At 35.9% G+C, this 288,358-nt stretch overlaps 2 long non-coding RNA genes across 2 annotated transcripts; one reads left to right on the forward strand and one right to left on the reverse strand.

The window, feature by feature from the left end:
- Positions 1–238: 238 nt before the first annotated feature.
- On the reverse strand, positions 239–40,807 carry LOC140696626 (uncharacterized). The gene is made up of 3 exons (XR_012073129.1): positions 40,771–40,807; positions 20,924–21,231; positions 239–409 (listed from the first exon to the last, which is right to left on the reverse strand). It is a non-coding gene; the product is annotated as an uncharacterized lncRNA (long non-coding RNA).
- A 12,821-nt stretch (positions 40,808–53,628) lies between these two features.
- On the forward strand, positions 53,629–190,034 carry LOC116280599 (uncharacterized). Its single transcript, XR_012073132.1, has 3 exons — positions 53,629–53,738; positions 80,118–80,176; positions 189,815–190,034. It is a non-coding gene; the product is annotated as an uncharacterized lncRNA (long non-coding RNA).
- The last annotated feature ends 98,324 nt before the right edge of the window (positions 190,035–288,358 follow it).

The raw sequence follows: 288,358 nt of genomic DNA on the forward strand, positions 1-288,358 counted from the left end.
TATAACTAGCTTAAGCAGAATTTTCCATGATGCTTGTTTAGTACTTATGAAAATATTTCATCAAAGTTATGTACATATTGAAATGGTGAATATGGAATTAATCTGGGGAAACTTTGGACAATCACTTATCTATGGGTATTAGTGTCTCTTTTTGTGCTATATTTTAGTGACCCAACTTAATAATTCAAATTATACCATAGAAAATGTCTGAAAAAAACAAGTGGTTTCCAAAAAGAAATGCTTTGTCAGGACAGTCTTCTTATTGCATTAAGATGGGCTTTCCTCTCTGATAAAGGGTACACCATGTCTTGGACCACAGAAGAAATGAGACAATGGTATGGTCTGTTTGAAGAGCTGTTCAGAGATGTCCTGCAGGGCAGCTTTGTACTCAAGGCCTCATTTTCTGGTCCTGCATATGAGTAGAGAAGAATGCTTGCTTTAGTCAATGTTTATAACTGTAAATCTCATAGCAGCAAATAAGTAAGTGTGTAAAATTAGCATGTCTTTGGGAAATCACAGAATTTGGTTAGAATAATAATTTTATAACTTAATAATATAACTCTTCATACAGTATTTAAATTATTTTGTCTGTTTTTCCTTCTGTATAAAGATTGTTATGTTACTGAGTCCAGGATTGTACTACTTGCAGCACAACAAGCCAATAAATTGAGACATAAGGTGATGGCACAAGGAATAGTGAATTTATTCAGAAAACCAGCAGACCAAAAAGATAGCAGACTAGTGTCCCAAAGAACCATCTTACTTGAGTTAGAATTCAGATTTCTTTTAAACTAAAAGGGGAGAGGGTGTGGCTGGTTATTGCAAACTTCTTGCCAGCCAGACCCCAGATGTGATAATCCTTTGTTCTTGCAGCTGTCCATGTATACTTGGTAATGGTTCCCAACTTCAAACAAGACAGATGTTATTCTCTGCTCTGCAACTTTGTATCTCTGTATGAATGAAAAGTGTTATACCTTTAAAAGTCAAGCTTGGGAGGCAGAGCCTAGAGAATGGGCTATCATGTATATTTCAGGCTCTAGACAACATTCTTTTACTGTTTGAGACAAAGGTGTAGAGACAGCATGATTCAGCACAGGCAACAGAGCACAAAAGTTAGAGGTAAAGGAATAGATCCAGTATGGAATCAGGTTGGTTCTTCTATCATACAGTTATGGATACCTACTATAGGAAACTGTTTAGAAGATCAAAATAATAAATATGAGTGCTTCAACCATATTGCCAGGTATATAACTAGATGCTGGTTTCTTTGCCTCAGTGTGGTCAACAGAATGTTGTTATTTGATAAACTTATGCTACTTTCTTATTTTGAAATTGTCAGTTAATGGATAATGAAAATATGGAAGAAAAGATAGGGTTATAGTTTTCTAGGACAAGTCATAGAAGTGTTTGATGATAGAAAAAGGAAATATTAGGGAATATTATCATTCACCTGTGATTAAGATTGTTTTAAACTTAACATAAAATAATTCTTTTAAAGTTCATGCATAAGGGAAAATAATATATAGCTTACTTCTGATTTAAATAGTAACTTTCCTTGATAAAAATCTGTTATCCTGTCCTTTGCTGATTTCGGTTCATAAAAATCTAGTGCAAAATTGGACTTTAGTGAAAATCTGATGGTGCAAATTTTTGTTTCTTCCTTTTTATTTTCTCAATGAATAACTCCTATCTTCAAGATCTTCAAGTATGGTGTACAAAAGTGAAGATAAAATAAGTATATTTTATAGGAGAATAAATGTCTCATGAATAAATTGATGTGTGCTAGGAAATTCAATGTGGAACATTCTTTTCTTGATATAGTAGCAATTCAAGTGAAAGCATGTTAAATTTAGGGTCCTCTTAAACAGATATTTCTTGGTACTCTTTCTGAATGATGAATACTTTATTTCAAAAATTTATCTGAGGAATTTTATAGACTGGGAAGAAAGGTTATCTTTTTTTTATTATTATATTGTACTGAAATCTCTTCTTTATTATTTCCAGTCAGTTTAAAGAACTTTTTGGTAACAGTTTCTATTGTAGAAGGTGTTATTTAGAAAGAATTTAAAGAATGAATGAAAAAAAATTTTAAGGAGATTTTATTTCAAAATCGTGTATTTTCATTGGTACCACCTGTAATTGAGGGGCACTTTGAAATGTTCTGTAGCAATTCTAAAAACCTCTGGCAGTTTCTTGCATTTTATCTGTCTTAACCCACAAGTACAACAGGAATGAAATGACAACATGGCTGACCGAGTCCACAAGGACTCCTGTTGTTGCTACTGTTTAAGAGATCATTCATACCTCATTCAATAGTAATTCCTCTGACTATAACAATCATCTCTCCTCATCCATCTCAGCGAGCAATGCTATTGGTTTTTCTCTAATAATTTCTTATTGTATGTAGATTTCTTTCCCCAACTCAGTCACAAGATACCATTTTGTACGAAGTGTAGCCAGACTAATTTTTATATTGCTTTTGTATTTTTCTAGAATAACTTCAGTTTATCATTTGATAGAATAGAAATTTAATCATTTCTTCTTGTCTATAGAAAACCAAACTATGTTGATCTATATACGTCTATGCTGGAAAGCAAGAGCTCAAGCAGGAGAGTATGTGATACTGAGATGAAGAGCCAGTGCTAAACTCATATTTTATTCCAGGGGGAAATATCTTTTAATTTGGAAGGACAAATACAAAAGTTGTGAACTTAATGTCATCTTGATAATTAATAGGTATATGTATATATCCACAGGGGCCCTTCTCATATTGATTAAAGCTGAATAGAGTGTGTTTGTGAGAGCATGTATGTGTGTGAATGTGTGTACATTTCAAAAAAAAAATCCAAAGAGACATTATGTGAAACTTAGAAAAAATTTTTGAAAAGGGGTTTTGGATGCAAACTCTATGGTCTGCATATGTTTTAGAAGAACAAATGCAAATGATCTATGATGTTGTAACAACTTGAGGGCTTGCTATACTTTTGGTTCATCTCGTATGTTGGCCACAAGGTCTATATGAATACATCATTGTTAAACTCTAGAGGAAAAATATGCCTCCAGTAAGAGGCCGGTTGATAATAGCCCCTCAAATGCATTACCCACAAAAGAATCTTCTAATGTTGCATGTGGTGGATAAGCTAGATGGACTGACTCAACATTTATTCTACCTTCCTTAATGTGCTTTCTGTATGTCAGAGACTGGACAGCTTAAAAGTACATTTCTCAGACTTCCTTTCGAGCAGAAGCTCCAGATGTAATTTAAGTTCAATCAATCAAATGCACTCATGAGGGGCTTGAATGCAGAGCAGAGTGAAGTGATGAGAGGGAGGGCCTGGAGGGGTCCTGCATTTTCTTGGTGCAGGATCCAGTGCGGGAGCCAGCAAGTCCAGCAACAGCTTCCTGATATTTGGAGCAAAGCTGAGACACTGTCTTCCTGATTCCCAGCTTCCTGTCTGGAGTTCAGGTAGCAGTTTCCTTTGAGCCAGTTATGCAGTAATGATCTGGGAGTTGCTCCTAGAGGCCCAGCCCAGAACACTTCTAAACCACCCTGCAATTTTGTAAGCACCTCATTCCCAGTGTTAAATCCCTTTACTTTACTATAGCTGCAGTGTCTTCTGTTGTCTACATTGAACACTAACTGGTACACAGATACTTGATAATTCTTTTCCTGTGACTGGATCCCTCTCTACACTCATTCCTTGAGGGTCTATTTTAATCAGTACCTACATCAAAAATGTCCTTGTAAGGCCAAAATTAACAAATGTTTATATACCTTTATGTTTATATACCTAAGAGACACTGTTAATTGAAAATTAATCCAGGAGTTTCAGAGAGGAAGGTGGCATGAGGATAATTTCATAGTTTTACTGGGGACTGACTTTTGGAGATAATACCATATATTTCTGATATGAATAATCGATTTCCAACAATAATTAAGAGCCATCTGCAGACTGGTAATAATTACCTCAAATTTATCACTTTGGTTCATAAACTTATTTACTTTATTATGGATGAAAACTTTGTTAAATTTTATAGGAACAAATGCTTTATGAATACTTAGCAGTCATTTCTAATCTTCTCATAAAGCTCTACAGGTATTATAAAATACAAGGGGATAATCTTTTAGCCAAAGGGAAAAGCTGCATTTTGGGTTTCTTTTTGCTGATATAATGTGTTTTTCTGATTTAGGATGTGTCCTTTTAAGTTGCTCTATACAGCCATGGCAATGCCTCAATGAATTTCTTTTTTTCTTTTATCTTTTATAATACTTTATTTTTTAGAACAACTTTTAGATGTACAGAAAATTTGTGAAGATGGTCCAGAGAGTTCCCATATACCCCTTGTTCAATTTCCTCTATTATTAACATTTTACATAACTATACTTTATTAGTTACAATTGTCAAAGCAGTATAGTATGTTAACTAAGGTTTGTATTTCATTTGATTTTCCTTCGTCTTTACCTAATGATCTCTTTCTATTCCAGGATCCATCCAAGATACCACATTTACATGTAGTCATTCTGTTCCCTTTTACTTATCCACTGAAAGTTACAATACTACAAAAAGTGATAAGTTATTTGAGGTTTAAATAAATTTTAGTTGAAGGTACACACCACATTCCAGAAAGGATTCATTCAAAAGATATCGACACAACAATAAAGAGATACAATTGTTTTGCTTGGTTGCCAGTTATGTCATGCCTTCTAAGTTGAAAGTGGGTGTGGGGTCATAATATCCTTTCTGTAGACCTGTTAATAATCCCCCCACTTTTTGCCCTCCTCATTTTTGCTCACTTGTGTTTTCTGTCTCTCTCTCTAACTAGGAGGTTCTGAGTTTCCACCTACTCTGGGTCACTTTCCATACCTTTCATTTTCCAGACTGTAACTTCAGCTCTGCCTTGGTCAGTATGCAAGCATTCACTTTAGATATTCATTAAAATCACCTTTGTTCTTTTGGTCCCATTTCTCAGACTTTTTTGCTGTTGTCAGTTATACTATATTTATTCCTTTACTATCATTTCAGTAAGTCCTCAGGAGGTAAGGGATATAAATCTGTTTTAAGTCTACCATCTTAACCTGTAAATCTCTTATAAGTGTTTTATAAAAATTATTTTGTCATTATGGTATAGTCATAATATTAAAAATCCATGTGAAATTACTTACTATTCTTTTTCTTGCATTAAATGAAAAATGATAATCTGTCCTTTTTTAGATGATAATGAAGCACATCTAGTAGAATATTTAACACCTGTCACTTCTTTTATGTAATCTCATTATATCATTCAGCATTTTATTCATTTCCTGGGTTCATTCTGTTGTCTGAAAGTGAAAATAGCCAGCCACCTACAGAAAAAGGATGAGGATTGTAACAGGTTTCTTTTGTAATTTTAGTGATTTCACACCTTAAAGGGGGTGTCTGGCCCAAGCATGTTTAAATATGTCATACAGATGGTATGGAACAGAGCCAGCTCACTGGGGTCTCGTCTTTTAGCTAATGAGTTCACTTGCTGCAAAGCAGAATCATTCATGTGTGTATTTCAGTCACCCAGTAATCAACCTATTGCTGGAGGGGTTCCTGCCCTAGAGTTATGGAGAAAGCTGAGTGCATGACAGCCAATGCTGGACAGATGTGATCACAGCACTTTACTAGTCACATGTACTCACAGCCTGGGGGAGGAAGACACTGCATACTATGCTGGGCCATAAGAGGGTTGTCCTTGGGAACAGAGTGAACAATCAGGAGCTGGGGTAGGCAGGTTTTGTAGTAACAATAGCGTACTTGCTCCCTGGTTCTCACAGGATGATCTGATCAGCTTCTTAGAATAATTCTGCAGGCTTACTGGGAACTGAAATTGCAACTCAGAGATAGGCAAGAATTGCCCTTGGTTTGCTTGATAAGGAGGATTGTTTGGCTAGGGGGACTAATCCTTGGGAGCAAAGTAGGGAAGAGAACCTGCATATAGGCCATTTGAGGGCTTCGAATTTCGTCAGATACCAAGGCAGCACATAATGTTGGGCCTTAATTTTAGGCCTTAAACTGTAGTGTGCTCCATATGTAAATAAATGATTTTTAGGTGAACACTGAGTATGATATTAGTTTGTTCACTTCCACCCCTGCCCCATTATTTAATTACATTTATTAATTTGTTTTCTGAGTAGGCATATTCTTGAGACATCTTCAATCTGTAGTTCAATCCTGTGAAGAGGTGTAGTTTCTTAAAATGTCTAGCAAAGATTTCCCAGACTAAATGACTTGCCTCAGTGTTGATCATATATAAAATACATTTATGGAGTTAAACAGATTAAGCAGTACAAGTAAACTCTCAGTTGAAGTCAGAGTAATTGAACTCAAGTACCCTGAGAAATAAAATTTCCAATTTTCCTTTGGGAGATAATTGTTGATGGAAATCTCATGTACTTTCCTTACTCAATGATGCCCTAGTTACACACTAATAAATTTTGGAAACAGTCTATTATAAATCATATAAATAACTTGGAGTTCTGACTTTTGAGAGGAAGGGAGATTTGTTAGGTAAATGAAAAATAGTTTAAACAGAGTAATATTTGGATTAAGTCTCAATCAGCTATTTTAATGATTAATGGAAACACTTTTGAATGAAGGTCTGTTTGAGCCATGGAAAAGTAAATTCAATTGCAAACTTAGGAACTATCATTCAGGGAAGGAAAATCAACAAGAGAGGAAAACTGGCATAGTGGAAAGAAAACTGGGCTGTGAGTCAGGAAGCCCAAGAACCTGTTTTGAGATCTGACTTTGAATAAGTTATTGAACTTCTCTTCGTTTCTTTCCACACCTGTAAAATGAGGAATAAGCTAAAACAACCTCATAGATATGACCCAATTCCCAAATTTTGTAATTCAAGAAATCTCTGGACTCTTAACATTTTATGATCATGTCAGCGGCCACATTTTCACAGAGCTTAGGACCTCTGCATTCCATTAAAATACATATCTGCTTCCTTTGTTCAAAATATCTGTTTAGATGAAACCTTTCTCCCAATCATTATCCCTCTTGGAAATTAAATAAAAGTCTAACTGGAGCGCCAAAGCATAAACACACTAATAAACATTTTAATGTAGTCACCTTGTTAATTTTCAGAGAACACCATAAAGAAGTCATAAAATACACTCCTCAGCTAAGAATACCATTACTCTCCAGTATGTTAGAAACTCCTTATCAGCAGCTGAAAAAAATAATGCAGTATTCTTGTAATGATACTTAATAGAAAAGGGACACAAGATATCTTTGAAAATAAAATAAAAACATGGGGAAAGGCTGTTTCTTAGTTAGCCAAAATTAGCCAGCTAAACAGCTCCAAAAATGATTGAAGTTGTACTACCAGTAGCCTTTCCCTTGGTGTCACAAAATTAACATGGATTTGTTTGCCCTTTATCTGAAATAGTTAATAGTAATAGTAGCGGTACTGATAGCTGATATGTGCTGAGTACTTACTATTCAAAATGCTTCATATTCATTAAGTCATTTAACCTTCATACTTAGGTTACACGTGAGAAGTTTGAAACAAATAGTGTTTAAACATTTACTCAGTCACACAACTAAGGGTTAAATGGTAAGGCCATGATTTGAACCTGGCAGTCTGACATACGAACCGTTATGTGGAGGAGCATGGAGGATAATTGTAGAAGAAACTGCCAAAAGGCAAGCCAGTGCCACCAAAATATCAAGCAAGTTGAGAAAGGCACAAGAATCCTAATGTAGATCGAAAAGTAGATGATAATATTCTATTTTGCACTTGGGAAGAAAGTCATCGTTTTCTTCTTGCCTTTCTCTTTGTTTTTCCTAAATATATATGTCACGGAATAGTCAAGGGGCCTTTTGAGAGGCAGAGGAAAGATTTAAGGGAGATTTAGTGTTGACCATTTTGGGAGAGAGAAAACACACACTACTTCTTGCCCCTCAGCAGCCTTCTTCCACTCCTTGCTTGCTGGGAGAGTCTGCCTCCCATGAGAGAAGTTGAGAAGGCCAAAAAGGCTGAGAGGGAACATTTTTAAACTGCAGGTTCTATTCTCTAGTAGACATAGGACTGTGTAAGGTAATCTATTTTTAATTCAGTAAGATTTGGTATTTTTTATCTTTCATAGTATTTGCTTATTTCATCTAAATTTTATATTTATTGATGTAAAGTTGTACATAATATTTTTATTATTCTTTTAATGTCATAGGGTATATAGTCAGGTCCCCTTTCTTATTTCTGATACTGGTAATTTGTGTATACTGTCTCCCTTTCATTAATCTGGCTAGAGATTAATTAAATGTATTAAACTTTTCAAAGGATGAATTTTGGGTTTCATTGGTTTTATTTATTGTCTTTCTGTTCTATATTTTACTTACTACTACCCACACTTTTCTTTTTAAAAAATATTTATTTGTTTATTTATTTAATTTTATTTTTGTGGGGGAGGTAATTCGGTTTATTTAGTTTTTAATGGCGGTACCAGGGATTGAACCTAGAACTTCCTGCATGCTAATCACACACTCTATCACTGAGATACACCCTTTTTTCCCTATTCTGTCCACATTTTTATTGTCTTCTCACCCACTATTTTGAATTTAATTTGCCATTCCTTTTCTAATTTTGTAGACTGAAAACTTAGAAGACAAAAAATCTCAAATCCAATGTCTAATATAATCAATTAATGCTTTAAATATCTAAGTACTACTTTACCTGCATCCCACAATTTTGAAATAGGATGCTTTAAATATTATTTAGCTCAAAAGTATTTTCCAGTTTTCTTCATAATTTAACCCATGGGTTCAAAGGGGTGATTTATTTAATTTCTATATATTTGGTACTTTTGTTTTTGTTGATTTCTAATTTAATTTGTTGTGGTCAGAGAACATACTCTGTAATTTTTTAGTATTTTGAAATCTGTAGAGACTTATTTATAGCCCTGCTGTTGTCTTTCTTGGTACCTATTCCATGTGCATTGGAAAGGAATGTGTATTCTGCATTTATTAAGTGGTAATGTTCTATAAATGTCAAATAGATTAAAGTGGTTGATAGTATAATTCAGAGATACTCTACCTTACTGATTTTATTTCTCTAGTTCTTGTATCAATCACTGAAACTGATGTGTTAAAGATTCCAGCTATGATTGAGCATTTGTCTGTTTCTTTATTTCTGTAAATTTTTATTTCATGTATGTTGAAGCTCTTTTTTGAGATGCATATATGTATACGTATAATTGTTATCTTACTAATGTTCTGACTCTTACTATTATTAAAAGATTCTTCGTTGTCTATAGTAATGTCTACTCTTTAAGTCTATTTTTTGATATAAATAAAGCCACTCTAGCTTTCTTACTCTGTTTTACATGACATATCTTTTCCCAGAATTTTATATTTATTATTTGTGACTTTGCACTTGTGTCTTTTGTAGATAGCACATAGGTGATACCTCATTGTAGTTTTGATTTGCATTTCTCTAATAATCAGTATTATTGAGCCTTTTTTATGTGCCTATTGGCAACTTATATGCCTTCATTGGAGAATTGCTTATTTAGATCTTCTGCTTATTTTTGGATTGGGCTGTTGTTGTTGGATTTTTTGTTGTTAAGTTGTATGAGCTGGTTATATATTCTGGAAACTAAACCATATCAGTCACATCATTTGCAAATACTTTCTCCCATTCCGTAGGTTGTCCTTTTGTTTTGCTTATGGTTTCCTTTGCTGTGCAAAAGCTTATAAGTTTAATTAGGTCCCATTTGTTTATTTTTGCTTTTATTTCTATTGCCTGGGGTAGACTGCCCTAGGAGAATATTGCTAGGATTTATGTCAGAGAATGTTTTGCCTGTTTTCTTCTAAGATGTTTATGGTGTCTTGTTTTATATTTAAATCTTTAAGCCATTTTAAGTTTATTTTTGTGTAAGGTGTGAGGGAGTATGTTAACTTCATTGATTTACATACAGCTCTCCAGTTTTTCCAACACCACTTGCTGAAGAGACTGTATTTTCTCCATTGTATATTCTTGCCTCTTTTGTCAAAGATTAATTGACTGTAAGTCTGTGGGTTCATTTCTGGGCTTTGTATTCTGTTCCATTGACCTATATGTCTCTTTTTGTGCCAATATTACACTGTGTAGATAACTGTAGCTCTGTTGTATTGTCTGAAGTCTGAGAGGGTTACTCCTCCAGCTTCATTCTTTTTCTTCAGTATTGCTTTGGCAATTCTGGATCTTTTTGTGATTTAGGATATTTGTTCTAGTTCTGTAAAAAATGTCATGATTAATTTGATGAGGATCTCATTAAATCTATAGATTGCTTTGGGTTGATTGGAGTTTTAATTCCTTTGATATTTAAAGCAATTTTTGATTGCTTATTTAGGGCTGTCATGCTTTGGGGTCTTCATTTGCCTCATCTTTTTTTCCTCTTTGTTCTCCTTTTCTGCTTTCTTTTGTTTTCATCAGATAGTTTTATTTCAGTTCCTTAATTGGATTTTTTTAGCTCAGTTTCTTTCCTTTATAATTGCTTTCTTTTATAATGATTATTTTAAGGATTGCAATATGCCTCTTAAATTTATCCCAATCTGTTTAACATTATTACCTAAATACTTCATGTAAATTACAGAAACTTTGAAGCAGTATACTGTAACTAATCCCCCCTCTTTAATGTTATAGTGTCTGTATGTATATGTTATGAATTCATTAGATATAATGTTTTATATTTGGCTCTAAACATATATCCCTTAAGGAAATTAAGAAAAGGAAAAAGATTATAGTACCTTATTTTTAATCACATTTATAATTTCTCATACTCTCCATCCCTTTCAGTGGTTCTGAGTGTTTCCTTCAGACTAAAGAACTTACTTTAGTACTTTCTGTAGTTCAGCTTGGATGGCAAAAACCTCTCTCATTTTTTGTTAACTCCCCAAAGCCATCTTTTTTAATTTTCTTTTTTGGAAGATAGCTTTGGTAGGTATTCTATTCTCATTTGATGTTTTCTTTTCTTTTAGAACTTTTTCATGTCTTCTGGATTCCAGTTTTTAAGAAGTTAGTTTTTGCTTAATATATTTTGAAGCTCTGTTATTATGTACCTTCAAATTAGGGTTATTATGTCCTCTTGATGAATTATTCCTTTTATTGTTATGAAATAATCTTTATCCCTGGCAATATTCTTTCCTCTGAAATTTACTCTATTTTATATTAACAGAGTCACTCCAATTTTCTTTTGATTACTGTTAGCATAGTATATCTCTTTCCCATCATTCTATTTTGAATCAAATCTGACCTTACACTTAAAGTAGATTCTCATAGGCAGCGTATAGTTCGGTAACACCAATCTGAGAATTTTTGCTTTTTATTTTGTGTCTTTTGATTATTTACATTTAATGTAATTATTACTCCTTCTAATACTTTCGTGTAATTCTTACCCTAACCATGGTAGTTTTCCCACATGCATGTACTAATCATTAATCAGCTAATCCAAGAAGTTACTCCACAGATCTCTAGGCTTCCCATTCTGTGGAGTGTTCTCCTTTTGGGTACTATGTTGTGCAGACTCTTAAGTGTCTTGATCTTCCTAGTCTTCCAGCTGCATCTCAGCTCAGGGAACCCACTGAGCTGTACCTGGATTGTTTTTCCCTATGCTGTAGCCTAAAAACTCCCTCCAGGCAGTAATCTGGACAATTGTAGGCCTTGCTTTTTTGCTCCCAAACTTTTGGGAATCACTGTCTTATACTAAATGATACCCGTATTTTGTCTGAACTTTCAGTTGTTCCAGTGAGAGGGTAAATCCAGTCTTTGTTACTCCATCTCAGTCAGAAGTAAAGGTCCTGATCAGAGTAAATTTAAGAGATAAAAATACTGCATAAGCAGTCTAGATGTCAGGTTCCAGTCACTATATTTTTACATTTATTTACTTTTTGAGATATAATTTATATACTATAAAATACACAAATCTTAATATGAAGACTGATAAATTTTACACATGTATAAACATAGGAAAGTATCACCCATATCAAGATACAGAACGTTTGTACTACCCTAGAAGATTCCTTTGCACCCCTTCCCAGTTAGTACCTACATCTCTGCTCTGCAGAAGTAGCACTATTCTAACTTCTACCACCATAGTTTACTTCTATTTTGTTCAAACTTGATATGAATGGAAATATATTTTTTGTACCTTTTTGTGCAATGGTATCTTTCACCATATTGGTTTTGAGATCCATATGTTATGTTGTTGTGTATATCAGTAATTCATTGATTTTTTTAAAAAATTACTGTGTACTATCATTTAAAAAAAATTTATCCATTCTGTTGTTGATGGTTATTTGGATGGTTTCCATTTGGGGATCTTTTTGAATAGATTTGTTATGAATATACTTGCAGTCATTATTATAATAATTTTTTTCTATGGGAATCAAAAAAATGAGCAAGAAAACCTTTTACTGAAATTAGTAGTTGATAGTAAGTGATGCTGTTTAGAACCATTTAATCTTACATACCTACTTATATAATATTTCTGCATATCTTCATTATAATAATCATTTAGATTATTTACAAAGATGACCCAAATTATTACTTGTTTTAAACTGACAAATCTCCAAAGAAAGGTTTTTAAATGATAATTTGTGCATGCTATAATGATAACTCGAATATAACCTGAGTTAATAAAATTAATATCTTGTGGGCTAAGCTTTGCTGAACACTTATTAGGTACTGTTAATGTTAAAGATGTTTTATCTTCACAACAATAGAAGTAGAAAATATTCTATGTAACTTGTGATATAACTGAGCCTGACTTATGTTAAGTGAGTTGTTCTATATAACATACCTGTAAATAAACAGTGTTGCTAGAATTAGAATTCAAGTTGGTCTGGCTTCAGTGCCTGAGATTTCTTTATCAAAGCAGATTTACTAGTAGGTGCTGCTGACTAGAAGAGGAATAGCTAATTTATGTGCATTACTAAACTTTTCTGATTGTTAGCCAATTCTATTACTATGATTTTGATTACCAAGTTAGTACCTTTAAGTACACAACATATCACAATTCAGAATTCATATTTCAGCAATGGGGTTATGTCAGCACAAATTTATACACTTGTTTACAGAACAGTTCTTTTTAGTGGTTCGGAGACTGTGATATATTGATGCTAGTCTTATGATTGCTTTTATACATCTTTAGCTGGGCTATATTGGTCTAAATCAATCTTCATTATGACATGTTCAGACATCATCACTCCCACAATGAATCCTTCTTAACCAAATGATTTTTTTATGAGGAAAAAGCAATAAAACAATTTTATTCCTCAAGTATTCTTTAGTTTTATAAAAATGACTAATTTTAGTTCCCATGGAATTGTTGAAAGTTTCTCTATGAAAGCCATTTAGTTGTGGTCTTGTTCTGTCAATTCAATCGTTAGTTTATTGTAACAATAATATAATAATCATGAAGGACAGATAGCAAGGTAAGCACATACTACTATCCTATGACACTAGCAGCATGATGATTATGGAAATGGCAAATGAAGCTCTTAAGATACAGGAAGTCCATTACTAGGATGTAGTAAGATGTAGTTCATAGAGGCATTTATTTCAGCTGCACCTGTTAGTCAAAATGCTCTATCAGCATTTAAGCATATGTTTTCCAAGGTTATGGCTAGGGTATTTAAATGTTTTCTAAGGCAGGGCTTAAATTACAAGCACCTAAGCTGACCTTGAAAAATAGACTCACACATATAAATGCAATGTAAGTTGATTTGAGCTTTAAGCCAAGAAGATATGATTAGCAGTTCTGTGGATTGATAAGGGAATAATTTAAGATCATCAGTGATTTAAGCACTGATCAAACAACAGAAGTGAACATAGCTGGGTATGGATCATAGGTAAATTTAACAAGTGAATGTAAATTTAGAAGGAAATAATAGTATTTCAGTTGATTTTAAAGACTTTTTTTTTCCCCCAAAGAGAGATAAAGGAAGTAATTCAGAGGAGGTAAAGAAATTGAATGTGACGTGAAGACTCCTAGAAATGCAGAGGAGGGTGATGTGAACTAGTGGAGAGAGAGTTAACTGAAGAGTTAGGTCAGGATTTGAGAACTCTCATCTCTCTTACCACTGCGTGGCCCTCAGCATGTTGCAAACCTTTGACATCTGATTTCCACATCCACAAAAGGAAGAGATTGTAGTAAATGAGGCCTGAAGGCCCTCTGGTTCTGACCCAGTGACTGAGTTTCCTGCTTACTGGGAGCACAGATCAGAATTATTGTCATTGGGAATAAGGGAACATGTCTAGTTTTCCAGTCTGTGGGAAAAAGTTTAGGCTCACCAACCAAAGAGGTTAGAAAAAATATGAGGGTCATTTTAACCATAACTGTGGATTAAATTGATTAGCTTACTCCATCTACCGGGTAGTAACTGTACAATAGGGTCTTTTACTACCTGATTTACTTATAAATTAGAGTTGCAATTTCCTAGAACCACTTTGCCATTGACCTTATGGAAAATAGCCCTAATCTTAGTTCATAGTCTCTAAGTAAGCTATTTCTGGCCATTTTGTAAGAAGTCCATATTTAATTAAGATTATTCATGAGTGGTCTTTAAAAAGAATAGTTTTCACCACCTTAACAAAGTGAAAGATAAAAATTATGTGATGATCTCCATAAATGCAAAAAAATGACAAAATTCAACATCCATTTTATCATAAAATGTTTTTTATCATAAAACTCAGCAAAGCAGTTATAAAGGGAATGTACCTCAATATAACACAGGCTATATATGACAAACACACAGTTAACGTCATACTCAATGACGAAAAGCTAAAAACTTTTCTAAGACAGGAACAAGACAAGGGTGCCCACTTTCATCACTTTCATTCAACATAGTACTGGAAGTCTTAGCCAGAGCAAGGGAAGAAAAAGAAATAAAAGGCATCCAAATTGGAAAGGAGGCAATAAAACTCACTATTTGCAAATGACATAATATTATATAACCCTAAGGACTCCATCAAAAAGCTGTTACAACTAATAAATGAATTCAGTAAAGTTGCAGGATACAAAACCAATACAGAAACATCTGTTATGTTTCTATACACTAATAACAAACAGTCAGAAAGACAAGTTAAGAAAACAATCCTATTTACCATTGCATCAAAATGAATAAAATACCTAGGAATAAACTTAACCAAGGAGGTGAGAGACCTGTATATAGAAAACTACAAGACAATAGTGAAAGAAATGGAAGAAGACACAAATAAATGGGAAGTTATTCTGTGCTTATAGATTGGGTGAATTGATCTTGTTAACATGCACAAAGGAATCTACAGATTTACTGCAATCCCTATCAAAATTCTAATGATATTTTTCATAGAAATAGAACAAATAATCCTAAAATTAGTAGGGAACCACAAAAGACCCCAGAGTCAAAGCAATCCTGAGAAAGAACAACTAAGCTGGACACATTTTACCCCTGATTTCAAACAATATTAGAAAGCTATAATAATTAAAACAGTATGGTATTGGCATGAAAACAGACACATAGATGAGTGGAACAAAACAGAGAGCCCAGAAATAATCCATATGTATATGGTCAATTAATTTACTACAAAGGAGCCAAGGATATACAATAGGGAAAGGACAATCTCTTCAAAAAATGGTACTGAGAAAACTGGACAGCCACATGCAAAAGAATGAAACTTGACCACTATCTTACACTATACATAAAAATTAACTCAAAATTAATTAAAGACTTAAATATAAGACCTGAGAGCTGAAAGCATAAAAGTCCTAGAATAAAATATAGGAGGTAAACCCCTTTACATAGGTTTTGGGGATGATTTTTTGAATATGACACCAAAAGCAAAAGCAGCAAAAGCAAAAGTAAATAAGTGGGACTACATCGAACTAAAAAGCTTCTGCACAGCAAAGGAAATCATCAACAAAAAGAAACGGCAACCTGATGAACAGGAGAAAATATTTACAAATCATATATCTGATAAGGGGTAAATATCCAAAATACACAGAGAAATCATATAACTTAATAGCAAAAAAAAAATTCAATTAAAAACGGCCTGAAGATCTGAATAGGTATTTTTCTAAAGAAGACATACAGATGCCCAATAGGTTCATGAAAAAAAGATGTTCAAAATCATTAATTATCAAGGATGTGCTAGTCAAAACTACAATGAGTTATCACCTCACACCTGTTAGAATGGCTAGTAATCAAAAAGACAAGAAATAACTTTTGGCAAATATGTGGAAAAAAGGGAACCCTTGTGCACTGTTGGTGGGAATGTGAATTGGTGCAGCCACTATGGGAAACAGAATGGAGATTCCTCAAAGAATTAAGAATAAAACTATGTGTGATCCAGCAATTCCACTTCTGGGTATTTATCCAAAGTAATGAAAATACTAATTTGAAAAGATATGTGCACCACCCTCCGATGTTTCATTTATACTAACCAAGATATGGAAACAACTGAAGTGTCCACCAATAGATGAATGAATAAAGAAAATTTGGTGTATATACACAACAGAACATTATTTAACCATAAAAAGAATGAAATCTCACCATTTTTGATAACATAGATGGACCTCAAGAACATCATGCTAAGTGAAATAAGTCAGACAGAGAAAAACAACATATGATCTCTCTTACATGAGGGATCTAAAGAATGAACAAATAAATTTTAGACACAAACAAAAGAACAAGTTCCTAGATACAAAAAACAGACTGGTGGTTGCCAAAGGTCGAGGATAGAGTTGGGATAAATAGATGAAGGGGTCAAAAGCCTAAAGGAAAAAAAAAAAATAAAACTTGGGGTATAGTGAGTCTGGAGACTATTAGGTCCTAGGAAAATTGACTTATGAAACTAAAACTCATGGTATTTTGGGGTCTACTGGAAGTAACAGTAAGTTCTAGTACAGTGTAATGGTAGTATTTTCAGAGCACCATTGACAGATTCCTGTGATCTGACTCACATGATCCTTCCATCAGGAAATACATGTAGCATATTTTATTCTGGCCTAACAAATGTTATTAATAGATTTGTGTATTTTTTTGAGCACTTCTCCTAAGATTATTTTTGTCAGGGCAATTTTTTGCATTGATTAGTGATTTCACTTGGCAATTGTTTTTCATGATATTGCATCATGCTGTCAGTTATTTGGAGGGGCTCCAATTTTTTTATAACTATTTTAAATGCCATTCGTGGCTATGAGAGCTGAGTCTGCCAAAGCTCCTTGAGCAGTTTTCTTGTTACCATGAATTCACCATCTTTATAAGTAATCAAAAAAAAAAAAACCAAAGTTAAAAAAAGTAGCAATTTTCCTTTGTTAGCAGATTTGAGGTAGTGAAATTAAAATATGTTTTCTATGGAAAGAGTTTTTTTGGTTTTTGCTTCTTTTAATCAAAATGGCAGATGTACTTCATTAATTAAAAGAATATTTACTGAGAATCAACTATGGGCTAAGTGTTGTTCTAGAAGCAGAGAATATAGCAGTGAACCATCTCAGACAAGGTTTCAGCTCTCATAAAGCATATGTGATAGTGTGGTCCAAGTAATTTGTAAAATTAGAGTCTCACATAGTGATAAGTACAAAGACTAGCTAGTCATGGAATAGGAGTGTTGGCTATCTCAGATGAGAGCGATCAGAGAAGGATTCTCTGAGGAGGTGACTGTGAACTGAGATCTGAGTGAAAAGAAGTGAGCTAAGGCAAGGTCAAGGGTGAAGACATTCAAGCTTACAGCAAGCACAAAGACCTGGAGAAAAGTGTATGCTTGGGGTGTAAGAAAAGGTCAAGATGGCGAAAGTATTGTGAACAAATGGGAAGCATAATTCTCTGAACCTTAATTTGCTGAGCATAAAATAAAGATTATAACACTTCCCTCATAGAGCTGTTAAGGAAATGGGAGCACACCTACTGTGTACCAATGCTGCTGTTGTGAACAACAAATGCATGCTCTTGTTCAGCGCATGAAAAAAGACCTGACTTATGTTCAATATGTAATTTTTGTAATTATGCTATTTTATTCTTGAATAGATGAATGGTTTATAGTTAGAGTTTGCAAAACATTTCCATGTGTCTTATACAATATATTTCTTAGACTTTTGAAGCATTGTACAGCATTCCTGGTCAGAATTTTATGTGTCTGGTCATTTGCCAGTGAATGTCCTGTTATCTCTTTATGGCTGATTCTGAATTATAAGGTAATTGTTGTTGAGACTGGTTGTAAAAACCCAAAGGCAGCTGCTCAGAATCTGAAAGTACCCTTGTCAAAAGAGGTTGCCGTTTAATATTTTTTCTGAAAAATTTAAAATATATATGCACAAGTATTTGAAGGATTGAAGTGTATTCTAAATCTATAATAAAATAGAATTATGTTCTGGACAGTGTATACTAAATCTATAATGATACAGAGTTATATATGAAGAGTTCACATCATTGTAGGGCATGTTATTTTAACACATTTGGAGTCACATTATATAAACCTAGAATCATAATAGCTTAGTGGGAGAAGGTACTTCAGAGATTAGATTGTCTAGTCTATTAATTTTACATTTCACAAACTATGCTCCAAAGAATATTTCAGTAGATATTAACAAGCATTACATATGTGTGCATGCACACTCTCACACAGTTGAAAAGCAGAGTTTTAAAAGAACTTCTGTGGCTTTCTGTAGCGCTTAGAGCTTTCATCTGTTAATACACATTGTGAATTCTCAAGTCAAGAATATAAATTATAGCAATTTTCAAACTTGTTTAATCAATTACATAATCTTCATCCCAACCCATGGAATAGTTTTTAATATCTCATTTTACTAACATTTCATGGAACACAATTTGGAAAAATGTGACAACTTTCTACACAATGCAGGAATGTTCTTGCAAGCATCTTTCATGTGTGACTATTTAACTTTGGTTTGAATAATTCTAGTAATGGAGATCTTCCAATCCCATATATCCAAGTATTTCCTTGCACCTCGTACTCAGTACTTTAGTTCAGCCTCCTATAGGTATAATGACAATAATTGACATTTATGGAACACTTATTATTGCTAGAAACTTTAAAGAACACTTTATATCTGTAAGTTCACTGAACATGTTTAACCTATGAGGTAGGGTACTACTTTTATCCTCATTCACAGTTAAGGAATTTGGGCACAGGGAAGTTAAATATCTTGTCCAGGGATTTATTTAACTTGGACAGTTAAATAGCTGTAATTCATGAGGCCAGTGTTCAAACAGAGGTACTCTACAAGTAGTGGGGAAAAAACATTCTAGTCTAGTCTTCTGCATTTTTTCAACAATGTAATTCAGTGCAATTCAAACAACTTAGATCTATATTGCTTGTATGACTTTGTCTTTTATAACTTTCATATATGAGGCCCAGACTTCCTCCACGTGACATTATATCATATCTCCTCCAAGTCTTCTTTCTTGAAGTTAATCATCTAACTTGAGTTAATCATCCCCCATCTTTTATCTCTTTTTCAAAATGGTGTATTTCCCCAGTCTGCTTCCTAGTCTACTATTCCAATTTGACATGTTTTCTCTTAATATTCTCTTTCTGATATTTTTGAATTAAAACAAATAATACAGCATAAGCTTTGGAATCAGAGCTAGATGTAGGTGCTGGCCCACTGCTTCATTAACTTGTATTGACAGAGCTCAGGTTTCCTCCCTTATAAAACTGGGAGTATAATATGTATTTTACTTATTGTCTGTGAGGATTAAATGGGATGATGTATTTTTAGGGCACATTTATTTGGTCTGGCACAGGATAGGCAGTGCAATAAATGTTGATTCCTTCCTCCTTTCCTTTGATGATGCCAATCTGGTCCATATATGGGGGCTCCATCCTGCCCAGGTTGCATTTCTACTCTACATCTACCCATAAATCATTTTTTTCTGTCCAATGTCTTTCCTGGAAGATAAATGCATTTTCTTATCTTTTGTTCAGAGATTTCATCACCTTATAATGAACTGTCTTTCATTTTGTCTCCAAATCATAGGGGACCCAAATTCTGGCTGTGTGTAGCCTGAATAATGACCCCCAAATATGTCTATATCCTAGTCTTCAGATATTGTGAAAATATTAGTTTATATGACAAAAGAGACTTTGCATATGATTAAATTGACTATCTTGAGATGGAGAGATTCTCCTAGATTGTCTTAGTTGGTTCAGTGTAATCACAAGTGTTCTTAAAAGAGGAAGGCAGTAAAGTTAGAATCTAAGAGAAGGTACATGGATTGAAACAGAGCACAAAAATTGAGTGGTATCCATTGAAGATGGAGGAAGGGACCATAAAACAACCAGTGTAGGCAGCCTTTAGAAGCTGGATAAAGCAAGGGAACGGATTCTCCCTACAGCGTCTAGAGGGAATGTAGCCCTGTAGACACATGTTAGATTTCTGATCCTCAGAGGTGTGAGATAATAAAATGAGTTAATCCACTCAGTTTGTAGTCATTGTTTATAGCAAAAGTAAGAAATTTATACACTGTATGACCATGTGGCAGTTAAACTTTCTAAGGCTCAGTTTCCTATCAGGATTGTGGTGAAGTTTGGATATAATACATGGAAAAATTCCTAGAACATAATAAACTCTTGATAAGTGTTAGAAGCTGTAATAGAGGAAATAGCATTTCAAACACTTTCACTATTTAATTGAAGCCCATATGTAAGCATGGCATCATCAACATTGTGAGACCTGATCTTGTACCTGATTCAGGGATCTTTATGTAGTATTACTATGGCTTCTGGCTTCAGTCATTAATTATTATATGTTATATCTTTACTTAAAACACTCTGATAACTCTTTCTGTCTCATTAAAAATAATATTTGAACATGGAGCATGGTTTACAAGGCCATGCAGAATCTGGCTTCTGCCTGTATTCAAAGCCACATGTCAGTCATCTGTGCTCCAACCACTCTGCACTTCCTTACCTCAGGGATTTTTGTTAAATATTTCTTCTGCTCAGAGTGTAGCACTGTTTCCTTCTGATCACTCAGGTCAGCTCAAATAGCCCATCTTCAGGAAGGCCTTCTCTGATGGTACCAGCTTATGTTGCTCAGCAACCAGGCCCTCTCTCTCTCATATTCTCATTTCTTTGACTTCATCATACTTATATTTATGCCTGTTTTTGCATGTTCACTATCCATCTTCCCTACTTTACTCATGGTGTAAGCACCACAAATTCAGGAAACTGTCTGCTTTGGTCACTGCTGTAGGTTCACTATCCTTTGCAAGACACCTGGGGTATCAAAAAATAAATAAAACATGAATAGTAGCTTCTAGTGCTTGTGTCATTTCTACTCTACTGAATACCAAGTTTCCTGATGGTACTTATCTCCTTGTACGTGGCCTGAGAGCAACTCTCCTACCTGTTGATGGTTGAGATCTCTCTACCAGCAGCTGAAAATCCTAGTATGGCTCTGTATAATCTCCAAGTCCTGGCTTTCCACTCTGGTTTATCTTCAGTTTACAAATCCCTAGATCTTAAGGGCTAAAATTCCAGCTACCATGCTTTTGACAATGTCTCTTACTTCAAGCTTCTTGTTTACTGTCTACAACTGAAATGTCTGTCTACTTCAGATAATCTAAACCAGTTCTACCATTTAAAAAATTCTAGATAGTTGCCATATAGTTTACAATATTCATTTTACTCACCACTGTCTATATTCAGGTATTATTACACCATTTCACATTCAGTATAAGAAGCTTATGATAATACACTTCCAAACTTTCTTTGACCTGTTTTGTTATTACTGTTATACATTTTATTTTTATGTATTTCATAAACCCCACAATAGAATATTAATATTATTACTTTATAAAGTTAATTATTTTATAGCAATTAGAAATAAGGAAAATTTATTTATCTTTGTTGTTCCATTTTCAGAGATCTTCATTTCTTTGTGTAGATCCAAGCTTTGATCTAATATTGTCCTCTTTCTGCCTAAAGAACATCCTTTAACATTTCTTTTAGTGTAAATCTCTTGGCAGTGTGATATCTCTTAAGATTTTGTTTTTCTGAAACTTTCATTTTTGCTTTCATTTTTGTAAAGATACTTTCATTGAGTTTAGGATTCTTGGTTGACAGGGTTTTTTCTTGCAACAATTTAAAGGTATCACTCCATTGTCTTCTGCTTTGCACGGTTACAGATAAGAAAGCTGCTCTAATTCTTTGTGGGGTTTTTTGTTGTTGTTTCTGATGTGTGGTATGTCCTTTTTGTTTTTCTTGGTTGCTTTTAAGATTTTCTCTTTATGTTCATTGCAATTTGACTATCATGTGTGATGTGTTTGTTGTATTGTTTTATTTTTATTTTGTTTTTAATTTGGTCTTTCCTGCAGTTCTCTGAGTTTCTTGGATTTGTGGTTGGATATATTTAACAATTTAAGGAAAAATTCTTGGCCTTTGTCTCTTCAAACATTTCTTTGTTGTGTTATCTCTCACCTCCTGCATGACTCCAGTTATATATATATATGTTAGTCCACTTGATATTGTTCAATAGTTTCATGCTTTGTCCTATAATTTTTCACTTTCTTCCCTCCTCTTTTCTTTGTGAGGCTAATTTACATTGATCTGTCTTCATGTTCAATAATTCTTAAGTCATGTCAGGTCTGTTGATAAGCCTATCAGAGTAATGCTCTGATACATTTCATTTCTACAATTTTCACTCAATTCTTTCTGATAGTTCCCAACTTTTTTCTAAAAATTTTCATCTGCTTATGCATGGTCACCTTTTTTACTTGAGCTTTTAACAAATTAATCAGTTATTTTACAGTCTCAGTGTGATGGTTCAGATATTTGGGTCATCTCCAGGACTGGTTCCATGTGTGAATTTTATTACTTCTTGACAGTAGTTTGTTTTTTTCCTTCCTTATTGAAATTTCTTATAATTTTTATCTGAATGTAAAGCATTAAGTACAAAACAGTTGAAAGTGAGGTAAATATTATTTATACCCAGTAATAGGCTCTTCTGTTAGGTCAATGGTGTAGGGGATTAAGTCAGTCTAGTTAGGAGCTGTGCTGAACTTGGTGTCTTTGTCTATTTAGACTTGTATAAAAGAAATGCTGTAGAATTAGAGGCCTTATAAACAGTGGAAGTGTATTTATTACAGTTCTGGAAGCTGGAAAGTCCAAGGTCAAAGTGTTAGCAGATCTGGTGTCTGGCGAGAGCCCACTTCCTGGTTCGTAGTATTTTTTCACTCTGTCCTCACATGGCAAAAGGCACAGAAGATCTCTTGGGGGCCTCTTTTTATAAAGGCACTAACACCATTCAGTTGGGCTCTGCTTTTATGGCCTAGTCACCTCCCAAAGGCTCTATCTCCAGTATCATCACATTGGAGCTTAGGGTATCAACATGTAAAATTTAGGAGGAAAAAAATATTCAATTCACAACCTTTGGGTTTAGTTTTTTAAATGCATCATAGGCTTTAAATTCCTCTCATTGTGGCTCCGTTCCTTGTGCTAAGAATGAGGCTGTGAAGCCAGGGGAACATTCTGAGGGTTTGTACTCCACTCTCAGGGGGCAGCCATTCTTGCACACTTGCATAATGTTTTTGTCCATGCTGTGGCTCCTCACCCAGTGTAGACTCTGCTGTTGGTCACTCACTGGGGGAATGGCAATAGGTTTCTGTTGTCCTGCTCTCAGGTTGGAGCCTTTGCACTGGGCCTTGGGTTTGGACTTTCTTGGTATTCCTGCCTCTCCTCATGGCAGTCAAACTTGGCCCTATTTCTGTGGTTAATCTTGGGCAAAAATTTTCTACCCTTTCCTAAGTATTAACAGATTAGCTCTGCTTGATACTGGAATAGGTCCTTGAGATAGATGCTTTTCTGCTCCTCCCCCAAGCATAGAGATTTTTTTTTCAACTTTAGCTTCAAACACAACAGGATCTTTTTTGTTCCTTAAAGACGATGGATTTTGTCCCCTTTTCCTTAGTTACTTCAAGGCTTTGCTTTAAGTGAGAGAAGGAGCGAGGCATCTGCTAATCACCTCCAAGTCTGTTATACCCATTGGTTCTTTCTCTGAACTACTCTGCTCCATTTTTCTTATGAGCACCCAGTGGAGGTTCATGGAAAAAAAATGAGGAGTGGGGGACCTGCTAGTGAGTAAAATAGGAAACCAACTATGTTTGGAGTTCTCAGCTCTTCCAGATAGACACACTAGACCCTGCTTTCCAACAGTTTGTGAAAATTGTAGCTGATTTCCTCTAATCTCACTTAGGTGTGGTGACTGCTCCTAGCTTTCACTGTTGATCACAAGTGAAACAGGCTACGTGTTTTGTTTCTCTTTGGAGAAGCTTGTCCCAATTTGGAATTCAGCCAGCTCGCTTACCCTGCCTGTCAACTCTTTGGTCAACTAAAAGGATTTTATGGTTTCTACCTTATCCTTGTTAGAGAGTGAACAATACTTTTTTTTTGCCCTCCAGGTTTCTGCATCCCAAGCAGAAGCGGGGAAACCCAGCTAGTTTTAAGGCTGATTCTACCATGTGGATATCAATCCTTCTCATTCCTGACTCTGGCTTCTTTTCCTCAGAGGCTTTTTCTAGATCTTAGGTATCAGGATAGCTACTTTCACAGCTAAAAATACTCCTGTTCTAAAGGAATAGTTTCACTGAACAGCTCGCAATTGTAGTTTCCCATTTGAAGGATGCCTCCAGCTTGCAGCTGGCAGGATAGAGGCAGCTCAGTGTTTAGTCTGTTGCAATATGCTTCTTTCTTTTTCAGACTTACTTTGCTGATTCATCACTCAAGTGTTAAAATTTGGTAATTTTCATAATCATGCCATCACAGGTTCAACAGAACAAAATATTCTGTTAGAAGATAACAAACAATATACCTTAAAAGATAACAGATATGACTCTCAGAAAGGGATAAGGGGTGTTTCATAACAGAATGTAATAACTTTAAAGGTAATTTCTTAAAAAGATCGGTCATGATTATATTTTTTAAAGTTTTTAAAAAATGATTAATTTTGTCTTTTAGAACAGGAATTGGTACCCAACAGTGAGAGCCACATTTAAGAAAAATGGCTTACATTTAAGTGGCTGTCTATTTGGGGCAGATTCACTGTAAGTTCAGAGGTAGCAGGTAAAGATAAATCTAATACGTCTCACAGGGATAGATTTTAAAGTAATAAGTTAAAAGCATTAACCAGAAAAACAGGCTTTCTTTGACTAGCAAGGAACTAAAAGAAGGCAAAGACTGCAAATGAATACTGCTTTTATTGCAAAAGCACACAGAGATAAACTCATCCCTTGAGGGGTACCCCCAACTGTATGAAGGGATTGTATGCAACAGAGGAGTCTTAATAATAATGAGCAATAATCGGCGCTTACAGCTGACCTTTCCCATAAAATCCCCTAAGGACTTATTGCGCATTGAATATTATACTAATCTAAAATAATAAAGAGGATCGTTAGGCATAAAAAGTATTTCAGATATTGGCAGGACCCATAAACTGTTAAAGAGAGAATTTCTAAAAGCTATCCAGGGATTACAAAGCGAAGTCTTACTTCCATTTATTGGATAGGTAACATAAACAGGTGAAGATGGCTGGCTGTAATATGGTAGGAACTGGTGAGCTTAGAGTGCCCTTTGTAAAGATTTTCAAATATAAATTAAAAAAAAATTTTTTTGTCAGCCAAATTAAATAAACCTGTAGGCTCTAGAGCCTTCCCCAGCATACCTGCAAAATGACATTTTACCAGTAAGGTAACTAAAGTGGTCAATTTCCTATCTTACTATGTCATATAGCCAATTTTTATAAGACATATTTACTTGCCAGCTAGTAATTGAATCTAAATCCTAAGGTCTTCCTAGACATCTCTTGCAGCTAAGAGTACAGCAATGCCCAAAAATCTTTGTAGATTTAATAAATTATTAAAGCCCTACTCAGGTAATGCTCCTCAAATTAGAACAGTGTTCATCACCTAATGGAGGCTTATCTGGCTTACACCAAATCTATGAACTAGGCAACAAGTTTCCTTCTTCAAGGCGAGGTTAGATATTTAAAAGGAAAGACGAGTGAAGCAAAGATAAATCTTTTCTCTCTTCTTGTTCTTTGGAAAACATTAGCCCAAGAGAACATGTTTTATCTAACAAGTGTTTGTTGAACACACTATAGAATGATGGAGAATATAACTTGCCTACTGATTTGGCAGATAGCAGGGCACATTTCTATCTATAGGAAGAAAAATGGCTAATATCAAGTATAATAAGGTGTAGAGAAGAAAATGTTTAGAAATAAACAAACCGGTCAATTCTATGGCTCGTAGGAATAGAATAGTTTGTGCTATTTTCTGTGGGACCAAACACAATTCCTGGATTTGAGTAAGTGTGGGAGACTGAAAGCTGTGTTTAGTAGAATCACAATTCTGATTGATGCACTAAAGGAAGGTGAAATACTTGTCTCATTTGTCATGATCAGGACCTGAGAAGGCAAACCTTGTAGGCTGCATTTATAATCTACAGAGTAAACACAGTATTGTTTCCTGGGACTTCACTGCATGAATTCCAATAGTTTAGAAGTAAGTAATAGTGGGAAATCTTTATAGACTTTCTGATATTTTTCTTAATTGAGATCCAAGAATAGGCAGGATCACATGATTAATGGATCACTCTGATTTAGTCCTTTGGGGTCTGAGTTGATTTTTAGTTATAAAAAGGTAATTCTATTATCTGATATAGCCAAATGTAAAAGCTTCTTATTATTTGTATTGCCTTTTAAGCCCCTCTCCAAATGTGTATAGAATTCTATGTTGACTTAACTTGGTTTTAACATAATGTTAATTAAACATGTTCAAACATAAAATAGATAAAATCCCAAATGCTAATAGCTCTTATACAAACATAAAATCCAATAAATACACTGATTCGAGATATGAAGAACTATAAGCAGAATACAATTGAAACAAACATATAACAAGATAAAAGATATTGCTTTGCTGACATGTCATTTCTGGTTGACATGGGAAGAGTATTGATTGCATGATAGATAGTCCAGCATCTTAGTCTTACTGTGTATGCTGTGTTGACTCAATTTCCCACAGCTTTTCCCACCCCAAACTAAAATTTATCCTAGAGCACTTCACATAGCCCTCAGCATCTGTTCACACCCTATAGTTTGAGAAACGCTGGCACACAGGCTATAGGACTTGCTCAGTGCTTTACACTAATTGTGACACATTTTAAAAGACCCCATGTAAATAAATGAAGAGGTAAAAAATAAAGCAAATATAAATATAGCTTGCACTTCTAAAAAAGCAAAACATGACAACAATAAAAGTGCTCAAGGAGACTTTTTTAAATACAGAATTTTCTCATGGGAATCAAACTATTGAAATGATTACCAGCATCCCCTTCCCCACTAGTTGTTATTATTTTTTCTTGTGATCATTTCACTAGTTCTTACAGAATGGTCCCATGGGAAGCTGCTCTGAAATGCCTTTTCAGTCTCTTGAGTGCATGACCAGTGGTAAGTGGTCGCAGCCATTTTGTGAAAGACCAACCCATAGTTAGGAAGGCTAAGGCCAGTGGGCAGGTCCTGAACCTGCTCAATCTGAGGAAGATTATTCAGGGAAATTATATCTAAATTTTGGGAGTTAGGAAGAACAACATCTTGGGATACTGACTTTATTTAACTCTTTCTATCACTCCAGCTTTGGCTGATGTTATAGCCTGATGGGGATTAAATAAAGACTGTTGACTCCTAACTTGTAATGTTTCCCAAGAATAATAGTGAAGAATTATACATTTAGCAACTTTACTCTTTCATTCATGCAGTGGATTTTTTTAGAAGGCAGCCCCACCCATAGTTGACCTTGGTGTCATGTGTTGTGATCTTTAATAAGGAAACTGAGGCTAATTTCAACTGATTCCTACTTCTGTGGCTTTTGGCTCAATATCCTGCCCAAGACAAAGTTTGAAAACCCCCTAGACTGAATATTGTTATATCCTTTCTTAAATGTTAAAATATCTTCTAGAATATAGAATATACTAGGTTTATTTCCTACATTGCTGAGGTATTTCCTTTTTGACAATTGTATGGATATTTAGCAATTAAGGAGAATGGTGATCTGTGACACTTAAAATCTATGCATGGTTTGACATCTGTCTAGAAGTCAATATTATGCAACCCACAAATTTCAAGATAAACTTAGACATAAGTCACTCTGCTGTACACCTGAAACTAACATTGTAAATTGACTAAACTTCAGTAAAAAATAAGAAGAAAAAAAGTTTCTCTTCTGTAACATTCAATATAGTTAAACATATTTTTACATGTTTCAGCTTATCAATTTTATCTTTACCACTAAGTTATCATCTATTTATTCAAATGCATTTGGTACAGTATACTGGGAAGAAAGATGCATGTTTCTTCAAATATATAGCTCTTGGAAATGAGAAAATGCTCTGTGTTGAATTTCACACAGCAGTTTTCACAGGAATGTTCTCTCCTTATCTATGATTTCTGAAATCCTTCTTACGACCATTCTCCTCTGATTGAATCCCTTTTCAGAGAAGAGCGGGTTTTTTTTTTATTATTATTTTAACAAACCCTACTAATTTTATTTTAAAATTTATTGTCTCAGAATTGAAAGCTATAAACCTTAAATTCACAGAATTTTTTGGATAATCACTACATGGACTGAAACAATACAGATAGGTGAATTACATTAAATATCATGCCTGGAATGTCTGAAAATGCTGCTGTGCTATTGCTGCTTTCATCAACTAGGACTAGCCTCATTGTTCTAAATCACCTTTTGTTAGTAAAGAGAAGCCCAATCACAAGATCTGCTAAGTTAAGAGGATGTGTACTTGTCAAATTGTATCTGGAGTTATTGCTGGGATAAACCCACTGCTGACGTAAATTCAATAAAAATAGTTAAGATGCAAAAGAGGGGCAATGATATAATAAGTTTTTGTTTATTTATCATACTTCAGACTTACTCTCAAGTGAGATTTTCTTTAAAAATTGCATTAATGAGCAAGAACCATATGGCTTGAGATGGAGATATTGCAAGAGTGGCATAAATCCAGCTGTCCGTTTCCAGCACATAAGCATATTTTATTTGCTGTTTAATTGTTTCTAGTAAAAGAATTTGCTTATGTGCTAAGTATACACAAAATATTTCATTTTCTTTTTATATGGTTAATAATGGACATTTCATCATTATTATCTTACATTTACACAGCACCTTTTGTTTGAGGAAATCGTGTAATTTATAACCAAATCACAAGATCATTTATGTAAATATTTTATGTGCCTATTTAGCAACCTTGAAGCTTGCCATGTGTTCACATTCATGGAGTCACAAATAATTTACAGGAGGTCAATTACAAGGAAAGGGATTTTTAAAATTTCATTTTCTGTTTATTCAAGCTGTGGAATTGGGAAGTAGAGGCAAAAGGGGCTAAGTAAGGGGGGAGATGTAACATGTCAGCCTGAATTTCCTGCTAATTGTATGAAATATATCTGTTGGGAGGGGAGGAAAAGGACGAGAACTTAGGAAACTTTTTTTTTTTGAATGTGCTCTGAATGAAAAGTGAATTAATGTAATACCTTTATTACTTTTAAAATTCCCAAATATTTTAAATGGTTTTTTTCAACTACCTTTTAAACTGAGGTATTAATAACATTGTGTCCTTTTCTGTTCATATGCAAAAATCCTTTATTGAGGGCCACTGTGTATAATATACTTTATTAGACTATCGTGTTTGTTCTAACTTCAGAACGAGTATTAGTTCAGAACTCACAAGCTTTCAATCTGATCCATAATATATGTGTAGTTTGGTTTGTAGTTTACAATTTTTAAAAATTAGATACAATGTTTAAAAATTAAAATATTATACACAATAATCTGAATGTGGGGCTTATTTCAGAAAATCAGAAAATTTGTCAATACTGGATTCAAGTTTCTTCATAGAAGTGGTTTACTGGGGCCTAGTAGCCTGGCTCCTTTCATGTGGGCATGCCTGCTTTAGTGATCCACCTCTCTCACACTCCATAACTGGAGGTAGTTAACAGAGTATCATGTTTGAAGTGATGGAAGAGAAACAACAGGAGATTAAACAGAGAATTACGCAGGGACCATATTTGATGAATCTTGTAGAATATCAGAAAGAGGTCGGACTTTATTTTGCGGACAACGGGAAGCCTTTGACAGACTGTAAATAAGAAAGTGGTGTGATTTTATTTACTTTGTAGGAAAAAACACTGATACTAGCATGAAGGATGGATGGATGGCTTGAGACTGGATGGAGAGAGATGGTTAAAGAGCCCATTGCTATAATCTATGGAAGAATGATGGTAGTTTGAATACATAGCCAATTGAATAAAATTTTGTGTTAAACTAGATATGATGAGTAAGAGACAGGTCATAGTCTAGAAAGAATGCCATAATATTTCTCTTATGTGAGACTAACTGGATGGTGGTGCCACCATCAAGTTGGAAAAGTGAAAAGAAGAGGAAATAATTTAGTTTTGAATATCTTGAGGTCAAGGTTTTGTGGTACATCCAGATTGGAAATACATTGTAGGCAGATGGAAATATGACTCTGAAGCTTGTGGAAGTGGAGGATATTGATATCTAAGTTGGAAGTAATACACTAGTGGAGGACAAAAAGCAGGAAGAAAGGCAAGACAGAATCTTGTAGAACACCAAAGAAAGAGTAATGAAATACAATGAAAAAGATAATTTTTTTTAAAAGAGCAGTTTCAGGTTTACAGCAGAACTGAGCAGAAAATACAGAGTTCCCACATAGCCCTCCCCGTCCACACATGTATACTCCCCTACCTTCAACATCCCTCATCCGTGTGGCGTATTTGTTACTATTGACGCACCAACATGGACACATTATTATCAACCGAAGTCCATAATTTGCATTAGGGTTCACTCTTGATGTTGTACATTATATGGGCTTTGACAAATGCATAATGACATGTAGTCACCACTATAGTATCATACAGAATAATTTCATTGCCCTAAAAATCCCTTGTGTTCCATCTATTCATTCCTCCCTCCCTCCCCCCCCCAAACCCCTGGAAACCACGATCTTTTTATTGTTTCTGTAGCTGTGCCTTTTCCAAAATGTCATTTGGTTGGAATCATACAGTTTGTAGCCTGTTCAGACTGGCTTCTTTCATTTAATAATATGTCTTTTTTAAGTTTCTTCCATGTCTTTCATGGCTCGATAGCTCAGATTTTTCACTGCACATATATTTTTTAATTTACATACCTGTACTGTTCATTGTTTCTGAGAATGTTTAGAGCTTTAGCTTTTTAAACTTATAGTTATCAAAGGAATAAAGCCAACCACAAAATAAAAATTTATTCAAAAAATACATACACCTTGCTATTAAAAGCAAAATTATTTATAATTGCCAAAATATGGAAGCATCTCAAGTGCACATCAACAGTTGAATAGATAATGAAGATGCAGAGTGTATATGTATGCATATATATGTAATGGAATACAACTCACCCATAAGAAAGAAGGATACTTTGTCATTTGCAGCCCTTCATTCACTTTTTTCCCACTTCGAAAACCAGATTTTATAACTGACATAAACATTTCCATTACATCAAAAACAACAAAATATCTAGAAATAAACCCAACCAAGAAGGTTACCTACACTTGGAAAATCGAAATGACACAAAGAAATGGAAAGATTCCTTGTGCTCTTGGATTAGAAGAGTCACCACTATCAAAATGGCCACACTACCCAAAGCAATCCATAGATCCAATGTAACCCTCATCAGAATGCTCACGATATTCCTCACAGAACTAGAGCAGACAATTCCAAAATTTAAAAGGAAGCACAAAACACCCCGAACTGCCAAAGCAGTCTTTTGTAGATCTTTCTTTTTATCTTTCATCTTTTTGTTCTCTTTTCTCATGGTTTGATGACTAGAGAAGGTCCTTTAACATTTGTTGTGAGGTTGGTTTGGGGGTACTGATATCTTTTAGCTTTTGCTTATCTGTGAAGCTTTTGATTTCTCCATCAAGTCTGAATGAGAGCCTTGCTGGATAGGGTATTCTTGGTTGTAAGTTTTCCCCTTTCATCACTTTAAATATATTATGCCACTCCCTTCTGGCTTACAGGGTTTCTGCTGAAAAAATCAGCTAATAACCTTGTGGGAGTTTCCTTGTATGTTATTTGTTGCTTTTCTCTTGCTAATTTTAATATTGACTCCTTATCCTTAATTTTTGTCAATTTGATGACTACATGCCTTGGTGTGTTCCTCTTTGGGTTGATCTTGTGTGGTACTCCCTGTGCTTCCTGGACTTGGGAGACTGTTTCCTTTCCCAAGTTGGGGAAGTTTTCAGTGATTAAAAAAAGATAATTTTTAAAAGGAGGAATTGCTTAAAAGGGTTAGAAGTCAAGCATAACCAAGTGTTCATTAGATTTAGCAATTGGTTAAGAATAGTTTGGTAAAGTAGAAAAAGTTTATTTGTAGTATGCATTAAGGAATAAAAGGAGGTTGAGAAAATGTAGGCTAGATGTCCATTCCCAGTAATATGGCAGATCAGATGTATTGGAAACTTATTTAAAACCATTTGGGAAGTTTATATTAAAATAGTAATTATTATTTTAAATGTATAATTGGACTCTTAAAAATGTAAGAATAAACTCCCAGGGCCAAAAACATGAAGGTAACTGAAAATTGGAGTGCTGAGGATGTATGGCAGATATTATGAGGTTTATTGATCTTATGAACCAAGGGGCTTGGCATGTAGTACTTCTATAGGGACAAGTGATAAAGCTGTGGGCCCGACAACATAGTAGTATCTGAAAGCGAAAACTCCCACAGAAAGTTTGAAGGGCCAACACTCAGTAAAAGGACCTACTTTAAAAAAAAAAGTCTACCCACCAGCACAGGGAGATGTTATGCCTTTATCTTGACATTTAGAGAAGAACATTCTTCCATAAGGCTTTATTACAACAGACTTGTCTTCATACCAGTTTGGAGTTCTAATTTGTATTGTCCACACAAGTGAAGAACCCCAAGCCTTGCCATTAATAAAAAAAGAGCTTGTCAAAACCCAGTAAAACCTTTTGGTATCGATAAGAATCTAACATAAAATCCTTCTGGATGACATAAATTCAACCCTAAACTTACTGAATACCAACAATAAAGTTTCATCAAATGTATGATTAAAATATAAAATTACACTATATGTGGAAACAATCCACTGGGAATGGGAAGCAGAAGATATGACATACGGTAGGAATAAACCATTAAAGCCTTCATATAGTTCCATTATAAAATAAGTATGTTACTAATAACTAAAACATGAGGAAAATACATGATACTATTGAAAAGGTAAGAATAAATGTAGATCTTCTAGACATGGAAAATAAAGTTGCTAACTTAAAGAATATTCAGTAGATTAAACAGTTGATTAGACACAGTCAAAAATGATATGAGATAACCAGAAGATGGATCTTAGTAAATAACTCAAAATGCAGCAAATAGAGATAAAGAGAAGGGAAACTGAAAAGGGGTTAAGAGCCATTTAAACTATAAAGAAAAGGCCCAATATATATCTAATTAGAATGCTAAAAAATGAGACCAGAGTGAAAGTGTATGTGACACTCTTAGGTTATTTCCATTGCTTCAAAATCTTCCCATTTTCGAGTCTCAACTGTTTTGTCCTTCTCCATCAAGCTCATAGTTCTACATCCCACTTCCTTAGATTTATCACTCCCTGATCCTACATTTCTATAGTCTGAATCACACAACTCAATGCTAGCTATATAGTGTTTTACATAATTTTTACTTGCTGTTTGAATATTTGTTTTGTTTTTACCTTTGTGTACACTGTAAATACTTCTAAAATTTATACTTAGTTTGTATCCTTCACTTTTTCAATCTAAATGAGAAGATTGTATGCAGTAAAATTCTTGTTGGCTGATTATTAATTAGTATATTCTTAGCTAATACAAATAAAATTTGCCATTGATCCAAATGAAAAATAAACAGGAATATAGTGATGCTACTAGGAAACAAAAAAGGTGTCATTCTGTTATTATTACAGTGCATCATATAAACTATAGCATTTATTCTAAAAGAAAAGCAGTTGGTGATAATGATACTACCTAGAAAAACTACCCATAGACTTCTGAAAATTTCTATTCATCATGTGTTTTTGTTGTATCATCACTAGTATTTAATTTACCATTTTTTTCATCAATGGTGAGTTCTTTTTTAAAATCCCTCTATTGATGTAAGTTATAGTATTGATTTCTCCAAATTGCCTAATGGTCTACTTGAATTACTGGCAAACTATAGTGATCTTGTCTTGTTCTGTGTACAAGCTTCTTTTTAATCAATTTTCCAGATACTCAGCAGTCAGATTATTACCAACCTCGGTTTAAAAGGATTTATGCTCTTCACTGCCAATATACATTCAGGTGTAAAATGTCAGAGACAAATTTGAGTACAGAAGTTGATGGAGGCAATTCAATATTACTATGTTTAAAAAGAGATTACTTGTTATATTCGTATTCACTATATTTTAACAGGATTCTGACTTGAAAATCAGAGCATTAGTCAATTCTGTAATGACACAGTAACTCAAGGGCTATTGAGACAAGTTCAGGGCAGATCAATAATATTACACAAATAATAAATTTCAGTAATAATATAAACATAATATTTGAGAAACTTATAAAATCAAAGGTTTAACATGTTTCCACTAAGCACTAGAAGTGTAATTTCAAGGGCTGAAGAATTAAAACTCTGATAAGAAATGAATATTATGAGGTGTTACATCCAACAGATCAGGAAAGAGGCAGATTTTTGAGGCTTTTTTTTTATTAGACATACATGAGATACAAATATAGACTCAAATAATTAAGATAAAATTTAACTCTAATATATACCATCAAATTATATGTGCTACTTAGAAAAACATTTACATGAAAAGGTCAGTGATTTTTAGAAAGGAATCGTAACTAGTAGACTAAAAATTGTCAACACAAAGCTACATGCTAGTCAAATATTCTTGACCCCAAGAAAATTTTCTGCCACTTGGTGTTAATATTTGGACCATCTGTGAAATAAGAAGGTCCAAATTAGAGTTGTTTTATGGCTGCCAAGATTTTTATAACAGAAAACATCTGTGATAAGTTTCAACAGCAGTCCTGCATTGCAATAGAAACTATGAGTGAAGAAAAGGGTCTTCTATGTGCAAGGTCTGTGTGTAGCTCTCACCTGGAGGAAAAAACACCCTTGGCAGAGTGCTGGGCTATTAAGAGTCTTTCTGTAATAACAGAAACTTGCATGAGGTGGTCTCTTAGGTCCTTCTCGTCAAGTTTTAATGCTTTATGTGGTGAGTTTAATGCTTTACTCCTCTGTGAGTCATCCCATGAGCTTAGTGCCTGGCATGGATCTAATCTCTGAAGTCAATTTTCAATAAAAATATGTAATTCTTCTTTTTTTTTTAAATAATGTAGTTGTGGAAATAGTCTAGGGTTTATGAACATGAAATATGGTAAAGGCAACATTATATATCAAGTGCTCTAGCCTGTGTCTTCCTTAGGATATTATTTGGCTTAACACATAAACTAACTGATCACTGGGGAGTTTGTTTCCTCTGAGTAGTTATTGCCTGGCAAAGAGACATATGGTTGCATGCATTTAAATTCTTCATTAAAAATGTTTACAGGAGGGAAAAAGTAATATACTCTAAAATGGCAAACATTATAGACGGTTGCAGAATTCAGCTCCAAAGAGTTTTATATCATTACTTTACTACTTAGAAATAAACATTATGCCTAAACAAGTTGTTTATACAAAGTACAAGTGACTCACTTCCCTGAGTAAATATTTAGCTTGAAAGTATTCCCCAAACATTCTGTTATTCTAATTGACATGGGGTACAGGGAGAGAATGTATTTAATCATATAATTATATGGAACTTTCAAAGAAGAAAACGTTTTGTTGGTGTTTTTTCTTTTAGTTGAAAAAATATAGGTTATTTTGTTAGTTCTGTGGTTAAATAGGACTATACTGATTGTCAGAAATTAATTAGTTTGATTTTGATTTAAGAATTTGATTTTGATTAATGCCCCATCCACTTAGCAGTCAGAGTTGGCAACACAGTGTTCATTCTGAACTAGATATGGGTAATTGCAACGTTCTTCCTACCATCTTCTGCTGGTCCTCTCCTGCTCACACAAAAATCAAAATAGTAAGAAAGAAAAACTAAGCTACATCAATAAGTAGGCCAATTCGACAGCTCTTAGGGATACTAAACCCACAACTAGATTAAAAGAAGAGTTGTTTAAAACAAACCAATTCTTCTAAAGGAGAACAATAAAAATGGTGGTTGAAATACTTATTACTGATGAAAGAGGGAGGTGATATTGTTCTTTTTTTTTTTTCTTTTTCCTGAGGGGAGAAAAAGTTTCAGATACAAAGTTCCAGGCGCAATGCTAGATAAGCATTTGGATGAAGTACAAAGGGTAACAGGGAAATACAAAAGGGAGCTCTAATCTGGTTAAGGGTCTAACTGATGTTCACATTAGTAGTGGAATTAATAGCAGTAAGTCTCTTTCCTCTTGGAATTTATGGTCCAGTAACAATACCAAACAGAGAAACATTTCTTGGTAGTCAAGGGTATGCCATAAATTGAAGTCCAATTTTTCCATTTGTGTTGCCTATCCACGACCTTTAAAAATATATTATCCTAGATATGGTTCCTTTTAGATTTCTTAGACTTAGTAAACATCTGTCAAATCTATTTCAGTCCCCAGATCTAGCTTAGTAGTCATGCCAACAGTTTTGATGTCATAACTTTAGAATATAGGTTATTGCCAACTCAACTCCTGATTTCTAAATATCCAAATTGTTTAGCATGTTATTCAAGGCAATTTATGATCTTTGGGGGAAAAAAAAGGAATGTTTCTAATCTCAGCTCCAATTACTTTCATTAATGTTTTCTACAATCCTGCCAAATTACTCAACTTTTTTCATTTTTTAGTTTTATATGGAGGTTATACAAAGCAATATTTTACAAACGTAGGAAAAATGAGCAAGGGATATAAGCAGGAAGTTAACAAGAAAACACCCCACACCCTACTTCAACACACCCATGTACACTCTCCTCTAAACAAAAAAAGACAACACAGTACAATAAATTTCCATTCAACACATGAAAAGACTTTAAAGTTAAAATTAAAGAAATACAAATCAAAACATTAAGATTCTTTTTCACTTCTCAGATTGGAAAATAACAAAATTTTTCTGTTTCCTATATATATATATATATATATATATCTCCATCTTTATCCATTCGTCCATTAATAGTTGCTTAGATTGTTTCCTATTCTTGGCTATTTGAAGAATGCAGCAATGAATATGGGAGTGCAGACCTCTTTAAGATCTTCTTGGTTGGCAGGTTTGTTTTTTTTCTTCAGTACTTTGAATATATCATGCCACTTCCATCTGTCCTTCAGATTTCTGCTGAAAAATCTGCTGATGGTCTTGTGGGTATTCCCTAGTACATAACAAGTTGTTTTTATCCAGCTGCTTTTAAGATTCTTTCCTTGTCTTTAATTTTTTATAATTTAATTATAATGTGTATCGGTGTAGGTCTGTTTGGGTTCTTATTTGGAACTTTCTAGGCTTCCTGGATCTGGATGTCTGTTTCTTCCCCAGGTTATGGAAGTTTTCAGCCATTATTTCTTCGAATAAGCTTTCTGACCATTTCTCTTCTGGGATCCTAGTAATGCAAATATTGATCTACTTCTTCGTATCTCATAATTCTCTTAGGCTATCCTCACCCTCTTTCATTGTTTTTTCCTTTTGCTTCTCTGATTGGATGAATTCCGCTACCCTGTCTGAGTCTGCTGATCTCCTCCTCCACTTCATCTAGTCTGCTGTTAAATCCCTCTATTGAATTTTTCAGTTCAGTTATTGTATTCTTCAGCACTGTGATTTTTGTTTGGTACTTTCTTATATTTTCTACTTCTTTGTTGAAATTCTCACTTTGTTTATGCATTATTCTCCTGACTTTAGTAAGCATACTTACGAGTACTGTTTTGAACTCTTTATTAGGTAAATCACTTATCGCCATTTCATTAAGGTCTGATTCTGGAGTTTCATCTTGTTCTTTTGTTTGGAACATATCTCTCTTTCTTCATTTTCCTTCACTAGTGATTTACGCCTAATCACTCTTTTTTTTTGGTTTCTGGCATAAGATAAAACAGCCACTTGTCCTAGTCTTGATGGTGTTGTCTTGTGTAGGACATAAACCTTATTATTTAGTCCAATCTGAGCTCTTGGTTGTCTTTCAAACCTTTTGATTGTCTAAACTGCCTTCTTTGTTTTAGTGGCTCCCTGTAGTTGAGATTGTGCCAACACCTGTCACTGTCTTAAAGGAGAGGATATCAATCAGCACTTAGATGCAGGCTAATTGCAAGCCAGACCCTCAGGCAGCAGCTTTTAAAGTATAAAAATACACTTATTTCAGGGGAAGATTGGAAAATGGGCATTTCTGTCTGCTCCTTCTGCACTGAACCCAGGGAGTGGGGAATAACCAGTTAAGAACCATTTGTTACAGTCCTGTGGGACCATTGAACTTAAGTTCTACTGGCCACCAGAGCCTGGTGATCAAGGGGTACATCCCCTGCACAGCAGCTGCAAAAGTTGAAGCACCAGATGTGTGCACAATCTCCTTCTAGAAAGACACCAGTAACTTGGAGTGAGCCAGAGAGAGAATGTGGAGATAGCACATGCTGGCCTCCAGAGTCTTCAGATTGCAGTCAGCCCCTAGATGTATGCTAGTTTAGATAACAGATTTTGAATTCTGCAAATAGGCTTCTTTCAGAGAAAGACTGGGAGATGGTGTTTTTGTCTGTTCTCTCTCTGCTGAGCCGCAGGGGGGAGGGATGTGTGTGAGGGAATAGACACAGTGAGTCCTCATGAACCTATTAAGGACTGTTTCCTTGTTTGCTATAGTCTTTTGGGTCTCATGGACCCCTTTGGCTTTCTGAGCTAGGTATTTGGGGGCCTGTCCCTCAAATGGAAATCTTAAAAGTTGAGGTGCTAGATATTGGGTAAAACTCTTTGCTCAGAAGCTGGGAGTTGAGCATTCCCTCCTCATTGTATGTCACTACACTGGGGGTGGAGTTTATGGTGAGAGTGCCTCAGCCTTTCCTACCTATATCACTGTGAGGATTTCTTCATTTGCCCAAAATGTAGGAGTCTCTCCGCTCTTTTCTGGATTCCTTTCAAAGGAATTTGTTCCATGCGTAGCTGTTGATTTTGTGTGTCCATGGGGAGAGGTAATTTCAAAGAGCTTTCTACATCACTATCTTGGATCAGAACTCCATGTATGTTCTTTATGTCTATTACTCTGCTGAGAATGTCTCTTTTCATTTATTTCAAATATTTTTCTTTTATCTCATGAAGCTCAGTTATAATATCCACTTTAAAGACTTTGACTAATAGTTCTGACATCTGGGACATTTCAGATTTTTAATCTCTTGATTATTTTTTCCCTTGAGATTTCCCTTGATATTTTCTGCTTTTTATGTCAAGTGATTTTGGGTTGCATCCTGGACATTGTTCAGACTCTGAGTCCTGTTTTAGTTCTTTAGAAAGTATTGTTTTCATGTTAGCAGGCTATCAACCTGGCTAGGCTCACTTCATAAAGTCTGTTTATGTCTTCTTTGGGCAGTCATTGAAATTTCAATTAATTTCCCTAAGTCTTTTCTGTGATGGTTTGCATCTGTCTTACGAATGCATTATTGAGGCGTTAGGCTGAGCCTTACATGAACTCACATACAGAACCTCTTCAGTCTCTTTCTGGAGGTTTCTCTCTTTCAGCCCCCTATCCCCAAACTATTTGTCCAGAGAAGCTCTTTTCCTGATTATTCTGGCCAAAAAGATGAATTTTATATTGTAGTTTTTAAAGCCCACAATGGCATGTTGCTCTGAAACTAAGACCTTTCTCAGGGCAGAGTTGGGAGAGAAGAAAATAACATATTGGTAATTTCTCTAGGTTTTTCACTCCCCTGCACAATCTTCCTATTTCTGTTTATTTGTAGAATTTTCAGCCAGGTAGGTAGGTGTTGGTTTTTTGTGTCTCATACAGAATTTTTAGTTTTAATCAGAGGGAGAGATGGGCACTAGGGTGCTATGCCACCCTACTAGACCTTCTTCTTTTGATTATAATTTTAGGAAGTAAATGATAGACATTATTTCTACAGTTGGAGCCTTTTAACTAGGGCTACATCAGTTGAAATCTAGATGTGCAAGTTGTAAATCTCTTTTTCTAAGATGGCCTTTTTTCCCCTTCTTTGTTTTAACCTGGATTTGAAATTGTTGGGCAAGCCAGAGCTATTTCAGAGTGCCTACATGCATATTTTTGTGCAATTTTCTAATCTTTTAATATCAGGTTTATCAGAAGAACTGCTTGATGATGAAGCTCTTGCTAATTCTTTATTAATTCAGATTTGCTCCCTGATAATTTAATGAATCCTAAATAGAAAAGAGTCTATTACTGTTTTGAACAAGGATTGGTTTTTTTTTTGTTTTTTTGTTTTGTTTTGTTTTTTTTCGCATTGTCTGCTATCTGCTTTGCCTTTCACTTTAGCAAGCAGGGAATTCACCAGTAGGATCTGCCTCCTGTTCTTTCACACTTGATTGTGTTCATTGCCACTTACTGTGAGGTGCTCTCTTTCATTAAATCCTTGGTAATGGACTGACAGCTTATTTCACAACCAAAACCTACCTTAAATGCTTCATCAGTTGATCAGATACTTACTGTGTGCTGCCTTACAACTTCTCAGTCTACCTTTTTGCTGTGGCTGTTGCCGTAGCAACTGACTGCACACAAATATAACCTCACAATCCCCATATTCTTCCAAGCCTTCCAGGTTAGGAACAGCAGCTCCCTTTGCCTTTCTAGGAGTGAGCTGCCTCTTTTTGCCTGAAGACTTAAAACTACCCTGGCTGTGATGGCTGCCTCATAAATGATGCTTATTCTCTCAACATCATCCCCTTCCCCATTGACTCAAGATCATTAATTAGGATCAATAATAGCACAGCCCAGAAGGAAATAATATACTGAACCAAATAACTGTACGGTCTGGCTAATATGTACCAACATATGTATGGGAAAACACATGTGGGAGAGGATCTTGAGGGAATTGGACCAGAAAGGGGAGAATATAAGGCTCAGTAGGGAGGAATGAATTGGCAGTGTGCTCCTGTGACTCATGGTTGAATGTCCTGGCAAGGACTCCTGGAATTGGCCCTAATATGCTTCTGGGATGGCTCTTTGAAGCTTGGACAAAATAATGTATAGTTAATTGAGTAGAGATGCTAGAACTGCTTTGGCACAGTATTAAGAAAGGGATTTGAAGGCTTAGGGAGGGAAGCTTTTAGTTTGGGTTTACTGTGTGAGAACAGAGTACCTGCTTGCTGATTAGATTCCTCAGCAGGGCCAGGAAGAAACTTCCTTCATTAAGGCATCAAGAAATAAAGACCTGGTGAGTACTTGCATTTTTGAAAGCTCACTGGAAGTTGTCATCTCCTACTGTCAAGCCAGCATTGACAGTAAGGGATATTACCATTTAACTAGGCTCTTTAGTATTAGTTGGATGGATAGGGTTCTAAAATAGAAAAGGATCAAATAGCAGAATTTACCTGATGGCAGCAAGGTATAGTGTAGGCAGTAAAGTCATGGTAGCAACCAGCATGCCTTGACTTGCGGGACCTGTGTCAGTGACTAATAGAGCATTGTGTTCCTAGGGATGAAACAGAGAGGAAGCTGATTAGGGTTTTGCTTGACCTGTATAACCAAAAAATAATAATAAAAACCAAGGACTGACAAACAGAAGGCTGATGTCAGCCACTGCAATGGAAAATCCTTATCCCTCATGAGCTTCCAGGTATAACTGAGCTCTCACAGTCACAGTGCATTAATTGAAGCCATTGGCAGGTCCCCTGTGACTGGCAATTAACCCCCAGTTGACCACAGCTTTAACCAGTGAATACTGTCTTTTGACTGGTGTTCCTCTTTTTCTCTTTTCTTAGTTCAAGTCACTCTATTCTAGTTCCTTGGGAACAGTTCTCAGAAAACTGTTTACATGAGGATCCTTGTCTTGGGGTCTGCTGTTTTCAGAAGAATCAACGAGAACAAAATTAGTCACATTGGAGCTTTAAACTTAACTTTTCACTGATAATGAAGTATTTGTAAAGTTAAATCACTATTCAGGTGTAAGTTCTTATTGTCATTTTTGTTTCATATTGCAATATTTTCTAATTGATGCCTCTCAAAACTGATCTTGAGGGATGATTTCTCAGTAATAGTTACATGATTAAATAAATTTTAGGAATGCTACATGTGTCTGTCTTAGAAACTCATGAAAACATTGTCATATTAGAGCCTATAAGAGATTCTGTGTAAATAATTCTATTTAATTTCACTTAACTTCTCATTTCCCAAGTTTATTTGACAAAAAAGTCCTGTTCTCACTTATTAATGCTTCCCAGAATAACATTTTAGGAAATTCTGTTTGTTTCAAAAAACATGGAGTCCTTTGATTTCAGGAGTCCTTTGATTTCAGTAGTCCTTGAGAAATGTCTTTTATCGGTGGCTTAGGGATCAGTATAATACATTTGTCCAAATGTCCAGTGTATCATATTTAAGAGTCATGTTTTTCATTTCAGAATCTACTTAAGTAAAGACCGGGACTGTTCTTTATAAGATGGTTTTCTAATTTAGGGAGGAGATACTTTCCCCCTAAATTTCTGGGGAAAATGCCATGATTGAAATCGTAATAATATTTTCAGTTGGGTGGTGATATGTCATATAATTATAATAAAGTGTTAAGTATTTAACACAATGTCTGGATATTAGCAACTACTCAATCAGTGTCAACTATTATTTTTAATATATCATGAGTATTATTGTGATTAAAGGAGCATTTATAATTTCTCTTGGAGTTGAGATCAGGGGATTTTCAGCTCTGGCTGTGTATCTGGATTATCTTAAAGTAACGACCCCAGAGATTTTGTTGTGGGGTTTTGTCACCTGCATTTTAAAAAGCTTTTCTGGTGAAAGCATAGAACTACAACAAACCTAGGATTAGCCAGCAAAAAGCCCAGTGAAGTTTAAAATGTAAAAACTTTCAGAGTTGAGGGTCAATTCCAAGAGATGTTAATGGTACAGGCATACCTTGGAGATTTTTGCAGGTTTGATTCCAGACCACAACAATAAAGCAAATATTGCAATAAAATGAGTCACATGAATTGTTTGGTTTCCAAGTACATATATGTTTACACTAAGCTATAGGCTATTAAGTGTGCAATAGCATTTGCCTAAAGAACAATGTACATACCTTCATCACAAATATTTTATTACTAAAAAATACTAACTATCATCTGAGCCTTTGGTGAGTTGTAATCTTTTTGCTGGTGGAGGGTCTTGCCTTGATGTTGATGGTTGCTGACTGATTAGGGTGATGATTGTTGAAGGTTGGGGTGGCTGTGGCCATTTTTAAAAATGAGACAGCAATGAAATTTGCCACACCAGTTGACTCTTCCTTTCATAAATGATTTCTCTGTAGCATGCAATGCTGTTTGATAACATTTTACCCATAGTAGAACTTCTTTCAAAAATGGAGTCAATCCTCTCAAACCCTCCCACTGCTTTATCAACTAGGTTATCTAATATTCTTAACCTGTCATCATTTTAGCATCTTCACTAGGAGTAGATTCCATCTTAAGAAACCACTTTCTTTACTCATCCACAAGAAGTAACTTCTCATCCAAGTTTTATCATGAGATTGCAGTAATACAGTCACATTTTCAGGCTCCACTTCTAATTCTAGTTCTCTTGCTATTTCCACTACATCTGCAGTTACTTCCTCCACTGAAGTCTTGAACCCTTCCACGTCATTGAAACTCCTGTTTATGTTGATATTTTGACCTCTTACCATGAATCACAAATGTTCTTATGGCATTTAGAATGGTGAATCCTATCCAAAAGATTTTCAATTGATTATTCCCAGATCTATGAGAGGAATCACTGTCTATGACAGCTATAGCCTTATGAAACGTATTTATTAAACAGTAAGACTCGAATATCAAAATTACCCCTGATCCATGGGCTGCTGGATGGATGTTGTGTTAGATGGCATGAAAACAACATGAATTTCATTGAACGTCTCCATCAGAACTCTTGGATGATCAAGTGCATTGTCACTGAGTCACTATTTTGAAAGGAATCTTTTTTTTTGAGTAGTAAACCATGTAATAAACAAATATGTTTTCATCTAGGCTTTTTTTTTCCATTTATAGAGCACAAGCAGAGTAGATTTAGCATGATTTTTAAAATTTTTATTTTTAAATTTGGGGACGTAATTAGGTTTATTTATTATTTATTTTTTACAGAAGTACTGGGGATTGAACCCAGGACCTTATGCATGCTAAGCATGTACTCTGCCACTAAGCTATACCCTCCCATGACTTAGCATAATTTTTAAAGGCCCTAGGATTTTCAGGGTGGTAATGAGCATTGGCTTCAACTTAAAGTCATCAGCTGCATTAGCCCCTAATAAGAGAGTCAGCCTGTCCTTTGATGATTCGAAGCCAGGCATTGATTTCTGCTCTCTGCTATGAAAGATGGCATCTTCTTCCAATAGAAGGTTGTTTTGTCTACATTGAATATTTGTTGTTTAGTGGAGCCACCTTCATTAATGATCTGAGCTAGATCTTCTTGATAACTTGCTGCAGCTTCTACATCAGCCCTGGCTGTTTCTTCTTGCATCTTCATGTTACAGAGATTGCTTCTTTTCTTAAACGTCATGAATCAACCTCTGCTAACTTCAAATTTTGCTTCTGCAGCTTCCTCACTTCTCTGTCTTAATAGAATTGAAGACGATTAGGGCCTTGCTCTGGATTAGGCTTTGGCTTAAGGGAATATTGTGGCTGGTTTGATCTTCTATCCATACCATTTAAACTTTCTCCATAACAACGATAAAGCTGTTTCATTTTCTTATCATTGTGTGTTCACTAGAGTAGAACTTTTCATTTCCTTCAAGATCTTTTCCTTTGCATTCGCACCTTGGCTAATTTTTTGGTGCAAGAGGCATAGCTTTTGGCCCTTCTAGGTTTTTGATATGCCTTCTTCAGTAAGCTTAATCATTTCTAGCTTTTGATTTAAAATGAGAGATGTGTGACTCTTCCTTCCACTTGAACACTTAGAAGCCATTCTAGTGTTATGAATTGGCCTAATTTCAATATTGTTGTGTCCCAGGGAATAGGGAGGTTTGAGGAGAGAGCAAGAGGTGTGTGTGTGGGAGCAGCAAACTGGTAAAGCAGTCAGAGCACACATAACATTTATGGATTAAATTAACCATCTTCTATGGGCATGGTTTGTGCTGCTCTAAAAGGATTACAGTAGTAACATAAGATCTCTGATCACAGATCACCATAACAAATATAATAAAAAAAAAAGTTTTGAATATTGTGTGAATTACCAAAACGTGACACAAAGACATGAAATGAGCAATTATTGCAAACATGGCGCCAGTAGACTTGCTTGAAACAGGGTTGACGCAAACATCAAACTTGCAAAAATGTGATATCTGTGAAGTACAATAAAGTGAATTCAAAGTGCAATAAAAAAGTCTTAACAGAGGTTAAGTTATGGGGTCAAAATGAGTGAATACATGGTTTGACAATATTTGATAGGAAAATTAAGGAAATGATGTTGATAAACTAAGTTCAAGTGTGAAAAAGTGCTACTAATATTTTGCTCAGTACTTCAAGTTAATCTTTTCTTAGAATTTCTTTTATAAGGTTAATCATACTGTAACATGTAAATGTTACCTCTGCACTTCAAATATAACCACATTCTTTTCATTGATATTTATTATGTGTTTATTCCTGGAGAACACAACTCTCCAAGGTTGAGGAGTAAGGTAGATGATGATTTCTGTTCTCATGAGAATGGGGAAACAAACTGGCAGATCTCTCTTAGTTTCTTTCTCCTCTTGCTGAGTTTAATCTCTAACAATTTACTTGCAAGAATGATAACCAACTAAAAAGTATAATAGTAAAAGTTAATCATTTATAGTAACATCATCAATAACCATTATTACAATAGTTCAGAATAAACTTATCAAAAATGGCCAAGACCTATGTAAAAATGGTTGTAGAACTCTGGGAAGCACAAAAGAAAATCTTTGATGGAAAAACTTCAACATTTCAAATTCTTAAATCATCCCAAATTAATCTACATTTAAGTGCATCTCATTCAAGACCCCAGCTTCTTTTTTAAAGAAAATATGATTATCAATTTCATCTGAAAGAATAGTAATAACTATTACCCATTGGCCAAGGGCACCCACTCATGATGCTGTGGTGGATATTACTCTGGAAAACTAGCACAAGATGCTGCTGCTGCTGATCTCAGCCAGGGCCAGCAGCTGCTGCTAGGTAATACCTCTATTTCCTTTCCTTCCTAGCCTCCTGCAAGTACATCTCATGGGAGAATCCAAGCCAGAAGCTTTGGGGAAAGGGATTCTGACAACTGTAGTTTGAGACTTTTCCTCTCTAACACAGTAGAGAATGTGGGTAGGAGCAGGGATGATGTCAAGCTGAAAACAGATAATGTGGCACAGCATCCTGCCTCTGAAAATTCTGTTTTGTGAGGGTGGGAGTTTGCATTTTCTCAAAGTAGTGACAATAGCAACTTCTACTCCACATACTCTTCCTACAATGTGACTTAAATTCTTCCCCTATTAAGAAGTTGTGTCCCTATTTCCTCTTTGAATCTCAAAGAGCTTGTGACTACAGTGGAAATTACTGTGTAACTTTTGAAACTGGGTCATGAACAGTAATACATCTTCCATCTGGCTCCCTCAAGACAATCACTCTTCTACTCCATCCACAATGTTGTGGGAAAGCTTAATGTGCCCCACATGTGGCATGCTTTACTGGGGATTGTCAGCAGTCCACAATTATGCATCTGGTCAGGTATTTGCCTTTCCCTTTGAAGTCAGGTACATTGCTGCTACCTGGTTCCCCTCTTCCTCAGAAAATATGGCTTCCTTGGGATCCTGGAATAGTATAGAAAAGATAAAGAACTATGTGGTCTGCAAAATCTTAGAAAATTATTAACCTTGGGGTACCACTGCATCATGGATGCAAGCAACACGCTATTTAAGCCTCTCAAAGCAAAGCATTTTTACAAGTCTTTCTGAGTTGTAGTGACTTCCCACGTTGTGAAGTTTTGCATGATCTCTTCTATCAGTGACTCTGGCAATTATTTATCACAAGCTGCCTTCCTTTATGGGCATACAGGAAGAACTAACTGAAAAACTGAGCCTGAAAATGAAACCTTTGTGTATAGTTTCCCAATTCAGATGTTTGTCCTAGGTTTTGTAGAATAACCTTATCTGTGTGTAAGCTCTTGGCATCTTGTAATATTTAATAGTTGTTCATTAGCTTTGAAAAATTTCTGAGGTGATTCTGGGAAGTTCCAACATTCTGCAGCCAGAAGAACCTTGAAATTCAATATATCCTGAAAAAAGTTTAGATGAGAGGTGTTTCTAGAATTATTTATCAACAGGTGACTGTATCTACAATTAAGGAAATTAAGATGGTAGAGGCTTATATGAACAATATCTAGGAAGAGAAAGAAGAAAGGTAGAAGTGTGTGCACACATGTACCTAAAACTCAAACTTTTGTTGAATTCATTCAAAGGATGAATGAATAAAATGAAATACCCACTCCTTACACACCTGTACTCTAGGTATACAGTGTAGAGCATACCTGTCATTTAATATATCCTCTTTAAGTATTTGTAGAAATTTTGCTTATGCTTTAAAGTAGTGTTCCTAGTTTAGTGAGGCTAAAGCTTAAAATTTTGAGATAATGATTTTCATATGCATTATTTGTAGATGAGCAATTTGTATGTATAATGTGGCTAAAAAAACAAAATGCTTTAAAGAGCTAGAATTCCTTCCTCTGAGTTGGCCCCTTAATATCTACTCCTGTCTAGCAACAGCACAGGTATTCCATTCTTCCTTTAGAGTTTTACTGAGAGTTGAGTGACCTGTCCTTCAGTCTGCTATGTAACTGTCCTCTTCTGAGCCCTTCAGCACTGCTATCCCTCTGTGTCATTTTAGATCTACCTTGATATAACAAACTGGTTTTGCAGTTCTGCATCACAGAGTTCAGAGCTGTTCCCAGTCAGCTCTTACCAGGCATACCACTGAAAGGCTAATGTGGTGGCTTGAAAGGTGCTTATCAGATTGAAAGCTAAAATGGTCATTTGAAAGATATATGCCAGAAATCATGCTTTATGCTGAGTGTACCTCATAGACTCATTAAAAAGAAATAATCAGGAGCTAACTTATAACTAAAAATTACATCATAAGAATTTTAAGCCACAAAGTCCAGTATATTTTTCTATTTCTGCAATATTTATTTCTTGACATTTTTATTCTGAAAATTGTCACATCTTCAGAATAGTTAGCATTTCGTTATCCTTTTTCCTTTCTTGTGTCTTATTTTTTTTTCTAGAACTTATCCCTGATTACTTCAGGATACACTCTCTAAGTGTAAGTGTATTTTGTCACACCTAAGAAAATGAACAATACTTCCATAATGTCATAAAATATCTAGTGCAATCCAGAGTTTCCCAGTTGCCCACCAAATATCATTTTCTTGCTGAAATGCTTTTCTTCAGAGAAATCTAGGGAGGAAAAAAGAACATCTTCATTGTGGTGATACCTTCTTACGTTGTATGAAGGGGAATCCTCTCCTGATCTCTCTTAGATGGTGGTGTTTTCATCTCTCGTTTCTACACACACTGAAGATTAGGTGACTGTATGGCAGCCATGATGTGGGTTTGTCCTCTTTGGTGCAGGAAATCTGTGTATGTTAACTATCTCTATGTTGGGAGGCTTGAAAGTGATGCGCGGTGCCTGTCCTCTGACTGCAGAAGAGGAGAGAGGATCTGATTTTTATTCCTATTGCTCTGGGCACATTTGAGCACTTATTTCAGATTTACCTTGATATAACAAATGGGTTTTGCAATTCCTCTCCACAGAGCTTGAATCTCATCAAACTGCCAACAATAAACATTTTATATCTTGAGGCACTTTGGATATTTGCGGCATCTTTCTTTATATAAATTGAGTGAGACACAGCTTAACTCCTCATCGCTGACTGCAGTGTCTTTAAAGCTTATGCTGTTTTTTTTTCTTTGAATCATCTTTATATTTCAGTTTTTACTTTTCAAAGTATCAATGTCCCCTTTCTTTCTAGAAGCTTTTTAGAAATGTTGGTGCATTTCCTTCTTACTAGAATAGTTTCCTGAAACCAAAAGCATGCTATTGATATCTACTTTTGTGGTGTGTGAATTTTACTTTTCAAAGCCTTTTAACAGATTTTTTAAATTAAAAACCAAAGAAGGAGAATAATTGCTAATTTTAGAATCGAATCATTTGGAGACATGTCAACAGGTTAATTTGCAGGGGAAATTAATGGTGAGACTACTGGACTGTGAAAATAAAAGGAGAAAATTTGACTGGGTTAAGTATTCAAGTATGACCTTATAGAATAGTCCTTCAGTTTGGCACTGAGACGACAGACCAGTGACCCAAATTGGACTCTTTCTTTTTTCCTATTTTCTTAGGACTAGTGGAGTTAAACTGTGATTTTCCTGAGAACCATCCTTTCCAACTTAAGGGCAAGTATGTGATTTCTAAGTAGGCCGAGCATCAAATAGAACTTTCTAGTTTGAGTACGATAATGGTAGTAAGAGGGAAGCTCTTAAAATGAGCAAACAATAATAGCAAATGTAAGCTTAAAATATAATTATGTACATCATATTTTAATAGAATACTTTAATGAAACTAACGATCTTTAAGTTGTGGCAAATATATTATGGCATTTCAGCATATGAATGGATTGTTTATTCTCTAGTGCTGTTAGGTACACAAATAAAATTTTATCTTTTTAAATATTGATTAACTTTAATACTGAAACTGAGTTCTCCTAGGAAAAAAGTCCCTAATTTATATGAAAAAGCACGTGGAAAAGGTGCTTCACATTTTAAAAGATCATGTCAAGACTGTAACTTGTCTTGTTTTTTATGCATTTTGGCTTTTACAAGCCAAATAATGGCATCCAACTTCACATTATGAGGATACTATTCCCCAGCCTTCTAGGAATGATGTCATTCTTCTCCCATAGCATCAGTTCCTGAGAGACTTCACACCATTAATTGGAATCTTGAAAGTTTCTCTGCAAAATATGCTAAGGGCATTAGAATTTTTCTGTTTTACTCAATGAGCAGCGGTGGAACATCTCTCTTCCTAAATAAGGTGCTAAGAAATAAAACCTCCATCATCTCCCTACCCTGCCCTTGGCATCCTTGGGCACTAAAAGTATGTGTCATACTGATGTGCAAAACACAGTTTAAAATGTCTGCTGGTGACAGTGGCTCTAATGTGACCATTAGAAAAGCCCCATTCCAGTCCCCAGCTCATGGATACTTTGTGCAGCAGCTGTTTTCTACAGCAAATGCTTATTCTCCTCTCTTTTCTCCCAGGCACTAGATCACTGAGCTCTCAGCCTTTACCGACACTTAGAACTTCTACAGGCTCATTGAAGAGTTTAAAGGACGAAAAGGTCCTTCCTCACCACAAGGGACTTTGTAAGACAGTAATCTTTCCCTAGTAGAGGGCAGTATCCGGGCACAGAGTGAGGGCTTTTACTGTGTCTGCAGCTTAGATAGAAAGCTTGACCTCCTCGAGCCGTTAGCTTGCATCCGAGGTTATAAATTTATTTAGTTTGGCATTTGCCTGTTGCCTCACTTCTAACTCCTTGACACCTCGTGGTGATCTGTGGTCTCAATCTGGGAATGTGCCCAGAGCCCTCTCAGTAATACGGCTTGTCAGGTTGCGCTCTTTTATTTACATTTCCAGACTAGCGTTCTCGCCACGCCAGCACTAGTCTTACTTTGTGTTAAAGTTGGGAACCTTTGCTTACTCTAATAATAGGTTTTAAATCAGGAGTAAGAGAACTTTAACTCAGTTGGCGTGGAGGGCATAATACATGGTACAGTGAATAAACAAAGACCTAGAAGGCTTTTGTCAGCCTAAAATACTCCCTGCGATTGTGTTTGATAAAATAATAATAATTACAGTGATGGCTGATGCTTGTTACTGAAAACCTGTAATTTCTAACAGCTATGGTGAGACCATGACAGCTACCAGCACGTATAAAATAAAATGTGCATTTCTTTGGACTGAGATTGCCCATGTGTGTAAATAGCCTACTTACTATACCTGATTTTTTAAATTAGTGATTTACCTAAATCACCATCAAGATTTATACATTTTCAAAATTTTTATCTAATGAGCTCTAAAGAAATTCTGAAGCCAATGAATTCTTTTAAATAAATAAATTAATAGAGCATATCATAATATAGTTTATTAGAGAAATTGGTTATTTCATGGCTCCAATTATGTGGATACTACAAATATAATATAAACTAAAGAGTTATAGGCAGAAATTTGCCCTTTTCCCCAGCATTAGTACCATCGAGAGACTATGGTAGAAGAGGGATTGCATGGGTGATTTTCATAGTAACCAACTAGTATATTACCAAATTTGCATTTCCACTGCCATTACAATTTATTAAGGTGAAGAGAAGATCCTCTGCAGTTCTCTCTTTAATATTTTGACAGATTTTATATTATCTAACATCATTTGCTACATAAGCACCTACTAAATGCAAGGAGGACACAGTGCTCTTAGGGGGAATAAGCGAATAGAGTACCTGCCACAAGGACTACCTAACTTATTACAAGTTAATTTGAGATAAGAATTTTAAGATTGGAATAAACATATAACTATAGGTATTTAGAGGTGACAATTTGCAGTTTGAGACAAGGAAAGCTTCCAAAGGAAGAAGCCAGGATTTAAGTGTTTGCAAGTGATAACAGAAATTGACCCTGGTTACTTTAAAACAAGAAATGTGATTTATTTTGCTGCAGTCAAATAGATATTTTGGGGCTAGGGTGAGGAAGGGGACAGGATATCCTTCTCATCAAGAGGCAAATTCTATTTCTCTTGTGTAGAGAGAGAGCACTAGAAAGGGAGATGTTCAGGGCAGATGAACCCATGGCTGGGCAATACAGACTTGGTATTTAGCTGAGTCTTACTGGTTTCAAGAGGCAGATATAGGTAGGAAGGGTGGGAATTCTAAGTGAAAGAAGGGTTAGGAGCTAGAGTGTCAACATGGAAGTCTTCAAGTCAGAGTAGACATTGCTCATTCGAATGAAGCAATCATGTGTATGTATTTTACATTTTCAATTCAGGACAGAATCAGAATTTGGAGACAAGACTAGTCTTGTAGATGAATTTGTATCAGAATGTGATTATATTCCTTTCATTCTATTTTCCTCCAGGAGGTTTTGATATTATTACATATGTAAATATAAAATTAATGTGTCAGTCAACAAAATGAATTAAATCCTTCCTAAGTTGGTATGAAATCATAAATATGTTTGAAAACAATTCTGCAAGCTGATTTTTCATAAACAATTTGGTATCCTTTCATAGCTTGGATGAAGCTTCTTGGCTCAACAGGGAGGCAGAGAAAAAAACGCAGTATTATGGCCTCTGGTCCTGAAAAAAAAAGCTGTGGTTGATTAAATGCCAGTTGGTTGTAAATGACAACCCACGTAAACAGTGGGAAGTCATTACACTTAAGTAGTGAATTCTAATTTAATTTTATGGTTTTGGAAGAAAATTCCCTAGGCCAGTTACAGAAGCTAAGGAATGGTGACTGAGCTGAGTGGTGGAGGGGCTGTAAGCCTGGTTGGCCAGCTCTCAGGTGACCTACCCCTGCAGTGGCAACTGTCTACCTAGATTCTTCCCTCATTCTCCTGATGGAGTAATTTTTGTCATTTAATCATCAATGTATAAGTCCTAAATTCATATAAAAGCCACACCACCAAATTTGTGTTTGATATCCATGTGTTTCAGTTATCTATTGTATTGCTATATAGAAAAATTCTTTGAAATTTAGTACCTTTATATCTAAGAATTTAGTATGTCAGGATTCTATCAGGGCTTAGCTGGGTGATTCTTTTGCTTCAAATGGTGTCATCCGGGGTCCCTTGGTGATATCCATTGGTGTCTTGGCTAGTCTGAAGGAAGCAAGACAGCTTCACTCATAAGCTTGGTGTTTTGATGGTGACAGTTGGAAGGTTGGGCTCACCTGGACTCCTTTCTTTCTCCATAGAGTTGTAGGACCCCTTCGTGTATTCTCTCCAGTGGGATTGTCAAACTTCTTATATCAAGGTTCAGGTCTCCAAGAGACCAATGTGGAAGGTGCCAGTCATCCTAAAGGTTAAGTCTGGGGCTGGAAAAGTGCTATGTCCACTATACACCATTGGCTAAAATAGTCGCAGGCCAGCCTATATTAAAAAGGAGAATAAATAGTATTTCCCTCTTGATGAGAAGGATATCCAAGAATTTGTAGCCCTCTTTAATCCACCCTTTTATGCACAAAATGGTATATACTGTAGAAATGAATCTTAAAAAACGAACTGAAACTGTTAATATGTAGAATTACATAACCTTTGCAGATCACTGGAAAATTACTGTTGATGGTCAAACTATTTCTTCACCTCATGCAGTCCTGCTGAATAAGCATCTAGAGCAGAATACCATTGGATCAAAGAACACTTTAAAAAGTAAGAGATCTTTATAGATTTCTCTCTGTGAAAATTTGATGTACCAAACTGGTATTTCACTAGTGCCTTGACCTCCATACCTTTTGTGACTACTTGGATTGTGCTTGTCTTCTAAGGCAATTCTTCCTCAACTGTTTGCTTGACAGGCAAGTCTTCACCTTTTCTCAAGTGCTAAACTGTATAGCTGTAGATGTGTATCCCAGGCAACAGATGCAATACACCCTGTTGTCTTGGCAGCACACATACTTTAAGCACCACACTGCTTCTCCTAACCTGTTAAGATTGTCTTTTTTGGCACTGGCTGACAGTAAGTGGAGTAACATGTAAAGACATCTTTTGGCATTGATTTGGCTTTACAGTCAAAAGACAAAAAGAAATTACCTTTCAACATTTTTCCTGGGGTTGTTGATCTAATCTGATCTACACAGGGGTTCATATAATGATGTGAGTTGTGTTAGGCAGGCATCTGGAACTATCTGGCTAGAAGAAAGGTATTGGAAATCAGAACGGATCAGGAAAAATTAGCATAGCAGTCAAACGGAGCCAATTCAGGTGCAATATTGACTGACTGCAAGAATATGTCACATAGCAACATAATCACACACAGTAAAGGAAGAAAAAGTTACACAGACATGATGTGAGGGCAGAAAATATCATAGACTATTAGATAGCCATGATAGGACTGAATTTATTCAAGCCCTTGCAAAACCTACCAAGATTCACTTCCAGGTGTTTTGAAATGTTTGGGATCAGAAGAGGAAAAATAAAATAAATAAAATGTGGTTTCCAAAATTTACTTTTGGATTTCCTTCTCTGCTTCTGTGCTTCAATTCAATAAGTGTTTATTAACTTACACCTGTTGAGTATATTTTCCTGTATTCATACATTTAACAAGATTTACTGAGAAACTGAAACATACCAGGCACTGGGCCAGGAGCTAGAGACTTGCTGGTGAGCAAAAATAGGCGTATTTCCAGGCTTTCAGGAGCTTTTAGACTATTTAGGGAGATAAGTAAATAAATCAATGGTTTATAAATACAATTGTGATATGTACTAGTATTGGGTACATAAATACTCATATTTGAAAAACTCAGGATTTCAGGGTGTTTACCTGATAGAGTCTATTTCTTGCTCATTCTGCAGTTCAACATGGTTGTTCCTTACTGGGTGGCTATTCGTGGGCAGCAATCAGGGACAGAAGTTCCTTTCATCTTGTGGCTCATGTTTATCTCTAGACCCACAAGTTGTCTTCGTTTAGCTGGAAAATGAGGTGGTGGGGGAAGAGCAGAGTATTATGTGTGGGAAGGTTTTATGGCCTGGCTTAGAAATGGTGTACCTCACTCATGTCCACATTCTGTTGTTCACAATTCAGTCACATGATCAAGGAGAGGGCATGAAATAGAATCTAGTTGTGTGCCCCAGAGGAGGAGAGAAATTGCCAACCAGTTTGCCAAAACCTATGAATGAAAAGAACAGTGTGCTTTCCAATGTGATAAAGGAAAAAAAGTACAGGGCATATCATCATGAAGCTTACAGTTTTTTTGGTAAAATATACTAATGAGATATTTAAATAGTACTTCAAGGCAAACTGTATTTGAATGTAAGAGAGCACCAGAGGAAGAATTATTTACCATCATTGAATCTAATTCCATTTTGTATGTAAAAAATGGAAGTCCAAGTTTGTGTTATCCATGAACATGAGGTATCTTTCCATTTGTTTGTGTCTTCAATTTATTTTATCAAAATATTGTACTTTTCATTGTACAGATCTTTCACTTGAATAAATTTATTCCTAAGTGTTTTATTATCTTTGGTGTTACTGTGAATAGAATTATTTTCTTTATTTCTCAGATGTTATGTTGCTAGTATATAATTGATTTCTGTATGTTGATTGTATATTCTTCAACTCTGAGTTTGTTGATGAGTTTCAACTTTTTTTTAGATGAGTCTGTAGAATTTTCCATATATAAATAAGATCATATCGATTGCAAACACAGGCAATTTTACTTCTTCTTTTTTGATTTGGATGCCTTTTATTTCTTTATCTTGTTTGATTGCTCTAGCTCGGACTTGCCGTATTATGTTGAATGAAAGCAGTGATAGTGGCACCCTTGTTAAAGTACTTGCTAAGGTAAAATGACTAATTAGTTTCACAGCCGGGTCACATAATTTTCAGAGAAGTTTGTAACACTCAGTGTTCACACACACACACATACATACACTCTTTACCCACATAATTGACTCCTGTGTCCTATTTCCTGTCACACAAGCCAACATAAAGGCATTAGACTAATCATTAAAGGTGCTTATTCCTATTGCTGAACTTTCTTTGGAGGAATCCAATCAAAGGGACCTGGATCCTCAATCAAATCACTGCCCACAACTGGTAATTACTATTTACCAGAGAAGCCCATGTGTGAAGTTGGACCTTGCTTAATTGGTCTGGTAGGTTAGGGCCGAAACTCATTCAGACTGCTAAAACTGATCCACACAAATACATTTCAGAGCTATCTTTCTTGGAGGCTCAGAAATGTGCCATCTGGCTACAGAGGCTGACTGAGGGTTGAGTTCTTTGTACCATCAGATATGGCAGTAGTTGAAGCCTAGGCTGGCTTCAAGGTCACTCTTAAATAGGAGAGAGTAGTTACCTTCATTGCATATCTTTATATATTCATAAGAAGTATTATATTAGAAAAAAATCGAAGTTAGGCCAGTTGTTTTTTTTTTTGACTCAATTTCTGAGATAAGAATTAGAAAGAAATGGTAGTAGGCTAATGGAGACTATCAGTCACTAAACAAATTAGTGCCTATGTCTTCCCCAGGCTTCCTTATATTATGTTTTCTGAAAGTGGTAAGTATAATATGTAATGTGTAAATCATGCTATTGGAGAACTGAGGTTGAGTATTGTTTTGATATGAGTAACACTTAGACAAGCAAAAGGGAATAGGCAGTGTCTCAAAATATACTTTGCAGATGTCTGGCTTCCTAATCCCTAGAGTGCCTAATAAAATGCAGATTCCTGGGCCATTTCTGGTTTGAAGAGTGAAACTCTTGACCTGTGATTCTGACACTTCTGACCTGTGATCCTACATGTTCAACAGAATTACCTTTATCTTAAAAGATAGCTGCTAGAGAGAAATGGAGAAAAACCTGAATAATGGTTTTGGAATATAAAGCATAAGACTGCTCTTCTGCATTTCCTAAAGTCATATGTCAATTTAGTAAGTAAAAGTTGTCTTAATAATTCCAGATTTGGGTCTATTGAAAGGCTATCTCTGTGCATGATCAGATCAAATATATAATTCATTCTTGCTTCTTTAAGACAACTAGTCAAAAAGAATTATTTGTCTGTAGTGATGGCTGTGTGCTAGAATCAGCTGTCATGGATTATGTTTGGTATGTCAGAGGCCATGTGAGAGTCAGCTGTCAGGCATGGAATACAATTGTACAGTTGCTATGGGTCAAAGGAGAGAGCGTTTTTGCTCATGGAATTTTGACATTGTGTCAAGGGTTGTATAACTAGTTACAATTAACAAAAGTGAGGTTCCCAGAAAGTCCCACTAAAAATTCTAAAGCCCTGAAATATTTCCTGATTATGAAAGATTCATATTATGAGTCTAATATTCCTTATGGGATTATGAGATGATAAGTAAACATTTTCCATGCTAAGTCCTGATCCTAATTTTTTTATTAAGGTTTTTAGAGGGACTCTACTTGAAACTCTGAATTTGACTTTCTTGAAATTATTCAGTATTGTGGGTAGAGGCTAACAAATTGATTGTTGATTTTCTTCATTGATCATGTAGAGTATAGAAGGAGTTCAATATGTACTTTTTTAATTAATGCTCTGTAAAGAATCCAGAATTCTTGGTGAACTGTTAATAAATGCAGAACCATGAAATTGCCTATCCTGGCATGCCATTAGTAATGGGGAGTTGGATTCTAAGACTCTTGCTTCCTTCTCTTAGTTTCTATCCACGCAGGGGTCACTGATCAGCCATACAAAATATATTTGGCTTGTGGATATATTTAATTTGGAAGACAGAGCTTGTTAAACTGTTTTTTAATTAAATAAAGTAATTTGAAAATTGGATGATTCCCCATAAAAACTCAGCTTTCTGGATTCTTATGAAAAGTCAGAACATTGGCCACATTCCCCCATGGCAGCCATCAGAAGTGCCACTCTGGATGATTAAGTGCTCTCCAGCAGGAACCTGCTTCACTCTTTGATACTACCAGCTTCTAAGTTTTCAAACCCTTAAAGGCTTGAGGCTCATTCTTGTTAAAATGATCTGCCCCCCTCTTTTAAATTTCTAGTGCCCTTCACTTAGGATCCTCTCAACATGACAACTTACTCTCTGAGGGAAAACAGACTACTTCATTACATTTTGTAAAGATGTATGTGTCTAAGAAATATACAAAGGAGGACAGTTTGAGGAACACAAAATTCATCTAGATTTGTTAAGTTTAGATGTATTCCTGTTTTCTGTTGGGATAAGAAACAAAGTTAATAAAATGAAATGTAATAGGGGGATATGTGAAGTCCTAGATTTACTTAAGTATGAATATACAAATACTTAAATACAACATTGATTAGGAAGTGCAAGATGATAGAGATATAACTCGGCAGTATTTTTATGAAGACAGTACTAGTAAGTGAAAAGTTCAATATGCATTGGTAGAGTGATATGACTACTTTAGAAAATGCAAAAAAGAGGTGCGTTAATAGAAATGTACAAGTGATGGAAACTGTGGTCTTTTGTACTCTGTGTTTGTCAAACTGGGTAGGGAGGGATGTTTTCTCTGAAGTTTTAAGAAGGCCTTGACCACAGAGCTCTAAGAAAATATGAGAACCGGTGACTGCTATGGAGAAGCCTAGGAATCAAATTATAGAAGAAATGGTTGACAAAGTGATGTTTTCACTGGAGGATATGGACAGAGGTAAGGGAAGTAGGCAAAGACTTAAAATATTTGAAGGGCTGTTTAACAGTAGAGCATGTACACTTGTCCTCTGTGACTCCAAGGAGCAGAAAATGATAAAGACTTGTATATTTTTGAAAATAGGGAACAAGGCAAACTGCAGATTGTTCAGACTAGGGACACTGAAGACTATGTATGGGGAACTAAGGAATCTTTATTAACATGTGGATTTTGACCTGTTTTAAAAGAGATGGAGATGACAAAGGGCCAAGATAGACAAAACAGAGTCTTGACAAGGTCACTTACATTTTTATTCTAGAATTTTAAAAGTTTATAAAAGTCACAAAGACATCAGACAGAAGGAAAGTCCAGTGAAAAGTACTTTGAGTCCTATAATTGAGAGAAAACATTTTTGATGCTAAGCTTTCAAATTCCTTCTGAGAAATTATACATATACATAAATTTTTCTTTCTCAAAATTGAGATTCTACTATAGCAATTTTCCTATAGTTTCTTTTTCCATGTCAAAATACATAAATGCCTTGTCCTTTCATATTTGTAAACGTATATTAAATTACTAGTAGCATGCTATAATATTATACTATATTCCTGTACCATAATTAAAAGTTTAAAATTCATTTGTCATTGGACATCTATACTGTTTCCTATTGAGATAAAGTATGAAAAATGATGAAATATATCATGTTATCTAATTAATTCTGTAGGATATATTTCTAAAATGGGATGATAGTATCAAAGGCTATGCATTCTTTTTAGGGACTGTGACATATTTTACAAATTTCCCTTCAAAAAATGTTTCCCAGTCTTAATTTTTCTGTGATTAAATATATATATATTTGATTATTAAAACTTTAGTGTATTTTTTACATCTTGTATTTATATTTACTTTTTGGGTAATTACATGTTCATATATTTAGCCCATATTTTATTTATTTATTTATTTATTTATTTGAAGTATAATCAGTTACAATGTGTCAATGTCAGGTATACGGTATAATGTTTCAGTCATATATATGCATATATATATTTGTTTTCATATTCTTTTTCTTTATAGGTTACTACAAGATTTTGAATATAGTTCCCTGTGTTATACAGAAGAAATTTGTTTTTTATCTCTTTTATATATAGTAGTTAATATTTGCACATCTCAAACTCCCAGTTTATCCTCTCCCACCCTTTTTTCTCCCGGTAACCATAAGTTTGTTTACTATGTCTGTGAGTCAGTTTGTTTTATAAATAAGTGTCTTTTTTCTTTTTTTCTTTTTAGATTCCACATATGAGTGATATCATATGGTATTTTTCTTTCTCTTTCTGTTAGCCCAAATTTTTAGATGTTCATCTTTTCCTTGATTTTCAAAAGCTTTTTTATTTAGGCTATTAGTGCATTGCCTTTTATATAGTTAAATACTTTTTCTTGTTTATCATTTATATTTCAAGCTTATTTGTGATATATATCAACTGTGAAGGGCCTAAGATTTTACCCTACTTGGAAGCTAGTAAGTTAGCTTGCCACAATTTCATAGATGCTGGTGAAAGACATGAGACTTCTGGATCAGAGAAAATGAATAGTTTAATACAGAAATAGCCAGAATCTCAGCATTTTCTTCAGCTGATTTTCCAAGCCCCAGTTCCCACAGGGCATCATGACAAGGGCCAGGTGATGTTTGCATTGCAGTGGATTGCATTGTAGGATAGTAACCCCAAACTTAGAAAGCCCCAATATTTTAAAATAGCCAGCAAGAAACTCTGACCAGTATTTGCCCTAGAAGGAGACATTATTATGACAGATAGCAGACAAACATACCCTATCTCTGTTTCCCAAGACTGTTGCTAAATAACCATTCTTGCAAAGATAATTCAGAAAAGCTTGTCAATTCCTTGGTTCCCAAGACATGCAGAAATAGAAGAGACCTATAAAGCACTGTCTTCTGACAGTATATACCATAAATAGTTTAAAAACTATATAGTAAAATTTATCATTCTTAAACAGTTTATTTTATTATTAGATTGAAGATGTTTTTCCCTTTTTGAGAAGAATTGTTTAGCTGCTCAATTGGAGAATTTCCACACCCCTATGCCAGTACTTATCAGAGGTTTCTACTGAGGCATTTCAATAGAAGAGGTCTGCTTCATGAATGAATTTCTAAGTCCCCCACTTTGTCTTGAATATTCAAGAAGAAGGTTTTTTCTATTTAATGAACTATTTGTTTTAATACATAAATCATATTTTCCCAAATTCAAGTACAGTTCATATAGGAAGATGTGCCTTATTCCTCCTTTAGCTTTGATCATTCTGGCTCACCATATTATATTCCTTATAAATATATTGATGTATACTTAATACCAACTACCTACCAGAAATTGGTCCAAGTACTTTACCTATATGAGTTTATTTTGTTCTTACAATCATCTGAGATAGGTACTATTCCCCCCACTGTTTCACAAATGTGAAGCTGAGGCTCAGAGCAACAAGATATGTATTCAAGACCAAATTCTTGAGTTTGAGAATTATAGTCACACTCATCTGGTTTCAGTGAGAAATTTTTATGCTTATGTCCTTGGGAAAAAAATGAATAAATTTAGGTATACTATTGATCAGAGAGGTGATCTATGCAATACTGACATTTTCTACATCTGTAACTCATTTAAGAATCTAAGAACAGCTACTCATCTTGCAGCAGGAAGAAATGCTTTCTCTCACTTATTCACACACACACACACATATATATGTACACACATACAATATTGCATGTAATTTGGGGGTTATTTTAAATGATGTATTTGATATTAACATAGTGGTATGGGAAGAGCTCTATGTCTTAAGTTCACTTATTTATTATATTTTCATTTATCCTTTAGTGCTTTAAAACTTCTGGCATCAGATATTTTTAGTAACTTAATTTCATATCAAATACTTATATAGATGCCCAATGAGGTAAAAGTAGAGCATCTATAGTTGAAGCAAACATGAGAGGCTGGATTATTTGGCCTTGTCTTCATCCATCATGAGGGAGCAGAATGGAATCTGCGTAAGAAGACAGATTCTGGAGTCAAGAAACTAGGGTCCAAATTCTGGCTCTACGTAAGAATTGTTTCAAAAATATTTTACAACTCGTAATGCAGGGCATTGACCAGTCAGAATGGACATAGCCTGTAAACAGCTAATATAGCCACACTAGCTCAGTCAGCTCTGGTTCTATCATTCACTAGCATCTGTAAAATGAGCTTAGGAATAGTTATTATCTCATAAGATTTTTATATGTTTAGATGTGATAAGCACTTAGAACAATGTTTGGTAGAAAGAGGTACTCGTTACCTATCAGCAACAGCAGCATTGTGACTAATCCTTGAAGATCTTCCATGGAACTCCAGAACTTTACAGTTAAAATGTTTAAAACTCTCTGCTTGAGAGAAGACAGGGAAGATCTTGTTAAATTTGTGAATGGTGCAAGTCTCTAAAGGACACTTTTTGGATTGAAGAATTTGGGATCAGAGAGATATTGCAAAGCTAGCAAGAAAATACAGTGCCATTCAGTAGGGATAAATACACAGTTCTGCATTTAAAGTTAAGATAAAAAATGACGAGTTTATAGGAAGGAGAAAAAAATCCAAGAATTAAAAGGGATTCTAGTGAAAAATACTCCACGGTTTTAGCTAACCAACTGACAGGAAGTATGCAATTGCCTCCAACTAAGGTTAATATGATTTTTGCCACAGTGACCATATTAATGCTGCCACTCTGAGTAGTCACACGACATCTATGTTGAGGACCAGGTACCAGGCTGTAGATAGACACACAGATGTATTCAGAACGTGTGAAGGAGGGTGAATAACGAAGAGTCTCAATACCAGGAAGGGTAACCAGGAGTGTTTTACCTAGTAGAGATCTAAAGGGAGCTGATGGTGATTTTCTGATGCCTGGGTAACTCTGACATGGATGAGTTCACTGTACTCTGGCAGGAAGGAATAGAACTGATCAGTGAAATTCACAGAAAGGCAAAGTTCAGCTCTGCATAAAGTATGCCTGAAATAGATCTGCCTGCCTACAAATGAGACTTGTTCAAGTGGAGTTGTTAAAAACCAGAGAGGATAGTAGTGGGATAAAAAATGCTGTAAAGAGAATTTTGTCATTGGTGAGAAGTTAGTAATTTCTTGACTTCTTTTCGAAAACTCTAAATTTATAACTTCAAGTTATGATAGAAGTTGAAGGATGAATGGAAGAATGAAGAAAAAGTATGGAAGTTGAATAAATATAATTTAGTTACTCTGGAAAGAAAATTTTATCACAACTTAAGAATTTTCTAAGAAGTAGAATGGTGGAAGAATGGAATAGGCTGCTTTCTGAAGAAGTGAGCTTCTACTTTTGGAGCTGGTCACTGGATGATGTAGTCATGCATCCTTGGCAACGGATCATTACTTGGAAAATTTCATTCTGTTGAATGAGTTATCACCTGTCATGTCTGGAATGTTGTTTGAAGGGTTCTTGAATTATTGGAAGATGTATTAGATGAAGTCTAAATCTTCCAATTCTAAGATTTTGTTATTTTGATTGTGTCTGTCATTTATCCAAGTATATTTTGTCATATTTGTTCCATATTAAATCTTTTCAATGCCCACTGAGAAAGCTCTTTTTATGAAAACATAATCAATAGTATATGAACCAAACATAATTTCTGTTCCAGAAGTTTTTTTATTGCTTTTACAGAGCTGCTTAGTTAACTTTGATTCTATTATTAATAAATCTTAATGATGTTTGGTCATTCTTAGAGAAGAGAGATTTTCCTTATTTATCCCCAAATCTCATAAATATAGAAGATAAATAATAAAAGTATTGAGGCCTCAGATACTCATCAGGATTTTAAAGTATGTTTGAACACAGATTTTTCTCTTTAAAATATGTAGATTAGAACTTTTCAGTTCAAAAGAATGTAAAACTATTAGTTACTAGGTGTTAAATTATTAGGCCACAGTATGTTTTTAGTTACATTTTTCTCATTGTAAAAGTAACATATTAATTTACAGAACGGGGCAAAACCCATAGACATGAAGAGGAAAGTAAAGATCACTTACTGGTTTAGTGTCCTAGGGCTGCCTTAACAAATGACCTCAAACTTGGTGACTTAAAACAACGAAAATGTGTTTGCTACAGTTCTGGAGCAAAGTCCTAAATCAAGATGTCAGCAGAGCTATGCTCCCTCTGAAGAATCTCGAGAGGGATCTTTCCTTCCTTCTTCCTAGCTTCTGGTAGCTCCCAGCAGTCCTTGACATTCCTCTGTTTGTAGCTGCATCACCTCAATCTCTGCCTCTGTCTTCACCTGTCCTCCTTCTGCGTGTCTGTATGGGTTACCTCTTCTTACAATAAGGACACTAGTCATTGGGTTTAGGGCCCAGCGTAATCCAGTCTGACCTCATCTTAGCTAATTACATATGCAGATTACCTACTTCCAAATAAAATCACATTCTGTGGTTCCAGATGGATATGAATTTTGAGGGGGCACTATTCAAGCCACTGTACCTAAAATCTCATTTCTGTTAATATTTTGATGTGCATCTTTTAATTTTTATTTTAGTCATATTTATTATGAAACTGGAATCTTAGTACACGTTCTGCTTTGGACCTACATACTTTATTTGATATTATGAATTTGTCTTGTAGCATTAACTAATTATCTATACGTGACATTTCCAATATACCAAATCAATTCAACCAATACTCTGTTGATGAATATGTTGCTATATTGCCCCCTCCTTTTCGTTATTACAAATGAGGTTCCTTGTATATAAATCTTTGGATACATTAGTGATTGTTTCCATAATGTGAAGTCCTATGTTAGATACGGAATTGCTTGGTCCAAGGATATATTTTTTCCCCAAACTTTTAATAATATTCACCTTATACTATTTGATATGCTGGAAGGTAGATAAGCAGACTGAGTGTATTTATGCCTTTTTAAAAAACTGAAGTATAGTTAGTTTGCCATGTTTCAGTCATACATGTACATATATATATTCCTTCTCATATTCTTTTTCATTATAGGTTACTATAAGATATTGAATATAGTTCCCTGTGCTATACAGAAGAATCTTGTTGTTTATCTGTTTTACATAGAGTAGTTAGTATCTGCAAATCGCAAACTCCCAATTTATCCCTTCCTATCCCCTTCCTCCACTGGTAACTGTAAGTTTGTTTTCTATGTCTGTGAGTCTGTTTCTGTTTAGTAAATAAGTTCATTTTCTCATTTTTTTAGATTCCACATATGAGTGATGTAATATGGTATTTTTCTTTCTCTTTCTGGCTTACGTCGCCTAGTATGACAATCTCCAGTTCCATCCATGTTGCTGCAAATGGCTTGATTTTATTCGTTTTTATGGCTGAATAGTGTTTATGCCTTTTTGAAAAGAATCAACTTAGTTCTAGGGAAAATTTTATTAAACTTCCAGCATGTCATCTTGTCAATATTTATATTTAATATATTAATGTTACGGGTAGTTTATGTTACAGGTTAGACCTTGAAATAAGGCAATTTTGGTTTTGGACAAATACTGTACATGACTGATTAGAAAGGACTGTTTCTTTTTTTGTTTTTTCTAACCCCACTCATTTTCACATGTGTTTGGTCTTCATCAGCATTAATGGTGGATTCTAAGGAGACTGTAGAGAGCAGAGCACATAAAGAGCACAATGTGCCTAAGGTTTTAAGGCTTCCTCTACATAGTGCTTTGAAAGCTGGGCGTATGACCAGATATGTGTACCAATACTGCCAGATTGATCAGAGTCATTATTTATATATAAAAATAAAAGTATTGAAGATATTTTCTGAGGCTTTAGACTTTTTGAAATTAATTTTGTTATTTGTTCTTTTACTAAGAACATTGAAATCTATTTTGGTAGGGGTCATAAATTTAGATGCTTAGAGGGTAGGTAATAAAAATCAGCAAAGCTGAGAAGTTACGAGCACTGTAAATCCTAAAAACAACAGACTGAAAACAATATTTTTGGCATGTCCCCATCTAAAAAATCATGGTTTACTCATTTCTATGTGTAAAAAATGGGCCTACAGTTGCCAGATTGTGATTTTGTTTTAAGGAAATGCCAGATATTCTAAATTTTTGGTGAAATACCCTAATTTTTAATAATAGATAAATTAAAATTGTGACAAAAAATCCTTCCAAAGCAAAAACAACCCTTTTTGTAGAGAATATTTGCTTTTATAAAATCAGCCTATGACTTTTGTTCTAAATTTTGACTTTTGTTTATTTGAGTGTCCATTTTTCTGTGAGTTTACTGTTGTATTTTTTTGTAGTCAGAGTTTCAGTTTGCCACCTCTTATCCTTAACTAACCAAAGGGCACTTAGCATGGGGGGAAAAAAGACATTCAGAATGTTGTGGTATACTTTCCAAATATGTTAGCACACAGCTGGTCAACCTTAAAATTGTAATGTCAACTTAAATCCCTTTTTTGGCAGTCAATCAATTATTTTTGTCTTTCAAGCATCTCAAAAGGTCAAATGGAGAATTTTACTCTTTGTGCATAAAACTCTCAGTCTTACCTTTTGGGATAAGAGTGGAGTCTCAATAATTTAAGACATGTAGGAAATCAGGATATCCAACTAATAAGTCAGTTGATTTCATTTGCAGAGGACAATTTAAATGGGATATATTTGAAATACTTGATTTAAATAGTTGATTGTATATTGAAAATAAGGTCATAATTTTAGTATTTTAATTTCCTCATATTAAAGTTTAGCTAATGATACTATCCTAAATGCATCTACTTTTATAATAATTCTTCTATGCATAAAATTTTATATGTAAAATTTTTCCCAAACTGATCTGTATTGTAATAAGGTCTGTGGTTTTGCTACTGCTATAAAAACTAGGAGTCTTAATATTCATTATGGTGTATAATGAAAATATTAGAATAAAGTTGGTAATAGTTCTTTAGAGTTGGTATCAAAATAGGTTTTAAATAATTCTGCTATATATTGCTGCTGATTGCATAATATGGATCACAAGATCCAAAATGTTAATTAGTTCTGTACTATTTGCTCATGTGAGATTGACAACTTAATTGGCTGTCTTCAGTGTGTACTATGTCAATCACAGTATTTACAATCCAGTTTTCTTACACTAGCTTATTGTCAAGTGAAACAAACTTGTATATTTCTGTCTAAGATTGATTCTTTTGTAATGGCCAATCACAACATGATTTTCCTTAGAGCGTCCTTATTTCTTGGTTCAGTCAAAAGATACAAAGCGCTATTGACTAGAAAATGGCTTGAGCTCCAAACTTGTAATTGAACAAGAGAGATTTTAAAGGAAAATATGGACAGATAGAGGCATTAGAAAATTCACACTTCTGTTGTTCTCCCATACCAGTGGTTTCTCAGAGAAGTCCTGTGTTAAGTAGAAAAGAAATTTGTAGAAGAGAAAAATAAGCGTGACCTATATAAATTGATGAATTTGCTGCTCAGCAGAAGTGATAATACTGTCTTTCCAGACTGGGTTATTTTGGGAGAAAGAATACCAGTGCAAATATTTAAATCTGAACTTCCTTTAGTTCTCATAGCTCGCTAACTAGTGGCACAGGTTAAATGATATAAAGATATGCCTTTGGTTGACAAATTTTAAATCCTTAAAATTTTAATACAGTGGAATTGGCTTGATAGGCCTGATAAAAATCAGAATAACTTATTAATGTCTTCCTAGTTAGGAAGGTACAGGGAACCTTTCCAGGAATGATCCATATGCATGATACTATGTTGGATAAACAGTGGAAATAGTCAAATACATTTTTTGACTGTTCAGGGATCACATAGAAGTGACTTTCTAGTTTATAACACCAGGATAACTTTCATCAATTATGGAAAAGTCAAATATACACATTTCCAAATACTCATAAACCATGGGCTTGGGTATTCATGTGTGTGTGTAGTTATGGAGAAAAGAATGTCCATTTTTTTTGTAGTGTAGATTTGAAACTAAAGATGACCCACAGTCTGTTTTTCATAATAACAGCTTTATTGAAATATAATTTACATACCATAAAATTCATGCTTTTGAAACATATAACTCAGATATTCACAGAGTTGTACAACCATTGCCGCTAATTTTAAAACATTTCATCACCCTAGAAAAGAACTCCTGTACCCATTAACAGCCACAAATTCCTCCTCCCCCATGCTCTGGCAAAAGCTATTCTATTTTCTGTTTCTGAAATTTCATATAAATGGAATCATACAATATATGCCCATTTTTGTCTTTTTTTTCACTTCACATAATGTTTTCAAAGTTCATTTATGTTATAACATGTATCAGTACTTCATTTATTTTTATGACTGAATGATATCATATTTCTATATATACCATTTTGTTTAGTGATTCACCAGTTGACAGGCATTTGGGTCGGTTCCTCCTTTTGGCTATTGTGAATAATGTTGTTATAATATTCGTGTACAGATTTTTTGTGTGGACATGTTTTTAAGTTCTCTTGCATATATATACCTATGAATGAAATTGCTAGGTCATTAAGTTACTTTTCATTCAACATTTTAACTTAACTGCCAAACTGTTTTCCAAACCAGCTGTACCAGTTTACATTTATAGCAATGTATTGAGGGTTACAATTTCTCCACATCCTAGCAAACACTGTCTATTTTCTGTCTTTTGTAAGTTGGCCATCCTACTGAGTGTGAAGTTGTATCTCATTGTGTTTCTGTTTGCATTTCCCAAGTGACTAATGATGCTGAACATTTTTTTCACATGCTTAGTGACCACTTTTCTATCTACTTTGGAGAAATGTCTATTCACATCTTTTTTCCTATTTTTAATTATGGTTTTTTTTATTATTGTAAGAATTCTTTATATTTTATAAATACAAATCCATTCTCAGGTGTATGATTTATCTGGTGTCCTTTGTCAGATATAGTTTTTTCCCCCACTTACTTGAAGATTTTTTTTTAATTGAATTATAGTCATTTTACAATGTTGTGTCAATTTCCAATGTAGAGCACAATTTTTCATTTATCCATGAACATACATATATTGTTGCATTTTTTTTGCTGTGAGCTACCACAAGATCTTGTATTTATTTCCCTGTGCTGTACAGTGTAATCTTGTTTATCTGTTCTACATATGCCTGCCAGTATCTACAAATTTCAAACTCCCAGTGAGTTGAAGATATTTTTTGAAGCACAAAAGTTTTTTTTTAAATACAATAATTCATTATCTTTAATACTCTCTGAGAGGCAAGTGAAAAGCAATAATGGTTTTGTTAATTAAAAATATTGAGATATAGTTGTATAATATTATATAAATTTCAGGTGTACAACATAGTGCTTCACAATTTTTAAAGGTTATACTCTATTTATAGTTATAAAATATTGGCTATATTCCTTATGCTGTATATGTATCCTATAACTGGAAATTTGGATCTTTTGATCCCTTTCACTCATTTTGCCCCCACCCCTGCCTCTGGCAGCCACCAATCTCTTCTCTATACCTACGAGTTTGATTTCTTTTTTTAGATTCCACAAATAAGTCAGATCATACAATATTTTTTTCTCATCTGACTTAATTTGCTTAGCACAGTGCCCTCATGGTCCATCCATGTTGTCACAAATGGCAAGATTTCCTTTTTTTAATGGCTGAATAATATGTGTATATATAAATGTGAGATATACATATCACATTTTCATTATCCATTCATCCATCAGTGGACATTTAGGTTGTTTTATGTCCTGGCTATTGTAAATAATACTGCAGTGAACATGGAGGTACAGATATGTTTTGAAGATAATTGTTTCTTTCAGGTAAATACCTAGAAGTGAAATGGCTGGATTATATAATAGTTCTATTTTTAATTTTTTGAGGAATCTCCATACTGTTTGCCATAGTGGCTACACCAATTTACATTCTCACCAACTGTGCCAGAGGCTTCCCTTTTTTCCACATCCTTGCCAGCATGCATTCTCTTGTTTTTTTGATAATAACCATTCTAACAGGTGTGAAATGATGTCTCATTGTGGTTTTGATTTGCATTTCCCTAATAATTAGTGATGCTGAACATCTTTTCATGTGCCATCTGTATAATTTCTGTGGAAAAATGTTCACATCCTCTGCCTATTTTTAAATCAGGTTGTTTCTGTTGAGTTATATGAGTCCTTTATATATTTTGAACATTAACCTCTTATCAGATATATTATTTGCAAATATTTTATCCCATTTTATAGGTTTCCTTTTCCTTTTATTGGTTTCTTTAGCTGTGCAGAAGCTTTTTAGTTTGATGTAGTCCCATTTGATTATTTTTGCTTTTGTTGCCTTTCCTTTTGGTGTCAAAGCCAAAAAATGATCACCAAGACTGATGTCAAGCTGCTTACTCCCCTTGTTTTCGTCTAGGAGTTTTGTGCTTTCAGGTCTTACATTCAAATATTTAATCCATTTTGAGTTGATTTCTGTGTATAGTATAAGACTGCAGTCCAATTTCATTCTTTTGTATGTGACCAGTTTTCCCAGCATCATTTATGGAAGAGGATTTCCTTTACCCATTGAATACTCTTGTCTCTTTTCTCACAAATTAATTGATTGTTTATGTGTCAGTTTATTTGTGGATTTTCTGTTCTGTTAAATTCATCTGTGTGTCTGTCTTTATGCCAATATATACTGTTTTGATTACTATAGCTTTGCAATGTAGTTTGAAATGGGAAAGCATAATGCCTCCAGCTTTGTTGTTCTGTCTCAAAATTGCTTTGGCTATTCAGGGTCTTTTGTGTCCATATAAATTTTATGATTGATTGTTCTATTTCTATGAAAATGCCATTGGAATTTTGATAGGAATTGCATTGACTCTTCAGATTTCTTTGGGTAGTATCAACATTTTAACAATATTAATTCTTCCAACCCATTAACACAGAATATTTTTCCATTTATTTCTGTCATCTTCAGTTTCTTTCATCAGTGTCATTTAGTTTTCAGTGTACAGATTTTTTACCTCCTTGGTCTAGGAATTTATTTATTTTGATGCAATTGTAAATGGGATTTTTTAAACTTCTCTTTCTGATAGTTTGTTATTAGTTTATACAAATGCAACTGATTTTTTGTATACTGATTTTATAATCTGCAACCTTACTGAATTTACTAATTCTGTTCAGTGGAATCTTCAGGCTTTTCTATATATACTATCATGTTATTTGCAAATAGAAACAGTTTTACTCCCTCCTTTCCAATTTGGATGCCTTTTATTTTCTTGCATAATTGCTCTGGCTATACTTCTAAACTATGTTGAATAAAATTGGTGAAAGTAAGCAGCCTTGTCTTTTTCCTGACCTTAGAGGAAAACTTTCATCTCTTCACCATTGAGTATCAGCTTTTTGTATATGGTCTTTATTATATTGAGCTACATTCCCTCTATACTCAATTTGTTGAGAGTTTTTTTTTTAATCATGAATGTTACATTGAATTTTGTCAAATGCCTTTTCTCCTTGAGAAGATCATAGGATTTTTATCCTTCATTTTGTTAATGTTCTGTACCACATTGATTTGTGGATGTTGAACTGGTCTTACATCCCTGATAAAAGTTTTTACTTTTGATGAAGTTCAGTTTATCTAGTTTACCCTTGGACAATGCAAGGGTTAATGTTTGTATAACTTATATCTGGCCCTCTGTATCTGTGGTCCCTCCACATTCTTGGATTCAACAAAGCATATACTGTGTGGTATTGTAGTGTTTGCTATTGAGATTTATCTATATATAAGTGAACCCACACAGTTCAAGACTGTGTTGAATTGTTCAAGGGTTAACTGTACAATTTTACCTTACTGCTTGAGCTTTTGGAGTCATATCTAAGGTTCACATTGTCAAATCCAAGATCACAAAGTTTTTTTATGTTTTTCTCTTAAAAGTGTTACCCACTTCTACATTTAGGTTGGTTCATTTTGAGTTAACTTTTATATGTGATATAAGGTGGGGGTCCAATTTTATTAGTTTGCATCTGGATATCTAGTTGTTCCAGCATTAATTCTTAAAAAGACAAATTCATTTCCCATTGAATTATTTTTGCACTTTTTTCAAAAATCAATTGACTATAAATGTAAGGGTTTATATCTACACTCTGAATTCCATTTCATTGATCTATATGTCTGTTCTCAAGCCAGTACAACACTATCCTGATTACTATAGCTTTTTTTATCAAGGTATATTCAGAATATAGTTTTATAGTAAGTATTTTTAAGTCTTCTTTTAAAGTAGTTTTAGGTTCATAACATAATTGAGAGGAAGGTACAGAAATTTTCCCTATAACCACTGCCTATACACATGTATAACCATCCCTATTATCAACACCAGAGTCATCAGAATGGTACCTTTGTTACCAAAGATAAAACCATATTAACACATTATAATCACTTAAAGTCCATAATTTATCTTAAATTTAACTCTCAGTATTATATATAATATGGATTTTGACAAATGTATATTGACATATATCATCATTATAACCACATAGAGTATATTCATTCCCCTGAAAGTCTCTGTGTTCTGTATATTTATCCCCTTGTTCCACCACCAGCAACCACTAATGTTTTTATTTTCTCCGTAGTTTTGCCGTTTCTAGATCATACAGCATATAACCTTTTCAAACTGTCTTCTTTTACTTGGTAATATTCATTTTAAGTTTCTTTCATGTCTTTCCATGGATTAATGGTCATTTCATTTTAGCGCTCAATAATATTCTGTCATTTGGATGTACCATACTTTGTTTAGCCGTTCACCTACTGAAGGATATCTTGGTTACTTTTAAGTTCTGGCAGTTAAAAATAAAACTGCTTTAATCATCTGTGTGTAGTTTTTTGTGTGGATGTAAGTTTTCATATTCTTTGGGTAAATACCAAGGAATGTAACTGTTGGATCCTATGGTAGAAGTATGTTTAGTTCTGGAACAAAGCACCAAAGTGTCGTCCAAAGTGGCTGTACCATTTTGCATTCCTACCAGCAGTGAATGACAATTCCCACTGCTCCAAATCCTTGCCAACATTTAGTGTTGCCAGTGTTCTGGATTTTGACCATTCTAATAAGTATTAGTAACTCATTGTTTTAATTTGCATTTTCCTGATGACATATGATGTGGTACTGGAACATCTTATCATGTGCTTATTTTCCATCTGTAACTTTGGTGAGTTGTTAATGTCTTTGGTCCATTTTTTAATTGGGTTGTTTGTTTTCTTATAGTTGAGTCCTTTGTATATTTTGGATAACTGTCCTTTGTCAAGTGCACCTTTTGCACATATTTTCTCTCAGTCTGTGACTTGTCTTCTCATTCTCAGTTTTTTTACAGAGCAGAAGTTTTTAATTTTAGTGAAGACCACTTCTCAGTGTTAACTGACATGCTTTACTGTTTCATTTCATGTCTCATGATCTTTTGTTGAAAACTGGACATTTTCAATAATATGTGGTTACTCTCGAAATCAGATTCTCCTCTCCCCCCTTTACAAAGTTTTGTTGTTTTTCTGTTTTTCCAGAACTAATTCTGTACTCTTTGTTATATGAAGCCACTGACATCTCTGTTTAGGTGATTCAGTGGCCAGCTGATGATTGGTTAGAGATTTCCTTAAATATATTGAATCAGTAATTCTCCCAGTCTTTGATAAGCGGCCTTGTGTGCATGTTGAGACATACTTTCAATGCTCTGGCAATTTTCACTATGTCTTAACTTTCACTTCCTGATTATGCAGAGCTGTAGATGAGAGGTGAAGACCTTTTCAAGTCTTTCCTCAGCACTCACACAGCCCTGAGTACAGTCTTTTCTTGAGTATAGCCCTGCATATGTGGGTCACCTTCTAAGTATCCAGGAATATGTCAGAACTTTTCAAAGCCCCTTACAGACATCTAATCTCTAATTTTTCCTTTTACTTTTTCTGGTCAGTCTCTTGTTTGCCCCAACTGTTATCACTGCCTAAGGCAGCTGCAGCCTTGAAGAATTGCTCCTAATCATTTTAGACAAATACTTTCAAATAAAGGTCTGCTCTCACTGAGCAAGTTCTGAGTCAGGTCAAATAAATACAAGTTCTAAGAGTGGTGGTCTTCAGGGAGCTGTCAGACAGATCAACTAACAATAATTGTCTGGAAATGGGACTTCATGGGGAGCTCTAAATCCATTATGCTAAGCTGATGGCTTTCACAGTAGATTGCAAGGCTGTTGGTTTTCGAGGATTTCACAGAGGTGGTAAGAGCAGATGGGAATAGAAAGTTAAAACACCACAAAGCTCACTGCTTTTTACCAAGATTCAGCCAGTTTTCCTGAATGAATGGTTCCTTGGATTACTGCAAGCCATTGGTTAGTTTTCAGTTTTGAAACTATGAAACTCAGGATTTTGAAACTTTCCTATTGTTCAAATTAATTCTCTGAAAAAAGAGTTTTTTGGAGATCATTGTAGTAAAACTGCAGGTTACAAAATCAACATACAAAAATCTTGTACATTTCTGTACACTAACAATTATCTAGCAGAAAGAGAAACTAAGAAAATAATTCCATTTACAATTGCAACAAAAATGAATGAAATACGGAGGAATAAATTTAACGAAGAAGGTGAAAGATCTGTATATTGAAAACAATAGGACATTGCTGAAAAAAATTGAAGACACAAAGAAATGGGAAAATATTTCATGCCCATGGTTGGAAGAATTAACAATGTTGAAATGCCATTACAACCTAAAGCAATCTATAGATTAATGCAATTCCTATCAAAATCCCAATAACATTTTTCATAGAAATAGAACAAAAAAATCCTAAATTCATATGAACCCACAAAAGACCCTGGATAACCAAAGTGATCCTGAACAAAGCTGATGGTATCACATTCTCTGATTTCAAATTATACCACAAAACTATGGTCATCAAAACAGCATGATATTGGCAGAAAAACAGACAGACGTGGAACAGAATTGAGAGCCCAGAAATAAACCCACAAATCTATGGACAATTAATTTATGACAAAGGAGCAAAAACATGCAACGGAGAAAGGATAGTCTCTTCAATAAATGGTGTTGGGAAAACTGGACAGACACATACAAAAAAAATAAAAGAATCTAGACCATTATCTTACATAATACACAAAAATCAACACAAAATGGATTATAGACTTGAATGTAAGATCTGAAACCACAAAATTCCTAGAAGAAAATATAGGCAGTATGGTCTTTGACATTGGTCTCAGCAATATTTTTCTGTATATGTTTCCTCAGACAAGGTAAACAAAAGCAAAAATAAACAAATTGGACTACATTAAACTAAAAAGCTTCTGCACAGTGAGGGGAACTATCAACAAAGTGAAAAGACAACCTACTGAATAAGATAAGATGTGCAAATCATATTTCTGGTAAGGGGTTAATATCCAAAATATGTAAGAAACTCATGTAAATCAGCAAAAAAACAACCTGGTTTAAAAATGGACAGGGAATCTGAATAGACATTTTTCCAAAGAAGACATACAGATGGCCAACGGGCATATACAAAGATGGTCAAAATCATTAATAATCTAGGAAATGCAAATCAAGACTGCAATAAGATATTACCTTATGCTCATTAGAATGGCTGTTATCCAAAAAGCAGGAAATAGCAAATGTTGGAGAGGATGTGGAAAAGAGTACCCTTGTAAACTGTTGATGGGAATCTAAAGTTGTGCACCCTTTATGGCAAACAGTATGGAAATTCTTTGAAAATTAAGAGTAAAAGTACTATAGGATCCAGCTATTTCACTTCTGGGTATTTGAAGAATGCAAAAACATTAATTTGAAAAGAGTATTTTCATTGCAGCATTATTTAAAATAGCCAGGATATGTAAACAACCTAAGTACCAATTGATGGATGAATGGATAAAGAAGATGTGGTATATATAGGATGGATACTACTCAGCAATAAAAAAGATGAAGTCTTGCCATTTGCAACAATATGATTGAAACTTGAGGGTATTATGCTAAGTGAAATAAGTCACATGGAGAAAGACAAATCCCATATGATTTCACTCATATGGAATATAAAAAATTTACAAAATGAACAAACCAAACAAAAACAAACATGTAGATACATGGAAAAGAGTAGTGTTTACCAGAGGGGAAGAGGGATGGTGAGAGGGAAAAATGGGTAAAAGGGTCAACTGTATGGTGGTGGATGGAAACTAAACTTTTTGTGGTGAGCATGCAGTAGTATATACAGAAGTTGAAATAAAATGTTGTACACGTTAAATGTATAATGTTACAAACTATAATTACCTTGATAAAATAAAAAAATTAAATGGATGTTTTTGTGGAGTAAGAACTGGATGACTTGGAGAAAAGATGGGAATGATGTGCTCTTCACTGTAGACATTTTTGTGCTTTTGAATGTTGTATACAAAGTACTATCATTTATTTTTTAGCTAAAACATAAATAAAATACTATTATTATTTTGCTGTTTTTACTTTTTGTTTCTATTATTGGTTGTTATCTATGATAGCCAAATTAAAAAATAATTATTTTGCACATGACATGATTATCAGTTTAAATGCCATGACAATAAATCTACTCAATTAAAATTAAGTTATAGGATCATGTACAATACATATATTTTTATGTCACAAATATAATTTATTATCATGTGTTGTTGTAGAAGACACAAAAATGTTCTTACATTCAATATAATCTGTTTGTTTATATCTTTTTTCCTCTCTTTTCCATCCACATATTTTCTAGAGAAACAGGCACTGCTGGTCTGATGTACACCAGGGACTACTAAGAATCTAGCCTCCACCAGACAAATAAACACTGTAGTCTCTTTACTCAGATTGGTTCCTATAGTTATTAGAGCTACCCCAAAATATTCTGCTTTATCTTCTCCACTCCATTTGAAGCCAAGTGCATCCATGTGACTTTGACCAATGAAATGTCAGGAGAAGTGATGTGTGCTACTTCTAGTCAGAAGCTTTAAGTATCACATTCCCTTCTTCCTCCCTCAGTGACTGTGGAAACATGTCAAGATGGTGATTCAGTTAACTGGATCTCTGAATGATCATCAAGAGTGCATCATGCCTGCTGACATGTAGTATGAATCAGAAATAGACTTTCATTGTTTTAACCCACTGTGACTTGCAGGTTGTTTGTTATGCCAGCATAACCTTACCTGTCCTTACTGATACAAGTTAAAATCTCAGCTGTTCAACAGCTATTAAGTGGCTTTGTGATTTATATTGCAAATTGGTCCCAAGTAGAAGACACAAAGTAGAATTATTTTGTCCCACTTTCCCCTGTTATTAATTAATGAGAATGAAGAAATTGAGGCTCAAGGCTATACAACTACTCGGTGGGTGAGCAAAGACTAGAAGCCAGTTCCTCTTCTGTGTCAATCCAGTGCTTCAATACTGTATTAAGTATATTTAATTACCTTTCTAATACTAAATAAGAAGTGTCAGAGTCTTTGTTCTGAGAAAGATTGAGGCAAGCAACTTTTCACTCCTTAGTTTTAGTGATTCTGGAAGTTTGACAATTAAAGTCTGCCTGGGAGCAGTGGGGACATCAGTCTATTTATCTCCACATCTTACAAGTCACCAACATTAGTCAGATTTTTTTTTAGGTTGCACAGTTATTAGCATAATTTTCAAACATATGTTTCCATTTGCTATTTGAGAAAGTGAAGTTCCAGTGTTGTCAACTTGTTGAACTTCAAATTCTAGATGTCAGGGAACACATCAAAACCTAATTCAGAAAAGACAGAGATGATGCTTCTTGTGTCAAAAGTTGTTTAAAGTCATTAGATATACTGCAATTCTCTTTGAAGAGTTCAACTTGCTCCCTTCTCTAAGATGACATCTTGGAGTCATTCTATTTCAACCAAAAAAATAAAAACTCTTGTAAATATGTTTTTGCTTATTACTTAAAACATTACAAATTATATTAGATCATTTTTAATAATGTGATATACTGGTTGTTATTTTAATCATTTATTTGTACTTAATTGATGTGCTGTGGTATTGTATTCATTGTGTCATATGTTTGATCCTACATCAGGTTAAATGTGACCAAATATTACACCAGGTATTACAAATGAATGCTTGTTTTCAGTAAACTATAAACAACATAGGAATAGTATACTGCTTCCAAAGTATAAGATTGGTAACTAAGTGAAATGAGTAAAGTTTACAAAAGTTAAGATTGCATTTCTAGGTGATACCTGCCTGAATATGGAGACTAGTTCATTCTGTAGTCAAGTAAATATTTGAGTGCCTATAATACTCCAAGCACAGTTCTTGACCTGGGAATAGATCTGAGAATAAAACAAAAATCCTTTGTTTTAGTGGAATAAACAGGAAATAGTGGAATAAACAGGAAATACACAAATAAGTAAATTAGAATATAAAATAAGGTAGTGATAAATGCTAAAAAGAAAATTATAGCAAGATACGGGGCTAGAGAAGAGTTGTTACTATTAGAGAGGGTTGTTTTTTAGGAAGCCATACTCGGGCAGGGCATTTATGTAGGGAGGGGATGAGCCATGTGATTACCTGGGGGAAGATTGTTTCAAGAAGTAGTTCCAGTAAATATAAAGATTCTAAGGTAGGAGAGTGTTGGAGACTTGCAAAGAGGCCAACAAAGTGTCATGAGCAAGCAGAAAAATGGTAGGAAATGGGAGTGAGAATTTATCTGAAACCAGGTAAGGTAGGATCTAATAGGCCACAGTAGAGATTTAGGATTTTATTCTGTGTGTCAGAAAACTACATCAGGGTGTCCAGGAGCTTGGTGGCATGACATAATTTCCATTTTAAAATACTTTCTCTGGTTACTGTGGGGAGAACTGGCTGTTGATTTACCAGAAAAAAACCAAAGAATTCTTGGGGCTTCAAGTGATGAGTCCAGGAGGCAGATGGAGATGACTTGGATTAGGTTGGGGCAGGATATTATTTAAATGTATTTCTATCAGAATTCATTTGATGGATTGGAAGAAAACTTATAAGAAACAGGGAAGAACCAATGGTGACGTCAAGGTTTTTTAACTTGAGATGCTTTACAGCAATAACTGCTGTGATAAGACTCTCTAGGGAAAGAGCATGTTTGGCAAGGGGCAGGGGAATGAATTAAGAGCTCAGTTATGGATTTACTAGGATGGAAATGCCCATTAGACATCAGAATAAAATATGAAGATTCCGAGGAGAGGTTCATTCTGGAGATAGAAATCTGGGAGTCATCAGCATATAGAATGTGTTGAAGGCCACTGGGATGGATGAAATCATGTAAGAGTAAGGGACATGATAGCATTTCAAGGTTGGGGAGATGGAGAGGCTCCAGCAGAGAAGACTGAGAGGTAGCAACCACATGAGTAAGAAAAAAATCAGGAGAATATGGTATACTGAATTCCAAGTTAAAAATAAAAAAGATTTAGAAGAGGAGGAAGAGAGAGTGGTGAACTTTATCAAATGATGCTGAGAGTTTGAGCTAAGAGAGTGAAATGGAAAGGGGTGAGGGTAGAGAGATGAGACTGGGTCTAGCTGTGATCGATATTATAGCATGCTTTTATGATATCAAAGATACAGAGAAGAGGAGGAAGTGATGATGTAATGAGGGAAAAGAGAGAGGAGATAATTCCATGAGAAAAGTCCTTGATTAGGAAGAGCTGGGACCCAGTGTGTGAGAGAAGTTGGCCCATATAGAACATGGACAGAGGATACATTGAATCAGTGTGGAGGCAGTGCATGCAGGGTTACGGATGCTTGTGAATTGGCACATCTGGTGGAGAGGATGAAGAAGAGCTCTTCTGATTGATTGATTGATTGATTGATTGATGAAACAGGAAGGAAGGTCATCAGCTCTGAGAAAACAGTTTACTTCTCTGTCTTCCTCCGCAGACTTTTGTGAGAGTTAGGGATCATGTTTTCCCTATCTATATATTAGCATCTGACCCAGTGCCTGGCACACATTAAGTACCTCATAAAGGATTATAAAATGCAAATGAATAATGTTTAAAAATTACTTTTGGCTTCACCTTTTCTTGTTTTAATTGAAATAGAGCTGATTTACAATATTGTGTTAGTTTCTGATGTACAGCATAGTGATTCAGTTGTATACATATTTGGCTGCACCTTTTCTTAATACGTAATTTGAATATGTATTTATATTTATATATAATATGTATTTATATTAATGTTTATTTTATTGGAGTAGAGTTAAAGATAGAAGGCTGATTGTGAATATCTTACCTCAGTGCCAGGCTCTCCTGAGCTGGCATTTGTTTTATTTTAGAAATTGAAGTTTATTGATTCTCTCAGGCTCATTAGAGACTATGTGTAGGCAAAACATACAATAAAATATGTCCAAATAGCCAGCATTTCTCCTTTTCTGCTAAGATAAATTTCTAAGTGACTGATAATATTGTCAGTGATGATCCTAACTTGTAAAAATATATTAACAATTTTCCAGGTGAAAGGTGACATGAAATGTGAGAATTTCGGCTGTTTTGAGAGGAATCTCCGGAAAGAGTGAGTAGCAAGGAATCACTATATATATTTTTCTATGTTGACTTCTTTGAGATTTCTCTCACAAAGTTTTCTGAATCTCAACACTTGACATTTCAGTCTGGATAATCCTTTGTTGTGAGGATTGTGGGGAGGGTCGGGAGCTGTTCTGAGCATTGTAGGATGTTTCGTGCTATCTTTGGCATCTGTCCACTAAATGGCAGTAGCACCGCTATCCCAAGTGTGACAACTATCAACGTCTCTAGACATTGCCAAATGTTCCCTGTAGTCAGGGTAGGGGGTGGGGAAGAAGATTGCCCTGGTTTGAGAACCACTACTGAAAAGAACAGAAAAAGTTGCCCCACGCTTTTGACTCATTTATTCTAGAAACAGATTATTCTTCTGAGGACAGTTGTGGCATTTTTATCTAATGAGAGTGTAGCTATGAAGATATTATCACAGGAATGGCAATTGAGACTGTAAATTCCCACTTCACATTCACAGAATACCTTGATCCTGGATACAATACAAAACATTCAAAGCTAAATACACATCAGTTAGCATGGAGCCAAAAGCTGTCATGTGGAAGAGAAACTCAATTGCCAGAAGTGTATTTCTGGAAGGCAGGAAGGCAGACCTGTGACCCATGGTGCTAATTATAGACAGACATAGTTTGATTCCTGATAAGCGTGATGGTTATGATGATTAGCAGTGTCTAAAAATGGAATAGGTGGCCCCAGAGTTTCTTTTCCATTGTCAATCAAGCTCAAATCACATGGTAACATTTAAGGAATATCACAGAAAGAATTAAAGCATTGGTTGGATTTGAGATTCCATTCAATCCTGTGAGTCCAGAAAGATCAGGAGGGCCATTGAACACCCAAAATGAAGTTACATCGGAAAAAAATCATCAAAAACGAAAGGCCAAGGAGCAGTAATGGGAAACAGCAAAGTTAAATTGGTGTTCTAATGAGGAAGGCATTCATCTTCAGCAGGAATAGCTCAGGAAGGAGGGATGCGAGAATTCAAATGTACAAGAGTCCTCACTTTGAGATTCTCTGAGACTCTGGCCTTGTGACTTGAGGGAGTTCTTTGAATTGTCTTGATGGTGGCTAAGGACCCCCCCATTAAATCCATCCCCATTTCTTGATGGCAACTTCTACCACTTTCAGGAGTTCGTAAAATGGTTATAAGAATTCACTAGGGTGCTTGTCGGCCACGCATATTTGTGGGAAACACATGCAGAGTTTCCATTTCCTTAAGTCTCTTTGTGAGCTGGTGATTCTGCATTTTAAACAAGCACCCTTAGGAATTCCAATACAGGCAGACTGTGATCACCCTTTGGGCAACATCATTTTGGAAGATATAGTTCAGGATGCTGTCTGACTCCTACCTGAGACTTGTGAATTTTTGTAGTTTTCCCAGGAAAGAGACATTTCTAGGAATTTCTAGAACAGCAGTTAGACTACCTACGTTAAGTGTTAAGCTTCTAATCTAATGGTCACTCTGGTATTCCCTTCCAAGAGCTGATGTGAAATTCAAGGAGTGCAGTGATGTTTTTCTGGAAATGTGACATGCTTTTTGGGGGGTGTGGTTAGGGGAGATTGTTTATTTTCTGGTAATAAATGATTCTCTCTGACATTTCCTCCCTCCCAAGTGACTAAATTCCCAAGCTCTAAAAAGCCTGATAGTCCTAAAAGAAAATATTTAGAAAATTTTAACATAAGTCAGTACTATTACCAGCAGCCTCACTCAGGCACTAATGACATAGAACCTCCTCAGCTGGGTGACTTATTCATGGAGTAACTCATTTGAAAGAAACTCCTCGTAAAGCCACTGGAGTATCAACCAAATCAGAGTGACTAGAGATTGATGTCATTGTTTTACCACTGTAACACCAATGTGTCTTCCCTTTTATATTTCTGGAGTGGACAGATTTTTATATTGAATGTCTTTAGCTGTGTCCAGGTGTTGGCAGAAAACCAGGGTTCAGTGGAGAAGGCATCCCTAGGTAGAGCTGCCTCTGTAGTTTCACTTAGTGATCCTGAACTCTGATCCTTGTCTTCTGACTCCTATCTCCTGTGTGTGATACTCCCTGTATCTCCATAAGAATTTTGACTCTGTCATCCTATTTACCTGGTTAAAACTTCTTTTTGTTGAATCTGCCTGACCTTATACCCTAATCCTTGATCAAGCTTGATGAAGTATAATTTGACTATCACTAATCTACACTTGACATTCTTCTCCTGTGATACACTTGGAAAAGCCAATAAAGTCAATATTTGTTTCTTGGTTTCATGTATCATTGATTCAGAAGCAGACTTAGCAGGAAGCTAATTGAGCTTAAACTTAGGAGCCTGTATTGCTTGGGCTGCTTCCAAGGACCAGAGATGGCCTGAGCAGAGCATTCATATGGCATACGGTTTTAAAATATTTGCAAAAAATGGCATTTTGAGTACTCTCTGTCAAGAATGCTGTCTCCTTCCACGAGGATCCTAACTCTATCCCTTCAGTATGACAGTGTTTGTGTGGGAATTTTGGGGATCTAGGTGAGGGAAGTAGAGTCAGGAATACATTTCATTTGAGTAGATATATTTTTGTTGTTTGTAGTGTAAGAGATACATTTATGAGGTATCCAGTCACACCCATGACTCAAAGTAGGACTTGCTTCTAGAAGTTTCCCACTGTGCCAACTTACTTGATGTCATGTCAGAAATGTGCAAGGGGAAGGTCATATCTCGATGTGATCAGGTCCCACAGAACCCATCACAAGACATATGAGGGAAGACAAGGAGAAACAAGGGTGGAAATGTACAGAGCTGGAAGTTATCTGTGGTCAATTTCTCCAAAATGCTGATGTGTGAAATTGTAAGCAGAAGACGCAATTCTTACTGACATCAGGTCAAAGCAGAAGTTCCCTCCCGTCAGAAATGTTCTCAATAATGAATACACACAATTACAAAGGTACTACTACACATATAATATTTTAAAGAGATCATGGAGTTTATTAGAATTCCTAGTATGAAAGCACAAACCTGAAGTAGCAAAAATAGTACATCTAAGTGTGCAGAACCATGTTTTATACATTTCAATTATCAATAATGAAAACTGTATTTCAATCAGCTACTCTAGAGAAAAGAGTGAATAGTCATTATGCTTTCTCTGTGGAAAACGGTGTCACAAAATTGTGGTTACATGAAAAGGTAATAAAAGCGTCTGAGTCAAAAACTTTAGGAAGAAGTCTTTAGATTGTGTGTCAGGCATTGATTAAATTTTTATTATTTTCCTGGAATTTGTATGTTTGATGTATGTGTCAGCCTTTTAAAAATTGTGATTTATTGTGATTTCTTTCTTCGTTCTAAGTGTATGTTCATTTTTTACGAAATTATGCATTTGTGATTTTGTGTTCTTTTTTTTCCCCTAAGTCAGTGGTTTCAAAGTTTATTGTGCATCAAAATCACCTGGAGGGCTTGTTAAAACAGTTTCTGATTCAGGAGCTCTAGGGTGGGACCTGAGAATTCATATTTCTAACAAGTTCCCAGATGCTGCTGCTGCTGTTTGGGACTACACTGTGCCAACCACAGAGAACCATCTCCCTAGAAGTTCCCCCTCCTACTTCTTTCCTCACTCTTAGCCATACTAAACTAGCACCTCAGCATTGCTTCTCTGTGTGGGTGGAGCGGGTAAGTCCTTATATTATTTTTCTAAAAAAGTTCTCTAAACTCTAAGCTTTAGGTCAGATAAAACCTGGATGTGTCCTTTGGTTATTTTCTAACACTTTTCTGAGTTAGTTTCTTGTGAAAACTGCTGGCTTACCCCCGAATGGTTGTTGTAAACAGTAACCAGATAATAGAGAAGATCTGGATGCTTCAAAAAGTTTCTAAAAATAACCATGTCTAACAGCCTTCTCCGAAGTTCCACCAACATAGGAAGTTATGGAATCTGTAGTAATAATAGTGTAAGAACTTTTATTTATTTAAGCCTTTACAATTTAGGGATAGTTTTATTTACTTTGCTTCACTAGATATTCAGAACAACTCTGCAGAATATCACAAAATCAGTAAGGTAGGGAGCATCCTAGAATCCTGGTTCCTAGCCTAAAGGGGTTATTCCCACCACCATCCACAAACTGCAAAAAAAAAAAAAAAAGTGGCAAAGGGAAATTTTGAATAAATAAACAGTGAAATTTTGAACAAATCTGCCAGTTTTAGAGGCAAAATGTTAAGTCCTTTCCAAATGATTCCAGGTAGACCTACTTCTCAGTGTGTGATCCACTTTTCTGGCACAGAAATCAATTACCGTGAACCCTTGACTCATATTCTGTTTCTAATTATAACTGTCAGGAATCTGTTGATATTTTGCAGGCGAAATCAAGGTTGCATGATTCTGCCTTACAGAACTGAGAGATGTGAAAATATGTAAAAAGAGGGACTTCCTAGGGATATGATGTATAATGTTTCATAACGTCAGAGTATCTTTCCTATTGAATCTATCACTTGCATGTGAGATTGACTATGATGATGAGAGCAAGATGGAGGTAAAAATAGGGGAACAAGAAATTCATGCTTGATGTGAAATGCCTTCATAAACCATGCCCCCTACCAGTGCCTCCATCTTTAGTATCCTGCTACCTTCCCAAACCACATAGTAATTCTGCAGTCTTTTGACTCCGGTCGTGAAGATTTTGCACAGCATCACCACCCGACATCAGCTACCTCATCATTCTCTTCACATTTGTATTGTTTTCCCTCCTCCCTGTGGGGCTGTCTCTTGGTGCTCTTTTTTATACATATGGAGATAGTTGATGGTATTTATATTTACATGTTTTTGTCACTTGTACTTATCTTGAAGTAATCTCTAGGAAGTCGTATACCTGTAAGAATAATTGACTTTCTTTTTCTCTGGTAGCATTGTACAGTATCTGTGATGTGAGGGAGTTTTCATCCTTCTTGCCACTAACAAAGCTAAGTAAGATGGCAGATGTACCTGACAAGTGAAGTCACAGAAGAAAGGGAGAGAAAGAAGGCATTAGGGCAGTGGTATAAATAATATGGTAAAGAGAGGTGAGAGAGAATGCAGAAGTCAACATGAGAATGTCCTATGAATAAAATAAGTTGCCCTTCAGGTTTCCAAGCAGTGAGATTCCTGGAAAGTTGTCATCCTTTTTCTCCCTGTACCTTCCATTCCCACCATGTGATTTAATCTCTGTAAGGAGACCTACAGTTGGCCTTTTTGCCTCTACACCTACTGCAATGCCTTGTGTACTCTGTTAAGTCTAACCTGGCCTCGAAGTGCTTTCCCGTTGCTTTTCTCTACTTCTTTCCAAACTCACTTCCCAGTTCAATCTATTCCCCTGCAGAAAACAACTCCCCAGTGACCATACCACCCTAGTGTTTTTATACTCGGAATGAGTGCAAAGACCTCAGTGATGTAGTCCCACCACTTTTCTGGCTTAGTCTCTTTAACTTTTACTGTATTTTCCAACTAAAACTGGACTATTTCCTGTCCCTTTGCAATTTTCTGCTCCTCGGGGCTTTGCCCCTTCTTCTGCCTGGAATACTTTCTCTGTGTCTACTTTGTACACAACCTCATCATTCAGGTATCATCTTAAATGCTACTCCCTCTAAGAAGCCTTTTTCCTTTAAACTCAAATGACCATCTGCTGCTCTGTCATGCCACTAGGCATAGTCTGCCTAGCATTGGAGATATCTGTGTGTTGGCTGTATTTCTATAAGAAGACGGTAAGCTCTGTAAGGGTTGGGATGTTGTAATAATCTCTATGTGTCTATAGCTTATGGAATATCATGTAAATATTAGGCACTCAGTTAATATTATTTATTAAAGCTAATTGTGAAGCCTGAACCAAGTGACTGGGCAACTCAGACAAAGAGGCAGCTCTGCCAATTGCTGTTAAACTTAAAAAAATATATGACATATAAACTATCAGAAGGACAAAACAGGGAGAACTATGGCTGTCTGAAAATACTTTATCCTGCTTTATGTCATGCACATTCTTAAATGTCACTCCATATCTACTCTGCTACTTCTGCAACTCTTTACTTGTCTTCTTTGCCATCCAAATCCATTTAGCCCAGATTTCACCCAAACAAACATTTTGAGAGGTCATGGGAAGGCACCTGACAAGGTGAATTGCTGTAGGATCCACCCCCAGCCCCCCCCCCAGCACTAAAGTAATTCTGCTGAATCTGATGTGATCATATTTGCACCCAGTGGATATACTCTACACAACATTGTTCATCTTGAACTTCAGCTCAGGAGGATCTCAGGTCAGGAAGGGCAGAGGTTGTGGAATGTTTTCCATGAGGGACCAATGCTGGTATTCAGCTGAACTAATAAAGCAGCACTATGACCAAGAAGAACAGAAACTTCATTTTGTGATTGGCTTCAACTCTGTCTTTCACATCCTTTACCAGATAGATCAGATTGACTATGAAGCTGACCAAGCTTGACTGACATTTTAGGACCTCACGTTTGTTTATATTAGTGATATAAATTTGTACCAGCCAGAGCCATGCTGTGTTTGTAATTTTGTATTTTCATACTTCAAGCACCACCTAACCCAGCCACCAAATTATAGAAGCTTCAAGTGCCACAAAAGATCGATCTGCCTCAACATGTATACTGGGTTCTGATGCTGCTAAAGCTTTGAATTTACAGCAATTACGTTGATAGGAAGGAGTTATGAACCTTAAGTCTTTATTTTGACTGGGCAAAAGTCTCCGTGAGCTTCCCTTTCCTTTGCCTTTTCTTCCTCACTCATCAGGGCAAAAACAGAACAGAAATAGTGGACACATAAAATGGCGGTTTTCATAAAATGACCATTAAACAGTATCTGTTTTCGCTTAGACCAGGAGTAAAGCAGTAATTTGTATCTAAAATTAGAGAAATGATTCAATGTTGTTATATTAAATCTAACATGAAAATATGTCAGACGAAGGACCATAGGAAGGAGGACAGACAGGACAAAATATAAATGTTATTATAAGTAGTGACTGAGACAAAACATACACAATATACTTGATCAAAAGTGGATTTCCTAATAGCTGGGAGCCACTTCCCTGTCGGTCTTTTGCATTTCTGCACATTTTACAAATGAGGCATTAACTGCTCTTTGTTCAAGACTGATCTTTTCAAAGATGTATATATATATATATATCAAATAGCCTTGGAAGATAAAGATAGTGTCTCTCTCCAGAGTAAAGGACAGGTATTGCTTATGGCCTGGGTTGCTTTCTTATAGTACCACCCATTACATGTGCAGGCATCATCTGGACCCATCTGGACACCTGTGAGGTACTTGCAGGCAGGAGAACTGACGGAAATATTCTGATGCTCACGATGTCTCCTGTGATGTGAGAAACAGTACCCTTTGTCTCTGGCCCAGGCATTGTGTGTCTTCTACCAGCATCCACAAAACCACAGCTGACTAATCGTTAGCTTGCAAGTAGGGTAAAACCTCAGAACTTCACACCCCTTAATAGTATTACACCATAAATTTATATGACTGAATAAAAACACAGCCAAATAGAAAAACAGAAAACTAATAGAATGGATATTTAGTAGAAAGCAAAATGTAGCTATGCTTTAATAGCTTTACATCTTGATAAGTTAGGAAATATATAATATTGAGATTCTTTTTCACCATCAAATTGTCAAAAGCTAAAAATAGCAATGAATGGGATCTGAAGAAGAGATGGAGAAACATACTCACATGCATTGGTGGATATAAACTGTAATTAAACAGTTTAGAAAAATTTGTGTTTGTTCATACCTATTTGGCCAGCCATTCTACCTTTGGAATCTATCAGTAGCAATAAAGTCTCCAATTTATTTGTCTTTGTGTACACACACACGTACATATATAGACATGCATGTATGTATATATGTGTGTTCTGTAACTGTATGAATATCTTGTGTACATATATAGAGACTGTTTATAACAGCATTGTTTGTCAGAGCAAAATCTGGAAACAGCCTGGATGCCCTCTAACAAGAATGTTTAGATATATGTGGTTTATCCTACTGTGAAGTGGAATGCAATTATGAGAAATAATATGTTGAATCAGTATGTGCCTACTTGAAAGGATGTGCATGAAATACAAACTTTAAAAAACTTACAGTTGTAATATAAAAAGTGACTCCATTCTTATTGTTAAAAACAATAAACCACAATATGTATACAGTTACCTTATTGTGACTTGTCACAATAAGCAGGTATGATTACAGTATATTATTTAACCCCAAAGTGACTGCACATTGACTTGCCATACTATGCCAGAAACTAACAGTTTACACTGAGTTAGCATCTCAATGTCAGTAGCAGCTTGGTCCAGTTTAGAGTTTAGTTTTAGAATCAGAGTGACCAGCATTCCCACTTTGACTGGATAGCTGACAAGCTGAGTGAACTTGAACACGTCATTTGGTCTTTCTTAGACTCAGTTTCCTTACCTGTAAAAAACTGAAACAACAGTAGTACCTATCTCACATATTTATGAAAATAATTTTCACAAAGTATATACTGTACTGGCTCAGTTCCAATGTAGAGTCAGTAATGGCGTAGATGATGAGATTGAACGCTTACTGAGCATTGACTGTATGGTTGGGCTCAGTATATGGTAGCTGCTTTTCTTTTCTCTTCTCTTTTTTTTAATAGTAGTATATCGCTCACCTAGCTGCCTATGAAGATTTCTCAGATTTTCATATTATTTCCCTATGCAAGCCCAGTCAAATAGCAATTGAACCGGGGCCTTGGGGTGCCTGTAAAGCAGTATTCACGTTGTTATTGTTGCCTACCTTCAGTGAAGGATATTAGAACCGCAGCCAGTAGATTACTTAATGTGTGAGGAAAACCTCTAGCAATGCAGCCCAGGGACCATTAGCCTGTTTACAATTCACCAACTAATACAGTGGTTATATTTTACAAATGAAAAAGAATCATCCCACGCCTTCCTTAAGTAAAAACTACAGTTTCATGTCCAATTGAATGCAACAAAGCCTGAAAAAAGTTTTTAAAAGGCAGTTGGCCAGGTCTTTATTGCAAGAACATCAGAGAAATGAACCAGCTGAGCTACTTACCGTCTGCTTAAATTTCTCAACTATTGATCCTTGCAGCAGAGGAGCTATTTATAGGTCCTATGTCTCCTTGAAATCCTTCCCTCCTAGGGATCTAGCTAGACTAGGAAAAGCCCCATTTTGTTCAGGATTGCATAGTCTGCCCACCAAACATGGTTTTGAATTAATCTGGAGTCTGATTACAGTCCCTGAAACTATTCAGGTATTAATGGCTTCCCTGTCAGCATTTAATGAGCATTTCCTTTGGATTGTTAGTCTTCATTGTTTTATTCATTTACTTACAATTTTTGATCACCAGTTTAGGCAAGATGTAGGTATTTATTTCTAAGTTCACTGGGATGACAGCTGGAGAGGACAATGAAACAATTAATACGACTTAAAATTCAAGCTCGGGAAGTTGGCAAGTTAAAATATGAACAAAAGATGCCCCTGGAAGCCATGTGTCTCAAGTTGCTGAAACTGCTGTAGAAACCATTTGAAATCCTGGAGAGCAGGGACGATGTTATAGGCACTGTCTCTGTACTTTTAGTACCTAGAGCCATGCCAAGTTCCTAGCCCCAGGGGAGGAAAAGGAAAGAGGAAAATACCCAACCAAAATGTAGCAGAGTAAGACATTAATTAAAACATTCCTTTCATGCTGGAAACAAGCTGTAGATTCATTGACATGCCAGAGCTTTCACTGAACCATTTCTGAAATCAACATGTACTTGATGCTTTATTTCATGTGAGATAGAATGTCGGTGTCTGCGGATAGAATTGGTGCAAGTGTCCTTTCTGTTTTATTCACAATCCTTCTCAATCCCTCATCAAGTGACAACTTCAATAGCTATTCAAAAGAAAGGTGCGTGTGCATAGAACTAGAACATTTCTTACAAGGAGCTAAGAAGGTCAGCAGGAATTTCAAGGTTAGAGGTACCTTCTCTAATTTGGGGGGAACTCTGAGGTAAAAGATAGTTTATAAAAATATATCTCTTTTTAATAAAGTGCTTGGCTTTGGGAGTATACCACCTAAGCATTCTTGGGGAAAAATACTGTCATTTTAATAATGGCCTTAATGGCCAGCTTTTAGTCACTTTTTAAGGTTTTCAGATACAGTAAAATAAAATCTCAAAGCTTTTAATTTCAAGAGAAATGATTTAATTGGTTTGTTTTTCTATACTTGAGGCTGTATAAGATGCCTGGGGAACCTAGAAATTTTGAATGCTCTGGTTCAGACGGAAATACAGGCATAGGAAGAACCAGTGGGCAGAAAAATCAGTAAATGAAATAGCACCACATGGCAGTTCAGACCCGACTCAAGAGCAGGATGACACTAACTAGGTATCTGTTCTTAGAAAAACTTCTTAGCCTCTCTGTGCCTTGATTTTCTCGTTTATAAAATGTGGATAATAGTAGTACCTTTCTCTTGGGGTTGAGGATTACATTATTTAATTAACCAATGTAAAGCTCTTAAAAATGTATCTCATCCATTTTAAATAAATTTTGGCAATTATTGGAAGACAGAGAAGAATGTTGGAAAGAAACACAAATATCAAAATGTCCATTGCTTGTTAAATGCAATCAATTTGTCTTTCCTCTTAAGCTCACAGAGACAGAAGACAGGTCTGTTGTAGCTCTTCCATCCTGTGCGTCAGGAAGGCTCTAGATGGGGTAACTGTTAGTGCAGATTTAAGGGCTTTAAGAGAAGGAACAGGATGCAGCAATCACAGCCATCTCCAGGGGATGATTGTTCCGTTCAACAGGCACTCAATGGAGAAATGCTGGGCCAGTCCCAAGAGTCACTGTGCCAGCAGCAGCTGCGGGCTCACTGGGGGAAGGAATGGAGCAGTAGTTCTCAACTCTTGTTTTGTGGGTTGTACCATCTCCCCCTCACAGTGTGCTTCCAATATTACAGAGTATAACATCATGTTATTTTCTTCAATCGGTAATTGGTTTGGTCCATGTCTGCCAGAGTTGAGTTTTGAACGGAACATCCACTGTGAGTTGACTGAGAGTGAGCTGATGTTTCCAGTTCAGAAGCACAGGTAGCAGGTTCAAAGGGAAGTCAAGTATTTGCTTGCACTTTGTCTTATGAGGAAAGCTCAGAGGGGGCAGATTAAAACAGTGCCAGAGCTAAAGGACAGCATGGTGCTTTTGTAAAGCACATGAGGTCCAGCAATCTGGTAGTTATGACAGTTGGTTGTCATGGCTGACTTCCTTCACTTGGGATATTTTTAATCCCCCTGAGTGTTTCTCCCTCATCCCACCCTTAATTCTAGTTCCTGAGAGTCCCAGGAACAGAGTTGGGAATCACTAGACTGAGTGCCAAGGATTGTAAGTTAGGTTTCTAAGTCACCGAGAAATCTTCGGTATTTGAATGTAGTCTTTCTGTATACAGATTGGAATATTTCTTAAGGAAATAATTATAAATTATTTTATTACTATAAAAGGGCAGAATCTTGGGAATAAAGAAGGGGTGGGAAGGTAAACCTTCTCCAGAAATTTTCATATGAAACTTTTGCCCTGAGTGATTATTGGTTAGTCAATTTTTTTTTAAATGTGCCTGTGCTCAACTGGGAAATTGTTGTTAATTCTGGTAGGGTAGATTGTTCCATTCATACAAATTAATATTTCCACTTAGCAATTTTTTTTAAAATAGTATTTATGGCAGACGTGCACTAGACAAACCAGAGGCCTTGCATTTGCCATAATTTTGCAAAAAAAAAAAGTTACTGTGCTAAACACAATAATTACAGTTATTTTTTCTTCAGTGGAAAGCTTAGTATTAAAATTTCTGTTCATGTTCCAGAATCCGTTGATGTCTAAACAGTTCTATGAAGTGACTGATCTGTCTGATTAATATAAAACTGTGATCCTATTGGTAGCTTGAAATATATACAGAGTGTATATGTCAGAAATACTTAAAATGGGAAATAAATGTTTTATGGCAAATAGTAAGAATATATTTATTGTTGATACTGCTTTTAGAACAGAAAATAAGGCAGTGGGAGTAGGGGCTTGAGAAGATAGAAGCTTCAACAAGACGTTGGAAGACCCAGGTTCTTAGTCCCAACATAGAAGCTTAACTGAAAACAAGCATGTCTCCAAACCTCATTAAGTTTCAGATTTCACCTATGTAAATGAGAATGCTAACATCTCATCCAATCATCCCACCAAGTGTCTGTGAGGATTTAGCAATACAATATATATGAAAGTACTGTATAAATCTATGGTACTATTGATCCAAGATTGGTCTTTTGGGACCCTATTTTCTTCTTGACATCAATATTTAGGTTTCCCTGATTTAAAATATACTTTTCTTATTACACAAGGAATATATGAATATATTATCATAGAAATCCAGGCATTACCATAATATACAGAAAAGGAAATGCAAGATCCTTGTCTCACCTGTCTCCAAATCTTTCTTTTTTTTTTAGCGGTGACACTATAAACAGTTTGAGTTTCCTTTCAGAAATTTTCTAAGCATATATACATGTGTGTATATATATATATATATATACATACAATTTTACTGCAGATAATTCAGATCAAAGATTTATTTCTAACTCACAACTTTAGCATATTAAAACAGAAAAAAATTTTCCCACCTTTCCCCTCCAAGAAAAATGTAGCATAATTAACACTGCAGTTGTTTCATGGAGAAGATTGATTGTGAAAGGTTAAAGGAGTGTAGGAGATGTGGAAAGGGTTTGGTAACTGCAACAAGAACAAAACCCATATACAAATGAATGTATTTCAGTTGTCGTCAGGAAACCCTATTGTGTTAACAAATGGGAAATAACACTTCATGGCAGCCAATCTAAAATAATCTCTATGTGATGAGTACCACTGGCAGATCTGCCAGGACTTACTGATTCTCGGTGTGATCACACAGATTTCATTGGTCACAAACAGAGAAGAGCACATGATTGCACTGAAAACGTTGATGGTGCTGCCAGCCCAGAAATCACAGCTCAGGCTCCACGATAGCAGACTATCACACCTGCCACTTGACAGGTGTGCACTAAAATTTATGAAAAGCTTTTCTAGCCAAGCCATCGGGCTGCTGAAAAGAATGGTGGATGCCTTGGGCCTTGACATTTATTACAGCTTTGCCAGCATATCTGTCTTGTAGAGTGTGATTTGAAAAACGATATGTCTAACCATGATCTTAATAAGCTCATTTGTTCCAGGAGCTCATTGTACTTGGGCTTGCTGATAGAAGAGGAGAGGGCCAATGATATAAATAAAGGAGACTTCCTCATCAAATTGCTCTGCTTATTTTAATATGGAGACAGTCTGATGCTTAACATTGCCATTTGCCTGTACCTAAGAGAGGAATTACAACGTGGCTTTGAGATGTTTCAAACTGAGGCTCCAGTTCTTTAAAAACCTTGGTTTCACTCAGTTTGGTCCAAAACACTGAAATTAGAGCGTGTGATACATATATTCTGTTGAAGATGCAAATATTAATAGGAGCCAAGAAAGATAGGTCTTTAAATATATTTTAAAAGAAAACTTTGCATTTTTCTTATTAACCACCCATTTATAAGGACACAAAATACTTTGTGTATTTTCTCATTTATTATCAAAATACCCTTGAAGGACAAAGATGGGACCAGTATCATCCTGTTAGGACAGTATAAGCAAGAGGAAGTTAAACAAAATGCTTCAAATCAGCTTTCCCAGTCTTGTATCATGATCAGCCCACACATTGCTCAATTTTCAGTGTATATTCCTCTGGATAAATAAAAGCCTTAACCCACATCTCCTATATTTGAAGACATTTAGTTTGATAAATGTGCTTACCTATTAAGATACAATACTCATTTAAGAGAGAATTATAATAATTTTAAAAGCATTATTATGTTATCAGTACAAACAATATTTCTTATCTATGGAGGACCTGATCTTGTTTTTCTTGCTCTGCCCACTACTACTAAAGAAGTATTACATTTAGTAAAAATATTATCTTCTTTTTTCTGCCTCTAATGTCTTTATTCCAGCCAATTAGCGTATCCTTCGCTGCCCGCCTCTGTGCCTCCCAATCTCAGTCATCTGGAGGAACAGCCTTCCTGGTGAAAATAAACTAAAGAATTTTAAAAAGACTAAAAAAACAAAATTAGAGAAGGAACAATGATAGAAGTATAAGAAGAATACAGAAGTCTATTAAAAGACCTCAAAGGGGAAGAAAATTATGTAAAATTCCATGTAAATGAATTCTTAAGTATCAATGAAATGAAATGGACAATTTTCTAGAGAATGTTAATTACTACAATTAATTTAGGAAAAAGTATCAAACACGAACAGAGCTATTTGTCCACAGCCGTGGAGGAAGCTGAAAACTCCATCAGAGTTTTCAGTTACCTTAAAAAAAACTGATTCAAAGCAGGGTAGGTTTACCAAGATCCTTTCATATTTTCCAAGGGAATAAAGAACCCCGTGATAAATTCTTCCATAATATAGAGAAGATTTGTGTTAACATGATAATGAAACTTGATAAAGATGGTACACACACACAAAAAATCACCCACTAGGTTCCCGAAATGTACATGAATAAATATATAATAGTCCAAAATAAAATACAAGTAAATTGAATCCAACATAATATTTTAAAATACATTTTTCCTTAAAGGAATATACCGATGATTCACTAGTAAGAAATTGTTAAATATGCTATGTTGATTGATCAAAATAGAAAAAAACATTATTTTACTGATTATTTTACTAAAAGCACTTGATACATTTCAAAGTCCATTTTAAGCCCAGTTCAAATCCTGCTTCTTTCAAAAACCCTTCCTTGATTTTTTGGCTGAAAGTAAATGCTACGTTGAACTGGTCATATCCCTGCATTTCTTTTTTGCTTACGACATTTTCCACATTATGTCTTGGATTATAGAAATCGTGTATATACTCTACTCCATGTGATTTACTTAGCTCTAATCACCAATTGGTAGGAATTCTATCTGTGTTTATTTCTCATGTCTCAGAACCCAGACGAGAGTAGCTTCCTTATAAGTACTTGCTAAATAAATAAATGCTTGAAATAGAGTACATCCTAATTAAAGTTACAAATGCCAGTATGTGTATAGATAAGAATAACAATTACTTGTATAAGCGTCTTCCTTTGGCATTGTTTAATAATTGGGAACATCAGTATATAACAGAGGTCAGAATGGAAACTTTCTAACTGCTTTGTCATCATGATAATTCTTCTCTGACAATACCAGAGGACTGTATATTTTATTATTTCATAACAGGAGTTACAATAATATTTACCCTGGGAAGATTATTGTTGTTTCTTTCTTTTTCATGTTTGGAGAACAGGTGTAAATTTTCTAGGCAATGTGATAATGCAACAAAGGAAATTAATTTGTATAAATATTTGAAAATCATAAAGTTGGAACAGTCATATTAGGAAGTTAATATAATAAATGGAAGTTCTTATTAAAATAATAAATACATTCCGTCTAAATAATTTTAAATGCTTTTACCAAATTTATCTCATATGATTTTTGTTGGGTCACCTTACACATACACTCATTTTATCATGGGTCTTTAGTAAAGAATTATACCTTAGGGATAAAATCCAAAGTGACCTCATATTATACAGAATTTGCTCTATAATGCTCATAATAAAGATGGTCCCATAGTGCTCTGATTTTCAAATTATAAATTATAGATATGTCTTCCACATGTTTAGTTAACTTCTCTGTGGCTATTTCATAGAGCAATTGCATGATGCAGTGGAAAAAACACAGGATTTAGTACCAGATAAAGCTGGTGTCTTATTATTGCTCTGGCATATATGTGTCTGGGTGAACTTGAGAGAGTTACTTAATGATTCTAAGCTTCAACTTGTTCGTTCCCCACATAGAGACAAATACTTTATATTTATGCTGCACGTTTATAAAGCATATAATGATTTTAAAATCACTCAGCACATAGCAAGTGCTTAAACATTGCTCTTACCCTTGTATAAAAAATAATGAATCATAGGGATATCTCTGCCTTCACTAATTGTTCTAAGAAGCTCTTTCTTCTGAGCATCTAGAAGGGAAAAAAGCATAGATTTCAGGAGAACAGGAAGAAGCCTATTGTGTCTCAGTGAGTTATCCAGTGTTTGGCACTAGAGATGTTCAATCAGTTGAAAAAGAGATGTTTTTGTTTTTGTTTTTTCACTTTATGACTACCAAGAGCTGATTTCTAAAAATCACATGATATAAAATTGTTCATTGATAATTTTAAACTCTTAAAATTATTCAGTATCTCTTTTGACATCCTCACCCACCTCCATTATTCCAAATAAAACCCAAATTTATCTGTATTCGTTTCTCTTAGGACTTATTTATAAAGTTATCCTCTTTTATGTTTGTTTTCTTCTGCATTTAGTCTTATTAATAGGCCGAACCCAATAGGATATGAACATAACAATACTTGTTTAATGTTTTCTTCCAGTTGCTCTTGCAACAGGGCTATGTATGCAGACTTTCCCTTTATTGTCTCCTAAGGCTATCTCAAACAGATCCCGTAACTCTTTGATCATTTCCCATTATTAAAAAGTTATTTTTAGTTGAGCCAGGCTTAAAACACCTACCTCATATTCAATTTTATGTTTGTCTCTCCCTGTCTTCCCAGGAATACCTGGACTTCATCTTGAAGTGGGAAGGAAGCATAGTCTACTCTTTGATTCATCTTCCCCCTCTCACTTCTGGATCAGTATCTCTGGGAGTTGAAGCCTGGGAGCAGGGAATATGAAAGATGGAAAGGGACAGGTGTCTCTTTCCTAGTTGGCCTTGTGGTCTTCTCTTGGCTATTGATGCTTTTCTGGAGAACCCTGACTGGCCATTGATGTTCTCTTGCCAGCAGACACCCAAATGCTATCACTTTCTTTGAAGGCATGGTTGAGTTCTGCTGCTGCTCTATGGGGACATCCTCCATCACTGCCAAAATTTTTCCTCTCTGCTTTTTCATATATATCCCAGCAGTCCATTCCATGGATGCTTGTTACTCATGTTATTTTTTCCAGCAGATGATCAACTTGGATAGGGGTCCTAGGAGGTTCACAATTTAGGCTAACTTTCATTGTATCTAATTGAACCACCAACTTGCCATGCCAAGTAAGTGCAGGTGGCTCCCTGGTTGAACTCTTCTCTGAGCTGCTGTCTCTCTCCACTTCTTTTCTCTCTAGCTCAAATAAATGCAGGGAGAAGATCAGCAAATTTACTGCCATGGGAGTATTCTAATGGGAAATGAAATGCCAGTCTTCCTTGCTCACTGGCATCCTCAACCTCTTTGAAAGATTCTTTTGGATCTCTTTCCCTGTGACTCTCTTTGGACCCTTCTTCTGAATACAGTAAACGTCTCAGGAATCTTTCAGTTGTCTCCCTCTCATGTCTGTCTCCTTGCTTCCCACTTAGTGTTCAGTGGAAATAGCCTGGGGTTATGAAGCTCTGGGATAAGAGCTGAAGGTAGCAGAGATAGTTTGGCTGTCTTCTAATGCATTCTAAAGTGGTTTTCTTTTTTCCTTCCTAATTTTGCTCTCTTTAGAATATCAGGTACTTAATAAAAATTTGCCCTCAAGTCTGAATCTTAGTAACCAGTTCTGGTGAAAGAAGAAAAAAACTGTCACCTTTCTGTTAATTTCTAAAAAGTAGTGTTGTGTTTTTTCTTCAACATTTCAAATCAAAATGATGAAATTCTAATTTGTTGTGCAGATATTATTCTGTTTTTCCCTTAGAAAGTAAGGAAACTGAGGTGATAAAGGAAAGTCTAAGAGTGGCAAATTTCTAAAAATTTCCTCCAGTAAATCACTACAACTCTCAAAGGGTGGTGGGACAGGGTAAATGAAATTAACTGAAGCAAGCAAAAAATACTAACAGTGTGTTGTAAACTTTAAGTAAACCTGGCTGGGTAGAATACAGGTGGAACTAGCTTACTCCAGTTCTTCTTCAAGATGAAGCAATGCGCTGCTGTGAGACATAAGAAATGGAAATTTAAGCAAACTCCATATGCAGAAAGGCACATATAGCCCATAGGAGGGACAGGAATCTTCTAGTATAGCCTCTTAACCCACCAAAGATGCAAAGATGCACACCAGGAAGCACTCAGTTGTTGCAGAGGCAAATTATCAAGTCTTTGGCTAACCCAAATAGAAAGTCTGTCAGTGGTGGGATTTTCTCTGAGATAACTTTTTTTTTTTTTTGTCTACTGGTTTCATCCGAATCTAAAGAATACCTCTCCAGAAGGATGGTGCACTCTCTGCCTTGGATATGAAAGTACCAACAAAGAGTCCAGATTCAATCACACACAAAGAATGGAAGTATTTATGTATGTTGTTTAGATAGTAGATTCAGGTCAGGATATTTAAAAAAACTCTGTTTCAGGCATTTAAAGATGACCAAACCTTTCATTTATTCTTGAAGATACTTGTATCAAATTAAGAGATTTAGAGGAGTTCATAGCATACAGCAAGTCCAGAAATTATTTCTTTTAGATATCAAGAATTTCAATACATACTTTCAAACATGAAATTAAGATTAAGAACAAGTTTCTGTCATACTTTCAAAAAGGGAAGTTCTGAAAAACTTCCCCTTTGGAACAATTGCAGTTACCTACTGGAAGAGTTACTCTATCAAAAAGTGAGATTGAATGAAAAAGAGGAACTTGGGTTTATACTATACTGGAGAGAGACAAGGAGAATCCTCATGGTGATAGCAAAGGGAAATATGAGAGTTAGAGATTTGTACTAGTGACACGTCAGTACAGATGGGAGCTGAGAGATTCAGAGGGATCTAAGAAGAGACTGATGGGAGATATTATAGGGAAGAATTAGAAAACTAATCAGAACAAAGCAATTAATTGGGAGAGCTTATAAAAGAAAAAGTGAAATCACTTTATACTACATGGTTCAACTTTTAACATTTGCGTAATCATAATTACATTAAAAATGAATGCTGATCTAACCAAGAATTAATTGGATCCTAGATGGATGAGAAATATGTGGGTGAGGGAGAGTAGTGGTGAAAAAGCTAAATCTTTATCATCCACAGTAAATAAACAGTTTTTAAACGTCAGCATAAACTGAATATTTTGAAAAATGATTTTTGAAATGTCATAATCAAAGATTGGATAGGGGTTGCCTCTATGGAGCAAAACTGAGGGTTTAGAGGAAATCTTTGGGACAGTGATAAAATTTAGAAAATTACTATTGGTAAATACTTCAATAACAAATATAAAACATAATTTTGATAAAAATGAAAGGCAAAAGTAAATTTTATAAAAGAATAAGAGAAGAGACACTGGGCATACTACTGTAGAGTCTGCTTGTTGCTCCCATTTATCTGCTTGCCTCTTATTCCATGGTAATAGAATTTTTTAGCTAATCTCATGGTAGCCAAGAATAAAAACCATATTTATCAGCCTGCCATCAAAGTAGGTAGAGCCATTTGACATCTCTGGCCAATGAGATATAAACAGTAGCATCTTACAGCAGTTTCTCAAAGCCTCCTTAAGAAATACCATATATGCTCTTTGCTTTCTTCTTCATCTTCATCACTTCCTTAATCTTCATTCCTTTCTCCCTCCTGAGACTGGGAACATGGATGATACTATCCAGGACCATAAACTTAATGCTACTCACAACTGAGTAATTAACATAGAAGGAACCCATTCCCTGACACAAGGGAGCACCCTCTCTATCCTAGACCACGAACTTTCTAAAATACTTAAACCACAGTTATTTGGGGCTTCTCACATCCATGGTTGAAGTTAATCCTAATTGGTAAGCATATTTTGCAATGTTAATATTAAACTTATAATTCAAGATAAAAAGTAAAAATAAGAATCAAACATTAGAATGAGAATGAGAATATTATGTCTCATATTGGTTCTTTTCTAATCAAAACAATATAATTCTGGAACCACTATAATCAGAAAGCTTATTAGAATAAAATAAAAAGAATAGAAATGTTCAAGTATATAAAAAGTTTTAAGTATATAAAAATGTGATTAATAGTGCATTTCAGATTAGTGAAGTATAATCAAGGAGTTATTATAAAATACATATACATAGCATATAAATACGTATATGAAATATATAATATATTGAAAAAGTAAAAACTTTCCTGGGACTAAAAGAGTAAAAACCAGCTTGTACAAGAAAAAGAAAAAGTAATTCTGCCATTCATCAGTCTTTGGGTACAGACACAGATAAAACCTATTCCAAAGTTGACAAGAACCACTGTTTCTTCTGAGGTGATATAGCAACTGTAAAAATGACAAAACAATACCCTCTTTGAGTAACCACCATTATTGTACTAGTTATGTTCCCAGACCACTTTGCTGCACCCATTTATTACTGGGGATACACAATTGCTAAGCCATCCTTGTCGGGTGACAGCGCCCGATTCCAAGTTAACCTGTCTTCTCCAATCCCACCTCAGAAACAACAACTGATTCAGAACTGATCCCAGAGCACCTTATCTCCTCTTCGAAATACTTGTGTGGGACTCAGAGCTTACAGAGACATTTCTTTCCTTCTGCTGAAGGGCAGCATCCCATGGTTCCTCTGGAGTTCCTCATCTCACTCTGAGTCAGTAAATCTGATTTTGTGAGACTACCAGCTTGTTCCTGTGGTAGTCTGACTGGTTACACTTTAACAGTATAATTATACATCTTATAGTTTATATATACAAAGGTGGAACTTTATATATAAACACCTTAAGATAAATTTCAGATAGTTTAAAATGAAATATTTAATGAAATGAAATCATAAATGTACTAGAAGAAAATATACATTATTACCAATGTAGTATTTTATTCAAATGGATTTTTTACCACTAATATCAGAACTCACAAAGGAAAATTTTGCTAGATTTGATTAATTAAACATTTTAAACTTTTATGTAGTAAAAGAAAAAACACAGTAAGGAAAATTAAAGGGCAAATGACAAATTGGAAAAAAATTGCAAAATATAAGCTATAAAATAACATGTCTAATTTATGAAAAGATTTACCAATAAATTTTTTTAAATCCGTATCTCTTCTAGAACAATAGTCAAAAGTTCAAGCATAAAAATGTTTTAAATAAAATATGAAATTTCTTAACATTACTAATAATCACAGAGATATAGATTAGAACAATGTAATGAGTTGAATTGTATTTCCCAGAAATATATGTTGAAGTCCAAGCTCCTAGTTCTATGAATGTGACCTTATTTGGAAATAGGGCTTTTGAAAGTGTAATCAAGTAAGATGAAGTTATTAGAGTTAGTCCTAACCCAGTATGACTGATGTCCTTAGAAGGGGGAAATATGGACATAGAGATTTACAGGGAGAATACATGTGACAGCAAAGGAAGAGACTGGGGGGTATTGTGGCTGCAAGCCAAGGAACAACTAAAGATTGCCAACCACCAATAAAAGTTTGAAAGAGGCAAGGAAGGATTCTCTCTTATAAATTTTAGGCGAGCTTAACCCTGCTAGCACATAGACTTCTAGCCTCCAGAACTATGAGACAATAAATTCCTGTTGTTTTGAAGTCACCTAGTTTGCACTTTGTTATGGCAGTGCTACAAACCTAATTCAAACAGTAATAATGTACCATTTTCCAACTCTCAGGTAAAGATTAAAATTACTTTCATAATTGCTTAGGATGAAGTGGAAATTAGTATAATTGTTTTCTGGAACAATTTGGCATAAAGTTCGTATATATTGAACCTCCAGTTCTACTGCTAGGAATTCAACCTAAAAATGAGTGGAAAAGTAGGGAAAATATGTAATGAGCACATAAATGTTTATAATAATGTAAAATTGTAAAAAATATCTAATATTAGGAGAGAATAAGCTATAACACCACCCTTAAAATTAAAAAGATTCGTATTTATTGAAATGGAAATTTGATACATTTTTAGTGGGAAGAAATTCAGAAAGGGTTCTATCTATGAAGCACATGAAAAGATATAAAGTATGGTGGTTATTATCTGAAAGATAGAATACAATTAGTTTTTCTTTTGTAAAGTAACAAGTGTGCACTTTTTGATTACATGCCAATTATTGATTCATTATTTTAATGAATAGATACAATAGTTTAAATCATATGCTTTTCCTTTAGAGTCAGTTTGATTTCTTCCACTTTTTTTTCCAGTTAGGATACTTTTAAATATGCTAAATTATGTTTTCTGCAGGGATATTAAGAGTAAAGTTAGTAAATAAATGTGACCAATACATTGAACAAGCAGTTTTCACAATGTATAATAGCAAAGCAATTTGATTTTGTGTCTCACGGTCTCCTTAAATCTAATCAGTGGGTATTATTCCCCACCTTGACAACTGGATAAAATTGTTTTCTGATTACTCTTAGGTAATAGAAATCACACATACAACACACTCCAAATCTCAACACAGAATTAAAAAGATCCTGTTCCAGATAATAATCAAACTTTTGAGACTGACAGCAGGCAGAACCTGAATGTAGGAAAACTGATCTTTCCTCTCCCTTCATTATTCTAGTGTTTCTACTTTTCTTTCAGGCTGCTAAGAAGGAGAGAAGTAAAGGGGCAGGAGGACAGAAAAATTACTACATGATCGATTTTTTCCTAAGATACTTGGTGCTCTGTGAGTCTGGCAAATCTTATAGCTGCTCCTTTCTGGCGAACACGCTGAGAGTTTCTTCAGGTATTCTCACTAAGAACATCCTCTCTGTAATGTCCTGTGATGCAGGTGCTGCATTTCCCTCCGGCTGCAGCTTTGCCCCAGCTTCTCCCATAGCCCTGATTTTTTTTCACTCCTCAGTCTTTGCTGTTGGCATCTCATTATCTCACATCCTCTAATGGGTTCTTGGTCATTATGGGTAAAACTCACCTAGGGATGCAGCATCTATTTTCTTCTTGTTCAGCTGCAGGAAGCAGTCATTTTAATATTCTATCACATATGGTTTTTATTTTTTCAATATATGTAAATTGTTTATGAAGGGAGATGATCTAGTTCATGGCTAATGGCAAATGGCCAATTTGGGAATAATTATTGCTACCAATCATGTGAGAGCATTCCACATTCTTTGTACTTTTAAACAAATTAGCCTGTGTTTCTCCCCCCATGCTACCAAAAGCATCCTCACTAGAATTATTTATTTTACTTTTCCTCCAACTACCACTCTTACTTCCTTGTCTTCAAATTGTACACTCAGGTATTTTATAAACATTTATTTACCTTCTTTCTTTTAAGATACATTTTTCCCCTTTCCAAAACTCACCTTGCTTTTTTTTTTTTTTTTTTTTTTTTGCAAAAAGCTCTACATCGTCACAAGAAACAATGTCTTAAACTTCCTGGGAGAAAGATTAAAGCAGCTGGCCACGATCCATGGAATTCATTCTCTTCCTTCACTTGAGGAAGGCCCCTAGGGAAAGAAAAGGAAGCAGATGACCCAGTCTAATCTCTTTGTCACATGGAACACTGGATAAATAGACTAATACTACTTGTTAGAAGAAAGACACTTTATCTCTAAAATACCCTTAGCAGGAGGTCCCTGACTAAGGGATTACCTACAATAAATGGAACCCAAGATAAATGACATGGCTCTTTGGAGAATGTCACATTGACTTCAAAACTCCATTGAGTATAAAATTGAAACTTTTCATAATTTAAACATGGCCCACTATGTGAGGAACCCAAGGGCCTCCTTTTTAGATTTGATCTGTTATCCTGGGCTAGAGATGTATGTCCCTTGTGGGAAGAAAGGACTTAGAAGCCACCACTGATGTCCTAGAACTCACTCTGCTTCATCTGAGCCTCTTAAATGCCTTGTAGTCTTATTTAGTAAGGTTTGATATTGAGTAAAATCTTTGAGTCATATGAATCTGGTTTGACAGTCTGATCCTGTGTGCTAGCTCATTTCTTCAACTTCTCTTTAAGAGGTTCATTTTAGGTTGCACCACATTAATAAGAGTGAACTTTTTCCAGGAATTTTGTGACTACTTCCAAAATATGTCACACTGATATATTCTTGACCTTGACTTCAACTTATTCATGACTAGGATTATGTTTCTATTTTGGGAAAGGCATCTATAAGTGCCATTTTTGCAATTAACTGATCATAAATGTTTCCAACATACATTTGGTTATACCTATAGATGTTATTTGAACAATGAATGAGCTGCCTGCTCCTAATGGACTCTGTATGATTTATCTTTTTTTTTTTAAAGATTTGTATCATCTTCTTAAATCTTTAGAATCATTTTAATTTCTTTCTTTTTTTTTCATTTTTCTCTCTCTGTTTTTTTAATTTTCTTTGTTTTTTTTTTGGTAGTAAGTCATATATGCAAGTCCTTTTTAAATTTTTGCTCCTGGACATCTAAGTCTAGTCCAGATCTTGCATTCTACTCAGGTCTGGAGACACTGCTCTATTTCCTGGTTGGTATCCAATGACTATATAATATCATTCCTCTCTCTTTAGTCTTCTCTTTTCCTGCCATTTTAAGATGCTAATAATTTGGCTTTCTTCACCTGGGGGAAAAAAAAAATCACTGAGCTAACTTAATACAATTGATACCAATATCTCTAACAACTGCCACAATGCCGAGTGTGTAAAGAACTGGCATTCATTTTTGGCTAGATCTAATTATCTTAAAAAAGGCCCATTGGATATGAAGTAAACTCAAGAAACATTTGCTACACTGTTCTGGAAATCGAAGGTACAAAGATTGTATTCTAATGACTGTGATTAAGGATTGTACCATGATACAAGGCCAAAGGGAGAAATGAGAGAAATAGAAGACACTGTGGTTGGAGCAGAGAGGAATTAACTCCTTTTAAGTTAGAAAAAATAAGAAAACTTTAATATAAGAAGTATCACTTCAATACTGGGTCTTGATGCATGGGGTTGAATAGTGTATAAGAAGTCAGGGTTTCTACAGAGAAATAGCAATAGGAGATAGATAGATAGATAGATAGATAGATAGATAGATAGATAGATAGATAGATAAAGAACATTAGATAAGATTTATCATAAGGAATTGACTCATGCAATTATTGATACTGAGAAATCCCATGTTCAAGATGGAGACCGAGGAAAACCAATGATGTAAATTCCAGTTTGAGTCTGTAGGCATGAGAACCAAGAGCACCAAGTGTGTAAGGACCCGTCCAAGAGCAGAAGAAAACTAATGTCTCAGCTCAGGAGTCAGGCAGAGAGAGAGAATTCAATTCCATTCCATTCGAACCCTCAGTGTTTGGATGATACCCATCTATCTTGGGGAGGACAATCTGTTTTACTCAGTCCACCAATTCAAATGTTAATCTCTTCCAGAAGCATCCTCACAGACACACCAAAAATAATGCTTGACCAAGTATCTGGACATCCTCTGGCCCAGTCAAGTTAATACATAAATCTGACCATGGTAAATAGAGTTCAAGGATAGGGTAGAATAAGAGGAGAGAAACAGTTAAAGGTATGAGTGACTAAGAGATTAGCAGAAGCAGCTTGGAGAAAATGGCTGGCTATTTAAGGGTCCTTGGGTTACTTTACAAAGGGTTGCCCTTGATTATCGCATATATTGGCTCTTTTTGAATCAGAAAACAATTCAACGGCTCTCTTTACATGATGAGGATTGCAGTGTAAAGTAAAACTGCTCTGAGTATTTGAAGTCCTTTAATAAAGAGCTGACAAAGTGACTATCTCTCACCAGCCCTGCTGCCATCATCCTAGACAAGTCCCCATCACCTCTCTCCTTGATACAGCTGTCAACCTGGTCCCTGTTTCTAATTTTGCCCCATTTTACTACACTCCAGGACAGCTGGAATGATTCTGTTAAAACTCAGTGAGATTCTGCCTTGTCGCCTGTGCTCAAAACCCTTCAAAGACCTCTTCTCCCTCAGAGTAAAGCCCAAATCTTTCTTGTGATACTCAAGATGTGTTTCCCCTCATCCCATCTCAGGTCTCATCTCTAGTATTTGGCCCTCTTTCACTCCTCAGTGAGAACATTGGCCACTTTGCTGTTTCTTACTCCTTCAAGATTGAATCCTGCCTCATGGTCTTTGCACTTGCTGTCTCCACTTGTGGGTGATCTTGCCCCAGAAGTATGTGTGAGGCTCATCTCCTCACTTCCTTTAGATCTTCACTCAAGTCACTTTCTCAGTGAGGTCTTTCCTCAACAAAGAATCTACACTTTCAGCTCTCACTCTCCACCCTTCATCCACATTTCCTATTACTCTTCTCTGCCTTTATTTTTATTTTCAGAACTTTCTACTTATTATTTAACATGCTATATATTTTATTTATTTATTTTTTAACTTTGTGTCTCTCTGAGTAGAATGCAGTCTCTGTGAAGGCAGGAGTTCTTGTCTGTTTTGGTTACTGCTTTATCTCTCCATGACTATCTCCATGTCTATCTCTCCAAAAGTCCCTGTCACATTATAGATGCTAATAAATATGTCTTGGATGAATGAATAAATTAATGTTATTTGTTACAGAATCCCTGTTGGCATATAGTTTGTATGCATATATTATAAATGTAGTAGTTTGGTTTTTTAATTCATGATATAACATGGGAAATAATTATTCAAAAATTTTAAAAGTTTTGTAGTTACAAGGTTTGCAGTGCTCTGTGATGTAAAAAAGAAATGTTTCAAAGATGGAAACTATTTCTTGAAATTCAATTAAAATTTTTAAAATATAAGAAAATCAAAAGATAGCAGACTTTTTTTTCATCTTATCTTCTGACTGGGATGCTGGTGCTATAACTATTAGGAACTTCACCAGTGACCATATGGCTGAATTATCTCACTATGGACCTTTGAGTTAATTTGCATTTTCATTATAACTCTGCTTCTAAATTGTATGTTTGATCAATTGTATACTCTAAGAATTGAAGTTTTCTTATTTCATTGAAGAATATATATCTTAAGGTGAAACCTAAGTAGTGTGTACATTCCAAATTAAAAAATTTTAAATCCCTAGATTATTAACAACAACAACAAAAAAAAAACTGAGTTATTTGCTTCATTAAATGTGCCTCCTACCACTTTCCATGACCTCTATGAGATGACCTCTCATATGATCATATCATTATTTGTTTACAAAGTAGATTTGGTGAAATTTAAAGAAAATTGCTGTTTGAAAGTTAGTTGTTTCTCTATTTAGGTTAAGTTGCTAACTGTAGGGTAGACCTCTTAATTCAGCAAAAGTGTCTAAGAGCTTCTCCCCAGCTCCTCTACGATCTCCACAACCAAAATGATCTTAAATATAAGGCTGGAGGTAGCAGCTAACTTAGGAGAAGTGTAAATAGACCATTATGGCTTAGGGGAGACTGGTCCTTCCAGTCTGCTGGCCTATGGATCTGGTCAGTGGGGAGGAAGTAGTGAATTAGAAAAAAGGAACTTGGAGTGAATAGAAAAGGAAATAAAGCACCCTCCCACACACATACACAAAAGATGATAGAGTTTGTGGTGCAAGATGTTTATTAGGGATCAACTCTTACAGAGGAAGGAGGGGAAAGTAGGACTTTCCAGAGGAAAAAGCTGAATTGCGATTGAAGCCTGACAGAGCCCAGACCAACCTGGCAGGGAGCCTGGCACTGAACCTGGGGGTGTGCTGAGTGTTACCTGTCAATGATCCATGTTAAAGTGAAGTGATTAGGCCTTTCTAACTGTGCCTTATTGAGTCACAGGTTGTGGCTTCCCTTAGGTGAGGCTTCCTCTCACACTTTCTCTTGGATCACTCACCCTGGAGAAGCCAACTAGCATTGTTGTGAGACAGACCTCTAGAGAGTCTCACTTGGTGAGGGACTGAGGGACCCCATCGGTAAGCTTGGAAGTGGACCCTCCAGACCCCGAAGCACAGTAGAACCTTAGATGAGACTGCAGCCACAACCAACTGCCTGATCAAACCTTATGAGTGACTTTGAGCCAGAGGTACCTATCTAAGCCATATTCTGATTCATGAGCTATAAAAATTTGAGATAAAATTCTTGTTTTAAGCTCCTAAGTTTTGTGTTAAGTTTGATAGCAGCAGTAGATAATTCATACAGCCATGACAAACCCTGAAGGCAGCAATCCTTCTCTGAAGAAGGATCTGGGTGGCCCATCTCCATATTCATTATAGTCCCTGCTTCTGTCCCTTGTATCCACTTTTCTGTATATATTTGGGGAGCAGTTCCTCCACAGTTCTTGTGGGTCTCTTTACCTGAGAGGAAATTTAAAAGAGGGAGGTTATCAGAATCAACTCCAGCCCCACTGCTGCAGTTGACCTCAGACCACAATCACTCCTTTCTTTCCCCTGTACTATTTTTTTAGATTTCTTCCACCCCGAGCCACCACCTCTGCTGGTCTTGTTGGTGGCTTATCTGGTAACATTATCCAGATTCTCATCCCTAAGGGGTCCAGTTGCTTGGTCGCTAGGCTCTTCTCCTGACCTGCATTGCTGTATCTGTTTATACTTACAGTTGCACAAGGGAGCACTACAAGGCCCCCAAGTGGGTCAGCTCGGTCTTGCATGTATTTCTTCCAGTCCTAATTGTGTAACAGCAGTTCTGCCTCTTCCTGATGATCTGATTCAGTGATTCCTGCCAAGATGGTAACTTCTCTTCTTGCCCCAAATGACTAGACAGCAGTCATAACTTATAGGACTTTTATGTTTTCCTCTGATTGTCGTCCTTTTGTAAATCAGGACTTTGAACCCTGCAGAGTGCAGAGTTGCAGGGACAGGAAGCAAAAAGTTCTCCATGGATCTTTGGTTACCGTTGTAAGTGGGACAATGAAGACTCAGTTGTCATTTGAGTGTTAATAATGATGTTGGTCTCCATGTTCTGGGGTGAGTACCCCAAAGGAATTCCCTTCCTTTTCATGTACAGAAAGGAAAAAGGGAAACTGATAATTGGGATGCCCAAGGGCAGATGGTTTCATCAGACTTTCCTTTAAGGACTGTCATCCAACTCTTCCCATAAAATTGTGTTGGGGTGGTTGTTATTGAGTAAAACATACAGAGGTTTGGCGATAAGGGAGAAGTTTAGAATCCAATTTCAGCAGTTTCCAGCTGGCCTGAGAAAACCTCACAGTTGGTGCTAAGTTTTGGGCTTGGGAAAACTTAGGATACCATGAAGTCTATCTGGATCTAGGTGTAGCTTTTGTTCTGATATTGGATGCCCTAAATATCAAACCTGGGTTTGGGCAAACTGCAATTTTCTGGCAACCTTATGTCCCTTTAAGGCTAAAAGCTTTAGCAAATAGATGCTGTCTTCCTGCTGAGAAGGTGAGCAAAAAAGCAAATCATCTTCATTATTACAACAGAGTAGAGCTCTAGACAACTTTATGTCATCCAATTCAGCCTTCAGGATTTGCAAAACATAACAAGTACTCTTAGTATAACCCTGAGGCATTACTGTCCAGATGAATTGTTTTTCCTCCCAACTGAAGGTAGAAAGGTATTGGCTAGCTTTATCATTTGGAATACTGAAGAATACACTGCATAAATCAGTTACAATAAAGAATTTACTTCTAGTGGGAATCGATGTTAGTAATGAATGCACGTTAGGAACAATAGGGTGTTGAGGGATAACAATGTTGTTTACTGTTCGAAGGTCTTGGATAAACCTCCACCTTTGGCCCTTAAGTTATCTCACTGGTAAAAAGAGAGTGTTTCAGGGGCTAGTAAAAGAGATCATGAAACCTTGAGCCTTATAATCTTTTATTATGGGCTTTATGCCTTGAAGGGTTTTCTTGACTTACAGGGTATTGATTAATTCTAGAGAGAGGTTTGGGCAGTCTATTTGAATTTTGATAGGAAGTACACTATGAATTTGGCTGACAGCAGTTAGAGAATTTTCCTATAAAGAAAATGGTAACTGATTCAATAGGGACAAATTATTGGTGTTTCCAGAATCTACTCTGGTACCATCGGAGATGAAACAAATAAAAGATGTCAAAGTGTCATTTAATTCACCCAGTTGGTTACTTTGATGACTACTATCAAATTCTAGAATTACCTCCCCTTTTTGGGAGAAGAAGAAATTCCAGCATTATATTTCTCTAAGAATTTTTGGCTTAATAAATGGATAGGGATGGAGGAACAAAGGAGAAAAGGGTGTATAACTCTCAAAGGGCCTAAAAGAAGGAAATATGTTCAGAGACAGGAACCTCTAGAGGTTCATTAAAAATCCCAACTATTTAAACTATTTTAATATTCCAAATCAGGGGCTGTTTTGTAGTGGTGGGGTTGAGCACCAAGAGTGTGGCTCTGGTATCCGTTAGAAATGGAAGAGATTCATTCCCCAATCTGGAGAAATATTTCTCTAAACCGCTTAAGAATAAGGATTAGGAAGAACCCCCTATAGTTCCTTGGAGCCCCGTCACTGAGAATTGGGAGGACACTGAATAGGTTGGTTAGAGGGCTGATGATACCTAACCTCTTAAATGTATAACAATCTCTTTTCTAACATCTTGGCTCTTTGCAATAATAGCAGAAACCAGGAGAGTTTTGGTTTCGTTTAGAAGCCTGCATTTGCTGGAGTTGAAGATTAAGAATTTTATTGGTCTTCCTTGGAGGTGACTTATTTAGAATACAAGAGAGCTGGCTTGCCAGATTAATGAAATCTGGAGTGGACATAGTTTCTCATTCCATCCTGGTCCTTTTTACTAAAAGGGAAATGTCCCCATTCAGCCTATTAATAAAATTAGAGTTAGAAGCTACACAGGTGGAATCAACATCTTAAGATCAGAATTTTCTTTAAAAAAGATTCTGAAGTCAATTGTAATAATTATAAACAAGTTTGTCAGATTTTCATGTGCAAGCATGAATTTTGTTCCGATCAGCAGGCTTTGGAAAACCCCTAGGAATTGCTCGATGAAGTCATCTAGAGATTGTGTAAGTCTGATCATATAATAAGTTATCTGGCTGGTTTCCCAGTTGTAATTCTAGATACCTTTCAGGATTTTCCCAATTAGCGTTTTCATCCAACGCTGGGTCTGGCCTTCACAGACAATCATATGAACTAGCTGATAAAAGTCAGAGAAATCAGATTGATATGTGTGAATGACCATATTGAATTCCTCAGCAAATCTGTGAGGATCTTTGGTGACTTTGGGAGAATCTTGGATTGCAGTTCAACTTTAGTTCAGGAAATATAAGAAATTGAGAGTTTAGTTCCTGGATCCTTATAAGGTGTAATTTTAAAGGAAGAGTTTTGATCAGTTCAGAGGAAAAGGGAGTTAGGGGAGTTTCAGAGAAAAGGAGAAATTTGGTGAAATAATTAGTATGAGGATTTGAGGTTATAGCAGAGTTACAGGAGTAGAAGGGATGAAGGAAGATGGGAATAAAGGCAGAGTCTTGCCCTGAAGAGCCGAGGGAGAAAGACATGATGGCACCAGAGGCAGAACGTGAGACAAAGAAGCCGAGGGAGAAGAATCTTGGACGTTAGGAGTCATTTTTATCTTTCTTTAATCATTTGTTTGCCTCAGTTAATATTAAAATAGTATTTTGCAGAGGGACAATTTTAGATTCCTGATAAGGTTAAGAAACTTCAAAATACCATTTGAAATAAACATTCCACTCAGTTCTGGAAATTCTTGAGCTACTGTAGTCCAATTCAGTTTTAAGGAAATTAAGTTTGGGGATTTCAGAAGTTCCCCAAAATGGCCATTGGTATTCTAAACTGCCTTTGGTCAGGTCTGTCCATGTGGTTAGAAATGCACATAAGGAAAGACCACAGTTTTTAAACATAAAATAGATCAGAGTCCCTGTAGGTGGGAAGTCCTTCAAATACTTAGATAACTGGGATCCTGTTTCATAAAGGTTGTCCCTCTAGAATAAAGAACAATTTTCAAATAGCTTAGACACAACCAGCTCACTTGAAACAGTTTGCAAGCCTGAATACCAGCTAGTTCAAAAGAAATAGCTGGTTCTGGAGGAGCCAGTCAAAGGCTTTTTTGGACAGTTTCCAGAGAATAGCCTTCCCAAAGGAGAGGCTGACAGCTGAATTGGCACAGTGTCATTTGAAGCAGCCCCTTCCCAGAGGAATTGGACTGAAAGCATTTTTAGCCAGCTTTAGTTGAAACAGTCTGATCATGAGATAAGAATAAAGTGTCAAACAAGTTCTCACATCAGAGCAAGGCCTTAACCAGAAAGACAAAACCTTTAAAGAAATCTTGAATAAAACCCGGAGAACTTCCAATTCATGGAGAGCATGGGATTAATTCAAAGGAGAAAGACGTAACTTCAAATTCCAAGATCAGTGAGAAAAACAGGGAGTGACAGTGGGCTCAATTGTGGATCCCACCCCTGTTTGTTCACCAGTCCCAGAGCCATCAGGAGCTTCTTTGGTTCCACCAAATGTGGACCTGAAACAAACAGGCTGCCAAATATTTCTCCAGCAAAGATGAATTTGTTCGGGATCAGCAGAGAATTGCAGTTTGGGGTCTGCAATCATACTGAGCCACATCCAAGTTCCACCATGGCAAGGGAAAGAGAATGCTTTTATAGAGAGGAAAAAGAAGTTGGGAGGGAGTAAACCAAGAGTCTGTGACTTTTCATTGGCTGAGTCCTTGCCAGGAAAGAAGAGGAGTTATTCTTTTTCCTATTGGGCTCTGCTATCACCACAGGGTATGAGAGCTCCCACTTCTGATATCCCAACTCTATTTAATTAAAGTTTTTGTTTATTAACTTGTTTATAGTTTCTATACTGTAGATGAAGAATTTCACAATCCCTCACACAGAATGCTGCCTCAGGCCTTTGGGCAAAAAGAGCAAACCCATGCCTGCGATACATGTTATACCTAGTCCTATGAACATAAACTAATGATCCCTCCAGGATGGAAGTGGCTCATGTGGCTAGATGGGCACTTTGAATAATGCCATATCTGGGGCTCCACATTGATGTTTATTGTTGGCAGGCTGGAAATTCAGTAACTAAACTGACTTTAATAAGTGGAGTCTACGATGTTGGCACATTCATGTTCTTTTCTGCCACTGTGACCATTTTATTCATCTGCTTCTTAAGCCAACACTGAGGTGGCTGATGACAGAGGCTGGCTGATGTTAACTGGCTGAGTTATTGTATCTATTTGGTTGATTACTGCATCTTCTGTGGTAGATATTCTTTAGTGGATGTTGACTTATGATACACAGATTTTCACTTTATGCCTTTTCACATATGCCCTTCTCATAGATATTCCACATGTTTAACTCAGCCTCCTTATCCTCAAATTTCTAATCTTTTTCTTTCCATGTTCCTGAAGAGATGGTCAGGCATTTCACCATTGCCTGTAAGTCTGAATGTGTTATAACCTCACTAGTTTTATCCAAAAAGAATGATAATGTACACTGCACCTAATCTGTCTATTTGGAGGTTTTCCTCCTTCTTTACTTCATCATTCAAGATTCCCCATACATCTGTAAGAGTGAGCTGAGAGAGGGACATGGTGTAACAGTGGTTGATTTCAATTCTGCTTGTGCTCATTCACAGATGTACCATTTTACCTTATGATGGATTGCTTCTGGGTCAACAGTAATCATTTGGAGGGTCTTACAGGACTCAACTCATGATGGACAGTTCCAGCCATATGTTCACTTTGTGAGTCATGGTCAGAGATTCCATCTTTATTTAAGCCCAGTAGCATGCCAGGAATTATTTTTCAAAAGATGTGTAATTTTATACTGCAGATGGTAATATCATGCCCCAAAACTTCAGAGGACCTACTTTATAATTCTCCCATTGGGACTTGCCATATGGTATCTCTTCCCACCACTGATACCTCCCACACCACAGGATGGACCAGATCATATGGTCCAAGTGTGAGGGCTGCTTATACTCTAGCCAAGACCTTCAACAGAACTCTTTCCTGCTTTGCAACTCACTTAAAGCTGACAGTCTTATCATTCTGGATATTGATGTGGGATGCACTGATTCCAGAGATGGCAGAGGCCCACCAGCATGGTGCTTCTTTATCCATGGTAAGATGCACAAAATGTGACAATTCAGTCTTTAAAGTAAAGTAAATGTAATGTCTTGGCATACCTTAACCATTGGACTCCTAAAAATTTATGATTGTGCTAGTCCCCTGAATCTTTAAATAAAGTTTATTTCCTTCCCTCTGGAGTACATGTGACTTGCTGAGACCTCCAATATGCCAACCATCTCTTGCTCATCTGACCCAGTCAGATTAATGGATCAAGTGGTATTTTGTGTGATGTCCAGATCATCTTACACTTATGAAAGAAGGCTGAGAATTAACATTTCTAGGGCAAAACTTAAGATTCTCCTTGCCTACTCCCATTTCTTCTTCCTTTGTCTTTCACAAGAGTTTCTCACAATCAATCTCTCTTACTTCTAATCCCAATTAATGTCTGTTTCTCAGAGTACCTGAATGGGCACATGCCCCTACTCTTCCAAGGATGTCTTGACATTTCAGGTCTTCAAACATCAGTGTCAACTGAGACTGTGTGTGACTGTTCTTAAATCATCTGGATATATCTTATTTTCTGTAGGGTTCAGTTGTCTGAGTAAATGGCCATAGATCCCTATGGGGAAGGAATAAGGGAGTCATTGCTGTGTAAATCTGATGTTGTGTGCAGGATCTTGTTTCCAAGGATCCAACCACCTCTTCAGTTATTGTGCCATAGGTCTGAGAAATAGCTCAGGTCTGAAAAATGAATAAAGGATTGCAACTTTTTATTAGGACAACAGTTTTCAGCCCTCTGGTCATTCATGCTTGAGTTCTTCTGCTATTGCAAATTGAGAAGTACCCTTGTCAGCTACACATCTCTGTAACCCTTAGGGTGTTGTATTCTGCTAACTCTCCATAACTCTTTGCAGCTCAAGTTCTCTTGGCTTTTGTGTTTGGCCTTCTTTGAGATAAAGTCATTCATGCTATTAGGTACTAGGCTTTGTCCTCAACTTTCTCTGCCCCACCCCATGAATAATGACAACTTCTTTGTATATATGTAACCAAAAAGGTTCACTGGCTTTCATATCTGGATTTTAGTTGGCTATCACTCACCTTTTGCTGTACTATATACCTTTCCGCATATAGAGCATCAATGGCACTTAGTCATCTAATTTGTTACCTTATAGCTACTGTTTCTTCCATATGACTCAAATACCTGATAGGCTGTACCCAGTGCACTCATTTTCACTGCACACCCACCTAATTCTCCTCCAGTGGAACTTTTAACAACTAGACTACCACTTTGTGCCAGGGCCGTTGGTGTTTTGCCTCCACGAGTGATGGGGCATTCATTGCCAGCTGGGCGTAAGTGATCCAGCTTTAAAACTGTCTTCTTGCTTGCTTTCTCAGACCACTCTGGAAAACAACTATCACTTCTGAGACACTAAGATGGAGTCTGAGATACAAAATGTTTATTAGGGATCAACACCTGTAAAAAGAAGGGAGGAGAAGCAGTTTTGGAAAGAGGACAAAAGAAAAAAAAAACAAACAGTAAAGCTGCCCAGCAAAGTCTGAGCCTACCCTGTAGAAAGTTCTGGAATGAATATTGCAGTCAGAGTGTCTCAGGTTAGACCAAAATGGCTAGGCTTTTATACTCACTCAGTGACTGGATGTTGGTTGCCCCAAGAAGGGCAGGATCTTGGGCCCAGCAGCTCTCTGCAGCTTAGGCAGACCTTGAAAGCACTGAGAACTAGAGGCCCTCTACTGACCATATTTCCTGCAGCTGGGCAGCCATCTTCCTTTGAAGGGAGCTCTGTGTTGCATATCTCAGTGTGTACTACAGGGAATCTGTACTGTTAACCAGAGTTCAATAGCCAGGTCTTGGTGGATGGTTGTTTTAAGACCCAAATTTACTTCTCACTTAGGCAAATTGGCATTGGGGTAAAGGTTGTACTCTGGAACAATGGCCTTTTGAGCTTATGAGTTTAAATCATGAAGTCATAATCTAGATTGCCTGAGCATTGAACACCTTGACCTTGGGTAGCACTAGAAGTTGCATTCTTCTTCCTGAAGGAATGTCTGTGATCTGTGCAGATATATGGGTCAACAAGGTTGGTATTGAAGCCAATGGACAGGAATATGTTAAAATTTGCAGAACAACTCTGTGAATATACTAAAAACCACTGGATTATACTTTTAAATGGGTGAGTTGTAGTATATCTGAATTATATCTTGATATAGTTGTTAAAATTTTTCAGCTTATCTTCTTATAGTCAAATAAAAGGCAAATTATTCCCAATCTGGCTTTCTGGGGAACTTGTTACAGCTTCAGGAAATCACTTTACTTTTGAAGGAAAACTGAGTAAGCCTTCCAGATATGTTGTACAAGGTAGGGTGAAGAAGCGGGAGGTGCTAGAGTGTCTACTATTTTTGGCAAAGAGGGTTTTCCAGCAATTATTTTGAGTATGAAAACTTAATGACAGTGTATATCCTGGGTTGGTAAAGAGGATCAACTAAATACATTTACTTATATGTTAGTCTTTTTTAAGGAACTTCTTTGGTAAGTTGTATTTTTTCCAGGAAGGCTTCCGAGGACCTACTCTAAGCTTCTTGAGGATAGTGAAACCATTGACTGTTGCTTTAAAATGGTTCACTCATTCTTTCAGTCACCATTCCTTCAAAAGTATTTTTATGTATCCACTAAATAGTGAACATTAAGCTGGCCACTATGAATACAGAATTGATTGGGATGGCCCCTGCCTTCATAGAGGGGAAGATAATGAAGACTTAGAATTATAGTATATTTTGCTATACTCTCTAATAAATGTATGGAGAGAGTTGATGGGGACAAAAAGTAGAGTAAGATCTTGTTGATGTTTTGTTTAAATCACGTAGTAAAATTTGTGCTTGTAAAAATTATATTTGGCTTACAAAACTTAAGTGGTTTCTTAACAGTATTTATTATTATTTTCTTTTCTCTTACTCTTCCCTTCCAGTTTCCTTCTGGGTTCTTTCACCTGTCTTAATGAAACAGAAAATCTGCTTATAGAAAAACACACCAACCTAGGTAAATACTATCACAAAATACCAAACTAATTAACCAAAGGACAGGAAGGGATATAATGCTAGTAATGCTTCTGATAAATTCTTCACTGAATTATTGTTGATCTCTAGGAGAATATGCATGCAAAACACTTCAGCAAGAGCCTGGTACATCTAGTGAGGAATAGTTGTAAAGGTTCTGGGGGAAAAATCTGATTTTGTGTCTGGGCAGATGTGCCTGGAGGCATTGAAGATTAAAAAGTGTTAAAATGAGAAGAAATTGTATAGATCTATCATCATTTGTATTCTAAGAACCATTCTGTTCTGAATGGAGGCTGAAGGGTTCCAGGACTTGTTGCATAAGAACACAGTATTTGAACTGTGGGAGGGTTTTGACTCTACCGCAAGGACACCACACGGACCCCTCACACCCGCATATAGAGCCTCTCTTCACCAGGTTGACACAGCAGCAGATGGCCACTGCCAACAGTGGAAGCAGTTCTTACTAGGGATTTTACAAAACGACTCAGACCTGGCCAGAACCAGAAATATCTAATTCCCATTCCAATGTGATTTGTGATCTAAAACTTTGCATAAAAATAGCATCAACTGCTTCAACACTGAAGTAATAATTATTAATAGCTTTTGGAGAGATGTTAAAGTACTCTTCTTGTGGAGTGCACATATGATTTATTTCTTTTTTTCTTATCAAATATGACCTGTATTTAATAAAGTCTCTTTCTCCTCCAGTTCTGAACCACAGATGCAATACTTATTTAATGTAGTGTAATGTGGATTGCAGTCGTCAAGGGCCATAAATAAAACACCTCAGAAAGCACTGTGATCAGGTTGCCTATTGCATATGGACTGCTGTGAACCAATCTGACACCAGCTGCAGGCTATTTCTACTCAGCAATTCAGCGTACTGGGAGTGAGATGCCAAGGTTTCCTTGGGCAAACCAAACAGGTCAAAGCTGGGTCTGTGGCCAGAGGTCATTATTTATTATAAAAGTTTAATGGACATAGAAATAAATTAGATATAAGAGAACATTAGTTAACAAGCTTATATACCGTTTCAGAAATTAATATTGATTATCATAGTTATCAAAGTTTTGTAAAAGAATATTATGTTCTGCTTCAAGACTGTGAAAATAATTAGTTTGCGTTTATTGCCTAAGGTTATGAGGGCAGGATTGGGTCCTTATTTGGCTTTCATCTAAATTCACAAAAGAGCATATACAATTTTCTTTTCTTTTTGTGATCCTTATCATCAAATAAGAGCTAGATATTGGAAAATATTCCATTTAAAATATCATGATATATTGAGGACAGAATTTATGAAACAAATTCTGCTGGTATTTTGAGATTTATCTTGGCATCAGCATAGTCATTAATCACAAGATTCAGAGTTCTGGAGTATGATTTTGCTCCCATTTGTCTGATTACTTGGTTAACCTGATTGGGAAGAAATTGTTTATTGAATGTGATGGTGACTTGACATTTTTACAGACACTCTCTCTTTGGGAAAGATGGCTATACTTTTGGATATGATAGTGACTTGCTTAAAAATGAGAATATCACAAATATTTTGGGAATAATAACTACGGAAAAGTTGAAGGAGGAAAATTCATGCTTACTTTCATAACTTTTATATGATCACTTATCTTAAATATTTAAGAAGTAGTTACAAAAAATATTGTTAGATAAATATGCTTTAGCCACCTTCCTGGCTTACTGGAAGTATTATTATTATGTGTTCCCATATTTTCTGTTTCAGTTAATCATTAGAAGACATAATGAATTTTTTTTTGTCATGAGTTTATTTCTGGCTAGAACTCTAAAATATGAGCTTTATAAATGATGTGATGGGACCTCTGCTATCTGGATAAATTTGGAGAAAGAGTAATCAAGGTATTGGATGCTCTGGGATCCTTAAGACAATTTGTCATGATCTCACTTTTCTGTTTCCACTTTTAATTAATCTTCAGCATATTTCATTAGACAAAATCTTCTGTCTTGCTCTGGCATCAGCCTCAATTTGTTTATACTTCTCTCTCTCCTTCTGTCCTGAATTTCTTTCCTTTTGGCCTCAACCCTTACCCCAACTCTGTTCCTAACCCTCAGTCTTCTACCTCCTTTTCTGGCTTCAGTCACAATTCAAATTTTTTCAGCATTAAACCGAAAACAAAAATGCTGGAGAACTAAGATTGAGAGTATCTGCTGCATTATTCCTTTAAAGGTAAACCAATAGGACTTGGGAAAAGGAAAAAGAACATTTGTTCTTTTGTCCAATGTGTATGCCATTTTTACCCATTTTTATTTCATCTTGCTCAGATACAGTGGAAAAATTAATGCTGCTATTAGAAAAACAACTAGGAAATACTATTTCAATTTTTTTGCCTGTTAAATTTGTAAATCCAAGTTAGTTGAGTTTCTACTGAAATGATAAAATAATCTCAAGCCTACTTTTTTTTTTAGAAGTGAGTATTTTATAATTGTCATGCTGCATGGAGGGTGATAACTGAGGATCATTCTTTGACTTTCTCACAACATGTTAGTGTACTGCTCCAGTAAGAACCAATTAAGAACATTCTGTTTTAAAGTATAGCATAGGTAAAAATTTAATTTTTACAAATCAGGGTTTTTTCTATGTTATTTAAAGGTGAATTCCTCAAAAGTGATAATAGGAGATCACTATCTGAAAGATTATGTGACCCAGTTATTTAGAAACCTAGATATTTAGTGATAAGTTGTAATATTAGGACTCAAAGAAGGCACAATTAATTTGAAAAACAAAATATCAATGTTGCTGTAAAATCCTAAGACGTCACATTGTTGATTTTTTTTAATCAAAAGGTGAGGGCTTTGGTTTGAAAAATATTTTACTGTAAGGATTGGTAGTTTTTATTTACCATGCTGTGTTTCTACTGTGTTTATAGACGGTGTATTTATAGACTCTAATGTGAATGAAATACAATGACACCCCAATTGTGGACTAACCTTTTAGAATATGTATTACTTAATTCTTATTTTTAATGTCACAACAGTTGATTACTTATCCTACTGACATTTTATTAACATTTACAGTCATTTATTAAAAGAAATTTAATTTTGTTATTGTTTTTTCAACTGTGAAGCAAAAATTTATTCTGACTGCTCTTTTGCTTTACAGTCCCTCATTTCAGGTCATGATGTGGTTGAGGAGAGTAGATAAAGCCAGGTTGCCAATGTAATTTTCAGATGTTTTTAAAACCTCTCCCACATCAGCTACCTGTTACTAAAATGTTCAAACCATATTTTGCTTGGTGGTCACTCAGAGTCCTGATTTAAGTTAAAGCCAAGCTTGTGTAATAGTGGCAAAAATTAATGTTAAGTATCCTAACATTGTTCTGAATTTATCACAGCTTATAGAAATGGGACATGCTAACCAATCATTAACATATTTTTTCCATAAGCGTCATACCTAAAGGTCAAATTTGCATATGATAAAAGAGCATGAAGCTAATTAAAGAATCCATGATCTTTTGATCTTTGGAATCCTAAAACCACACTGTCCTGGCACCTAACCATTTGGTAGTGGGACCACTGAGGCACTAGAAATTTTTCCACATATGGTATGTATTTGTCATGTTCATGAACACTCGTGTCTCATGGCTGAAGAGACCTAGTCAATGTCAACACTTAATGCATAGAGGAAGAGTGGGAGGGACTGTTGAGCAGAGTGGGTAGACGCTCATGTTTTGGAGCCAGACAGGACAAGTTCTCCAGCCCAGATACCTTGGAATGGGGAGATACCAGTGGCAGGTAGGGAAGTAGCTCAGTGGTAGAGTGCATGCTTAGCATGCACAAGGTCCTGGGTTCAATTTCCAGTACCTCCACTAAAAAAAAAAAAAAAAAAAAAAAAAAAAAAAAAAAAGTGCTGGTAAAATAAAACACATTATTAACCTGGAAATCTCTATCCATTGAAAATATCCCTGAAAATGATACCTCAGGCATTACCTTTCTATGTCTTGATATGCTCAGCTGTAAAATAGGAATATAATAACAACTGCATCTTACAAGGCTAATATTCAATGAGATAATTCAGGGAAAGTGCTTATTCAGTACAATACATTGCCTATAGTAAATATTAAATAAATATGTGTTGTCATCATTACTAAAACTGTGCTGCTATAATTTTAGATGTTGCTACTTAACTAGAGCATGACTTTCCTTGGATAATAAGGCTTCTACTTAAAGTGTCTAGATTCCAGGTTGGAAACTTGGTTGAAATAGTCATATCTCCTATCACCTCACAACAGGAGTTCAGGGATTTTGTAAAAGTAGCTAGAATGAAGGTTTTAGCCCCAGTTTTTCAATATTTAGTTGGAATATACAGAAGAATATATCTGTAGTTTCTTAGTCATTATATAAACTCTATGTAGTATTTCCTTGTCAGACAGGAGTGGAAGGAAGTTTCTTTAGTGGTTTACAAAGTGTGATTCTCAGATCAGCAACATCAGCAGTGCCTGGAAACTTTAGAACTTGGCCCCTATCCCTGACTTCCTGAATCAGAAGCTCTATTTTATGTGTAGTAATGTGTATCTGTTAATCTCAAACTTCTAATTCATCACTCTCTTCTCCTTTCCCTTTGGTAACCATGATTTGTTTTCTATGTCTGTAAGTCTATTTCTGGTTTGTATATAAAATAAAATTGTATCACTTTTAATCTGTGAGCTCTTGAATATAGTATTTTCCTGCAGTTTTTGCAAAGGGTATTCTATATCAATTAGGTCAACTTTATTTGTTGTGTTTCTTGTATCTTTATATAATTATTGACTTTTTTCTGAACTTTCTGTGCATTACTTTGAGAAATATATTAAAATCTCCAATTATGGTTGTAAAAAAAAAAAAAGAAAGAAACTGTAGAGTGAGACCCAACAAGCTGTATTTGAACAAGCCTTCCTGATGATTCTGGATGCATGCTAAGGTTTGGGATCCAGGGCTTTATTTAGTGTTTCTAGTAACAGGAGGCTGGAGATACTAATGGTTGTTATGTAGAAATTAAATGAGGAAAGATCCTTTATATTGATGAGATGATCTCTGCTTTATAATCTTGTATTGAGAGAACAGAGTTGGCGGGTGATTATGCATCTCTGGGGTGGGCCCAAGTGAAGAACCTGAGGGTGGGTAGATTTAGGAGAAAGATGATGATTATATCTGAAAGGGTTTAGTGTTTGAAGAGTCTTGGCTGTGGAATGTTTGAAGAGTATTACCTGTTGAAGGCTGTCCCTGGAATTATGTTGGAGTAGCAAAAGTGACACTCATGAAATATAAAGCAGAATTAAAATCATTGGTTTCATAGCTCATATTCTTCATTTTCTTTGATTTAACTTTTAAGGGATTATGATCAGTTTAAAGTGTTTTAAAATCAAAATAGAAATTAGAAAACCGGGTTGGAAAGTTAACAGAAAATGGAAGTGCTAAAGAAGCTAAAGAATTTGCCTCCTCACTTAAGGCTGAACATGGATAGAAGTTTCTAGAATGTGAATCTGGAGTTTAGGCATTGGTTAGTTCTCTTTTCAGCCCTACCTAATTCAATTACCTGTGCATTTTCTAAATGGAGTGATAATTGGCCCCGAAAGTCAGTGTAAGATCATGAGAAAAGCCCATTCTCTAGAATAGGTTAAAATAGACCTGGGTTAATCTCACTTACTGGCTATTGACTTATATTATGCAAATTTCTAAGAGTCAGGTTTTTAATTCATAAAATAGGGCTAATGATCCTAATCTTTAGGATAGTGATTCCCCAAATGGGAAGACGGCAGTGCTTTTCCTTGGAGGCAAGTTTTGGTAGTTACAGGATTAGAAAAAATGGTGACATTCATTGGGGAGGGATCAGAGGTTGCTGGCCCCCATGTGGGCAGTCCCACCATGGAGGACTGCACCATGTCCTGCAATAATTTTCAGTGTCCTCAAGACACCCATGTAGGTACAAACCTTCTTCATAATTATCTAAGCCTGGAATCTAATGGTGTTTTGCATACAAACATATTTTTGCATGATTTTAAAATATGCTGAATTTTTCAGGAATGTAGATTACTGTTATGTAAATTGTGGGAAGATTATACTTTGTTTTGTTTGTGCTTTCTTATCAAAAGTTGTTCGCCCTTTTGGAAAAGAAAAATCACATAGCTAGGAGCAACTCTGCATTATATTTGACCTTCAGTAAAACAGCCATATTAGACTGTTTTTGAGGAGGCTGTATTCATAGTGCTATTACATATGGGTGTAACTGACTAACTCATGTGTCTTCTAATAATTGTGCCTGGCATTTCCTCATTCAAATAAAGTAATTGAAATAAATTAGGAGTATGGGATTAACACATACACATTACTATATATAAAGTAGATAAACAACAAGGACCTACTGTATAGCATAGGAAACTATATTCAATTTCTTGCAGTAAGCTATAATAGAAAAGAATCTGAAAATATATACATACATGTGTGTATATATAGATGTATGTATATGTACAACTGAACCAATTTGCTGTACACCTGAAACTAACATTGTAAATCAACTACACTTCAATAAAAAATAAAATTTAAGAAGTATTATTTTAATATAAACCATTTTCTTTTTATTTTTCCTTTATCTTATAACTAGAACATTATATTGATTTTTAAAATTTATGGTGCAGGTAATTTATATTAGCTATTAATTTCATTTCAAGATAGTAAATGTGGAATAACACAATACTGTTCTGAAAAGAAGATGTTAGATCTGAAGGCTGGGTCTGCTTTCAACTTGAGAGGGTTAAATGAGGCAGTGTTAGTAAGTGGTTAACGTAATATCTAGTACATATGTAGTAGCTATTATTATCATAATTAGGAGGCAGTGGCACTGGTGAGATTGGACACCAGTGTAAGTCAGGGCAGGGTGGCTGTTCACAGGCCAAGATGTCTGTTTCTTGCCTAAGAATGCAGATCTGAGCCAGCCCCGTGCTGGACATGTACCTATGGGGACCTCTATTTTGGGATGGTGGTGAGAGCAGCCTGGGAGTTCTGAATTTCATGCTGAGACTAAGAGAAGGGAGAGATAGGAGCCAACCTGAATTGGAAATAATGGGAAAGTTAGGAATTAGATTCAACACATTGCTTCTCAGTCCACATTGGACAGACAGTAGTGTGGTAGGTGTTTCTGTTGCTACTATTACTCTTACTCTCTGGTGACTGGCTCAGCCTGTGCAAGTCCCTTGAGTGTTGCAGGTATTGCTTTTACATTTTATGTGTTACTAGAATGAATTATTAAAAGGGAGTAAGCCTCACGCAGCATTTTAGAAAACAAGCAGGGCTTGTTTTGGAATGACAGCAGTGGGCTGAAGTCTTTGCCATTCTAACTGGTTCATAACCATAATGCACTGGAGTGGTTCAATAGAAATTCTACCACTATCCCCAGTTCCCATTTGGCTCTTGAGTTGTGACTGCTTCTCAGGACTTGGATATCAACAGTGCTTGTGGTCAATAAAGTAAATAGTTGAATTCTTGAACAAGAGTTCAGAGACATTTTATGGGCTAGATGGCATTGTAAGATAGGCTTCTCTTCTTCCTATATGCTAATCTCAGGTGTTATAATACAGTTTCATAAGAATTGATGATGTGTCAAGTGCAATGATAGATATAGTTTTGATTGATGTAAGGAGAATATCTCTTTATACCTAAGCTAGTTAGAAAGAACAGATTAAAACTTTTGTTTAAGAACTCTTCTATGGATTTTTATGCCAAGACAAGGCAACAATCTAGATGATGTTTCTTTAGAGAATTGCAACCATTTGCCCAGGTGTGGCCACTTGCTTTGTAAAGCTGATTAGCCATAATATGTAAAATACCAAGTGAGGGTTTATGTAATTCTTGAGGATAATGATAATCACATTATGTAAATAGGTAAATGCAAGTGAGACAGTATTCTAGGTCATTATATACTTAAATAATAGTTGACCAGTGAATAGCATTAATCAATAGGAGACCTAGATATTTCTAGCTGAAACCCTTCACAAATGTAACAATGAGGCAGTCACTATGACCTGGAAGGATAGACTTCGACATCTGTGTCTTAGAATATGCAGACTGGAAATGAATGATGATCCTGTCCCAGAAGCCACTTCACCTGTGATATTTGTTTGACTAGAACACTTCAAAAAACAGAAATACACATTGTCATTTAGGAATACACAGGCTTTCAAAATGCTGTCAACTCTGCCGTAATTTATTTATGTGGTAGAAATGTTCCCTCCCCTCTGCCTTTTCAATGCTGTTTCAGTAAAAATAAAAAGCCTAGGAAATTTCTTTAAAGGATATTCACCTTCCTTCCTTTGACTCTCGAATTGTCATACAAAATATGTTCTTCTCTTTGTAAATGTATATTTTTCCTGAAAGCTGATTCTGTGTAAAGCACATTCTGGATGGTACAATCTCTAGTTTGTTACCAGTTCAGAAAGGAACAGACATGATTCCAACTGGGACTCCAAGTCTCCACACTCATAATTGAAATATATACTGTACATGGTTCCTTTGCCTTCAACATTAATACCCATCTGCTGAAATGGCAAGGTGCCTGCTCTCTGGTTGATTGGATGGATGCCCTGGAGCACAGGTGCCTGGCAATGATGGGTTTAGAGAAATCCCTGATATAACATTGTTCATGACATTTCTTCTGCTGGACATCTCTCCTGGGTATATGTTATATGGAGGGCTCTCTCTTCCTGTCTGATGTCATGACTGCTGCTGGACATCTTCAGAAATGTCTGTTCATCATTAAAAGCAAAAGGCTTAGAACCAGGTGGCATTTAAAAAGTAGAAATCATAATATTTTGAATTTTGAGGTCTAGCTTAAAAGTTTTAAAAGTACATTCTTGGGAAAATCTTAAATATCAACAGTATTCTTCTAGGTATCATTTAGTCATTACTCACATTTTATGACCTATGAAAGTTGGTGATATAAAACCAAAAATCATGCTGTAGTAGTATACATGTGTCTGTATGTTATGAGATGTACGCAGAAGAATTTCAAAGTAAAGGTTGTCTTTTGGTTTCCTCCTATAAAGCTATTGGGGCCCCTCAAAAAACCTTTTTAAAGCTCTTAACCAATATTATTTTTCTCCCTTCTGGTTATTTCTCTTGGAAGGAAATACCCTATTGGGGTAGCTAGTGGACTTATTGTTTAATCCCTCAGGAATCAGGTGTGATAGTACATTATCCTAACTTTGGTTTCTAAAATTCTAAGTCTTTAGCAGAGGCAAGAGTTTAAAAGATTAGACTAGATATTTGGGAAAAGGAAAGGGAAGAGCACACGGTCTCCTAAGCCCAATTTGCAGTCTAGAAAACAATTCCTTAGGCTGGAAAAAAAGAGGGATGGAAAAGAAGAGATGAGATACAAATAGGTAAAAAGGCCTTAGAGAGAGCATTATCTGTGTCCATCACTTGGGCAAAGCACAGAGGTACTTACTATAGGACCTCAAAGGAGAAATGACTGTGAGCTTCCTACAGGTACTTGTGAGCCATAGAAAGCTTTGCAGAAATACCCACAACTCAGGTTCACTGAGCCGAGGATTATTTCAAGGCTGTATCCTACCTTTTGCCCAAATGGTTCAAGGATCCAAGAATCCATGCCCCTTTCTCCCATCTGTTGTGAATTGGCCACATGTAAAGCCTCTGGCACTTTGTTACAACCTTAAGAAGGAAGAATGAAACCCCAGATTCACTCAGTAGATTTCTTTTCTCATGGGAGGTTTACAATTGATTTGAGGTGTTATAGAATACAAAGTTTTATGCCTAGTTCATCTAAGCATGTGTGCTGAGACTCATAGTGACTCAGTTATTCATATGTTGTGAATTGTTCTAGAAAAGATTTAAAGACTATTTCAAAACTTTTAGAATTTTCTTTTCTACTTTTGATCCATTTATTTTTTACTTTTGAACCTTTTATTAAATTGTTTATGTGGCATTCCCTCTTTAGGTGGAGCACGGATTACTTGCGTTGCCCATTCTGTTCAATAGAAGCCTGACTCAACAGCCTGATATATTTTAGTTCACCTGTCTAACTATAGCCATACTTAGAGGAGATTTTAGCTTAGTATTTTGCAAAAACAAAAAGAACAAAAAAGGGTTTTTTGATAGTGACCAAACTGATATATCATAATAAGAACTCTTATTCAGTCTAGTGCTTATATTTATATAGAGTTATTTGCAAAAGCTATGTATTGAATTGGTTATCAGTGTGTCTATCTTCTGCTTCCTCTTTCCTTAGGAATATGTGATAATCTCATATCCACTCACAAAAATTCTGATCAAAAGAGAATCCCCTTTAGTGGGCGTCATGCTTCTCTTGTGCCGTGATGTCTGTACTTCAGTTTCAAGCCTCTTATGACTGGGACCTTTTCTTTCCCTCTGTCTTTGCTTACAGCAAAGACAACTGTAAGCACTAAAACATTCTTGGTAGATTTCCATGGAAGATGTTGCTTGTCCCCAGAATGTTTCATGTGCATTCTCAGTGCGAATGGCTGTCTGGTGTTGCCCCTCTGACCCTTTTCATTGGAGTGTTTGTGTTCTCATTGACCACTGTTCCTGTTGCCTGATCAGCATTCCGAACGCACCACTGGGGATCTGCAGCGAGGAGAGTGGTGAGGGCTCTTTAAATGTCTTCTGTGGGCAAAAATCACTTTAGGTATGGTCCAAAATAAAAGCAGAAGTTCCCCATTAGTCAATCAAGACAATAATGGGTTAATGCAACTTGGGTTTCTTTTGCCATCTTTCTGTTTATTTACTTGCTGTCTTTTACTTCATATCCAAGAAAGAGTGGGCATATTTGTACTCAAGAACCTGCAGAAACGTCTGTAAAACCTGACCCTTGACTGTGGACCTCTGCTCCCTTTGCTTGTGTTATTACCTAAATTGGCCTCTGCCTACTGCTTTAGTATCAATAGTTTTCAAAAGTTGGGTTTACCTCAGTGAGGAAAAGCAATTTCTAATGTGACCAAAACTGTAGAACTCTTTCTGATTCTCAAATAACCGCTAAGAGTTCTAAACGGTACTTTGGGACCTCTTGTTATGCTCTAATCAGACAAGGGAAAGATAGAAAGAAACATATGGGAATAATTCATAAGACATTTATACTACATAATCTAGTTATATAAATCCATGCATCGGGAGAATTCCTGGGAATAATTTTCATTGATTAACGTTTATGTCAATTTGTTATTTTAAAATAACAAAGATCTTTAGCCTCTGATCCTTCCAGTTTAGTTATTATCAAAATAATTATTTGATAGGTAACAGGTAATTTCTTTTAGTTATCTTGTCCTCTAATGATTTCTTAAAGAGTGCTTTACAGTTTCTCTAGGTGATCTATCTCCTTCTTTCAGTTTTTAGGTAGAGAAAGGAAACAAGGTGATAGACCATTAATATTATCTTTTTTAGTATGATAAATGAGATATTTCCAAAATCTGTGTAGTTTATAACACTTCGTTGAATATAGCATGTAGTAAATTAATTATATTGATACAGGGAAAAACATAAACCATGTTGAAAATATTTTTCATGAAAATCTGCCAATTTGAAGTTTGGAGGTACAATATTAGAGGCAGTGCTTTTTATCTGATATTACTGTCAAATTTTTAAAAGGAAAATGACTAGGCAAAATCTCTGTTTAGACAGTTTTACTCAATTAAAATGAAATTAAGCTGGTTATGCGGCTAATTAAAGCTAAATCATCTTACTTGAAATAAATTGTTGCAGCAAATAATATTGCAGGGATTTTTTTCCCTTTTTGTTTTATTCTGCTAATGTAGATCTAACCTCTGTATGAATCTCAAGAAACAACAACAAATAGCATCCAAATATAGCAAATTGGAGTTAGATTTATACCATAAATTCAGCATCGTCTATTTAGGCAAGACTGACATTGCACTAAAAACTGATAGAGATTCCATGTTTATTTACTTCAGAGTGCTGAATCAAGCCCAAATGAAAAGTGATTTATAAATTGCTTATTCAGTGAACTTGAATAAATAACTCACAAATCAATGTCTTTATAAGAATCTGGTAACCAGCCCACTTCATCTGAAACCATACTACAGCCTATCGATTCCCTCCTCTGGATAATGTTGAACAGGAAAAACACAAAAAGAAGCAGGGCATTCTACTTACCTGTTGAATTCCAAAAGAGGGGAAAATGTGACTGGATTTTTAAACATAATGCTCTTTCCAGCTACCACTAACACCTTCAGAACTAAAGAAGAGGGACTTCTCAAGTGAACCTTGTGCTTTATGGGACCTGGATCTGACTTTACCGCATTGCTCCTCGTAGGGCCAGGAGTCCACAGAGCAACTAGATGTGTCTACCTAGAGCTCAGGTTCCCTCCTTCTAGACCGTGCTACCGTGCTTCACGGGCCTGGGACCCCCAAGCCCACCTCCATAAATGTGAAAAAAGTTCTAAGACTAAGCAAGAGAGTCAGAGAAAGGGCCCCTTCCCTGACTAGATACTTGTGTTAAATAGGAGGGGAAAACCTGCAGTTTTGTTCTGCAGTTCCTCCAAGTGGGTTTCAGTAGGACTCGAGATTGCTGATAATCTTTCTCACTCACAAACCCAAGCAGCATGGGAAATCTTTCAAGGTTTCCTGTTACAACATGATTTTTTCCCAATGAGTCTGTTTCTTTTAAAGTCAAACATCTTGTCACATGAAGTCAAAACATTTTCTTCAGGGCCTTGCAGAGACTTGTCCAACTGGTTTATGGGATGAAAAATGTTTGCTGAGTAGGTTAGTCTGCAGCTATTCTTTATCAGCCAAGCACGTAGTAAAATCTGGCCTTCTGTGTCCTTCCAAGTATTCCTACAATTTACCTTTCAGCTCCCACACCCTAGAGAGATTTCCTTCTATGCAAAGTAGGTGAATTTCTGTAGGTAGCATATTTACGCCATCCAGGTTTCTAAAAAAATCCTTGAATGTACCAATCTGACATTATTGGAGCCTGCCTGGCTGCCTTGCTTTGCTTTGCTTTGCTTTGCTTTGCTTTGCTTTGCTTGCTTGCTTGCTTGCTTGCTTGCTTGCTTGCTTGCTTTCTTTCTTTCTTTCTTTCTTTCTTTCTTTCTTTCTTTCTTTCTTCCTTCCTTCCTTCCTTTCTTTCTTTCTTTCTTTCTTTCTTTCTTTCTTTCTTACAACAAACACAGAACCTTTCATGTAGCTAATCATTGATAGGGCACCCATTAACATAGATGCCAATAGTCCCCCAAGACTTTTGTTTCCAGATGTGATGGCACAACAGTAACTAAATTTCAGCCTTTGCTTGTTTGAGCAGGCTGGATGCAACGAAGTTTTCTTGAAATTCACCTCCATGTATAACCATACAAATGCTACAGCATGACATTTACCAGTGAAATCTGTTGACCCATGGACCTATAATGGGAAGCTGTTGTTCTGTAGTTTATTATCCCAAAGCTCTTCAGCATCACGTGGCATGTCATTAATATGGCAACTTATCACACCATGTAATATGGAATCATGTCAATTTCTCATACTTGTCAGCATTTTACTCACTGTGTATTTATATGCTGTTATTAAATTTTCACTAAGTGCATGTTTTTTTTCATTTTTCTGAGCAATAGGCTCTGTTACTAAGTAACTTGCTTCCTTAGTCTTTTCACTAAATGGGACTTTTTTAACAAAAGTTTTACTCTAAAATAAATATGTTTATTTTATCTAAAATAATAGGTCACTTGTCAAATGGCTGTGATTTGTATTCACATGTCTTTTTAATTTTCCTGCAGCCACTGATTCATTTTCATAATGCGGTAACCACAATTTGATAACCAACCCATGCAAAACTCATTGATAACTAGTTTATTGTAAAAGTGAACTGACTTTGCATCTTTTCTCACATTAGTACAGGGAAGTGACTCAAGTTTGCAACTCTTCTCACTCATCTTACCAGAATTATCCATAAACCTAGGCCTAGAATCTTCCTCTTCCACTTCACTGTGTCTTCAAAAATTGCCATAACGGAATGCCAGACATTTTGGAAAACATGAACACTGATAAAGTATGACAGAATGATATCATAAATAACAAATGAAAAAAATCACAAAAACATGAAACCACAATGTAATTCACTGCTACCCTACACAATCACATTTTCCAATATAGTAACAGCAAAGCAGTATGAGAGAAGCTGTCATGAAACATAAAAAAACTTTTTCTAGAATAAAAATTTTCCTTCAGTTTTCTATTATACCAGTAGAACTAGGTCACTCCTATAAGGCAGTCATTGGCACATAAGAGGAAGATGGAGAGACAATTTGGAATGGAGATGCTGATGTCATCAATTTACTACTGTCCCTTTGTGTACCACAGTGTTCACCATTTATCAGTGACCCCCCTTAACTCATGGAATAGTTGAGAATGCACTCTATCAAGTGATGCATTTCTACTGTACATTGTCACACAGAGCTGTAAGACTGCTAATGAAATTGCTCTTGGGACCATTCAGTAACTAGACATCATTGCAAGTGTTCATACTGTGTGGTGTGTGAAGTTTAAAAAAGAAAAAAATGCCCCCTCTCTCCCCAATCTAGTGAAACCCATAGTAACATCTTGTAGAACCCTAGAGTTCTATGGAAACTCAGTTGAGAAATCAGCCTTAGTTGCCCTGATTTATTTAATTTCATGGTGTGCACCAGATTCTCTCCACTTTATGCTCTTCAGTTGTCATTCATTCTTGGAATGCTTCTGCACCATTGACTCCTGGATACTCAGGCCTCCAAATTAGTTTATATGCCTCCATTATGCCCTTTCACAGTTCCCTATACTGACATTCATAGCACTTACCACAACTGCATTAGAATAATTAGTAATGCCAGTGGTGGTTGGCCATCATTCTCTACTTGGTCGTAAATGGCATGATGGCAGGGCCCTTGTCTCTTGTGTTAACTGCTAAATTTTCACTCCATACTATGATCAAGGCTTCCAGGAATAATGTTGACCTTGGCTTTTGTGGCTTGGATTTTACTGAGTGGATATATGAACAAATCAGTGGACAAGATAAAACCACAGAATTTTAGCAGATGATGGACATGGAAACTAGGACAGCACAGTTGATTGTACAGCTGGCCCCAGATCACCTATGAACACTCTGGTATGCATTACACAGGTATGCATTATGCAGAAAGACAGGGAAGAGGTCCAAAGGAATGTCACAACCATATCAAATTTTTGTTTTAAAAACTGAGCCTTTCAGAGCATAAATTACAATTAAAATTTTTAGAAATATAGTCAGAGTTCCAACTTCATGTGACATAAAGTGTTCTCTATTTTCTGGCATGAAATTCCTGATGCTGCTTGTGTGGATCATCAGGTGAATTTTTTTTTCTCAGAGTCCAGGAATAAAATGACTTATTGAGCAAAGGAGGCAGTTGTCTTTGCAACAACACTGGTCTTAAAGGGGGACCTTGGCTGCATTTTGGCTATGAGCTGTACTCTCCCTCCAGAAGTCATATGCTCTTTTTCTGGGCAGTATGGGTGGAGGAAATGAGAAGAAGCAAACAAATGGGCCTGGGTTCCAATGCTGTGTGTATATTTTATTTTTAATGATTACAATGGGAGTATTTTAAATTGCTTCCATGCAAAGGCATTCTCTGGCAGAAGGTAAAAACTTCAAGCTAAGCAGTTATTAATCTCTTCCTAGAGACACTGCTCTGTAGTATGAAATGCTGCCTCTGTACTTTCTAGACCTTGTGCCAAGTTAAAAAATAGATTTTGGAGTTAGAGACTAAATATGAGACTCCTTGATTTGTGATAAATAAGCAGTGTTTCCAGTCAGTAGACCATAAAAAAGAACACCTGTTTAGGGTTTAGATCAGATTTTTGAATTCAGATTAGACCAAATTCTGGTTTTTTTTAATTAAAAAAATTTTTATTGAGGTATAGTTGATTTACAGTATTATGTAAGTTTCAGATGTATAATGTAGTGATTCACAATTTTTAAAGATGATACTCCATTTATAGTTATTATAAAATATTGACTACATTCCCTGTGCTTTACAATATATCTTTGTAGCTTATTTATTTTATATGCAATACTTTGTATCTCTTAATCCACTACCTCTACCTTATTCCTCCCCGCTACGCTTTCCACATTGGTAACACTAGTTTGTTCTCTATATTTGTGAATCTGTTTTCTTTTTGTTATATTCACTAGTTTTATTTTCTAAATTGCACATATGAATGATAACATACAGAATTTGTTTTTCTCTGTCTAACTTATAAAACCAAAAATAGAACTACTATATGATTTGATTTTTCTTTGACCTTCGTAGTATTTTTTTTCTATTTTGTAGCATTACAGAGCTATTTCTATGGGAAGAAAACATTTAAAAGAAATAAAACATGTGAGCCCTTGTTTTAATAGAAGAATATTTTCTATTTATTGTGAATTTTTCAAGTAAAACTATTCTAAGAAACATCTTTAACCATATTTTCACCCTTTTAATTTATCATTCAAACTTAGCAAAATTTCAGCATCATAAAACAACTAAGAAAATCTAAGAAAACATTATGCCTTGGAGGGAAGGTATAGCTCAGTGAGAGTGCTTGCTTATCATACACAAGGTCCTGGGTTCAATCCCAGTACCTCTATATCTATATATAAAACCAAATCACCACCCCCTAAAAAAAAACAAAAAGAAACAGAAAAGATTATGCCTCAAATGAAAAATTTAACAAGTCTAACTGTCGCAGGAAAAAAATAAACTTACCTTTTACTTCTCAAAAATTAAAAGCCTTAGAAGACCTCTATAAAAAGGTATAACATTCATATTTCAACAAGCTATTAACCAAAAATTGATTTTGGTGGAGAATATGCTGTGGAAACATTCTATTAAGAGAATGATTCAGTCATTGCAAACCTGCTGTATTTTCAAATGCCTGGATCAGGCACTACTTCAAAATTCAGCTAATCCTGTGTGATTTTAATAGAGATGGTTCCCTGGATTCTAGTATTTGGCTTGAGTGTATGATAGCTTGCTATGCATAGGCAGAGAATTTGGTTCACCTCCAGATGATTGCTTTCATTTCAAGTGTTGTTTATGGAAATCAACATTCCACAGTTTAGTCATGAATTCTCAGAATGTAAACAATAAAGGACTCTCTACCTTGAACAAATAATTTACAGTCTATAAAACTAGAATTGGCCAGGACAGAAATAGTCCTTAACATTAACATATTACAGATTTCATTATTCTTCTAACAAATACGTTTCACTGAGATCATTTAATTAATAAAATATATTTTAAGAATAAGCATTAAAACACTAGTAAAAGAGTAAGTCAGTCCAGGAGTATATGGACACATTCAACACAGATCATATTCTTTAAGTAGAAGGAATTTTCCTTCAAACTTCCTCTAACTCACTTCTCCCAGAAAATAAATGAAGAGAAACTGTGTTTCAACATTTTATAAAATGAAATAACTTTAGGTTCCATCTGATTTTTCTATTCCTTTATTACTTTTTTAAATTTCAAGTTGCAAGACAGGTAAAGATTGCAAGATACTAGAAATGTCTGTTTTTCTGTTGCCTGGAGAAAGAGAGCAAGCAGTGGAAGGATTATGAATACCAGTGTAAATACCTTGATGAACAAGAGGGTCTCATGGGGCAATCAGAAAACAACTGAATTTTTTTCACTGTTCAGACCTATTGCATGAGGTTAGTATTTGCCCAGCTCCTTGATGAAATCTTGGGCAAACCCATGACTCTGGGAGTCACTCATAGAAAATGAAAATTCCCCCAACCACTTCAAGACACAGGTCAGTCTCATTTCCATAACGAATATATCCAGCCTGGCATAATTAGCCAGTTAACACTCCAAATTTATTTTTAAGTTAATTGTCTCCCTCCTTGGACCTACCCAGGCTGGCCTCCTGTGGTGGGGAATGAGGGTAAAGACTTGGTGAGATTCTTTCACTCTCAATCTAGAAATTCTCCCCCCACCCATTTTCATCTTTCTAATTGAGTTTTTGATCTTCCATGGTTGGAGTATGAATGGGGGCAGAGGAGGTAAAATGAGAGGCAGCAGGAAAGTTTTACTTGAAGAAAACATTTAAGAATTAGCATCAGCACTCTCTGGGTGTGGTGATGGTTTCTGCCACATGATTTCTGTGAGCTCCCAGGAGATGCCTTCTCTTTGGGGATTTCTCTTTATCAGTGGCCTTGACAGAGGCCATCTTTCTCAAACTGCTTCCTTATAATGTCTTCTAGAGTTCCTCTACTCTCAGCAGATTACCTCCACCTTCTTTCTGCTCAGCTTCTCTGATCCCTGAAAGCGAGGTCTTCAAAAGGCTCATGTTATCATGTTGAAAGAGGCCCATGTTTGGTACTTAGGAAAAATGTGTCCCTTTGCCCTGAGACACAGGTGGTACAGAGCCATCCCAGTGCATACACTTTCTCCTTGCTTCATTCCCAGGCTTTGGCCAGCCCCAGTGTTGTCAGCCTCGATTTTCTTAGAAGTCAGGCAGACAACCATCCACCGAGTCTCCCCAGGCTCCAGGGACACACATGAAACCCTCTGAGTGCTTCCTGGAAAGCACCATTTCCTGGGCATGAGGTGAACAGGAGATAACTCCAACTTCTCCTACTTGAAGGGAATCTCTGGGAATACAAGCTCTCTATAAGAGTTCTTTCTACAGCCATCAAACACTCAAGCCTTTTATGGGCCAAGTGTGGGTAAGAGATTAATAATCACAAAACTGGTCTTTGGCCTTCTCCCTTCAAATTTTGCATGTTTATCTTGTACCTCAATTAGAATGAGATATTAATTGTTTGGGGCCTTCAATCCACTTCAACATCCTGTTACATCTGGTTCTCGTTAAGAGATTGCAGTTTAGCTTCTTGTGTAAATAATCGACAAATTCTAGGGTTTATGTTTAAATTTTTGCTTTATTGTTCATGAAAGCCAAAGAAGAATAGCTCAGTTCACCCAGTAAGTACCATTTTGAAGATGCTACAGTTAGTTATCTTTGGCATTATCAGCCTTTGTTTTCTGGGACTTCATTCTACTCTTTCAGGTATTTCTATCCTTATTTTCATTTATTTCTCTTCCAAAACATTTTACTTATAAAAAAAACCAAATTTCAGTCAATTTAAAAGTTAACCCTTGGGTTCTGGACCCGAACCTTTTCAAATGTCACTGGAACTTTTTGGTCTGCCATTCATTTTTTTCTTCTACTTGTTCAGTGACACCAACTCTGAAGGAGTCTCCTGCTGAGCCTGGAGACACTTTTCCCTCCCTCCCTCTTCCCCTTCTTTCCCTCCCTCTCTCTCTTCCTCTCTTCTTCCCTCATGACTATTTATATTGAGTATCTACTATGTGCTAGACATGATACCAAAGGCTGAGGTTTCGCCCATCCATAAGAACAATACAAAACACACACACGCACACACACACAAAGAGCTTTCCTTGATCATGTGCTCTCTTCTGATTACCACTTTATCTTTCTTCTTTTATCTTTTTATATGCATGCATTGTGTGCTGTACATTTCACAGCCCTCAGTTTTCCTTCTTCTGTATCCTCTGGGCTATCTTTTCTTCTGAGCAGCCTCATTTTTTGGTTTAGATGCAGCCTGTTGCTTTTCCATGAGGGTCATCTCCATGTGCTTTGGTTGCTCCCAGTGTGATCTCTGTCAACGTCTTGAAGACTTTGTTCACCTCATATGTTCAATGACCAGAATATCTACTTCTAAATCCTGAAGTTCAGCATTATTTTCTGCATTTTTAAGCACATGTAGGAAAGATTCAGCACTCTTTTTGAGCCACTGACACCATTTCAAACTTCACTCTAACCTGAGGATGCTAGCCAGCTATACCATTGTATGGAATGCATATGATTTATTTAAGAACAAAACAAAACACTCCCTCACCTCATAACCCTCTCCAGTTGTTGGCATATTTCTCTGTACTCTCACAGCCAAACTTCTTATCTTATTCATGCTCTATTTTCTCGCCTCCCATTTACTCTTCAGCACTTTCTAATTTGCCCTTTGTGCTCATCCCATTATTTAAACCTCTTTCTTGCGAAGGTCCTTATTGCTAAATCCATGGAGGCTTTTTGATTCCATATTCTGTTATACTTGGCAGCATTTGGCACTATTGGCTACTTCCTACTTAAAGAAAAAAAAATCCTTTCTTTTATTGTTGATTCCCCCCCCCTTTATTTTTGTGTTCTTTCTCCATCTCCTTTGGAGACCTCTTTAATTCTGACCATCCTCAAAATATGGGTTTTCTTAGGGTTCTTTCCACTCTTAACTCACTTATCTTGTCACTCTAAATTCTCTAACTGCACAATTTCATCCCCAAACTTTAGTCATTATCTAAAAAACTCCCAAATCTATCTTCTTACATGGCGCTTCTGAGCTCCAGTCTCTCCTCACCAGCTGCCTATTAGATATATCCACATGGATTTCCCATGGAAATTTTAAATGTGTGTCCAGTACTGAAACTCTTCCATTTTTTAAACACATTATTCTTTTGTCCTTTATTGCTGAAAGAGAACATCCTCTTCACCTGGTGCAAGCCAGAAATCTGAGTTGACATGCAGTCAAACTCCAAGCCTAGATCTGCCTTTTCACTGTTGCTCAGACCTCTGTACTTCTGTAAGACTGCTCTTACCCCAGCCCTGACCATTCCACACCCTTTCTTAGCTTCCAGTAGCAGCTTCTCAACTCATCTCCATGACTCCCATGTTGCCTCCCCTTCTCAACATACCTCATATTGCAGGCAGAGTGACCTTCCAGCATCAATCTCTGCAGCCCCTCCCTGGAAATGTCTACCTCCAACCACGTGATGGTGGGCCTCTGTGGCCCTATGTTTATTACCTCTTGCTGATAACAACAACAAAAACCAAACAGGATGGACACCTGGGCTAATTAGATATGCTTTCTTGGGAAACTGGGGTTAACACCAAGAACTGTTAATTTATCTTTATTAAATATTTTAACTGGAATAACTTGCACATGTGGTAGTTATGAGGCAGAGTCTTCTGCCATGTGCACAAGGAAGCAAAGAATTTAGCTCAAGGAGAGAGGGAGAAATCTATGTTACCAAAAGTGGGCCGGCTGCTCGCTGCTCATTAAATCAATAAGCAGAGGCAATGTTGATAGAAAAGAAAATTGCTTTTACTCAGAATGTCAGCAATCTAGGGAGATGGATTTATGTCCCCAAGGGCCATCTGTGAATATTCTGCTCAGCCATGGAAGTTTTAAAGGGAAAAATGGAAATAATCACTGGGATAGGGGTCTGAGTCAGTGCCACCCCCACCTCCTGAAATACATTCAGGACTGTCAGTTCTCTGTGAATTTTCTTCAGATGCTGTCTTGTTCACACAGTTTGTGAGATTACCAAAGGGGAAGCTGAGAGAGATCTGGTCATCTATTAATTACTTACTCCCCATTTCTACTTCTTTGATCTAGGAAAGAACCAAGAGGTTAGGCAAGGTATTGTGTGATCAAAAGAAAGGCATTTGGGTGCCTCGTTGAAGGTTAGTCACAAGACAAAAGGGGCCTTCTGCCTAGAGCTCTTTCCTGCCAAAAGCTGTCTGCATGATGGTAGTTATAGTATCTGTAAAATAACTCAGGCTAATCATCAGGTGAATGAGCCTGCTCTTTTGTGACTCGGGAAGCCTGAGAGACTTTACCTTTTCTATAAATAGGAGGCATGGGCTGTGTTAGGGGGGCACCCCCTGCAGGGTCCTGTTTGGTTTCATACATACAGAAAGGAGCAGAGATACTATTCCATTGCCTCAAAAGAGAGAGTCAAGCTTGACTTCTGTTGGCTTTAGAGTTCCCCTCATGAGGTTCAGCCAGTCTTTCAGGTTCATGATTTATCCCTGAGTCTATAATTTCCTAAATGGATCTGAGCTCCCCAGCCAGTGTGCTGAAGACTCATACTTCATATTCACCCCTCAAGCCCTCAGGGCAGCTGGAGTCCCCAGGCTGATTGCCTCCTGCCCCAAGCAGTCTTGTCTGTTTTCCCCAGGGTGCTGTATAAATATTATCATTTTCCTTCTGTGCCAGGATATAAAAAAGGTGGAAAAGCACTATAATATATAGTTAATAAATTTCTCCTTTTTGCTGAAGTCAACTCAAGTGGGATTCTGGTTTCTGCCGCTGAAACTTTGACTAAGACATCTTTCCAGAATGTAGATTTGAGCTGATTTTTCTCATGTGTAAAACCATATAGTGCTTCTCTAATATCTTGTGGGTTTAGTTCACATTTCTTTGATGTAACATAAAGAAAGAAGGTACTATTTTCAGTGAAAAATATGCCAGACTTCCTGTAATTGTGGGTCTTTGCACATATGTTACGACACTTCCCCCCACTCCTCTCTCTGTCTTTGCTTGGTTAACACCTACTGATTTGTTATTGTTGTTGTTCTTTTCAATGTAGATGTCATGTGCTTTGGAAAGTGTTCCTCTAACTTCCACATTTAAGGCTCAGTGTCCCTCCTTAGCTATGCCTTTGTAGAAGTCTGTCAAATAGACTTCTACTTGCCTACACCACACTGAATAGTAATTTCCTATTTACTTATCCAGTGGGAGAGTATAGCTCAAGTGGTAGAGTATGTGCTTAGCATGCACGAGGTCTTGGGTTCAATCCCCATCTCCTCTAAAAATAAATAAACCTAATTACCTCTCCCCTCCACTAAAATAATAATAATAATAATAATAATAATAATAATATGCTTATCCAATCTGTGTCTTGAAGGCAGAGTCAGTATCTATTTTGTTTATTATTGTATTCTCAGCAACTGGCATGGGAGGTGAAAAATAAATAGTTATTGTGGGAGCAAGTGTATCCACAGTCCTTAGGTTTGTCCTTACTCAGTTGCTTCTTCCATTCCCTTTCAAAACAATTCTGTACATTCCCCCATCCTCTCCAAGCTCTTGTCTCATTCTGGCCCTATATAGTCTCCTTTCCTAGTCAACTGAGGCTGCCACATGCTGCCTTCCTTTACTCCCTATCCTTTCATGCACAGTCACCTAATCTACAGCCATGGTGTCTTCTAGTCTCTGAAAATGAGGTGCTCTATTTTCTGTTCACAGCCAACTCCATCTCCACCTCCTTCAACCCATCTCATTCTCACCTCTTTCAGGACAGCTGCCATCTTTCCATATCTGTCTTAAAATCTTAATTGACTCCTTTCCTCAACCTATAAACTTAGGCAATTTTTCCATCCTAAAATGTTAATGAATTCTTTTCCCTGGGAATACTGAACTACTTAGAATTTTGGAATATTCCCAATGCTTTCACATTCTTTTGCTGTCTATGCAATTCCTTCTACATGGTATTAGCCTTTTTTCCTATCCATTCAAATAAAATCTTAACCATCAAGGTCCATCCTCAGCACCATTGTATTCATGAAACCTTTCTTGATATCTCAACTAAATGTGATCACTTTCTTGTACCTTTCTTGAGTCATTTATTAAAACTTATTTTACCTTATAGTTTTTTTGTGTGTATTTACCTCCACAACTAAACTACTAGAGCACCAACTCATTACCCCAAAACTATAACGTAAACTGATTGAAGGTGATACTCATTTTTGTATTTTTATGGTATCTAGCATAAGTTGATAGGTAAGACAAAATGGCATAATACCAATAATAATATTTAATATTTATTGTTCAGTATGTTCTAGGCATTTTTCACAAACTGTTTTACTTAATTTTCATGACAATCATTGAAGTTATGCTATTATTATCTCATTATAAAAATAAGGCAGGCTATAAAAGGCATATATTTGTCATAATGCAGATATAAGCTAGAATCTTGACTCTACCACCCACTGGTAATTATATCTGGAAAGTTATTTAATCTCCCTGCAACTTACCTGTGGTAGTGTCCTATCTCATAAAGTTGTAAGTATTTAAAGAACTAATAGTGCCTGTCAGGTACAGATTACTTAATAAACATTAATTCCCTCTTTCTTTCTCTTCTTTTGCACATGCAGATACTCAATGATTATCTGTTAAAATAAGTTAAGTATTTCTGTATCTGGGTACCACCACATACAGGGCTAAAGAATATGTTGTTCCCATGTGCCTGGTAAATTGCTAATTTAACCTATGACTGTGCCTTGCCCTACCTCTGGAAGTGTATTGAACCTGCATAGGGAATTTGGAGACATTGAAAGAATGGAGTAGATGATACAACACTGTCAATACACTAAGGACAGAAGCCAAGAGTAGAAAACAGAAACATTGGGTACGTATTTCTAATTACTATGTCTATATAATACATTATACAAATGTATTTGAGTAAAGCAATCATTTATTATGCTCATGGATCATGAGATGGGTCACAAAAGGGACAGCTTATCTCTGCTCCACAGTCCCTGGGGCCTCAGTTGGGAGACTCAAGAGTAGGAGCTGGAGTCATTTGAAGGCTTGCTCATAGCTGGTAGTTGTAATTTAGGACTCAGTTTTTCTCCATGGCAAATTCTCTCTATGGTCTCTCTGTTTGGGCTTGTCTGGACTTGCTTACTGCATGGTGGCTTGGTTCCCACAGTGACTGGAGACAGAGAGGGCAGGGAAAGGGAAAGAAATAGAGGAAATACGGACTCTTGATCAAAATGTTGATGTCACATTATATGAAGAATATGTAATATGGGACATATATTGGTTCAGCCATCTTGGGAAAATATAACCTGCCACAGAAGAGATGTATGCATCCCTGGCATTTCTGTAGCCCGTTATGAAGATTATTAAATGTAAGCTTCAAGTTGTAATTTTCAAGGTATAAAATGATAAAAATCAAGGTGATTACTTCAACCAGGTTTTATCTTAAGGCTGACATTTTAGTAACATATCTAATAGTTGTTCCAAGTACAATAAAAATGGCAAGATTTCATCTTAAGATGCAGGCAAAATGATAGGGGGGAAATATTCTGGTGCCTTTTGAGTCATTACAAAGCAGGTGCTTTAACAGTTATTTGCTTGTTTTCCCAACGAAGTCTCCATTCCCAAATTTTCTTCCCCAAGAAGATATTTCCATGCCCAGAATACTTTCAAGTAATAGCTGAAATTACAAAGTTGAAGTGTTTTGCTTTTGGCACTGAGTTTGACATCATTCTTCTTAACCAAAATATTACTTTTTGGCTTTAAATTAAAATATCTAAAGATCTCATCCTTAATCTTTCCAGAAGGTCTGTCAGGGGACCAAAATGAGAAAACTACTCTTAGGATCACACAGTCAGATTCTGATCCAGATAAAGAATCAGCCAAATTTATACTGCAGAAACAAACTCTCTGCCCTTTATTATTTTTATCACAACCTTCCTATGAATTTTTCTTCCTCATTTAATATGAAATATCTTTAATAATCTTCCATTCCGGAATTAGAGTTATTTGTTAGATATTAAAACCTTTCAGTAAGGTAACTTAAATTTACAAAAGAATGTGAATGATTCAGTATACTCTCTATAAAGCAGATTTTGATGGGAGGAAGGGTTAGGGAAGTCGCATGCTGGCCTGAGAGGGAGCGTGCAGACTGGGGAGGACGAGACACCTAACGTCAAGCTTCATGTAGGTCTCTCTTTGCCCAGGCCCATTCTGTACGTGGTCCTAGTTTAGACATAGAAGAAAACTATGAAGTTGAACATAAACATAAGAAGTACTAAGCAATATGGATGAGTGAAACAGACATTCTAGGGTTACATAATTTCAGTCAGAGAAAATGAGCTGTAAGATGGAAGAAAAATGGCAACAGAGCAGCTAACCTGGCACATAGAGCTCAGAAATTTAAGCGAAAATTTTGGCATGAGAAATCGAGGTGCGTACAAACCAGGTCTTCTAGGACAGCTATCAACAGTAACAGGGTCTGGTCTGTGTGGGAGGGACCAAGCATTTTTCAGGTGCAACCTCAGCTAGAGATGAGGATACATAGTTAACCTTTGAATATTGTAGGCTGATGACAACATCATGACATTTCTGAAATTCTCAAGTCTCTATGACCCATGAAAATGAGGAGCTCCTGGATGATTTATGAAATAGTTTGTCATGCAATTTATTGAGTCGCATTCAGGACATTTACCTATTTGCTTAGCTAAAAATCTTAAACGCTCTCTATATTCTCAAAACTCAATACCTACATATGTCTTAATTTATGATACAAGAATAACTCCTGAGCTAACATTTTAGACATAAGATGATTGGAGAAATATAGTCAGTATGTAGATGGAAGAGGATGCACAAACTAATACAGAGAAAGAGATCAAAGATATAAAATGTGTGAAAATTATCTTTTCAGCTTTTGTAAAGCACTACAGAGGCACAAATATAAAGATAGCGGTAGTACATATAATGTTACTTGGAGGACACTTTTGGTTATAAGTGCTGAGCGGAAGAGATCAAAATAAATCTTTTTGAAAATAAGTTTTTAACTGACTTCTGAAACTTTCTCACAAAGGAAGTGCGAACATTTTAAAAAGAATGAACAGGTATTAAAGGATTTATTTTCCATTTAACACCCTGAGTCAGTTTTCTGATTCGTTATTTTCCGATAGTTCCTTTAGTATAGACCTTAATGTGTTCTGCTCCTAATCACCTTTCACAGAGCAATATAAAGACAGGATTACAGGGCACACGTATCACTGAAAAGAGTCTCTTTGTCCCATAGCAATAGTTAGGTGGATACTAGACAATTATGAATTAAAAAGCATAATAATCATTAAATGCAGGACATCAAGGTAATTATGTAACAGAACTAATCACTGTTCAGGTATTTCATAGTTTTGTCAAATGATTGAGGTTTCAGTTGATTCCCTGTCTCAAGTGTAGTTGTTAAGCAACTGAACTAGATTGAAAAATAATTTTTAAAATAAATCTATGAAACATCGACTTGGCTCTTATAATCCACCTTGGCTCTGCCCACCATAATCCAGGCTGCTCTGTTTCTAGCAACAGGAAATGAGGGTGAAATGAAAGAAGCCCAGAGTTTAGAAACAGAATTCCCTGGATATAGACCTCGGGCTCCCACTTCTGGGACTGAGTAGCTGTCAGATTTGGGGTAAACTGCAGAACTTCTCTGAGCCTCATTTTCCTCACATAGAAATGAGAAACCATGTTCCTTTTTACATTATAGTGTTTTGGGAAATCAAATTGGTTCAAATATAAGAATGAGAATATATTTTGTAGACAGAAGTCTAGACTCTAATTTTTTGGATATATCAGGGATTATAATCCTAACATGCAGACTCCATCTGATACTGTTTGATTTACCCAATTATCTCTCATTATTACAACAACTTCCAAATCTTTTCCTCCCTCTGTATGTTGCAAAAATTAAAAAAGAAACATAAATCAACAAATTTGTATTAAGTGAAATTTAGGTTCCAGGGGACTAGAGCTCACATGACTAAATGTAACAAAAATTTGAAGATTATTATTAGTATATAAGATATATTTTATATATGATATAAAGATGTACATGATAAATACATGAGTTCATGTTTAATTCTGCATCTGATTGTCTTCATGTTCACTCTCTAGCTTTTAATAGGTTTTCTTGATTTCATTTAGATCTTGGGAACAAGGACTATGTGTCATCTCCTAGCCTAGTCTAGTTTATTTAATCATATGAAATGCATGTTTTCATTTTCAAATGAGTAAAGTGCTGAGAAAATAGTGTTGGCCATGTTGCATATAACAAAACTGTGGATGCTAAGAGCCAGTGTAATTTAAGCAAATGGTTATTTTTATAGAGTAGCAAAACTAATGCTTTCTGACAGTTGCTCTGGCTTTTATCTTAACCTCTATTTTCCCAGTTACAAATAGAAAGTAGAATATCTATGCTGCCCTGGAGGGGTGCTAAAGATGTATTATGATGTATTATATCCCTGCAAGTGGGAAAACTCAAGTTCAGTCTTGATAATAAATTTTGGCTCTCTTTGCTTTTGTCCATTTACAATATCATACATGTGAAAACCTTTGCATCTTCACCTAGAGATATGTCAAAGGGTCAATATTCTAAAATTACACTGACCATTTTAGACTGTGAACGTATAAAATATAAAATTGAAATATATTATCACATTAAAGTTTTGGCAATGTGATGTATTGAAAAACAAACAAAAGAACACTAAATGCCCTAAAAAGGACTCCTGGCTTTGTTTCTTCCCTTCCACCTACTGATCCGGTAAACGTGGGCAATGTGACATATCTGGTTCTTCATCAACTCTGATAAACAAGACTATGTGAACGTAGGGACTAAACCAGATGATTTTTATAGCCCTAAAATCTATGATTATACTATTATAATAATGATTTTAACCAATGGCTCAGGGGCTGTGGGGATAAAATTCAACATCATAAGAATGCTTAACATCCTTCCATCACAGACCAATAAAATATCATCCTGAGGTTATATTCTTACATGTGAGGTTAATTCTTTAACAAGAACCTATTAACTAACTACAATATTCTGTGTTCTCTGAAAACCTGGAGAGGAAAGGGAAGGGAGAAGAAGATGAATAAGTCACAGTGCCTTCTCTAGGGGGGTGTTTCCAATCTAGAGGAAAAATAGACACACAGACAAATAATTACGATAGAATGTGGGAAATATGATGATGGCCATTTGCACAGAGAACTATAAGAGTTGAGTGGAAGATGGAAGGCTCTGGGATAAGGTTGTTAGACCAGCCTGATACACTTCAACATGGTTGATACTGCAGGGTCATATGATAGACGTGCCACTGAAGAAGGAGCCAGAACACTTAGGTTCTGTTCTTACCAACTTCACTTACTATCAGGTCTTCTGGTTTACAATATGACCTAGAGCAAATCATTTTAGTTTTTCCATCTGGAAAATGAAAGAGTTTATGCTAGACAATTTCTAATTCTATTAAAGCTCTAAAACCCTACCACTCTCTGGCAGATATGCCAATTGTCTATCTGATACTCATTTCTTCCTTCTTTCTTAAGAAAATAGAATCTCATTTTTATTTGAAGTTACAATATTCAGATAAGCACTCAATTCCCATGTGCATTTTTTTTTTTAAATAGAGATGACTGTGTGACACAGTCTGGCCGATGAAAACAAAATGGAATGCTTTATTTTCCTGGTATAGACACTACCCTTCTTCCTTTTTCACTTTCTTCTTCTTTCTGCCTAGAATACGGAACAACACAATGAATGTAAATGCTGCCATTAGGTTGGAAGAGTCGGAAGCTGTAAGGAGCCTAAATCCCTAATGGGTCCCTTAACAGCTACACTGACCCTAAAATACTTACATCTAGACTTGTTACCTAAATAATATTTAAAATTTTGTTTCTGTTGCAAGCAGCTTAATTCAATCCTAATTTATACAGATCCTTAAGTTTTAGTATCAAAAGATGGTATATTCTGAATTCAGAAGCTGGGGTAAATTATAGGTCAACATAACATAGTTCTTTTTTTTAATATATTTTATTGAAGTATAGTCAGTTTGCAATGTTGTGTCAATTTCTGGTGTACAGCATAATACTTTAGTCATAAAGAAACATACATATATTCGTTTTCATATTCTTTTTCACCGTAAGTTACTACAAGATATTGAATATAATTCCCTGTGCTATACAGTATAAACTTGTTGTTTTTCTATTTTATATATATTAGTTAGTATCTGCAAATTTCAACCTCTCAATTTATCCCTTCCCACCCCCTTCCCCACTGGTAACCGTAGTTTGTTTTCTATGTCTGTGAGTCTGTTTCTGTTTTGTAAATAAGTTTGTTTGTCTATTTTTTTTTTTTAGATTCCACATGTAAGTGATATCATATGGTATTTTTCTTTCTCTTTCTGGCTTTCTTCACTTAGAATGACATTCTCCAGGTCCATCCATGTTGCTGCAAATGGCATTTTTATGGCTAAGTAGTATTCCATTGTATAAATATACCACAGCTTCTTTATCCAGTCATCTGTTGATGGACATCTGTCATTGGACATATCTTAGCTATTGTAAATAGTGCTGCTATGAACATGTATCAACATGACATAGTTCTACATATTAGTATCTGAATGAGTGTCTGTATGTGTGTATGAGCATGTGGGCATATATATGTACATGTCATATGTTGACACTATGTAAGTTGTAAGTCAGTGATTCTCAGATTTATATCCCCACCCAAGTCTTCTCTTCTGACCTCTAAGCCAATTGCCATCCTAATATCTCTCCTTGGATGTCTTAGAGCTCCCTCTAACAAAAAAATTATCCAAACCTAACTCTTAAAATACACAGACGTACCACCAAATCCAAATGTTCATCCAATGTTTGCCATCTTCTTATTGGCATTTCCATCTAATTAGATACTTAGGCCAGGCAACTTGAAATTAGCTGTGACATTCTCTGCTCCTATGCAATATAGAGCCAAAAGCTTCTTACATTCTTCTCTCAGTGTACTTGTAATTTAATTTCTTTGGGTCTCAGTTTTCTCATTTGTAAAATGGATATAATAATAGTATTTATAGTATAGAATTGTTTTTAAGATTGAATTAGTTAATACATATAAAGTATTAGAACAATGCTTGACACATGCTAAAGTGTTCAAAATATTAATTTTTTGGAAATAGAAGTAATATGGTCATTACAGTTGTCAGAAATTTATGCACTTTGATATTGAGTGAGTGAATGTAGATGGATGTATAATTTTTATTTTGATTTGATTTAATATTCACTGTGAGAGGTGCAAGTCAGGTTCTATATGTATATATACTTCAATATATACCTTGGAAGTAAATTGAAAAATTAATGGATCTAAAATTCATGCAACAAATATTTAATGCACACTTCCTATGGGTCAGGACCTTTTCTCAGAATTGAATATACAATGGTGAACATGCAAAGACCATATTAGAACTTAGAAAGTCCACATCTGCTTCTTCATCAGTAAAATAAAATGGTTAAATTAGAAGTAGATGATATCTAATTCCTTATGATAAAAGAACATCAGAATCTATGGTTATATAAAATAGTGTGCTATCAGTGGAAAGACATGAAACTGGAATGTGAAAACCCTTCAATGCTAGGCTAAAGAGGGTGGCCACAGTTTGATTTGCAGTAGATACCCTTTAAATGATATCTAGTAAAATTATTTAACTGGTACAATAACAATTATGTTTTAGGGAGTTTAATTGGGAAGCATTATATAGGATGGATTGGATTCAGGATTTTCACAATTAGAAATACCACCCCAGGATGGGAAATGGTGATTCCAGTGTACCTGGAAGAGACAGGACCTCCAGCACTCCTGGAAACTATGCAAAAAGGTAGTTCATAGCATGGTATGTGGCTGAAATATGAAACCTCTCTAGATCTGGGCTTGTTTTGGTTGAAAAGTATTTTTAAAGGGTTTGTGGTATATGTGTATATAAACGGAAAGATTTGTGTCATTAAACAACTTTCATGCCAGGTGCCTAAATAGAAGGTTGCATGGAGCTGTGAGACATGAGGAGGAGACTCCTTTGTTTACACCTTCATCTAGGACCAGGCATGGAGACAGAACTACTTTATTTAGTAGAACAGAAATTGTTCCTGGAGGCTGGCTCCCCATACATTGAGCTTAGTGTGCCCAAACCACTGTACATTGTCCCTAGGAAACACCTTGCACTTCCTGTAGTGCATTTGCTTGTGCTGGCTGCCCATGTTACATCAGCCATTCAGTGCAAGCAGCCACAGTACATCAGACAGGAATAAGACTCTTCCTCTGACAGAGTGTGCTTTCCTGGATTCTCTCCCTGAGATGATAGTAACCAAGATGGACCCTTTGGATTAAGATGTCATCCCTAGGGGGTCTTAAAGCAATCAATAATGAGAGGATTCTGAAGAGATGGAATAGACCCTTAAAATTTTTAATTTGAATGAAAGAAACGTGACTTAATTTTGTCCCTCGTACTGGTAAGTGGGACATACCGATTGAATTAGAATGGAACCCCCCCCCAAAAAAGAATGGAACTCCCAAATGATAATGTTATAAAAGATTGAGCAATAAAAATATCAGAGATGTTGATGAGATTTTTTGAGTGAGAATTCATTCTTCGTGTTGTGAGAACTGCCTTATACTCTAAGAACTGATTTATGTTTTAGGAATATGGGTTGTGTCAATTTTTATCATCATGTCCAATGTGCCTTTTCAATGGTACAGTGTACCATTTATTTAGAACTTTGTCACGTTCCCCCCATGATCTGTCTGGCAGAAGCCCATTCATCTTTGAAAATCCAGCTCAGGTGTCACCTCTTTCAGGAATCTTTTATAGACTTCAACAGAGAGAATTAGTCCTTCCTTTTTCCTTTGATACCTTTATAAATGATGCACTCTTTTATTGTTGCCCTTGTTACACTGTATTGCATTTCTCCGTTAGACAACAAGCTTCTTAGTTACGCTCATGTCAGAATCTTCATTGCCATACCAGTCAGTGCCCATAGAGTCTATTTAATAAGTATTTGTTTAATAAATGAATGAAAGTTCAACAAAAATATATTGATCCCTAGTTACATAACAACACTGTGGCTAGAAAAGTGATCAATAGTGATTAAAAGAGTTATGATCTCTGTCCCTGGAACTTGCAGTATATTGGGTGGGTGAGGAGACTTGGTATGAGGGACATAAAATCTATATCTATGGAGGCACATAGGATGAATACGCCTCCTGTGTCCAAATATTTGAATATTATCTATTTCTATCTTAAAAGTAATGATATTATTCAGAAAGCAATTCATTTTAAAGCTAAAGAGAGAAAATGGTTAAGACTGTGGATGCCACTGAAATCTGAATTAGTAAGCTTTGTGTTTTTGAGTGTGTACCCTCACAGTTGAATTAATACTGAAATATATTTTGAATCAAACTTTATAAAAATAAGTCTTTTGTAATGTGAACTGGGCCAATAATTCTTGGACAGTGTAGGGTTGACAGAGTCAAGACTTGATAGTTTCATCATCTATATTCAAGATATACATTATTTTTGTTGTTCTGACATAGTTAGAAAACCCTTCAGAGTGGTTTACTTTCAAAGGATCTCATTCTAGAAAAAAGGATACATTTTTAAAGTAAGTACTTCAGTAACGTAATAAAGATCAATGATCTACTTAACGTGACAGTCAGGGTGCTTCCACTGCAATCTTTCCCAAAAACTATCAAATAATTGTAGCTCATGGCACCTTAGTTGTCCTATTTCCTTAAAAAATTGATACATATTCTGTGAGGTAGAGAAATGTTTCTTTATGTTTGCATCACTACTTATATATGCATTTAAAAGTTTGGTGTGTACAATTAGCTATGCATGTGTGTGTGTGTGTGTGTGTATGTGTGTAATTTGTGTATTACACTATTTGCTACAGGTACACATAAAATATGACCAGAATTCCTTCTAGTCAAAATTACATCTGAGAACACGTCTTAAGAGCAATAATGAACATCTTGGTTTTTATCTTTTAACTCAGTCTACTTGATACAGTCTGTTTAATATGGTGTATGTCATGACTTATAAATGGAAATAAAGCTGTGAATAGCTACTGAGTCAATTGTGTTCATCATGTAGGTTATTAGAGATGAAAACAACGTGCCTTTCTGGATGTGTGTTTGCAGCATTTCAGAATAAGTTCTCAGGGTGAGGGTAGCCAAATTTCAGTCATGATTACTAGTATTTTTAAATGTTGTTCTTTCTCGTATTTGTAGTGTATAGAGATTGTTTTCAAAATTAGATGATGCTTTAAATTATAAAGATGAAACAAACAGTGACAAGTTAGTATTTGAATTCTAAAAAATATAGCATAATACAGTGAAATATGTCTATTGGAAAAAATTCTAAAAAATTAAGGATTTCAATTTCTCAAGATTATGTTCTTGTTGTTTGTTTTCAATTTAAACTGCATCTTGGACAAGTGTGTTGACATGGATTCTGATTACTTTTTAGACTACAAAAGGAATTTTCCAATTTAGATAAATGATTTCCTGATAAATGTGAATGGAGAGTAACAGATTGCATATAACTACATCCCATAAATAACTCACTGTTGCACCTTCTTCTCTATTATTTTCTATATAATGACATATTGATGAAATGCAATAAAGTAATAGAGGACCTGATGGCATTATACTACTTGGAAAACGTTAGTCTCCTTTCACTGACAGAGACCGCTGAAATAGCTGAATTGTGGTTATAAAGAAATGTGACTGATATTTTTATTAAATCATTTAATCTAATGAAGTATCCTCATATCAGAATACTTAACTAGAATGATTTTCATTGCTCAGTTTTGAAATTCAAATTTTGAAACTGTCTTCAAAGCTATTTTTCCCCCTCTGGTAGTGTATTTTTGAATGATTTAAATAAATAGTGACACCATTCCTTTTAGTAGATGATCAAATCTTCTTAAAACTTAGCGTTCTAAAAAGATACAGAAGGGCTGAAACTCTCTAATGGCCCATTAGGGTAAGGCATTGCTCAAGCACTGCATTCATGAGACTGACCTTACTATTACTCATCTAGAAATGCCTTTGTTACCAATGTATTAAGAACTATTTTACTTTTTAGAAACACCTGAAAGTCATATAAGTTCTAGGTTTTTGACATTTGGATTTAAACAAGCTAGATTTCAATTTTACTTAAGAAAGAAAAAAGTCTGGCAATGAGTAGTGAGATGTATTATGTTATATGTCTCATGAATTTCCAAGTAGAGGTTTTAAAAGCACATTGGAACCTTGATTTTTAATCAGTGGGTCACATGAGAATTTTCAGGTAGGTTAAAGATGGAAGTAATACAATTTAAAAAATCATAGTCAATACTATAACATAAATTTTATTTGAAAATGAAGCACCTCCATTGTTTTTATAATGGAATTGAGAGAGAAATTTTGTTAAAATCTTCTTGGCAAGATCAAATATTCAGAAGGTCAATTAAGAAAACATGGATAGCAACCTTTTATTTAATTGAAGGTTGACACATATTTGTTATTTATAATATCTATGGAACACATAAGGCAAGTTTATGCTGCTTTTCATATTATATACTATATTTATATTTATCTTGGCCATATATTTCATTTAAAAATAAACTTTGAGACCGCATCTGCTTAGGAAGTCTCAAGAGAGCATCAATTCCAACTTAAAAGTAGGAACAAGCTGAATAACCTACAAAATCACATTTTTAAAAAGCTCATCAGAAATATGTTTGTAAAGAAAAGTTGTCAACTGCAATTCATAAAATAATAAATTCCTCCTAGGGAAGAAGAGACCTGTGGCTCCATCTATCCTTGGCAGAGCAGTGGGGGAGGGGAGGAAACTATGAGAAAGAAGAGAATAGTTGACCTTGTGATGAATTTGTAAAGGCTGAGAATGAATGCGTGATCATTTAGAATACTCGAGAGCCTGGGAGAAAATTTTTTTCTACCCATAACTCTTTTCCAAGATCCTTCACAAAGTATTCATAAGAAAGGCTAAAGTTGACTGAGCAAGAAAATGAAAGAACCATTTCTGAGGTGTATGGGCATCAGCCTTACTGAAGTCAGGAAGAATTGAGGGAAACCCAATAGGCACTCCAAGCCTTACACTGAGACCAGATAATGACTATCTGCAGCCAAAGGTGAGGACAGAAGAGAAACCCTTCCAAGAGGCAGGTGCATAGAGCCTGCTAAAGGCTGAGAAAGGGACAGGAAACCTGAGGCAGATGCTCCAGGCACGTAGACCCCAAACTCTGATAAAGGAAATATTTGTTCTCGCCATCAAATCATTTGAAGACTGTGGTGAACTAAATCTATGTAAATCAACAACAGAAACCCAGACTTAAGAAATTTTTAAAATTAGATTGGTGCTAATGGCCAGAGAGAAGGAGATGTGCACTTTTTTTTAAGGCATAAATGTAATTTACTTCAGTCTCTTCCGTTTAACCCACTATGTCTGGTATTCAATTAAAACTTATGAATAGTAAAAAAAATAAATAAATAAAGTATAGCTGATATGCTAAGGAAGAAAAGAAAATGATCATATAAAATGCTCAATTAAAACCAAGAAAAGCAGAAAGAGTAGAAGACAAAAATATGAAAAAGAGCAAGGGCAAAAAAGTACAAACAGGGTAGATATTAATTCAACTATATCAGGAATCACTTTGAATGACAGCAGTTTAAATTCACCACTTAAAAGATGGAGATTATTAGAGTAGATCAAAAAGCGTGAGCCAACTATATGTTGCCTACAAGAAACTCACTTTAAATATAAAAATCATATGGATTAAGAAGTTGTGAAAAAAAAAAGTTGTGGTATATTTATACAATGGAATACTACTCAGCAATAAAAAAGAATAAAATAATGCTATTTGCAGCAACATGGATGGACTTAGAGATCATCATTATAAGTGAAGTAAGCCAGAAAGAGAAAGAAAAATACCATATGATACCACTCATATGTGTAATTTAATTTTTTTAAAAAGGAAAAAAAAAGGACATTAATTAACTCATCTATAAAACAGAAACAGACTTGCAGATATAGTTTAACAATTTTATGGTTATGCAGGGGAAAAGGGGTGGGAAGGGATAAATTTGGGAGTTTGAGATTTGCAAAGGTTAACCACTATATGTAAAAATAGATAAAAAAACAAATCTCTTCTGTATAGCACAGGGAACTATATTCAATATCCTGTAATAACCCTTAATGAAAAAGAACATGAAAATGAATGTGTGTGTGTGTGTGTGTATATATATATATATATATATATATCTGGGACATTATGTTGTATACTAGAAATTGATACATTGTAACTGACTATACTTCAATTTAAAAAAAAAGAATGTATGGATTAAAAATAAATGGCTAGACACTGGAATTTGACACAACATTGTAAAATGATTATAAATCAATAAAAAATGTTAAAAATAAATAAATAAATGGCTAGAGAAAAAAAATATACCATGCTATCACAATCAAAAGAACACAGGAGTAACTATGTTATTTCATAAAGGGCAGACTTCAAAGTAAGAAAGTTGTCAGGGTAAAGCAGGACATTACTATGATAAAAGAGTGAATTTTCTAAGATAAAATTCTTGTGTAATCAGCTAATAAAAAAGGATCAAACTACATGAGGTAAAAAATGATAGAAATTCAAGAGGAAATAGATGAATCCACTATCATAGTTCAAGACTTCAATACCCCTCTCTTAGAAACAGACAGTTATAGTAGGCAGAAAATCAGTAAGGACATCACTGAACTCAACACCACCATCAATCAACTGTTTATAATGACATCTAAATAGACTACTTCATCGAACAACAGCAGAATACAAATTTTTTCTCAAGTTCACATGAAACATTCAACAAGGTAGACACATTCCAGGCCATTAAACATATTTTAACAAATTTAAAAGAATAGAAACCATACAATATCTACTCTCAAAACACAAATTAAATTAGAAATCTATGTAGAAAATCCAAAAGATTTCATTTAAAAAATGCTTTTGGAACTAATAAGCAATTACAGCAAGATTGCAGGAAATGAGCTTAATATTAAAAAGTTGATTGTTTTCCTATATACCAGTAATGGAAAAGTGGAGTGAAATTAAAAATGCAATTCAATTCACATTAGAACATTTCAAAAAAATAAAATGGGTATAAATCTAACAAAACATGGATAAGATCTATATGAGGAAAACTACAAAACTCTGATAAATGAAGTCAAAGAACTAAATAAATCAGGAGATAGATATTCCATGTTCATGCATAGGATGACTCAATATTGTCAAGGTTTCAGTTCTCTCCAGTTTGATCTATAGAGTAAATGTGATCTCAATCAAAATCTAAGTAAATTATTTTGTATACATTAAGAAAATATTATAATGTTTATATGGAGAGTTAAAAGACCCATAATAGCTAATATAATATCGAAGAAGAACAAAGTTGAAAAACAGATGCTTCTCAAGCTAAAGACTTACTATAAAGCTGCAGCAATCAAACAGTATGGTATTTGAAAAGAGAAAGAGAGAGAAAACTATAGAGGAATGGAACAGAATAAAGAACCCAGAAATAAACACACATAAATATAGTTAGCTGATCTACAAAGGAGTAAAGGCAAAACAATGGAGAAAAAACAGTCTTTTCAACATATGGTGCTGGAACAACTGGATATCCATATGCAAAACAATGAGTCTAAATACAGAACTTCACAAAAATCAACTCAAAGACATATCATTGACTTAAATGTAAAATGCAAAACTATAAAACCTCCAGAATATAACACGGGAGAAGACCTAGATGACCTTGGGTATGGTGACAACAACACCAAAACATGATTCATCAAAGAAATCATTGAGAAGCTGGATTTTGTTAAAGTTAAAAACTTCTCCTCTGCTAGAGACAGTATCAAGAGAGTTAGAACACAAGCCAGAGGCCAGAAGAACATATCTGTGAAAGACACATCTGATAAAGGATTATATCCAAGATATACAAAGAATTCTTAAAACTCAATGATAAGAAAACAAACAACCCAATTAAAAAATAAGCCAAAGGCCTTTACAGACACCTCACCAAAGAAGAAATACAGATGGCAAATAAACATATGGAAAGATGCTTCTTATCATCTGTAACCAGGAAAGTGCAAATTAAAACAACAATAGGATACCACTATACATCTGTTAGGATGACTCAAATCTGCAACACCAAATGCTGATGAGGATGTGGAGCAATAGGAACTTTTATACATTGCTGATATGCAAAATTGGGTATGCAAAATGATATGGCCCCTTTGGAAGATAGTCTGATGATTTCTTATGGAACTAAACATGCTTTCACTATATGATGTAGCAATTGTGGTACTTGGTATCTACCCAAAGATGAAAATGTATGTGCACACAAAAACTTGCACACAAATGTTTTTAGCAGCTTTATTTATAATTGCCAAAATTTGGAAGCAATTAAGATGTCCTTCAGTAGCTGAATAGATAAATTAACAGTGGTACATTCAGACAATGGAATATTATTCAGCCCTTAAAAGAACTGAGCTATCAATCCATGAAAAGACATAAGGAATCTTACATGTGTATTGCTTAAGTGAAAGAAGCCAGTTTGAGAAGGCTAAATACTATAATATTCCAACTATATGACATTCTAGAAATGGCCAAACATTGGAGATACTAAAAAGATCTGTGGTTGCCAAGATGATGCTTGTGGAGATATAAATACACAGAGCACAGAGGATTTCTAGGGCAGTGAAAATACTCTGTATGATATTATACTGATAGATATATACCATTATACATTTGTCTAAACCCATAGAATATACAACATCAAAAAAATTTAAGAGGTACAAACTTCCAATTAATAAGTAAATAAATCATGGAAATGTAATCTACAGCATAGGGAACAGAGTCAAATGTATTGCAATAACTTTGCATGGTAGCAGATGGTAACTAGACTTACCATGATGATCATTTCATAATATATAAAAAATACCAAATTACTATGTTATACACCTGAAACTCATATAATATTGTTCAATTATACTTCCGTTACAAAAATGGAATGAAAGGTTAACAATTAATTTGGATAAAAGTAAAAAAAAAAAAAGTGAACCCTAAGGTAAACTGTGGACTTTGAATTATTATGGTGTGTCAGTGTAGGTTCATTCTTGGTAAAAAATGTACCATCCTGGTAAGTGATATTAATAATAAGGGAGGCTTTCCATGTGTGGGGACAGAAAGTATATGAGAATCTATTTACCTTCCTCTCATATGTTGTAAATGTAAAACTTTCCCCCAAAAATCTTAAACCCCCAAAACAAGACAAACAACGAATTAAAAGTGGTCAGGAGACTTGAATATTCATATAATTAAAAGAAGATATATCTACGGCCAATAACATATGGAGATGTGCTGAATATCATTTGTCATCAGGGAAACACAAATTAATTTCATAATGAGACACCACTACACATTCCCTAGAATGGCTAAAATGAGAAAAATTTACAAGAGCCAATGTTAGGAAGGATATGGACCAATCAAAATCTCTTACATTCTTACTGGGTGTGTAAAATGGTGCAGCCTTTGGAAAACATTTTGAAATTTTTTTTTTGAAGTTGAACATACATCTCCTTATTATCAATCAGTCTGACATATAGGTATTGTCAAAAAGAAATGAAAACATATGTTTACAAAAAGCTTTTTACAAGTGTGCATAGCATCACTATTCATAATAGCCTCCAACTGAAAACAACCCCTGTTCCATCAGCAAGAGCATGAATAAACAAACTGCTGCATGTTCAGAAACTTGAGTACTGCTCAGCAATAAAAAGAAATAAAATAGTGACACATGGGAAAACATGGATGGATCTCAAACAAAATTATGCTCAGTGAGTGAAGCCAGGCACAAAAGATTACATACATTCATGTGAAGTTTTAAAACTGGCAAAGTTCATCTGTGGTGAGAGAGAACAGAACAATGACTACTTCTGACAGTAGGGGAGTGAGGAGGTGGGTGGTGAGACAGACTGAGAAGTGACACATAGGGACTTTCTAGCATAATGGAAATGTTTTATACTTTGATGGGGGTTGGATTGCACTGCAATATGTATTTGTCAAAACCGATCAAATTTTAATTTAGATCTGCTTTTTCACTGTGTCTAAGTTAATGTCAGAAAATAAACTTTGATTATCTAATAACTGACATTAAACCTTAAAAAGTCCATTATTTTATATGTTATGTTTCATCTGCAACTTAAAGTAACATGTATCAGCATAACGGAAATGAGGGCACTATTAAAGTTGGGTCACTTGAAGCTGCCCTCTAGAATCTTAAGGTGGTGTAAGATATTAGGCTACAGAGATAAATACATATATATATATAGAGAGAGAGAAAGTTAAATTTCATTTATTGAGTCTTAGACATTGCTGGGTGTCTAGAACATTTCACACCCACCAATTAACACACACATTCATTGATCTGCCAGTAAGACAGTGACAGCTTTTTAAAGATCTTTGAGCAAAAAAAAAAAAAAAAGATTGATTCTAATCTAGATTCATACATATTACAAAAGATAGAGTCAAAATTTCTCAACAAGTTTTATGTTTATAAACACTGAGCAGTAATACTGTGTGGCCCTCTGATTTGCATAAAAATCATAAAAACTTATTTTTAATTGTTTTATTAATGATTCTTTTCAGAAAGTGCAACTAACCGAAGTACATGAAATTAAACAGTAATAAAACATACCAGCAATCTCTACAGGCTGTGAAAATTTGTTTAATACAATCCTCTTAATTGTTAGGGGGAAAAAGCAACTCTGAAAAATTCTTGTGAAACGTTGCATTCTGAGTGTTTTCTCAAAAAAATTACTTGGAGTGGAAATTGAAAAGATATTTTAGAATATTTTCTTATCCAACTATATAGTCAAAGCTGAACAGAAGATTTAAATAAGAGCATTAAATTCCCAGTTTCCTGAAAATCAGAGTATTGTCCTCCTTCTCTATTGGCTATCATGAAGGAAATTGATGCTTAGCTTTTACATATGCTTAATCTGTGCTTAAAACTATCGTGAGGAAAAAATGTTCTTTTCCTAACATTCGGAGCACCTCACTGTCATTGAGGCTGCATGCATATTCTTCACTGTGGATATGCTGAAATGTGACTGCAGCAGGGATAGAGTGGGCAGTGATTAGAAGCAGCATTGGATTATTAGTCCAACAACTCTCTGTTTTAAGATTTGAGGTATGCACTAATTGTTCTTCTCCAATTATTGACCTTCAAAAGTATGTTCATCCATCTATGAAATGGACTTAACCTCATCATCAAGGAACTCCGTAAGGCAAAAACTCTGTTAAATATATTTTCCCTGCATTGGATGGATATGAATGCTGGTCTTAAAGCCCTTTTGATTCGTACTGAGGATTGTTACTTAAAAAATGAAATTATATGTGGCTATATTTAAGCATTAATGTTTGTAGTTTTTGTAAATTGAGTATAGTAGGGATAATATAAATTTTCAAATCTTCAAAAACAAAAACATGAATCAGTGGCTATTGGCATATTCAACAGATGATTCGAGGTTTTGAAAATATATTGAGTTTCCATACAGCTGACTCCAGCATTATTCTCATTATATACTACAAACATTTGTAAGTGAATATCATTTTGGGTATTATTAGTGACAAAATTGTGTTTTAAGTTTCTTGTGTTGACACAGTTCTCAAAAATGAGGGCCTTGAACATAATGTCATTTAAAAAAATCAACTGATCTATCTGAGGGATGACGTATAATCATTCTTACAAATGTTTAGTTGTTGCCAACAGATTTTTGCAGACAAGTTTTTGGAATGTCAAAGATAGCTTCAAGAAAATTATTTTGGAGAGTTTTGTGGTGAAATCTCTCTTCTTTGAAATAAGTGAGGGGCTTCTGTATGTACTTAACATATATTTGTGAAGTTTATTTGTCTTTATTTTTGCAAGAAAAAAATCAAGGCAAATGGCTTCATATTTGTGCTCTGCCCTCCACACTACCTCAGATAATGGTGTTGTGTTGTATGTGTGATACAGAATATTGCTGTCTTAAGATATAAACACACAGAGTATATATAAAACCCTGGTTAGGTAACTGCTATTGTGTATAACTTTAGAAATTATGACAGCCAGTGTCTTTAGGATCAACAATATTAAATTATTTTAAAAACAACAATGGCATATACACACATGCTATTGTTGTATCTACCTACCTGTCTACATATTATACATATAGCAATATATATTTTTGATATATGTAGGTAGGTAGGTAGATGTCTAGCTAATTAGATAGATACTAGAATATTTTTAAAAGCACTTTTTTTTTCTTCCCAAGCTAACGAAGGAAAGAGAGCAGGAAAATGAGACTCTGAAGAGGAGTTAGTGATTTTGAGAGGACTTAGGTGACATGTTTAAAGTCAGAGAGCGACTTAGCAAAAGCAGAAATGAGGGACTGGGTTTCCTGATGTCAGACCACAGTTATTGTTACCACATAACCAGGTTACTATTACACACATAAGCTAAATAATCTGTAATTTCCATCTTGAATTTATTTTAACTCTAGACACTTTTTAAAAGAATGTCTTTACCTTTTCAGTGGTTATATCCTTTTGTCATCTATCTATCATTTTGTCATCTATCTCATGTTGTCAATAGAGTTTTATTGGCCTGTGGTGAAAAGACAAATGATCTGTTTAAATTCTACATAATGAAATATTTTAAGTTATTATATATTACCTAAAATATGTATTAATGATTACACATACAAGCATATGACTGTTAAAATTAACCATGTTAAATAAATTACTCTGATTCTCCATATTCCTACTTTTTAAACTCATTTGATTTGCATAGTTTATTGGCCCCACAGCATCCATTCCTACTTCTTCCAATTGTTGTTCCATGGGGAAGTCTCCTCATTCCCATTGTCCTTCAAGTGCTTTGGATAAGCTTGACCCTACCCCTGTTACCACAGGGAAACCATGGGTCCTGCACGGCTCCATGAGAAACCATGAACCCCAGGGCTCATGCAGTAGCTACCAGAAGAGAGCTCATCTGATGCTGAATGTTTGTTGAAAAAAATCTGAGACATATAGCTGTTGCAGTTATTTTTTGGCCATGAAAGGAGAGCCTGGATCTGAGTGAGGGACCACCATTTGGAGCCTGAGGATGAAACATTAATCATCATGAAAGATTATGTAGAAAAACAGAGAAACACTCTGTCATTCAGTCCTGCTATTTGCTTTACTTTTTAAAAAATTTTCATCATCACGATTTTCATTTCAAAGATTTAATTACTTCTTTTTTCACAGCAGCCTGTTTTTATTGTATGGATGTGAGAGCCCTTTGAATTTCTCTGAAGATAGTAATATTACTCATTTTAAAGTTCTCTTCTACCTTTTTGCATCAGCATTTTCATTTGGGACTTATTTCTATGGGATTTTGTTTGGTTTTCCTCAAAATTTTGATGACCTTGTGTTTATTCATATTTATAGTACTATTAACTGGATTAGTCTCCCTAATACAAATGGAAACCTCTCTTCCCCTGATAAGAAATGCTCACAAAAAGTGCTGGCTCCAGTTTGTGGGTGCAGAGAATACTTGTCCTTGCTGTCCAGAGTTTAACCTCTTGATAGTCCTTCATCCATTGTTATGACTGCCTGTGGACTGTCCTGATTTTTTTCTTGCTCCCTTAACTCAGCTTCCTTCAACAAATCTCATTTTACTTAGAGAGCTTTAATACTAGTTTTTTTTTTTCCTTGGGGACAAATATTGTAGCCAAAAATTGACATTGGGAAGACTGGAACAAATATTCCACAGCCTTTAAATTAATTCTGATGCCTACTGCTAGACAGCTTACTGACATTCCAGACCCATTGCTGATCTTGGGGTTATTCTTGGTTCTGTTGGGAAGGTTTACTTTTGAGAAGAGAGCTTCTCTTTCTCTTCAACTGTGTTAGGTTTCGTGTTTGGTCTGTTCCCAGCTGTTCCCTACTTTCTTGAAATTTCTTAATTTCAGGTCTGTTGACAGTAGCATTTTTGTGATATCACACATTTATTCTTATTTGTACAGTTCTTTCATTTGAATGGGCTTTGTCAAAAGAAGCATAGTAAAGGTTTTTACTTAGCCATTTTAGAAAGAGAAGTCTTCTAGATGGTCTTTTTACTACTGTTGTCACTTATCATTTTGATTCTACTTAATATCTAGAAAGATATTTTCTACTAGAAATTCTGATATTAAATTCTAGTGATTTTTTAATCTATAAGATTAAGAATAAAATTTTAAAAATATATTTAAAACTTATAATTTAAAAAATATAATTTCCTAACAGTTTGAAAGATACAATTTAAACTAAAAAATACAATTTCCTAACAGTTTTCCAACTCATTGCTAAATTGGGTCTGAATCTCTTGAAGGGCCTTTGGGGCTATTCAGTGACTTACAAGTAATACCTAGTGCGCATACAGGTATTCTCCCCTAGGTCAATAAGGAAACAAAATAGTTTTTTTCAGGTGAATAGTGGTTGTCAGTCTTCTTTACCCAGAGATTTCCAGAATTTCTATCAGGAATTCTAGGAAAGAAAGGTAACCAAAACTGACAATTGTCAGGCTCACCCTCCATATCTCCCCAAATTGCAATGAAAGATGGAAAGAATATTGTGACTCCAGCTGAGTTGAAAGTCGGATGTGAATTTCTTCTTCTCCCTTTCTCACTTGTGGGCCATCACTTCCTCTCGACTCACCAAGTCTCAACTGAGGGAAACATTCACTCTATCCTTATCAGAAAAAGCTTGGACATCTCTTTCTGAGAAATTACAATGGGAAATATTTTATGCAGGAATCAGATCATCTCAAGGCTTGTCACTCTTAATTTCTACCACTAATTAGACTTCCCTATCTCTAAGGATAAAGGGAAAGTAAATATTGCCTTACTGAAACCAGGACAAGCTTTCATTTAGAGTCAGATGATTAACTTCCTGCATGACTAAAGCATGTAAAGTGGAAGACCTAATGCCGTTTTGGCTGTGCTAGAACATTTCAGTTTATGAGGGGGAAAAAAGGCAGAATAAACTGACATTATGTATCTATTGATTTCCAGGAATATCACTTTGTAATGAGATAAATGAAGTCTCTGTGCAGTAATGCATTCAACAATATTTTCTTTTTTTCTAACAGAGGCACTGCTTTTATAAGATGACCACTACTATAATACTAAAGTTATATAGCTTGGAATGACATCCTATCTAATTTATGTTAATTTAGCTACTGGAAAAAAAGGTTAATTGAAGGTAGGATTTTAACGACGTAATATCCAATTGTGGAGTTCATTTTGCAAAAGTAAATTCACTGGCATAATAAACTATCTCAAAAAAATGACATGAGAACTTGAGGACTTAGTCTGGTGTGAAGAAGGAGGAATACAGGAATATAATTGAGATGATTCTTCTCTATTAAGAGAAAGTAATTTTCCAGAACAGTATTACATCTGATGTTATTTTTAAGAGGAAAAAATCATTAAAATTTGGTGGTTGTGGCTAGTTAGCTTAGTTTAAACTAAGGACAAGGACACAGATTTGATTCCCAGACAGATTTATTATATTGTTAATGATTTATGACAGAAAACTATCATCATGCTCCAAATCAGTGTTCTCAGAAATGTGAGCCCATGATCACTAAGTGATCCAAAGAACTTATCAACACAAACAACTTAAAGTATGAAGGATTGAGGGTGTTAAAATACTGCAATATTTTGTTTTTCATAGATCAGTGCATTAAATTCAGTTAGCTCCAGGGGGAAGTTTTCTGTATATGCCCCCGTTTACATTATTGTGACTTTTAGTATTTTAGAAAAAATAAAGCAATTGTGGATGTTTAAGAAATTACTAAACTGGATAGCAGTGGAAGTGGCTGGCCACTTAGCAATTTGTTTTTAACAAGTTTTGCTGCTTTAGTTTATTGAGGAGTTTACAGGGTATCAACCAGTCCAATTCTCAAATGTATTAACTCTGTTCTGAGAGAGCTTACAATTTTAGACTAGTAAAAAAAAAGAAACACTGATGACAAAACGTAAGAAAAAAGATTCAAATTGATACCGTGACAGCCATTAGTGTCTAATGAGGATTGACAGAATTAAATAGCTTTCTCTGTTAGCCAAGTTCTCATTGATGACTCGTCAAGGTCACTTGACACTTCTGTTTTAGATGGAGAGTAAATGGAGATCCAAGGAAATATGACAATAAGATCCAAAGGAAAGTGACATGTCTTTATGACAGAAGGTACTCAACTGGGGAGTATAGTAATCACTTGGAAAAGATATGGAGACCTTTCAGCCACTGACAAAGCCAGTCTGATTATTAATGTACAGAAAGAAACTACTTTCTCCTGTTGTGTTATTCATCAGATTATTTTATTCATGAATATGTGTTTTAAATATATATTGAACTTCTAAATTAAATTACAATAGTATAGGAATAACACAGTTCTTCCCCACTAAATTCATTTTTCCTTCCAATTTTTGTTCATATGCTCTGTGTTTTAACAATTCAGTCATGTTTATGCAAATTTGTATTCTTTCTTCAATTATTATTTACAAATATTTTCCATATCTTCTTAGTTTTATATTTTTCAAAGTGAGTATTTTTAATGGTTGCACAGTTTTTGATCTGATTAATGTGTGAAATTGTAGCCATCCCCCTTCTATTGAACATAAAATTATTTTCATACTGTCACTAATACAATGTTAGAACAGGCACTTTCAAGTACCTCTAATGGAATATTACTCAGCTATAAATAAGAATGAAATAATACCATTAGTAGCATTGTGGATGGACCTAGAGATTGTTATACTAAGTGAAATAAGTCAGAGAGAGAAAAACAAATATCATATGCTATCACTTACAAATGGAGTGTAAAAAAAATGATACAAATGAACTTATATACAAAACAGAGATAGACTCACAGACAGAAAACAAATTTATGGTTACCAAAGGAGATGGGGGATGGAAGGATAAATTAGGAGTTTGAGATTAACAGATATAAGCTACTATACATACAATAGATAAACAAGATCCTACTGTATAACACAGGGAACTATATTCAGTATCTTATAATAACCTCTAATGAACAAGAATCTGAAAAAGAATATAAATATATAACTGTATCACTTTGCTATATACCTGAAACATTGTAAATCAACTATACTTCAATTAAAAAAAAAACTTCACATTCTGAAGGAATTCACCAACCACTTTCCTGCAAAGCTTTCAAAGAGGCAGCAGAACCAGCCTTCTGTCACCTCATCCTATTATCTTTCTTTCTTTTCAAGTCACATACATGCAGAGGACTGGGAGGATAAGGGACGGATGCTGACTGGGAATGAGAGGTACCCAAGCTTCAAGATATGTGAGAGAATGGCTTCCAAGAGAGTCACTCTTAAGAGTTAGGGGTGTATGCAAGAAAGGGCAGCTTCTCATCTCCTTTCAGATGTATGCTTAGGAGCAGAGTTCCAAATCTGCTTCTCTGACTGTGTAATATTACTTTTATTGAGATATAATTGTCATGTAACATGATGTAAGTTTAAGGGGTACAGTGTATTGATATGATACATTTATATCTCCAATGTGATTGCTCCTGTAGCGTTAGCTAACACCTCTATCATATCATCTAATTATTATTTCTGTTTTGTGGTCAAAACAATTCAGATCTACTCTCTTAGCAACTTTGAAGTTTACAATACTTTTTTATTATACAATGTTTTTATTTATTGTTGACTATAATCACTGTGTGGATTAGATCTCTGGGACTTATTTACCTCCTACTTGCAAGTTTGTATCCTTACACAACATTTCTCTGATCTGTCTATGTAATCTTGAAGAGAACTAAAAAGAGATGGTAGGGTTTAGAGAAGAGACTAGAAACAACATACTCTCCCATGTTTGGCTTTGTGAATTTCCCCTTTATCAAGAAGCTACCAGAGTAGATAGTCCACCCAAGAATGCTGTGTCTCAGACCTGGGGGTCCAGGCAGTAAGAGACTGCGGGGTTGATCGTGGATGGTAAGAACTAAGACAGGGATGGAGGCAAAAGAGTTTCAGCCAGAGTAAGATCTTCTGTGACAGTGAACCACACAATAGCAAGGCTCTTCATGGAACCAAACATGTGCCTCATAAGAGAATCAGCATTTTGTTACCAGCCACACAGAAGGCTCTAATGATCAGTCAGTGTTAGCCATAGAAGCAGCAACAACCTATACACAGAATGCTGTGGTCTCATTCGGTTGAGAAAGAGATGTTTGTCCTTCTGTCCATCCTCCCCAGCTACGTCCCAGTACTAGAGAAGCTCAAGGTAGAGGAGGAGAGTTGTATTAAGAGCAGCCACACTTGACTCTCCAGTCCAATATCCTTCAATCAAAAGTCGAATCCACAGTCAGAGGGAGAGGAGAGCTTTGAATTATATGTGAGATTTGATTTGTAAACTGGATTGGACTTTTTACTAATTCAAAGGAGCAGGAAAATTTTGTATTTATTTAGTTTAGACACCCAGAGAAGGAAAAAGGGAATTTGACATAATCGATTTTCAAAAAGCGACTTCTTTCTTTACTGATTTCCCAACAAACCAAGATCTTTGGTTTATTCTTTGTGAAAAGAAAACTACAACATGTCACTTTTCTAGAGTTAAAAATGAAGTTAGAGAATTAATAATAGAAATTTCAAGCCAAATGATGTTGATGAAGATGATGATGATGTTAATAGTAGCAATAGCTCACTTTATTGAATATCTATTACATGTCAGACATGGTTCTAAAGGCTTTACATCCATGTATTATCTCATTTAATCTTTCAAACAACCCAAAGAGGCAGATACTCTCGTAGTCTCATTTTATAGATGAGAAAGGGGAGAGACAGAGGTTAAGTGACTTGCACAAGGACACACATCTAAGAAGTGGCAGGATTAATTGAAACTAAGCATTCTGATCCCATAGCCCCTGCTTTCAATGAATTGCATTTTATTTTTACTACTTTTATTGAACAGTATACTTTGTCAAAGATACACCTGAAATCCTGCATCGAAACAATTCTTTCAATTTCCTATAAACAATTTCTTTCTGAATTGCCATGCCCTTTAATTTGCATAATACATTCTAGCATTAAGAATAATGCCATATACTTTTTTGTACCCCCACCCCCACCCTAGGCTCCTCTGTCCTTCCTTATGCTCCACCTGCCCCTGAATAGCATGTAACAGGTTGCAAAGAACATAGACAGTCTTCATTCATGGATGTTGACTGTCTTTCTTTAACCTATTATTTTGTAGGCAGCTGTAGCAAAAATCTGAGAGAAAAAAAATCCTTTAAGCTTCAGTAAGAAACGAACTTCTCTGACTACCTATTCTCAGTTAACAAAATTTAAATACCATTTAGATGGCGGATATTGCTCTCATTTCAAACATTCAATACTTTTGTAAATCTATTTTTCGAACTAATTTTATGCCTAATAATCATTCTGCTCGAGTACCAATAACCCACATCCTGGCTCCGCTGGAAAGCTGCTTTCTCTGAGAAACGGTTGGCAAGTACCAAATTTATTCTGCGCAAATTGTTTTTATAGCAGCTTGATGTTCTTCAATCTTTTCTTAAATTGAACATTGGTAAGATACAATGTAAACTGCCTTGCAGCTACATTGGATTTGCCATGCTGGCTCTCCACACTTGGAATTAGATTGATGTTTCATTTTACACAAAGGATATTTTAAAGAGCTCTGAGTATACCTCCATACTACATGCAGAGCATATTTCCTCATTATTTTCATATTTCTTCAGTTTCCTTCTCTCTCTCTCTTTTTTTAAATCAGACAGCAATTTGATTACTCCCTTGGGTCAGGAGAACAACTCATATTTCCGATGAGCACTCATGACAGGTTTTTGCAAAGTGTGCTTAGAAATCGCAGCTATGACAGGGATCTCTGCGTGCTCATTAGAAAGTAGTTAAATCACAGGGTCCAAGTATGAATCTTTAAAAGATAACTCTAATTTATGGATGTATTTTATCAAAATAAAAATACACTGGAGTAGGAAAAATGTTCACAGAGATTCTCATGCTCTGAGATATTTTTCAAGGCAGTAGTTTCCTTAGCAGAGTTTGCCAATAATCATCAATTCGTCTCCTTAAGCACATAATTCAATCTATTCAATGTTGTACTATGACAGTGCTGATGAGCTCTTAATTCTCCTCTATTTACTACATCAGATGCAACAGCGGTGACCTTAATGAAACATCAATTAAGACTAAAATGTCAGTGCCATACTTTTAAAGACGGACTCAAGTGCCAAATTCCAAAGGTCAGCATGATATTTTGAAGAGGGTCATTCAAACATGTATTAAGTGTTAAAAGAATATAACTGAAAACTCTTAATAATTTGATATATTTTAATTTTTAAAAAGTAAAGCTGTGATGGAATGGCTAAAGTTTAGAAAGTATTGGCGATGATCTGACTTTACTTTTACTTGACTGTTGTGAATCCCCTAAAAGTATAAATTTTACTCTCTCTTGCAAATAGCTATATCCTATTGATAGTATAGGGTAGGAAAGTGGAAAACATTGTCAGCCCACAATGGTCCTCTCAATAGCCATAATCTGAACTGATTTTAAGCACTTTGTTGACAATGTGTCACATTGTCTTAGAAAATTTAGTCATTTGAGTAGAGCTGTTGAATTGATTACTTTTGGACTGAATTAGCTGAATTGAATTAAATGGATACTTTTGAAATCTTTATGTCATAGTCTCAATGTGGAATAAGCTATAAAATCAATTTAATCGTAAATTTTGAGAGCCTGCTATGTTCAGGGTTCTTTGTTAGGTGTGGAAATAAGGGATATTTTGAATACCCTATTCTTGTCTTCAAGGAGTATACAACCCAGTAGGAGGAATAAGAGACAAAACAATTATTCTGACCTCTGACTCAGTAATGAGATTATTCAATGGAACCCCAAACACATGGCTCTTCAGTCAGTGACCACTGCCAGCGAAGTGGCTACCTCAGTGCAATCTATTCTGTCAGTATGAAATATATTGGAAAGTTCTTTGTTGCGCTGAGCTAAAATCTGTTTCTTTGTGGTTTCTTTCCATTGATTTTTATTCTGGTCCTTTGAATCAAGAACAATCTAATCCCTCTTCTGCAGGAAAGTTTTAAAACTATGTAAAGATCTGTATGTCCCCATTTTGGCTCTATATACTTCAACAAACATCTTTATTTTCTCTTCCAACTAAACCCCACTAGTTTCTTCTTTAATTAATTTTATGGAATAATATTTTGAGATACTTCTGCCCCTTCCCCCGTCTTACCCCATTTATCTTATTCTGGTTGGGAGAAAAAGCCTATGTGGTTTAAAAATATAAACTTTTAATACAATGGCATGCTTTAGACTAACTATGAATTGGAGGTTAGATTGCCCTGAGCACAAAATGCCATAGTAAATCACAATGCTAGAATGCTCAATATTCTTTAAGGATTTGTCCTGTGGGTCAAATTTTTCAAAAACTTAAAAAGTCTACCCTGTCAGCACTCACAATCTGGATGGATGGGTGTTGCTAGTGCTGAAAAATGCAAAGCAGTGTTCTCCACACTGCAGATACACAAAGATTGTCCTTTCCTTTTCATCTGCAGCCACCGTCTAAGAATCTGTTTCATTTCCTCACAGTCTGTTGACATCTTTAGTCAAAAAGTCTCCCCATCTGTGAGACTCCATGCCATATTGCTCTGTCTGCCAGGGATGGTTTCACTCCATTCCCAGCTCCACTACACCACTTGCAATTGGGCTGCAGTATCTTTAAAAGGCTTCTCAGTTCAACCTCCTCTTTAGCTGCCGTTCGGACACCTCCTGTTATATGTTTGTTGTGTATCTCTTATGGGCAGAGGTCTGTACCTACAGTGGCTGCTGTTTTAGACTGATTGCTCCAGGAGCCTTTGGAGATCCCAGATTGTCTCAGTTTATGCTAACTTTGGCTGGATGATGACAACGAATTTCGGGGAATCTGCTACAACATCAAGGGTATGTCAAAGACATAGCAGGCATCTTGAAGATCAGGCATAACTATTGCACAGATCCACATTTCAGTCTGTCCTATGGGATATGATTTTTTTAAATTAATTCTTTATTTTTTTTCTTGTCAATTAGCACAGCTCTAGAAGTCTGGTTACAGACTAGAGAATTCAGTGATAATTTTTGACTATATCATTCAAGGTAATCTTAGGTCTGAGAAGGTTATTTTGGTAGTTTCCTTTTTTTTTTTTAAGGTTTAACTTAAATAACAGTGCCAATAACAATGACAACAAATTCCCACTAAATGTTATAGAACATGCTGTGCACGAGAACAAGACTTTATGGCCAAGCCACCCTTTCCTTATCCTTCTTGAAGGACTTCTCATTCATGCTCCAAGACGTCCTGCTCTTTTAGGATCTTTTCAGGACAGCGTGTGATGGTGAGGACATCAACTATAGGGGAACAGATATCTGGACTCCTAACCCAGCTCTACTGCTCACTATCACAGAGACTTAGAACATCGTATGTGAAACTGTGATAATACCACTGATTTTCAGAGGGTTATGCGAAGGATTAAATACGTGTAAAGTCAAGGCATACATGTATGCTGTCCTTGCTTTGCTCTCCCAAATCAATTCGTGTTGTACTTTCCTAATGACACTTTGCTTCATGCTCCATTAGAGTCATTTGTGTATTTGCTTAGCATCCTGATGGCAGATACTCTGTCCCTTTCACCTTTCACCCTTAGATATTCAGCCATGAATAATAGATTTTTTTTTTAAGTAAATTCTTCTATGTAGAAGCCAGGGCCTTGCCTAAGCTGTGAGGCTTCCGTTGTATGGTTTACTTCCTAGAGACACAAAACTGGGCTCAGAACCCACACCTATAAACACTGAAGTAGAAACTGAATTACTTAGTTGCCATTTCCCCTCTCCAACCTCCCTGTTCCTCTCCTTCTGGAATGCAACAAAAATGTGAATCTGGAGTAGGTTCTGGTAAATATTTGTCTTATTGTTTCCTCAAATGTGTGGCCCACCACACTAGCTCCACTAGATGATAAATAGGAGTTAGTGAAAAACATGGTTTACATGATCAAAGGAGTTTAAAAAAATCTGGTTCAAGAAAGATTAAAAATGTTTTTCAGTTATAGGATGACTTAGCACTTCCAATATGCTAATATAATATTTAAAGACACAGAAAATTAACATGGAAGAGAAAAATGGATTTTGAAAATTGAATTATAACCCAGGACAACTGTTACTAAAGAACTGAACCTGATGGAATCTGAGAAGAGATGAAGAAATACTAGGACTTCAGATTCTCTAGTGGATCTGTCCTAAGAAAAGAAGCACCTTTCTTAGGATGAATTTTGACGGAAGAAACAAGAGATAACTGGGGATGTGCTGGACACGTGCAGTGGGTGTATTTGCTCACACACTGCTTCCAGCCTTGGTTCCTGAAGTAAATGTCTGCTCGGTGCTCAGCTACCTGTTCAAGATCAATTTCCCCTTCTTCTTCTGAGCAGAACACCCTGCCTTTCCCTCTGAGGGTGCTGTCTTCTCTAACTCGATTCATTTGTACAGTGTCTGGCTGAGTCCACCCCAGCTCCTGAATCTGCCCCGTAATGTGTGTTTTCTCTGCTGTCTACAGTCATTCGTTCAGGGAAGAATCTGTGAGCTAGTTTGGGGACTCAAGTTCAACTCTTAGGAGAAAGAAACCCTCTCAGGGCTGGCCAGACTGATAGGAATTAGGCACAGCGCTGCCGGTGGTCCTTTTGCCACTTTGCAGGGAAAGCAGTCTAATGGTAATGGAGAAAAAAGGAAGCCTAGGAGGGGGAGACCTAGCCCTGACGATAGCATGTCTAGCTTTGCAAGGCACCTTCTGGCTTCTGTTTGCCTTTTCAGAACTCTCTCCACCTTTCTCCACAGGCTTTCTATCCCGGGGGTCTGGCCTGTGGAGACTACTTAGAGTGCCTTCTGGCTTCCAGATGGCGTGGGACCCTGGGGAGCCCTCGTGGAATAAAGTGAGGTACTATGGGTCTCTCTGCAGAACTGTCTCAGGCTGGTTTGTCAAGACTCCTTCCAGGTTCTAGTAACTTCTCCCTTCTCTCATATCATTGGGCCTAGAGGTGGTAATGGCTCTACTCCTGCAAAACCTGGGTCACCGTACTAGCCCATTTTCATTCACAAAATTTCATAATCATCGTTGTGTAAATAAACCGTTCTTGTTATTCTAGTACAAGTGTGCCAGCTGTTTCCAGTTGAGACACCCGGTGATACACCAACCTTGCCTGAAATCAGCCCAACTGCAGATATATCACATACAGGAGCAGAAACATTCTAGTTTTGTGCTTAGTCCATTTTGAGAAGTGTTTCTATCACTTGCAACTGGAAAGAGTCTTGACTAATACAAACTCTCTTAACCCCCTTGGGCCACCTTGTGCATTCTACTTGGAAAATAATTGCTTTAGAAGTATAGGCAGACATATTATGAGAGTGAAAACTCACTCAGGTTGGAATGCAATTCTCAAGCCAATCCATCATGTCACTCATGATCTATTAATCCTTGTTCTGTAGAATGAAAGCCACCCTACTGCCCATGTGAAAACAATATGACCTCTGCTGCCTACAGATTTTCAACCAAATTCTTATTCACGCAAGTTTCTAACACATACAAGTAAAAGTATGAATCAGGCCAAAACATACTTCTTCCAATTAAAAGGTGTGAAAAGAGCAAAGAGAAATGGCCTTTCTGTTTACTCAACTCAGCAGCTGAGCAGTTCATTAGCAAATTCTGAATGCATGTAGGTCATAAGCTCCAGGAAACTGGAGGCTATTTTGTAAAGCAATCTTAGAAAGGCAACCTTTAAGTCAAAAGTACTATTCCCTGGTGAGGTTTATTAATTGAATCATTTGTTTACAAAAGGTGAACACGGTTTAAGTGACAGTACTGTTTGCACAGTGGCACCAATATTAGGAAGCTTATGTGTAATGCATTAGTAATGTAGAAAAAGATGCCTCCTGAGTCAGGGGTATTTGTTTAGCCCTTTGAAATCCTGTAATTCTAGCAACTCTCTGAGCATGACTTGAGTTAGCTTATTAAGGTTAAAAATAGTCTTTAAAATATTGCTAACGAGTACCATGAAGTACATCCTATCTTTTCCATACTTGCCAGAGACTTCTTAATGTGAATCTTATGTTGGATATTGAATAGTGGAAAAGGGGAAAAAAAGCAAAAAGTAAAGGGGGGTGTCTAGGTCCCACTTTTTATTTCATTACTATTCTTCAAACAAGATTAAATTTTACAAGAAGTGATTTCTAGAATGAAGACTTAATTTAATTGTCTTTGTCAGTAAATATTTTCTCTTAGTTAAACCATAATTTCTTGTAGAGACTGGCAGGAGGAGTAAATAAGAAGGTTAAAGTTAGACCTTTTTTGAAAAACTTTGGTTTTACCTGATAATAATTCACTGATAAACTTTAATGTTGTTTTGAAGTAAATCAGTTCTGAAATATTCAACTTCAGAAGTATTCAAAAGTTTATGTATTTTAATTATTATAAAATGACTGCAGTCATGTGAAATTGTTTTCTCTATTTGTAGAGATGGCTAGCTGCCCACCACAAGATGTTTTTTTTTCCCCTTAGTATGCAGGGGGAGCTGGGAAGTGACTTCTTGGTCACTTCCTTGGCCAGCGAATGTGTGTGTAACAGACCTTACGGTGAGGTGTGACCATATGATTAACTCACAATGGACTGTGAATAGAAGAGACATGTGCTCTTCTGCACTAAGACTTTTAGAAGCAGGCATGCCTTCTTATGATCCATTTATCTTTAGAGAACTAGATACAAATGACAACAATGTCCAGAACCTCAAAAAGAAAGGAATTTGGGTCTCTTTCTGGACTGCCAAGTGGAAAACTGTCCAACAGTTACCTTGGACTGTTACACGAGTAAGAAATAAGATTTTTATTGCATTCAAATCATACACATTTGGCCTCTATATTTTAAAATCCACAACTAGCCTACTTCAACTAACATATATACTTTTTAAAACAAGTAATCCTGGGCTATATGAATCTAACCCCACTGGGTAGATAAGACTCCAATGTATATAACAGAGGATGTTTGGCTGGCTGAACTGGATCCAGACATGGATGGTATAGAAAATACTCCTCTCCCCCTTTCCTTGCGCATATTTGGATGTTCTGTATGGGAGCATTTGCTTAGTAATTAAAGGAAGGGAGAGGAGTTTGCCCCAAAGTAGCATCCAGTAGGAGGATGAAATGGATGGTATGAGGTCTGATCCCTATTTCAGCACAAGGTCTGGATCTGAACCCTCATAGTTGAGAAGAGAAGACCAGCAACTAACAGAGACCACAGGCCAGAAACTTGACAACATGGCGGAGCCAACTAGTTCTGTTTGGGGCCAAGAAGATAAGGCCTAACCAAGAGTTTAAAAGAGAGTTAATCTTCCTGCCTCTGTCTGGATCTCAGCACTAAAGACAGGCAGCTGTGGGATACCTGGATACAGGGTGCTTAGCCTAGACAGTGGCATTCACAAGATAGGCACCTTCAGTGTGGGCCACGGACGGGCTGAAAACGTCCTCCCCCCGAGACATCTGACATCGTTCTCCGAGCCATAACATCACTATGAGTGGTAAATACCAGGAGGTAGGAAAGTAGTAGTATTACCTCTGTTTCACAACTCAGGAAACAGGCATACAGAGATAAAGTAACTTGCCTACTGTTGTGTAGCTGGTAAATGGCAGCGTTAGAATCTGATCCAGGCAGTCTGAGTTCAGAGTCTGAGCTTAAATTGTTCTGTTATACTTTTCTCCCCCAATCCATAGGGAATGCTTTTCTTGGAAGAGAGTGAGCCTCTTACCAAGTTAAGCATTCCAGTCATGAGAGAACAACAATCAGAAACAATCAGGAATTCTTGGAGAGAGGGTACTTCATGTAATTCCAGACAGGTAGAGGCTGTGCAAAAATGTAAACACCACCCCCTTTGGTAGCCATGGTCCCATGAGTCCAAGGGACTGATGAATTTCATTAACTCATCATTTCCTCTCTAGGTCACAGTCAATAGGATTATGCCACACACAGGTAGATGGCATAGATTTAAATTGCTAGATGTTTAACTATAACTGAAGAAATTAGTATGATTGATGTAGTGCCATTTTTTTTTCTTTACTGTAAAACAAACTCTGGGCTGCTTATATTTAACAGATAGAATAGTAGGGAAGGAAACTATACATTAAGACAGTGAAAGAAAAAATAGGTTTCTGCAATAACCAATGGCTTTACTCATGTCACTGTTCCTTTGGGGTTAAGGGTGACTTCCTCTATGAATGTCTTCTGTATATGAACATAAATGACTAATGGGGCCAATCTGGCTGCATATTTCCCAGAGGAAGGAGTGAGCCTGTGTGTATTGTTTCTCCTGATCCTATTTTCCTCTCTTTGTAGTTGACAATGGAAAACTACTGTATTTCTTGTGGCAGTGTTTTTGTTTTTCTTTTGAATTATTAGAAGGGCTGATCCTGGGTGTATTGAACAATGTTTTAAACTTTCAGAGTGACTGTCATGGTAGGGCTGAGGGTTGTCCCATGTTGTTCTGCTTCCGCATTTACCTGGGACACTGGAGATTCTAGACCGCCTATCTCAGCTCCTAAATCCTACCAAGGAGCCCTAGGTAATAACCCACAATACTAGGGATCATTCTCCCTTGTAAGACTTGTTTCTTCTCGCCTCTACATTTGCCCCTTTTCAGTCTGTTTTCTGCACCACAGCCAGGTGAGCCTTTTTTGTAAAATATGAGTCAGATCCAATCACTCTTCTACCAGAAATTCTCCAATAGCTTCCCTGCACAGTGAAAAAAGTAGCCAACCACCTTACAAAACCTGCCTCTGGCTGTTTTTCCAGCATCATTAGCCAGCACTCACCCCTAACCCTTCCTCGGCCTCTGGCCTCCTCTTCTCCAGTATGCCAACCTCACTCTCCCCTTGGCCTGCCCCATAGTTTTCACTTGGCAGCTCTTCCCCAGATACCTCCTGGCTCACTCTCACACTCCACTGGGGCTCCACTCAAAGGTGCTTCCTCAGAAAGGACTTCCCTCACTACTTCCTTTGAGATAGCACCTTGGATACTATGCAACCTCTTACCCGGCTTCATTTTCTTCCAAATTCTTAACACTGCCAGGATGGGTCAGGTGGGTCTTGTTGGCAAAGACATCAGAGGGTTTTGAGCGAAGTTATCTTCTCAGTTTATCTCCTCATCACTAATCTAGTTTGAAAGGACCATGTTGGCTACTTTGTTGAACTATTCAAAGGAACAGGGTGGGAGTTAGGAAGCTATTATGTTAATTCAAGTGAGAGATGGTGGTGGCTTGGGTCAGAGTCTAGAGGAGGTGACAAAGGGATCCGATTCTGGATAAAATTGGAAGTTAGAATTGGCCTTCAGTGTGCCCTTTGCTTATATAGAAGTATTAGAGAGAAACATACTTGAAAGTGTCTGCAACTTGCTTAATCCATATGGCCACGTGGACCCATGGGCCTCTTCAGAGACAAAGCTTATTAATAGCTCCTGGTAGTCTCTTTCATCCACTCATGATGATTCTGCTCCTGTTTGCATGTTTTTCACTTGCACATATTTCTGTGGAATTAAAACAAGCTAAGTGTTTATGTTTAGTTCACTGGGAGTTACATGTTCCAATTAGAGAACTCACCAGTAAATCCCTTTACGAGGCTTTTTTCAAGAATTGCAATTACTTTAGACAGGTGAATTTGATCAAAAGGATGTTGGCTCTCCAGCTTTGCATTCTCAGTTGTTACCCCCACCTCTGCTTCAGAAAAAAGAGTAATAACCAGTAGCCATGTGGACTCTATCCTAAGGTTTAGAAAGGAGAAGGAGGCTCGGTGATCATTTCTATTTTACAAAACTTCTCTGAAATATTACAGTTATCTTGCATTGACTATGCACTAGATTTAGGGATTTTTGTTTTAATGACTTTATGAAGATACTTAATCTCACAGAGCTAGAATACTAATTACCGTACTATGTTGCAATAGAAAATCAGCAAATTACTCAAATTTTAATTATGATACTCAGTTTTAAACAAGTGTATAATAATTGACTTTGTGTGCAATAATTGATTTGTCATTTAAGCAGTAATTTTTTATGCAAATAGAGTACTTTATATGTGAGAACCAGTTATTATAAAATTAATTACTGAATATAATATCTTACAGAGCTGACTATCAGGAGTTCTTCTTGCTGGCTTATCCATTCATGCAAAATATGGGTTTTTATGTACAGTGATGTGCTTTATAACCAAAGGAAACGAAACCACATTCTGCATACGTGCTAAATGTGCCTTTCATTGTAATTATCCTTTTCAAGTGCTTTATAAACACTTTTCCTCAAGGCTCTCCATTAATGAATTTTCTCAGTATCCCTGCAAGATAGTTAAACATTTTGAATCTTCCACATTTTGGAGATGTGATAATTTATTCTGTGGCTAAATATTAAATATTTGGGTGATATTCACTTTGTGGCATCACTAATTGTATTTGCTGGCCTGATTTCCTTCTATGAGGGCCAATTTTATTTTTTTGGTATTTTTTTTTTTCTGTTAGAGATGTCAGAGACAATTGAGGTTAGTGATTGGGGCCCTTGTGAAGGCATAGTCTCAAGAGAGAAAGGAACTCAGAAGACCCCTCAATATTTGTGCATATCAACATAGCATATGGCTACACATGGGCATCAGAGCACAGTCATGACAGCACTATAGAAACTTCTGAGACCTTCTTTACATTTCCCAGGAAACTCCTCAGATCTTTCAGTCCACTTAAACTGGATATTTGTTCAAAGCCACTTGACATCATTTTCTCCCAATGCCCATGCTTGGCCCTAAGCTTACCACTAAGAGAAGTTTAGCAGACATTTCTTTGGAAGCAATTTTTGAAGCCAACATGGCTCATAATTGAGGCTCTAGAGTCTAATTAAACACAACAACACATTATTTTGGCCTTCAGATCATTTACCTTGCCTAATACTACCAAGATTTAAATGTTGTCTTCGTATGGTTTAGCTTTTCACCGATAGCAGGGATGCTTCATAAGGTTGTGGCTGGTGGTTTACCAGCATCCCCAAAGTCTAGAACAATGTCTGTCACAGGAGGCACTTAATAAATATTTGCTGAACAGATAAGTGGTTACAATACATTGTCTTTTTAAATTTTTATTAAGAACTAAAAATGCTATTGGCTTGTATTATAAATAATGAGAAATTTTGCATTGAGTAGGTTTCCTATTAATGTTGATACTAAAAATGTAGAGTACATTATTGGGAAAAGTAGTTAAAATTGACTTTCTTCTGAATACTTTTTGAGATCATACATAAAGGCATCTTTGAAAGTTATTAAATTTTGGTTAGCGCAGTAATAGGAATTTCTCCACAAAAGAAGTTACACTGAAGACAGTATTACAAAGTGATTGGTAGCAAGTGGAATAAAAGTGATTTAGGTTCAAATCTCAGTTCTACTATTTAGTGGCTTTCCACAGTTGCTGTGATGCTCAGCCCTCCTCAGCTACTAACCCTTTTACAGGACATGATTTTCTACACCTGTTAACTGATCTCTGCTGAGATGCCAGCTGATAGTCCTCTCAGTCTCCTTATCTGCAAAATGGGGATAACAATGCCCCAGAGCTGTTTAGTGATTGATTTCAGTTATGTAATTGAACACCTTCATATGTTACCAGGTACAAGTCTAGCACTAAATAAATACTGAGTATTATTACTATTAATTTTATTATAAGCAGACATAAATACTCTAACTTAGAATCATGCCTGATCTTTAGAAATGAAGTCATTTTCCATATATGATTCTGACTCTTAAATACAGATGGTTGATATCATCACACTTTTAAAATTCTACATATTATCAACATCCTAAATAATATTTTTTAAAGTGTGGGAAAGGTTTTTCATTGAGCAAAAAAAATTCTTGAATTCAGTGAATATGGGTTGTTTTTCCTGATATATATTAATTCTAGGCCAATGACGTTACAGGTTGTTGAATTTAGATACAGTTGGGGGAAATTTCCCAACAGAAGTGATAGATTTGTCCTGTTTTTCTTTAATTTGTATCAAATAAATGGCTTCTAAATCTAGTCAGTGTGACTGAGCTTTCCCTGAATATTATTGACTTCCTTCTTTGTGACCTCTGACCAAAAACTATAAAATGTAAAATTACAGCTTTCTTCCTATAAAAAATTCTGCCTATAAAACATAGGACATAGAGATATGGTAGTTTATGGGAAAAACTGTGAAACAGGTGAAAATTAGACTTGAGAGTCTTGTCTTTTCCAGTCAGCCTATCCCACTGTCCTATCCCACTGAAACCTAGTGCCCACCATGCCAAATTCCTATAGTGTTAACAGTTAATCCCCACTGAGGTGTTAACTGCTAATCACTGAATGAGTTGTTCTCCACAGGAGTATTTGAGTATACCAGGGACTCTTGAACGCTTAGAAAAATCAAGACCCAAGTAAATAAATCTCTAATTGTGTGATTATAGGCCTCTGACGAACAGTAGAGGAGATGGTAGGCGTGTGGACAGGATTTCTTCGAGGTACCTCGAATGTCCTCTGTAGTTAGCCTTCAAATAATAATGAATATTGTATTAAACTTCACCATCTCAAAATATTTTGACATACACTATTTCATGGGATTTCACACCATTCTAGTGTAGTAATTAGGGAAATGTTATTATCCTCATCTAACAAATAGAGTGTAAAATATAATGGAGTGAAGCTATTTTCTCAAAATTATATATTTAATGACTGATTTTGTGAAGTCTAGAGGCTTTTTACTCTTTACTCTCGTAGTTGTGTTTGACCTTTTTCTTACTATCATAATCATACAAGACCTACCATCAAAATATTGACAGAACCCAAACATTTCTCTTTGCCTCCATTGCTAACATCCTAGTCACCATCATTTGTTATCCAAATTGTGCAGTAGCTCTCCAACTGGCTTTCTTGCTTCTGCTATTATCCCTTTTTCTCAACACATCAGCCGAAAGGATTCTTTTAAAAAGTAAGTCAAGTCATGCTGCTGATATACCAAGTAGCTTCCAGTAGCTTCCCATCTAACTCAGAGTAAAAAGCAACGTCCTTATAACGATATTCAACTCTTGGGCTGCTCCATATGGTTGATAGGCTCTACCCTGCATGTGGCACGAGGCTGAAGCACCTAATAGAGGCTAATAGAGGCTAATAGAGGCTGAAATCCATTCATCAAACCATGTGTCCTAGTGTTTATTGATGGGCACCTTTTTCTAAGTCTCACAGAGTTGCTACATGGGCCAGCCGAAGCCTTTCACCTAAATATTCCAGACCTTATTGGTCACCATTGATGCCCACCCCATGCTCACCCAGCACCGATTGCTCTGGCCCAGCGACATTGACCTCCTTGCTCTTCCCTGAAAATACTAATAGCCAAACATCACACGAGCAGTACCCTTTGATTATACACATATAGGAAAAGAATGTGGTGGAAAATTTTATGACTTTATCAAGATTGCCACTTCCTGAGACCCACAGGCAAAATTTATATCTTGTCAGGAGGGGGAGAGATCAATTTCCATAAATAACTTACAAATATTGTTTCTAGAGGAAAAGGAACCTGTACACCTGTCCAGATAAACTAAACTGGCCCCAACACAGGCCCAGTAACAGGAAAACAATGTAGCCACTGAAACAAAATTATGTTAAGGTTAGTAAGGAAGACTTATTCCAGTATAGCCTTCAAGACTCAGCTACTTTACATAGTGTGGTATTTGGGAAAAACAACAAGCATATAAATGTGACCTAAGACAACTAATAACCCTTAGAGCCCAAGCACACTGTTATGACCCTTGCAAGATCTTGAGTCAGTATGATTACTGCAGAATGAACAGAGTCTACAGTGCTGCACCAGAATCAACTCCAACAGCATCACTATGTGGCAGCAACATAAAGTCACAATCCAGGCTAATTATATCTTCTCCATGTAGCTAAGGGAAGTATCCAGAAATAGGAATGGACTCCTTCGTATTGAACAAAGTACAAAGAGCTTATTATTTGAAAGAGCCTCAAAAACATATACCTGGACCTTATTATTGAGTTCTCTTGGGGATTTTGCTACTCAGAGCATTGTTTAAGAACTTCTTAGTCTCCTAAAAGGGAAGAATATTGCACAGACCCAGAAGGTACATGTTTTTAAAACAAGAATTGTATGTATATACACACACATATATAATACATAATTATAAATAGTAAAATTTTTAAAGTTTATATCTGCATCTGCCCCCGGTATAAGAAGAAACAGAAATTTTTTAAGATTGTGGAGCGTGTGTGTATGATCACATGTTTTTCAAGGGCTTCATGGTCCCATGAAGTCCACTAAGACATACTATCTTCTTGAAAGGAGAGGGGAAAAAAATACCTGTTTTGCAAAAGAGAAAGAGCCATCAAGAAAGAGAGAGAGAGGAGAAAACCAAAACCAAATCAATTGTTACTTTTAAAATAGTTTACTATCATTACATTTTAAATGAAATTTGTCTGGCAAAGGGACAGTAACTTGTAAAGTTCTTTGTTCAGGTCTGAGAATCCCAACAGTGGCTGCTTAAACAATTAACATTTACTTATCGAAGGATTACATGACCAGAGGATGAAAAAAAAATCTTCCTGAAAAGTTCATTTAGTCCCCTAAATCCATAGTATCCGATTATGGAATTATAACACTCCATTCATGAAACATCTCCCCAGTGGCAAATGACTGTTTTTATATCTTGCAGTAAACAGCAAAGAGCAATGAAATGTGATGTCCCCAGGTACCCTGATGGCTTGATGCATGTATAAAGTCTTCATTTGCCTTCTTTGGCAGCTGTATTTCTTTCCTGAGAGACATTGCTCCTGTCAGCTGGGCTGTTTTTTCCATCCTTTCTTGAAGTGTTAGTGGTGCAGACCAGGGGAAAAGAGGACAGACTAGAAAGTTCTCAAGTGTGAAATTGAACCTATCGCCAAACCCTGAAAATACTCTCTTTGTGGCTCAGCAAAAGTTCCATTAACTCTGGTTTATTTCTGGGTGCCACAGTAGTTCTTCTTGATTACATCCAGCCCCAGCTGTGGAAGTAATAGAAATGTCTTGTGAATCAATTAGTACATGGGAAACTGTTGTACCTTAAAAAATTTCCAAGCACCTGAGCTGGAGAATGTTTATCTCATCCGTACCTTAAATTATAGAAATTCAACTGTCCTTATTGAGGATGAGCTTATTTTCTAAACACTTTTAGAAGTTAGGCATCAGAACTCATGAGCTGAGATTTTGTTACTCTCAGTTTTTCTCCCACAAAACAAACGTTCCCATGAATGGCGTAGGAATGGCTGTTCAAAGGAATTCTTTTTCATTTACAAAGAGCTTTTTTGGTGGATTGATGCATCATTTCAAAATCTCCTAATACTATTTCTATTTGCAATACTGATTTTCAATATTTAAAACTGACCATATTTGTAAGGTGGAAAAAACTACCCTTGAGGGGCAGATAATCTGAATTGTCTAGCATAGTTTGGGGTACGTGGTTTATCAGTTTCTTTTATGTTTAAATTTTTTTTCATCTTAAAATATTTTCTCTCCTTTTTGACAAGTCCTGTGTCCAGTGCAGCTACTGTCCCTCTTTAAAACAGGTTGTTCTACATCAACAACTCATAAAACCAATAGAGACAGAAGATTTCACATATTAAAGAAAAGAGTTCAGTTTAAGGGCAGTTCACAGTTGGGCTAAGGACTCTTTTCCAGGCAGTCAGAATTTCCAATAAGTCCCACACAAGCAGTGAAGTATAATATAAATGTTAATGTATCAAGAAAGAGTAAATCTCAGTTGGTAGAAATAAAGTATATAAACCAGTTATGATTAATGTTGTTCATCTGACCTTTCTGGGGTATGATCTGTTCTCTTATATGTCACATGACCCAATAATTATAGGGATTCCAGGCTCCTATATGTACACACAAGTGTTTGTGCAGAGTGATATACAACACCTAGCACTGGTGGCCTTCATTAAGTATTAACTAATATAATGCACAAGCTGCCTCACTTAAAAAGTAAATACTATCTTGTTTTAAAATGTCTTAAATTTTCATCTGTTCAAAGGACTATACCTTGAATTTGTAATGCTATTTTTAGATGATATGTTTTATGGTACTAGTTTTATAAGTGAGCTAAATTGCCCAGGTTTTCAGTGTCCTGTCAGGGCAGTGGTGCAAAAGTAGCCTTGCCTATTCAGCATCAGTGGAGGAAGAACAATATATGTGGGCTCTTAGGATTGCAGCCAGGTACCCTGCTACAGGCCATGGTGTGATTGCTTTCTCTTTTTCTCCTAAGGTTGATGCCTGCTGTCAGAAAACATATAGATTGATCTGATCACTTTCTTTTCCTCCCTCCCTGGTATCCTACATAAAAAATAAAAATAAAAACCAAAAAAGTGATCTTACTCTATTGAAAGAGATAATTGTGCTGTGTTTCAGATAGCTCAACATCAGCCTTCAGGAGTCATTGGCCACTCAGGCACACATTTGATCAAAGGTATCTCAAATGCTTTTTTTTTTCCCTTGTATTCTAAGGACACATTCGTACAAGTGATAGACCCTCATATGCAATTCTTGGTGTCTTAGCTTTAACCTCACACTTTCTCTCCTTAAGAAAGTAGATATTGTAACCCTGGCAGGGTGTCAACTCAGCCTTCCCCCCGGTCCCTTCTGACACTGGGGATTTGTTTTCTAGACCGCCTGCCTGGTTTCAAGCTAGTTTGACAAACACAGATACTTGTGGAAGATTTGGAAGGCAAAGCAGAAAAGGAAAGAGAAAACCATTAATTCTAAGAAGCCACCAAATGCAGTGGTATCAGAGGCTTTTCTGCCAACTCCTGCTTTGCACACCAAATGGCCAGTCACAACATATTCTTAGATTGACCACGAGCTTAACTTACCCATCCGTTCCAGGGCTTTGAAATCATTAATGATTGTTTCTTTGAACCAGTGCCTACAATTGCTCAGCTCCTGCCACATTTGTGCAAACTGTAACTTCTATATTGAATCCTTTATTCCTAGAATAATTGCAGAGACTCTGTTTTTCTGAATAAACTGAGACTGACCAAACCCAGAGAGAGCCATTTTATAGGTATAACTTTGCATCTACTCTGATTTAAGAAGGAAAATAAATTATTCAATTAAATGTCAGCACTTTATTGTTAACAACAATACTTGCAGTACATTTCATGAAAGTGTATGAAAAAAATTTATGTGTTTTGACACTATGGTTAAGAAACTCTTCCTCTATTATTAGTAGTAGTAGTAGTACTGCTCCTCTGTCAATATTAGCTTCAGTAGTCCCCCCTTATTTGTGGTTTCTCCTTCTGTAGCTTCAGTTACCAGTTTTGTTCAACCAGGGTTTGAAAATATTGAATGGAAAGTTCCAGAATAAACAATTCATAGATTTTTAAATAGAGTGCCATTCTGAGTATTGCGATGAAAGCATGCACTGTCCTGATCCATCCCACCCAAACTCGAATCATCCCTTTATCCAATATTTCCCGCCCATTGGTCACTTAGTAGCCATCTTGATTATCAGATGGACTGTCATGCAAATCCCTCCTCGAGGGACACACTATACACCCCTTAGTTCTCTGCTTATTTTTGGTATCCCAGTGCTTGTGTTCAAGTTGCCCTGATTTTACAGAATAATGGCCCCAAGGGCAGTGATGCTGGCAATTCAGATAAACCAAGGAGAAGCCATAGTAAAGTGCTTCCTCTAAGTGAAAAAGTGAAAATTCTCACCTTAATAAAGAAAGGGAAAAAAAATAGTTTGCTGAGGTTGCTAAGATCTACTGTAGAAAATGAATCTTCTGTCCATGAAATTGTGAAGAAGGGAAAAGAAATTTGTGCTAGTTTTACTATCACATCTCAAACTGCAAAAGTTATAGTAAATAACAGTGCCACAGTGCATAGTAAATGCTTAAAGATGGAAAGGGCATTAAATTTGTAAAGTAAGATATTTTGAGAGAGAGAGCATGAGATCACATTCACACAACTTTTATTAAGAATGTTGTTATAATTGTTCTATTTTATTATTAATTATTGTTGTTAATCTCCTACAGTGCCTAATTTATGAATAAACTTTATCATAGGTATGTACAGTAAAATAGGGTTGGGTACTATCTGTTGTTTCAGGCATGCACTAGGGGTCTTAGAACATATCCCCTGTGGATGACTGGGGACTACTGTAGTGTACTGAAATTCCATCTAGTAAAGCATTAGCATGAGTGGATGCCTTACTGTTCACTTAAGCAATAATACACATATATGCACACACACATACACACACACACAAATTTACCTGCTTTACCCTCATTACACAAATTCCTACTCAGGGAACACACTGCTCACTCCTTAGTTCTTTGTTTATTTTTGGTAACCTGAAAGCTGACAGACACACTGACCCACCCTCTCTCTTGTCTAGCCAGTTACAAATAAGCAATCCTCTTCCTCTTCCATCATCCCTTTGTATTCATTCTTCCTCTTTCCTGCCTGAAGCCTTCTAAGGGAAAAGTGATTGTTGATATTCTGCCAAATGGTGGAACAAATATGGACTTTGAGCAGAAAAACTTGTGTTTGAATTCATTCCTTTTTGGATACTAAACACAGAGTAATGCAAAGCCTCAGCAATGTGTCTGCTACGTCATGGGTGTTCAACACATGTTAGTTTACTAGACAAGACTTGACCCCTCTAAACTTTGGTTTCCTCACCTGTAAAAAGGCAGGACTGATGCTATCCAGCCATGAGGGTGCAGTGAGGTGAAATGAGGGTATGCTTAGCACAGGGCATGGAGTAGTGAGAAGCCAGTCACTGGTATCTGCTTCTGTTGTTAATCCCTCACCAGAAATATAGTTTATGAGTTTCTCAAATGCAACTCTCTCTTTTTAAAATCAAACCCAAGGTAGATCTGCCTTTCTGAAAATTTCACTGGATATCCAGAAAAATCTCCTCTGCCCTTGGAGTCACTCTTGGTGCTCCACAGAAGCCTTAGTGTACACCTTGCTGACTTATGCCATCTCTATAAGGTTTTATTTTGACTCACTGAATATCTGTGATGGTGAGTTTTATGTGTCCACTTGGCCAGTTTTTCAAACACTATTCTGTGTTCTGTGAAAGTATTTCTGTAGAGACAATTCATGTCTTCAATTAGTTGATTTTAAGTAAAGGAGACTATTCTGCATAATCTGAGTGGACCTGATCTAAGCAGTTGAAAGCTGTAAAAGTAAAACTGAGGTTTCCCTGAGGAAGAAGAAATTCCTTCTGTGGACTGCAGTGTCAGCTCCTGCTGACAGTTTCTAGCCCACTGGGCCTTTGGATTTCAGACTTACCTAGCCAGCACCCACAATCATGTAGGCTGGTTTCCCTGCAACAAATTTCTTCGTATGACTCCACTTCTCCCTTTACTCATAGAACCTTGTCTGATTCAATATACTAATGCCTATATGAATGTATTTGCCTTCTAGCTCACTAACTGCAGTTTAGAGGAATACATAGTTGGCTATCTATTATGACATTAAAGATTAGCCTTGAATGATCTGCATATCAAAATCTAGTGAAATAAGGAGGATTGAATACATGATTGTGGTTTTTACTAATACATATGGTTTACTTCACTGAATTTCATTGAAATGTATCTTGGCCTCTTTTCCCTCACTCTATCCCTACTATCCCCATTCTAGGCTAAGAAAAACAACAGATTAGTTTAAATTATGGAGTTAGTTATTAGATGCTTAAGTGAATATGTATTTTCTTTAGGATGATCAAACATAAGCAATAAAATCAAGTATTGTTTACAAAGAAAAAAATATTCCAGGTGGCCAGATGGGAAGGAAAAAGATGAGGAAAGTAACTGACTTGTAGATGAAAGTAGATTTGTAGTACTTGAATACATAAAATATTTCATGAAGCTGCTTATAGTCATTACCATTAAAATAGATAACTTATAAGACTATACATTCTGAAAAACTTAAAGACAGGGATAGAAGCCAATAGTACAATATTTTCCTTTTGTCGGTCTTAAAAAATCCTTACTTTGTACCTATGCTTCTATAGCACTAACAGAATGTGTTATTATTTAATGGGTAAAGTGTTTACATAACTAGTATTTATAAATTACCCCATACTAACAAACACTACGAGTGCTTACCAAACATGTCCTGGAGAGGACTAGTTCTCTAATTTTAGAATCTTCATTAACTAGCTTTATAATTCTTTGATCATAGAGAGTGAGGATCTACAGCTTTTTCTGTAGTTTGTTCTGTTTGGCCATGTGTCCTCACATGCCTTCCTCATCATCTTTCTTCCTACAATCTTAGGTCTCTTTAAGTCCATCCTTGGTCATTTCTCCCTTTCTCTATTTCTCTTTCTCTTCTATTTCAAATTTCCTTCATTCCTTCCTCCTCCTCCTCTTCTTCTTTTTTTTTTAATTCATTACTTTCCTTTGGGACCATTTCACAAGCATCTTCATCATCTCCTCTCTAAGCAGATGATCCTGCCCAGAGGAAAGACCCTATCACAAGGGAAACAGTTTGGGCTCAGGGCTATAGTTTGTCAGTTTGTACGCTGGCGTCTGTTGGTTCAGCACAGTACTTTGTGTGGCAAGCATGGTTGTCCTTTAGTTTTATCTAGCATTAGAACTCATTTCCTGTTTCAGGAGACTCCCCAGCTCCCTTGTCATAGAGGTGGTGAGCATATGAACGCAGCTCGCCAACTGGCCACAACCTCAGGGCACTGAGACTCCTGGAGGAGCTCAGACACTGAGAGTGTGGTTCTCTTGCTGTGATGGAGAGCTGGCAGGGGCCAGTGAAGCAGCTACTGTAGGATTTCCGGTTGGAGTCCCAAGCAGATCATGCCTGCAGTCTGAATCTGCTGTGTTCTCTTTTCATAGCTTGTTCTTTACACTTGCTAGGAGTCCTGTGAGCTCTGCAAGAGCTTTCCAGTGTATTCCTTTTCTGATCACTTTAGCCTGTGTTGTTTCTGTTGTTTGTAATCAAGAACTGTGTCTGCCGAACACACTTTAAATGTGTTCTGTCACGTTAAGGGTGGTGTTGCAGTGTCTCTGCTAAATGACATGAGGGGATGAGGGTAGAAGGGCAGGGACTCTGTCTGCTATTTGAAAAGACCTCTTTACCCATGGATATCCTGATGCAGAGACCTGTACCATTTGGCTTGCTTAATTGATGGTAGTAACTTGATAACTGATTGAGTTTCTGGAAATTTTGCCCGTGGTTTCCACTGAGAGGATGATAGGCAAACATTCCTAAGACTACTCTGCTGTTGGTTCCCTGATGTGTTATTATCAAGTTACTCTTTGTGCCTATGAAGTGAGAAGAAATCAGTTGCCAATCTAGTTGGGAAATGTTACAAAGGAGTGATATGCATGGTGAACTTGCAACTTCTTGAAAGAAATGGTATAGAAATTACAGATCCTTGTGCTGTTAGTCATTCAACAAAAAAATTATAAGAATTACTTTTTCTATTATAAAATCAGTAAATGTCTAAGCCATAAAACTTAGAACATACAGAAAATCATAAAGGAGGAATAATCCTTCATAATCCCAGGACATAGAGTTAATATTTTGTATAGTCACTAAAAGTTTTCTAAAGGCAGCAATATTTCTTTACTGTTCTGATTACAGAATCATATGAAAGTTTGAGAGTTGTTTAAGTTCATAGTTTTTAATTCATGTAGAAATGTCCTTGATGTCCAAGTATTATTAATCTAGAAGCTGTTGGACGAGCACCTTTCAATAGCTCAGCTGGTAGAGCAGAGGACTGTAGAAGCTATTGGGGAGGGGAAGATTTCCCTCTACCCTTCTTGGTCCTTTTGGCTGGTATAATAATTAAATTGACACAGGGCATATTAACAGGAAGAAAAAAAATCAATTTCATGTATACAAAGGTCTCATAGGTATATGACTCAAAGTAGCAATCAAAGCAGTTAGCTTTTATACATTTTAGATAAGGAAACAACAAATTTCTGAGGAATTGACAAGACAGAGAAGTTTGAGTTTGTGGTATAGGTTAGTAAAGAAGTAACAAGATTTGTTATATAGCCTTCTCAGCCTTGAGTTCCCCATCTCTGATGATAAGGATGTCTGTCTACCCTCTGGTACAGGGAGAGTACCTTTCACATGGGAGATTTATTTCCTGCTTTCAGAGGACGAGGGAGGGTCAGAGTATCCTCCTTGCATTGGCTGCTTCTTAAGTAACTTTAAAATAATCAATACACAAAGTGACATATTCGGGGGTGGTCTGCTTGATCCCCACAGAGGTCAAATTACGATTCTAGAGAATAAGTAGACATGAGTCAGTCTTCTTTAATGAGTGGTTGGTAATCCAGGGGAGAAGGGCAGAAAGCCAAGGTCTATGAATGTGGAGAAATGAGTTTTGTCCAGGGATGTGGTCATAGTTCAAGGTGGCTGGAGGTCAGTGGAGGAGTGGGTCAATAGGCAGATGTTAACATCACAAATGACTCCGGCATTTGAATTTTATCCTGAAATTAGAGATGATCTTTAGAAGGAATCACAGCAGCGGAATAAGTTAATCAGATCTGCTTTCTCGAAATGTGATTCATCAGCATTTTGATTCATCAGAGAGGATTGATGGTGAAGAGTAGAGCAAGACCACAAGCAAGTTACTCCATTGCAGTAGTCTGGCAGCAACAATAGGACTGGAAACAGAAGCAGCGGCAGTGGCATGGAGATAAAAAATAAAATACTAGAATCACTGAGTAAGGGAAACCAGACAACCTGCTATTTGGATGTAAGTGTACAGAGTGAAGAAGGCCACCTTACTAATGCTATGTGATTGATCACCATGTGCTTAGTGGCAGAAGCAGAAGGAAGATGCTTTCACATCTATTCTAAATTCATTCTCTCAGCCACATCTCTGAATAATGAGACTGGGAGGAAAAAGCAGTGGTTAAATTCATGTTCTCACCTAACTTGTTCTTTCTTGGTTCACCCAGGCACTCTAAACTTTTCCCAAAGGAAAGTAATAAACCGAGCTCAAATTAAGATGTTGCAGAGTGGTTTCAGACAGTGTGGACCAAGGATTACCTGCATCAAAATCTTAAAGGCGCTGGGCTGGATATCTGCATTTAAACAAGTATCATGATGATTTTTATGTCCAGTAAATTTTGGTAACCACTGTGACAGAGACTTAACATCTCAACTTTCTCAGGAGTATTTTAAGAGAGGAACACAAAATAAAATAATACAATTCAATATGTATTTATTCAGTATGTTTAATGCCTTTGCTAAATGCCGTTTGCTCTTCCAGATTACATCCATATACAGGGGAACAGATGGGAAGGGAGGGAGAGAGAGAGGCAAAGAACAGACCACAGGTCAAATAAGTAAGTAAGTAATGCTGGAATTTAGATATTCCTCAACAGGTCAGCAGAAGAGATATTTTTGTAGTATGAAAGCTAACTCTTCTCAGGAAGCCTTAAATCCCAATCCTCAGGTGAATGCCTCCTCTGTTTCTAGAAACAAACCCTATCTTTCCAGGCTAACTCAGAACATACCTTTTCCTAACTTTTTGAAGAAAATCTAAGAGAGTTCCCCCAAATATTGTTAGAGCCACAAATAGGACCCAAACCCGCCCTTCCATAAGTTTAATTGCCTTTGTATTTGCAATTATAAATGATTTTGTAATGTTGTTCTAGATAGTCTAAACATAATTGATTTTAACAAGGAGTTGGCAATAAAGCTCATTTTAGAGCCTTTTAGCTTTAGTAGAAATTCATAAAAATCAAACTGAGATGTAAGAAATTGATTGACTCTTAAAAACCAATGTATGATCTAAAATAAAAATTCCCATCACAAAACAATTACCTCTAATGATGTAAAAGGGAAAATTTTAGAGTCTGATTATTTCATTCTTAGCCATAAGGGAAAAGGTTGAACACACCACACTGACAGTGTTTAAAACAGAAAACATATTCAACATCTGTTTAACCTCAGTTGGAAGGAGATCTCCTTGAAAGTATTTTTTATGCCTTTTAGATTGCTTCATATTATCAAGGGACTCCATTTCCACTATATATAACTACCTATTTAATGTGATGAACAACTTTACAGGGGGATTGGGCTATAGTTGAAAATACAAAAATATTCAATAGATATAAAAACCTGGCTTAGTTTTCATTGCTATTGCAATAGAGTAATGCTAGATCACTTTAGGTTAATAGAGCAAAGTATTTTTAGAAATTACTGGACCTTAAATAGGTTTTAAAGCAGTGGAAATAAGATTTGAGAACTTTAAAAAATGCAGAAAGATTCACATTTATAGCTTTGTCATAATGTGAAAGCAAGCATTAGAAAAACTTTCAACTTATTACGGCTTTTAAACAATAAATCCTTTATTGAGTATAAGATAAGCTTGACAAAGAAAACTTATTTCAAGAGTAATAGCTGATTTTCTATAACATTAATATAAGCATACGTGTCTAACACCCTCCTTCCCAGTTAACAAGTGGAATGGAAAATAGAATATAAGAATAGGGAAATCTTTAACCAAGTGGAAATTAGGAAGTTAAAATATTCATACCCCAAAACTTTGAGAAATTTTTGCAAAGTAAGTACAGATGTAATGTTTCTAAGAAAGGGAAAGACAATTTGTGAATCTGTGAAGTCATGGCTTTCAGGGGAAGTAAGTACAAGAGATTCCAACATCCTCTTACGCTCACTGCACAGTTATCCCTTACTCACAGGGGCGAAGGCTGGAGGCAGACACCCATGTGACTGTCCACATTAGCTGGGAAAGCCCTAGGGATGATCACTTCTCCATGCCTCATCCAAACACACTTGATGTAGGCTACTGAGTCAGGTAAAGAGCTAGCATATGTCTGCAGTCACCTTTCATTAAGAGGAAGTGGACAAGGGAAAGCACACGGGAGAAATGAGGGTTAGAGCAGACTATTTCTGGCTGCCATGTCAAAGAAGAGAAAGATGCCTTCAACCTAAAGTAAAGTTAGCTGCCATAGCTGCCTCAGCCTCAAGTGCCATTTAGACTGGTCCCAGAAAAGTGAAATTCTGAAATAGCAAAGTAACACTAACAATTCTAAATTTTCTTTTTCTCCTTTTCTCTAGTCTTATCAGATTACAGTAGGAATTCAAGCACTCTTACAAAACCAATGTCTGCTCCTGCTTAGACAATAATAGACCTTCCTCCATAATAATAGTAATGATGATGATTGTGGTGGTGATGAAACAATGGTTATAATGGCAACACCCATTCACTGAGTGATTTCTATCTGCGTGACACTGAAATAAGCTCCTTCTGGTATTATTTCAGTTACTCATAACTGAATTTAATAATAAATAATCATTTATTTTTAATGATCATAATCATTAAACAGGGTTTTTATAGTAGGTGTCATTATTAGGAGTATTTTATAAATGAGGATGCTGAGCTTAGAGAAAATAATTAACTTACCCAAGTTTGTGTATCTAGAGAGAAACTGAGTTAGGATTTGAATTTAGGATGCGAAAACAGAAAAAAAATCAATGAATTCAAGAGATGATAGGTATCTACCTGAGGAATCAGAGCAAATGAGAGAATGAAGAATACTTAAGTTTGAAAAAGCTCAAACCCATGTTTTTTAAGGGTGAAATGAGACTAATGTAAGATCTGAAAGGCTTCAGTGTACTTTAAAAAAAATAAAAAAGTTTGCTAAATTTAAAAGCACAGTGGAGGCAGGACACACCAGACAGAATAAAATTAAACCAATAATATAGAAAAAAAGCTTAAGAATCCTTCCAGAATTTAGGAAAAGAAGTAAAATAATGAGAGAAAAGATAAGAGACAGGAAGAACAGATCTGAGAGATGTAACATACAAATAATAGGAATCCAAGGAATCCAAACTGAGCAGATAGAGAAAATAAAAATAAATAATAAGAAGAAAGTTTTCTTGAAACACAGTTTGTGTCTTCAGGCCAAAAGAACTAGAAAAGTTCTAGACAGGAAACAAAGATTTCCTACCAAAAAAAAAAAGGAAGTCTAGCAGAGAGAGAAAAGCTGGAGGAAAAGATCTTTAATAACGATCTAGAGAGAGAAGGGAATAAAAGATTGTGGCCTGAGCATTCTATACTGCCAAGTTGCTGTTTATGAACAAGGGTAACTGAAAGATATTCTCATATGAGGAAGGATCTAGAAAATCTCACATTTATGCCCTGCCTGAAAAGAAAAAAAAAAACCTCAAATAATTAGTGCTTTAGACTAAGATTTTAATCAGAGTAGAAAACATAGTAACAAGGAGATAATTAAGAAAAATTAAGATTATTAGTGAAGAGCAAAACCAGTGGAACACAAATGATTTTGATAACTATGATGTATTGATTTTTTTTTCTGTTACAATAACAAACTACCACAAACTCAGTGGCTTAAACAATACAAATTTATTTTCTTCCAATTCTACAGGTTAGAAGTCTGACATGCATCTCTCTGGGCTAAAATCAAGGTGTCACCAGGGCTGTGTTCCTTTCTGAAGGCTTTAGGGGAAAATTTGTCTCGTTGCCTTTTTCAGCCGTCAGAGGCTGTCAACATGTATGATATTACACTCCTTTGTAAAATCTAGAGATGAAGATGAAATTTAAATGTCTGTCATTACTTCCACTGTTCCACCCTTAGATGGGTTATATGGAAAAAAGAGACACAGGGGGCTGATACAGAAAAATGAAGGAAATTCAGGAAAGCTAAATTTTAGAATATGGGGAGATTAAATACAAACTCATATACAAAATATAAACTAAATGTAAATTACAGGATGATTTTGAAATTTTTCATTTGCTTTGTCTACATTTAAAGCATTAAGTCATAACTTTTAATACTACCTATAATTTAAAGTGATACACAAACTTTGTGTGCATATAAAATATGGACATATACATGTATATTCATACATATGTATATATAGATATGTGTACTACATATATATAAGTTATCAAGGAAGAAATAAGGCTTTAGCTCAGAGAAGCTGTTTCTTAAAGCAGGTTTTCACATACTGTTGTGCAAAGGGTACAACTAAGAGGAGTGTAAACATAAGTTACACTTTAAAACCTACTTTGGCTAAAACATTGAATTCTTTTTAACTGATGAAAGAAAAATGGAATTATTTAGTATTTTCAATCCAGTTTTTAAAAAATAGTGTTAATTTCTGCCTGTTAAAGGAGATCATTACTTGTCCCCTAAATCTGTGGGTATTTTTGTTGGACGTTGATTCATTAAAAGAAAATTCATACGCAAACCATTCCCGCCAGTTGTCTGAAAAGCAAAACGAAATAAATTGGCAGGAGGAGTTTAGGCCTGAATGAGAACTTTGGTTGTCTACTTCCTTTCCAACATGTACAGGGGAAAATTTGTGAGGTTATTTCCAAACTGGAAAATTTGATCAGATTATACCCAGGCTTCTGAATTTTAAAAAGGTAGATTTACAAGGAAAGTATTGGCAGGGCTTACTATTACATACATTCTAATGAAGTATATGACTATTACATTTAAAAGCACATTTTAAAAGTGATATGAATGAATTCCAGGGTAGCTGTAATTTGGGGGAGGGAACCATGCCATAAAACAAATGAGTGAATGAATAGGAAAAGTTTCATTTGAAGAGACTAAATCTTTAAGAAGAACGTGGAACAGACTTACTCTGTGTTGCCCTCTGAGTTAAGTTCCTCCTAACTGCCACTTCAGACCCACTCTCTACCTTTCTAGACACTGGGCCCACAATTACTACAATTTCAAGACCTGGGCCAGCAAACTTTTCCTATAAAGGGCCAGAGAACAAATATTTAGGCTTTGTAGGCCATATGGCCTCTGTTACGAATACTTACCTCCACTGTTGTAGCCAAAATCAGCTACAGGCCGCCTTTATGTATTAAAAAAGGCTGTGTGCAGAAAGAAAGAAAAATCTGTGTGCCTGTTCTAGACTCTAGCCTCCAATTTCCTGTAGGTAAGTGAGTCTAGGTAATGTAGTTTATAGATCACAAGCCTTGTGAGACAAGATGTTAGAAAACAGGATTCTTAGAGTACGAGGAGAAAATACCATCACAAATAGTACAAAGGTAAAGCTCCCTTTTAAATTATAAGAAAACTCACTTTAAAACTATAAGAAAACTATCCAGAAAAGCAGAAAAAAAAATTCTGATGAATTTTTTTTAAAGTCCCTAAGATATAAATTTCTTTATGAAATAAGGAAAGAAAACATGATAAGGGGCAGGATCATTGACAACTATTCAGTTCCAAGGCTGAGAGATAAGACTGCTTAAGAATGAGTCTGGAGCAAGACAGCAGAGAATCCCTCACCAGTGCTGTCACAAGGTTAGAAAATACCGAATAATGAGCAACAAATGTCTGCTCCCGAGAAAGAGGTAAGCAAATTAAGGTACAAGCACAAAGGGAAGGCTGAGAGCTAAACATGGAGCAAGAACATTGAGGAAAAACCCTCTGGCAACATGGCTCCCAAGATTAACACAAGATAACCTGAAGGGAACAGTAGCAACAGCAAAATTCAAACCAGCTCAGAGACTGAGTAAATTGATTCAACCTCCCACAGTACTGGTCTAACAGAATAGGCATGCCCATATCCAGGCACAAATATTATGTGACTCAGTTCCTACTTATGCTGCACACAATCACTGGCATTCAATTTAAAAAGAAAAAGAAATATGAGACACAGACAAGAAAAAAGAAGCCACTATCAAGAGACAAAGCAAATAACAGAACTAGATTCAAAAGTGATCCAAACATTGGAAATACCAGAGAGGGAAATTTTAAGTACCTGTCATTAATAAAATTAATAAATAACAAATTATAATTTGTAGTAGAAAACATAGTCAAAGGCCTGAACAAATTTTGAATTTCACATAGAGCTGAAAGCTCTAAGAAATAGTCAAAGAGAAATGTTAGAAATACCTTCCAAAAATGAAGATGAAATAGTTTTTGAGACTGGAGAATAAATAAACCAATAAGTAAATAAATAAATATATTTTTAAAATAAGAGAATTTATTAGCAGATCTGTACCACAGGAAAATTTAAATACACGCATACATACACACAGGTCATTAGGTAAAAGGAAAGTGATATGGAACAGAAACCGAGAGCTACACAAATACAAGTAAGTGAAGAACTCTAGGAATAGTTAAAATGAAGGTAAATATAAAAGACATTTTTCCTCACTTTCACTTGCTCCAGAAAATAACTGAATGACTAAAGAAAAACTGGTAGTTGTACATTAAGAGTTTGTAGCATATTTAAATGTAAAGTGGATGACACCATTTACATCATTGGCAGTATGCTATTTTAAAAATTGTACTCTTAATAAACAGCATAATGTTATTTGAAGTACACTGTTATTAATTAATGATGTACATTGAAAGCCCTGAGGAGCCACTACATTTTTTAAAAGAGGTATATATAATCTAATCGTGGAGATGAAATAGAATTGAGTAAGTTAGTCAAAATTAAGCCATGAAAAAGAGACAAGAAAGAACAAAGAACAGATGGAACAAATGGAAAACAAATAGCAAGATGGTAGATTTTAATTAAACTGTATCAATATTTACCCTTTATAAAAATGGCTTAAATACACTAATTAAAAGATAAAGACTGTCAGATTGGATAATACCTTAGTCTTTTCAGGCTGCTATAACAGAGTACCATAGACTGGGCAGCTTATAAACAACAAATTTATTTCTCACAGTTCTGGAGACTGGAGGTTCAAGACCAAGGCCCTGGCAAATTTGATGTCTGGTGAGAGCCCATTTCCTGATTCATAGACAGTTGTGTTTCTCACTGTGTCCTCACAGCTCTCTGGGGTCTTTTTCACAAGGGCACTAATCCCATTCAAGAGGGCTCTGCCCTCATCATCTGTTCACCTAAGGCCCCCACCTCCTAAGACCATCACATTGAGGGTTAAGATTTCAACATATGACTTGGAGGCTAGGAGATGGCACATTCAATTTATAGTAGATAAAAAGCAAGACCCAACTTCACTGTCTAAATGAAACCATTTGAATATAAAGAAAAATGTAAATTAAAAGCAAAAGAATGAAAATATATATACTATGCCAACACTAATCAAAAGAAGTTGGGCAATTATATTAATGTCAGACAAAATAGACTTCAGATCAAGGAATACAACCAGGAAACAAAGAGGGATATTACATAATGTTAAAGATGCAATTATATAAGAAGACATAGCATTCCTAAACAGGTATGCACTTAACAACAAAACTTCAAATTACATGAAGTAAAAACTGATAGAATTAAAAGGAGAAATAGACAAATCCACAATTAATTTTGGAGACATCAAAGCTCTTCTCTCAAAAATCGATAGAACAGGTAAACAAAAAAACCAGTAGGATACAGAAGACTTAAAAAACACTATCACCTAACTTCATCTAATTAGAATTTATAGAATATTATACCCAATAATAGCAAGGTACACATTTTTTTCACGTACTCATGGAACATTCACCAATATAGACCATATTCTGATACGTAAATCAAATAGTAAGTTTTAAAAGAATTTAAATCATATGTTCTCTGTAACAAAAGTCAACTAGAAATCAGTATTGTAAAGACATTTGCAAAATATCTTAGCATCCGAAATTAGATAACATTTTTAAAAACAATTCATGAGGCAAAGAATTCACAAGGAAAATCACAAAATTTTGAATTGAATAAAAATCAGAACATCACATGAGATGTTATGGGTTGTTGCTTAGCAGTGCTTGGAGAAAAATCTATACAACAAATGCTTATATTAGGATAGAACAAAGATTCTAAATCTATTACCTAGGTTTCTACCTTAAAAAAATACAAAAAGAAGGACAAACTAAACCTAAAGGAAACGGGAGGAAATTATGTTTAATCAGAAACAGAAAAACAATGGATGAAACCATAAACTTTTTTATTTTTTGGCAAATTAACAAAAATGATAAAATTCAAGCCAGATTGATCAGGAAAAAAAGAAGACACAAGTGACCAACACCTGGAATGAATAAGGAACATCACTGTAGAATCTACAGATATTAAAAGGACAATAACAGGCTATCAGGTTTATGTCCTTAAATTTGACAACTTAGAAGAAATGAACAAATTTTTTAAAAGACACAAACTAACAAAGCACACTGAAGAAGAAACAGATAATCTGATTGGTCTGATAGCTACTAAAGAAATTAAATTTGTAGTCAAGAAGTTTTTAATAAAGAAGACTCTAGACCTAGATGTTCTCACCTGTAAATTCTATCATACATTTAAGGAAGAAATTATGACAATTATACAAGACTTTTCAAGGAAATAGAGGTTAAAAGAACACTCCTATCTTGTTTTATGAGATCATCATTACCCTGATATCAAAACCAGACAGAGTACAAAAAGTGATAGGATAGTCTCTATGAATAAACAGATGAATGAATAAATGAATAAATCAAAGTGAATCAAAAAGGCAAAGCTATATTGATGAAAAACCAGTGTTTGCCATGGGCTGGGCTGGGGCTGGGCTGGGGCTGGGCTGGGGCTGGGGTAGAAATTGACTATAAAAGGGCCTGAAATCATTTTGGGTAGGAATGAAACTTGATGGTTGTGGCAGTTACATGACTATATACATTGGTCAAAACTCGCAGATCTGTATACTAAGAAAGGTAAATATTGCTGCATGTAAATTAGACCTTAGTGAATCTGACCTCAAAAAAAAAAAACCTGTTACCCTACATTCAAGCAAAATAAGAACAAATTTATTTTCTCAGATATTTTTTGAATGTTTGTGGTGTAAGTGACACTTTTTGAGGACTACTATCTAGATATACCTTTTTCTTTTCATTTTAAGTATAATGTAAGCTGTATGTAACATACTGATTTTTTCCAGTAAACATTTTCATTGACATAAAATACTATGTTAATGGCTCAATTAAAGTATTACTTAAGAAAGCTTTTCTACCCTTTAAAATTCTGAATTCCCTTTATTCTCATGACAGATGTGTAAGCAAGTAGGTAAAATCATGAGCATAAAACCACTTTGTTTAAAAAACTATTTCAGAAATTCACAATGAACTAAATGATGTTTTTGTTCTTGTTCTATTACTTAGTAAGGAAAATTCTACTCTAAGCATCATTTTAAAATTTGGATAGATGAAACTTTTTTCTATACAATGCTTTTGACAATAAGCATGCCATTATTTGGAAAGAGAAGGATGAGTGAAGGAGTGTTAGAAATGACGCAGAGACTTTGAATTACTTTTTTTAATGAAGTGTATTGATAAATCACTTACCTCACACAATAACCCACAATCAATATGCTATAAAACTAATTACCATGAGTTAGAAAGAAATGAGAAATGTTAGTTTATCCTTTAAGTACTAATGCTGTAATACTTAGCATCATTTTAATGAGTTGCCTTGTGATTTATGCACCATCCAGCATTAATTGAAAAGAGACATCTCAGGTAATACCACATTTAGAAATAGATAAAGAGGTATTTTTGTAAATAAACAAAGCGTTATATAAAATTTCATTTTAGACACATACTTGAAATAACAAATCATTGTATGAATTTGGGTTAAAATTTCTTTCTAAGAAAATGTGTGTGTATTTATACCCGATGCTCTCTAAGCCACATGTTTTGATTGATGCAGGCTGAAATCTGCTAAAGGCAGGTAAATATATTCAATATTAACTACTGTAAACTGGGCCATTTCACTATTTCATGGTACCTAACTGATTTCACCATCCTATCTTTTATAATATTCCTGATTTGCATGAATGAGAAGAAAAACTCTCCCCAAACTTCAGCTTATTTTTATTTTTTAGAAATTTTATTATTTTAATATTTTAGAAATTATGATTAAACATCAAATAAAAGGACAGCATTTCTTCACAATCTTGTCACCTCAACAAATCAAACTTTAAAGTTTTCTGTTATCCTTTTGAAGCCTTGACAATATGTAGTATAGTAAACATAGCAACAAAATCATTTATTTATCTATTCACTCATTCACCAAGTATTTATTAAGTGCCAGCATTATTTTAGAAGCTTGGGATATAGTAGATGAAAAAAAATCTCTGTTTTCATGAAGATTAAATTCCAGGGAGCTGAAGACAGATGATTTTTTAAAAAGAAGTTATATTACAGTTAGAAGTTGATAAATCCTTTGTTAAAAAATAGAAAAGATATGGGGAGTAGGGTTTCAGGAATGCCAGAGTGGGGTGAGGGGCACTGCAATGATAAATACAAGTATAAACAGAGTAGGCCTCCTTGAGAAGGCAACACTGGAACAAAGACTTAAAGGAGGGGAAGCTGTTAGCCATGTGCATATTAAAGCCAAGAGAGTTCCAGACATGGCTAGAGCCAGGCTGAGGCCCTAGGCAGGAATACGACTGGGGCCAGTATGGCTGGAGCGCAGTGAGCAGTGTGAAAAGTGGAAGGAAGTGAAGTGAGAGAGGTGATGGGAGAGGGGTCCCTGGAGTGCTTTGTGAGCCTGTAAAGCCTTTTAGCTCTTGTGTGGTATAATTATCTTGTATTCCTGTTGCTTATTTTTCCCCCACTTACCATTCTATCAGAAACGTTTTCCATATCATTTCATCCTCTTCTACATCAGGTATATGGCATCATAGAAAGAAAGCAATTCCCCAGGTGATGTTAGCCTGACCAATAGAGCATAAACAACCTTCTATGAAAAAAGAAAACAGGGAAAGATACAATCCGATAGATTCTATTTTGGGGGTCCCTCATTTTTCTTGCAATTTATTTCCACTTACCTTTTCTCATCCCCATTACCACATATAGGTGCCTAGAGAAAAAAACTGTTTTAATATTCATATACCTTAAAGTATTAGAGACTTAATTTTGTTTGTTGTTGACATTTTTTATTTTGGATGTGGATGAAGCAATGTTTGACACAAAGGGAAATTGCAGAAAAAGAATTTCAGACATTGGGACCTTTTCTCATCATGTGTAAGGAAGACCTTATCTAAAGGACTACTGGAATATAAACACAATAATGGTCAGTATAACAGATGAGTCCTTAGTAAGCCAATGTGTTTACCCTTCTATGAATGAATGTGGCTAGAACTGGAATTTAGTCCAAAAAGTGATTGTTTAAAACCACATAACTTGAGGCACATATTCCTCCCATTATAGCTTTAAGATAGTCTGTCTTCTTCTCAAGGAATAGTATGAGGATTGATCTGTCTCACACCCGTGTTTCATATCTCTGTGCTAGCTGTTCTGCAAACTTCACTGATTTTTCCAAAACTATCATCAGTGCCCTTTGTATACGTGATAAATAGAAACCAGAGCCTGCTCATTACTATGAAATGCTTTCATGATCTCATATTATTATTTCTTTTTTGATGCAGCTAGCTAAAATGTGTTCTTGAAATGTGGCAATTAAACAACAGATTCAAATTTTGCTTTTTGCTTTCAAGTGACTAGCTAATTAGATGGTTTATTATTTAAATGCTACCCAACCTATGTGATGGTTCATTATATTTATTTACAGTGCAAATATAAACTTAAAAACAAAAAGCTTAGAATAAATATTAGTTACATAAAATTGAATGCACCCATTTCATTACGTGTTATTTTGCCAATTTCACATTAGACGTGCTCCTATGTGGAAGCACATTGGTCAGTCAAATTAATTCTCTCACATCTTCATCATTTATTCCTTACAGGAATAGTCATTCCTAAGAATTAAAATGAAATTTTTCAGATGTTGTTTTGCTTGATTGTTATATTTAGACAAACATTTCCCTTTTAGTGCTATCAAAGCTGTCTAATGTGATATACTCTCAGTTTGTAAAAACACACTTGTGGTTTCTTTGAGTCCATACTTTATTTCATTGGTATAAATGCATGGATTTCAGTCAACTTAAACTCCTATTTATAGGAGTCAGAATTGTTTTTAGTTACATACAATAGAGATCGTTTTTCCTCATTTTTCTAAACCATTTCTCCTTCAGCAGCACCTACTTCTTGGAAATGCATTTTATCATTTTTTCTTTTATCTGTCGTCTACCAACTCCAGGCAACTGTCCTCCCCACCATATGTAACTAATATACGGGTCACTCTAACCTTCGTTCTACTGACTTATTATCTACAACAATTGTTGGCAGGAAGGTCCTTGTCACAGGAAGAATTCAGAAACAAGACATGGAGGTCAAGAAAGCAAAGCAAGAATTTATTAAGGTATAGATAGTATGCTTTCAAGGAATGAGCAGGCCAACCCAGGAGGGTAGCTGCCCTGAGTTTCCTTGGCAACCTCATAATATGAGTATAAAAATGAATAGGCAGAATATGCATTGGCAGGAAGGGATTTGGGGTCATCTCTCTTGATCTTCATTCCAACTCCACCTTCCCAGGTGGGGAGGAGGAATTTTTTAGTCTTTATTTAGTCTTGATTGGGAAGTTGGATGAGGTTATAATGAACAAAAGGTTACATTCAGATAGGGGTATTGTAAGCAAAAGGTTACATTTAGATGGAGGTCATAATGAATGAAAGGTTACATTTAGATAGTGGAGATTCCTGTCTTATCCCAGCTGTCCAAGACAGTTGTCAACCCAGAATATATGGGTTTTTATCAGTCCAGAGGATCCTGTTTTTCTTGGTCCATCCAAGGACCCTCATTGTTCACAAGATGTGTGGTTTTCTGCCATTTGGTCCGTGTCCCTATTTCTCTGTTCATATCTAGCTATCTGCCTGCTCTAACACAATGACCCAACCTACACCTGGCATCTCAATTCCTTGGCATGTTCCCTTCAACTGATCTGTTTCTCCTTAGCTGTCCAACCTTGAAAAATCTCAATTTCAAACATATCCCTCTCTGACTTCCAATATTTTCAACTTTATGACTTTGTACTTACATTTGACCACATTAGGACCTCTAATCCATTCACTCCACTGTTTTTCACCCTCAGTCAACTCCATGTCCCCATCCACTTCCTCATTCAGCTTAGATTCTGAGTCTGTCAAAATCAACACATCTCTTTCAACATCTTTGCCTCTCTATCCCAAAATTCTCTTTCTCTTTTACCTACATCCATGAATCTTAATAGCCACTCATATGCTGCCAGGTAATTATGCTATACCCCTCTAATAAACTCCTTTCCCTAGTCTCTGAAATGGATACTTCAATCCTTTTCTCTGAGTTTCTAACACATGTCCCCATCCCCTTCTTAGCCAATGACTGTGTCATATTGGAGAGAAAATAGATTAGAACTACTTTCTTTTTCCACAGCCAAATGCACCAACCAACCTACATCTATATCCACATTTCTATTGAAATAGAAAAAAATAATCTGTCTGCCTTTCTAGTGTTAACCTTCCATTTGTGTTCTGGATTAACCCCATTCAGTTTTCTGGGGTAGTACCATGCAGTCACTAACAGTGAAGATCAGTCACTTAACTTGTATGCCTTAGTTTTCTCATCTATAACATGGGGATAATAATAGTAACTCACTCAAAGTGAGTGAGGAGTAATTAGTAAATACAGAGTAAACAGATCAGAGCTGGGCATAGCAAGTACTTTACAAAATTCAACCATTTTCACTTTTCCTAAAAGTTTTTATTTCTGAAATTTTCCACATTCTCTCCAGCAGCAATTCCTCACTCCCACCCAGATCATCCCCATCAGTGTATGAAGACAATGTAAAACTGCCTCTAGACACCAGGAAGCTCTGCCTCCAACTGCACCATATATTCACTGGATATATTCACTGTCTGTCCTTCCTCATTTTTAGTTCTTTCTTCAACCCTCTTTAATCAAGCTTTTGAACCCACCACTGAAATAAATCTAATAAAGGTCATCATAGCTGCAGTTGACCTGGTTGACTTCTCCTTGTATCTTCAAACTCTTTATTTTATAGATTTTCTTCTACTACACTCAATAGTACTCACTGCTAATTTACTCGCTTCTTCTAATTTACTTTTATTATTTATTTCCAGTTGGGAAACATTCTCCACGGGTCTCTTGCTATTTTCAGCATATCTTGCAAGCAAAGGAGCTGGTTGTCTTTATTCCATCCTGTCTTTTCAAGAATTTTTGTGTAGCAGATAGCCTTGGAGAATATAGATGGTGCCTCTCCACAGTTCCAAGGGTAGGTTTGTTTATTGCCCAGTGTAATAAAATAATGTCTCCCTCTGGGGCAAAAGTGGAAAAGCCTTACTGTCTGTTAGAAAGGTTCAAGTTTCCTTAGTTCATAATTTTTCAGTTATGGCACAAACCCACTACAGGTACCGCATCTACCTAGACCTCTCTCTGTCACCCACGGTGGAACTTGGGAGCCAGGGGAGCTGATATTAATATGCCAGTGTTCGTGATACTTGCTATGCTGTTGAGTAATAAAGCCCTTGGTCTCTGATCCGGGAGCCTCATATCTTCTGTTAGGATTCATAAAACTTTAGCAAGCAAACCTGTCAACTTGCAAGAAGGGCAAAATTTCAGGCCTTTTACAATTCTTGCCAGTTCCTCTATATATTAGAATGTTTTAAGTTTAGCCTTTGTCATTTTTTCTTCTCCATCAGCATATCCTTCCTTGGCAAGCTTATCCATTATCCTGATAATGCCTAAGTGTTTATTTCCAGCCATGCTCTCTCCACCAAGCTCCAGATTCTTAGATTCAGTGTGCCTTAAGTTTTGTCTTAGCTATCTAATAGCTATCTTAAATTTCATAAAGTAAAAGTAATTAATATTCACCATCCCCTGCCCTGCCCCCAATTTACTCATTCCCAAGTATTTATCCACTCAGTAAATAGCATTAATATCTACCCAGCTGTGTAGTTCAAAAACTTAGGGCCTATCACATTTAGCTTTAAAATATAAATACTATCACTTCTCCTCGCTGCAGCGTATCACCTTGGTTTGAGTCTCTTAAAACTTATGTATGCATTATAGCAGTAGACTCCTTAATAATTATCTCTATATCAGCCAAAGTGTTTTTTAATCATAATCCAATGATGCCACTACCTGCTTAAAAATCTTTATTTTTCACTCTCAGTAGAATAAAATCCAAATATCTTCCCATGAATCATATTTATTTCAAAATCCAGAGGCAAACATGTTTAATAATTATGTTTCCTCCTAATCCTTTTAACAATTATGCTTCCTTATAATCTTGTTTGAATTCCCTAATTCCATTAAAATGCTGTATGATTCATATTTTTAATAGCAGCATAATATTTCATCCTATGACTTCAACAGAATTTATGTAACTAATATCCTAGAGTTGGACATTTGATTTTCCTGAAGTCAGAGAGTAAGATCTCCATGAGATAGATAGAAGTCTTGTGTCAACTGTGAGAGAATACATTTTCTAGCAGCATTAGGGAAGGAAGTTATGGTTTAGGAATGGACCATACCTAGATAATTAGTTCTCAACTGAGGACTCTGTAAATGAAAGTTAGTCTACTTTATGCACAGTAAGTATATGCCTACAGTTAAGTAGTTTTATAGCATTTAAACTAACTGATCTAAAAATAAATTTTGGAAGAGTTAGTTTTAAAAAGTGAGAAAGGGATAAGGAAGCAGCTGGGTGGATACATTTCTGAGGTATAACTAAAATAAGACCTAAAGATCTTTTGGATTAGCATCTAAGACAGAAGAGCCTGCTCTTACACTCCGATTGTAAAGACTAGAGTGGTTTGGAGGGAAAGGATCTACCAAGTATCTGTGCTGCCCATAATCTTCCAAATAAAGATGTATAGTTCAACAATATTGACAAGGAATAGTTACGTTAGTATGTTTATCCAGAATTTACCAGTCATCAGTTTTAACAAGTAGTGATACTGTATTTTACCTAGAACTGAGATTTATTACTTTTTGGTAACATGGATTCCTTTTTTGATTTCTGATTTAAAATAAAAAACCTCCCCAGGAAATGCTCATATACATATAAATATAAAATTTTGTGTACACATCCCAGAGATTCAGAAATGCCCCCAAAAAATTGTTTCATTCTAGCTTAAGAATCACTAAGAAGATGAGAACTAACAGTATTTAGAAGAATTCTCACTGACAATATCAAGAAATATAGACTATTAGCAAAGGAAGAAATTTATAAAATAATCACAAGATCTCAAAATAGATGGGAATTTACTGCAGTGGTAAATAGCTCTGTATACCTCATGTGAGAATTCCATAATTGTTTAATTGGATTTGAACAGAGTATTATGATAGACGCTCACAGCACATTCCCTGAGTTATCAAGAGTGGCTAAATCATCTTTGGAGTTTCTAACTAAGAAAGCATATAATTTTAAAAGAGTTCCATCAAAAAACACTTAGAATTAGAAATTTAAAAAGTGATATGTCCAACAATTCCACTGAAGAGACCATTTCATTCCCCAATGATGCCAAATAAATAAGTTGCTACTATGACAATATCAGTTCTTTTCTCATACAATTGTTTTCTCACACACACCTGAAACTTTTCTTAGTTAACACATCACTTCAATTAAGAGGTGCATTCAGGGAATCACCTTCTTTTTAAAATTTAACCTAATTTTATAGTTGATTTACAAATATATTAGTTTCAGGTATATGACATAGTGATTCAATACTATTATAGATTATACTCCATTTAAAGTCATTATAAAATATTGGCTATGTTCCCTTGCTGTACAATTTATCCTTGTATCTTATTTATTTTATACATAGTGGTTTGTGTCTCTTAATCCCCTATCCCTATCTTGCCCTTCCTCCATCCCTCTTCCCACTGGTAATAATTAGTTTGTCCTCTTTATCTATGAGTCTATTTCTCTTACTATATTCGTTTGTTTTATTTTTTAGATTCCACATGTAAGTGATAATATACAGTAATTGTCTTTCTCTGTCTGACTGATTTCACTGAGCATAATATACTCTAGGTCCATCCATGGATTTCATTCTTTTTTATGGCTGATTGAATAATCCATTGTATGTAATCCACATCTTCCTTATCATTAATCTATTGATGAACACTTCAGTTGTTCCATATCTGGGGTGCATGTTTCCTTTTGTTTTCTTCGTTATATGCCCAGGAGTAGAATTAGTGGACACCTGGTAGTTCTACTTTTAGTTTTTGAGGAAACTCTATGCTCTTATTCCCAGTGGCTGCACCAATTTACATTCCCATGAACGGTGTAGTAGGGTTCCCTTTTGTGCACACCTTCACCAGTATTTGTTATTTGTGTTCTTTTTGATGATAGCACATTGACAGATTTAAGGTAATGTCTTATTCTGTTTTTGATTTGCATTTCTCTGATGATTGGCATTTTTGAAACATCTTGTCATGTGCCTATTGGCCATCTGTATGTCTTCTGTGGAAAACTGTCTATTCAGGTCTTCTATTCATTTTTCAATCTGGTTGTTTGCTTTTTGTTGTTGAGTTGTATGAGCTGTGTATATATTTTGGATATTAACCCCTTATTGATTATGTCATTTGCAAATATTTTCTCCCATTCTGTAGGTTGTATTTTCATTTGTTGATGGTTTCCTTTGTTTGCAAAAGATTTTAAGTTTAATTAGGAAATATTTGTTTATTTTTTATTCTGTTTCCTTTGCCTAAGGAGACATATCAAATAAATATTGCTACAGCTTATGTTGAAGAGTGTTCTGTTTGTTGTTTCTTGTTTCCAGGCGTTAAATGGTTTTCAGTCTTACATTTAGGTCTTTAATCCATTTTTAATTTATTTTTGTATATGGTATGAGAAAATGATCTAATTTTATTTTCTTCATATAGCTGTACAGTTTTCCCAGTGCCACTTATTGAAGAGACTGTATTTTCCCCACTGTGTGTTTTTGCTTTCCTTGTCCTAGATTAATTGACCATATGTGTGTAGGTTTATTTCTGGGCTCTCTATTCTTTTCCTTTGATTTATGTGTCTGCTCTTGTGCCAGCACCATATTTTTTTGATTACTGTAGCTTTGCAATATAGTCTGAAGTCAGGGAGCATGATGCTTCCAGCTTTGTTCTTTTTTCTCAAGATTTCCTTGGCTATTTGAGTCTCTTGTAGTTCCATATAACTTTTAGGATTATTTGTTCTAGTTTTGTGAAAAATGTCATAGATATTTTGATAGGGATTACATTAAATCTGTAAATTGCTATAGTAGTAATTCTTCCAATTCAATAACATGGAATGTTTTTCCATTCATGGTATAATCTTCAATTTCCTACATCAGTGTTTTATAGTTTTCAGAATATAGGTCTTTCACCTCCTTGGTTAAATTTAGTCCTAGGTATTTTACTCTTTTTTATGTGATTTTAGCAGGATTGTTTTCTGACTTTCTCTTTCTGATAGTTCATTATTGATATATAAAAAGCAATATATTTCTAAATATTAATCTTGTATTTTGCTACTTAACTGAATTCATTTATTAGTTCTAGTAGTTTCTGGTGGAGACTTTAGGGTTTTCTATATATAGTTATCATGTCATCTGCAAATGATGACAGTTTTATTTCTTCCCTTTTTTTTTAAACATTTTTTTTAATGAGTTATAGTCATTTTACATGGTTGGTAGACTTCCTCCGTGAAGGCATCAGGTCCTGGACATTTGTTTGCAATGAGTTTTTCAGTTGCTGGTTCAATTTCACAAGTAGTGATAGGTTTGTTCTGATTACTGTGTCTTCCTGAATCAGTCTTAGAATATTGCATGTTTCTAGGAAATTATCCATTTCTTCTAGGTTGTCCAATTTGTTGGCATTTAACTATAATGTTCTCTAATTTTTTTCATATCTTTGTGATATCAGCTGTAATTTCTCCTCTTCCATTTCTTGCTTTGTTTGGGTCTTCTCTTTTTTTTTCTTAATGAACCAGGCTAAAAGATTGTCAATTTTATCTTTAAAAAAAATAAGCTCTTGGTTTCATTGATCTTTTCTATTTTTTTCTGTCTCCATTTTGCTTATTTCTGCTCTGCTCTTTATTATTTCCACCCTTCTGCTGACTTTAGGCTTTCTTTGTTCTTTTTCTAATTCCTTTAGACAGTATGTTACGTTGTTTTATTGAGTTTCCTTTCTTTCTTAAGGTAGGCTTGAATCTCTATATACTTTACTCTTAGAACTGCTTTTGCTATGTACTGTAGATTTTGGAACTTTTTTTTTCATTTGTCTTTACGTATTTTCTGATTTCCTCTTTGATCTCTTCATGACCCACTGGTTTTTTAGTAGTATGTTATTTAGTCTCCACATGTTTGTGTTTTTCTCGTTTTTCTTTCTGTAATTGATTTCTAGTTTCATACTGTTGAAGTAAGAAAAACTGTTTAATTTCTTAATTTCAATCTTAAATGTATTAAGATTTCTTTTGTAGCCTAGCATGTGATCCCTCCTAGAGAAATTTCCATTTGCACTTGAAAAGAATGTGTATTCTGCTGATTTTGGATAGAATGTCCATGGGTTTTATATATGTTGACCAATAACTGTATTCATTAGTCACAGAAGTTCAAACACATTCTAACAGATCTACATTTTTTACTCCCCCACATTCTGTTTTTGAAGTCATATTGTAAATCTTCATGACTGTCCCTTTAGAGTTTATTGTAGTTACAGTAATCTTACATTTTTTGTATTTTAATCTTTGTACTCACTTATTTAAGTGATTGATCCACAGTCTTTACTATATATTTTCCTTTGTTTTTTTGATTTTTCCTTTCCTATAAATTCTTACTTCTTGTTGTAACTTTTTTTTCCCACTTAGACCCTTTAAGACTTCTTGTAGTGTCTGTCCGTTTGGTATTGATGATCTCTCTTCATTTTTGCTTGTCGGAGAAGTTCTTTATCTCTCCTGCAATTCTGAATAATCTTGCTGGGTAGAGTATCCTAGGTAGATTTTTCCTTTATAGCACTTTAAATATATCATGCCACCTTCTTCTGGCTTGCAAAGTTTCTGCAGAAAAATCAACTGATAGCCTTATGGGGCTTCCCTTGTATGTTACTCTTTGTTTTTTTTTTCTTGCTGCCTTTATAATTCTCTGTTTAACTTTTGCCATTTTAATTATGATAGGTCTTGGTATGGGACTCTTACAGTTAATCTTATTTGAGACTCTGTGCTTCCTGTAACTTAATATCTTTCACGTTTGGGAAGTTTTCAACCATAATTTCATCCAGTGCATTTTCTGACCACTTTCTCTCTCTCTTTCCTTTCTGGGATCCTTAAGAACACAAGTGTAAATATGCTTGATGTTGTCCCAGAGATCCCTTAAACCATTCTCATTTTTAAACATTTGTTTTCCTTATTGCTGTTTTCATTGTGTGATTTCCATTATTCTATTTTCCAGATCACTTATGCATCCTTCTATATTACCTACTCAGCTGTTAATTCCTTCCAGTGTATTTTTTTATTTCAGTTTTTGTATTCAACTCTGACTGGTTCTTTCTTATATTTTCTAGTTCCTTGTTAAAATCATTGTGTTCATCTATTCTTTCCCCAAGTTCAGTTAGCATTCTTATTACTAATGCTTTGAACTTTTTATCTGGTAAAATATTTATCTCTGTTTCATTAGGAGTTTTTCAGGGTTTTTTTCCTATTCTTTTGTTTGAGAAAAATTCCTCTGTCTTCTTATTTTGTTTAACTTTCTTTGTTTCTATGAAATTAGGAGAAACAGTTACCTATCCTGGTCTTTGTGTGGGCACATTCCTATGCAATCTGTGTGTGTCCAGTGGCTTTGGTGGGATAGCTGGATCTGAAGTGAGCATGAATCACATCTTCCTCCAGGGTGTGCTGGCAGCTACCACCTTGGTGAGAAATAGGACTAGAGATAGAAAGGCTAGAGGTGGAACCAGGTGTGAGCTGGGGCTTCTTCTCTGCTCAGTGGCCACCACTGCCCAGCAGTTGGATCAGGCAGTAGGGTCAGAGCTCAAGGTGCTGGAACAGATGCCCTGAGGGTCAAGTCTGAGCTGGTTCCCTTCCCTCCCCTCTAAGTGTGCAGTCACCCTCTGGCAGTAGCACCTGCACCCTAGTGGTGAAGAGCACTACAGTAAGAATGGCTAGAATGGGTGTGCAGTGCATGCCAGGGTGCACTGGGACAGTCCTGACAAGTCAGTCATTGCCCCAGACAGCTTTTAATTGGCTTTCTGTGTGTATGCACTGGCAATGGCTGGTCAAATGCAGTCCTGGGTATGAGCCAGCTCTGTTCCTTAAATTTGTCTACTCTCCTCAGTAGTGGCATCCTCTATTCTAGTGGAGAGCTCACTGGAGTAAGAGGGGCTGGTGGAAGTCCCTGATGTGGGCTGGGGTGAATGCTGGGGTGTTCACGAGAAACTGGCCTAGAGCCCCAGGTTATTTTCAGTCTTTTTCCTCCATCTTGTTTTCAGGAGTAAGTAAACGTGTGTGTGCTATTCAGGAGTGGAGTCCTGGTTTCTTACAAGCCTTTGATAAATTCCACTAGTTTCCAAATCAGCTAAGGGGACTCATCATCCAAGTGTCAGATCCCAAGGCTGGGTTGCCCAATATGTGGCTTGAACTGCTTACTCCCCGGGGAGGATCCCTGAGCCCTTGATATCCCCCTCCTCTTCTCTGTCCCCTGCTGGCATCATGGACCCAGACCCAATCACTTCTCCTCCCTTTCTATCCACTTCCGTATGGATCTTTCTTTATAGCCTTGGTTGTGGAAAAGCCTTACTGTCAGTCTTCAGTTTGGTTTTAGCAAAAGTTGCTTCACAGGTAGTTGTATTTTTGATATGTCTTTGAGGGAAACATCCTCCTCTGCCATCTTCATCTTCTTCTCCAAACTCCTTATCATTCTTTTAAAGTGTATCCAAGGAATATGTCATGTTTTCACTATTGCTTGTTGCTTGGCTTCACCAGTGAAGCTTCTGCTAGAGTCCAGTGTTTTGTTCAGTCTTCTCCAGTGGGGAGGGAAGGCAGTGAGCCAGGGTACCCACACTCAGAGTACTATGTGGGCATCACCTAGCCTTGAACGTGCATGGTGTTCAGCTGGGGATCACTTTCTTATAGTTAAGAAACTTTTACCATTTTGCTAAAATTGACCCTTGTAATAAATTTACATAACTTAAATGAATGAAATAACTCATCATTTAAAGAAATCTTCTGATGAAAATTTATTTAATGTGAATTTCTTTAAAACTCATTGACTTTACCACTTCACTGACATTAGGATGGCTGTAAGACAGACATTAAACAAGATTTGGTGAGGGTGTGGAGAAACTAAAGCTCTTGGGAATATAAAATGGGACAGCTACTTTGGAAAACAGTTTCACAATTTCTTTAAAAAGTTAAACATAGAGTTACTGTATGACCCAGGATTTCCACTCCTAGGTATCTGTCCAAGAGAGCTGAAAATATATGTTCACACAAGAACATGTACATGACTGTTCATAACAGTCAAACATGTTCATAGTAGCCAAAAAGTGGAAACAGCCTAAATGTCCATTAACTGATGGATGTGTAAGCAAAATATGCTATATGTACACAGTGGAATATTATTCAACCATAAAAAGAATGAAACATTGATTGATGCGACAAGGATAAATTTTGAAACATCATACTAAGTGAAAGCAACCATATACAAAAGGACAAATGTTGTATGGTTCCATTTATATGAAATACCCAGAGTAGGCAGATGTATAGAGACAGAAAGTAGGTTAGTGTTTTCCAGGTCCTGGTAGGAGGGGGGAATGAAGAGTAACTTTGTTCTTCCCCCTCCTTCTTCCTTTTCCTCCCTCTCCCTCCCCCCACCAATTACAGACACCTAAGGGTATTTCTGTTGTGAAGTAAACATCTCTGTCAAGACGTTACAAGAGGGCATGGGACACTTTCTTTGGTACTCCATTTCCTTACTGATTTATTCGGTTCAAATTAAGTATTTGATCTTTTAGCTACAAAGCAAATGCAAGCCAGCCTGGGGATGCTGGAAATTGTTAATTAGGAAAATGACAGGGGGAAATAGAAGAAATTTAGCAAGTATACTTCAGCTTTCTATGAAGGAAAGTAGTAAACCGCTACATAAACATCTGTGGTTTAGGAGAACACCATATACTTTATTATTAAGCAGAATTCATGAGGCTGCAGAGGATACACTGATGACAGCATATATTTGCTAGAACAAGATAAATTGCCTGAGAGTAGAAAGGTTACATTTGTTAATAATAACATCATAAGATAATTTTATTATTTTCCCTCAGGGAAGGATTTTTCAATACTGTACTGAGTATGAAGGATTCCCTCTCTTCATTCACTGACCTTGTATGTTTTTATCTAATGGAAAAATAACATTCATTCAACTGTATAAACTATTCTATAAACTCTGAGGCTTTTTCCTCCTGGGCCTTAGCATCTGAACCATGTGTACTTTGTAGCCCTGTCATCCAACCACTGAGATTTCCTCTCTTGATTCTCAGTTGACATGAATAGACAGAGTTCTGGGTAATTGCTACACTGAAATTTTACTTCTTTCACAGAATTTTTTGTTATAATGATAATGTGCTTGGTCAGTACCCAACCTATTTATTTTGAAATTGTCCAGGAAACATTTCCTCTTAGAAGAGAAATTATCTTTGTGAATCATTGCAGCCATAAAAATTTGATGGTTGCTTATAAAATGGTCAACATGATTAAGCAAGTCATGTAACAGTGTTTCATTTTCGGTTGTCTAGAAGGAATTATAACAATGATTGGCATACTTCAGGCACTGAAATCACAATATGGAACTAATTTTAAAGAGTAGGAAGATAAGAATTTATTCAAAATGCACTAAAAGTTTCCATCATCAGCAATTGAGACATGTGGTCAGTATCCTTTAAGGAGAGAAGAAAGAGTATAAGTGTTTCTGTCAACTCTATTTCCAGCTGTAGAGGAAGGAATAGAGAGAAATGTGTAAATTCCTAGATAAAAAGCATTCCTTAGTATGGAGGATAATGGCATAAAGAGAGTCTCTGAAGGAGATCAGTAAAATATCAGGATTTCATGTTAAGTCATACGAGTCAAAGTCAAATAGAGAGTAAAACTGAGTTTACCAAATGATTAGGCTTGGCTCTAGAAAAGGACAGGGATTTTGGATCATTGAAATAGGTACTGTGGTGACACAGATGTGGGGACATTTCACATAGGTGACCAGTCTAAAGGAGGCATATGGAGGCAACAAAAATATCTATCACATCAATATAAAGATTCCAGTAGTACTTTCTCCAATTTCTGAAACTATCTCCACCCCGGGTTTTTAGTAATTTCTTTGAAATCTCCATCTCTTGTAATACTCATCTCCATTATCAGCGTAACTGCCTTAGGCTAGTTCTAACAGCCCAGCTTTACTCTTCATTATAAGAATGTGATCACAAATCCTTCTGATGTTGGCAGAGAAGTCTAGGCACCACTAGGTCTCATTTCATGAAATTGATGTAATAACCTATGAAAAATGATGACAGTATAATATTTGTGTCAAATATTTTGTGAGCTACAGTCACAGTTCTTTGAGCACCTAGGAAATAAGAAGATATATTAATTCAAGACATCAGTGATGTTATTATTTATATCATCATTACTAAATATTAGGTGACTTCTCAATACTTTCTATAGTTTTATCTTTTTAGGTATGACTGGGTTCTATTATTTTTTGACTTATGATTTTAATATCACATCAAATACGTGATACTTCAAAAATAAAGAAGAAGAAGTGAGATATATTCCAGAAAAATAATCCTAAAATAGAACACTCTATTGTATTATGGGAGACTTGAAAAAGTATTTCTGAACATTTTCTTCTAACATTTTCTTCATATGAAGATATCAAAATCTGTCCCGGTTTAAAATTTTGCTCTGATTCCTTTAATGTATTCATTCTATTTAGTTCTTCTGTTCTGATTTGCTAATTTGCTTTAATCCTTAAAGATAAATGAGTATGTTTGTATTTTTAGGTTGATCTGAAGGGCAGCATTGAGTTAATCATACTCCTCAGCTCTTTTGCACATTGTCATCGTTCATTTCTGTCAATTCAAGGCTCCAAATGTGTCTTTTGTATTTTTTTCCTTCTTGCCAGTCCTCTCTCCCATTCCTCTTGTGCTCATGGGCATTACACAATTTGTGATACAGGTCTTAAATATGCACATATCCTTGTAGTATTCTTTTGTGGGAGGGTAATTTTAAATTCATATATATAGGATATTTTGCTATTACCCATTTCATTCTTTCACTGTATCCTTTTGGTTATTCATCCACCGCATTAACATTTTATTTAAACACACATATTTTTCACACCAAGTATGCCTGCCTGGTTCTTGTTTATAAATGCTCGTTCTGCTTTATCTTCCAACTATTCTCCCTTAATTGTTTGAGAATTTTCATTAGTTTTATTTTGAGTTAACAGATCGTAAGTAAATAATTAATAGGAGCTGGTACATCTAGTATTTGCAGGTGGGTTTGTTGCCTTTGCTTTGTAACGGTTATGTTTCTCAGATGTCTAGTGGTGTTTGCCTTTGAACTTGTTTGTCTCTGGCTGGTTTTGTAAATAAGGAGGCCCAGGTTCCAGTGTGTGCTGCTCCTGAAGGCTGAAAGTGGGTGGGTGGAGGACGATTCTGGGCAGAGTGCCTACCAGTCTGGATTTGACCATCCCTCTTTGCTGTCTCCTCACCAGACAATCCTTACTGCTTGGTTATAGTTGGTTAACACTGAGATGGGTTTGGTGATGCTCTGGGTTTGCTGTAATCAGCAGCCCTTTTGTTCTCCATCTTAGTCTTTGTCGGGCTCCTGTGCAGTCTCAGTGTTATCCACTGATCCAGTGACACTGAGTAGGCAATGCTCTCTTTCTGTCCCTTGAACTATCATGTGGCCAGGACAATTTTTAAAAATACAGTTTAAAAGCACTCCCCATCTTATTCCCCTACTATGTTACCTTGTTACTCAGCCCCATCTCCTCCATTTTCAAACACTTCTCCACATCTTTGTTTGTTTGTTTTCTTCCTTTTTAAAATCTACTTTATTTTACCTCTAGGACAACTTCTGGGATGAGAGGAGGAGAGTATGCCAACATCTAGGCCAATGCTCAATTTTGTTGAATACCATCCATATTTGTTTTCAAATGATGGATATCAAAATAGTACAAACTTTAATGGAACGCTCTCTGTGCTAGGCCTGTACTAAGTGTTGTTCCATGCATTATGTTATCTAATCCTCAGAAACATTCTAGAAAATAAGTGCTTTTATCATCTTCATTTCACAGGTGAGAGAATTGAAGTCTAGATAAGCTACTTCACACAACCATTAACAGAGCCAAGGTGCAAATTTAGGCTGTCAGATTCCAAAGTCTGTTCTTTTTAGGCCATATTTTAATTTAGTGTTTTGGTTTAAATTATGTTTGTTCTGGGTGAATAGACTTCATGGTGTCCAAAAATCTGAAAGTGTGTCCAAAATTTTGTGTTTGTACCTACAAGACATTTTTACCAAGGATTGAGGCCATTGTTTCCATTCGATTCTCAAAAGTGTCCATGAGTTCCCACAAGGTGAAGAACCACTTTAAGTGACATGAAAATTTACATGAGGGCTTAGGTGCTAAAGTTAGCCAGTAATACAGAAGGAAAAAATGTTATATAGTGATTTACCACTGAAATTTTCTTCAATGACTCTCATATTACTTAGACTGAACCAATAGAAGCTCAAAAGCCAAGAATTAATATTTTTTATTTCTCTTCACTTTTGGTGCTGTTATTTCTTTTCCTTGTTCTCCAAGTAAATTAGAGAACAATTTACTCTGAACATATGATAGGAGTGAAGAAAGGAGGGTTAAATAAAGAATTTTCTGTCAATAAACTTGTACAATTGTGTTCATTTATTTCAGTGCACAAATGATAGAAATTAACTGCAAATTGAGAAAAAAATTAAGACTCAATATCAACCTGGTATGAAGAAGAGCAGATAAACAGCAATGTGTTCAGTGGCTGGTTCTCCATGCCCTAAAGCCTGTGCTGTCATTTACTAGCCCCAGGAGTTGAGTGCCTCAGTGACTTTGTTTGCTCTAGTTGGAATCTGATGGATTTTCCATTCATGGGTTCTCAGGAGGATGAGGCCTGCTAAAAAAACTTCTGACAGTTCTTTCTGGCTAATAGAATACTCTTTGATGAGGCTTAGAATAACAATCTCTCCAAGATGTCAGATGCTCAACTTGGCTCAACCTCAGAGCTGACCAGAGCTCTCAGGGTTCCTTTGTACCAGAGGTACCCCTAGTTCAATTTTCCCAAAGCCGTCTTCAAAGCAGGTAGGTGATCCATGCTCAAGAGAAGCCTGAACTGAATAGGCCTCTGGAAACAGATCAATAAACCAGGCAGTTAGATCAACCTTTGCTCTTCTGAAGTAAGCTCTAAAGCATAAACATATTTCATAGAAAAACACTTACATGATGGACATGTGAGACTCTTTAAAATGTCATGTGAAAGTTAGAGTACAATAAACTATCTAAGTAAAATGAGAGATGAGCTAGTTTATCTATTTCAGAAAATGAGAGGGTCGAAAATGGCAGCATTTGTCATATGTTACTTTCAGAATTCAGTCATCGATTTAAAACAGTAGTGATTTATAAATTTGAAAGAAAAAAATGTCGCCCATTTCAGTTTCAATATGTTTTTTGTTCTCTAGAAACTGTCAGTTTACTGGTTTGGGTTTCTGGTCCCACATGGACCTTAAATAAAACTCCTCTGTGAGGTGTTAGTCAGTAGCTTGTAGAAAATGTTTTCGTGCCAAAGGCACAGAATGTGGATCTTGAGTTGTCCCAGAAGGAGTCACAGACTCTGAAGGTGTCAGAAGTAAAATGTCTCCATCTTGTAATCTCTCCTAGAGGCAAGGAACTTCTCACTTCCAGAATAAATTGATGGTGAAATCCATTTTTTTTTTAAGCTGGCGAGATGATGATCAACAAAGCTTTCACTTCAGCTTGCTGACAAGGGAAAAAAACCTGTCCTGGTTTCAAGGTGTATGTGACTTGTGAAATGGAAGGCTGTAGAACCTGGCATGCACGATGGTTCCACCAAAAGTCTTTGAGTGTTATAAGCACAACTATTTGTAAATTGCACTCATATGGGGATACCACTCCTCCCTCTCATAGGTGTGGGTTTGATTCTTCCTTTCTACAGTTCCCCAATATGACATTCTCTCTATTTGATGGTCCCTAAGCATCTCATTCCATTCAAAACCCCATTGTGGTATTCTCATGTGTAAACCATAGTGCAGCTTTACATAAACTGTAATAGGCTTTCACATTTGTTTCGTATATCCATTTAACTCTGAGCAAATAGCACCATCTTATTTTACAGCTGAAAACACAAAGAGATAAGATAGGAGCACTACTACACAATCTGAGCTCCGTATTCTACTTTTTTTTTCTTTTTTTTTTTTTACTCTTTTCTTTGAACTGGAGTTCTCAAACTGAAGTGTGTATAAGACTCATTGAAGTTGCTTCCTAAAAATAATAGAAGTCATAGTTAATATAGTGCTTAATATGTACCAGACACTCTTAAGCACCTCACATATATCAACTGATTTTTCCTTACAACAACCTGAATTAAATATTATGATTATGCCATTTCACAGGAAAGAAAGTGAAACGACGAAGAGGTCTTGTCAATTTCTCAAATTTTAACATTTAGTAAAGCCTGGAACTAGAATTCAAATGAAGGAAGCCTGTTCCAGGGTCTGTGCTTTTACTCATTCTGCTGGTCCCTAGAGGATTCTTTTTTCCTTTTCCCTGAGATTTTGGAATCAGAATGTCTGGGGTGGGGCCCAGGAATCCAAATTTTCAACACACAGTTCCTCCAGTTCCCAGATCACACTAAAGCCAGGGGTTCTCAGATCATACTTTGAAAAGCATTGACTTTGGGATTTAAAGACAGAGTTGGTCTTTGGGAGTCATATACTACAGTGAGGATTCCCCTGGGGGACATTATAAACTAACAAGTTATAAGCAGTAGAGAAAAATATAGGGGGGGTAGGACTTGAGATGGTGCTTGATGATTAGGAAAAAATAAGAGATATCAAAGGAGAAGACTGATGGTAAGAAAAGCCACAGGGGGAAAAACACACACAGACATTGTCTGCCTTATAATTTTCCTTGGAGCTTGATTTGCACAAGACTGCTCAGTACCAAATTTGAAAAGAGAATGTAAGTTTCTTTCCCAAGTAGTTTTGAGGAAAGTCAGCGGAAATAGGCAGTGACAGAAGGCTTATGTCAGAATTATTTACTAAATGATAACAACTCAAGTTTCCTGGCTTGTAGGATCTGTAACTGCACTGTCCAAAATGTTAATCACTAGTCACATTATTTAAATTAATCAAAATTAAATCAAACTTAAAATTCAGTTTCTCAATCATCCTGGCCTTATCTCAATTGTTAAACAGATGTAAGTGGCTACCATATTGGACGGCACACAGATCTAGAATCTTGCCATCTTTGCAGAAAGTTTTGTTGGACAGTGCTGATCTGTAGACCTTGTCCCAACTATTAACAATTCTTTTTTCTTACCATTAGCAAAATCTTCTCTGTTAAAGTAACTAGATGATGGATATTTAACATTCACAGTTATGCCTGTTTTGAGAACACCCAGAGATGTAATTTGTAATTTTGCGGTGCTGGTCACTTAGCATCACATTTTAACTGGGATTTGTTATTTTCCCACTGTTTGTTTTACATGGGGTTACATGGGGTTAGAAGGAGGGTGGTCTGTGAGAATTATAAACCATGGCAATCTTCCCTCAAATGTTAATAGGCTATCTCCCATGTAAATATCACAAGGAGTTCCAGATGAACACAAATACGACCTCTTAGATTTCATATTTAGCTTGGATATGACTTTTTACCCTCCATTATTATTGTAAATCATGGATGGCAGATATTTAAGATGTTCTGCCCTGATATAAGTCAGCAGTGAATTTATTAGATTAACATACACAACCCATTGTCACACAAACTAAAGCATCTGCTGAATGCACCATCTGGGGGCTCACTGGGTCTTCAAAGACTCCCTAGCAGCAAACTGTCTTGGTTCCAGTCCCCTTCCTCCAGCAGAACATTGAGCTGTTGGCCATGATTCAGCCTCCTCTGGATAGACTGCTCTGGCCTTCTACCTGACCCCAGGGCCATGAAATTGTAACTCTGGCCTGCCGTTTTAGGGTCATACTTAGAGTTATTTTAAACATTTTCCTGAAAGTGTGGTTCAGCACACAGATATCCATTCCCTGGAGTGAGTTTTAGAGGAGATCTAGTTAGCTCTAATGAAGTAGACTCTGCCCAGTGATCTAAGCAGCAAATAATTAGAATAGACTTTGGTAAAGAATAGCTCTTAGCTGTTGGTTAAGTCAATTTAAAATGTTTTTTTTTCAGCTTGAAATATGAATTATATTATATATACAGTTATTATCTGAATTATACCAATCCTCCCTCTCTCATACTAAATAGAACCCTACACAAAAAATTCAAAATCATTGACACTTAGAACTGAAATTGAATTTTGAGATCACTTGTTCTAACCTCCTTTTTTTCCAAATGGGGAAGTGTATCTCAGAAAGGCTAAGAAAGTTACTCAAGATCCCTAGGCTAATTAAGGAATTAATACTACCAATACATATCTTCTAATCTTTTGTACAGTTTTATTTCTACCATGTCATCCTTTTCTGTAGGAGTAAAGACTTGCACTATCATATAGATAGTATGAAAATCTTTTACTCCTAAGGGAAGATGCTTGGACTTCACTTCTAGAAAGGGCATCAATTAACAATAGCTAATGCATACATGGTGCTAAGTGTATGCTAGATACTCTCCTAAGCACCATGGATCTGTGATCTCATTTAGTCCTCATGACAACACTATGAGATCCTATTATTATTCCCATTTTACAGATGAGTGAGCTAAATCACAGTGAGGTTAAGTAACTTGCCTGCGAGCACACAGCTAATACTTGGCAGAAACTCCATTCAAATTTAGGAAGTACAGTTCCAGCCTCTACACTCTAACTACACTGCTTTGCTGCCTATAAGGCTTATGTCAGGGACCACCGACCAGGATGAGTAAATGCATGCAGATGATTTTGGTAAAACTTCTGTGTGTATAGAGTGCTTAGTTCTAAGGCAACATTTTAATAACATTTTCCAATTAGCATTTATGAAAACCAAAGCTGTTATTTTCATTAAGGCATTTATTATTAAAGGCACTGTTTTTGTTTCTTAACTAAAACCTTTCAGTGATCTTAATGAGTCCAGCAACCAAGTAGCGAGTAGGCACAGCAGTAGAACCTGCTACTTTGTTGGTGATACTAATCAGTCATTTCTCACTGGCAACAGCAGCACTGGCAGACTAATGCGGTTTTCTGCTCTCTGGAGTGCAGCCCTTCTGAACAGACACAAGTCACATAATCAGGAGGGATTTCCATTTGAAACCATGAAATAGTCTGGGATTGTTAGTCAGGGATATATTATTCCTGCTTTCTGCGGATGTGTTGATATCACAATGAAAAGGGAGAAAGTTTTCTGACGAAAATAGACTCACTTATGTTCATATAAACATGCTGGCTTATATATAGAGGAAGTCCCTGGGTCTGTCGCAAAATCAGCTATTGAGCAGAGGTTAAGGAGAAGTGATTCCCAGAATGAGCCCTCAGCCAGTATGGGGTATGTCATGTTCGTAAAAGTAATAACAGGAGTATTTGACATACTGAGTTAAAGAAATATAAAACATGGAAAGGATAGTCTGTCTGGACGGTGAGCTCCTTGTTGGTGAAGATATGTGTCATGTTTCTTTGCTTTCTGCCTAGAGTCCCACACAGTCCCTGGTTTAGCTAGATGAGATGGACACGTGGATGAATGAATGGGAGTGGAACCAGAGATGGAGACACTACAGGGAGAGAAGCCATAAGAATGGTTCTTCCTGGCTTAATCTTGGCTATTAGTGTGGAAGGAAGCTTTCATCTGTAGTCTCATCACTGATTAGCTTGCCAATATGTAGCCAGATGTTAATTTCTCTGAATCACAGTGCTCACTTCTTATCCTATTCGGTAGTAGTAAAGATAAAAGTAGACAACATTTGTAAAATGCTTTATAAAATTAGATAATATTTGTAAATTTTTATTTTTGAAATTATTAGTCATATATTCAGTCTAAAGCGACATATAGGTGTAAGTTATGAATAAATCTTTTCATAATTGGAAAATTAGTGGTGAACAAAACTGCTTTGATTAAAGAAAACATGTCTACCTCTTAACCCCCATTGTGAGTTTCCTATCTTTGAGCACCTCCTATTTCCACTGCTGTTGAGGGTTAATTATAGCCAAAATTTCTTCCTCCTCACCCTCTGTCTACTCCATCCTCCAAATATGGTCTTCTAAAGTAGGTATATATTTTTTAATCTAAATACTGCAGAGAATAAACCCTATTCAGAGTCTCCTAGAGTGACCAACTGTACATCATTGGACTTCAGTCGCTTCCAATTATAGCATCATTTATTGCCAATCAGAATATTCAAGGGAGGAACTAAAAAGCCTTGAAAAGATAGATGAAAAAAAAATCTCTGGGTAGTGAATTGCCAACCACACGGGTACCTGGTGAAACTTTAATCTTCATACGAATCCCCTGAGATCTTACTAAAAGGAAAATACTGAATGAGTAGATCCGGGCTGGAGCCTACATTTCTGAACTGCCCAGGTGGTATCAACACTGCTGGTCTGTGATCTGTACTTAGAATGACCAGAGCCTGTACTGTGATTCCAAACATTTCCAAGTGTGAGGTCAAGCTTAAAAATTTTAGTATTGGCATTTATTCTGGTTATAAATTTTAAAATACATAGAAGCAAAAAATCATAATCTTACCAACCAAAGACATTAACTATAACTTAATTGGTTTATATATGGTATATATAAATAACAAACCAAACTTGGGATCTTTCTATCCACATTGTTTTAAAGCTGCATTTAAATAACTTTAAAAGTACTCCAATAATACGTACTAATTTTAGAAACTCCATAAAATAAAAACAGGTAAAAAGAAGATAAAAATCACTTGGAATTTCATTCTTGGACACAAAGCACAAACAATATTAGCATGTCAATATATTCTATTTCATACGCCCCCACCCAAGCCAAACTCCATGGCCACTGCACCATGTTCCAACACCATGATAAGACTGATAGAAAGACATAGATACATCAAGTTAAAATTGCTTGAAGTAAATTTATTTTAAAAAAAATTAGGAGATTATTAAATAGCATGGAATGGAGAATGCAGAACTTCCCAAGCTTCTCAGAGTCCTCCATTGATGTATAGTCCTGGAGGTTGCAGAGGGTGTACATGCAACTGTGAATATATCTGAGTTTTCTGACTTCACATTTTGCCAACACCATAGTTACAAATCAGTGTCAAGATAATGAGCCAGAACATAATTTTATGGAAAAATAAATGATAATATCTTACTGTAAGTGGTATCCTATGAGCTCAGTGGTTGAGTACTAACATAATCTGGCTTGCTAGAAGTCAATCTAGGTTTACCCTTTATCCCTTCCCAGAAGTTCATGATGATTGTGAAAACTAGCAGTAGATATCACCATAAGACATTCTCTCACTAATTCTAATTACTTTAAATGGAGGTGAAACAGCCATATCTCTGCAGTTTTCCAGTTGACTCAATGCCAGTCAGGAAGTAGAAGTCTAAGAGGGCAAATTTCCCTGAGTGCTAGTAGGTAAATGACCCTCTATTTCCTCATATGAAATGATTACCTTTGATACCCATTACTGCCAAGTTGCTCTGAATTGCAAATAGGGATTTGTGCTGATGAAGGGAGGTGCTGATACATAAATCAGATTCTTACAACTCACAAAAGACAGACAGGCACACACCCACACCGACGTGCTTACTCTCATACGAAGGATAGTTAGAGCCTTTCCTTGGCACCAGAGATTTGTGCTCTCCTGAGCATCTGAGGGATAGAACAAAAAGTTGAACTAGAAGTCCAATGAACCATTTCTAGTTTCTTCTTTTTATTCCATTTAGTATGTCACCATAATCCTTTAAAATCTCTAACCAATGTGCTTCTGGGTCTCAGACACTGAAATCAAAGTGTCATCTGGGGCTTCAATCTCATGTGAGGTGCAACTGGGGAAGTCTCCACCTCCAAGATGACGTGGTTGTTGGCAGCACTCAGTTCTTTGTAGGTTGGTGGACTGAGGGCTTCAGTTTCTTACTGGCTATCAGTCAGAGGTTGCCCTAAGTTTCTTGCCAGGTGGGCTCTCCCATCATAGCCATTTGTTTCCTCAAAACTGTTGAGAGAGACTCTCTCAACCAGACTGCAATCTTATGTAATATATTTATATGTATATATAATATGACATGTATGTATGTAATGACACATATCCCATCACCTGTATTACTTACAAGTGTCAGATCCTGCTCACACTCAAGGGGACAGGATCGTATAAGGATAAGAATATCATCCACATATACTATATATGTATATATATAAATATTATATATGTATGTTTGTATACATATGATTTACTTTAAGGAATTGGCTCATGCAGCTGCTGGGGCTGGCAACTCAGGCAGGACTTGATTATGTAGTTTTTTTCTTCCAGTTTTACTGAGGTATAATTAACAAATAGCACTGTATAAGTTTCAGGTATATGGCAAAATGATTTGATTTACATACATTATGGAATGATTATCACAATAAGTTTAGTGAAAATCCATTGTCTCATACAGATACAAAATTGAAGAGAGAAAAAAATTTTGTGACGAGAACTTTTAGCACTTACTCTCTTAACAACTTTAACATGTAACAGCTTTGTTAGCTTTAACATAACAGCTTTGTTAACTATGTTTATAATATGTTTATGTCATGTTGTACAGTACATCTCTAGTACTTATTTATCTTATAACTAGGTTTGTAGTACCTTTTGACTGCCTTTATCCAATTCTCCCTCCCCCTCCCCTGGCCTCTGGGTGGCAATCTCTTTTTCTGTGAGTTTGTATGTTTGTCTGTCTGTTTTTAAAGTCTAAGATGGTGTCATTTTGAGGCAGAATCTCTTTTTCTCCGGGAAACTTCAGTTTTTGCTCTTAAGGCATTCAACTGATAAGATTCACCCATATTATTAAAGGAAATCTCCTTTACTTAAAGTTAACTACTTCCACAAATACCTTGATAGCAACACCTAGATTAGTGTTTGACTAATGACTGGCACCATATCCTGGCTGAACTGACTGAGTTAGTTTCCTAGGGCTGCTGTCGTAGAGCACCACAAACTGGATGGCTTTAAACAACTGAAATTTATTCTTCCACAGTTCTGGAAGCTTTAAGGCTGAAATCGAGGTGTTGGTAGGGCCATATTCCCTTAAAGCTTCTGGGGGAGGATTCTTCCTGGCCTCTTCCAGCTTCTGGTAGTCTCAAGCATTCTTTGGCTTATGGTAACAGTACTCCATTCTCTGCCTCTGTCTTCACATAGCCGTCCTCCCTCTGTGTCTGTTGGTGTCTAAAATTTCTTCTTCTTAGAAGGACATTGGTCATGTTGGATTAAAGCCCACCCTAATCCAGTAGGACTTAATTTTAACTTGATTATTCCTGCAAAGACCCCATTTCCAAAATACGTCACATTCACAAGTACTGGGTTTTAGGACTTCAGTTTATCTTTTGCAAGGGGGCACAATCCAACCCATAGCACTGACCATAACAGGCATTTATGCACCAATTCCTGTTTGGCATTGGTTGAGGGCTGCTCTCAGGGCTGTTAACACTCTGGAAATCCAGCTTGCCTTGAGAGTGGGCCAAGAACATTGAGGCCAGAGAAAACCCTCCGGCATCAGGCGGAGCTTGCTGTGAAAAGCCATTAGCTTGTGTGAGAACAGTGAGTGCAGAGGGGTTATGGGGATGGGGGTGAGGTGTGGACACCATTCACTGCACATGGAAAACACCTGCCAAGGGATGTCCAGAGGTGACATTTACCTTAGGATTCACACTGTGTCCACAGCAAGTTCATCAATCTCACCATAAACAAGGTACAGCGTGCTTTATACCCTGAAACCCAAATGACTAGAAAGAAGACAAGCTACTGTTTCACAATTCTTGTTTGAAGTGATAAGCAGAATTTAACCTTGGAAAGGAAACTTTTTTTTTCCTTTTGGGTAAAATGCTTCATAGGCCTCTTTGGTTATACAAAGGTAAAGCTAAACATTATCCTGTAATGGTGAGATGTGAGACAACTTCTCTAACTGTGATTTAAATTACATCTCAGCAGAACTTCTTTTGATCTTTACTATGAAGCAGACCTTATGCTAACTGGAGAGAATGAATATTCACTTTTTAAAAATCTTTCAGAGGGAACACAAGAGGGTTGGTTGTCAGGCTTAGACAATAGATACGAAGAGCCCAGTACACCTCTACAGAGAGTTACAGATTTATCTACAGGTAATCCGGGTCTGCAGTGCAGCAGCAAGCTAGGGTCTAAGATGCAGCAGGACCTGTGGAGGGGCCCAGTCTGAAGTTTGAAAAAGATGTAATACTTGGGTTAATATGCCAGGGCTGCTGTAACAAAGTACCACAAGCTAAGTGGTTTAAACAAGAGATACGCATTGTCTGACAGTTCTGTAGGTGAGAAGTCCCACATCAAAGTGTCAGCAGGGCCTTGCTCCCTCCATAAACACTAGGGAAAGATCTGTTCCAGGCCTCTCTCCAAGATTCTTGTATTTCCTTGGCTTGTGGCAACTCCAGTCTTCGCATGACATTCTCCTTGTGTGTGTGTCTTTCTGTCCAAAGTTCCCCTTTTTATAAGGATACCAGTCAGGTTGGATTAGGGACCTTCCTTACTCATGTATAACTTCATTTTAACTTAACTAATTGCATCTGCAACAACCCTATTTCTGGATAAGTTCATATTCTGAGATACTAGGGCCTGGGTCTTCAACAACTCATGACAGTGCCTTCATCTCATAGTTATACCTTTGCCCAATTTTAAGAATTCTTTCCTCTTTCTTTCTTTCTTTCTTTCTTTCTTTCTTTCTTTCTTTCTTTCTTTCTTTCTTTCTTTCTTTTTCTTTTTTTTTTGTGATTATTCTTTTTTATAAGCCCACATCTTTAGTGAAATAAACTAGGTTTGTTGTCAACCCTGGGCCAAGTCTGCGGTGACACTGTATAGGAAAACTTCCATTGAAGCATGGTGACGCTGGTTAGGACATGCAAAAAGCAACTGGCAAAGAAATCTGCTGATGGGGAGGAAGACAGTTGACAGAGGTGTTAAGTGACAACCAGAACAAGTTTTAGGATTTTCAGATATTCCTAAGAAACCAGGAAATAGAAGGGGTGAAAAGATAGGATTCCCTGCTAATCAAGCAGGATTGAGACTGGGACTACTGTTACTTATATTTTGAAAGGAAGAATGAATCCAAAAACAAACAAATAAATACAACAAAACAGAAACAGACTCATAGATACAGAGAAAAAAACTGGTGGTTCCCAGTGGGGAAAGGGATGCAGAGAAGGACAAGACAGGGAAAGGAGATTAGGAGGTACAAACTAGGTGTAAAATAAATAATCTACAAGGATATATTGTACTGAAAAGTAATAGAGCCCACATTTTACAATAATTTTAAATGGAAGATAATCTATAAAGATGTCAAATCACTGTGTTGTACACCTAAAACTAATCTAATGTTATAAATCAATTATGCTTCATTAAAGATAAACTATAAAAAGTGGCAATTTCATATGGTTCAGTCACACACACACACACACACACAGAGTGAATCCAAAGTGGAGTGCTTGGGTATATGTGGTTCTAAACCTAATTTTTCCAGAATCCTTAGAAAAGATCCATCTCCCAGGGACAGACCCCCATCAATGAAGTGACTGAGTTTGCTGTATTCCAACTGCAAAATCAGTTAACTAATTTAGATTATTACAATTTCTAGGTAGACTAGAACACTTGAATTGGCCAATCAGTATATATACTCCCTGAGGACAACTTCTCATAGGAAGCCCATCAGAATGCAAATTCACTTATTTTCAATTAAAAAACATATCATCATAGGCAAATTGGATATTGGTGTCAGTCTTCCCAATGTAGTCCCTCCTGTGAGCCAAAGGATGCCTGCAACGTCAGAATCAGAACAGCACAAGCGAGTATTAGCTGACTGGAACACTCAGGTGCATCACATTCTAGGAGTCTGGTCTGCCCATCCCACAGACAGAAATACCTGTCACACATACTCCCGGACTCAGACTAAGATAGGTTAAGAAATAATACAAATCTATTTGATCTTGTCTTTTCTGTTTTCCAGAGTGACTCTGCATCCACCATTTGCATTATCCTTCTCCAAGAAAAAGTAAACACATGTGTTTAGATTTCATCATACATAGAGGTCTTCATATCCCATTTCTATGCTCCTGATTTATAAGGGTTCCCAAGCCCTTTCATCACAGAGTCAGAAGTGTTTTCTCACTTAATCTTCCCCAGTGACTGTCCACAACCATAGTGTGTGGATTTTGCTTTGTCTACCAGAGAACGTAGTGTCCCTCCCATCCAATTTTGTGGAAAGGAGCACTTCTCTGTGATTTACACATCTAACAAGACTCAAGACACTGGAGTTCTCTGACATAGGTACAGATTTTAAAAGATCTTGTCCAGGCTGAAAATGATCTTATGATCTTAGTGGAACCCTCTCATTTTATGGAAAATGGAAAAAAACCCTCTCATTTACTGGAAAAGCTCTGTGAGCTGCTCACACACACATGGAGGTAGTGACCTGGCCTCTTGGACTCTCATTTGCTGCCTCGCTCTGTGCCAGACTGCCTCTGGCTGCTGGGTTTTCCAGGTTTCAGTTGCTTCTGCAGTATGTCCAAGAGTGTTCACTCATAATGATCTGACCTTTCCCTTATTCCTTTCTCTCTTTCTCCCCTCACAGAGGATTGGATACTGCAGAACCAAATCACTAAAATGTAAAAACATTGAGAGGGTTTAGATTTTTTTCCCTCTCGCATTTCTTGTCAGGGGAAAAACTCACCTCTTTGTCATCAAGACAAAGTAGATTCTTTTGGAGAATTGTTTACAATGGGCTGCTCTGTAGTGGCTATTGGCTGTGACCTAATGGGAAATGAATTGAGTCGTTCAAACATGTTGGTAGCCTACTACTGAAAATTTATTTTCTCATTCTAATGAAAGATGATGGCTTCTTCAATCATAAATTTAGCCTGTTTTTATTAAATATTGTAAGTGTCATCAGCATAGGATCTATTGTGCTGGGCTTCTGGAGAAGCAAATAGCCACTTACTGAGCTTGATTTGGCTTGATGTGGTATGACATGCAAGATAATTTATTCCTGCTTTAAGTCCAATTAAGGGAAAACAATCCCCAGAACAGTGGAGGTTTTGATGATCTTTTATACGGATTACAAAGACGACTTTTGGAAGGAAAATTTACTCTTAGATGGTCCTTTCCACCATTTGAGTAGGAAAAATTATTTTTCTTACAAAATTCACTGTTGATAAATACCAGGAGTCAGTGCATATTCTTTGAGTCAATTATAGTAACTACAAGGCTAAATGCGCATCCATCTTTTACTGTTCCACAAGCATCACATGCGAGAGGAGATTGTGATACATCAGAAAGGGGGGGAGCACAGGTTCTGGGGCCACACCAGCTGAGCTGGCATTCCACCTCCTTCACTTCTTAGCTCTGTGACTTTGGCAAGGTGCTTGACCTCTCTGGACTTCAATTTTCTCATCTAAAAAATTAAGATGATGATGAACAGTGTTCACTTTCAGAGTTGGTGTAAGAGTTGAATATTTTAATGCCTGTAATATATAAGAATACCTGCTGCTAATGAAACTAAGTAAATATTAGCTAATATCATAATTACTATCACATATCACATTTGAACAGATAATAGTCAATATAGAGTCCAAAGTCTAATATCACTCAGGATGGCCAGATATGAATCACATATCTACCTCTAACATTATCGAAGCAACTTAAAATTGCTTCAGGTTTTTATTTACATCAAGTATGGCTTTACATACATGTAATAGACAGAAAATGTGTCTTGGAGTCATGCAGTTCAAGCATTAAATCATGGCTCTGCCATTTACCATCTCAGTAACCAAAGGATTAGCATTATGGTGTCTTATGTCCCTGTCTACAGAATGGAATAATAATAATACTTATTCATAGCTAATATTTGTCCATAGTATTAGTAAGTTGATATCTACTATGTATTAGGCCCTGATTTAAGAATTCACTTTGTCTTAACAATCAACCTGTGAGGAATAAGTCCTTGTCCCAGATTAGACAGTTATAATTAGTCAAACTGGGATTGAAATCCAGGCAGCTTGATTCCAAAGCACAAGCTCTTAGTTACTGCATATGGAATGCATTCATTCATTCCACAAATATTTATTGCATGTCTCACATGTGTCTAGGTGGTTTAGATACAGCAGTGTATAAAATAGAGAAAACAAACAAATGCCTCCTGACATTATGTTTAAGTTTTTCTTTTTCTTTTTGAGTTGTTTTTTTTTTACAATTTCAAATTTTTTTAAGTTTATTTTTTTAAAAAAAATTTTGAGGGGTATTTAGGTATTTATTTACTTATTTATTTTTAGTTAGAGGTACTGGGGATTGAACCCAGGACCCTGTGCATGGAGAGTGCAAAGATTAGGATGAGAAAGAAACTTTTCATTCTGCAAAAACTGGATTTCCAAATAGTTTCACTTACTAAGTGCAGACTTGGACTCAGTCTTCTGATAATTATGTACAAAGCCCTCTTCTCTAAGGAATAGGAGTGGAGCATGTAGGCAGGATTTTATCAAATCAGGGAAATCCCTGAAAATGCTAGACATTTTTTCTTTCTTTCTTTTCTCCTGGTGAAGCATTTAGTATGAATTGTGAGGGAAATGGACAGGAAATAAGGAGACCACTTGCAAAGTAATTGCAACCGTCCAGTGGTAGGGGCTGAAGCCACCAATCTTAGTGACATTTTGGAAATTTAATCTCAAGGCCCAGATCTTTGAGACAAGCAAGTGGAAAATGTTGATGATGACACTTAAATTTTTAACCTGGCCAATGTGAGGAATAGGAGAGTGAGTTAGCAGCTGGTTTGTGGGGAGGATGATATTTTGGGGATAAATTAAAGTTGACATTCAATCCATTATGCTCTCTAGATAGCTCATGAAAATCGAGCTGAAGTGAAAAGAGGAGCCAGAAGGAGGGAGAAAGACAGGACATTCTAGAGATAAAATGTAAAGATCCACGACGTTCAAGCTCTTTCTCTCTAGATAAGACGAGCCTATTCTAGCAAAATTCTATGTGGGCCAATTTCAGATTGTAGCTATTGATTTTCTTCTTTCTTCTGATATTGTGACTTATAATAAGAAGTATATATTTGGTCTTTGTCCCTGTTTCTGGCACAGAGCTCCCAAAACCCTTGAAATTTCCTAAAAGTTGAGCATGATCAAGGTATCTTTTGTTATGTTAATGACATGACTTTTGAAAAGCAACTAAGGGTAGGGGCTGGTTGCCTGTGGAGCCAAAACTGATTAGAGGGTAGGAACTTTCCACCCAACCCTGACCTTGGGGTAAAGAGAGGGGCTGGAGATGGAATGCAGTCACCAATGGTCAGTGACTTAGTCTTGCCTATATGATGAAACTTCTGTAGAAAAAGTACAGGTAGAAAAGTACAGGTTTCAGAGAGTTTCTGGGTTGATAAGTGCATGGAGATTGGGGAGAGTGGTGCACTCAGAGAGCACAGAACTTCCATGCCCTTTCCCCACGCTTTGCCCTATACATCTCTTCTGGCTATTCATGCATTACATCCTTTTATAGTAAACCAGTAATGTAGTAAGTAACTTGTTTCTCTGACTTCTGTGAGAACTCTAGAAAATTAACTGAACCCTAGGAGGGGGTCATGGAAATCTGTGATATATAAGCCAGTCAATCAGAAGTACAGGTCAGAACCTGGATTTATGCCTTGCATCTAAAGTCCAAGGAGGGTATCGCTAGAACCTCCAGTCTATAGCCAATGAATCAGAAGCACTTTTGCCTGGCATCTGAAGTAAGGGTGCAGGAATGTTGGGGGAGGAGTCTTGTAGGACTGAACCCTTAACCTGTGGAATCTGATAGATACTCCCCTGGTAGATAGTGTCATAATTGAGTTGAGTTCTTAGACACCCTGCTGGTGTCTGAGACTTGCTTGGTCATATGTGGACAAATACACAGGTTGAGATTGGTCTCAAAACACCAAAGACTTTCCTTATTAAAAAATAAAATCATAGTTTTATTGATTCATAAAAAATTAAATATACAGCCTGATGTTTGTAAAGAATTCAGCCATTGAAATTCTTGACTGCAATTTTCTTCTTTAAGAGAGAATTTTGTTAGTGACCAGAAGGACGCTCTGTGTGTTTGTCCAGAGAATGGACAATGCCCATACTCTAGAAGAATGAAAGACCCTAGATTTCTTGGAAGTGATTTTAGGATTGTCTTACTGTTTATCTTCCCAGGTCAACAAATTACTTCCCACCTCCTTTCCTCTGCCTCTCCAAAATCTAACCATTCATGCAAATTCTGTCTAAACACACCTCATCTTTGAAGCTTCCTCTTGTCTACACTCATATTTCTCTGTTCTTTAAACTCCTTTAGCAATTTGTTTATAGCCATTGTTGACATCTATTTAGTGATGTGCAAGTCTCCTTGTTAGAGTCTAATACTTTTGAGAACTTAGACTGTCACTCATTTTCCCAGCCTCCAGGTACCTTACACATACTAAAAGGTGGTTAAATGATTGGTGAATAAATATATGTGCAATCACCTAGTTTGCTGAGGACATCCTCTATACAAGGAAGTGTTCTAAACACTTTACACAAGCTACCTCATTTCATCTTTGCCATGACCCTTTGAGATAAGAACTGTTCTCTGCATAAGAGAAGATGAGGGTAGGACTTACTCACTGGCCACTTAAGTAGCAGAGTTAGGATATGACCCCAGGCACCCTGGCCCCTGAGCCTGTGATCTTAGTTACTGTGTATACTGTCCCTTGCTGGTACTATAGTACATGTTCCAATTTGCTTACCATATACAGTTGGGGGAGAAAGGGGCAAATAAAGCTTAGCGCACTGCCTTTGTAATTATGGATACATGACTTTGTACAAGTCATAAATAAATTTCTCAGGCTCCCCAAGTAAGATAAGTTAATAGTAGTATGTATTTTAGGAAATTTTTTGTGGGGATTAAATGAGATGATGCACATAAAATGTACATAATAAAAATGAACCTTTGGAATGATGGGAAGGGTCTTCCTAAGGTGTGTATCTCATATCATCCCCTTCCAAATCACAAGGTTACCTGCCATCTGGGAGTGATATCTTGGCATCTGCCCATTTGTGTTTGGTGCTACATTATTTTTCCTGAGAGCAATGATTTCCAGCCAGTACGATGCTATCCAGTAACAGTTGTGAAAATACAGAAAGCAGCACTCATGCACTCTAGTGGGAATATGCAACAGGCCAAAAAGAAAACTGAAGACCTTATAATTTTAAAACCAAATATTGAATCTCCCTCAAATGTTTAATTGTAGGCATTTTCTTAGTGTCTTATTATTGAGTGATCATCAACCCATTAATATTACACTTTACTCTGCGTGGTAGCACATTGATGGATTTTTCCTTCTCAACCAGCCTATCGTGTTGTATGTTGTCTGTAGCACTTGGAATGCAGAATTAAATAAACATACAGATAAGAAAGAGAGGTCATTTGAAAAAGATATATTTTGGTTTATTTATTTTAAAAGATCTTTTTTCATTCTTTGGGATTTTTCTGAAAAAAAAAAGTACTTAATCTCAAAATTACAATAATAAACAAAAAGATGCAAACTCCACTGAGGGAGATGAGATAAAATTGGTTGAAGAAGAAACATAAGCTTTAATTCCCTTTTATTCCTCAGATAAGATACTTCACCTAATACTAATCGGTAAGCCAGGCAATGACAAGAGCAAATAATCATTTTATTGCAGTGAAACTTTGTGTGCAGAATTTCAGGACAGGACCTATTCTTATCCTTGAGGAGAAAAAAAAGTTATGTATCTGATTTACAATACCTACTTATCTCCTTAGAAGAATTTCTAGTGTTGGCAAGACCTCATATAACATTAATAACTTGAGTCAGGATTTATCAAGAGGTCTGGGGTACATATTAGTTTTTCTTTAACTTTTTCCTCACCTCTTTTGAATTATGGACGTGGGAGCAATTTTTTTAAACTATTTGGTGGGTCTGAGTAGTAGCATTTGCGGTGTATGCCTTGAGTTTGAATATGAATGTAAAACAGCTACAACCAAATGGCCTATAAGATATCATTAGTTTTTTTACACCATATCTGCTAGGATATGACATTTTAAAATTTTATAGTGTAAAATACAAGCTTTCAAAATATTAATTGAAATGCAATAGGAAGTGAAGTAGCATATAGGGAGCCTATTTTACTGTTTTGAATTGCGGTCTTCATAAATCTCACTCTGCTAAAATGATGACACTTGTATTTTGCCTACATTAAAATCATTTTAGGAGGTAATTGGTTTAGCTTATTGTAATACTGCCTGATAATATTTCTTTTGCTTTTCGAGAAAGGGTAAGGTATCATTAAATTATTGTTTCATGGGGAAGTCATGTATTACAAATGTTATTGAGTACAGAATATAAAATGGACTTGAGAAAAATAAATGCACTTCACACAGACGACTCACTGCACATTTCACTGCATTATTTAACTCATTCGTATATGCTTGTTGATGGACTAGAATTACTTGGTAACTCTTTTTAGTCATTTTTATTACTTTAAATTTATTGATTGAAAATATATACAAATATATAACATAAATCATAGAAAGATATATTTTGGGTAAGTCACCTGATTCTGCTTTAGTATTGAATTAGATGTGTTATTGTTTTGAGCATTTAAAAAATAAGGTATATCAAAGTAGAATTTTTGTTGTTGAACCCGAATTTAGGGAGAGAATGCCTAGGTTTTTATAGCTTTATTGTAATTTTTTGAATTCCCATAGTCAGAAAAATTAAACTTTTTAAAACAAAGATTCTCACAATTACATATAAGTATCGATATATAAGTACATATGTATACACACATATATATACACCTATGTAATTGTATTTTCCAGTAATGATTCTTTTTAATGATTTAAAACATAATGCTATTGAACTAAATTGAGTATATTTTTAACTAATTCATCCAATCAGCTAAACATTTTTTCCCTCCATAAAGACTAAAAAAAGAGAAAAATCAATAATCTACAGCTTTTCTTCAAGACTAAGGTGAACTGGCTGAATTGACCAATTCTAGGGGAACAGTTGGTTCAGAATTCACCACCCAGGAGTCTAAAGTTTCCCTGGCATCCAGCTTAATGTTGTGTGTACCAGTTGTATCCAGTCTTTTTAACAGTTCTAGCATGTGCTTTTTACTTACTTAGCCTGATATTTTACAATACTCAACTGGAGGTTGGGGGTCAAGTGCCTTTTGAACTGTTGGCAAAGTCTCAATCAGCTAAGCACATACAACGTGTAAATATGTTGGAAAAGATAATGGATGCACTGATGGATACCTCCCCAGCAAAAAAAATCAGAGGCTGTCATTCAGCCTGCTGGAAGGCAGGAATGGAATGTAGGACTGACAGCACTGAGCAGGGAAGACAGAGCTGGAGTAGCTGAAGCAAGGAGGTAGGGGTAACAATCCTGGAGGTAGTCAATGGTTGGCTGCTCTACAACTAGCATCCTAGTACCTAAATCTAAGCAATTTACCAGCTGGAGATGCTTGGGAAGGCAAAGGAATAAAATTGTTATACTTCTATCGCAATGTGGGTAAAATTAATGTTTAATTTTGAAAGCCAGTAGAAGACTATTCTTTAACTACCAGCATCTGCTATAATAAAATGATTTTATATATAAATACCATACTCTGTAGTTCAGTTGGTTGGTTGGTTGGTTGGCTGTCAGGTTGTGGATAATGTGGGCTGGGTTTTTGTTTCTGTTTTTTATTGAAATATAGTTGATGTACAGTATTATATGTTTCATGTACACACACAGTGACTCACAATCTTTAAAGGTTATATTCCATTTATAGTTACTGTAAAATATTGGCTATCTTTCCTGTATTGTACAATATATCCTTGTAGCTTATTTATTTTATACATAGTTTGTACCTCTTAATCCCATACCCGTATTTTGCCCCATCCTTTTTCTCTCTCCCCAGTGGTAACCACTAGTTTGTTCTCTGTATCTGTGAGCCTGTTTCTGTTTTGTTATGTCACTAGTTTGTTGTGTTTTTTAGATTCCACATATACATGATATAATATAGTACTTGTCTTCATCTGATTCATTTAATTTAGTATAATATCCTCCAAGATTCATCCATGTTGCAAATGGCAAAATTTCAATCTTTTCTATATACACACCACATCTTCTTTATCCTTTGATCTGTTGATGGACACTTAATTTGCTCCCATATCTTGGCAATTATAAATAATGCTGATATGAATACTGGAGTGCAAGTATTTTTTCTAATTAGTGTTTTTTTTCTTCAGATACATACCCAGGAGTGGAATTGCTGGGTGGTATGGTAGTTCTGTTTTTAGTTTTTTGAGAAACCTCCACACTGTTTTTCCAGTGCCTGCACCAGTTTATATTTCCATCAAAAGTGTACTAGGGTTCCCTTTTCTCCACATCCTCACCAACATTTGTTATTTGTGTTCTCTTTGGTGATAGCCATTATGAAAGGTGTGAGGTGATAACTCACTGTAATTTTAATTTACATGTCTCTAATGATCTGATGATTCATGATGCTGAGCATCTTTTCATATACCTGTTGACCATCTGTGTGTCTTCTTGGACTGGATTTATGAAATTAAGTGAACTTTAAGACTGAAGAAACTAAACATCTTGGCACATGGGGATTTCAAAGCTAATTCATTTGTGACACATCACACAGTCAATACCTCAGTCAAGTACAAAGGGAAAATATCCAAACAACTGAAATATAAACATGAGAAGCACATGTGAGATATAGCAAGCTTTAAGGTAGTTGGCCATTGAAGTGATAAGACAGGAAGCATTACAGAAGCCAAATCAGCTAAAACAAAAAGTACCAATTAAAAATAGGGCCTAATGGAAACTATTTATTTGTCAGCTCTTGACTCTGCAGACATGGAAAGTCTATTTGCTACAGAGATTTGTTCGTGGTTTTAACTATATTTAAGCAAGAATTTTAAATATTTTCAGAGCTCAACTCAGCAGAAGTATTAGAGGTTAGGAGAAAAAAAATTAGTATCATTAAATTTAATGGATTGTCTAGGCTTTTGATGTTTTTAATTTCCATGGTTTTGGTTTTCCTTCTGCTTTAATACTCAGTTCTTTTATCTGTGGAAATTACTACATTCTATCTTTCTTAATTATTTACTCTAATGAATGGAAGTAGTGACACTGATGTAACTGGGTAAAAATCATCCAGAAATATTTGATTTCGAATATCATGGTACCATCAAGGTACCATTGTAAGCATGGTATGTTTAGAAAATTTTCCTGATATTTTGTACACATACACTATATATCTATGGCAAAAATATTTGATTGCATATTGTTTTTGTCACCATCTCTCTTTTATGTATATAATTAGCTGACCATGAAAATCGTAAAATATATGTTAACCCTGACAGTTAAGCTCTGAATTAGAACCAGGTATCCCAACTTTTAGTATAACTCTTTGTCTTATTATACACATGATCTCGATCAAGGCATTTACTTCTCTAAGTCTCAGTTTCCTCATTCTCAGGAATGAAGAATGTCTTTCTTGTTGATCTTGCTGTGGGGAGCAAGTGCTATAAGGTATGTTACTCTACTTTGATACATGTATGAATTAAAACTCAACAGTCTATGGACAAATGAGCTTGGCTTCCATCTTCAGTAAAATCCTAGAATGGAATAGAAAGTAGAGTTTATTTAACCTAAAATGTATCTAATCTCTCTTCCTTGTTTCATGGAAGTTTTTTTTTCTTGGTCAGGAAAACATAAAAAATATTAGATCTAAGCTTAAAGACACTTGATAGAATCTCTTTTGACCTTTCTGTGGACAGGTTTTATAAATATAGTGAATTCAAGAAAAAAGAAGTAGGACTAAAATTTGCTGAGCACCTCTCTCTGTGTCGGTTACAGTGCTTGATGATGACATACGTTATCCTGTGTAGTTCTCCCAACCTTGTAACTAACCTCTGGGGAGCAGTATAACATGGGTGGATGAAAGTACATGCTCTGAAATTAGAATACCTCCTTTAAATCCCAGCTCTTTCACTTCCAAGCTGTGTGACCTCAAGGAAGTTATTTAACTTCAGTCTGCCTTAGTTTTTTTCACCTGAGGCACATTGAAGTTGTAAATAAAATAGTTTATACCTTCATGGGATTATCCTGAGGATTAAATGAATAAATACCTGTAAAACCCCTTACGATACTGCCTGGCTCCATGGTTAACAGTTAATATATAATGATTGCCTGCAGGGTTTTTTTTAAACAATTATTAAACGTTAACTCAGAAAACTGTAGCTCATTAAGAAATTTGCCCAAAGTCCCACAGAAATGGAAAAACGGAGCAATGATTCAGGTCTGTCTGAATCAGACCCACTGCCTTGTATGGCTCCAACAGTTTATTCTCTAAACACCTCCGTAGTGTGCTATGTGGACTACTGGACTCTGTTGAAGGTATGAGATGATGGAGCAGGTGTATATCACAGCACTGCAACCAGCTAAGTATGCAGTGTTTGATATTTCTGTGCTCAAAATTCCTTCAGCCTCCCCACCACTGGAAACTTCCCACTCCACTAGACATGACTTTCTGTGATCCTGGTCTTCTGTCATCTTCTCTAATATTTCTGTCTTTCTCTTTTTCTGTCTCTCTTTCTCTCTTTCTCTCTCTGTCTCTCTGTCTCTCTCTCTCTCTCTCTTCCCTCTTCTTCTCTATTCTTACTGTCCCTCCTCTCTTTTATGATGTCCCTCACCTTTGCAGTCTTGGTAACTTCTTATGCTGAGTGGTTTTGCTTCTACTTTGCTTACTTGTCCTTTTTCAGCATTTTTCTTATGTAAAAGAAACTTGGATACTGACTGTCAACATACCTTCCCAGCTGTGCATCTGACCGTTTTGCTTCCCAGCTCTAAAATCTGGGATATTCTCCTCTTACCTCCAGAATAAAATTTTAACTCTTTCCAATGGGATTTAAAGACCTATTTTTTTTCCAATCTGTATCTTAGCTGTTTTTCTAGCATGACTTTCATTATCATAAAAAAGTGAAAAAGAAGATAAGTGAAGAAAAAAGTTTTAAAAACCACTTATATCCACACCAAAATAAGACATGTTGCTCTTTCAATGTCTGTCCTTACAACTACATCTTATAAATATAGTAACATGTATTTTATTATATAAAAACTTAAACTCACTTCATATTCTTTTTTGTAACCTATTTTTAAGAAATGAACAGTATGTTGTTTTCTTATATCAATAAATATTCATCTACAATATTATTCTTTAACTTTTTTGCAGGGGGAGGTAATTAGGTTTATTAAATATTATTCTTAATGGCTGAAGAGATTGTTGATAGAAACCCCTAACATTAATTTTCTCAATCTATGTACCTGAATATTTAGGCTTTTCCCAATTTTTTAACATTATGAGCAAGAATGTTATAAATGTCTTTATAGCCAGAGCATTTCATATCTCTTTACAGTTTTCAGTATAAGTTTACAAGTGCAGAATTGGTGGATCAGTGTGTTGCTGTAAAAATTGTTTCACTCAAACCTTGAGTAGGACTGTATGTTATCAAGTTGTAAATATTTGTCAAATTTTTGGTGAAAATTATATTTCATGGCTATACCTAATGTTGCATAACTTTTTCAAGCACTTAGCACATTTGGGTAGTTTTCATGTATATTTCAATATTTCAGTGGGACTGGGTGATCTACAGTCCACAGTGGTCTGTTGCCATCCATGACAGAAGCTCTGGAATGATCTCTCTAAGAGAATTGATATGTTGGGAGTTGTGATTGTGACCAGCATGTTAGAAAGCTCCAAAGTAGTTGGGTTGTGTCTGCCCACATGTCTAGAGTAGTCACTGTGTTAGTGTCCAGACCAGTCCCCTCTGAGCCATCAGTATCCATAGTAGCTTACATGTCCTGGTGGCCAGTTTGCACTGTTCACGTGCATGGGATTGTTCAGGAGTCCCAGGACAAGCTCTAACTGTCTCTAGAACACTCAGTATATCTTGGCTGTCGAGTTGGGATAACTCTCCAGAAAGTCAGGGTGTCGTCACCCATGTCTTTGTTTTATTGCCAAATTTCCTCACTAGTTTGTACAAAAATAGGTTTCTCTAGTTGGGAATAAGACTATTATCCAAGAGAGGATACTAGAAGTGGATTCACCTTCCCTTTTGTAATTCTGATTAGATGAGCAGGAAGTGAGGTTCTACCCCGAGCCCAGCTTGGCTAAGAGTCCTGAAAATACTATGAAAAAGGCCCTTTCAATACTTTATACTGCTAACAGAGCACTTTAAATTGTATTGTGATAGACTTTAGACTTTTTAACATGGCTTATAAGGACTTTCTTGTGTGACCATGTCTTAGAGTGGGTTCCCCAGAAGGAGACACTGAAATGAGGATTTGAGCAGTTCATTTGGTGGATGAAGGCAATGCTGGCAGAGAAGTGGGGAAATAAGACATGGGAGAGGAGTCAATAATTGGTTTCTTATCAAATATTATTATCATTTTACATGAAAGAAGACATGCTTATAGAAACTAACTCATTCACCAAAGGTCACATGTGTAGTAATTGTTGGAAATAGATCTTGAACCCAGGTCTTTGTGTCTCCTTCTCCAGAGCTATCTACCACACCATGCCACTCTCTGTTATTACTGAAGTGAGAGAGGAAAAACATAATCTCCTTTTTAGATACTAATGCAGACCCTCCCTTGCAGAAGAATGCTGACAAGCCCTCTGTAATTTATATTTGAGAACAAATTTAAATGGTATGATCAAGAGCACACAGACATTGAGAAATGGGATCTGGTTAAGAACGTAGGGCTTTGATATCCCATGATGCTCTTTGCCCCACACAATCTGACTGCTTTTCCTGGGAAGGAAATATAATGATGCTTTTATGTTCCTGGCCAGGAAATGTTTATAAATCATAATGTACCATTTGCAAGTGATGTTACCTTATGAATATTAAAAGACTAGGAAATGGCATTGGCTTTTGTTGAAAACCTTGAGTGACCCTGTAACAGACACAATAAATGATTGCTTTTATTGCAGTGCCCTCTAAATATTATTAAAACTCTTTATAGTAGGCAATAAATAATGGCAAACGAATGCATGATTTATAGCAATTACAGTACAGATGAGTTGGATTCATGTGCTGCACTGTAATGAAGATAATAGCTCAAAACACACGAGAAACAGTCACTCAGTGAAATATGAGCTGATTTGCATGATCCATGTCCCTCGAGTAACCTATAATTGGCTGTTATGAAATGGACTAAGAATGATTTGGTCTGCAAATAAGGGAAGTGCTACAAAATTACCATATAATCTGTGTGAATTTTTTTTTATTTTTAAAAACTATTTTTATGGCGTATGGTATCTATGACCCTGTATTTAACATGTGTGAGTATTCAACAGTTAAGAACCATGCTTCTCTCTTTTGAAAATGTTTCCTTTGAAAATTGGTATCACTTCAACTTTATTCATAGTAAACATACAAAATTGCTATCTTTTAGCTTCAAAATGTACTACATTCTTTCAGAGTAACCGTTTTAAGAATAGATTCTGTAGGTGAGGCTAAAAAAGCATGAGATTTCTAAACAAAGGAATTCAAAATTTATGTGCAACTTATTTGGCAAAGCAAATTTAGGTAACTTATATTGATATTTTAGATATCAGGAAATTGCTAATGAAAACTTGGCTTTCTCGAGTTTTTTAATGTTCACCTAAGTCTCTTTTTGACCCCTCCCAATAGAAAGCCACACTAAAGCAATAACAGTCCACGTGAAACTTCTTTTCTTGGTGGAATAAGCTGCCATTTTTGAAAGGCAGCAAAGGGAGCTGTGCCAATACGGTATTTCATGACTAGACCGTCTGTCACACTCCTGAAATCTCATTCTCATTATCACACAAATAACCCAAGGGATAGAGCTAGTCCCACCGGCAAGGGGGATCATCAGTGTTTATCCTAAGCTATTGTTACAGTGGCCATAATGGGAAAAGGTATACCATAATTAAGAGCTATAGCCAACTAATTAAGTCAAATTACATCTAATTATAAATCCAATAATCTATGCCAAAACTAGTTGTTGATAGCTAAGGGAAAAATAATACAGTTTTAATTAACCTCCATTATGAATCACTATTTCAAGGTTTTTTTTATTAAAAATATTTTTCTAGGATAAATACTATAGCTTTCTTCTATCTAATGTTTCCATTTAGGAATAAATAAAAAATCAAAAATTATTTTAATAAAGAAAACTTTGCCCTTAAAATTTATAAATTAATTATGTTAATTATTAACTATTTCTAGAAAATTTGAAAGGAAAATATAAGCTAATACTGGTGCTGGATAATTATTTAATAAACTGTAATAAAATATTCCTGGAACAAATTAACAAGGATATGTAAAAGCTGGAAATGGTCAACAGTGGACTTATTAAATAATGAGATGGAAAGTAAGGTGCACATAATGAGAAAATGTGAAGCTATGTAATCTCCAAGTAAGTTAACAAGGGACAAATTAATAACTTTCCAAATAATTGAAAAATGGAAATAAAGAAAGTGCTGACAAGCAGTTTTAAATATTCACCATGGATTTGAGCAAAAATACATTAAAAATATTAGTTTAGCATAAGGAGCTTACTAATCATAAAGGTGATTAATATTACATAATCTCCTGCAGAAAGCTATGAAATTTTAATCTCAGGATATCTTTAAAATTAATACATATGTGTGTAAATAAAACATCCATATGAAATGTCTGGAGACCCTGAGCATGAATAAACAGCTCTAAGTGTCTCTTTTCCCTCTAATGTTGCTTGATAATTCAAAGAAAATGAAAGTCTAATTTTGGCTTATGGTATGATTATTTAGGGATAAATCCAATTTGAAGTACATCAGCCTACCCTCTTCTAGGTAAGAAATGTGATAAGTTATACATCATGTAGCCACAGATACCTAAAATAAAGAGAGATTTCTCAAGCTTGTGCATCGATGCTCCTAAGATTACAAGGCTAGTATGCTGGGATTTCACAACTGGTTTGTTACAATACCTGATGTCTAAGCTTAATGACATATTCATGTGTTTATTAAATAAACACCTATTAGCCAACTGCTATGTGTCAGCCATTGTGCTAGACAGATGTGTAGACCACGAAGTATAAAAAAGACTCAACTGATGACCTCTAGAAATTATGGAATAGAAGGAAAGATAAGACCTGTACAAAAATTACTGAGTTAAAAAGAAAATAGAAGTATCATGACAAAGACCAACAAAGTGCTGGGGTTTCAAGAACTAAGTAACCATTTGTTGGAAATGATATGTCAGGAGATTTCATAACAATTACACTATTTAATAATCATGAAGAATAGGTAAGACTTGGATAGAAAAGAAGATTGTCAAAGGTAATTCTCTGCAAACCAAGTGATGAATTTAAAGAGCTTTACTGTTAGTCATTGTTGTCTTTGTTTTTCTTGTTCAGTTCAATCACACATGCTGAATTATGTGCCAAGCTCTACAGTAAAGATGAGAAGTTTATAGTCTTATCCTTACATAGAGTTAACCTTTATTGAATTACAAGCTTTGTACTGGTGAGCCTTTCTTCTAAAAGAGTATAGACATTTTCTCTTTTCACTCTCTCTTCTCTTCTGAGGGGATTCAATCCATACCCCTAACTTTTATTATCATCTACATAGCTTATAAATTTCTTTGGCAACCTAGAATTCTCTTCAGGGTTCCAGGCCATATTTCAGCTGCCTACTTGATATCTCATGCACCAAACTAAAACTATCTAAAACAGAATTTTTAATCTTTCCCCGTAAACCTGGCCTTCCCCCTGTATTTCCTCTCTCAATAGATGACCCCAAGATCCATCTAGTCTTGCAAGTCTGAGACCTAGGAATCATCTTGAATGCTTACCTCTCATTACATGCCATAATAAATTTACCAACAACTCCAATAATACAACTTCACTATTAAAAATCTCTTCTATTTGTCCATTTCTCCTCATGTTACCTGATAATAAACTGATCCACATTACCATTTTCTTTCATATGGACCACTGCATTACATTATTTTCTTAATGTCAATTTTTCTCTCTTTCCAGTTTATTCCCCATACACCAACTGGAGTGATTTCTGTAAATTAAAATCTTACCACATAACTTTCTTGCTTAAACCTTCCAAAGGCCATCAGAATTAAGTCCACATTTGTAAAGAAGTGTATAAAGTCTTTCATGATCTGATCTCTGTCTTGTTCTGCTACCTGGTCTCAAAGTGGACTCTCCTTACTGTCTTGGGTGAAGCCTTTATTCAGGTTCTCAGATGTGCCATTCTCTCTCCAGCGTCATAGTTCCTCTGCATATGCTTTTCCCTGGCCTGGATAGAGTCCTTTCTGCCACACCCACTGCCTTACTTTCAACTGATTTATTTCTACTATTTATCAGATCTCAGCTTGAATACCACTCCATTAAGAAAACTGTACATCACCACCAGTATTTTTCCTTTGTGATTTTTTTTACCTATTTACATACAATTCAATGGTGAAAAGTCAAGTTAGATAATGTGAAGATGGATTTATAGTTTAACATGGTGAAAAGCATATGCATTTATCTCTTCTCCTACTCCCACACCACTCATTCAAAATGTGTAAACACATAGGAACAAAGAAGAGTAGGACATAAATCAGTGGTAGACTACAAAGTTAAACCTGTTAATTGGGGATGGAAAGTAAACTGAATGAGTTGAATCTGTCTTACTGGAGCAGGGATTGATATCACCTAAAAGATCATACAGTTAATATCATATTCAATGGTGAAAAGCTGAAAGCATTCCCTCTAAGATCAGGAACAAGACAATGATGGCCACTCTCACCACTTTATTCAGTATAGTTTTGAAAGTCCTAGCTACAGCAGTCAGAGAAGAAAAAGGAATCCAAATTGGAAAGGAAGAAGTAAATATGTTACTGCTTGCAGATGACATGAAACTATACATAGAAAATCCTAAAAATCCTACCAGAAAATTAGTAGAGCTCATCAAATAATTTGGTAAAGTTGCAGGATAAAAAGTTAATGTACAGAAATCTATTGCATTTCTTTACACTAACAATGAAATATCAGAAAGAGAAATTAAGGAAACAGTCCCATTTACCATCACATCAAAAGAATGAAACATCTAGAAATAAACTTAACTAAGGAGGTAAAAGACTTGTACTCAGAAAACTGTAATATACTGCTGAAAATAATTGAAGGTGACACAGACAGGTGGAAAGATATATCATGTTCTTGGACTGGAAGAATTAATATAGTTAAAATGGTCACACTATGCAAGGCAATCTACAGATTCAATGCAATCTCTATCTAAACACCAAGAGCATTTTTCACAGAGATAGGACAAATAATTTTAAAATTTTTGTAGAAACACAAGAGACCCCCAAATAACCAAAAGGATCTTGAGAAAGGAGAATAGAGCTGGAGGAATCACACTCCCTGAATTCAGACTATACTATAGAGCTACAGTAATCAAAACAGTATGGTACTGGCACAAAAACAGACACATTGATCAATAAAACAGAATAGAGAATGCAGAAATAAACCTATGCACTGATGGTCAATTTAATTTACAACAATATAGGCAAGAATATACAATGGAGAAAAAACTCTTTTCAGTAAGTGGTATTGGGAAAATCAGGCAGCTACATGGCATAAAAGAATAAAATTAGAACATTCTCTAACACCATATACAAAAATAACTTGACAATGAATTAAAGATCTAAATATAAAATTGGAGACCATAAAACTCCTAGAGGAAAACATAGGCAGAACATTCTTTGACATACATTGAAGCAATATTCTTTTTCTATCTGTAAGGAAATAGAAGCAAAAATAAACAAATGGAACCTAATTAAACTTAAAAAGTTTTGCACAGCAAAGGAAACCATCAACAAAATGAACAGACAACCTACTAAATGGGAGAAAATATTTGCAAATAATATGACCAATAAGAGGTTAATATCTAAAATATACAAACAACTCATACAACTCAACATCAAAAAAAAAAAAAGCTAAACAACTCAATCTAAAATTGGGCAGAAGAACTGAATATTTTTCCAAAGAGGATATATAGATGGCCACATGAAAAGATTTTCAACATTCTGTTAATCAACAGAAATTCAAATTAAAACCACAATGAGATATAACCTCACACCTATCAGTTTGGCTGTCATCAAAAAGAACACAAATAACAAATATGGTGAGAATGTGGAGAAAAGAGAACCCTCATATACTGTTGATGGGAATGTAAATTGGTGCAGCCACTGTGGAAAACAGTATGGAGGTTTCTCAAAAAACTAAAAATAGAACTACCATATGACTCAGTAATTCCACATCTGGGTATACATGTATGTGTATATGTGTATGTGTCTGTTCAAATTAGAAAACTATTTTGAACAGAAACATTTACCCCAGTGTTTGTAGCAGCATTATTTATAATTTCCAAGATATGGAACTAACCTAATTATCCATCAACAGAAGAATGGATCAAGAAGAAAAGAAGTGGTATATATATGTGAATATATTATATATTTGTGAATATATATTATATATATATAATGGAACACTACTCAGCCATAAAAAGGACAAAATTTTGCCATTTGCAACAACATGGATGGACTTGGAAGGTATTACACTAGGTGAAATAAGTCAGAGAAAGACAAATACTGTATGATGTCACATTTAGAATCTAAAAAATAAAACAAATTAATGATTATAACAAAAAAGAAACAGACTCACAGACATAGAAAACAAACTAGTGATTACCAGTGGGGAGAGGGGAGCAGGGCACAGCAAGATATGTGTAGGGAATTAAGAGGTACAAACTATTATATATAAAATAAATAAGCTACAAGGATATATTATACAACACAGGGAATATAGTCAATATTTTGTAATAACTATAAATGGGGTATAAACTTTAAAAATTTTGAATCACTCTGTTGTATACCTGTAACTTATATAATACTGTACATCAGTTATACTTCAATTTAAAAATATAAATAAATATAGACCAAAATAAAAAGATATACAAAGATACAATTAAACAAATATGGCTTCCTTGGCTCTTCACAGGATTCACTGGAAGTTACATGGTCAAGGCATTTTATGAGGAATAAGGAGTAAGCAGGTGAGAGGAGTTCAAAAAGTACAGGCTCATTGATTTTGCAGCACTGGGCTAAAATTTAGCTATATTAACACTCAAGGGTTTATAATTCATAACTAATAACACATGATGGAAGTCTTCCTATGCTACAGTCCATACTTCCGTGTTCTAGTTCTTGTTCTTCATTAAGCCAACGTCTGGTCTTCCAATCAAATCAAGGCACAGGAACCGAAATAACATCACACATCTCCAAAACTATGTTGGAAAGAAAAAGGAATTGAAACAAAACCTTCAAAGTTCTAAAGGGAGATTGATTTCTGATGAGATTTTGTAACCAGTGTGACAAGCAATAAAGTATGAGAGTAGAATAAAAAGACATTTTCAGAGATGTAAGTCATCAAAAGTTTTACCCTGCATGAACACTTTCTTGGGAAGCTGGAGGATGTATACTCCATCAAGAAAGAACAAGTTTTAGAATCTAGGTAACAGAGGCTCCTACACAACAAAAATCCAAAGGGATCTTCCAGGAAATGGCAAGGGAAAACCTCAAGACAAGAGCTGTGCACATATTTGAGGATGAGGACAAAAGGATCCTGGAATAAAACAGTACTGATTGACTACCTAACTAATTTGGCCTTGTAGAAAACAATATAACTGAAAATAATAAAAAGGCATTTTTAGTTTCAGAAAAAATAAAACGAAGTACAACAGAGGAAATGTAATTATGTAATTTTGCTAACCAGTCAATATTATTATTGATAATGTCACAATAGTATAAACATTGGGATAATAGGCAAGAGGTTGTAAAGTGTAAGAAAGCCAAATTGTTTGTCTTCTAAAATATGCATTTATCCTTTTAGCTTACAATGTCATTTCTAGGAGTCTGTCTCAAAAAATATTACAAAAAATTTTAAATGACTTGTACTCAGTGTTATTTACTCTGATATTATTTGTAACAGCAAAAATGGATATGATTCAATTGTTCTTTAATAGAGAACTCATTTAATAAACAATGGTACATTCTCACAGTAAGATATAATGCAGCTACAGAAAAGGAATAAGATCTAGACATTGTTAAGTGACAAAAATCAAGGTAGAGATATTATTCTTCATAGAACAATCATGACTAAAAAATACAAAGCAAATAACTGAATCACCATTTTATAATTGCTCAAGAAATAAATGATTCAGGATAAAATTTTCATTGCACAAGACCATTAGGAAAAAGGTTTAATACTTAATTCTACAGTGGAGAGATCAGAGTGTCATTCCCTGCTGTCACTTTTCAGTCACAGCATCTACTGAGTGTGGGAGAACCAGATTTTACCCAAATACTGTATACCTCTGGTGGTCTGGAGAGAAAACTTAAGCCACCATCTTAAATTCAACTTTTTTAACTTTTTAAATTTATCTTAAAATTTTAACATAAGCAGTACATTCTACTCTATAATATATGCACTTGTTTTAAGAGAGCATTATCACTGTTTTAATTATATACCACTGAGCAAACTTGATGCTCCAGAAATATGCACCTTATCTCTTCTGTAGTTTCACATACTTTCTGCCTTTCTAGCTTAAATAAAATTTTCCATCATGATCTCTTTAGCATGTGTTAGTAAATGTGAGAGAGAGAGAGAGAAAGTGTGTGTGTGTGTGTGTGTGTGTGTGTATGTGACAGAGAGGGAGAGAGAGAGAGGTGAATCAGCCAGTGTAGGCAACATTTTGATTTTGATGGTAAAAACAGAATTGAAGAGAGTATCTAAGATGACGCTATGAATGCCTTCTTTGTTAAGTGGATGAATTTTAAGGTAAAGAAGATATAGGATTGTTAGCAAGTGAGAAAAGGTAACTGGCAGAGTAGGGATAGAAGATGACAGAAAGCAGGACTGTTTAATGGAACAGTGCAAAAGAGGAAAGGAGAGAAATAGCAAAGAATGCAGAAAAGATTGCTGAAAATATAGTGGCTCAGTAAGCTGTCTGTGGAATGCAAATATTTGGTTAAATTTTCACCAAATCAAAATATGTGAGATTCACTTCTATCTCCAACTCCTAAATTCTAATTTACCTTCTGGAGAATTGGTTTAGCTTTCTAGACTATCTCAGTCTATTTTAATTTAATTTCACCTGAATAAAATTGTAGTAGCTAACATTTAGTGCTTACTGTGTACCAGACACTGTTCTAAGTACCAAGAATGTGTTAACTCAAATAACCCCTTGGGAAATACTGGATAGTATTTTTATCTCCAAATCCTAAAGCAGGTACTGAGAGAGAGTGGTTAAGTAATTTGCACAAGTCAGACATCCAATAAGTTGTAGAACCAGAATTGAAACACAGGCATTCTAATTCCAGAACTTGCATGCTTAATCAACCTAATACAAGCAGTTAGTTTTGAAACCTTATGAATTACCATTGTTAAAGCTTTATGATAATCTGTTTTCTGACTTCTAACACATCTTTAAAACAACAGCAAACTGAAGCAACTTGAGCAGAATGAATGTACAACAAGTAGAAGGAAAACCATTTTTTTAAAGAAAAAATTTAAAAGAATGTGTATTCCTAATGTAGAGTATGCCATTCTTAAGAGAAAAACAATATATATTTGGTGTGGTAATTTACTAATATAAATATAACCGGTTAATCTCAGTTATGCAAAGTGACTGATCAAGGTCCTAAATGATCCATAGAAAATTTGTTTCACATATAAATTCAATTGTGTTAATAATGGTCATTAATCAGTGTCAGCAATGGCAGGTGGAATAAAATTCGTGACTTCTATTAATAAGTAAATAAAAGTGGGATTTTCTATTACTGAACAAAGATCATGTTAAAACATTAAATTGCAAAAACTATTTTAGTCATAAAATGCATAGTTTTTCATCTGGTTAGGCCCCATACATAATGATAAAAGCCTAATATTTATTATTAAATATGTGCTGGATATAGTAAATATCTTGCTCTAAAAACTTTTTGACATTTCTAGTTATGGATATTATTCAGGAGAAATTATTTAATTGCATTTTAGGCATATTCTTATTTTTAGAAAAAAAGTTTATTTTTTACTTCCTTTTTTTCTTAGTATTATGTACAAAAACTAAATCACTTGAAAAAAACATAGGAGCTTATGATTTCCTTTTAAATAGAATAAAATGTTCACATGTTCTACACTGGTGCTATCAACTAAATCTCTTAAGAATCATGTAATTGAACTGACATTTAACTTGGCAATTAAGGACATTATCTTAGCTTCTTGTTTGATTTACATTGGGAAGTTGGTGTTTTTAGGTTAACTGAGAGTTGATACTTTAAATGATGGCAAATATCCAGAGTCAAATGGATTTGCTTATGAAGACTTCTGCTTCAAGCTGGAATAGACTAGCTAGGACAGACAATATGTCTACCAAAAATCACGAGAATATTCAGATCGATCGATCTGTCATTCATCTATCTATCTATTTATCTATCTATCTATCTATCTATCTATCTATCTATCTATCTATATCTGTATTTGAGGCATCGCAGGGCCACTCAGGCAACCAAGACTTGAAAAACTGAGATCCCAGAAGAAGGAGAACCACAGAAAAGTGAACCGATGTTCTTTGAGTTATTTCTTCACCATAAGCATTTCTATATCTTGGTTCTTATTGAGAGACTGAATCCAAGCAGAAGGCCACGGTGAAGAGCTAGAGTTGTCAGCAGACCACAGTCTCTCAAGACTAGAGAGACATGTCAGGAGATCAGGACCCTGTGATTAGAGGGGCTGAGATGCAGGTGAGATGAGAGGCACTGAGCAACAACCCCAATTCTCAGTGCTTTTCCCCTCTAGACATTTGTCCTATTTTTAAGCTTCTCAGAGAAAGTCGCTAAGAAGCTAACCAGAAAACCATTGAAAAGCAGAATGGAGTTAGAAATAATTAATAAAATTAGCAAGTTCACTGAGTACAAGGTTTATCAATGAATTCCTACATTATGGAGTGAACTGTGTCCCCTCAAAATTCGTATCTTGAAGTGCTAACCTCCAGTACCTCAGAATGTGACTCTATTTGGTGATGGAGTCTTTAAAGAGGTAACTGAGTTAAAATTCTGTCATTGTCAGTCCTAATCCAGTAAGACTGGTATCCTTATAAGAAGAGGAGATTAAGACACAGTGACACACAGAGGGAAGATAATGTGAAGACACAATGAGAACTAGCCAACTACAAGTCAAGAAGAGAACCTCAGAAGAAACCAACCCTCTGACATCTCAGTATCATACCTCTAGCCTCCAGAATTTTAAGAAAATAATTTTTTGTTGTTTAAGACACCCAGTCTGTGCAATTTTGCTATGACAGCCCTAGCAAACTAATACATTCTATATGTCAGTGATGAATAAAAATTGTACATTTTAAAATAATGACATTTCAATAACCTCCCCCCCAAATCATTAAAACCTAGGAATAAACATAAGTACACATTTCTTTCTTATATGTGAACTGTATTCCATTACCCAACAAATATTTCCTTGAATCCTGCTTATTTTGGGCATTTCATAATTTCAGGAGCAGTCCTAGGTTACGTATCTTCATCAGTTCACTAGGCTTTCATTCTTCCGAAAGTTCACAGTCACAGAAAACTGAGATTGTCCCTATAAAGGTCAGAGTCTTTAGCTTCTTTTCCCTAAACAGTAATTATTATAAAGTTCTTCAATGTTACTTTAATTGAAATGGCCATTAACGAATGTACAGTTCTTAAGACTGAAAAACAAAAATAATGAAAGTATTGAAACAAAATTCAGAAAAACTTGTTCACGATTTTCACATAGGAGCCGTCCTCCTAAATGAAAAGTGAAACACAATCCATTGTGGAAAACATTGGTAGATGTGACAACATGAATATTAACATTTTCTGCACAGTTAGAAACGTCTCAACAAAGTTAAAAGTTAAATGAGAGATCAGAAGAAATGATTTGCAATATACAAAGAGTTCCAGTGAATAAATAAGAAGACTCTCAGTTCTCTATTTCAAATACGGCTTATGTAGACAAGGTATTAATACTCAGAGAAGAAACATGTTAAGCACTGGGAATACAAGGGAAAATAAGGCATAATTATTGCCATCCAGAGGCCAACACTCCAATGATGGAATGTTTGAATAAGCAAACAGTTAAGAGACAAAGTCAGTTAGTGTAATGAAGTTGTGAACAGATTTTTATGGTTACATAGAAATGAGAGGGCCTAATCTGAATTGAGGTCAGTGAAATATGATGTGGAGAAGAAAGCAAAAGGCGAGGGATGATGTCACATGGAAAGGGAAACATCAGCAATCTCCTGAAGGGGGAGGAAAAAGAAACAAGGCAGGTAACAAGTTGGCAGGAGTTTGGGGCAAAGCAATGGAGTGAGTAAGGAAAGACATTTCAGGCAGAGGGAATAATTTGTAAAATGTCAAGTGTTTTTGGATGCTTTAGAGGGAAATGAAGAAAAACATACACAGATTAAAAAATCGCCTCTCTAAAGAAGCAAAGCAAATTTCCACATTCTGGCTGTTGGGCTGTGAGCATTCTTCATTGTACACCACCACTGATGGTAAGGAGGTAGCATCTAGGTGCTAACTTAGGATATTTCTGTGCTGGGCTGAACCACGCAGGCCTTAAATCAATGAGGATTGAGTTCCGCTATAACTTTAGGTTCATTAAGTTGTTATTTCTAATGTTAAATTTCTTTTTTCTTCAAGTACTGACCCATTTCTTCTCTCCTGAAACCTTTCATTTCAGCCCTGTTTTCAAAACAAAGTCTCGTAAACCATGCTACTTACTCTTTACCCGGAATCTCCATCCCTGCCAGAGTAGGTAATTCTTCCGATCACAGCAATTACTAGATTGTTTACTTTAAATGTATCTCTGTAAACACAACAAGCTGCATTCGAAAAACAAGAGTGGCAATTACAGAAACTTTTTTTCATTTTGTTTCAAAATGACTCATCCTATCTGATGAGTGGACCTCAGAGAGGCAGACTGGGTCTTTGGTTACTATCCAATGGAGTCTATTAAGTTACTCTTCTCTGTTGACACACTGTTTTATAAAGTTAAATTTCACCAAAATTGATTTCCAAACAATTGTTTGTGAAATCTAATCACAAGCACTTACCTATTGAAGGCCCCCGTAAGCATAGCTAAATTATGGCTTTTTCCAAATTTGTATTAGATTAAATTATCTAGGATTTTCCTGAAGTTTATATTCTATATTCCTTGGTATTATAATGCAGAGAAATAGAAATTGGAAGATCCTCATAAAAACCTAATAATGACCTAAATTATTGGTGAACTATAAAGCCCGAAAATTGATTTAGTTAAAAATTATTTGTTAGTTATCTTCAGTTCAATTTTGCCATTGGAAAATAAATCCGCTAGAAGAGACATTTCCTTCAAGAATCGTAAACAATCTATATGCAATTTCTTTTCTATAAACGCAATCTATTTCTTAACATAATATCTGTGAAGAATTCAAATTGGCTAATTTTAAAATGTAAAAATCAGCTGTATAAAAGAAAATGGTTACAATACGGTTATATTGTTCATTCTTTCATTTTGATGTATAATCAAAATATTACATGTGCCCAAGCACATGCTTCTGGAAAAGAATATAGTGCACAAATAACATAATAAAAACTTAAATTGACCAAATGTTACATTATTCTACCTTTATTTTGTACATGAGCTAAATATCGTCAAATTACCATGATTCAAAGTAAAAGGTAGCATGTCAATTTAGCTGATTATCACCTATCAAAAATGAATAATGAATATCAATTTTTAAAGCCTCCTAAATCATTTTCACATGATACTGTGTTTAGTTTCTCTTAGTTTGCTGTACCCTGTGATTTTATGTCCACTAGAGCTATACATTTTATTAAAGGCCTAGGCGTGGATTTGGGAGTAATTGAGTCTTTAATAAGTCATTTTTTCCAAGTTAATTTAACACCAACATATTGGAGTATATTTAAAGAGTGGTCATGTTGACAAGAACAAAAACATTTTGTTGCTTCAAATTCATGTTTGTTGTTAGCATCAGTGAATTTAAACTCACATAAACACTTGGTCAAATAAGAACAAATTTACCAAATATCACAAAGGTAAACATATATTTATATCAATGTACTATAAATAAACTCATTAAGAGGATTTTGAACATTTAAAATCCATTTATAAATTGAACGAGTTAGCATTTTTGCCTGGGGAAATGTTTTCCGTCCCTAGGGAAAAGTAGGTAAATACATCTATTTCGTTTTTGCCTAGCATAAATGGCAGAGCTGGTGTTTTCTAATTCATTTTGTTTCTTTAGCTGTGAAGCAAAAAATTTTAAGATGGTCCCATCCTCACCCGTACAGATCAAAGCAAATGTATTTTTCTATAAATTAAAAATGACCAATCTCAAATGGGCCCTCACTACTATTCAATTACTCTAATGTCCTAGTCAACTTTTTCCCTCCTTCTGTCAGCAATTTAAACTTGCCCTTTCCTCAAACATCCAACCCCCTCTCTGTCTCACCTTTCTTTATTATCTTAGCAATTAGTCTCACCACCTATGTTACTAGGAACACATTGAGCCACTTTAATGGGTACTCATTCCTTCATTTTCAAAAATAAAATCTACCTGTATCAGCACCTATTTTATGTCCTTTTCTCCTGTTGCAGTTAGGGATATTTTCCTCTGGCTACCTAAGGCCAATGACTCTGTCTATACTTAGATCTCTCCCACTCTGCTTTTTCAAGAATCTACACTATTGATTTTCCCTTCTCTCTGTGGAATGTTCAATCCCCACTCTCAACACTATTCTTCCCTTCAAGTGTTTGGACGTTCTACTATTAAAAAACAAAACTAAGCAAAATGATAACCTTCCCTGGGCTCCACACCCCCTTTTTAACCCTTTACAGCCAACTTTCCCAGAAGAGTTGTCTACACTCACATCACTTTCTCCATTTACTAACACCCTACACCCTCCCCAACCACTCCAATTTGATTCTCTCATCTGTCATTCTATCCAAAGAGTAATCTCAAAATTCACTAACAACCTCAGATTGATTCCAAAGGGCACCTTTTTGGTCTTCATCTTACTTTATTCAACATTTGCTAATTACTTATTCAGCACCTATTATAGTCTAGGGACATTGTAAACATTTGGGACATATTAGAGAACAAAACAAAGATTCCTGTCTTTGTGAAGCTTATATTCTTGGACAAGTCTTAGCAGCAATAACACCCTTGATGACTCACTCCTACTAGAAGCACTTTCTCCCCTTTGTTTCCTTAAAAAAATAATAAGCTGGCTTTCCTTCTACCCTGCCAGGCATTTCTCCTCTGGTTTATTCTATTTTAACTGATCATTAAATGGTGAACTTGTCCAATTTTCAATCTCCTAGGCAGTCTTCTCACTCTCATAATAGTATGTCCAGCCATTTAATTGATATCTTTTCTTGGACTGTCAAAATTACCTCATATTCAACAAATCTCAAATTGAATTGATGGTATTTCCTCTCGAATCAGTGTTTCCTAGCTCAGAGGATGGTACCACCATTTATCTATTTATACCATCTTGTTAATCTTCCTTTCCAATCCAATATCAAGTCCTGTCATTTTTATTTCTCAGATGTCTTTTTTTGTCCATCCTACTGCCATCAGTCTAGTCCTGGCACTAATGACTCTCATCTGAATTAATATCTGTGATATTAATTTATAGTAAGAAATATATATACACACATAAACACATACATATATATATATATATATATATATATATACACACACATAAATACATACATATGTATATTCTGGCACAGATCTCCCAAGATGCTTGGAATTTTCTAGGTGATAAAAGCAATAAAGGTGTCTTGATATTTATACTAAACTCCTATCATAATTTATATCTGAGTTTATGTTAATGAGGCAATATTTGTAAAGCACCTAAGGATGGGGCTGGATACCAGGGAAATTAACCATGTGATTAAAGGGTTGGAACTTTCAGTCCCACTCTTCTGACCTCTGGGAAGGGGAGAGGGGCTGGAGGTTGAATCACTTGCTAGTGGCTAATGATTTAATTAGACATGCTGTGGAATGAAGCTGCCAAAAAAATCTAAAAGGATAGATTTCCAAGAGCTTCCAGGTTGGTGAACACATGGAGATGTGGGGAGAGTGGTACTCAGCAACAGCATAGAAGCTTTGCCCCTTCCCACATACCTTGCCCTGTGCATCTCTTTCATCTGGCTATTTCTGAGTTTTATATTTATGTATGTGTGTGTGTGTGTGTGTGTATATATATATTTATTATTGAAGTACAGTCAGTTTATAATGTGTTGATTTCTGGTATACAGCACAATGCTTCAGTCATACATGAACATACATATATTCATTTTCATGTTCTTTTTTCACCATAAGTTACTACAAGATATTGAATATAGTTCCCTGCACTATAAAGCATGAACGTGTTGTTTATCTATTTTATATATCAGTTAGTATCTGCAAATCTCTAACTCCCAATTTATCCTCTCCAACCCCTCTCCACACTGGTAACCACAGGTTTGTTCTCTTATGTCTGAGAGTCTGTTTCTGTTTTGCAAATAAGTTTATCTTTTTTTTTTTTAGATTCTACATAGAAGTGATATCATATGGTATTTTTCTTTCTCTTTCTGGCTTATTTCACTTAAGATGACAATCTCCAGGTCTATCTATTTTGCTGCAAATGGCATTATTTTATGATTTTTTATGGCTGAGTAGTATTCCATTGTATAAATATACCACAACTTCTTTATCCAGTCATTTGTCGGTGGACATTTAGGTTGTTTCTATGTCTTGGCTATAGTAAATAGTGCTGCTATGAACAATGGGGTGCAGGTATCTTTTTGAATTAAGGTTCCCTCTGGATATATGCCCAGAGTAGGATTGCTGGATCATATGGTAAATCTGTTTTTAGTCTTTTGAGGAATTTCTGTACTGTTTTCCATAATGGCAGCACCAAACATTCCCACCAGCAGTGTAGAAAGGTTCCCTTTTCTGCACACCCTGTCCAGCACTTATCATTTGTAGACTTTTGGATGATGGCCAGTCTGACTGGTGTGAGGTGATACCTCATTGTAGTTTTGATTTGCATTTCTCTGATAATTAGCGATATTGAGCATTTTTACATGTGCCTGTTGGCCATTTGTATGTCTTCATTGGACAATTTCTTGTTTAGGTCTTCTGCCTATTTTTGGATTGGGTTGTTTATTTTTTTTCTTATTAAGTTGGATGAGCTGTTTATATATTCTGGAGATTAAGCCCTTGTCAGTCTCATCTTTTGCAAATATTTTCTCCCATTCTGTAGATTGTCTTTTTGTATCGCTTATGGTTTCCTTTGCTGTGCAAAAGCTAGGTTATATTCTTTTATAATAAACTGGTAATCTAGTAAGTAAAATGTTGTTCTGAGTTCTGTGAGTTGCTCCAGCAAACTAATGAATCACCTGAGCCTTGTATCTTTCAGTGAGAAGTATGCCCAAATATATGAGTATTAGGTAAAAGATCTTTAATCTTGGAGCACAGTCATGGACTGCCACTGTGGTGCCAGCAGGGACTTGAGCTAGCAGTCACCTCACCATAAGTGTAGACAAGCTGCCAGGACTGGGAGGGTGGGAGGAGAGATGATTAGAGAGAGCACAGAGAATTTTTAAAGCAGTGAAAATATTCTATATGGTATTATAATGATGGCTATATGTCATTATATTTTTGTCCAAACTCGTAGAATAAACAACACCCAGTGTGAATCGTAAGGTAAGCTATGGACTCTGGGTAATTATGATGTGTCAATGTAGGTTTATCCTTTGTAGAAAAGCAAAACAAAAACCATTCTGCTGAGTGATGTTGATAATGGGGGAGATTATGCATGTGTGAGGGCAGAGGATAAATAGGAAATCTCTGTACCTTCCTCTCATTTTTATTATAAATATAAAACTAAAAACATTTGCCTTTAAAAAAATTTTACACTAATGGCAAAGAAATATGTGTACTATTCACTGCAAAAAAAAATTTTTAAGCCTGTTTGTTTATGGTGATCCTTCCTAATACCAGGTTACTAATCGTGTTACCTAGTTCTGAGCAGCAAGCTTCAGGGTCCTCAGTAAAAAGATTCACTTTCCAAAAGTCTCACGGAAGCAGCTGTTTTGCATGAGGCCAGATGCTGACAGAGAAAAATATGCACAGGGACAGAGGGAAAGATTTTTAAAAACATAAAAAATAAAACCTGTTTCTCTGCCTTCCAGGGGTGTTTTGTTTGTTTGTTTTGTTTTGTCTGTTAAGAATTGTTTTTCTTTCTACATTTCAGAAATAACTACTCCATCACTTCTTTTTAACCTTGATGATGAAGTGGGTTGCATCTTTAACATGGATCCTTTCATGAGATTTTTTTTCTTTTTAAATCTATGATCTTTCTCAGGAAGTTTTGAGATTGTTAGTGTTTCTGTGTATCTTTTAAAGGTCTTGGGCCTCTGTCTCCTGCTTGGCCTGCAGCCTTTCTGGATCTTATATCCCACATTACACTGTTGACTCCCACTGCTGGCAGGGATCACGGATGCTCAGTGATTAATGCTGGAACCTAGGATCCTGCTCCAACCACTGGCGCTGATGCTAATGTTGGTCTCTGTCTTTCATTCTCATCACACATGCTCCACAACAGGACTATTAGGTCCCTCTTTATGTTCATTCTTTCTCACTCCCTCCCTCTGCCTCTCTCCGTCACTACCCCATCTCTGTCCCAAATGTCTTTCACATAGGATTTGGGACAGACACCTGAGTTTCCATCTCAATTCATCAATCCAAACAAATAAATTCTTTCTGTCTATAAATGTTCATGTCGTTTTGTTGTGATGGTGTTCTGTAATACATAAGATAGTTACCTTGCTTCCAAAGCAGTATGTTCCTGTATCTGCTCTAATGAATTATTCTTCTCATCTTAACTGACTCATATGGCATAAAAATCAGCTTTATGCCAAAGTATGGGCAGACCCAAATAAATCTATTGACTGAAAAGAAAAAGAGAAAAAGAAATGACATGCATCGCTGTGTTTTCTAAGGTGTTTCTTTTCTCATTTTTTTTGCCATGTACGTAGACCTAATCTGACATTTGATTTAATGCATGTGCGCTGGAGAGTGCAATGTTACCAAGGACGAGTGATGTCAGCTCCAATTACACAAACCACAGGAGACACAACAGGCAGGGCACAGCAAAAAGGGAGAGGAGTGAGAAACATTTGACAACTTGCAATTATTATTCTCTGTGGTACCATTTTACTTTCTCCCTCTCCTCCAATTTCTGCTTGGTATCTTTTTTCAAAGGTCTTTCTCCTCCCTATTGTCCCTGTAAACACTGCATATACCATAGCACAGCGGAATAATGTGTTGGCATGTTGATACCTTTGTTTGATCCCTCTCGCAGTTCTAAAGGCTGGGAAGATCAAGGTGCTGGCAGATTTGGTGTCTGGTGAGGAGCTGCTTCCTGGTTCGTAAATGGCTGTGTTCTCACTGTATCTTCACCTGGCAGAAGAAACAATTTTCTAGGAGCTCCTTTTAAGGGTACTAATCCCGTTCAAAGGAGCTCCACTCTCATGACCAAATCACCTCCCAAAGTTCCCAATTCCAAATACTGTCACATTTGGCATTAAGATTTTGACATACAAACTTTGGGGAGACACAAACAGTTGGTTCACAGTGGTCTTCACCATCTTTCCCCTATTTCCCCTCCACCTACAGAAGCAGCTATTTGGCCCTGAATCACTTGCCTACAGGCAAGGCTGTGGCCAGCAGGAGTCAGACTTCCAGGGAATTCCTCAGGCTAAGCCCAGAGGGAGAAGAAGATTTAAGGATAAGGCAATAATATCTTGATCAGATCAGCAAAGGAGCAAGGGGAACTTCTTCCCCTTCAAAAGAAAAAATAAATTAAAAATTCATAAATTACAAGGAAGGAAAACCAAGGGGTAAACTTCCTCCCAGTTTGAAGAAATTTGAAGGTAGACTCTTTCAGATTTGCTACAAAAACAGGTGTGTAACAGTTTTATAGTAGTAGCAGTAGCAGTAATTGTGAGAAGTTCTGTATATTCCTTTTACTTGACCTACATCTCTTCCATACCCAGGGTATGAGCAAAAATCAGACCAATCATAGCTTTCACACTTCAAAGTATTTATTTTTCTTTAATTGTAATTTTACAACATGAAGTAAGATCATCATGAACACTATGTGTCTATTCTGAGCTCTTCAATCCACGAGGTATTATAATTAATTCACTACCTTTGACTTCAAAAGTCTTACACTTATGGCAACAAACCATTGGTTTTTAGAATGGCAACATTCCCTTTTCCTCATTATACTCAATTTTCCCATGACTTCCAAATGTTCCAACATGCATCTGACTAAAAACGGTGTACATCTGACTCCTTGATTTCTAACCAAACTCAACTATTCCCAGATGGTTTGAGATATAGGAATAAACCGTTAAGCATTTAAAAAAGAAGTCCAAATTATGGAGTAGTAGAAATTATTTAGATGTTCTAGCATAGTCTCATATGTGCAGTTGTTTCTTTCGTTTATTTTAGATGACCCCTTTATCCATATCCAAGAAGTCTCACCTTTTTCTGTCAGAAAGCACAGACTGTAGTGAGCTGCTTCTCTTTTTGATGTTAGGATAGTGATTTCTCTGCACCTAAATGAACTTACACTCCTTTTCATATACATCCCCTCCTGCCAGGATGATACCTGACTTCCATACCTGTAAAAACAGGTAATTACACACATCTTGCAGAGATCTCTTTCCTTACTTATACAGAATTAATTCCTGAAGCTTTGTGATACTTGGCTCTTCTCCACACTCCTGGAATATCCTTGCTCAAGACCCCATCAAAGACTATCTGACCTATTAAGCCTGAGGGTATAGCAGCTCTATACCTATAAAACCACGTATCTCAGTTTCTTTTCATTTATCTGTTGATTTATCATACACTTGAATCTTCGGGCCTCATTCTTTCCCAACGGTACAGGGAGACTATTTTGCAAACATGAAACTAATCTATTCTTTTCTCCTGTCTTGTTTCCTTGTTGCCTTCTACCTCTAATGCTGGGCTATGAGGTGCGTTTCCCCAGGGAGGGCACCAAAAAGTACCTACAGAATAAAGAAGTTGTTGTCAAGGGTAACAAGACAGTCTGCTTGATAAAAGCCAGGCTTTATGGATTGAGAAAAGAAATTCTAAATTTCCAAGCTCTTCCTTCTGTATAATGAGTGCTGGACCTGGAGGACTTGGTCATTCAGTTTTATCTAAGAAAAAGTTCAGCCATATAAGAAGAAGTGGATATATTTATGTGGGCTCAGAAGCAAAGTGATCATTGGAGTATAGTCAGCATAGAGAGCAAAAATGAGTTTTCCAGAAGAGAGCTGGGCTAAGAGATTGCACTCTGGGAGCCAGGTCAGCAAGTGTCATTAACAATTGCTTTTAGTTAACAAAAAGCCTTTTACTATCTTCTCATCATGCAAATTGATGGGGGAGGCCTCATGGATTATGAGGCCTTCTAACCAGCACTCCTCTATGAGCCATCTACAAAGCCATCTGAGGTCCCAGAGCACACTATTACCTCCATATAGGATGAGAAGCCCATGATCTGCCTTCCCATGGGAATAAAGGACAACCTCCCACCCTTACTCCTTCCATGCTGTAAGTCTAGGATATTGCATAAGTGCAAGGTGGGATGGATACACACTTTGCTGAGGAGCCAAGTGATTCTTTGAGGTGAACAAAGTGGATTACCATGGGATTACACCCATTGATAGGTGATTCTAGGCACAGAAGCAGAAAGGCAGAATTTATGACTCAAGAATAAGTTACAAATTGTCAGGGGGTACAAGGCCTAGGTTCCTGCCAAACATCTTAATTCCTTTAGGAACCAGGAAGGCCTCTTAGGGTGGTCTTCCCTCTCCCCCTCTTCCTGCTGTTTATATATTACTTAATCTTCAAGACTTACGACCAGTGTCAACTCCTCTAAAAATTCTTGCCCAATATCCTCCACCAAGGGCAAGTTAGGTACCAACCTCTCTTCTGTCAAAGTATGTTTCTATAATAGCATTTACTTAGACTATAATTGTTTTCAAACTTGCTTATCTTCCTTCAAAATTTAGAGAGAATGTGTCTTTTATCTCTATATCCCTTTCTATACGTTAGCACAGTGCCTTGATATTATTATAAAGTCTCAATATATATTGTTATATGATTGAATGATCATATAAATGAATGAATGTGCAACAGTTCTGTCAGTCCAAATATTTGGGGATTCACAATGCTATCTGTGTAAATTTGGAAGAATTTTTGGTTTAAAGTATAAAAGGATGTGATCAAGTAAAAAATTCCTCTATGCACATTATTTTGTTTGAAGAGAGTTTTAAGCCAAGTTGGAGATTTAAAAAATAAATAAATAACCATAAATGAGCTTCAGACACACAGTAGTAATACAAAACATGTGGCCTAAGACTGTATGTATCTTGTTGGAACAAATCAAGAGAGGTAATTTAATGGTCCACTGAGTTGTATGTCATCGTCCCCTGGTGAGGTCCCCTTTGTACTGTCATTTCATTACCTCTACCTGTTCACTCTTTAATCAATTGTTACAGAGCTCCAGGGCTCTATGGGGTGAATATAAAGCTATCAAACTAATTCTGGAGTCTGAGCTAGACCCTTCTCAACACTACTGTTAAGACCCAAAGCACTAAGGCTTCAAAAATAGGTGTTTGGAGATGCAAACGGGAGGCCACAGTTACTATTTCAAAGATTTTACAGAGAAGGGGTTCCCTATAAATCAGTGGGTTATCTTGGTAGCAGTTCATTATAAATGAAGCATTGTTTTAGGTTAGGTTGTTTCTTGGGATATAAGGATATGATACTAAAAAGTACACCTAGTGGAAATCCTTTCTATTATGAACTATATATGCTGTATAGATATGTGACTGTGGGTGAGCAATTCCTATTTTAAGGGGTCCTAAAAACTATTTTTAATTTTAGTCTACTATTATTTAAAATTTTATGCCAATTTTATCTAAAATGTTAATATAGCTAAATTTTATCGCCTCCTGACATACTGTACATTTGATGTCTATTTTCTTTCTCCACTGGCATTTCAGCTCTGTGATATTTTGCTCAGGGCCTAGGAATGGTAATTAAGTAGTTGTTGAGTGAATGGTACTTTTTAAATAACACATATTAACCTCATTTTTCTCATTACTTCACTTTCTTCTTCCCATCCCTCTACATTCCTTACATTACTTTCCTTGTGTCCCATTTTCAATCTTCTATTAATGTCTAGAATTTTCAGTTATGCAAATAAGAAACGTTTCTAAGCATGAGGAGGTTTTTACTTAATACCCCAAAAAACTAAATATGAGGTACTTTTATATATTATATGTATTCAATGTTGAATAATCAGTCAATGTCATAGAAATTAAACTGGGTTATGTAGCATGTGTAGGAAAACTCAGCTTCAACATAAGCACACATATGCATACATGCCTACTCCCTTCCAATTATTTGATTTTTTTCTTCACTTTTTTAAAGCAAATTCTATTGATATTTGTAAATAATGATTCACTTTGTCCACATTGGGTGGTAACATTATTTTCTAAGGAAATAATTGGGGCTCCTCAGCCTTTGTCCAGTGAAGTCTTCTTTCAGTAAGATATTAGCATTAAACCTTTAATATGCAGTACTTACAGAAGTGATGGCTTCTTGAACTCTTACTATTACCTAAATTTAAACAATATAATTAGTTAAGCACTAGTCCCCAGGACATACTAAGTCCCTAGACACTTGACACTTGTAACATTTGAAGAGTTGACAGGGTATTTAAGCAGTTGGCACAAGCTGACATGAGAACTGCTTAACTTGCAGACTATCTAGTGGAAAGTTGAAGTCTGCTGAATTGGATATTAGAAATCCACAGAGCCAAGAATCCTATTTTAGTTCCGGTTCACACAGTGACAAGCTGCATAGCCCTGGGCAACTTGGCACCTTTCTTCACCAATAGCAGAAATGATGTCCACTGATCTCAGATGTGTGGTGAGAATTAATAGTTTGGAAATATTTTAAGCTCTAATCATGTACAATATTTTTCCCTGAAAAATAATTTTATACATTTATCCATCTAGGACTTTCTGACAAATCTTTAAATTGAAAATGTATCTTTTTTTTTGTACCTTCCTCTCCTGCAGCATTTTTCCCAACCGTCTTAATGTACTGATAGAGCTGTTCACTCTTTTTGTTTTACCTGCCAAGAAAATTCCTGAAAGACATTCTAATGAACTTCAGAAGCAACTGATTAGCATATCTTAAATCCTAGTTCATCACTGTTAACTTGTTGTCTTTCCCCAAGATCTTAAAATATTTACAAATTGGCGTGGGATTTCCGAGTGCTTATTTGATAGATAAGCCCGTTACATTTACAATGAAGAGATAGACAGGGAGAGATGCATCACTCTTACACACTGAAGTTTCTTGGGGGCTGGAACTGTGCTTGGGTCATCTCTGTATAGTACCTGAGATGAACAGAGTTTTGCTTGAGGAGATGCTTAAAATGTTTGGATTTGCTCAATTTAAATAAATACACTCAATATACTTTGCTTTCTTTTATGATCCATTAAAATTTTTGAAATATGGCTTTGAGACTTTTGAAAACCCTAGCACAGATTATGAATGAGTCTAGTTGGGTATGTAAAATGCAGATGATTGTTCTATCACTGGCACTGATTTATGACTCTTTCTGCCTTTTGAACAGTTATCATGTCCCTTAGAGATTCTTCATTCTGCTCTTCAGGTATTGTTTTGGAACTAAGACTACTTCTGTGTCCCATGGTTTTCTCAGGGAAAGAAGTAGGTCTCCTGCACACAGATTTAGTAAGATGACAGCTGTACACTAGAGGGAGGTAATGCTGATTTAGAGATTCAAAGATAAAGATTAAAATTAAAGTTAGCAGTAATATAGCATTTCTTACAGAAAGTTGAAGTTGGAAGAAGTTCAGTCCAGGAAATTACTATTGAAGATTCTTATGGATGCTAATTTTGTTCTAAATCAATCACTCACTCATGAGGATAAAACTGGATTGGACTATAGCCATATCTGATCAATGTAAAATGCTCAAAAGTTACAACGTTTAGTCCATTTTACCAAAATGTTATCATCCATTTTACCAATCTAGCCATGCTGATATGTTAGAATCAGTTGATTGTTTCTTTCTTCTAGGCTTAAGAAATTTAGATTTTCTTTTTAAACATCTATGTCAAAAAAAGTTTGACATATCCACCTTGTGGATTTTTTGAGATAATCAACTTTTTAAAATGTTAACAAATAGGATTAGGATAGTTGTCGTAAGTCTTCAAAAAAATTTCTCCAAGTATGTCAAATTTGACTGGGTATCCCAGGATCTGTGGCTTGGGTAACACTGTCCTGTAGGAACTTGTCTGGAATATGCAGTTGGAACCCATTAAATTGAATCTTGAACCTTCCCCTCACTAGCTTGTAACCAGGTAGGAATTTTTTTTCCCTACTCTTTCTTTACCTCTCAGGTTTCAAATCTAGCTTTACCCAACTACTAGCTGTACCAAGTCCACAAACATGCTAACCTCCTTCCCAACAACAAACATTCACATGGCTTTTCCATTTACTTAGAATGCTTTCTATACTTGCTTCGCACTTAAATCCCATTGGTCTTTCAAGGGCATTGGGCATCACCCCCTTGGAGAATCCTTCCCTGACTCACCTAGTGTAGATTAGGTACCTTTCTTATCCCAGTGCTCAACACTTAATACCCTGTATTGTGAAGATTTGTTTTCTCATCTCCTTGAGAACAGGACTGTGTCATTTATCTTGCCTTTCATGAAACACAGTGATTAATCACCGAGTGTTTACTGCATGCCCCTCTGAATGAATGGATACCTTTTCATTTTAATGCTGCCTTTGGCATCCATTTTATCCAGAACTGATATTATCAACATGAACAGCATAAACAGTGATGGTTACTCCCACCTTTTTACAGCTGGGGCAGTCAAGGGGGACATGGACAAATGGTTATGGTTTCCTTTCCCTTGTCCATTTAATGTTAGCCACTTATTTCATGTGACCATGACAATGCTTGTTTACAAATAAGTACTGAGTCTCTGCTATTAGCCTGGCACTGAGGAAACAATATAAAGGTGTCTTTGTTTTCAAGGAGTTTAGAGCTCAGTTGAGATGAACATTAAAACACATAATCAGCGTTCTCATAGAAGTGTGTTCAGTGAGGATATATAATGAAAGAACAGAAGAGGAAGCATTAATTCCACCTTAGAGAAGGCAGGAGAAACATGACCCAGAGGTCACATTTAAGCTGGGTTCTCCAAGAAGAGAGAAGTGGTATTTGAAGGCAAAGCCGACATCATATGCAAAGGCATGAAAGAGTGAAATTGTTACCATTCTCATAGCTTGACTAAGATTCAACCATTTATTTTCTCCAGTTCAGGCAAATACCTTATAAAGTTGAAACAATAATTCTTTCTTACAGAGGTACTCTTCCATGGGGCTGTTTTTTATAATAAGAGTAAATTAGGTTTAATGAAAATTCAGTATTTTAATATCACGGCATCAAAGGCTAAATCTCCACTGTATTCAAAGGCAAAAATCTCTTTGTGGTGAAGAACTATTCTACTCATTGCGTAGGATACTTGCTTGCCTCTGCTGAGGAGGCTGGTGCTGATGTCTAATCCACTAGTCATGGGGTGTTGTTACAGGTCACTGGAAGGCATAACATCAGTCCTCGCCCAACCCTCTTCAGCTGTGCCAACAGCAACATGTGAGTGGAGAAGGCAGCATGGTAGGTCCTATACCCTCCCATCTGCACATCTACCCCAACCCGGTCCATGCCAAAACTTGAAATGGCATGAGGTCCATGACAAAGGACTTCATCACTCTTCCTGACTGTGCTATCAGTAAAGGAGAGCCTCTAAATGAAATTTAGCACTTTGAGAAGTTCAAGAGGTGGCAAATCAAACAAGATGCCTTGACATAGTGATAAATAAAATAATACTGCAAGTTTACAGTGACCTTAATAAATCATTTTCAGGACCAGGTATGATAAGGCTTTGGATCACCAGTCCTTGGAAAGTACCTGTAACATCAAGGGTACTAGATAATTTTTTGTTTTAAATGAATATATCAAATGGTGCAGGGCTGGAGGGATTATAAAGGTAAAATTAGCTCAAGTGCAAGTTTTTGCTTAGTAAGTAACAGTTGTAGCTTTAAACCAGTAGGGAAACAGAGAGGCAGCACAAAAGTGATTCAGTATTGTCAAAAAATTACTTTGTGATTTGTCCTGCAGTGATCAAACTACCTCATAGGAATCAATGAGCTCCCCTGGGTAAGGGAGAGCAGCATGTGTGAGCTTTCTTCCAGAGGAGAAAAGCATGCCCAAGAGCACATTATAAAGGGATTTCAAGATGCCATATGTATATTCTTCCAAGCTCCTGTGATAACTATGAAAAATTTTATAGACAAAACATGATTTTATGATCACCCCAGTTATATGACAATCCCAAACGTCACCATGATAAAACATACTCTTTACGTTTCCCTTCTCCCTGGGTCCTTGCTTCCCTCACTCATACCAGAGTTGCTCTGGCCAACGATACTGTGCTGTATGAGTCAAGTAAAGCTGAGAATCACCATATTGTTCTTGATTTGAAAACTTGAACAGATTTGCCTCTTGCTTTACAAATTCCACAGGTTGTGGTTGGTTGGGAAAGTGTCTGGCAGAGATTAAATTTGAAACATCAGATTGTCATTTTCATCATTGCTTTTCTAGCCTTAGACACATTAATTAGTGTGGTGACAGGCTGCATGTTGACAGGCTGCCAAAAATGGTCCACAGTTTTGGTGGACAAAGAAGCATGAGAGACAGGAGGTGTTAGGTGTTTGAGAACAAAGTGTTCTTAATGATATGTTGGTCCTGAATTTCTCCACATATTCCTTTTGGGTAGTAGAATGCAGGGATTCAAATTTGTCCAAAAGACCAGAATGAGATAGTTTTATTTTCTTAAAAAGAAGAATCTAAGCATGACACCTGAGAAGTGGTTTATTCATTCTGACTCTTCAGCTTTTTGTACCTACTGTGGCTTTTGCTGAAGGTTTTCTCTGCCTTGCTCTTTTGTTTTCCACTTGCTCAAATCCTGTCCAATTACTCAACTACTGCTGACTTCTCATTGCCTAGTATAAGTCTTATTATTCCAGTTTACCCTGATTATTTTCTTCTACTTCTTGCTTATAGTATATACTATTTAATTTGTAGTAGTATAATCTCAATTGGGTTAAGTGTTTTAAGGTCACCTTTTATAACTAAGAAACATTGCCTTATACAAGTTTCTTATCTTCCATAGTATCTGATAAAGTCCTATTGATCTCTAGACATTTAGTTTAATAAAATGAATCATTAAAGATCAACAAGAATAGTATCTCTTACTTATAAATTTATTTTATATTTCAAAATCCTTCCACATATATTATTCTATTTGATCCTTAAATTAATCTTGTGAAGTCTGTAGACCAGATAATTTCATTTCCATATGAAAAATACACACAGAAACTAATAGCAATTAGATGAACTGACAGAATTTCCAAAACTTGTATGTGGTAGAGCCAGGGCTAAATGATAGGTCTTCTGACACATAATATTCAGGGAGAAATATATCTAGCCCCAATATATGGAGTGGCTTATTGAACCAATGTTAAAATGATACCATTAAACTTGACTTTTGGACATTTAAAGAGACATTTCTTGACAATGAAAAATGGATGAGAAAGTTTTATGTAGCTCTAAGAAGGAATGCTTATAGAAGTTCTCGCTCAGTTCATCCAACTGGGAGAAACTTGAAAGCTAATTTGAACATAGTCCCAATTTGTCACATTATTATTTTTTCCCCAAGAAATTAAGAAGGAATTATATGTAATTGCCAGGTCAAAACAGCACCAGATGTGTATGACCTAAAACAGCAAATTGTGGCAAAGGCTTTCCAAGTACTACACTTAAGGACATATGTCTTATTAAATCTGTATTACCCAAGATGGATTAGACATACATGGCACACAGTAAAGCTATTTTAAAGAGGAGACAAATGGGAAACAGACATCTGTATTTTTATAGAGATCAGCTGGCATTTAAAACAGAAATCTATGTTAATTTTAATTGATTTTTAAAGTCATTTTAATATTTTGATGTTATTTGAACTCCAAGTAGATTACAGAAGTTTTTCTGTATGAAATTCAGTACAATTTTTGTCTATAGTAATCACCCAAGAAAATATGGACTAATTCTTTATCCAAAATTTTTTTCAGTTGAACCTTATTCTTTGAGCAAAGAAGATACCTTTTGTTGAATTTTGCCATATCTTTAGGCTGAAGAGTACAATAGCTTTAATCTCCCTCCTGGTAGTGAGTAGCAAAATTTCCTAATGTGGATTTCACGGTTTCCATTTACTGTAGTGTCACTCAAGCAAAGCAGGTAATTAGCAATTAGACTGGCAGCCAAGAGAGAAGGGACAGGAGTGGGTCCTGGAGAAATCAGTGTACTCAAACGTCTAAATATTTTAGTTAGAGTTCTTTAATCATACAATATAGAACTAGAAAAATCACTGAATATCACTGAGTTCAAACTTCTCATTTTCAGATAAGGAAACAGAGAGGTTAAGAATCTTCCTTAAGGACAGCTCTTTGAATATTGTTATATCACCTATGTCTCAACATTGTTTCTCAACCTCAACTATGAACTTAACTCGTTTCTAATCCAGCATTTCATCCCTGGCCCCCCAAAAATGTTCCTTTAAAAAATGATCAGTGATAAAACTATGTTTGTAAATAGTATACACTTTACTCTTCTTAGATATTCACAATTCTCATTGGAATTTTGTTACAGACTCTCAGTCATTTCTCAGGTTTGAAAATTTACATTTCTTTACATAATTATTTGGTAGATGTTGGTCTCCAATCAATGGGCTGAAAGCTATAAGAGGGCAAGGATTGTCTCTGTTTTTATCCACCATTGGATACCCAGCATGTAATACATTGATATATTAACACATACCAAAAACTACTTTTGTGGTTTTATATATCAAAAGTTGTGAGAAGTTGTACAATAAGGGAAAAAATGAGTAACTTAGTTTAATTCAAAATTTCCCAAAGCTATTTGATCAAACACTCACTTATTGTTTAATTTAGCACTTAACAGTAACTTACTTTTACCACAAATGAACTCAACTCTTTGAGTTATATGGAAAACAGGGAATCATTTACATTTATAATGCATTTTTAATGTTCCTTTTTCTTTTTCCCTACTCTAATTCACACACCCTTCTTATACAGAAGTTTAAATATAAAGTAGAACCCCTTTTAAAACTGAGTCTGGGGAAAAACATTAACATCCAAAATCTTGACTGATTTGGTGTTAAAATTTTTTGTATATGTTAGATGTAGTCACATAAATGGTAAATGCTAAATCTTAAATTGTAAAATATTGGTCAATGTCATTTTGATTTTCAACTGGAATATTAAGTGTATATATCATTTTTCTTTTTGTGTTAGCTTTAATGAATAGATAGGCCTTTTTATTTTATGGTACCCTACATTAAATGTTATCATCCTCTTTTTTTTGCCTAAATTCAAATTCTTGTCACCTAAAAAAAAAAAGCCTATATACCAAAGCATATTCCCTTAACTTGGGATACATGAAAAGCAGACTTCAGTGCCGTTTTCAGAGAGTACAAATTCAGAGAAAAGAAATGAGAAATACAAGGGTGGTGAAGTAGTAAGACGACAGAACCAATAAGAGGATATCTAAATAAGCTGGCCAGATCTCCTCATCCAGGAGCTCTTGCCCTCAAAGAGCCCAATCAGCTGTATCTCAGGACCTTCCCTGTGAGTTGGGGAGGGAGCAGATAAATGATTTTCTTGTAACTTCCATTTCCCACTTCTGAATTGCGCATGCTTGGTTCTTTGGGGGCTCCTGCATCCACAGTGGTAGGGAAGCCATGGGGGTAGTAAGAGAGAGAGGGATATCAGGTACCCGACATAATGCTGTCAGCAGATCGTGCCTTTGCAAGGTTGGCTGAAGCCCACGGAGAGCTGGGCCCTGTGGTGGTTGCAGAACAAGGGACAGTGGTGGCTAAGAGAATGGAGAGGTATGTAACAGATGTCTGGTACATCTGCAACTAACAGTGCCATCAGAAGTTAAAGTGTAAAATTTCTCATCTAGTGTTCCTGGATTTTTTTATGGCTCATCTTTATTGTGAAGCCGGACAGTTTGATGTAGACACTTTAGTAGGAATACTTGAAACGTTTTGTCATGATGTAAAACCTTTAACAAAACTTAAAAAGTGACATAAGCAATAGATCCTTGTGATTCCCTTCATTATTCCTGACTCTGTACTGTCATACGGCTCAGGAGTGGGGAGAGACTGAGTGATACAGTGCACGGAAGAGGGTCAAGGACGGTTTAGAGAAAGGAGGTAAAACCGAAGGAGGAGGGAAAGCTCATGGAGAAGAAGGAAGCCGTGATACTCAGAGAGGAAATAAGGATAGGGGGTCAGGTGGGAGTCGGGCACATTATTGCAGGCAACACTTGATTCATCTTTGTAAGTACTAAGGCAATGGAAGTGTCACTGGTGTCAAAATATGATCATTTCCTTTCATGGCCAAAGATACTGTGAACAGCTTTGTGTCCTTAGACAAGTCTTTTTACCTTCATTGGTCATTTCCTTATCTGAAGACAGGGATTTGGATCTCATCAGATAACTTCTAAGACCCTGTCCAACTATAGAATAACAGTTATAGCTAATGTTAATTGAGAGTTTCGGTTCAAGTACAAATTCATTTAGTGATATTTGTGTTTTAAACTCATTTAGTAATGCTTACAAGATAGGTGACATTTGGAGCCCAGCCGTGCTGTCCCTTTAACTGTTCCTTGAACTGGACCAGTCCCTAGCAGTGGGGAGCTTAACTCAGCTGCGGTCTGAGGAGCTGAGCCCCAGGGACCACACTCTGTGTTATCTGCAGACCTGTGTTCCCATTTTTGTTTTGCTCCAGAAACCCATGGGAAAGGCCTTTGGCTCCTGTCCTTAAAGCTTACTTTAAAAAGTCCTTGAAACAAAGATTTTTAACTTTTTTTTTTCTCCTTATTGTTTGGAAGAAGAAAAGTCAGAATGGAAAATAAAAAGAACTAAGAAAAGAGCAATCAAGTAGACCCTTCCTTAGGTGTTTGCTTTTGTCTTTTTCTCTATGGAGAAATTGGACACAGATGTGATGCTGTATGTTTCATGCATGTGTGTTTCACACCCTCAGTCTACTTCCCATACAGTGTGAAACTATATCTAACCTTCCAGCATTTTAGTTAGAATGAACTTTCCAAGTTAGAATTTCCTTTTAGGTTAGTTCATACTTACCTAAAACCTAAATCACATGAGAAGAAGAAAAAAAAAAAACTTAAGCAGAGCCAATGAAGTTATGGCAATGTCAAAGCATATACCAACATAACAATTGTGAGAACAAAACTTCGTAAGAAAACTGTTAAGTAATATGCCTATAAAATAGGCGTAATCCGATAAAAATGTCAGAATTAATCACAAGTATTGGTCTGCATATTGTTATCCTCTTAATATTTGATAAATTCTGTCTTGGATTCCCCTAATAGGTTGCATGGTTAAAACTGTTGTGTCCAAAAAGAAGATGATGTTCTCAAAGTAGCAAACGCTTTTAAATCCAATTAAATGACAGATACAACAGAGGGGAAGCCCCAGCTGCATGTACCAGTATGAAAGGAGCTTTGATTTCTTGTGTGGTATTATTAGCTCCTTGATTTTTCTTGGACTCTTTCCTAATCAGTGGCCAGACAGCTGGCCAGAGATCGGGGGCTGTCTGTGACCAGACAATTGTTTTTCTCTTATGTGGAAATCAGACCTGCAACCTGGGCTGTGTTAACACTCTTCTCTAATGAAAGTAACCAGTGGAGCTAGATCCCAATAGGAAATTCCTGTGAGCTGTCTTGACCCTTTATTATTACAAAATGAAAATGTGTCCTTTAGTGATCCTCCTCCACTCCTAAATAAAGAGAAATCCTTGGTTGATTTTTGTGTCTTTGTTCCAAGTGAATAAACCTAGACATACTCGGTATGTATTTGGCAGTATTCTGTGGAAGCTATACTGCAAGTTTTTCGAGCATGGAAAAAAGTACATAATCCAATATTTTAGACCACAGCCTTGGAAACAGCTGGGATGCTAGTGCCGTTGCACTGAAAATCACCTTAATTTAATTCTTACTAAGGAAAAAGATATCCTCTTTTGGATTTCCCTTGGATGTGTGTTCTCAGAGTGCCTGATTTCATCCATGGCATTAATCCCTGTACATTGTATATGGCCACAAATATATATTCATAAACTTCTCTTTTCTCTCTTAAATAGCTTCTTGGATCCAGGAAGCAACATTCTCAAACAATACCATTTTGTGCCCTCGCTGTTTGGAAATGGTGCATGTGAAGGAACTTTGAAAAGTATACAAGTGCCATACGATCATATGGGGACATGATTATTACAGAGCTGTCTGTCCATATTTTTAGCTGAGAGAAGCCTTTGAAATCTCCATGTAAGAAGTTTGGGAAATGGATATAACATACAGGCAAAAAGTGTATCTCCTGTTGTATAAGGCAGTCATTGTTCTTTAAATTTCTTATGGAAGCTACTGCAGGATGATTTGGGGGTTCTTATTAAAATGTTGACTCCTGGGCTCTAGATCTTAGACCATCTGCATCAGAACCTTTCAGGCTTGAATATCTGTATTTTATATGACCCTGTGGTTCCTTGTGCAAATCAAAGCAGAGAAGCACTGCTCTAAGGGAGTGGCATGCTCTTGGTTTTCTTCTCAGTCACTCAAGGGCTAGAAATGTGACTCCAGTATTAGTCAAATCCCAGGACAGTTTGCTGGGCAGGACAATGGAGTTCTCTGTAGTGTTATAAGCTAGTTGGGGGAAAATATTTTTTAAAATGTTTTCCCCTGATGGGAATGACAGGAGGATGCTGACTGCTTGGCTCTCCAACATCTTGGCCATCCCTCTAACTCTCTTGTGCCTTCCACGATGGCAGGGACAATGGAAAGAGACTCAGGTTTGCAGTGAAAGCCCCAGCTCATAATGCTATTTGTGTCTCTTTGCCCCACATTGCCCTTGCTGCCAATATTTCTCTCTCTGGGATCAGAAGAAATTCAATGTAAGTGAATGTCAGAATTGGGGCCCAATGCCATAATCTAGGCTTGGAGGTTCCCTATTAGAAGGGATCATGAGTGTTTAGGGTGGTGGTTCTTACACATCAGAAATCAGCTGCACGGCTCGTTCAACATGTGGCTGGGCTCCACCTGCAAAGCTTCTGATTCAGTAGGTCCAGGATGGGCTCAAGAAATGTGTATTTCTAACAAGCTTCCAGGTGATGCTGCTGAGCCGTAGACTGTACAATTAGAACCACTGGTTGAGAGTCAGCCTCCAATTGTCAGCACTGCTGAAATTGATATTCCAGGAAAAATATAAGAACTACAAAGTTCCCTCACTCACCCCATGAAATGTGCCACAAAACAAGCATAGCTATATAATGTAAGTTTATTTTTTGTTTTCTTTTTGGAATTCAAGCCCAAGAAGTTACCACCTAGTTGGTTGCCCTAGATTCTATCTTTTTTTTTTTTTAACCTTGCTCTGGGCTTTTTTTTTTTTTTTCACTATCTTTAGTCAGAGGCAACCACGCCAGGTTCTCCTCAGGGGACTCAGTGGATTTTTCTTTAGTCAATCTGAATCACGCCAACCATGTGTTCTCAATTTATTCATTATATAAATCATCATCTTCAGAAGGTTGCATGTAGGAGAGTTGAAGTGAAACTAAAATAAAAGACACAGACACACACACACACACAGACACACACACACACACACAGACACACACACGTGTGCACGTGCACAAAACAGCCGGGATCTTTTGTCACTTTCTTTCCTGGATCAGGGTCCTCAGAGACTGTTAGCTAAATTCTTCATTGTGTTTGTGTGGCAGTTAAATATTGAGCAAAAAAGAGGGATAGGGCCCTTAATATATTGAGTATGAGTCATAAACCTGGGTGGGAATGGAAATAGAACTCAATGGAATTACCCCGTACTCAAAGATTTAGCAGGAAATAAAAAGATTCATGTCTGGAACACTTTGGATCCAAGAACCAGGTTTGCTCAGAAGCAGAGGGAGTGTCCCAGTGAAGGGTGAAAAGCCTTCTGAATTTGTCATGTGAGCTGACAACTATTGCTGGGGCTTTGAACAAAAATCCTCCAAGTTGGTGAGGAATGAAATCAGCTTAAAATTCAGTTTTTGATCTCTTAGTTAGAATAGAAACTCTGGAGAAAAGTTAGAAAACGAAGCAAAAAGAATAAGCGGTTTTAACCCTTCATATGATAGGAAAGAAACTAACCTCAGAAGTAGGCCAAGTTGAAGAAATTCAGCTAGACAGAAAGAAGTAGGGACATACTGGAGAAAGTAGTAAGGGAACAACAGACAACACAATCTCTTCCCCCGTGGAACTCTCTAGGTCAACATAAGGTGACTTCCCCTGGCCCAGGGGTGGCTGGGGCATTTTTTTTTTCTCTTCCCCAAGCATAGTGTAAAAGCTCTAGTAATTTTCCTCTTGTTCCTCTCCATGACCAACCATCCCTGGCCATGCTCTTTTTACATCAAAATGATCAGGCCTGAGAAAGGACTTCAAAGTGAGTGTATATAAAGCAACCCTGTTTGAGTTCTGGGTCAGTTGTAGTGACCACACTTGGGCAAAAGCCCTCTTCTGTTCACTGCACACACACACACACAACCCCGCATATGGTTTAGACCTGCACACTGGCATTCCACATTGCAGTTCAGAACTTGGGCACCATTTCTCAACTAATTAGTTCCTTTGCTTTGTTTTATTTTCTAATTGTATGTTTTATTCAGAGGCCTTGCAGGGAGGGTGATTGATTAAGAACAAGTTTTGGGTGTTAGTATATCTTTTGGCATTGCATTTTAACATTCATAAATTCTCTTTGCTTGGATTCTATAGGGTTAGAAAACTGGCACAGAAAGAATCAAAACTTGTCATTTGCTCAACTCAGAAAGTTTTGGTCTTAATATGATTCCATCACTCACCTGATTCCATCATTTATCTGCTAACGCCCAGCACTATTAGGAAAATAATAACATAGTTTTATTTAGGAAAAATGCCAGTCCATTCCTTCCATTAGGGAAAATGTCAGGCCATTTTCTTCCATCTATCACAACTCAAAGGTAAATTTCTCCCCATACTTCAGCATATACAACTAAAGGATTCCCAGTTAAATTTGAATTTTGGAAAAATGACTAGTTATTTTTTTAGTATAAGTATGTCCCATGCAGTATTTGGAATATACTAAAAGATTATCTATTATTTATCAGAAATTTAAATTTAACCAGGCATCCTTCTACCCAGCCATTCTAGTATTAGGTCTTCACAATCTACACCTGTGACTCTCAACGCTGACTCCACATGAGATTCACCTGAGACACTTTTAAATAAAACTCCTGCCCAGGGCCCACCCCAGACAAATTAAATCAGAAACTTTACAGAAGGGGTGCAGGAAAACACACTTGTTTCAGAGCTCTTTGGTAATTCCCTTGTGTGGCTAGTGTTGAGAACTACTGGTCTACAGACTTTTCAACCATTCTTTTCTCTTATTTGTTTCCAAATGTCTGTTCTGGCTATTGATTGTTTTATGTGTCATCTAACTTTTCTACACCTTTGGTAACTTTTTGACTTCTTAAACAGTTAGAACCTGAATGGTTGGTGGAGATAAAGACCATATTCCTAATTATTAAAACAGCAAGAATGTGTGTGTGTATGTGTGTGTATGGTATGTGGGCTGAGTAGAATCTAGAGCAGGGAACAAGCCCATAGGATGTTTGATGAAGTTCCAAGGTAGTGTCTTTGAGCAACATGATAGTATACTTTGAACTGTACTAATAGCATTCACAGTTCAATGCCTACATTCATGTGACAAAATGCATATGAATATTTGAATATTTAGTAGAGAAGGACTATTAACAACTCCATTCTTTAAGACTGAGTTTAGCGTTCTGTTTGGAACTGTTATAATATACTAACTGTAGTTGGGGTCTTCTTAGTTTATGAATCATCCCACCCAGTAATGAGAGATCATTTGTTTGAATGTCATACATGTATCATAGGAATTGTTAGGTTCAGTCCATACTTTCACATGACTGTTAATGCATAAGGATGTAGGAATATTATCTATCACAATAGGACTGTAGATAGGAACTTAATTTACGTGAATGTGCCAATTTTTTCTAATTATGGCAGTTAGTCCCTAATAATCTTTAAAAATTTATAGTAGAATCTACAAATGTCAAACTCCCAATTTATCCCTCCCAATCCTCTTTCCCTCCTGGTGACCATAAGTTTGTTTTCCATGTCTGTGGGTCTATCTCTGTTTTGTAAATAAATTCATTTGTGTCTCTTTTTTTGTAGGTACTAACTACCAGATATAAAATAAAAATAAGCAGCAAAGTCCTACTGTATAGCACAGGAAACTATGTTCAATACATTGTAATAGCCTATAATGAAAAAGAATATGAAAAGGAATATATATAGATGTATAACTGAATCACTATACTATACACCAGAAATTAACACAACATTGTAAATCGACTATACTTTAATTTAAAAAAAATTTGTTTTAATTTTGTAAGAGTTCTCACTGTATTTTTCTTCCTAACCAACTGCCCTTGCACTTGTATGAGAAACTCCAAGATTGAGACTTAATGGTGCTTAAGTTAGAGCCCTGCCTCTCTGCATAAAGGAGAAGAACTTTCTTTAGTTGTTAATACTCTTTGTACTCTAAGCCAAAGTAGACCCTGAAATTAGAGTAAGTTTTCCAAAATAGAAGGATCTAACAAGTATGGAATGTTAGGCCCAATCAAAGCCAGACAAGACAAAAACAAGACAAGCCCGACCTCACCTGAGTTGTGTGAAATGACATTTGTGTATCACAGAAATTTATTTTGGTTCCTAAGTTTATTTATGTGATATTCAGTTTATTTAAGTGATTTATAAAATAATATAACACCTAGGCCTCTCTTTTTATATTGTTAGGTCACAACTTCAAATATGTTATTTTTCATCTCAGTTAAAAACTTTACTTTTGCCTATGGTTTAGATAGTTTGTTCTACCTAATTTTTAAAATCTTCTTAATTTGATAGTGTTTTATGATGCATATAAACTAGAAAAAAACCAAACATGCAATATTTCTTAATCGGACATGAGAAGGATGGGATGTTTTCAGACATAAAAACTTAATTCCTCAAAATTGTGACACCCATCCTTCCAGCTCCTCTAAAAAGAGAACTGTCTTCTGGGGAAGATAGTTCATAGGAGGGAAACAGAATCTAACCGAAAATCTGTTTACAATGAAACATTTTGACAGCTCAAGTAATTAAACAGGTTTCCCAGGTGCAAAGCAGTATCTTAAATGCCCCTCTGGCTAGAATAGTACACAGATTTATCCTTCAGAAAAAAAAAAACAGGTTAATGAAAGGAAAATAAACTAAAATAATTTTCTAAAGATACTAGCAATTTAGTTATTAAGACACATCTAAACAGAATGAACTAACTTTTTGCTTACTTTAACACGGAAAAATTGATTGTCTGTTCCTTTTTAAGCCTTTTGGGGAAAAAAGAGATGTCCATTTAAACCATGGATTTCTTGCTAAGCATGCATATACTTGTCTATGTGCAGCCATGAATTAGGAAGGAGTGGCACAGAAAATATTCAGACCTCCCCATTCTCTAGGGTCTGATTATGCATGTTTTAAAAAATAATCTGTCAAACCATTTGCTTCTTCTACATCACTGAATTTTGCACACTGACCATGGCACTTACACTAAAGGTAAGAATCATAAAAGGGAAAAAGAAAAAGGTAAAATTCAACCATACACAGACAATTGAATTGATTGGCTAGAATTCTATTGCTTTTAGCCGAAGGCTGTCGTAGAGCTCATCTAGGAAAGGATTTGTTGCTAGTTGTGCAATAGACATGCAATAATTGTGTAATGAATGAAAGAATAGAGCAAAAAGATGTTAGGGATTCCCAAGGAATTGCAATTTTCTTTGTATTCTCATGTTTCTGTGTTTCATTAATGGGGGATTTGTGGAAATAATCCCTCTAGTCAGGCATACCATGTTTGAGAGACATGCTTTTGTGTTTTTAAAATATATTGTGCATGACAAGAGTTATTCCTTCAACAAATGTTTATTAAATGTCTGTAACATATGCATTTAGATAGCATGTGGTAATCCCTTTGACAATTATGTCTTTTATTTGTGTGTGCACACACACATAGAGAAAGGAGTTTGTCCTATTTTATTTCACAATTAACCATGGATAATATTTAAAGAGCGCATAGTGAGCATATGTACATGGGAAGCAGGCACCGAGGAAAGCATTTTAAAAACATTGTTTCATCTAATCCTCCAGAAAATGCTATAAAAGTTTGCATAATTAGCCTCTTTTGAAGATGAGAAAAGTGAAGCTTAGAGAGAGAAAGCAAGTTGCCCAAGGTTACCCAGTGCTGGAGCTGGGTTTTGTAAGCAGACATCCTGACTCCAGAGACCAGAGTCATTCATGAGATAGTACTGCACGAGACACCTTATTTAATGATGATACTGGCACAACAAATGTAGAGGCGTTTGGGTCCTAATTATGACAGGTTTATAGAAAAGACTAGGGAATCATAAAAGAGGAAAGTGGGAGAGCACAAGAAACTCTGAGATGATTACATTGGTGCTTGATTTCTGCACAACACCATCATAACTGCTACAGAAAACAACCTGCTAGTAGAGAGAGTACAGGATTTTGAAAGAGCAGCTATTTGACCTGAATCATAAAGTACAAATAAGCATTTGTCCAGAAATAGACTCACAGACATAGAGAACAAATTTATGGTTTCCAGGGGGTAAAAGGGGTGGGAAGGGATAAATTGGGAGTTTGAAATTTGCATCTCTTGTAGAGTGATGGAAATGTTAGCTATCTTGATTGTGGTGGTGGTTTCATGGGTGTACACATCTATCAAAATTCATCAAATTGTACATCTGAAATACGTGTGGTTTACTGTACAGGAACCATACCACAATAAAGGTGTTAAAAAAAAAACAAATAAGAATATGTCTTTGGACGGCAGCAGTTTCTACATTCTCATCAGAGCAAATTATGCTGCTAGAAATCACCTGGGTTGTTCCAACAATGCAAGTCTGACATCATGTCCAACATAAATGAGAGATGAGGAGGGAGGGAAAATCATGCAGGTACTACAAGGTACGTTGAAAATTCTGGGCTCCTCTAACTAAAGAATAAATGAGATGATAGATACCAAGAATGTGAGATATAAGGGCCCAGTAAATAGAGCTACCGTTATCATTGATGTTATGATGAATGCTGAGCACCTGGCAAAAACGGAAAGTTTTTTTTTTTTTAAGGAAAGCAACAGCTAAAGTTAGGGGGGATCATCAACAGAAAATTTACAACAAAGAAGTATCCAAACAGAAATAGATGTGTGTAGTTTTTAAAGTTCAGTCAACACTTGTATGCTGAACACTTCCTCTGTGTTGTGCATTGTTCTAAGTGCTTTACACAGATTAGCTCTTTCAGTGTTATGTAGAACTTGACGAACAAGATTGCTATTATTATTTGCATTTTACAGTTGGCGAAAATGAGGCAGAGAATTCACACAGCAAAAAAGTGATCAAATCAGTATTTGATCTCAGGTAGTCAGTCACTCCAGCCCCTTCACGTTTAACAACTACCGGTTGCTGCCTTTCAGGCATCTCTGTCTCTTTGGGGACATGAAAATATTTAGTGATCCAGTGAAAAGAGCTTAAGTTGTAGACATCACTCCTTGAAAGTGTCTTTTTACCTGAAAAGAATGCCCCGAAGTTTAGAATCCCAGCAAAGTTCTCACTGGCTTTTTTAACTGTTGCTGTATATTCCCTTGACCTCTCTGCCTTCCCCACTGTGAAATTAGTATTTTAGCCAAAGAAGTAAGACATATTCTGTAAGAGAGCATTTCCACATTAGTATCTGTTTTTTTTATCTTCTAAGATGTGTATTTAAATAAAAACCAAGTGAAATGGTGTTCTACGCTGAAAATTGACACAACATTGTAAACTATCACTCAATAAAATAAAATTACAAAAAAAGGAAAGAAAACCAAGAGAAGAGGGAAATAGGCCGAATTTTGAAATTATATTTACTTTTGACTTATAAGTTAAAAGAATCCTCTGGGGTCTTGGGAACATTCACAGTAAACCATTCCGACCCTGGCCTTATGGTAAAGTATCTAAACCCTTTTGACAGTTGAGCCTCAAATATCTGTCATCAGATTCCCTCTAGATACGTTCAGCTGCTTATTTGATTGCCCAGCTGACCCAAAGTTCAACATTTTAAATCTCTTAAGTCTGTTTTTCTCCTAAGGACATAGAGTAGGACAGCTTTAATTTATTCCTTTTCCTGCTACCGCGTCTTCATAATATGTGCTCCTAGCTGCACACGATCATTTTATCTTCTCATTGAAAGTCAAGGAGGCTGCGAAGCTATTTAGCTTACCAGGAGCAGGTGGTACCAGGTGTTGGAATACATGACTCCATTACTTGGGGAGAAGATACAAATCACCCAGGAAGTGTTCTTGGGTGCACAGAGCAGCTGTGCTAATAAGGGATCGAGGTCTCAATAAGGGTAGAAATTTCTGTTTTAAGGATGAATAATCTTTCTCACACACATAGATTTCTTGAAGCATTTGTTTATGTTTTTCTTCGTAAAAAATGTCACAAAGAGGCTGGGGTCCTATCACTTGCTAAATGTTAAATGAAACAGTTTTTTAAAAAATGGTCTTTGACTTAAGTTTCATATTCCTGGACCCAGATGATATAAGCTTCAAACACCATGAAGCTCACTCTCTGAAGTCCACACTTATATTCCTGATACATTTCCAGGAAAGGCAGTAGCTCCTAATTATGTGAAGTAAGTAGTCACATAGGGTCTGGCATGTAGATGGCACCAAATCAACGGACAATATTACTTTTAATAATAAGCTACTAAGGAAGCAACTGCTATGAACCAGATAATGCACACAAGTGTGTTTTCTATAAACTTCCTGACACACATTTTATACCCCTGTTTATTGATGAGTAGACTGAGTTTCAGAGAAATTAATGGACAGCCAGTTAAGTCTAAGACAGGTCATTCTGCTTCCTGTGGTCTTGGTGACATGTTGGTTGCAGGATATGGCAGAAATTCCTCTAAGATACACAGTGATACATAGCATTCAGTAGTCAGCCTGTTCAGATGGAAAGGGAGGTTTTTTTTCATTGAAGTACGGTCAGTTACAGTGTGTCAATTTCTGGTGCACAGCACAATGTCCCAGTCATGCATATACATACATATAATTGTTTTCATGTTCTTTTTCATTAAATGCTATTACAAGATATTGAATAAAGTTCCCTGTACTATTAGGAAGAAGAAACTTGGGTTTTTTAATCTATTTTTATATATAGTGGCTAACATTTGCTAATCTCATTCTCCCAAATTTATCCCTTCCCACTCCCTTTCTCCCAGTAACCGTGAGATTGTTTACTATGTCTGCAAATCTGTTTCTGTTTGTAGATGAGTTCATTAGTGCCCTTTTTTTTCTTGTTTTGAAGAGTCCACATACAAGTGATATCATATGGTATTTTTCTTTCTCTTTCTGGCTTACTTCACTTAGAATAGCAATCTCTAGGTCCATCCATGTTGCTGCAAATGGCATTATTTTATTCTTTTTATGGCTGAGTAATACTCCTTTGTATAAATATACCATGGCTTCTTTATCTAGTCATCTGTCAATGGACATTTAGGTTGCTTCCATGTATTGGTTATTGTATATAGTTCTGCTGTGAACATTGGGGTGCATATATCTTTTCAAATTAGAATTCCCTCAGGATGTATGCCCAGGAGTGGGATTGGTGGATCATATGGTAAGTCTATTTTTAGTTTTTTGTGGAATCCTCGTACTGTTTTCCATAATGGCTGCATCAAACTACATTCCCACTAGCAGTGTAGGAAAAAAATAGGCAGCATTTTTTTTTTCCTTCAGTGGAAGAGTTCTAGACCCTTAAGTCCCACTTTGGAGGATAAGTCTGCTTTCCTTCTCACGTCACAGAAAACTCCCCTCATAAATGTTCACCGTGATATCTGGGGGTGATCCCTAGCCAGCAAAGTGAAATTTAAAAGAAAACAAACATGGGGGAGAGGAGATTGTTTTTGATCACCTAGCATGTATGAAGCACTGTGCTAAATTCAGGGATAGAGTGGGCCATCAGGGACAAAGTACTCTTCTCTGGCTGAATCTAGCATTAAAAGAGATAGGTGACATGTCAGTTATCTATAAAGGCATGATTGAGGGTAAGCAATGTAATAGGGGACAAGTAAAGTCCTGTAGGAGGTCCAAAGATAGAGAAAACACTTGATTCTGTTGAATGGGGTCAGGGAAGACTTGAAAAGGAAATGATATTTGAGTTGAAATTTTAAGGATAAATAGAAACTTTATAGGTTAAGGAAGGTGAAGAAAAGGTTCATGTCTTATACATTCAAAACATAATCAGGCACAAGAGATACAATGATGAATGAAGACATGGTCTTGTCTTGGTGGGAGAGATTTAGATGATATGGTGCCTTTCATTGTCCAGTGGGAGATGGGATATTTTGATAGTCTGGTGTATACCAAAATGGTGAAATGGAAGTCTTTCTAAGTCAGTTTCCTCTAAGGCCCAAAGGCTAAGACATAGTGCCTCCACATTTTAAAGTGAGGTAGTGGACCATCCATGCAGGAAATGACCTAAAAGTCTGTTAGCAAAAATGATCAACTATTTTCCAGACCTTGAACTTTGCATCTCTAGGGATAGAGGTGAAGAAAGAAACTTTTATTTGAATGAAGTTTGGAGGTCTGATTATTGATATAGATTGGACCTTTTCAATGCTAAAGTGAAGCACTCTCTAAGAAACAAATTGTCCGGAAGAGAAATAGTTCACAGAGATGTAATCAAAAACAGAATTTAGAATATATGGTTTCTAGTCATGTTTATAAACCATAGATATATGTAAAATGCCCTTGGAAGCTGTAACCAATGCCCTCCAATGAATGAACTGCAGTTTTTTTCATTAATTTTTTTCCTAAATATACTTCCCAGTAACTGAATTTTGATCCATAATGTGGAGCAGTGAGTTTGAGTTCTCTTCTGACAGAGAGCAGATGTGCTGTTCTCACTGTGGTGTCATGAGGTGGCGTGGTGGTTTAGGGTTCAGTCTTCCCAGCCCTTAATGTACACTGGAATCATCTGGGGACCTTGCTACCTTGCAGATTCTGATTCTGGGTCTGAGGTGGAGCCTGAGAATCTGCATTTCTACCATGCTCCCAGGTAAAATCAAAGCTGAAAGGTTTAGAATGCAGAGTTGGGGAGCTGGACAGCTGGAGCTGGATCAAAATTCTAGCCTGCCATTTATTAGATCTATGTCCTTAGACAAGGTCCTTAACCTCTGTGTGTCTCCGTTTCCTGTTCTGTAAAATGGGGTTATGGCAGTAGTATATACATTATAGGGGTGTTGTGTAGATTAGGGTGGTTAGGAAGTTGTACATTTCAACACTGCTACGATGTATATACTACAACTGTAAAGTAATTCAAAAAGAGAGCTCTGTGTGTTTGCTATTAGTTATGGTTAAAACTGACTCCTCCGTGAGGAAGTTTAATTACATTCTTCTTTTAACTTTATTTTTATTTGTTTGTTGGGATAGTTAATATATTCACACACTTTAAGATTCTAAATGCCCTAGAATGAAGTTCTCTTGCCATTCTTATTTTATCTCCCAGTTCTCCTCCGAACAATTAACAAACATTGCCAATTTAAAATGATTTTTAGAAATGGCCTCAGCTAATGGCTTTTCTGAGTTTTTCCCTCATTCATCAGAATCCTTATTGTATAGAGTTCCAGAATTCTACACAATAAGAACTTATAGAACTATGAGAACCTAACCTCCCTACCCACTAACTTCACTCCATTAAAATAATAATAATAATAAGTTGATTTTGGTCTCTCTGTCTATCTGAGGAAAAAAATCTGAGTACACAGGACAGCAACCAAAGCTGGGGTTTTTTCATCTTCAAAAGGGAACCAAGGCTATTAAAGCCCCTCTAAGGACAATTTAATCTACTTGCAGGACTGAAGCCATGATGTTGATTCCAAACTTGTATAGAATTCTCCCTGACCCTGAACCAAAAGAACCTGCCCCAGTCCACTGGCTCTCATCTTCCACCCAGTAGAAGCAGCATGCCTTTCATCATGGAGTTCCTTTGACCATGGTTCAACTCCATTTTCCCTAGGATGGTCCACAATGATTCTTATTCTACTCCCAGGTTTATTAATGGGCTCCAGTCCAAAGCAGAATGCTTGATGTTGGAAGCCAGTAGGCTTCCCTGCTCCTAGAAAATGACTGGGCATTCCCTACCTGGAGATGGCTTAAGTAATTGGGCAATTCAGGACAAACTTGCAACTAGAATCAGGGCTTTTTACAATAATGTCAATGACACACACACATGCACTCCCTCTCTCCTTTGCCTGTATTGCTCTATTTCTGAATGACTGAGAAGCCTCCTCTGAAATATGTTAGGTTGATATCATGAAGCTAAAAATTCAATGTCTTGGGTAAATGAGCCTTTTTAATACATCTGAAAGAGATTTGCATTCTGAAAATTCATTTCCTTCTGTTCAAGTTTGCAGAATTCTTGTTGTTGTAACTCTAACAACAAGACATCTGGGCTGAGAAATGGGTGAGTAGGCCACACCTTTTTCTGTCAACCTTGGGAAAACCTCCAAATTCCTCAGCTCTTATGACAGGAATCTGCTTCCTCTACTTGGGATTCAGGTCCCTACTAAATTGGATGTGATTTGCCTTAACATGTTCATAACCTGCTGTCAAAGTGCATGCTACCTGCTTGGATGTCTGGTTACCTTTTGAAGATCTTTTAATGTTTATGTGTTCTGTTAAGCTAATTATTTCTGGGGAGGTAAATACCCAGATTGGCAATGGTTCTAGTAGAACATGTCCAGGAGCTGGTGAGAAGTAAAAGAATTGCTTTTTTCTAGGGATGAAACTTAGTGCAAGGGTTGAATCTGGAGGTAACTTTATACCTATTTCCAACATGGATGCCAACACCATTGATTAAATCATAGTTCAGCATGGTTTTTCGCCCTGCTGCCTTAGGTTGGCTATCTTGAGCTTGGTTACATAAATAAATAAATAAATAAATAAATAAATAAATAAATAAATAAATAATCCTTTTCATCAAAATGTACCCTTAACATAGACTTTCTAGAACCATTTTCTACTCCTAGCTCCCTTCTGACATTAAGGATATGAATGAAAATGAGCTGAAGGAAAAAGCTTTTGAATCTTATTAAGGGCCTTTGGACATTTTATCACCTTCATGCTATGTATAAGTTGACTTTATTCAAGAAATTCTGGGCAAACTTTTGTTTTTATGTAAAAAGTGCATGTTTTTATGTAATGTGTTGCTTATTTTTATTTTTAAAGGCTTTGTGATGATACACATTTAAAAATGAAAATAAGCCTAGTAAAATTTGCTCATTTGAGACTTTTATTTGTTTGTTTATTTTAGCCACAAATGTATTATAATGTAGAACTCTAGTATGTAACTTCCTGGTAGAAGGGTGGTTGGGAGAAGCTGGGCCCTCATTCAGTGTGCTCTTCTTCATCTACCACACTCGGGCAACCTCTAAGGCAGAATTGAACAGAATTCTCTGCACTCTCCCCCAAAGACTCTGTGGAACACAGTTTGAAAACCATTGCCCCAAACAAGTATAATATGATTCGGTTTACCAAAATCATTTCTGCATAAGGTTACAGGAACACTTCCCTTGGGGAATTTAGACAAATCTGTATTGTTACATGTGAGTTGCAATAACTCAATGAGCAAAGAGTGGTTCCAGAGTATGCCATTTTTAAAGTCTGTCAGTTTTTGTATTTGGCATATTGCAGGCTAATGAAAATTGCTGATGCGGTGGGAGAAATAATCAATGAGGAATGTTTATTACAATGACACAACGTAAGGAACACGTTAAGGCAAACCATTGCTCCCGTTTCAATTCTTTCAAAATGCATTGCTTTACTATGCATTCATTCTTGTTTCTACAGAAACTGATTTGTAGTTGCAAAACAATAAATATTTATCTCATATGGATTTTTAAAGGTGACTGATCTGTAACAATCAATAACTGTCTTTTGTCAGCTCATGGACTGACATGATTGCCTTCATTTTCAAACATAAAACAACTGCATTAAAATAACATTAAGAGAGAAACATTGGCTGGCAACAGGAAGAGAAATTCTTAAATGAAAACTGCTCCAGCCAGTTTTAATCAGTTCCTATCATGCTTTTTATTATAGTGCAAATGGGCTCTATTAAAAGGAAAGCCAATTCCAGATGCTGATGCAAATAATTATAGCTGTCTTTAGCCTCTAGTCAGTGTCATTAACTAATGGTTTCAAAATATGTGATTTATTTCAGAAAGAACATTTTCCTTTAACAATGAGACAGAAAATTGGGCTTTGTCTACCTAATGTCAAAAATGCAGATAAAAACTGAAAAAATAATGTCTCTTTTTTGGCTATTTAAAACAATTGGAACAATTGATGAAATTACTTCATATGGATAAACTTCAAGTTCATTAGTTCAGCAATTCCCAAATTAGTTTTGGTTCTATGTTCTGTTGGGTGTGAGAAATTCTGTATACTTTATTTACCCTGCCCAGTCCACCATTTGAGATTATAATGTATATTCTCACAATAATGGCCCTGGAAAATTTTGCAGTAAAGATTTCTGTCTGTCTTGTTTATCTTCTGTCTTTCCCTAATTAGTTTGAAAG

The sequence above is a fragment of the Vicugna pacos genome, chromosome 5 (assembly GCF_048564905.1).
Source record: "Vicugna pacos chromosome 5, VicPac4, whole genome shotgun sequence".
Taxonomy (NCBI): domain Eukaryota; kingdom Metazoa; phylum Chordata; class Mammalia; order Artiodactyla; family Camelidae; genus Vicugna; species Vicugna pacos.